Below are 288,358 nucleotides of genomic sequence, written 5' to 3'. Positions count from 1 at the left end.
TTTCTGGCACTCCTATTATTTGGATGTAGGGGCTTCCTGCAATGATCCTCTAATTTTCTTGTCTTTATTCTGCAATTTTTGCATATATGCCTGTTCTTTCAGAGATATTTCTTCAACTTTATTTTTTCTGCATTCCTAAGGATAATGGCAGAATATATTTAAGAGCTCTTTCTTTTTCTCTTTTCAAAAAAAAAAAAAAAAAAGCATCTAGTGGTTGTTTTCCAGATGCAATATTTTCTTTTTTCTCTCAAAGGATGTTATCATTTCTCTGGTGCTTTCTTTCCTTTTCCATGAATATCCTGTATTTGCTTGGAGTTCTTTTCTTTTTTTCTTTAGGCACTAAAAAGCCAGTTAAAATTTCAGTGTACTGGGGGAACAGGTTGTGAACTGGTAGGCTTAATCAAGAAAGACTGAGCAAAGACCCAGATGTTTCACTAAGCTTTTGCCAAAAAGCAATGTCTGTAGGTAGTTTCTTTGAGCCACTCAACTTTTTAAAGAAGAATCTTTCACTAACCTTGGGAAGGGAAACAAGGAAAGAAGTCTAAAGAATATAAACTTCAATCTGATTTCTATTTGTAATAAAGTACCTTAGTCTCCAACCTTCATTCTTTCCTTTTTTCCTCTAGTTTCTAATTATGTGTACAATGAACATACTGCTGCTGGGGGAGAGGGTAGTTGTATATAAGCACAAATGAAGAAGAATTTCTTCTAAGGGGTCTGAAGGATTCTTACAGAGATGTACAGCTAGTCTCCCAGTGTTCACCCCAACTCTTGCATCCACATCCTGAGGTTTCTAGTGCTTCTAATTCCTTGACCAGTAAGGGTTCTTCCAAGTAAATCAGCTTGTTTCTAAATGGCTTTGTCTTCTGCTGGCCCTGGATTTTAGCCTTCCTGGCTCTGCTAAGCCTCTTCTTGCTAATACACCTGCTTCTCAACCTCTAGAAGTTTATTGATGTTTTTCATTTGCTATTGTTTCCTCTCCTGTGCTCTTTGCTTTGTGGTTCATTTGTTCTATTCCCCCTGTGGTGCTACTTTAGGAACATATTTAAATCAAGCAGAGATCTTCACATGTGTTTAAGTTCCCCTGTTACCCGTAATTCCCATCCCACAGTGGAATGGGAAGACTCTCCCTAGGGCTTCTGTTGGAGCAAGTGTGGCCTGGAGTTAACATTCACATAGCCAGCAACAATTTTGCTGTTGCTGCTTTGGTAACCATAGATAAAACTAGGAAGACTATTCTGAGGGTTTTGCCATTTTCTCAAAGGAAAGGTGATTTATATACCTGTCCTACTTAATCCTATGTGATAAATGTCACTATTGACATTTTATAGAGCTGCCAGCTAAACTTGGAGTAGGATAACTGAACAAGGTCACTAAGCAGAGAAGCATACACCATCTCAGGTCTCTTTGAACCCGGGGACCATCTTCTTGACACTCTACCACGCATCCTCCTCAAGGAGCCTGAGCTAACCTTAGTTGCCTAGTTAAGAGAAGTTGTCTGGAATATGTTGTAATTTAATAAATTTGCATGAAAAGAAAATTCCTATACTTTCATGTCACAGGTTTACAATGTAAGTATCAAGCATTGAAATATAGTGAAGTATTAGGTGACATCACACTAATGATTTCAAAACTTTCCACATACATTAAACATAAAAGCTCACAGATTAGTCATTTTTAGACTGTTTCCTGAGGTGTTCTTTGGGAGTGTGATGGTGGCGGTCAGGGATGGAGGGGCAGAAGGAGGAAGGAAAGTAGAACAGGAAGCACAAGAATGTGGACTGCATGTTTAATGTCTCTCTGTGAATCACACCCAGGCACACCATCCTCAACTCACTTCAGCATGAGAGACCAAAAATAAATATAATAAAATAGAAGACGTTCTCTGGCCTCAAAAAGTGAGCTACCTTAAACCCATGTAAGGATTTAAAATACTTGCAAGTGAATTTCCTGACAAAGGCAAGACAAATGTGGTGCCATAATTGAATAGATGAGAATTAAGAATCCTTAGAGAACTGGCCATTACTCCTACAAATTGATTTACATGCTTGTGTATTTCATCAGCTCTTCCCCATCAAATCTATCACATCCTAAATGACATTACAAAAACAAATGCTCTTTTCTGATGGGTTTTTTGGTCTTTCTCCTATGTTTCTCTGTTAACATTCTTTCCTCATCAGTGAGGGCAACACATTTGTTCTTTAAAATAAATCTGTATTGAAATTCCAAAAGAAGAGTGGGTGGCAAATGCCAGGCAAGGTAAATAATTTGATGAGACATAAAAATAATGACATTTCAGCCACCTTCACTGGAGCTTGAAGGTTTAATTCTACTAAGAAGTATCAGAAAAAGAAAAATTGGCACCAATAAGCTAAAATTGCAAGATTAATCCTCACTAAAGCAAAAGGTAGGATGATTTACTGACGGGAACTTTCACGTTGCAAGCTAGTGTTACCAATATTTTTTTCATGGTAATAACTGTAATCTAGATCGCAATTTATTTTTGTCACTGTTTACCTTGTATTTTTAATGGGTAAAGAATGTGCAGAAGAAGCTCACTTCAACTATGATCAGGTTCATGATAGAACCATCTGTCCTTCCTCTTCACCCCTGTCCCTTATCCTACTCCACCTCATCTGCCTCACAACAAAGACTGCAGAGGTGCCCAAAGAGAAACTCCTCTTTGCTTCTCTAATGTTCATTTTTTTCTTTGGTTTTCTTTCTTATTTTCACAACATTGTAAGATTGATCTTGGAGAATTACCTGAAAATTTTAAAAGCAACATTAAAGATAACCTTTCATCATTACCAAGTAACATATGAGTGCATATTTTGACACTATGCAAAGCACTTTACATTAATTATTTGACTTGGCTTAATACTCAAAATGACCATTTTAGGAATACTATTATCTCTACCAATTTATTTTTTAGAAATGTCAGGCGAAAAAGGTAAAACAGCGTGCTCAACAGTGCACACAGCACTGAGAAGTGTGTTAGGTAATACGGTCTGAATACTAATTGGTAATAAAAATTTCAATTGGATCAGCAATGATAGAATTTTTTTAGTACAATACATTAACTAATACTGAACTTTTAAAAATGCCAGTTTAAGCATCTATTAGACTCTGTTTAAAATGTTAGTAACTTAATGGGCTTAATTAGGAACACATTAGTCACACTTGGAATAAATTGCTTCTTTTGGAAAAGACCAACATGACAGTCTGAAGGAAGTTAGTAATACTTAAGAATTGGGCCTTAAGGAAAAATATGCACTTCCCAGTTCACATTGCCAGAGTCTACAGAACTCTGTGGCAAAAGACAAAAATGTATGTCCTGACTCAAATTTACATTTCCCTTTGCTTAACATATATCTCAGCAGCATATAGCTGAATTAGCATTACATGCATTGCCTAGGGCACAGATAAACATGCGGTAAGCACTTAATAAATAGTGAATTTATTCACAAAGTTTAATATATAGAAAAAATGTTATTCAAATTCAGCAGAAAATGTTGCATCTATTCATGAGCATTTCCTTTCTGAATTGATCTCATTTTATGGAAGACTAGACTTCAATGGGGCAGAAAGAAACACACCAAAAACTGAATCCTTTAACACAATTCTAGTGATAAAACAAAGATTAGAAAAACAAATAAAAAAGCCAGTATTCCTTAATCAAACAGGCCTACAGAAAAAGCAATAGTCACTTTAATTCCCTGTAATTTTCCCCTTTTTCACCTCTTTGAAATTGATTATATCTGAATTCTTTGTAAAAGGCAAAGAAAACTCACAATACTTGTTTTGTAAGAAGAACAAATACATTGTATTGCTTACCACTTAAATACTCAAAACATCTACAAATAATAGTGGCTACTGGGGGGCACTCATAGTATGTCATGCCTTATGAGAGCTTTGTTCGTATAATTTCATTTTCACACTCTTGAAAACTGCTACAAACAGGTACCTATAAGATTGATACATTATTCAGTGATATAGATGGCCCTCTTGCTTATATTATGGAAAAGGTTAGAATACAAACAAGATAAATATCCAGTTTTAGAGAAGGCAGCTATGTCTCTCTATGGTAGAATGTGCCAGGCTAAATGAAGACCTGGCATGAAGATCTGAGATGGCCACAGAGGGTGGTTCCCACAGTCTGAACTGTGAGGTGCAACAGTCAGGTGGCACCAGTCCAGCTCCCTGCCACCCACATCTCTATGCAGGTCTGAACAGGTCCTTCTAATTTATAAGGATAATGAAATATATCAGATTGATCCTACTTGCTGTTAGGAACCGTTACATTAACTGACAGAGTACCATGGCCTTATTCTTGCCAGACTTGTTCTATTAAAATCAAATCAGAGCAAAATAGGTCTAGGCAAAAAACCTTAAATATAATTTGCCTTCAATTTTCTCAATTTTGAATGAGAAATGTGTAGTTTCCAGTGTCTTCAGGCTCAGGCAGTGTAGAGATATATGTATGCACCTTGTGATTAACTGACTAAGCATAATTAACTTAATTAGGAATATTATTTTCCCTGTCCTTATTACTCCTGTTCTAGAACAAGGACAAAAATAAATGCCTAAAAGACTAAGACTTGATTTGAGTCATGTCATGTCTCCAGCAATATGTTTTACAACAGAAAAACAATCAAGAAATGCTAAACAGGCCGGGCGCGGTGGCTCACGCCTGTAATCCTAGCTCTGGGAGGCCGAGGCGGGTGGATCGCTCGAGGTCAGGAGTTCGAGACCAGCCTGAGCAAGAGTGAGACCCCGTCTCTACTAAAAAATAGAAAGAAATTATCTGGCCAACCAAAAATATATAAACAAAAAAATTAGCCGGGCATGGTGGCTCATGCCTGTAGTCCCGGCTACTCGGGAGGCTGAGGCAGGAGGATCGCTTAAGCCCAGGAGTCTGAGGTTGCTGTGAGCTAGGCTGATGCCACGGCACTCACTCTAGCCCGGGCAACAAAGTGAGACTCTGTCTCAAAAAAAAAAAAAAAAAAAAAAAAAAGAAATGCTAAACACCATTAGTACTAATAAATATTTTTTACTTTCATTGGTTGTTATGTGATTTGGAGGTGAGGGAGCTCTTAACTCATGCAAGTAAGTGAATATACATGAAACATTAGATTACTTGTTTTGTAAGGATACAAATATGCTGTATTATTTGCCACTTAAATATTCAAAACATCTAAAAATAATGCAGGCTGTCATTTAGGAATACTTCCTGTGAGCCATGCACTATGAGAGTTTTTTTCATTTCACCATCACCTAATAAGATAGGAGTAAAGGCCCCATTTTATAGGTAAGGAATATGAGAGCTTGAGAGGTTAAATATTTTTTCCTAAGATCAAATAACTAGTAAGTGATGGGCCCTGACAGTTTTCATAGCTGTCTGAGCCCAAAACCTGTTTTCCTGATGGATCTGCTCTCTCTTAACAAACATTTGACTCATGGTAAATCTATTAGTTACCTCATGAAGTATTAACCCTCTGGACATTACAGATGTCCTTTATTATTATTTCAAAATATTAAGGGGGTAAAAATGCTTTAGTTTTAATGGATCACTTTTGTGATGCTTGAATTCTGGCTATAGGTGTGCCCATCCCCCAAACAGTGTTCGTTGTACCCATTAGGTAGGTTTTTGCCCCAACTCTCCTCCCCCTCCACCCTGTTTGATTTCCATGGTGTTTTACTTTCCTCTGTGCACATGTTTATCAGTTGGTTCCAATTTAACAGTGAGTAACATGTAGTGTTTGTTTCTCCATTCTTGAGATACTTCACTTAGGAGAATAGTCTCCAATTCCATCCAGATTGTTGCAAAAGGCAATAATTCATCTCCCATCAATTCATGAGTGAATGAATAAAATGTGGTATATGTGTACTGTGGAGTACTACTCAGCCATACAAATGTCCTTTTAAAGATTTTCAAGCCAGTTTTAGACGACCTCCATAAAGTGTCCTGTGCACACACTAACATGTGTGTCTGAATTTCTAAGTGTAAAATCTTTTTTTATTTTAACATATTATGGGGGTACAAATGTTTAGGTTACATATATTGCCTTTGCCCCACCAGAGTCAGAGCTTCAAGCGTGTCCACCCCCAGATGGTGCGCACCGCACCTATTAGGTGTGAATGTACCCATCCCCTTCTCCCCCTTCCCACCTACCCAACACCAGATGAATGTTACTACTAAAACACCTCTAATCATCATGGAAATGCAAATCAAAACCACAATGAGATATCACTTAACTCCAGTGAGAATGGCTTTCATCAAAAAGTCCCAAAACAATAAAGGTTGGTGTGGATGGGGAGAGATCAAAACACTCCTACACTGCTGGTGGGACTGCAAACTAGGTGTGACGTCTTGAAGCCCTTCCCTCTCTTGCTGGAAAATCAGTCAGCAGCCAAATGCCTATTTGTCCACTGAGGTATACTGACCTTTGCAAGGAATGTGCAACATCCCTTAGCTTAGAAAAGTGTTCAATGTAGGAAGAATATGCTCTATATCAATAATGAAATCACCATAAATCAAATAAATGATCATGTTCCATTCTCCAATCTAATTCTCAATCCTTGCAATCTGTCTCTCTGCATCAAAAATGCAGGCAATGGCCCACTAGACTACCTCTCAATTAGATAGTGTTGCCTGATTGAGAATTATTTTTTCCTGATTTAAATGCTACAAAAAAGTCGTGATAACACTGTATGCTATCATGACTTTGTTTATTGTCTGCATTCAATATAATTTTAGTGAACACATAATTTTAATGGCGCTTTGCAACTCACATCAAGTGATTGCACTCAACTTGTCTTTAAGAGTTGCTGCTTTTCATCTTATTCAACATTTAATGTGTAGTTCTATAGCATCATTTAAAATTATTAATCAACAGTTTGTCAAACATATTGTGCAAAAACAATATAAAAACATATTGGAAACAGGTATTAACAGGTTCTTTCTGCTCGGGTTTATAGAGAGTAATAAATGATTCAGAGGGAAAATATAGGATGAATTGAAGAAAAGGAGAATTTTTTTAAAGGAGGGCAGTGAAATAGTGATGTTTTTCAAGTTATATAACCATGAATTAGTGGGAGGGAGGTAGAAGGGTTGAGCAATTTTAAAAGTCAATATATTAGGTATACATTTATTGATAAGTAGCTATAACAACAGAATGAGCAAATATATATCCATTAAATGTTTGTTTGATAGTCACTTTCTTTTATTTATTGTGATATATAATTTTATGAACATTTTAAAAAGATGAAATTAAGCCAAAAATTTTAATTAATTTTTCTTAAATTGTGCAGTCAAAATGTGCTGGAGCCAAATTCAAATTCGGGTCTGACCACCTCCAGGATTTAGGCTTTTAACCATAATTGAAAAAAATGTCTACAGTCCCCAAGTCTATTGTAGAACTGGGGATATAATCTGTGAACGTGGTTACCCCTATTTGGCATCCATTTCTGCAGAACCATGTTCCTTTCATCTTCTAAAGCAGCCAAAAAGAGATCCTAAAAATTTTATGCAAGTTAATTATCAATTTAAATCACTTAAAACACTCATAGTGGCATTGGAAACTGCATGAAGTTCTGAAAGAAACAAAACGTAAATTCCTATTGAACCAGCATTAGTTCACTTTAGTAATAAGACTGTGCTTTTAAAAAGTATATTTCATTAAAAGAGAAATTAACTTGGATAATCTGTTCAACAAAAAAAGAAAATATTTTTACTTACTTTCTATCCATGGGATATCTAACAATAAAATCAACTAAAAGTATCTTGGCATTAAGTGCCCAATAAAAATTTTGTGAATAGAAAAGAGCCTACTAGAGGTGTGGAGAAATATTTAAACATATTAATTAGTGTGTTCATTAATTCACATCACCCAAATCTATAGGACCAACTCATTGACAACCCGGGCTTTTTTTTTTAACTATATTAAGGTGAAATAATTCAATTACTGTTCCAGTGCCCACCCTATGCATATCTATGTACATATTGCCATTTATAATGTATCTATTCTCCATGTAGAACAATTATTTCCACCATTTTCAATGTTACCCATTATTAGAAAACAAATTATACAAACTATAATTTCCATTGTATAATCTATACAAAAGGTAACATTTTGTACTGTTTCCATGCATGTAAATTTTGCCACTTCATGGAGACCGTGTTATTTCAGAATGAAGTTCTGTTAGCCATAATAACTAAAAAGAAAAAAAGTATTCAAGAGCACCCAAATTACCCCATTCCATCTCTATAGATTACAGCTTCTGAAGAAGACCTATTGGTTTGAAATTCCTAATCAAGGATCTTCCAAAATATCAGCGAATGTCTCTTCTACATCTTGTATCTCCAGGTCAAAAAGATAGTATCAATATTTCAACAATGGAAATATAATCACAGATTTGTAAATCATTTATATAATAAGATAAACTCATATGAAAAACAACTGTGATTCAAATTACATTCTAAGTGTGTCTGAACTAATAAAAATATGTGTGCTATATATTAGGATTGCTAGAGAAATTTTGGTTATCTAGCAGTCTCTATTATATGCTAGATAGACAAGTACTTGAAAACCTTATTCTGTGTCTCTACAACTCCAAATACTGGGCTCAATGCTATTTTGTTTAAATTAATCGGGTTAACCAGACCAGAGTAAAGGATAGTGGTAAAAATAAAAACAATGCTACCTTAGAAACAATTTTTTTTTGGGAGAAAAAATAAAATAGCTAGGCAGTAGAGAAACTGACTTAAATTAAAAAATAAATGTATGATGCCTGACATAAGTAAAAAGAGAAAGACTTTAACTTCCGCTTTATGAGAATAAAACGTTTAAGCAGTAAATATTTTTTTTTTTTAGCTTGGAATTCTAACTCTGCACTACATAAAAAAATGTTAGTGTAATTATAGCACCAGACATGATGGTGTAGCTGGCATCAGACTTACCCTCCCACTGTAAATAAGTACTAAACTGGGCAACATACATGAAGAAACTGATTCCAGGCGTTGGATAGCAGGCAGATAGAGCTGGCATCCTGGAGAGGAGCGTGTGCACAAGCGAGTACCATACCTGCCCTGGCTCTCTGCGTTTCTAAGTGCATTGCAGGGAAGTGGGAGCTCAGCAGTGAGCAGTGCCCCTGATCTTGTGCTACTGAGGTAGCTGGAACTGGAAGGGCAGGACACCAGAGAAGTGCAAGATACACAGGTGCTTCAGAAATCTGCTCAAGGGTTACTCAGAGGTCCTAGGCTCAATGCTGGGTTTTTCATGGGCAAAGAGATTTCATGAGGCCTATTAGAGACCAACTTTTGGTAAGCTGAGACCTGATCAGAGATGTCAGGCTTCGCACACTGAAGTTCTGAGCCAGCCAGAATGGAGGGACCTTGGTGAACATTTCAGACATTCACGTGAGTCGCCAGCACAGGTTCTAGATGTGGCTGAATTCATCTCCCTACCGCCCTTATAAATAAAAATGAAAGAGTCATCATATCTTTTACAAACTGCTTTTTAATTTCCTGTGAGATACACTTCCATTTATACATATTATAGAAAAATCTTCTCTGTGCTTCTTTTCCCCAGTTGCTTCAGAGGCAATGATTGCACTTTAATACTTAAGACATTTTTATATTTCCAAAATGACTCTAGTGATTTGATATTTTTTTTATTTTCAGAGTCAGGATCCTTAACATTATAATTCTGTCAACTTTTTATGATATAGCTTTAGTTTAGATTCCGATTTATCTATCTTATGTAATTGTGCTTCATATTCTTTCATTTATCATGACCTACACTTCTCTTTATTTGATCTCTATTTTTCCTTAACTTCAGAAGCCATAATATTTCTTTGGTCCTTTTGTTTTATTATTAATGTCTCTAAATGCTTATCTCCCACCTCTATCTAATATTTGCTTGCAATTTTTCATTCTTCTTCCATAAGCTTCAGATGGAGCTGTGTCTCCTGCAGCAAATATTTTTCTCTTCTAACACTAGTCTATTCTCTGTTTTGTTGCTATAGTTTCCTAAAATATAAATTTTTATCATTTTATTAATTTGGGCATTTTTGTTAAATCTACTCCACCCAATCCTCTTAGTTTAGTCTACAAAAGTCATTTATAATATGGCCTTAAGCAATCATTAAGGAATCAACACTTCTCATTCCCTCTCTCCTCCTACCACCATTGGCCCATCTCCCAGATGATCAATACTTCTTGCATACCAGACAATGTTTCTCAGTTTCACTTTGCCCTTTTCCCAGCACATTTCTGAGACTCCATGATTGCCATAACGTCAAATCTGTTTGTCTTCTTAGCTAGAATATCACCATTTACTCCTTAATTACCATCAAGGATGGCCAGCTAATTCTCCAAGTTCCAATTAATGTTATCTCTTTGATAGACTCTTCACAATCTACCCTAGGCAAAGAAGCTAGATTCTCGGTGTTCCTGTGGCATCTTACTTAGAATACTGTATTGAAAGTTATTTTTTTTTCTCTTTTCCTGACTACAAAAGCTCAGATGATTTTTTTTTTCCATTGTTCTATTTTCTGCTGGTATTTCCAATCACAGTTCCTAACCAACTTGACTATTTTGTGTGGACTGTTTGTACCACAAAATGTCTTGTTAACTAAGTCATTCTGCCTCCTCTATTCACCTCTTCATTCCTGTTGAGCATAAATTGAATCTTTACCCTTAGCCCTCTGGGTGGTATTGCCAAAATAAATCCTCCCAGCAGTCCTTTTTATTTGTTTCTTAGTACTTTCTCCATAACAAATGCATTTTCCTGCTGATTAAATTGCATTGAACTTCTCCATACAAGATTTTTTTAATTAAGCTCAGCAAGAAAAAATGAAGTAAATATCAGTGCAAAATAAAATGAACTTACTGTGGTTACTAATTTCCTTTTAAATCAATATTTATGTGATTTCCTATCCACAGAAGAATTTGAAAATATTTTCTGCAAAATGTATGTTTCTTTCTCCCAAATGGATGGATGGATGATGACACCTCAAGAAGTTTACATATGTGAGCAATAGAAAAATTTCAATATCTATAGTCAGAACTGTAATCAAACCACTAATTATTTAGAACTCTATGGATTGCTTACATGTTGCTTTCAGTGCTTTAACTTTACGCTACTATTTTACATTTTACTCTTCTATTTTTGCAATAGGATTTGATGCAATATACTGTGTTTTCTCATTATAAGTTCTATAAAAGTTACAGAAGAAATGTTTAGGCTTTGGTAAATGACTGATTAACTCTCTTAACAGTATTTACTTACATATGGCCTTTCATTACCTTTGCTGCATCTGCTTATTATTATAATGCAAACATCCAGGTATGTCTCAAACTTAACCATCCAACTAGAGGTTTAACTTCATATGATTTTAAAGTGAGTTAAACGATAAAATGTTGAGATATTTAAGCAGATTTTTATGTTTAATAGCCACTACTACTAAGTTAATACAAATGATCTAAAATTTACATTCACCCAATCTCAGTATTTCTTATTGATTAAGAGTTCTTAAATGTGTCAAAAGATCCATCTGAGAAGAGCTGATGTTTAATTGATGAAAATCTTTTGTGTTGAAATAATAGAATATCTATTCAAATATATTCACACTCTGGCTAGCTTTTTATTTGGTGTCAGCTTATAGAATAGATGACTGTAAAGAGAATATGTTAGCATCTAAGGTGTTTTACTAGTCTGCCAACTGGACTAAGCTAAGACTGTATTTCCCAGAATCCCCTTGCATGTATGGTCTGTGTTGGAGTTGACCAAAATAAAAAAAAAAAAATTATTTGAGATTTGGAAGGCAGAAGTGACAACTCTATGGAACTCATCTTAATTAGAGTCAGGGAGAAACAAAATGGAGGGGAGAGTCCAGCCTGTCCCTGGTCCCTGTTTTCCTCACTCTACATCCAGCTCTCCTTCCTGGGCCTGCTACCTCGGCCTGACAACTCACAGTGACCCCAGGCCCTTTTCCTGGTCTCCATCATGTCTCCTTATGTTCCAACTCTGGCTACAGAAGGGATGGTTAGCGACTTTTTTCTAAATTTGTAATTCCCCTGAAAGGTCTTTAAAAAAAAAAACAAAACAGAAAATCTTACTTTCGAGCTTCTTCCACAACTCTTCCCATAATGAACTCCTTGTTCTGTAATACACACACGGAGGTTCTGCTCTGGCAGAACATGCACTGATAACACTATTAGTACCAGAAGTTGGTCCAGCAGAGCAGACCCTTAAGGATAGAAATGTGTAATTATAACAGTTCTCTGATATGATTACATTTAAAACATTAATGGTCCCGCTGTCATTGGCTAAGCAGATGCTAATCATCTACAACAAACAGTGGCAAAAAGAGTAACTTTTATTGTATTATCACCTGTAACCAAATGTTTACAGAAGGCAAGGATTTCAGTGAAGAAGTATTTGCTACCAGAAAATATTTTAGTGGAAACTAAGGAGAGTAATAGATGGTTTGATTCTAATGCATGGAGAACCTGGAGAAAGAATATCATAAGCTCAGACATTTAAATTCTAAGCTCAAGTTTCAAGTAGGGAACAAGAAAAATTTTATTACTATCCTAAAATAAATCCTATTCCTTGTAGCTTCAGGATCCAGATTTATGAAGACTAGACCCTGATTCTTACCTACAGATGCCTGAGTTACTATGCAAACTCAATTCTCAATTTCACAGGCTTTCTTACGTTAGAGTTAGATCATAGATTGGAAAGGCATGAGACTTGAAAATTCGGATGAAGATTTCTGAGAAGATTGTGATGAAGTTGAAGACTTTGAACTCCTAAATTACTGAGCCTCGTTTGCCTGTAGAAGAGCCTTTATTCCCCTCTCAGAAGAGGTTAGCCTCCCTTTGTCTGAAAACTTTTCTGAAATTGCCTCCAACGAAGTAGGTGTTTTGCAGGGCATTGCTAATCCCCTGCAGGTCCCATTCCCACCACCTCTCATTGTTTCTAGACCTATAACCAGAATCAAGTTCCAATAGGCTTAGGAAATCTGGTAAAGTATGATCCAAGAGTAGTCACTCTACACACCAAAAGAGTTGCATGATTTTGCCAATTTATAACACAAACCTGGAGAATATATATAGGAACATAATCTAACATGTATGATGTGAGACGAAGGAATATAATGTTGGATCAGGTTGACTATATTAACATGAGTGCTAAGTGGAGATTCTGTATTCAGTGTGTTAGCTTAAATGGCTGCAAATGACTCTACCAATATGCTTGATTGGTGTACCGAAACCTCAACCCAAATATGGCCCACATGGAGTGAACTTCAGGCTCCAGAACTTCCTAGGTATGCTCTAGAAGAGGATAATAAAAGGCTTAGAGATAAAGAAACGCTGGTGCAGATTTTTTTATGTAAGATCTCCTCACTCATACCCTAAGTATAAAAGCCCTACAGACATTCCTTCATCAAGGCTTTGAGAAACACGCTGGTGAAATGTGCCCCAGCAACTGTGAAGAGTTCCGTGTTGGTTCTTCTCTGCGGTCCAGGAACAACAGTGAGAATTTTTGCTGTCTAAGTGGGCTCTCTCAACCTAATGAGGATGATGAGATCCAGGAGTGGCAGAGACCAGGTGGCAGCACTTAATTGCCAGAGGCTAGGAACCACAATGAGTGGCAGATCCAAAGCAGTGATCATAATGATTTGACTCACAGAGAACTTTGATGCTCTCTAACCAATCATATGCCTGTAGAACCAAAATTGATAGGCAGCCCACTAAAATCTTACTTGATTTACATAAGTGGAAAGGTTTCAGATATAGTGAACATAAGTCTGACTTGAATCAGCATAATAGAGAATCATGGCACATCAACCATTTCCCAGAGTTGTAGCACTTCATAGAGCTGGGACCCCCTGAAGGAAGGCAAACTCATTTTACGCCTAATGAAGAATGGAAGTGGGCTCACGGCTTATGGAATTCACTCTTCTCACCAAGTTCACCATCTCTATGAAGCAAATGGCTTTTTAGAATATTTGAATGGCATTTTGAAGAGTAAATTATGGCACAAACTGGGGGATAACATCTGCAGTTCTATGTTCTGATGGTTTATACAAGATGTGCTCTTACGCAGCGATCAATATACAGTGCTGTTTCTTCCATAGCCAGGATGCTCAAAGTCCTAACCAGGCCAATAAGGGGAAGAAAGGAAAGGAATGGCATGCATATCAGAAAGTAAGAAATAAACCTGTCACTATTTGCAGAAGACATTCTACACAGAAAATACCAAGGACTTCAAACAAAACTCAATTTACTGCTCGACCTTCACACACTCGTGATTTCCATTGAAACCAGTTAGAAGGCTGGTAAAATGTTCAATCTCTACAAAGATTTCTGCAAACCTAAAGTTCCCTTCACTGAGCTGTACCTAGGAACCTCATCCTACTGTAAAAGGAATTACTGTCTCCTGAAAGATGAATTGAGAATCTAAGTTAGATGGGTCAATGCCATCAGGCAACATAAAGCTGCTTGGTATTCAAATGATCTTTGACCCTTAGTGTATAATAAAGAGAAAGGTGACAAAAATTAATTGAGGCTGTGATGACCAGAGTTAATAGATTCAGCTTTAGATTCAAATAAGGCAGTTTCAATTTCTAGGCTCTACAATTATTATCTCTGTTATTTTGGATAAAATTTGGGGCATTTAAATGTCAATTTCATTATATAGAAAATGGATATAATTTCAGGGTTGAGGTAATTATGAAGTAAATTATGTAAAGAGCTTAGTTTGATGTCTAGCACAGATTAAGCAATAATTCTTAGTGGTTACTATCATTACCATCATTTCTGTTATTATTTTTGTTATAAACTAGAAACTCATAGCTAGTAACTATATAAGGTATCAGTGCATGTATTTTGTGAACTAAAATAATTTCTGGATGATTTTATTTCATACCCTTAAATTTTTTTTCTGTCATCTTATATTTCTTACATATTCCTGATGTGCTTTATTGGAATGTATGTTATCCTGTTCTATTTTATGCAGATTCAAATTATTTTGTAACAACATGGGATTTATGTAAAAACATAGATGAATAAACAGATGGATAAAAATATAAATAATCTTGTGTTAAAACTAATAAGATGTCACAGGATCTTAAAAATTTTGGGGTTATATAATAAAAAAGAAATTGGAAGATACAATCCTGGGGAATTATAATCAACAGGAATTTAAATAAGCTAGAATTTAAAATTTACCTGCCACCGCTTTTCTTAGCAAATCAAAATAGGAAAACTACTAAAAACCAAACAGGCCAAAACATTAAAAGTAAACCTTCTGGTAAAGAGAGTGATGTGAGCAATTATTTTGTGGATTTATTCAGTTTCCAACCACTCTGAGGGACAGAGGTCCCCAAATATACATAATTCCCATTTCTGGGTTACCTAATTTTACTCTCTTTGTATACCCTTGATCTAAAAATAAAGCTAACTCTATTCTGTTCTTTACTCTTCTATTATAGATCCGGCCTACAAAAAGAAATTGTTGCTGGAAATAAAGCAAATGAGGAAGCATCTTGATGGAAATCACCTCATTATCTTCAGACACTCATCTGTTTTTGATTAAATCATTCAGCTTGATTATGTATGGAGAAAAACACTTAGGGCACAGAAATAGCACTTACTGTGAGCATCAGAAATATCCACCTTCGTTAGAAAAACATTTTCCTTCATAACCAAGGACTGAAGATAATTTTCAAATGTAGTAGAAAAATGTTTCTAGGTGGCATTATAATAACAACTATGTAGTATTTACTATCCTGGCTCATTATATACTTCTCTTAGTACCTTTGGGATGTTATAGCAAAATAACACAAACTAGGTAGTTTATAAACAACAGAAATTTATTTTGCACAGTTCTGGATGCTGGGAAGTCTAAGATCAAAGTGCTGGCAGATTCAGTGTCTGGTGAGGGCCACTTACTCCTAGATGGCATCTTCTTGCTGTATCCTTACATGGCAGAAGGGAAGAGCTAGCTCTCTGGTGTCCCTTTGATCAGGGCACTAATCCCAGGATTTCAACATATGAGTTTTAGTGGGACACAAACATTCATAGCAACACTTGTGGTTGGTAATTTATTAGTGTAGGAATTTGGATAAATACTACCATATGATGATAGACCTCAAACCAAAATGAAAAAAAGGTGGGACATAAAAGGTTAACAAATAACATTCAATGTTATGTTACCTGTAATTCAGGTTGTTTAGTAATTTCAGATATTTCCATTAAAAAAACATCATAATGCAGAATTGGAACTTTCCTATATTATAAATAATCTGAATATGACATTCTAGATTTTCAAAAGCAAAGATGCAGAGTTGATAAAGTGACACTTAGGAATATCAATAATCATTACTGACACTGCTTAAAGATATACTATTGGATTTTTAAACAAATATAATTTTAGATGTTTTAAATATTTATTATGAAAACTTATGCTTACTTAAATTATTTCCTTTAAACATGTCTATTTAATTACATTTTGTAATTGTGTAGGAAAGTTCTGATAGAGGTAAAAGCATATATCTTGTTCTTATATATGCTTTGTTTTTTGTTTTGTTTTGGCTGAAAATCTCTGGAGATTGCAGTATTATGCAAACTAGACCATTAAGAACTGTAGGCCGGGCGTGGTGGCTCACGCCTGTAATCCTAGCCCTCTGGGAGGCCGAGGCGGGTGGATCGCTCGAGGTCAGGAGTTCGAGACCAGCCTGAGTGAGACCCCGCCTCTACTAAAAATAGAAATAAATCATCTGGCCAACTAAAAATATATATAGAAAAAATTAGCCGGGCATGGTGGCTCATGCCTGTAGTCCCAGCTACTCGGGAGGCTGAGGCAGTAGGATCGCTTAAGCCCAGGAGTCTGAGGTTGCTGTGAGCTAGGCTGACGCCACGGCACTCACTCTAGCCCGGGCAACAGAGTGAGACTCTGTCTCAAAAAAAAAAAAAAAAGAACTGTAGGGTTACTCTCTTGGAATGCTAGAATGTATTAAAATTGATGTTAAAAATCTCACATCTGAAACACATTTTTGGTTATCTATTTATATTACCTATTGCTGTTGTTTCCAGTATAGATCTGAATTATAAGATTTGCCAGTTAATATTCTACTTCTGAGGGGAATACTTTATTCTGAAAGTAGGAAAACAGAATAGTGATAAAGAAGAGAAGGCATGATTAAAAGCAAACTTTTATTTCTCTCTGTTACACTGTCTTGAAATGAAATTGCTTTGGTGTTTTCCTATCAAAGGGTTACATTGTGGAAATCTTACCACAAAATTGCATCTTATATATATTTTCTAATAGATGAGCTTCACATTCCTAATGTTATTCTTACTGAATCAATTCATAAATAGTCACTATTTTTTGAAAAGCAAACTAAATATTTAGGTAGATAGAAGGAAGTTGGAAAAATAAGTACATTCATGATATATTTTTGGAGAATGAACTGACAGGTTTGAATGTTACATTTATTTCTAAAATAAGGAAATGAAAGGAGTCAAGAATGACTCTTAAGTCTTGACTTTATCAACTGGGTGATAAAGTAATTTAATAGCAGGATTTTTAAATTTTAACTTTTTATAGTTATGTGCAGTAGTGTAAGGGATCAAGATTTATGTTTTGGTTATGTTAATTTTAAGATAACTATTAAGTAACTGGAAATATCAATTAAACCATTTGATGTATGTTTCTGAGCTCTGGGGAGGTGAGAGGGAATATATATATATATGTATATATATTTGAGGTATTACCATTTAGGTACTGTTGAAACTTATATGAGCAGATTAGATTGTCTAGGGAGAAAGAATGGGAAAGAGAAGAAAAGCACATCAGGACAAAGTCCTGGGAAACTTCAAACTATTGGTGTCCAGTGAGTAACCAAGAAAGAAGAGTGTTTCAACAAGGATAAATCAATTAATAATGCCGAATGCTATGCAGAAGTCAACTGAAGACAAAAATGTTGCCTTTGGATTTGATACTGTGGAGGTCATTAGTGACTTAGTCCTGAGCAATGTCAATGCAGTGCTGGGTCAGAACTAGAGTCTAATGGGACACAGGAACCCTCCAGTTCAACATGGTGACTAGAACAAGTATTTACCTTCATTTCCTCCCAAAGCCACACCAATACAACAACAAAGAAATTTAGAACATAAAATTTCATCATATTATACTCTTTGACTTAAGTAAAAATTGTGATCTGGCTATAGTAGTAGGTTAGGTAAATGAGTGATGTGTGTATTACCTGACGATGTAAATGAACTAAAGCAGCATCAGCACAAAGTAGTCTATAGTTACTATCTTCACACTAAAAATCAATACCTAGTAATATAAGCATTCTATTTAGAATTATGCAATTAATAGTAATTACAAAACAACTGTAGTAATACTTATGTATTGTGTATAATGTGCTAAGCACTGTTGCAATATTTTCATATATATTAACTCATCCTCACAACAGCCCTTTGGTAGATAATATTATTATATCTATCATGGAGAAGGGACAACTGAAGTATAGAGAGGGAAGTGAGTTGACAAATGTCATGCAGCCAGCAAGGAACAGAGCTTTGAGGCAAGCCTTGTAGGCTCACTGCAGTGTCTGCCCTGAAGAGTTTAAATTGATTGTCCCTAGAGAGGTGGAATCAGGGCTGAATCAAGGGGGGTGACAGGGAATGCTTTCTCACCTCAGTGCCTTTGTTCTTTAAAAAATATGTATGTATATTGAACTAGCTGTGGTGGCACAAGCTTGAAACCCAGCCACTTAGGAGGTGGCGGGGAGGATCCCTGAGCCCCAAAGTTTGAGTCCAGCTTTGGAAACATCGAAAGACTCCATCTCTAAAACAAACAAACAAAAAAGTTAAAAATAAATGTGTGTATATATTACCTGATGAAATTATAAATTAAATTGTTTAAAAGGGAAGAGCATACACCAAATTTTAAACTTATTTTCTCTGGGTGGCAGAATTATTGGTAGTTTTTCTTTTGTTCCTCTATATTCTGATTTTCTTACAATTGACTTCTATTAGTTGTGTTATTAAAAGACTATTCAGTTACATTTTTTTAGAGTGTGAATAGGAACTGGAAAAGTAGAGTATATATCTGTCTTTCTAGAAACGCTGCTCAAAAAAGGAAGAGAAATGGGATACCAGAAATGTGAGACCAAAATGAAAAATCTCAGAGCATGTTGGTATGGTGACGGGAATGATCCAGCGGTGAGAAGAAGGCAGATGAAGGAGAGAGGAGGTAATTCTTGGATGGATGAAGTCTTTGAGGAAGTAAGAGAGAATAGGGGATAAAATACAGGTGTTCCCTGGGAGCATGAATATTTCATCTCTTCTATTTCCACAAGAGTGAAGGTAGAACATGTAAGTTCAGATGTATTAAGTGGATAGATCCTCTAGTGGGAGATGAAGAATTTCAATTTCAATAGTCTGTATTTTCCAAATGACATTTGAGGCCAGCTCATCACCTAATGGGGAGTAGGAGAATGAAGGAGTATGGAAATTATGAGGAAAAGTTAGAAGATATGAAAAGGTCTGCAAATTCTTTAAGATTTATTGATAATGCTATTTATTTGCCTGTTTGAGATTTGTGGTCATTAATTTAAAGTAAGAATAGACAAATTAATTATGATAAAAGTAGTTAATGAGCCTGAAATACAGTAAGTCCTCATTTAACAGCGCATACTATTTCATTACGGTCCCACACCCCTAACCAGAAATCTCAGGGCCAGATTAAGTTCAGAATCTTTTATCACTGGCTTCAGCACCTCTCAAACTTTCTGAGACTTGATTCCTTCTAAGTCCCCATCAAGATGCCCATTGCTATTCTGATACTGTGTAGGTCTTTAACATAACATTCTCTAGTCTCTTTACACAAGTAAGCCAACAAACAAGGCAGGCCAAACACCTTCTCCTTTTAAGACCCTCATACTTCATCTGAGGATGGGAGAGTAGTCAGAATGGTAAAGCCAGGCTGTCGGATGAGAAAGGTTCTCTAAGACTCATTTTTCAGTTACTTCCCACTATATTGAATATTTGCACATCTATATTTCTTTTAGTTCCTGGGGAATAAAAATCCAGTATCTTTTAAAATAAGAGCTTCTTGAATTCCTTGTTCCCTGTATATATTGGTTGCTCTGGCACCTGTAACACAGCATCTGTTTTCCTGAATCCATTCAATTGTTCTCATAAATTAGTGTTTGCTCTTCATGATCTTAGGTGTGATGTTGAATTCTATTTTATTGGTCATTCTCACAGGTGTTGAAACAATCAAAATAACAATCTTATTCATAATTTTCAAGAATGTAGCAGAGATATAGTCGGATTGAGTTACTTGTCCCAGGTAAGCTGGTTAAAATCCAGAATCGGACCCACGTCTAGTACATTTTACCTTCTCTGGAACAGTAGTTCTCAAATTTTATAATATATCATAAACAACTGGATTGTTTATTATAATACGTTTCTGGACCTCAATCCCAAAGATGGTTATTCGGTATATCTGGGAAGCTAAACTTCCACCTGAGAAGCTAAACTTCTAACAAGTTTCCAAGTGATGCTGCTGCTGCTGGTCTTCTTCCGTAGAACAAAACATATTAGGTTATTAAGTATGAAATGTCTGATTTCCTTAAGTACTAAGTTAGACAGTTGATATCTCTGACATGTCACTTTAACACTTTTTGTTTTATTTTTATTGTGAAGGTACATATTAATTCTTTCAAATGCACAGTTTGAGATAAAGTCAAGACTGGGCTTTTAGTGCTGTATTAAATATAGATACATTATATATTTCTCTGAATCTCTAGCAGCTTGTGGTACAGTGTGCTTTTCCGTTTTCAGTTTTCTTGGTCTGGTGGCAGCATTATTTTATGGACTGTGGTATATCACTATGTTCTGAAGAACCACTCAGAGCTTCTCAGCAGTTCATCATTTGTTCATCATTATACATTTCTGTAGCCCTGAGAGTAAATTAAATACATCTTATATATTGGCTGTGGGAACTATAATTTTTGTCTGTTCCCCTTGTTTTTCCATTCAAATTCAATATCTGCAAGAAACTCTTACCGGATACTTGTGATAGGTTATCTCAGGGAACAGCCTGACTCCCCCACTCTACCATGTGGCCAGGCTTGGCCCATCATAGACTAGAACCTACTTTCCGTAATGACTAGATTGGGATTGTGATGCTGGATTTGCTGTTGGCATAGCAGAAAGATGGTCTCTTTTCCTCTGGGGTCATGATCTGAGAGGATGTGGACCTGAGGTTCACAGGTACCCACCATCCTGCTGTGAGGTAAGATATATAGATGTAGAGTGATATAGAGCGAACGTGGCCAAGATGCAGGAGAAGAGAAGAACTGCACATGACCAAAAAATAGAGATATGAGAAAACAATTCCTGGCTCACAGAATATCTAAGTCACTCTTGGGCAGTCAATGTTTTTCCCTTTCATTAGTTAAAGTTAGGGTTTGACATTTAAAAACTCAAAAATATCCTTGTTGACATCCAGATGTAGATTTGTCTCAAAAAAAATTATGTTGAAATAATATGTCAAGTATATTTAAAATTACATTAGAAAAGAAATGTGTGGGTTTTTTTCCACTTTCCATTTTAACCTAATATAGTGTTTCCCAGATTATGTCTATAATATTAATTTTCCTGGAAGGAAAAAAATAAGGAAGGCGAGGTTCAGTACCAAAAAACTGTGGGATGGTCTGGGTTAAGCCAACTTGACATTTTCTTACTGAAGATCTTCTAAAAACCTTCAGTTGCTAATGTGCAAGGTGAAAATCGAAGTGTTCATCAAACATTTCTGGAACTGTTTATTTGACCTAACGTCTCATGGAAATAAATTTCTGGTGGACAAACTCTGAGTAGGAAAGTATTATTGATATTATTGATTTTAAACTGAAGTTTACATGATCCCAAACTTTTTGGCAGCTAATGATATAAATCAAACTCAAACTAAGTTTATCAAAAATGAAATGTTTTGGGCCATGTAACTGGGAAAGGTGTTGTCTGGTTTTAGGCAAACCAGATTGAAAGAAACAGGATGAAGGAACAATCTTGAATCACTCTCTCTCTTTTTTTTTTACTCTTACTTTCTATCTCCGTCTTTCTACTTTTCTTTTATAAATGTGTCAGCTTCCCTCTTAATTGGGATTTCTCTACATGGGCAGGAATAATGATATTGGCGGTCCTAAAGTATACATCTTCATTGACACTAAAAGGACGAAAGGACATTTCTTTCCCCGTATTCATACATCAGATTTGGCTTAGAATACACATCTGTCCTTGAATGAACCACTGAGGATTATAGAAAGTAATAGTATCCTCAAATCAGTCATCTTCGGACATACACCCAGGAGTAGGGTCCCTGTGATTGACAGCACTATCAGAATCATAGATGGTTATCCTCAGTGAGAATTTGGGTGCTCTTACAAGAATGGGAAAAGGAGGCTAAGTGTCCATGAACATTGATGTCTCCATGTGATCCATTCAAATTTTCCTGTAAATGAGATTGTATATGCTAAACCATTTTTTAAAATTGTATATTTACTACAAATAAGAAAAGCTTATTTTTCTATAGTGCTAGAAAAATTTACTGCTTATCTCTCTTAAATAATTACTGAAAGAGAATTTAATTTGGAGAGTTAATTTTTGGGCAGCAGTACTTTATGGAGTGACTATTGGCACCAAAAATTTTATTGACTGAACATTAAAGTGACAGTGAAGGATAATTGACAGGAATAAGCAGTAAAAATCTTTTGTAATTATTATAATAGCATAACAAAGGCAAGTCTGTTATGTACTGTTATCAATAAACCAAAAACAGCTTTGTCTCATAAATAACACAGACTAAAATGAATAACACTATGAAAACAGTATGATAATGCTAATTATTATATCCTAAATGGTACCAATTATTTTATTTTTCCCAAAACAATTGACTGAAAATAGATTGTAATGTGGAATATTTTGAAACATTTTGGTTTTATTGATTTTCTCTATTGATTTCCTGTTTTCAATTTCATTGATTTCTGCTCTAATTTTTATTATTTCTTTTCTTCTGCTTACTTTGGATGTAATTTGGTCTTCTTTTGTAGTTCCTAAGGTGGAGGCTTAGATGATTGGTTTTAGATTTTCCTTTTTTTCTAATATATGTACTCAATGCTATAAATTTGCTTCTAAGCATGGCTTTCACTGCATCCTGCAAGTTTTAATTATTGTATTTTCATCTTTACTTTTGTTAAAATATTTTAAAATTTCTCCTGAGATTTCTTTTTGAATCATAGGTTATTTAGAATTGAATTGTTTATTTTTATTTGTTTATTTTTAATTTTTATTTCTGTAAAGATGGGATCTTGCTATGTTGCCCAGGCTGGTTTCAAGCTCCAGGCCTCCAGTGATCCTCCCTCCTCGGCCTTCCAAAGTGCTGGGATTACAGGCATAAGCAGTTGTGACTGGCCTTCAGGTATATTGTTTAATCTCCAAATATTTAGGATTTTGCAGCACTCTCTCTGTTACTGTTTTCTAGTAACAGAGAGAGTGCCATTGTGGCAGGAAAACAGATATTGTATTATTTTTATTGTTTTAAATATGTTAAGTTGTATTTTGCGAACCAAAATGTGGTGCATTTTGGTGAATACTCCATGTGAGTTTCAGAAGATTGTGTGTCTGCTATTGCTGGATGAAGTTATCTAAAGTTGCCCAGTTGATTCACGGTGTTTTTGAGTTCAACTGTATTCTTACTGATTTTCTACCTGCTGGATCTGTTCCTTTCTGATAGAGCAGCACTGAAGTCTTCAGCTATGACAGTGGATTGGTCTATTTCTCCTTGCAGTTCTATCAGTTTTTGCTTTACACATTTTGCCTCTCTGTTGTTATATGCATACACATTAAGGTCTGTTATGTCCTTTTAGAGAATTGACCCTTTTTATCATTATGTAACACTCTTCTTTATCTCTGACAACTTTCCTTGCTCTAAAATCTTCTCTGTCCAAAATTAATTTAGTTACTCCATTTTCTTTTGAGTAATGTTAGCATAGTATAACTTTATCTGTTCATTTACTTTTTTAAAAATTTATTTTTTTTTATTTCAGGATACTATGGGGGTACAGACATTTTGGTTACATGTTATGACTTTACCACACCCAAACTATGATTTGAGGCATACCCTTTCCCCCCTACAATGCTCATCACATCCATTAGTTGTGAGTTTACCCACCCCCAACACCCCAACCCCCAAAGAATATTACTACTGTGTGAGCACCTTAGTGTTGATCAATTTCTTAGTGCCAATTTGATGGCGAGTACATGTGGTGCCTATTCTTCCATTCTTGTGACACCTCACTTCGGAGGATGGGCTCAAGCTCTATCCAGGAAAATATAAGAGGTGCTAGATCACCATCATTTTTTATAATTGAGTAGTATTCCATTGTATACATATACCATATTTTATTAATCCACTCATGGATTGACGGGCACTTGGGTTGTTTCCACATCCTTGCAATAGACAGCCAAGGAAACTATCATTAGAGTGAATAGACAGCCTACCAAATGGGAGAAAATATTTGCTCTCTACACATCTGATAAAGGGCTGATAACAAGAATCTACCTAGAACTCCAAAGAATCAACAAGAAAAAAATCAAACAACCCCATCAATAAATGGACAAAGGACATGAACAGAAACTTTTCACAAGAAGACAGAATAATGGCCAGCAAACATATAAAAAAATGCTCAATACTCTAATCATTAGGGAAACGCAAATCAAAACCCCAGTGAGATTGGCCTTTATCAAAACATCCCATAGCAACAAATGCTGGTGAGGATGTGGAGCGATAGGAACGTTCATTTACTTTTAATCTTTATTTATATTTAAAGTGGGTTTATTGCAGACAACATATAGTTGTGTCTTATTTTTTCAATCCATTGAAAATTTCCATCTTTTAATTGGTGCATTTATATCAGTGATGTTCATAGTGAATACTAATAAAGCTGGATTAATATGTACCACATTTATCTTTTCTCCATTGTCACACTTAGTTTTTGTTCCTATTTTTGTCTTCCACTCTTTTTCTGTCTTTTTTGGTTTTAACTGAGCATTTTATATGATGATTGCATTTTCTCTCCCTTTTCTGCATATCAAGGTGTCCTCCTTTTTTCCTTTTTTTTAACTTTTTTTAGTGGTTGCCCTAGAGTTTGCAATAGCAATATACATTTACAACTAATTGAAGTCAACTTTCAAATAAGACTATACCACCCTATAGCTAATGAGGGTATCTTATAATAAATAATCTTTATTACTCTCTGCTGATCCTTTTATCATTGCTGTCATTCATTTTTGCACATACATAAGCACATATATACACATAGTTGAATACATTGTTGTTATCATTTTGAATAAATTATTTTATGTTAGATTAAAAATAAAATTAAAGGTTTTAACTTTATCATCACTTATTCCTACTCTTATGCTCTTCCTTTATGTAGATCCAAGTTTATGACCTATATAATTTTTCTTCTTCCTAGAGAACTTATTTTAACATTTCTTGGAAGGCAGATCTTTCTCAGAATTTGGTTTATATTTGTCAGTGTAATAATTATGCCTTAAAGATAGATACTTAACTTTGTGTCTTTTTATACTATTAGATTGAGCTCTGGAAAATGATCAAAATTGACTTATTTTTGGATTCTCCACAGTCATTAAAATGGCACTTTTCACAAATATTTGTTTAAATAAATTAATGAATAAGGAATCTAGGATGATATGTTTTTATTAGAAGCATTTTTGTATATGTCATACTAACTGTACATGTCATACAAACTATCTTACCCTCTCATAGATTATATAGAGTTTGAGGGAAAATGACATATATTGTTTTTTGTTCAATGGTGAATAATGCTGAAAAGCTCACTTGAACAAAATTCAAAACAGCAGGTTCTTGTGGCATGGTTTACTTGTGGCTTTAGCTTCCCTATCATAAATTCAGTATGATAGTATACAAGATTTCATGTTCCATTGCTTCACTAAATTGAGATCTTTTATTTTACATCTCCAATAAGACCCAGGAGCATATCTAGAAAGCAAGTGCCCATGAATATTTATAGAAATGGAATGCTAGAATGTGTCCAAATAAGTTTTTAAAGCAGGATAGACAAAAAGTTAGTGATATCTGGACACTTGGTGAAGTTTTGTTTTCTTAAATGGAAACTCAGCTGTAGCAGGATTTTAGGGTGTATAAAAGTCAACAATCTAATTTTAGAGATAAGGCTGAAGAAACTTGGCTTGAGGTTGTGACTTGGTTAAGATCATACAGTTAATCAGCAGAAAGCAGGGAGCATAGGCCAGGCCTCTCACCACTTAGCCCAAAGCCTTTTCCACCTCTTAATGCTCTGAGTTCCAACAGGCAAACCCATGATTGCAACATTTTCAGCAGATAGTTATATTTATACATAAAACATCATTTATTTGGCCTTAATTTTTTCAGTCTGTCATCAAGGAGATATAAGAATAGAACGTTTTACTTTTTCAATCCAGAATATTTTCTCAGTGTCTCCAATTTGACTCAGCAATGCATTAACTTTTACGGAGTGAACATGTAGTTTGTCAGTAGAGATTATTAGTTGTTACAAATGGTTTTATTTTTTTGTTTGTTTTGCAGTCAGAATGAAAGGAATGGCTTGCTGTTAGTAATTTTGGGTGTGGTTAAACAGGGGTATGCAGATTTTAAAACTGCAGAAGGCAACAAATTGCTCACTCTTTTTTACCCAGCTTCTGAGAGAACATGCTAAGGAAACATTTCAGATGTAAGAGTGAGAAGCTCCTGGCTATGTAGAAGCAGGACTGGAGCAGGGAAGATTTCTGACTTTTTTTTTTTTAGTATGACTTCAGTGACATTGATTGCAGTAGAGAAATTATTTGAAGTTGATGAGATGGAAGAGAATGAGAGCTGCTTTTTGGCAGAGAAGGCTTCTTCCCACACTGTGTGCCTCAAACCACAATCACAACAAAACCAAAACCAAGCCACAAGGGTGGTGGAGATACTTTGTTGCAATAGGCTTTCCCCTGAAGTCTGCAGCCACAGTATCTTGCAGGGATACTGTGCAGTTTGGGGAACAGCAATATCAGCAGAAAAGGGGGCCTGTGAAACAGATAGATAAGACATTCTAATGTTTTCTGCATAGCCAAGACAACTTTTAAGAAGACCAAGATGGTTTCTTAGTCTCTTTAGTGTCGCTATAAAGGAATACCTGAGGCTGGGTAATTTATAAGGAAAAAAGGTTTATTGGGCTCACAGTTCTGCAGGCTGTACGTCTACTTCTGGTGAGGATTTCAGGCTGCTTCCACTCATGACAGAAGGGGAAGCAGAGCCAGAATGTGCAGAGATCACATACAAGAGAGAATCAAGCTCTTTTTAACAACCAGCTCTTGTGGGAACTAATAGAGCAATGACTAACTCCCCCTCATACTCCAGAAAGAGTATTCCTCTGTTCACGAGGGATCAGCCCCCATGACCAATAGACCCCAGCACCAATAGACCCCATCTCCAACATGGGGGATCAAATTTCAACATGAGGTTTGGGAAACAAACATCCAAACTATAGCAAATGGAGTTCATGAACTAATCACAGGGAGGAGATAAAGACATTTTTTGATAAAGGAGAAGGAGGTATAGGTTGGAATAAGAAATTTTTAAAAAGTGGTATTATTTTGTTAACCAAATTGGTAAAAATGTAGCTCCTTTAGATCTTTTGGCGAGGCTAATATTTACAAATTCTAATGCAAGTGCAGGGGAAGGTATTGTGTATTTTATATTGTTCGCTTTGAACTGTTTTATAATAATGTCCTGGTAGAAAATAGAAAGAGGTAGGATTCATTTGCACCTTCTCACTATAATTGTGCATATCACTTTAATCCATTTGTTTTGATATTTTCAAAACGTGGGTGCACTACTTGCTTTGTACCAAGTAGCACTCACAATAAATTTGAGAACTCAGTCCCTCTGATGTTAAGCAATCTTTACATCAACATTGTTTCTGTCCATTATTGTGATATCCTCACGAACTTCAGGTAATTAAAAAAGAAAAAAAACCCACTTTTCCAAAATATTTAAGCTTTTATTTAAACTTAGAGGTGATAGTTACATAAATGGAGTCAAACTTTGGTAATGGTCTATAATAACTGGTGTTGTATATTTGGGCTGTGTGCTAGGGCATTTCTTCTAGGGAAGAATTGGAAATGTATTATATACTCCATCATGGAATTAGTGAGGAAAACAAATACAGGTTTTTGAGACACTGGGAAGACATGAAGAAAAGATATGAAGAAAAGATACTAAGCAAATTAAGAAAGACAAGAAGTAGTCAGAAGAAGATGGGCAGCTAGATTTGCTAAATCAGAAATGGAGATATTACAGATGGGGTGACTTCAACTTGAAGCTAATAAATAGCTCAATCCCTCCCCCTCCAATACTGTTATATCCAGGAAGCATGGTTTTCAGCTTGGTCTTTTGATGAAAATGTTGCTGTTTTCCCATGGATAGAAACAATACAAATGAGCTGGAAACTTTAATGTTGGGGGATTTCTTTTGGCTTGCTACTTTCCAAACTTACACAAAGTTTCTTAATATTTGTTTAGAGATAAATGTTCAAAATTGAGATATAGAATGATATGCCCAAGTTTAGAGGTTTTCTTTACACAGTCATTTTTAATTAAGATTGTGCATTTTATAAATTCATACTTGTTATCAAACTAACTGAAATATCTTCAGTGGCATAATAATGTCTTTTGGATACTTTTTAATTTTCACATCGCTTATCATATAATACATATCTGAAGTTGATATGGTAAGTCTAACCTTTTTATGATATAACTTTGTTTCATTGTTGAGAAGTCTTTCTTGACAATTTAATGAAAAATGCTTACCAACTTAGGTTCTTTTAATGATTTTTAGATTTTTTGCACACAATGTTCCATGTCAAAGTATACTTTCAAATCTGTTTTTATAGCAAGAAGATCTCTTGGATTGTCATAACACACATTCAAATAAATCTTTGGTAAAAAGTCAGTTTTACCTGGAAGCTGTCTCATTTGTCTAAAGTTATACTCCTACTCATTTTTTTTTTCCAATTGGCAAAGAAAATTTTAAAAACCTATATTCCTAAGATTGATTATACTAGTGCAAAAATCTTGTTAGTATCTAAGCTATAAGATATGAATAACTAAATTCAAAATGACATTTTGTATTTAAAGCATCATTTTTACATTAAAAACATGCATATAAGCTATAACTAGGGCTTTAGATTTTTATTTTGCCTGTGTACTTTTCTTGGAAAACTATAAGCTTCTCTTGGGATTAACTTAATTACATGCCCCTTGTGGCCTGTGAAAAATAATTTGAGTTTTTTTGTGCATATGTGAGTATAAATGCTACTTGGAATAAGTGATTGGCCTTAAAATATCAATATTCTGAGAATATATTTAGAGAAAATGGAACTCACATTGCATTGGATAGATTTGGCTCTGTAAACCAAAGAGAAGTAGAAGAGAAAGCCAAGGATGTTACACTCTTAATACCCACACAGGCCACAAGTCTATTTCATATAGAGGAACTAGCTATTCTTTATCTACAATTCTATATATCATACAAATATTTCTGGACAAGTATTAACTAGAGAGAGCTTGATGGATCAGTGAGGCAGGGGTTAAAAAGGGAATGGCTCCCTATGGGACTCTAAATGTCAGTGTCGAGCTATCAGTTGGATGAGAGTCTTGATCAGAAAAGAGAATTTGAAGTACACGTTTGAGAATAGTAAGAGTGAGTTTAGATTGTAATTGAAGTCTTAGGAATGGATGAGATAGCTCAGAAAGAAAAGACTAGAAAGCACACAACAGCAAATCCATCCAGCAGAGCTGATTTCTTTTGTTTGGCTGCAGATTACTTTCCTTTTTGCTTTTTCTACTTTTTTTTTTTGTTTCTTTCTTTTTATTATGTATTGAATTTGAATGTCTTTAGGCAGGTCACGCATTCTCTACTTGGCTACAAAGTGCAACATGACCTGCACTGTTTTACCGGCTCGTTGCATACGCTTATGTTATTTGCTTGGATCCTGTTTGCTATGCCTAGCATGGTAAGGTGTGCACAGCTTTAAAGAGAATCCTGCAACAGCAGCATTTAAGGAAGGAAAAACAAAGAGGAATCTTAACAGAGATAGTGAAGGAGCAGTAAGAAAAGGAGAATCAGAAATGTATGGTTTCATGAGATAGGCCAGCCATGTCAAATGCTAATGAAGTTAGGCCAGATGAGGACTGAAATATTCCCTATGGTTTTGGTGACAAGCAAGTCAGTGGTGACCCTGGAAAGAGGCATTTCAATATAGTACTAGATGTGGGTAAGTCACATTGTGGTGGAATGACAAATAAGTAGGTTTGGGAAATAAGAACATAGAACAAGCAGGAATAGACAATTGTTCCAATAAGCTTGTCTATGTAGGATGGAAAGAAATTGGGCTAGAAGGAGGAACTGGGTCGTGGGAGCATTCTCAAAATTACTGCTATATTATTACAGCATCTATGAATCCTAAGATGAACATTTTTGTGTATTTCATCTTAATATCTCTGACATCAGAAAACAATTTAAAATAAATGAATCTTACTATTACTACCAAGGTCAGCCAGATGACAGTTGTGGCATACTTTTCTCTAGCTGAGCATATTGATATCGTGTCAACTGGAACAGGTACATCACTGGTACCACATATGATGTTTAATGTCTTTAAAAGGATTACACTATAATTAAGCATTAAGATGAATTGTTAGTTTACACTCAGAAAAGCACCAAAACAGTAGTGTGATCTAAAGCAAAAGTCTATGTTCAAGAATTGTTAAATAACTCATTTATTAAGCATAAAATTAAAAATTCCAAGTAATAAGAAAGCATTATATTATAGTTTTATTGGCAACTTTTGATTCCTAAAGGTATATAAAATGTCAGCTACCTAACAATCAATGTGATATTAGATTTGAAATACTTTTTGATATCACAAGCAATGAATGAATACACTTTTCTTTAAAAATCTAAATGAATACTGATTCTCAGTGCTCCCCCCTCCAGTTCTAATAATATTTCTCTTACCCATGGTGGCCAAAAAATCACTTTGATATATATCTTTTATGCCTTTCCTATGCATTGAAATACAGATGCAAATACTGAGGTACAAACATGCAATTGGTTTATTGTTTCTTTTCTCTATTAAACACTATCATTTTGTATTTCTACAGCTACCTTTTTTTCCTCATATGATTATACTATGTTTTATTGAAGGAATGGGGAAAGGTATATGCATATACTACTAGAGAGAATCCAAGTTGATAAAGACTCTTTTTTTTTTTCTTTTTTTTTTGAGACAGAGTCTCGCTTTGTTGCCCAGGCTAGAGTGAGTGCTGTGGCGTCAGCCTAGCTCACAGCAACCTCAAACTCCTGGGCTTAAGGGATCCTACTGCCTCAGCCTCCCGGGTAGCTGGGACTACAGGCATGTGCCACCATGCCCGGCTAATTTTTTTTTTCTATATATATTTTAGTTGGCCAGATAATTTCTTTCTATTTTTAGTAGAGACAGAGTCTCGCTCTTGCTCAGGCTGGTCTCGAACTCCTGATCTCGAGCGATCCACCCACCTTGGCCTCCCAGAGTGCTAGGATTACAGGCGTGAGCCACCATGCCCGGCTGATAAAGACTCTTTAGAGCAATTTGGCAGATACATATTAAAATTTAAAATGTGTACATCACATAACCGAAAGTACCACTATTCCTTACTACCTTAATGCAAAAACTCCTACCTGTGCACAAGGAGTCACACTGCTCTGTTTATAATGGAACAGAATTGAATCATTCTAAGTATTTTACCCAATAAATAGATAAAATTAATAAACAACTCTGATATATTCACTCAATATCTGATGCTATATACCAATGCAAAAGTGAGAGGAAGAAAAATCCATGAAATAATAAACTCTCCTATCAACAAAATTTGTATAATAGGAATAGGGTGGTTACGGTGATTGGAAAAGAAAGCTATTAATAATTAGAAGATTCTAAAACATATAAGGAGGGCCTTATTTATAAATGAATCTTTATAATTTACTTTTCTTTGGCATGTGTAAATAAGGTCAGCCAGATTTGATTGTTCCAGTAACGGTCTTAAAGTTTCAAAAAATGTTACTATCTAGTGAATTAAACTATCCTCTGCTTTCTGTATATGATTCAGAGAGTCAAAGAGAAAACTGTTAAAAGGAGGATGTCTTGCACTACTGTAACACTACTGTAACAACCACCTGTTTTGTGTTGTTTGCTATTAGGTCACGTATATCCTTTTCCTTGCTAGATTATAAACTCCATGAGAACTAGAACATGGAATCTGATACTTTCTATCTCCCATTAATATTGCTGAGCATACACAAAAACAGAAATATTTCCCTCACTTGAAAAATGAGCAAACTAAAATTGAACATTACAGCACTGGTTTTATAATGTCAGGAAGAGAAAATCATGTCTACTGGTTTACTGAGCTATTAATTCCAAGGAGACCCAGAGCAGATTTTCTCTCTCAACCATGAAAGAGCTGCCGAGTGCTGGTGAGTAGCCAGTGATGTAAAGCCAAGGCCAAGAGAGCCAATGCCTCATCTCTAAGCCCACATTGCCCTCTTGATAGGTTCTGTCCTACTAAGAAGCTCATTACTTCCTGAGCTTCATCTTTCTCAGAGATCAAAACAAAATATTATAAGCAAAGAGCCTTCAAAAGAGTGAAGGATGGTATCTGTGTAGTCCAGAGACGTACTTTGTAACCGTACATTACGTAGAGTAACCTGTGTCAAACACATTGTAACAAATAACCATAAGTGATTTTAGGAGCAGATGTGTAAGGAGTTACTATACTTACACAGCAAGGATACTAGTCTATGCACGAAGCAGTGGTGTCTCTAACGCATTCCATTTCTAGGTTTGTTTGTTTTGTTTTGTTTCCATTTAATTCCATTTCTAGGTTTGTTTGTTTTGTTTTGTTTCCATTTAAAAAATAAACCACGAGGCTATTAGAAGACACTCGTCTGCTAAATTCACATATCAGAAGGGTCACTAAAGAAAAAGGGAATCAACCTGAGTTGGGTTGCTGAAAACTGTTTTAAAGGAATTATAGATCAAAACTATTGCTCCAGGAGGTATAAGCAGCAGATCAATAACAAAATGCTTTATGTATGGTCTGAAAGAGACAGCAGGGAGGAGGAAAATCTATCTCAGCTCTTTTTGTACAGCCAGGCTGTAAGACACCAAAGGAGGGAGAGAATCCAATAAACCTCTTCACTCGATTTTTTTTCTCTTTTTGAGGATACGCTCACTAACCCCACAAGGTTTTTTATGGCACTAAACAACTCAGTAGGAAGAACAGCTTCACAAACCATCTGGCTAATTTTCCCAAGACACTGCAGAAATAAGAAGGTGTTTCTCCCTTAGCACCTTGCCGGTTGCACAGCATGTACCTGAATACTCCCTGAAGGATTTAGTGTATATAGTAAGTTGGGCACAAAAAGATGGGATAAAGCATCATGAGGTTTGCAATGTATGTGGTACAAAGCGATCAGCAACAGTCTGATAAAATTCTTTAAAATTATCATCTAACTTGTAGGAATATTTAAAAAATATAATAACAGCAAGAATATTGAATGATAATATAACTATATTACGACTTATTACAAAAGCTTTTTGCAGGGAGGAGGGAGGATAGACTTCAGGCCATATTTAATGAAACACATTAACTAGCATAGTCTTCAACAGAAAAGAAAATGTCTGGTTCTTATGTAAGTGCACATGGATAGTGGGGTAATAGGAATAAAAGAAAAAACAATTTGAAAAGAGTGGTTATTCAGGCACTTGTTCACAAAATAGTACATTTTAAGGATTCATTAGTTTTGATAGTATTGGAATGATACATTTCCCCAGGGTGTGGACTCAGGTGGTTCCCATCCAGATTAAAATTCAAGTGTGCCCTCTACCTGCCCCACTGCCAAAAACCCGCTGATGACCTTTTCTCAGGATTTGGAGTTGTATCTGATGTATCTTACTGAAATGACTAAAGTGTTCTCTAAATAAGACACTTGAAAGTATGAATCATGATTAATTGCCTCTCAGATATGTTTCATTTAGGCTAAATCTATATCAATAACCTATGAAAGTTCCTTCTATTAAAACACCTTTAATAACACAGTCACCAGTCACCTCTGCTGCTGCAATCTATATTAGGAATTAGAAGTCAGATTTTTAATTTCATACTAACAGCCTTAGAAGATATTTTCCTACTGTATCATGCTACCTATTTTTGGTCTCTTTTAGAATTGTGTCTCCGTGATCATCTTATTTTTCCCTTAAGTGAGCTGAGACAAGTTTCAGTTAATTCTTGTGAAAGAACAAGTTCTAAAATGATTTTGGTTAAAATTATGATATGGAAAACCCACTATTTTAGCATGCAAGACATTGACTTCATTTTTTTCTTTGGCTAAGAAGAATTATTACACCTCCCGAATAGAACAAATTTCATGTGTGTGAAACAAATTATTATCTTGCTTCTTAAAACTACTCCTCCTTCTGTATTCATAATATCCTCTCAGCAGTAATTTGCCAAGAATTTGCTGGTACTTCGTTACCTATCTTATGATGCAAGCAAAACACCACACACCACAAACCATCATTCTTTCTCTTCTCATTCTTTTTACCTAATCACTTATTAAGTATGAAACTTTTCATCTTGAAATAAGAGTATACATATATAAAAGTTATAAAAGCAGCATAAATAATTCCCTTACACACCTCACTCAAATTCCTCAGATGTTCACATTTTACCATACTTTATTATTCATTCATGTTTCATTCTTCTCGGTGCAACCTATCAGGAGACACATTATCTGAATTTGTCCTATTACCAGTGGTGTTAACTTTGATCACTTGGTTAAGGTGATATCATCCAGGTTTCTCCATTGTAAAGTTACTATTTTCCCCTTTGTAATGAATAAGTTTCTTGTAGGGAGCTGTTTTGAGCCTGTGTAAAATATAGTATTTTCCATGATATGACCTCTCTCTCATTTTAATGCCTATTTATAATTCTTCCCTGGGGAAAAAAATTATTGCAATGGTTGGCAAATGGTGATTTCCTAATATCATCATTTCTTCTACATTTTTTAGTTGGAATCCTACTGTAGACAAGGATTTTCCCTTCAATTTATTTAGCCATTCATTTGTTCATATCAGTATAGAGAAATCATTGATTTTTTTTATTTTATGAGTTACAATTTTTTACTATCATTAATTTTTTGTTGTTGGCCAAATTGTCCCTTATTCAAGATGGTCCCTGTGTCTTTATTACATATCCCCATCATTTATTGAGACTTCTGTAATCAAAGATGCTCCAGATTCATCTCATGCTACTACTATCTGTTAGTTTGCAAGGGCTGCTGCACAGAGCACCACGGACTAGGTGGATTAAACAGCAGAAATTTATGGTCTCACAGCTATAAAGGTTAGAACTTTGAAATCAAGATGTCAGCAGGGTAGATCCCTTCTGAGGGCCATGAGGGAAGGATCTGTTCCAGGCTTCTCTCCTTGGCTTATAGAAGGAAGGCCGTCTTCTCCCTACATCTCTTCACATCATCTTCCCTCCATACATGTCCCTGCATCTTCACACGGCATCTCTCTTTTATGCCAGCCATTTTTAATTAAGGCCCACTCTAATGACTTCATCTTAGCTAATTATATGTATCATGACCCCACTTCCAAATAACATCACATTCTGAGATTCTGGGGATTAGCACTTCAACATTTGAATTTGGGAATGACACAATACAACTCAGCATTGTCTCAGCACTGGACTTAGCCATTTCTCCAAGGAGTCCTGGCTTCTCTTGTTTAGAAATCAGTATCTCAGTACTAGATGGTCTCACTGTTTGGGGGATATTATATCTTCTAGGACCTCTCAGTGAGCAGAGCTAAATAAAAGATGTGTGTATGTGTGAACATATCTATGTCTACATCTGTATCTGTATCTAAATTGAGATATATGTATGCCTGTATACATACACATATTGAGTTCACACTGAGACCTACAATTCTAAACTAATACCACAGGATTTATTCTAACCTTCTCCCTTTTCCTCTTTTAAGCTTGCTCCCAATAATTAGAAACCTTGATTTCATTTTCCATAGTAATTTATTTTCTCAGACCAATACACAGTTTTAGAATTGACAAGTCATACCACTGTGAAAACCAAGCATTCTAAGTTTCCAGTTCAGCAAAAAAAGGAACTTGAAAGTTGTTACTCCACGCTAATAGCCAATAAAAAGCTGAACAAACTGAAAAATCAATAACTTTCCTTAGATCCAACAGAGAAGTTAGGTCACAAGGCAAACTGCAGCCCCCAAATTGGACAGAAGACAGGTGAACACAGAAAAGCACACCTTCAGGACAGAGACTCACCAGCAAAAACCTCCACAGGAACCAAGGCAAAGGCAAAAAATCCTGAACTGTAATTGATGAATTGCTGGAGGCTCAAAGTGAACAACTCTGAGAGTCAGTAACTCCAGTGGGGGCCAATCATGGGGACTCTCATACTTTGGTGAGTTTTACCTCCAGGAGCTCAACCAGATTCTCACAGTGAATATCGGGAAAGAATTCCTTGTGCTTCCTGCAGAGGGAGTTCAAAAGGAAGCATTTTGAAATATGCCAGAGAATTCTATTCTTAACAATGGCTTCCCTCAAGAGAAACTATAATATCTTACCAGAGTCTAAACGATTGTGATTTCATCAGCACCTAACTGACCTGGTGGAAGGGAAATATCCAACTCCAGACCACTCTGGCCATCCCGTCCCACCCGAGGGCAGCAGGTGACCTGAGAAGCATTTGTGAAGTTCAAAGTTCAAAGACACAGGCTCACTAAAGGACTGAACTGAGACCTTCCCCTACAAGTCACCAAAACTTCAGTAAGGGTCCATGTTTTATAGCTCTTTTTACCCAGCACATCATGTCTCCCTTCTAAGACAGGCGAAAAACACAGTTTGAAGAGACAAAGCAAGTATCAGAATCAAACTCAGATGTGGCAGGGATGTTGGAATTATCAGACCCAGAATGTAAAACAACCATGGTTAATATGCTGAGAGCTCTAAAGGACAAAGCAGACAGACAGCATGTAAGAACAGACGGACAATGTAAGTGGTGAGATAGAAATTCTAAAGAAAGAAAATCCATAAAAAATACTAGAGATCAAAGACAGTATAATAGAAATGAAGAATGCTTTTGGTGGGCTTACTTGTAGACAGAGCATGGCTGAGGAATGAATCTCTGAGCCTCATGATATGTCACTAGAAACTTCAAAAATGGAAAAGAAAAGATAAAAAAGACAGAAAAATGGAATAGAATATCCAAGAACTGTAGGACAGCTATAAAATGTGTAACATATATATAAAGGGAATACCAGAAGGAAAGGAAAGAGAAAAAGGAACAGAAGAAAGCACTAATGACTGATAATTTCCTCAAATTAATGTCAGACACCAAACACAGATCTAGGAATCCCGGAGTCCACCAAGCAGGAAAATGCCAAAAACAAACAAAACAAATACAAACACAAAAACAAAAAACTACACCTGAGCATATCATATTAAAACTGCAGAAAACCCAAGATTTAAAAAATCTTGAAATAAGCCAAAGGGGGAAAAAACAGGTTACTTACATATAACCTGTTACCTTGGAACTAAAATGGTTCTAGAATTTGCATCCTAGTTGGGATAAGTACAGTTTCTGAGAATTCTCTTAAATCCATTCAGTTTCAATTTAGGCCATATTCATTGGTTCTTTCAATAATGTTTAAAGGATGTTTATTGAATGACTATTATGGTGTGCCAGATACAGTTTTTGTTGCTTGGAAATCACAGAAAACTAATGGAGCCGGAAACTCTCAAATAACCTTGTCTTTCGGTTTATACTTCTAGATATCCTCTCATGCATCCCTCCTGCCCAATTGCTGTGTTATGCTTCTTGAAAATATAAGTATTATTCTGCACACTTCAAATTAAAAATTTATAATGGTGCCCCATGAAAACAAAATAAAGTCCAGACTCCTTCATATGATATTACAGAACTTTCAAAACCTTATCGCTTCTACCCAAAGTTTTCTTGTCAGGATCTAACCTTCACTCAAATATTCCAGCACACAGGTTCATATCTCTGTCACTAAGAGATTGGAACTCCCTGTCCTAGGCTACACTTTCCCACGCCTACCACAACTAATTCCTATTCATCCTTCAGTGATAAGCCATGCTCTGAAGTCTACTCAAATTTATCAGAGTAGATTTAGCACTTTCTTCTTGCACACTCGCCCAACATATGCCCTGGACTTCTGGACAAAGGCTCACAATCTAATCTCTCACTAGCTGTGAATGTCCCCAGGGCAGAGATGGTTGTACTGCACCCAAGTAGGATATCAGCAATGTTGCTTCAAATGAATAAAAGAGCAATATTTTTCAGTAAAGACTTGCAAAACCTTTATTTATTTTGCTAGGAGCAAGATTAAAGCACTAGAAAAAGTCACATAACTGCTCCTGTTTAAATCACCCTGGTGATTTCCCTTTCAGAATGATGGCAGCCACATGCAACTTAACCAAATGGCTATAGCTATTCTGCCCGAGGCTTTGCCAGCTGTCCCATGAAGGCCTTTTAGGATGAACCACAGTTTAGCAAAGCAAAAAGTACTCTACTCATGAAAAAGTTAGAGATAATACATTTTTCTAATTAGTAAGAGGAAATAATTCATTTAAAAGGGCTTGCCATGAATTCCTGAAGCTTTCTGTGTAACCAACTATAACAAAAGGGTGGACTTGATTTATATCATGTTGATGTTAAATCTTTAGGTATTTCAAAACTTGATCATGCTTTTATATGAGAAAGGTATACACAGATGTATGTTGAAGTAGTTCTTGGTTTTTATAATTTTTCAGGGATTTGAAAATGGAAATAGATACCTTACTTGTAATTTTAATGGAAACATTTCATCTATAGGTAATTCATGGGTCTTTGTACTTCACAGAAGAAGAATAAATTGTTACCATGAGACACAAAATTTTAGATTGTCTTAGTTCCCAATAAGTCTGTGTATATATTTATTAGTTTTATAAAGAGAAAATGAAAAAAATGACATGATTAATCATTTTGGGTCATAGTTCCAAGGGAGAGAACAGAGCAAGGATTAGAAAATTCAAAAATAAAATTTCCTGATTGTAAGGAAATACAAAATAGTACTTTTTCTAGTATAAAACCTATGTGCAAAATAAGGAAATGTGAGTAAATAAAAATATACATGATTAGTTTTCTATTGCTACTGTAACAAATTACCACAAATTTTGTGGCTTAAAACAACACAAGTCTGTTATCTTACAGTTCTGGAGATCAGAAGTATGAAATGGTCTCACTGAGCTAAAATCAAGTCATGCAGAACCGGATTCTTTCTGGCAGCAAATTCTAGGGGAGAATTCACTTCATTACCTTTCCCTGCTTCTAGAGGCAGCCTGCACTCCTCCACCCTTGGCCACTTTGTCCATCTTCAAAGCTGGTATCACAACATTCTGATGTGTTTTTGTTGTTCCATCTTCATCTCTTCCTCTTCTGCCTTCCTTTCCCATCCTTCACATATCACTGTGACCACATCAGACTCACCACATAATTGAAAATAATTTCCTTGTTTTAAGGGCAGCTGATTAGCAACTTTATTTCAATCTGCAAACTTAATTCTCCCTTGCCACATAACAAAACATATCCCCAGGTGACAGAGATTAGGGGGCAGATGTCTTTTGGGGGGAGCATTATTCTGCCTACCATATATTATGGTTATTTTCATGTTATTTAGAAAACAAAGCATGTATACAATTTTGAGGTAGGAGCTATTATACCAGGGCAGGGACATAAAGAAGCTGGCAAATATAGGGTCTGATACTAGCAACTGGAAGTATGAGGTTGGTGCAAAAGTAATTGCAGTTTCAGACCATGAATTTTAAATCATTATAACTAGGCTCAAACACATCTTTATTAATCAAAATAGGAGCCATTACAATCAACACGTTTTTGCCAATGAAAAATAAGTTTGTTTACTTGTGTAGCATAAAAATCTGTACTTCAGGATTTGACAAACTCTTGGAAAGCGTTTTCTGCATCCTGCTGATTGTGGAAGCTTTTTCCCTGTAAAAAATTATTGAGATGCTTGAAGAAGTGGTCATTGGTTGGCGAGAGGTCAGATGAATATGGTGGATGAGGCAAAAAGTCGTAGCCCAATTCATTCAACTTTTGAAGTGTTGGTTGTCTGACCTGCAGTGAGGGGTTGTTGTGGAGAAGAATTGGGCCCTTTCTGTTGACCAATGTCAGCTGCAGGCATTGCAGTTTTCAGTGCATCTCATCAGTTTACTGAGCATACTTCTCAGATGTCATGGTTTTGCAGTGATTCAGAAATCTGTAGTGGATCAGACTGGCAGAAGACCACCAAACAGTGACTGTGACCTTTTTTGGTCAAGTTTGGCTTTGGGAAGTGCTTTGGAGCTGCTTCTTCTTGGTCCAACCACTGAGCTGGTCATTTCTGGTTGTCATATAAAATCCACTTTTTGTTGCATATCACAATTCAATCAAGAATGGGTCGTTGTTGCATACAATAAGAGAAGATGACACTTCAAAACCACAATTATTTTTATTTTCGGTCAGCTCATGACGCACCTACTTATCAAGCTTTTTCAACTTTCCAATTTGCTTCAAATGCCAAATGACCACAGAATGGTCAACATTGAGTTCTTTGGCAACTTTTCATGTAGTTGTAAGAGGATCAGCTTCCATGGTTGCTTTCAATTGTTTGTTGTCAACTTCCAACGGCTGACCACTGTGCTCCTCATCTTCAAGGCTCTCGTCTCCTTTGCAAAACATCTTGAACCACCACTGCACTGTACATTCGTTAGCAGTTCCTGGGCCAAATGCATTGTTGATGTTGCAAGGTGTCTCTGCTGCTTTACAACCCATTTTTAACTCAAATAAGAAAATCAGCCTGGCGCAGTGCCTCAAGCCTGCAATCCTAGCACTCTGGGAGGCCGAGACGGGTGGATCGCTCAAGGTCAGGAGTATGAGACTAGCCTGAACAAGAGCGAGACCCCGTCTCTACTAAAAATACGAAGAAATTATATGGCCAACTAAAATATATATAGAAAAAATTAGCTGAGCATGGTGGCGCATGCCTGTAGTCCCAGCTACCCGGGAGGCTGAGGCAGGAGGATCGCTTAAGCCCAGGAGTTTGAAGTTGCTGTGAGCTAGGCTGAGGCTGATGCCACGGCACTCACTCTAGCCCGGGCAACAAAGGGAGACTCTGTCTCAAAAAAAAAAAAAAAAGAAAAGAAAATCACCCAAATTTGCTTTTTGTCTAACATCATTTCCATAGTCTAAAATAAATATAAAATAAACATAAAATAATAAATCATTAACAAAAAAAATAAAGTGAGAAATGCATGTTAAAATGATGTATAACATAACCACATATATTTAAGAATGTATTCCAATATCAAATGGCAAATTTCAACAATGCTAAAACCACAATTTTTGCACCAACCTAATAACATTACTAATGAGATGTTCTATGATTTCATTTATAATAGTGTATCCACAGTTTTTGCAGTTAAAAAATGTAATAAGTAAAGTGCATATTCATTTAACAGCATTATCGAATTCTCTGGCAATGTTTTTTCCTTCATATATTTTATTCAAGCATTATTCTAAGATATCATTACGATCATGTTGGAGAGTCTATAAAATTGATGGTTAACAAAAAAGAGTTTCCCATATTTAAAGCACTGAGGCACAGCTATAATTTTTAAATTGTCATTAACTGTAGCAGAGAAAGACTAGGAAGCTAGCCTACTAAAAGTAACCAGTAACTAGAGACTGTAGTAGATATCAATTAATTCATTGCAACAAAGAGATTTATGGTGTGCCAAGCTCAGAGATCGAGGACAGAAAGTCCAGAGCCCACCAGTTTGAGTTAAAATCCTCATCTCTTCTACTAACTATTGATCTAAGTCAAGTTACTCAAACTGTGTAATTCAAGATTCCTCATTATAAAAGGCACATAATGTTTAAAATATCATAAAGTTATTGTGCAAATTGAATTAGGGAAAGTCTGTAACACAACCAGCACATTATGTGTCTCAATAAGTGGGAGTTATTACTCTGCTCTTATTACAGTGTCTAGAATGGCTCTCAGATGTGAATACTTAATGAGAGAAGTCCCTGGACTTCAAAGGTGAGGTTCACTTTGCTGGGCAAAGGTTTGAATGACAGTGTAGGGCACCAGGCCTCAGGTCGTGATACCTGAAGAGGGTTACTGAATCAAATGAATAACTATTTCTTTGGGAAAATAAGTTTTGAACATACAGGAAAGGAAGTATACTCAGACAAGTTTTCAGTAGCACAAAGAAAAACAATTGTGTGATTTCCACGCAATTAAATATTATTATGAGTAATTTTCAAGAAAAGTGAAGATAAAGAACCATATACTGTAAATGTAAAAAAATTGATATGCGCCTCATCAAAAAGGTCCTAAACTCAATCGAAACTCAGCATAGCAAATTGGCAAAGTCAAAATCTCTGAATGGAAAAGGAATTATATGCTTTATTGTATTTTTAGAGAATGTCCCTGAAGAGGCTATGTAAAGAGATCAGAAGTAAAGAAGAAATGAAATATGCCAAAGGGGCTCCAAAGTCAAAGAATATAAGATTTGCCTTCCTATAACAGACGAGCCTGGAAATCAGTTAGGCCATCAATGAAAGACCTTGATTAATATGATACAAAAGAAAACGAGACAAAAACTAATGATATTCTAATTATGTGCTTTGGGTTTTACCAAACAAGTTAGGACAATTCTCTTTATAAAATTGCCTTTGAACTAATGTTAAATTGGGAAATAAAATAATTGCTCAGGATGCTGTCAAAGTGGGATATTTGAAAAACTAGACGTAAAGACTTATAAAAGTTGCATGCCACATTTGCAAAACTTTTAGAAGGTAATCAGCAGTAAAATTACAGAATTGAAAAATTGGCACTGTGACTTATCTATGAGAAGAATCCAGAAATACCTGGATGGTATGTCTGAGTATTCTGACAAATACGTCAAGACTTTAGAACTAAAATGCCACAGTAGCAAATTCTGAACCAAGCAAGTATTTGAGGGAAAATAAAAACATATTTTCTCAGAGGAAAAAATGTTAACAAATAGACTTTTGCATTGGAGTTGAAGAGTTTAACTAAATTCCAAACCACTAATTTATTTTGATTATCATGATAAGGAATTACTGTCTATTATTATATAGTTTATCTGCTAAGTTAATTCTTTACATATAAAAAATGTTGGAACAAAAATGTATGACTAAAAAAACAAGGATTAGAGCTCTCACAATCATATTCAATATTTTTGTATATTTTATGGAATAAAGCATAGTTCAACAAATTATTAAGCCAGTGTTATTTTTCAGACATTTGAGTGCTTGCAACAACCCAGACACAGCAAAGAGGTGGCGCCTTTGAAGTGGGTAAGTCATGGTCTTGCGTTTAAGTAGCTCACACTGTTTTGGGAAAGACAACCTCAAAGCAATCACTGGTTTATGTCAAAAGTCAGAAGTGTGCACTGAGAGTTACAGGTGCTCACACCTCCAGATTTGCAGATCTCACTAAGCTCTTGCCAATAGGGAGATTCCAAACACATAAGAACAAGCAGAAGCTAGAAACCATGAGACTGGTTAAATTAACACTGAGTGGCAGATAACATCAAATTTAAAGTAAACAGGTTTATGGAAAGTTTGTCCCTGCCCTTCTTAGGTGGTACACTTTATACCCAGTTTCGATCCAGTTACTACATCTAAGAAGGCATCAATTCCAAGAATACTGCGGCTCCATCTGTAGCAAATATACTTAATGCAAAGCTTGTCCCTGAACTTTATGATAATTGAAATGATGCATAAAATCCACAGATGCACCATTAAAGAGATTCAAAACATAGAAAAGCCTGTTTTATAACTATTTTCACCAGGACATGACTGTATTGCTTCAGACTTCCGGAAGACGGAGAATGCTTGTTTCTGCCTTCTTTAGAACAACTGCTGCACTTATTTTGAAGCACCAAATTCTTTGGTTGAAAGAGTCATTAAAGAAGTGCTAAAACCATATATAATTCATTCTGAGGCTCCACATTGGTTTTCAAATTCTATTCCTTTTAGATATATTTAAAACATTTTTAAACATATTATCCTTTTTTTCTAGTTGTTATAAGCGTTACTGATACCTTAACATTTTTATCCCAGACTTGTTTCTTAAATAGCAAACATTTCTCTAATGATTTTTTATAACATCAAGCCTGTGTTTCTGCAGATTTTATTCCACCCATTAAGATTGTTTAAAAAATAAATTTATTTTCAAATTATTTTTGTTTATCTCACAAATCACCTCTCCATGGGTATATTCTATCCCTAATATAGTAACAAACACATTGAAATATTTTCCCAGTCTCTCTCACAACCATCACACACACAAAAAAGTTTATTTTATGAACTACCTTGGAAATTACTTAATCAATTATATATTACTGAGATGATCTCTTTGTTCTCATTTTAAATATATCAATCTTATCAAGTCATTTGAGGACCATTACCTATTCAGGACGCTACTAGATGCAGGATAAGATCTCAAAACTGCCCTCAAGCAACCTGCTACTTTAATATAGGCATCAAAAAAGCATAGCAATCCATTTCAATCTTTAATAACTGTAAAATAAAAAGAATGGTAAGATTTAAGATGTTTTATAGTTTATCCTCCCTAGTTCCTTATCGAGTAGTTCCCAACCATGGTGGAGTTTTTTAATTCTCCTTGCTTCTGGAAAACGGATTTTTGTATTATTAATATTTATATTATTTTTGCAAAAGGAGCTATTAACTGTTATATTAAAAAATGCACAAATATCATTGGTAGGTTAATTTTGAAGCTACAGATAATAATAGATTCAGATGTAAGTTTGTAGGATAATAATGCACTTTTGTGAATAAAGAAATGAAAAGCAGTTATTCCTACAAAATTTATCTGTTCTTAATCATTACAAGCTTCAGTGCTACTCAAGAAACTATCATAGGAAAATCTGTTTCAGCCACTGTTTTTTAAAAGGGTGGTCATATTATCAATTAGCAGTTGTATTATTTCTGAAATATTTTTATGATGCTTCAAATATTTTATAATCCTTCCAAAGAATATAACCAGAAAGACAGTGTATGAACCCTATAGAACAAATAAGGAAGACCTTCTTTTTCTGTCATGGAGAGAACAGTTCTCACCAAAAGCTTCCTCTGTAAAACGCAGCATTTTTCTTTATGCAAAACCACACACTTTGTATTATTTGTTGCTTCATTGGCACTCTATAAATATGTCCATGGTCTGCTTCTTTTAAGTGAAATAAGAAAATAAACATCCATTAATTCAGTAAGTTAGTGAACTCATATTTTGTGAGCATCCACTATGTCAATCAGATACTTTTCAAGACAATAAAACAAATGGACAAAATTCTTACACTCGTATGATTTATATTTTAGTATTAGGAAACAGAGGGTAAAAACATTAATATATAAAATATTGACATCAAAATTGTCATGCAGTCTTTGGGATACACTAGTCCAAAGCTTCGAAGAGCAGATCACATTGGTGATGCAAACTTGGGAATCATCTGCACAAACATTTAAAGGTTTAAGGTTTCAAGTATTTAATGCTGGGAGACTGATCAAGATCACCTTGGGAATTCATGTCATTAGAAAAGCTACAAGAATCATAACTGAACCTAAGGGCATTCGAACACAGAGAGTCTAGGGAAATGAGGAGGATCTCTCAAGAGAAGTAATTAGAGATAAAAGGAAGAAGAAAGACAACTGAGATGTCTTGAAAACAGAGAAAAATGGCATTTTAAGGAGGAATCAATGATCAACTATGTCAAAGTAAGATGAAAACCAAGAATTAACCATTGAATTTAGCAACATGAAAGTCATTGTTAACCTTGGCAAGAACAATTTTAGTGAAGTGATGGTAGAAAGAATAAAAAGAGAAGAATTAGATACAAGTATAGAAAACTCATTTGCAGAGTCCTTCTGTAAAAGAGAGCAAAGAAATTGAATATTAGTAAGAGGGAGATGTAGGGTAATGTAAGGGGTTTGTTTTTGTTTGCTTGCTTGTTTTTAAGATGGGAAAACTTTCAAGTGTTCATATGCCAATGATGATAATCCAATTAAGACAGAAAAACTCCTGATACAAAGCTAAGGGAGAGGGAAACATTCTATACAGCTGTCATTGACTAGGCCAGAGAGGATGGAATCTGACGCGTGAGTATTTAGCTTTAGTTAGGAGAAAAGCACAGTTCATCCAGAATGGAAGGAAAGACAATGCATATGCTCAACTGTAAATAGCTAGGCAATTGTGGATTGAATTGTGTCCCCCACCAAAAGATATTCTAAAGTTCTAACCCCCAGAGCCTGTAAACATGACCTTGTTTGGAAATAGGGTCTTGGTGGTTATAATCAAGTTAATATGAGCTCATACTGGAATAGAGTTGGCCCTAATCTAGTGTCTAGTGTCCTTATAAGAAGAGGGAAATTGGGACACAAAGCCATATGCACACAGGGAGAACACTGCATGACATCAGAGTCAAAGATTGGAGTGATGCTTCTACAAACCAAAGAACACCAAGGATTGCCAGCAATACCAGAAGCTAAAAAGGAACTAGGAAGGATACTCCTCTAGAGCCTTCAGAGACAGCATGACCCTATTGACATCTTGACTTTGGACTTCTAGGCTCTAGAACAGTGAGAGAATAAATTTCTAATGTTTGAAGCCAAGTTTGTGGTAAGTTATTATGGCAGCCCTAGAAAACTAAAACAATGGGTGTATGCAGTGGGAGATTCTCATGGCAGTTTTCTGATTGCTCTCTCTGTATATCACAAGTCAATGACAACTATTTTTTTAAACATTTCTCAAGGCTTCTGAAACATTTGTTTTTACGAAGCTTCTTGGCTGGTTTTGGTGGCTCAGGCCTATAATCCCAGCACTTTGGGAGGCCAAGGTGGGAGGATCATTTGAGGCCAGGAGTTTGAGACCAGCCTGAGCAACACAGAGAGAGACCTTGTCTCTAAAAAATAATTAAAAAAAAAAATTAGCTGGGTGTGGTGGCATGTGCCTGCAGTCCCAGCTACTCAGGAGGCTGATGCAGGAGGATCACCTGACCCCAGGAGTTTGTGGCTACAGTGAGCTATGATTAGGGTAGTGCCCTTCAGTCTAGGTGACAGAGAGAGACCCTATCTCTAAAAAGAAAATCCTTTTCAATCATGTCCAAGTTTTATTTAGCTCATTAATAAAGGAAATGATAGGAAAGAAAAAGGCAAAAAGATCTGGGTAGAAGAATGTTTCAGGAACATAGTCAAATAAGAAAGGAATACCTGAATAAGAAAGATACTAAATTACATGTAAAGCTATAAAACTGATACATTTCTATAGAGCAATAAACCATAACAACTTTAGAACTTTTAACACCTCTGGTTTTCTGTATCAGACTACAAAATCATAACACTTTATGCTTTTCTGTGTGTTAATCTCTAGCCCTAATGAATGCAAATCATCAGCATAATAATGTGAAACATTTCATTTATTATTATTCAAATATTCTATGTACAAATTTCATTTCCTAAGGTTTTCTGAGGAGGAATGATTTATGAGTAGGAAAAGTTGTTTTATGCAAATGGAAAAATTAGCAACTGCTAATAAATCAAAGTTTCAAGCAATCACTCTTTTATCTTTTTCAAGTTTGGATAGTTTGGGATAATTTTTCTTGATTATGATGCAACCAAGATTTCTACCCAGACTGTATGACTCAGATGAGGCATTATTAATCACTTCACTCTGAGAAGTGTAAATTATAAAGATAAACATTTAGCAGGTTATAAATTAGTTCACTTTTACAAGATAATGGACTATAACCTACCCATTACAGGAAAGAAAACAAAGTTATATTCTAAAGACTAATTAGTTTCCTATCTCTAGAAATAATTATCTTTTTAATAAGAATTTTCACAGCTATAAAGAAGGTTAACACATTTGCTTCCACCCTGCTAATCGTTGCCATAAGTCTTGAATTCACACAAACTGTTACTTCCTTTTCCTCTTCCCAAGCAATCTATAATATAGACTTACTGTGAAAACTCCCCTACAAAGAACAACTTCCTAGAAAGTGACTAGTTTCTAGAAAAGACCAGTTAATACACTGGCCACTTAATCCACTGTCTTTTCATACTATAACATTTTAAGATATTCTATCTCTAGTGTTTCTAAATTAGTTCCTCACATTATTCACGGTGAATATGACTCCCAACCTATTTATTAAAAGATTATTTAAACTTTATATGTTTAAAGTAGAGTTGATTTATTTAACAGCCTGATAATTCATAGATATATTAACATTCATATCAATAGGCATAGTAGATCTGAGATAAAAATGCCCATGTTTATCATCTAAAATAAGGCATCTGTTGGTGCTTCATCATATTTTTTAACCTGGGTAAGTACCAACTGCCATTCAGCCCCACTCTTTTCCACCCTTGCCTATTCCGCAGTTTCTCTCCGGCGTCTACCTGCAGGCAGGACCTCAAGCCAGCGGATCTCCCCTGGCTGTGATGCGGGCCGGGAGGTTCCCTGCCCAGGACTGCAGCCTGAGCTGGGCGCTCGGCCCTCCCATGGAAGGAGGGTTGCCCCTCGAGCACGCTGATCTGCCCCTGAAGGCGCACACACCTCAGTAGGCTCCTTCACAAATATCCCTTCTGTGCCCTGGGGCAATGCGATCGAGACCTGGGTGTACGGAATCTGGTCTGCAGGCCTGTCCCCTGGACCCTGGAGATCCATCCCCGACCCTGCCAGGGAGAGGAATGCTGGTCTCAAGTCACCCACAGGATGCCCAAGCTGGATCGATGTCTCTCCACCTCAGGATTTGCCTCACTTTACTAGAGTCACCAGGCAAGCGGCACCTTGGGAGGGCTGGCGGGTAGGGAGCTCACAGTCTGAGTACCCCTCAGTCTGCTGTAGGGCCCCAAAAGGAAAGGTCTCTCTCCCTGAAGATGCCTCTGGGTGGTGGCTAAATTGTCTCTCTCGGCAGCCAAAGGAATGGAAGGGGGAAGGGAGAATGGAGCAATATGGCGCCTGCCGGTGGGCTCGGGTCTGCGGCCAGGAGGGAGGCGCCCTGAGGGAGCTGGAGCCTGGGGCCCTGTCCGCCACAGGCGAACCGCCCACTGGCGGCGGCCGTCTCTGGCCTGCTGTTGGCAGGTCGCTCCAGCAGCTCAGGAGCCCACCCGCAGTCCGAGATGTGAGGGGCGGGAAACTTCCCCACTCCACCTACCCTTGCCGCGGGTCTCCAAGCCTCTCAGGGGCCTTTCTCCTTCCAGTTCTCCTCTGCAACTTCTTCCCATGGAGTCTGCTGTAGCTTCAGGCACCCTTCCTTCCGACCCTCATCCTATCTATGTTTGTCTGCCTGTTTATTTGTTTCACTTTCTTCTAAAAATCTGTCTTTCTTGCAGAGACGCTGTGGCTGGCGGCTTTCCTCATCCGCCATCTTGCCCCCCCTAACCGTCAGCCAATGCGTATTGACAAATTATTTTTTGGTACATTTAGATATACATGTGCTGAACAATTGCTATTACTTAACACATATTTGTTGTTAATATTTTTACATCGTGAAATACATTTCATACATAAAGTATACCAAATGCATGTTTATAATCTATAAAAGGATAATTAATTAAATAAGTTTATAAGTAACATGTAGATTAAGAAACAGACATTTCACATACTACAGAAAACCTATACCTCCCTCCTCACTGCATTCCTCTTTCTCTTAGGAAACCAGTATCCTGACATTTGAGACAATTATTTGCTTTTTTAAAAAATGTACCAAATCTGTGCTGACTACTACACATGTTTTAGTGTTTGAACTTCTTATAAATAGAATTATACTGTATATATTTTTAAACACTGGTTTCTTTCGCTTACTGAGGTTTGTGAAATTCTCAGTGCCGATATACGTAGTTGCAATTCGTTTGTTTTCATTATTTATTAACATGTGTATTAACATGTATGAACAGACCAAATTTACTCTACATTCTACTATTGAGGGAAATTCCGTTGTTCCAGGTTTTTAACAATTATTATGAAAAATGCTGCTTTGTACATTATTTATGAGTTTCCTGGTACCAATGTGCAAGCATTTCTAGGCTATATTCTTAAGCCTTAAATTCTGGGTCCTAGGATACAGAATCATCATCAACTTGATTAGACATTGTCAGACAATTTTTCAAAGTGTTTGTACCAATTTACATTCCCACTAGTAATGTGTGAGAATCCCTTTTGCTACACAACCTCACTTGCTGTGCACATTATTATTCATGCAATCTATGTGATTAGGCTATTGCTTCCTCTCATATAATTATGTTTTCAGTTCTGGCACTTTTAGACTACACCGTCTCTACTAATCCTGTCTTATAAATTGAAAGCTACATTGTCTCCTAAGGTAGCTCTCTCAGCTATTGCCACCTATTATTTGCTGAATAGAATTAGTGTCTTTAGTAAGGATTACGCACTCTGTTACATCAGGGTTTCTTGATCATAACACTATTGACCATTTGCACAAGATAATTCTTTGTTGTGAGGGTATATCCTGTGCATTCTGGGATGTTTAGCAGCATCCCACTCTCTCCTTAAGCTGTGAAAAACAAAAATTTATCCAGACATTGTGAAATGCCCCCTTAGAGGCAAAACTGACTCCAGTTAACAACCATGGTAGTACAGTATCATCCCATATCCTGATTGGATAATTTAGGCTAAAATGATTGTAGCTAAGTCAGTGATTTGAGAGAAATCTTAGCCTCTAAAAAAAAATGGGCAAAAGTGTTCTTGCACACAAACTTGACGTTCTGAAAAGGGTTGCACACTTGAAAATTACATGCTCATGGAAAATGAAAAGAGAGGTAATTTCAGGAAGGATTTGTTTCTCTTATTGTTTTTGTTGGTTTGATTGTTTTGATAAGATGCAAGAAATATTTCACCTGCCAGCAATTTTGTCAGGGAAAGAAAGCAATCAAGTAGAGATGTAACACCAACTTCCCCTAGCAAAGCAAATGTGTGCTTAAGACAGACTTATGCTCGTGGGAACATGGAACAAACATGTTTTCCTCTATTCCTCCTACTAAGTACAAAGAAAAACCCTGGAAATCATATTTAAAGCAAACACAGAAGAGTCTCTGAAAGATGTAGAGAGGAAGACAGACAGGCCAGAGATCTCAGGATCCAAGAAATGGCACAGTTTCCATGGGTTTTCTTTTAGCCTCAGATATCCCAGATGTGGAGCTGAAGAGTCAACAACCTGGAAACACCAACAGGTGCAAAGAAAAAAATGCACCAAGAAAATCTCTGCTTTCTCTCGCCAAAGGACCAGGAAAGAGACAGCCTAGAAAGACGGAAAACTTGTAGGCAATAAGAAAAGATTGTGCCTCCCATCATGCTAGCAAAGACCAGGTAAGAAACTTAGATGTCCGTCCTCCTGAAGCTATGAAGAGGGGCCCAACACCCTTGCCAGAGTAGTGGCAAAGAAGGCCAACTAGGGAGCCAGGACTTTCTACCCTGTTGGCCGATGATAAGGTCCTTTCTGTGGTGTCACTACAGACCAAGTGGCAAGTCTGAACTTCCACCCCCACCAGGAATTAATAAGTCTCCTTGCTGGAGTAGTGTCAGGGGAGGCCTTCTGGAGAGTCAAAACTACAGCCATTGCCCAGGGGTCTCCAGGCTACCACTACACAGTGTCAGTGGAGACCACATGGGGAGGGGTAACTGCCACCCCATCCAGTAGTAACAAGGAACACCTCTCCCCATGGTGAAAATCAAGAGGGAATCAGTGTGACAAGGCACTGGTTCTTTGAATAGATCAACAAAATTGACAACCTTCTCACAAGTCTGGCAAAGAGAAAAAAACAGAGAAAACACAAATGATCAATACCTGGAATGAAACCAGGGGCTATTCCTACAGACCATGCAGACATCAGAAGGATAAAGAGGATGTCTATGAACAACTAGACACACATAAATTTTACATCTTATACAAAATTCCTCAAAATATTACAACTCACCCAATATGAAAAAATATATATGGAAAGGCAAAGAAACCAAAATAGCTAAAATGATTCTGAAGGAAGTAGGAAACTTCCATGCTTAGTAAATATGTTTTCGGGATCCACTGTGTGCCTGGCACTATTCTAAGTATTAAAAACATAACCTTTAACAATCTATGGGCAAATATATGAAGTTTACATTCTACCTAAAGAGATCATCAATAAAACATAAACATGTAAAATATAGTGTTAAGTCAGGTGGCAATAAGTTAAGTGCTAAGTTCTCTGAAGATAAAATTGATGAGAGTGATAGAGAAGGAAGTTTTCCTATATAAGATGCTAAGGAAAAGCTTCACTGAGAAAGAGTTATCTGAGCAAAGATGGAAAGATCACAAAGGAGCCAGCTGCCTGGATGTCTGGGGAAAATATGTTTTCAGAAGAGGGAGCTTCCAGACAGGGATGCGAGGCTGCAGTGTGCAGGACAGAGAAGCACACAAGGCGACCCGTGTTGGTGCAGTGAGTGAGTAAGGAAGGGAGGAGCAGAAGTTGTCACAGCACACCCAGAGGTCTTGCCATATCTTGCCGGCAACTGAGAGAACTTTGGATTTTACTCTGAGTGAGATGGGAAGCCGTCTGAGTGTTTCATGCTGAGGATTCTCGTGACCTGACTGGTGTGAAAAGGAGTGTCATGTTGAGACTAAAATGTGAGGCAACACAGGCAAATGTGGGAAAATTCAAAATTCTCTTCTTACAGAATAAACTCAATAAAAAGATGACAGATCTTAGGCTTTTTAGCTGCTTTTTTTCCTGCTTCAGATCCTACGACAGATCCTATTTTTTCTCTTTGTTAATAAAAATCAACTCATTATTAAGATACTGTTGAATAATCCAAACCCTAAGACTTCATGGTTTTAAGTGTTGCGTGGCAACCAAAGGAATGCAACAGGAGAATGTGCTAAATTAAATGAATTTCAATTAGAATACAAGGTGTTAAAATTTTCAAGTTAATTAAAATTGATAAAGAGGCACATAAAAGTATATTTTTGCATAGATGAGCAAATGATGTAAAATATGATTTAATATCAGTATATCACTGAACTTGATGTATAAATCATGGAACTCTGACTTGTTATTTTATAATTCATAGCCATATATTCATTTTATGATTTTTAAGTTACTTGTGGAAATATCTGGAAGGAAGAAGCATTATGAGTTGAGGTGAACTTATGTAGTATCTATCATGGCCCCACGTGGTCATAGACTTTGATGAACTTTCTTCACAAAAACAAGTTAAAGGAGCTAACACTAAAATTATATGCTCTATCTCAATTCTGGACTTCATTCTGGCCCTGCCCTAGGGATTATGCTTTTATGGATTGTGAAATAATACTGATGATGATAATGAAAATAATGATAATGTACAACACTGGCAGTGCTGGAAATCATGGCGCTTTGCAATTCATGTTTGTTACTTGTAGTTCTAATATTTTTGATTCTGTGGGCAAGCTTTCACCAAGACTAAAATTGTGTCAACAAGAATGCAGTTGTATCATCTCTTATAAAAGATTATTTGAGAGGTGGTGATAGTTTTAACTTTATTTCTTGTCAGCTTTTCTTCAATATATGTACTTGTTTTCGACTTGTTATCAGAGTTAGCAAAATTGGATGTCAGACAACAATTCCAGACCACTTGGGAGGCCTAGTCTCTTCGGATTCCATCACAAATGATTGTTGTTTTTCAAATTTCAATTTTTTTTCATTGTATATTATATTATTTATCTTCTCTCAAGATCCTTGTCTATTCAGTTACCATCCATCCTTATAGTTCATATGCTATTCACAAATCACTTATTAAAATTAAGAAAAGATTCCTAAAATAAAGATATTCCAATCTTTCAGGATAAGGTTGTATGAGCTTTTTGTTTAAATGTTACCCACCATTTCAATTTCCCTCTTCACAATACCACATGCACAACTTTTATTTTCTGTTATCACGATTTCCTCACAACTCACTACTTTTTAGAGGTTCTAATAACCAAACAACTCTCAGATACTTGTCAATGACTACCATGTTTAAGTACCAAAATTTAAGGATAAATCTGTACACAGTTCATGTTAATCTATAAAGATTCTGATAAAGCTTTGAAATATCAAGATATTTTAAATCATGAAACCATTATATAACACAGTAATGAGGACAGATAAAAATATAACAAATGCTTATTTGGGTACCTTTTAATTGACCCTGAAGTTCTCTCTTGGCTTAGGAAAATAAAATATATTCTCTGTAATTTATATACTAATAAAACTATTAAGCCTACTATATACAGTATAAAAGAATAAGTTGATTTGAATAAAAATAGCAATTGTGGTAATTTAATTTGTTACTAAAGCTCATTACATTCATGTGTCTATTTATATTTACAAGAATAACTACAAGTTGATGAGCTTGAAGCCATCTTGAAAAACCTTAGTCTTTTCAAAGTCTTGTCATAAGAAATTGGCCCCAAAAAGAGCAGACTAAAAAAAAAAAAAAATTGAGGATGTTTTTCTTCTCTTTATTGGTGGTCATATAAAGTCTTACCTTTCATTTTCAGAAAAGACTGAGAAACAAATCTGAAAATCTCTCTTCATTATTAGATAGCAATTGTATTGTTTTAATCTTAACTGAAGTGATTGCTATGTTGTCATCACTCACCCTCTCTCCAAAATTTGCAGAAGCATGTGTTGTTTGACAAAAAAAATCTTCCTATCCTTCATCAGTTTGGGGTTTTAGTATATATTATAGAAATAGACTGCAAAATTTTGTTATTTTTTGTATTGGTAATAAATGTGAATAAATTCATATGCAATAAGTTTAGAAGTACTAGGTATCTAAAATATGTCATCCCTTAACTGTTTCTTTTGAGATTCTTAAAAGTACATTTCTTGAAGAAGGAGTAACTTCTTTGAGATTGAATAAATAAACCTATTTATTTAATTTAGATGTTACAAATGTATGATTTTTCATTTTCTCTGACATTGTCTAATGAACAGAAAATATAATAGTAATACATTTTTATGTTTTGTAATTTATTTCATACTTTAAAAAACTTTTTCTGAGACTTTCCAATATAAGAGTCATTAAGAAATAAATTCTTTCCTAGTTGTTCACATCTTAAGACAGTTAAATGAATCAGTATTCATGATGGCATCTCCATTATTGCTACCAAATGATTTTCAATGTTGTAAAACCATATGACCACAGAATTCCGGATAACCTCAGAGAACAGAGAGCCCAGCTCTACCCAGAGCCCAAGCAAAGCCTGTCAACATCAGTGATTGATGGTCACCAAGCTCTTTTGATTTATCTCCAATGATAGGGTCTCACTGAATGTCAGAAGCAAAAAAAAAAAAAAAATTATGATACTGCTCACTACTTTGTAGAGATTTTAACATAATTTAACACAGAAACAGTCTGTCATATATATGCTGCCTTACTGTTAAATATACCTGTAAAAGAGAAGAGCAATTATGGAACTGTGCCTAACTTTGTGATTGCTTTTTATCACACATTTCCCATCAATAACACAGCAGTGATCTCTCTATTTCTAACTGAAGAAACAGCATGATACAAGAATGTCTCGTTTTTCTTAAAACTTTTGCATTTATCACAACATGCAATCTCAAATTTTCCCAGTTTATTGTTTTCAAAGGGAACAGCATCAGAGAAAAAGAAAAAAAATTGTTCTTATATTTTTCTGGGTTTTTAAAAATTAAGTTCTCTCCCCGACTACACTCCAGGCATACATGCTTCTAATCCTTTGTCAATTATCCCTGAGCCTCTGCCTGAGTATATTTACTTCCTGTCACCCTCCTAATTTTCATGACCAGTGACTAATTTAAACAGATGCAGCCAGTTATTTCTTTCCTTCCATCTCAGGCACCCAACCACTAATTCTTGCCATCAAAAACAAGAGACAAAGGGGAAGGAAATGCATTCTTGAGCTCACCTTATAAAGAGTTCCCTCTCATGTGCAGAAAGAAAACAGAATATACCCTGTATTTAACCAACACCTAAAATCAAATGTGGTTACAATTCACCCTTCGCCGTCCATCCCTCAGTTTAGCCAGTCCATCCCTCAGTTTAGCCACATGTACAGAACATGCATTGTGCACCGAACAGCCTGCAAATCCCACCTCGACTGGCAGCAGACAACTAACCGCAGTGTTTTAGTGCCTTCTGGTGTTGGTGCCTAGAAACGCACTTGGCATAATTTACTCCATGTTTTGCATGTGACAGGTACTGATCTTATTTTTGCAAGGAATTTTCTATCATAATGGACAAATACAACTGAATGTAGAAACATAATTGTTGAAAGAAAATAAAATTTCAACAATAGCCTTTAAATCCTGCATCATTTTCGTTCTATTTAATGTCCTTACTGTTTCTCTAAGGAGAAGATTTTGAACAAATACAGTATACAACATACTCTCTCCAAAAATATACTAATTAAGTACATATAGAGAATACCCTCAATTTATTTGAGAGTTCTTTTATGTTTCAGTTATTTAAAAGAAATGTTTATCATAGACAATAAAGAGATTCAAATGAACTGAATCGCTTCCTTTATTTTTTTAAATTATTTTTCTATGGTGTGACTCCTATTTCACAGATAAGAAAAACACTCTCAGAAAATCAGCTTTAAAAATAAAATACTAAAATAAAAGTAACCTGAAAGTAATTTGATTTGTCTTTCACAGGATTGTTAAGTGTCCGAATGAACATTTTTATGCTATGAAGAGATAGGAGAATGAACTGACCAAAAGCAAGGCTAGAACTAAACAGGCTGCACTTACATAAAAGAGCAAAGTAAACATCTAACAGAACAGTCAGGGTCCATTTAGCAAATGAGTTTTTCCAGTACACTGAGGAGTAGCCTTAAGAAACCCCTAAACGGCAGTCATTTATCCACCCTTCTCATGTGTCCTTAAGACCATATCCCATGTAAAAATTAAAGTCCTAAACAGGAAGGAAGATACCAATTACAAGCAAACCAATTTCTCCTTAAAGATATTTTAAAACATTTAAAACCTTCCATAATGTAAAAATTATCCAAGCCAACATGATACAGAAAGAAAATAATTAAAGGCAGCAGCACTGTCCGGAATCCAATTGTTAATGAATTTGAGAAATGTGGACAATTTTAATATCCCTAGGCATTATATCCTATTTCACCGGTACAATAACTTATCTTTACAAAGTAAAATGGGCATAATAATAATAATATACTCATGTATGTGCTAGGGAAGACTATTCTTTTTTTTTTTTTTTTTTTTGAGACAGAGTCTCCCTTTGTTGCCCGGGCTAGAGTGAGTGCCGGGGCGTCAGCCTAGCTCACAGCAACCTCAAACTCCTGGGCTTAAGCGATCCTCCTGCCTCAGCCTCCCGAGTAGCTGGGACTACAGGCATGCACCACCATGCCCGGCTAATTTTTTATATATATATATTTTTAGTTGTCCACATAATTTATTTCTCTTTTTTTTTTAGTAGAGACGGGGTCTTGCTCAGGCTGGTCTCAAACTCCTGACCTCGAGTGATCCACCCGCCTCGGCCTCCCAGAGGGCTAGGATTACAGGTGTGAGCCACCGTGCCCGGCCGGGAAGACTATTCTTAACTTCCTCTAGTGAGCAGTTTGAATTAAAATTAAACTTTTTTAAATTCAAAGGTTAGAAAACAAAAGCATCTTGAATGGAAACCTAAAGTATCACATTTGTTTAGATTTTAATCAAGTAAAGTACAAAGAAATTATTACTAATTCTTTATTTAAAATAATGTAAGTCTTAGTTACTTTTAAGGTTCAACCATTTTCTGAAAGTAATTATACCTTAAATTGGGTTCCAATCCAGAAGGCACCTGGGTACATGGGAGTGCTTACACACGATTGTGGCAGGAGGGGCCTTGCCCTTGGGTCCGTGTGCAGGATGCTGTCTTGTGCTCTCAGTCTCCACTTGCCCTTGCAAGATAATAGCCCTTTCCTTCCTTGTCACTGGCAACCTGGGACATCTCCTCTTGAAGTCAAGAGTTGGGGAAGCTAGTGGTCTGCTCTTTCAGTAAGCTCAAAGCTTACTGCCCTCTTCCTGAATCAGCCCAGCATGATTTTGGCCATATTCTCATTTCGGCACTGTCTAGACAATGCACCTTTGTCCCTGTTCTGAGTCACACTGCCCCCTTCTGCAGAAGCCCTACAGTACGTCTGAATGTTCCAAACTCAACTTCTTTCCCTACCCCAACAGGAATTTCTAAACCCCCAGTGGGCCACATAGAAGCTTAGAAAGAATAGGCATGGAGGAGTATTGCTTTTACTCTTTTTTATGTCTGAATGCGCTATCGCCACTTCTCAATTACTGTGGTCACCCTATTGCACACTATAAAGTGACCTCTCGCCAAATTCCCAATGTGAAACTAAGTATAGCCCCTTGTTATCAGCTGTATGGATTCTCTTCACCCTTCTGTTTATCCCATGAGAGATTTTTACATTGTCTTTCTGAATGATAGTAACTTCCCATACATCATAATATTCTGCTACCCCAGGATCACACACACACACACAGGCACACCCCACCCCATCCTTCACTAGAGCTAAAAATAATGGAAAGTATGCAAGGAAAGAGGAATCAAATCACCAAGAAGAGAAAAACGTAGAGAATTATTTTTTAAATGTCTATTCAATGCCCTACTTATGTGTTAGATAGGGTTCTACACATACAGGGAGCTGTAAGGAAAACAAAGCTATCCTTTTTCATTATCTTATTTCTTTTGTTGATTAATTTCTTGCAAATTCAAAATCTCAACTGTGGTCATACCTATGAGTAAAAATGCAAGACCATTACTTTGGCCCCTTTCTAACAAATATTCTCTAAATGCTGGTTCAACCTCCAAGTTGTGTTGGCATACAGAACCTAATTTATATTTATGAAAACTATCTAGCTCTTTCTTTGCACTCAAAATAAAGGGTTGATTATATTTAGTGACACAACATTGCACTTTTGCTTATTTGGAATTCTGTTTTACTTCAAGGTCTTCTTCATTCATTGCAGGATAATAGTAGTCATTCACATTTATTAGAGATCTAGACACCTTACTTGAGTATATTTAAAAAATTGTTTTCAGTGTATCAGTGTTATGAATCAGACCATGTCTTGGGAGACACATTTAAAGGTTTCTGTTTAGATGATAAAATACAATGTTCATTTCCATGTTACAGTACTATCTCATATATTATTCCAGTTTAGAAGGAAACAGGTGGTTATAAGAAATTTCAAACTTCAGGAAGCTTCTAGTTGGCTGGTCTCATGGTCAAATACAAGGTCTGAAGTTGCTCCTTACAATGTGCACCTCCATGTTCCAACAATATGCAATGAGACATAGGTTAGTAGAAACAAAACATACTGGGCTATGTTGTGTTCCAAGGTATAGCCTACATTGCTGGAAGCAGAATTGCTCTATATTTTACCAGTTACATAAAGTCACAAGCAGAAACCTGGCTTAAGGGGCACCATAATTCAGGTATTTCTGTCAAGTTTAGTATCTTGTATAGATTAGCTCTCTGTGGTCCCTGGACCAGCAGCCTTTAATCTGGGTCTGCCTAGATAACTGGATTACTTCTTGTCTCCTAGGTAGTTTCTTTGGCTCTAGTTCAATTCCCTTCCAATACATACTCCAAACAACTTTCAGAGTGCTTTTTCTAAAATAAAAATCTAGTCATGACAGATCAGATTCCTATAGCTTTGAAGATAGAGTTTAAAGCTCTCATATTGGTTTATAAGGCTCTTTATTCTCTCTCTCTTCATTTTTAATGACACTTGATTTTGTTCATCATTCTGAATCCATTTGTCTACATCCTTGCTACTCAAGGTCTGTGGAACAGCAATATCTACTGATTAATGCAGATCTACTGAGCTAGAATCTAGCTTAACAAATTCCTTAAGTAATTCTTAGGCACATTAAAGTCTGGAAAGCAATGACCTACAAGATATTAAAATATCAACTATCTATGTGTATCTCATACATATGAAATACTCAGATGAGTGCTCTGTTAGAGGTGGGGCTGGTTTGATGATGGTCCATTTACTGGTGCAGCAAAATATATATAAACCTATCAAGTTTTTCTTCATCCATAAACTATCTCAAAACATTAGCAAGACACATTTCATGAAACTGAGCCCCACTAAACTGCTATATTTGAGGAATTTGACATGTATATTCCCAGAGATCTTTTTTAGCCGTAGAGCCGCGTGATGATGGGTGGCAGACTCTGCACTTACTCCTGCAGTTGAAGAGCAGGAAGATCAAGGGCTCTTGTCCCCAGCTGAAGGCAACAATATGCAAGACATTCCCTTTCTAAACCTTTGTTTTATCTTTTTCTAAGCCTCAGAAAATAAAGCAAGACCAGCAAGACCAGTCAACTGGACATGGCAAGGGACAGTATGCAACCACATGCTCCCTAACTTCTAAAAATTCATTTTCTAAATAAAATAAAGGATACAATGCCACAGGAAATCTTTACACATTAGGAAATTGGTTTAAGACCTTAGAAGCACTAGGCACATGGTATTCTCTCAACAAAACATGAAAAAGGAGATTTTATTAGAGAATTAATAGATTAAATGTTCATATTAATTATATCACTATTTATCATCTGAAAAGATATGGTTGTAGACATACATTTTTATTTTTAAGATACATTTTAAAATATTGTCTTCTTTTTAAATAATTTGTCCTTTAGATGGATTTAAAACCACATACACAAATTATTGTGCTTTAAATTATTATCTTCCCTACAGCTTAGTAATTTTGATTTATCTGTTTAGTTTAAATACCTCTTCTGCTAATAATTTTTAAATAATTCCTTTTAAGGAAAAAGCAATAGCAGACATCCAAGAAATAAGAAAATGTATGAAATGAACATACTTTACCCAAAAATTTGAAAATGAAGGAGATTAATTTGGCTACACATTAATATAAAACTCCTTTAGTCATCTGGAGTTTACTTTTGTGAAAGAAGTCTGACACAAGCTAATTTTTATTTTATTTATAATACATCATTTTGTAGTCTTTTCTTTTTTTCCTGCTCAAATGCCCTTCTCCTTAATTAAGTGTTCCCAAACTTCCTTGGTTCACAGCACCCTTAGATAATTTAATATTGCTTAAGAACCATCCTTATGTTATTCCATAATCACAGTCACATGATAATGGAACGTATGTTACCGGTGACCACAGCACAACTTCTCAAACCTTGAAATCAGGTTGGACACCTCCAGCCTCATTTTCTGTTACACATTGATTTTCACATGGTATGTGCTTTTCTTTTTTAATCAAAGCAGTCACCAAAAAGCCAGTTTCACAAAGATATGACATCATTAAAAGAAATGTAGTACAAGCCAAAATTGAAATTATGAACTACCTTAAGCTAGTAATTTACATATACATGAAAGATGTCCTTTATCCTTGTGTTTCCCTCAAAAATTTAAAATATCCCATAGTGTCCCCTGTGAATTTATAGTGGTACCCCAAGGCATTTTGGCACATAGTTAAGAAATCACAGGATCCTTTCTTTAATCTTGAAATTGTACAATATTATGAGACTAAATGGAAGTATTGGTCTCATAATTAAATATGTTTGCTTATAAGGAGCCATTTTTCTCTGTAATCTTTGTAGTTTAGATCAGTCCTCTACATATTTTTAAATACTTATTGTTATATTTTTCTTGTAAAGATATATAGCCAACATTTATATGTTGGATCCTCGTTCTCTGTCTCTCAAGTCTCACATCTCCTCCCTCCCTTTTTTAAATCAGTTTTTATTTCCCTCTACATTCTGAAAAAGAACCTGAAGTTATTCCTTCATATTACTCCTAGAATTTCTACAGTTTCACTTCTACCTATTATTGCTTGAGGTATGTATTAGTCTACTAGGGCTCCCATATCAAAATACCACAGATTTGGTGGCTTAGACAACAGAAATTTATTTTCTCACATTTCTGGAGGCTGGAAGTCCAAAATCAAACTGCTGGCAGGGTTGGTTTCTTGCAAAGCTGTTACCAAACCAGGTTAATTCTGCCCGCATGGTACAAGCCGGTCATTGACATGACGGGTTTTGCAAAACAGGAAGAGTTTATTCATAAGGCAGCCAAGCAAGGAGGAAGAAGAACAGGTCTCAGATCTGCCTCCCTGAAGGTAAGGCTTAGGGATATTTATGGGTTAGAGAAGCAGGGTGGTCTAAGGCGTGGGGAAATGTGGTTGGCAGTGAAGACACATGAAATAATGAGTGATCTACATATACATAGTGGGGGTTCGTGGCATTTCCTAGGACATATGTTCAGAAAATGGCAGCATTAGCATGATCTGAGGGTGAAGTTTTTGGCCTTCTGATGTCAAAAGGCCACCTCTCAGGCATTTGTGCAGGCTCAGTGGGCTCAACCTGTTTGAACTAGACAGGAGCTACTCTAAGTTCTTGAAAAACAACTGAAGCAACCGTTGCCACGGTGACTGATAAATGTTATGTGTAAGGTAGCCTGTGAGGGTTAAGTTACACTGTTCAATGGTGCAGTTTTTAGCTTCACAGAAAAAAAATAAAATAAAATAACAAAAAGCAATCAGGGAAGGCTAAGTTTATCAGACCTAATCAGATTAACCCCTCTGTTTCAAAGCCTCTCTCCTTGGCTTACAGATGGCCATCTTCCCACTGTGTCCTGACATAGCCTTTGCTCTATGTGTGCTCACTCCGGCCACATCTTTGTCTTCTTTAAGGACACCAGGTCCATTGGATTAGGACCCACCTTACGACCTCATCCAACCTTTATTATCTCCTTAAAGACTCTGCCTCCAAATATAGTCACATTTGACTTTAGAGCCTCAACATGTGAACTTTGAGGGCATCCGATTCAGTCCATAACAAGGTGCACATGCAAACTCTGTGAGTATATTAATTTAAATGCAGACTTTTTTTCACTTCACTCACTTTTCTCCTTAACTTTATATATATACCTCTTAGCTCCTTTTTCATCTGTATGTTGTTTTATCTCCTTGTCTTTTATTTCTTATTTCCTATAGTTTATGCTTTTCTGAATTAAGTTGGCAGAAAAAAAGTCACCTTCTAAATTGTACTACTAAAACTTTTTCCGCAGAATACCCTTTCTCTGCTTTGATCTTTACTCTCACATTACAGAATCTCTCCATCAGATCCATTTTGTTGGTTTTACTGCTGCTCTGTTGACTTATTTTTCTGTATGCAGAAAATTAAGACACCATTTCCAGTTTTTGTTTATAAACAAAACAAAAGTTCTATGAATTATCCATGGTTCCCTTCACTATACACCTGGTTGCTTTCTTTGGGCCAGAGCCCTGGCTGATGTTCACTGACTCGAATGAGCCTTTCAGCACTTTACAATCTTTTATTGAGTGTGAAACTGCAGGACTGAGAAGGGATCTAATAATTTCCATTATTTGGTCGTCTGATTGTGATAATTGGAGTTTATTTTTGAAGTCAGAACTAGTTCAGTTACTTTTCTTTCCAAAAATGTGTGTATTAAAAAAAAAACAAAAAAGCAGAATGTACCTCTTCCATGAATTTTCTAGGTCTATCCCTTTATCCTCTGATTTTATATCTGATGTAAAGTATCTTATTATAACAAGTCTGGGCAATAGCTACCTTGTATCGATGAAAACTGAAGTTCCAGAATCTGTTTATCAAACAGGTATTAATGGAGGAAGAAAGGTAATAAATACGCATGGCTGGTGGTTTAGGAGAAACCATTTCTCTTGCTCTGGTATATAAACGCAGTGTCTACAGTCTAGGTAAGCACCTGTCATAGATGTTTAGATGACCAGGGAATCTTCTGGTGGCTTGCAATCCACAGACTTTGTGATCAATCATATAAATATTAATATATTCTCAATTTAGCATGAGAAAGATGACTACTCAATGGTCCCTATGTCAGGATAAAAATTACTAACCTGTAAGTGCTCCCAGCCTCCTTTTTGCTCCACCCTCAAAAAAGGATGCTCTTCCTTGTTTCATTTTGGTCTTTTTTTTACCCCATCTGCTTTATGGAGGGCCCTTCTTACTATCGACCTGGTATTTTGGCTTTTGTGACTGTGAATTAATTAGAGGAAGGAAGGAGGGTATGAGGAAAATACGAGACACACACAAATGCCTGCTGCAGAAAAGTTGTGAAGTCATGAAGTGGAGCGTGGTGGGCATCAGAGCAGCTTCGGGGTAAGTCAGGTGGTGGGAAAAGAAACAGCAGGGGATTTTAACTCCTGTTGGGGACCAAATGTCCTGGTGTTATTTTGAAATTACTCTTGCTTTCCAGGACATTTTCCTTCAACAGCGGGGGTTAAGTCATCCAGGTCAACATTTTAAATGTCATATTTGATGGTGGTAATGGGAATTTTGAAGCCAATGTGTTGTATCCAGCTGAATTTCACATGTAAACATCACCCTCAATCTGAGTTGCTTACGCATTTTCACCAAGTCTCCCTAAATTCTAAGAAAGGGATGAAGGGAAAGTCTGGACCCAGCATGAGCAGAGATTGTTTTTGGAACACCACCAGAAAATAAAAGGGAGAGTGTGGGACCATGCTGAGATTGGAATTTCAATTTGGAGGAATGCACAGTTTGGTACTGGATGTTCCAGGCAGAAAACCAGATTTGTGCAATGTTATACCAGTTAACTCAATTGAGAAAATCTTTTAAACTGTTTAGTAAGTACTGACCAGGAACTCAACTCTTAAGTGGACACCAAATTTCTTATAAAGATGCCAGACCTACTAGGGCTGGGGCAAAGGCTGAGCCTGGCTCAACCTGATACAAACGGTCTTGTGTCCATAGCCTTGCTGGGGGATTTCTTGTCTGAAACCCCTGAGACAAGCTACTCGCAGCAAGAAAACTGAAGCATTCATAGGAAATAATTGGTCGAATTTAGAAAGAAGGTCTTTGACATCAAGTTAAATCCTGTCACAGAGACAGTAAATAGATGAAAAAAATCTCACAATCAGATAAAACTTTACAAAGCTCTGCACTCAAAAAAAAGGTTCTTTCTGGATTCAAAGCCATGGAGGCTGCTGTTTCTGTTCAAGTCTGGTCTAGCTGTGAGAGGGACAACAGCTGCAATGATGCTGCTAAACTCAAAAGCAAATGCTAGTGACCCAGGAAACAGTACCCTGGCTTCGTGTTTCACCAAGAAGAAGCACACGTGTTGTCTGCCAGCTTTGTATTAGTTGGGATGGGGTTTGACTATACCTATCAAATTTTTTTTAAATGCATAATATTGGCTTAAACAAGGTACAATTGTATTTCTCTTGTATGTAAAAAAGTCTAAAATAAGTTGATACCAATTGGTGTTGGTTATTCCACAGTAACTTCAGGAATGGTCCCTTCAGGCCTGTTCGAGGCAGCAAAGTGGAAGAGAGGGAGAAGGAACACACAATCTCTATGTCTATGTCATGGCCCTCTCATTTATCTCCCATTGGGCTGCAACTTCATTAAAGGGCTACATCTAGCTGCAAGGAAAAGCAAAAAGGAAAAAAAGGTAATCTGTTGTTGGTACATTTTCATTCCATTATTGAAGTTATGTTATCGAAGAGGAAGGTAAGAAAGAACACTGGTATAAAAAAATACTAATTTCAATTAGAGGCTCCAAACAATATATGAAATAAATCAAAAATTAATATGCAATTCTGGTCTTTATATGTGCTAAAGAGAAAAGGAAGGCCCCTGTGGTGACTAAAGGAGATAAGAATCAGCTAGTAGAGCCTCAAAGTCCTCAAGTCCTGGTGTGCTCAATTAACCAGGGGTGACACATGGGACACCTCTCTTCATGTTCAAGCACTCAGATAGATTTTGTTTTGCTTTATAAAAAAATGGGATCAAACACATTGTTTTGTTTGTTTTTCTGTATAAAAACAACTATTCTACATTCCAAAAGATATGGATTTATCTCCATTTTTAATGCTTCATAATATTAAATAAAATATTATAGAAATTATTTCAATAAGGATGAATATCCAGATTGCTTCCAGTTTTTTGTCCAATTTTTTCCTATAATTGTGTTATCATGCATTATTTTATTTTTATAGGATAGATTCTTAAAAATGTGATTGCTGGGCCAAAGGTGTCAAGAAGGGTGAAGAGTCTGAGATTTCCACCCTTCTTGCAAGCTAACGAGGTCACCCGCCACACTTTTATGGATGTTGGCAGAAGACATGAGACAGTAGCAGTAGCATTTGCCTTGGTTCCCCCAGTCCCAATTCTCACAGGGTGATGTGAAGAGGGGGAGACACCCACAGTGGGTGAGGTTATAACAGGAACCTGAACTTAAGGAACCCAAATCTCTCATCTTATCATTAGCAGTAAACACACCTGCTCCTTGCTCCAGCAGGAGACGCTATCTCTGTCTTCCAAGGTTCTTCACTACACAAGTGTCCTTGAAAAGAGAGTTTGGAACAAAGGCAATCAGTGCCTCTGCTTTCAAGAAATATGAGAGACCCATAGAAAATTGTCTCCCCCAAAAAGTGCATGTATATTTTTACTTTTATTATAGTAACTATTGCCAAATTGCTATCCAAAAAAAGTTGGAGGCATTCACATCCTATAATATTTGCAGAAGCTGGTTTCCCGCATTGCTGTTATACATTCCTTCCATTTGGGTTGAAAGGTAAAAATGACACTTAATAGTTGCTTTACTTTTATTTCTCTGACTACTTTTGAATTATGTACATTTTTATGATTTTATTAAATATCCATACTTTTTTCTTTTTTCATGCCTATTTATACTGTTTGCTTTTTACTATAGGATTGTTTATTTCTTAATATAAATTTCGAGGAAATATTTATGCTAAAGCTAATAAATGTCTGTTACAAAAATTTTTTCTAAGTTTTTTTAAACTTTGCTTAACTGACTTTTGCCATATAAATTTTAAAATTTGGCTTAGTCAAAATTTTTCTTTCTTAATTTCTTTCTTCTTCTAACCAAATCATATATAAGTAGTCTTATAAATTTTCCTCTACATTTTTTAACATTTCATTTTGTATATCTTAACTTACTCTAACTGGGATTTATTTTTGTATGTAGTATAAGCTGGGAGTCTATCTCTGATCCCGTCAAGAAATGGCCTGTTATGTTAACATCATTTACTTAATAAACTATCCTTTTACAACTGAATTGCAATACCAACTTTGTCATATCTTAATTTCTCACATATACTTGTATCTACTACTGGTCTTTATACTCTGTTCTATTGATATAGGTAATTTGTATGTAAATATCATATTGTTTTAATTACAACATAATCCATAGTAAAAAAAAAAAAAAAGTCCCCCAACCCAGTGGCAAGCAGGTAAGTAATTAACTGACTCTTTAAAGCCCCGACTTGTAACATCTGCCTATTTCCATAGTATAACTACTTTCATCATGTCTGATTTAAGGCTACCAATAGGATGTCACTTTGCACTGAGAAGAAAGACACACAATTAACACTTGTAGCTTTCAAAGAAAATAATTATCTATTCTTCAAAAGTTTGTAATAATTTATCTACAAAATTGTCTTTTCCATGTGTTACCTTTTGTCTTTTTTAGCCATATGAATATGTGTTTGTGTGAATGTAAAGATTTTAACTAATAATTTAATTTCTTTAACGATATAAGATGATTCAGCTTTCTACTTCTTCCTGATTCAATTTTGGTAGTAATTTTTCTAGAAATATGTTCACTTGCCCTAAGTTTTCAGATTCCAGCCAATAAAGTTATTATAATATTTTGTTATCCTTTGAATATGCATTGTATATAAATTATGGTACCTTAATCATTTCTTAAAAAATACTTCTGACTTTATTATTTTCAACAATCTGGCCAAAAGTTTGTTAAAATAATTTTTCTTTAAAAGATTCTTTTACTTTTTAATCCTATCAAGTATGACTTTATCATAATTATTTCTTTATTATTTTTTCTATCCTTAATAAGTCTTCCTAACATAAGCATTTAAGACTATAAATTTTCTTGTACTTACTGCTTTAGCTGTATCCATAAGCTTTGATATGTATTTTTGCTTTCATTTAGTTCAAAACATTTTCCAAATTCTGAAATTATTTTTGAGTCATGGTTAGTTTTATATTTCAACTTCACAATGCACACAGTTAAAGTAAGTTTTTCTTAATGATTACTAACTAAATTTCAGCCCTTGCAGATCTCTCCAGGGATTTCTCTGTTCTGCATAGTTTCTTAATGTGAGCAGTGCATGCTCCAGCTGTCCTCCTGAGACTTGCTCTCAGGCTGAAGGTTCTGGAGTCTGTCCCACATCCTCTCAGTACTGGGGGTCCCCTTATCTCAGGAGACTGCCTTTTATGAGGGGATGCTCAGAGCTCATTCCCTTCCATGCATGCACTTACCATCTTGGCTAAATTGGCTTTAGCCAAAAGAGGAGAGAGGTCAACAATTGGGAACACTGCAATCCCAACTTTTTGCATCGCATGGATGTGTGCATTGTAAACATGCTCACACTGTGGATGAGGGAGGCTTTAAATGAGATAAGATTGGAGCTGTGATATTAGAAAAATTATGTAATTATTAGACTATGCCAAAATCATCTAAAAATGACAAATCATCATGAGATTGCCTGCTTAAGATTTTGTCTATGGCTAGAAAATAACTCACAGATCAGGATTGAAAGGGCAAGAAATAAACTCTGTTTAAACTCTAGAAAATGCAGGAAAAATATATATATATGTATATACATACCTAAAGAGTTACAGAACGAGAATTTTCTTGTTCTTAGAATTTTGGGTAAACCTCAAAGCAGAGGACAATAGATAGGAATTCTGCATTCCAAAGAGAGCAACCAAGAAGCTGCCAGACCTCTCTTTCCAGGGACTGCCCAGAGATAGCAACAGGTTGGCACTCTGTCCAGCCCATATCTGGAGAAGACTGGGGTATATTTAGAAGAATGAATCTGCGGTAGTAGTAGGTTGCTGGCTTATGGATGAAGAAAAGAAGAAAGGTGTTGCCCCTTCCTCCAAGTGAGCTCCAAAAGAGGACACTCCAAGAGATCTGCTCACAGAGATTGACCTTTTCTGCAAGAATGAGAAGTAAGCATGTCCCACCCTGGCTCAATGTTTGTTGAGCTGCTGAAAAGTTTTGTTCCACATCAGTGCACCAAAAGCAATTGGTAAAAGAGTTCTTAAGGGAGCTCAACTTGCATGCCCTGGATGTTGGGAACTTACATTAACCAGGAAAGAAAGAGAAACTTGGAAGCCTCCAAGTGGTAGGAAAGTGCAAGTGAAAAGCAAAGAGGAGTAGAAGAACAAATACACTTTCTCCCACCCTTCTTCCCTGTAGGCCCACTAATGATAGCTGTGGCCTGAGTGGAAAGAGGGAGAAGTTTTACAATAGATATGAGCTTGAACTTTTAAATTGAACTTGATTGGAACTCTCAGTATCCACACATGGATGGATCTGCCTGCGATACTATTGTAAAATGGGGAAGGGAGATGTGCAGAAAATGTTTGAGGGCAAAAAGAGAAATACATTTGCTCTTTATATCTTTTTGCATTTAGTCCATTCAGTAAAATGCAAAACAAATATAAATTTAGATAGATGATAGATACACAATTTAACATAACTAAAATATGAATTATCGTATAAATATTTCATTAATTTTTAATTTACTCCTGATTTTTGTATTTTTACAAATTAATATAAATTTTATTAACTGATTTCCTAATGTTGAACTATTTTATCAGAATGGATGCATGCAGGTTGAAATATTATTTCAATATGTTGAACGTAATGTTTGGAGGTTATTACAATATTTGGAGGTTTTTACATTAATCTTTATAATTAAACTGGACTATAGTTTTGTTTGTGTTACCTTATTTTTAGGTTTTGGTATCAATCTTACCTAATTTTATAAAAAGATTTTGAAATGTTCATTATTTTTTACATTTCTAAAATAATTTTTAAAACACTGCCATCATGGACTATTGCTCTTTTGTAAAAATAATTTTTCTATAGTATCAGTTTCTTTATACTTTCAGTATATTCTTTGGGCAATTTGGTCATTTGTATTGCAAAAAATGCAATGCTAAATTGTGAAGTCCACCAACATATGGTAGTTTTTAGCATAGGTCTTAGTAATTGATGAATCAGTCAAATTCCAAAAGATAAAGAAGATCTGAACAATTACCAATGTTTCAAACTTCACAACATAAATCCCACAAATGCCTAGATTATAACAGCACTCAGGGATAAAAGGACATTTTCTCACTTTCCTGATTTTTCTGTCTGTATCTCCACATACCCACAAAACATGGTCAACAGTGGTGCCTGCCTCTTGAACAAAAGCAGGGAACATCAGCAAACGATTCCACCAGGGGATTGTCTATGAACATTTGAGAATAACCCTTATAAAAGTGATTTGAGAGAGCACTAACTCCTAAGTGCAATTCTGCAATGGCTCTAAGACTGTTATCCCAGTTTTCCCAATGCACAACAGTAGAACACACAGGAGCTAAGGTGGAGGAGCTGAAAACGGGCTTGGAATGAGAAAGTAGAAAACTTCCACTGCAAGCACATCCTCTTGGTGAGGGCAGTGCCTCACCTCCAACTGCCAAATTATGACCACTTCCTGGCACTGAGCCCTGGCTGCCCACCCCTCTTACAGTCACATCTTCCCTCCCAGCTGTGCTGTTCAGTGAGATCCCTTTCAAGATAACCTCACGCTCTCTCCCTTTCACAGGATTCACATGTGGTCCCCAGACACCTGTATCTTCGTGCTGTTATGTACACAAGAGCAAATGTCTCCCAGTGCGGGCCTCTGCACTCCACTATAAAGCAGAGGTAGCCCCAAATATAGCCTCTTGTTTTTATTTTTCTCTTAACAAGAGTCAATCCCAAACCCTTGAGCTGTCTCATATACACAGAAAATAAAATTCAAGTCTATAAAGTACGAATGATTTAAAAAATAATAACATTCTTGGAACTATAGAAGAAAATAAGACAATAGGGAAATCTGGAAAAGGGAATAACAAGGGAAGACTAACTTTAGCACATATTAAAAAATACAATAACAAAATTCTGAATCTTATTTGAAATCAATGCTATAAAAAGAAGGTCTGGGGCTACTGCTGCAAACATCACACATAAGCAGGAACCACGGGAGCAGGACACAGATGTTTACAATCTCTCCCAATCCCATGGAGACACACACTTGGGTTGGGCACAGTTTAACTTTATCATGGAATGTGCTCCAGCAGGGGGACTTTACCACCCTGCTGCTCTCCATTATTGTAGGCTTAACGTAGATGTCATAAAGCCAGAGGAGCTGGACCATTGTGCTAGAAGCACCTGAAGATATTAAAACTGCATGAACCTTCTTTCTAGGAGGAAGAGAAGCCACAGGTCTCAGCTAGTATGCTGTGAGGCACTGCAGAGACAGCTTCCAGGGACAACAGGGACAACTGTCTCTCCACAAATGGACAGAAGAGAAAGTTCGTAAAAAAATCCAAATGGATGTGGGAATTAAGTAAAGATAAGGTATTAATAAGATTTTAAATGATGGAAGCAAGATAGATTACTCAAAAAAACAGCATTGAGACAATGAGATAACTGTCTGGGAAAAAAATATATAAGTTGGCTCCAAAAACCATACCTTCACATAAATAAATTCCAAATGTGTCAAAGATTCAATTTTTTAGAAATTATTAAACCATGGCAAACTAATTTATATGTGTATATATATGTATATACACACACATACATATATGAGTGTATGTGTGAGTATTTTATTTTTGAAATACAAATAGAAACACTATGCACACTGCATCCTGCGTGTTTTCACTTAATAGTGTATGTACACACACACACACACACACACACACACACACACACACATATCTCTGGAAGAATATACAAGCTACTAATAACAGTGGCTGTTTCTGGGGATAAGTACTGATGGCCTGTGAGAGACTATAGACATTTTATACCTTTAGAAATTTTATCCCACTTATATTGCACATTGTAAAAGAATAAGTAAATTCTTAAGGAAGCATAAAAAAATTCAAGCTAAGTGAATTTTGAGGAAATATATATTATGGGCTGAATTGTGTCTCCCAAAATTTACATGTTGAAGTCCTAACCCCCGGTAGCACAAAATGTGACTGTATTTGGAGATAGGGTCTTTCAAGAGGTAAGTAATTAAGTTAAAATGATGTCATTAGGGTGGGTCCTAATCCAATTCGACTGGAATCCTTTTAAGAAGAGGAGATTAGAACACAGGCATACACAGGGGAAGACCACATGACCACAAAGGAAGAAGATGGCCATCTAAAAGCTAAAGCAAGAGGCCTCAGAAACCAACCCAGTAGACACCTTGACCTTGAACTTCTAGCCTCCAGAACTGTGAGAAAATAAATTTCTGTTGTTTAAACCACTTACTCAGTGGTATTTTGTTATGGCAGCCCTAGCAAACTACTGTTTTACAATATAAATACACACATATGTATGTATACACATATATTTACATATACATATACCTATATATGTAGTAATAAAAAATTGAAAGCTGAGCATTACAGCTTTTCTCTGTAATAATAATTGGAAATGAACATTTTCTTTCCTCTAAGACTCACGTTAATCCACTTGGATATTAAAGTTCTTTACTTTCTAAAAGATAAAACCCAGGGTATTGTCATTGCTTTTTTCCTTACACAAATACTGACATTACCATTACCTGGACAAAACAGATCAAAGAATAATATGACAGCCTCTTTAGGTCTTTCACAAAATTAATTGGTAATCTCATTGCATTTGTTATGGAAAAGACTTTTATTAATTATCTTTAGAATTCTTAAATGGAGTAGCAATTAACATTCATTTTCACGTCTTTTATTAATCCCAAAGTGGGAACCAACAGCTAATTGCCAAAGCTCACATGTCCCAATATCTGAGGACAGCAGCTTGAAATCTCAGGATTGCTAGTCTCACATACGGAGGGATTCTAACACTGAGTGGATGGGGAGGAGAGGACATCGGAGTGACTTACTAGATTTAAAAAAGTGCATAGGAGCTATTTTCCACACACTTTAGTTGTTTTTATTTTTCACCCCCGGCATCATAGTCACAAGTTAAAATAAGCAACAGATGGTGTCAATTTTGTAGTACACAGTGAAAATGAACCAATCAGGAATATACCACGGTAAATCAATGAATTCAGATTAGGAAATTTAGATGTTTTTGATTGCTTACAGCAAGGCGGTTTGAAAGGGAAGAAAGGAAGGACTCACATACTCTCTGTTATTCCCTTCTCCTTGCTCACCTCTTTGCAGAGTTCTCCCCTGTTCCAGGCTCCCGGGCTTGCAGAAAGAGCTGCACTTATTGCTATACAGCAGATTCCTTCCTTTATTTTCCTTTCTCTGAACCTTTAAAATTTTTCCAATTCATGTTAGACATGATCATTTAATGGATGCTGATTTTAAAAGAAATAATGCTCCTTCTGCTGCAGCTTGGAGCTCTACTCTCTCACACAGCAGCATGAGGAAAAAGTGATTTTTTTGTGTGTGTTTAAACCTTTGCAATGCTGAGGTTGATACTGAATTTAAACGATGAGAGAGGCATAATTCCTGTCCTCTAGAAGTTCACAATCTGTGACAGACCATCCTGTTCCCTTTATAAAGGGTGGAAGGGTGGGAAGGTGGAGAGGGAATGTGGGATGAGAAATTACCCAGTGGGTACAACACACACTAATCAGGTGATGGTTGCACAAAAAGCTCAGACTTCCCGACACACGCAATATAGCCATGTAACAAATCTCCACATGTACCCCTTTGAATCTATAAAAAGTTATTTTGTTAAAAAAAACGTTATATTGGACGCTGCTGATCTGGAGATGTTTTTGCTGCTGGAAGTGTTACTGGAGGAATGTTTCCTCCAGAGCATCTTGGGTTTTCACTCAATAAAAAATAAAGTAAGTGAAGATTTTTGCCTGGTATAAGCATAAGAAAATTTTTTAAATAGCTTGCAATTATTCAATTATTAATTTTCATAACTACCGTTTACTTTGTAAACATTTTTTAAAAAGAGAAAAATGATGTTTTGGCAGAAAAATAGGATGGAAAATAGAGGCTAGAGCTTCCCAGTGGTACTGGAGGCTGCAGCAGAGGAGGTGGGTAAACTGCTGGATTCGTAATCCTTCTGCTGCGGATCAAACAGGAAAACGGAAAAGAACGGAGAAGATTCTACGTGACAAGGCCCAGCACAGAGCTAGCAAAATTCTAGCTATGAGCAAACTTATTTCCTCCCATTCATTGAGGCACTTTGATGTTGCTCAGCAGTACATTCATTTTGATTTCTTTTAATAAAATGCTTAACAGAAGGAAAAAAGGTGAAGAAAGAAAATATCCATGTGACATTGACAAGTTCTGGCTGAGGAAAATGAATTAACATATTGCTTTATTTTTTTAATCCATAGAAAAGTTAAAAGCACTGATTTTAAGCAATCGCTTTCAATAACTTTGCCACAATCCTTAGGGTGCTTTTAGGAAGAAAGAGAGGAGTGATAACCTCCTTTTAAGAAGCACTAGCTTTACCAATTGTCTTAAATAATATGTTTTTTTGTTTTTATGTTATTTTGCATCACTGTAATTTTTCTTCCCATTCTAACTTTGGTGCTCTGGCTTTTCTTCACCTGGCAATTAAAGTCCTTCAGTGAAGCCAAATTGTAAGTAAAGCAGCTGCTAAGAGCTGAGATAGAGACAGGAAATCGTGAAGCGGTTTCCTTAGCAATGGGAATTATTTGAATGCTTTTAGAAGCCAATTTCTTGGCTTCTCCTTTCTCTTCTTTTTACTTGCCTTTCCATCCCTTACAACCTCATTCACAGATTTATTTTTCTCCTGGCCTTATACACATTTTTGCTCTTTACCTTAGAGAATATTTTAAATGTATTTATTCTGAGTAATTATCATGATTTAATCATTTTACTATGCATACATGCATTAAAACATAACATCATACTCCATAAATATGTACAATTATAGGTCAATTATAAAATAAAAAATTAAATTAAAAAAATGCCCCCCAAATAAATAATTGGTGCCTTCTTTTCTTCAAATGTATCATATATAAAATCATGAGTGTCATATCTACCACCATTTAACGGTGCTACTTACCAAGTATAGGGGGCTGAGCAGTGGCCTCCAAAATATCAGGTCCTAATTCCTGGAACCTGTAAATGATGTCACCATATTTGGAAATTTAGACTTTGCAGATGTGGTTAACTTAAAGATATTGAGATGGGGAGACTGTTCTAGATCACAAGGGTGGGTCCTAAATGCCATCCCACACTTTCTTTCAAGAGAGGTAGAGAGGGTCTTACACACCCACACCCACCCACCCACACACACACACACACACACACACACACACGCACTTACACATACACAGGAAACAAAGCAACGTGAGGATGGAAACAGATTTGAGTAACATGGCCACAAGCCAGGAAGGCCAGCAGTCCCCAGAAACTGGAACAGACAAGGAAGGGTCTCACCCTTGAGCCTGTGGAGGGAACACAAGCCTCTCCATACTGTGATTTCAGATTTCCAGCCTCCAAAACTATGAGAGAATACATTTTTGTTGTTTGAAGCCACCAAGTCTACAGTAATTTGTTATAAAAGCCACAGGAAACTAATATTCCAAGAATAATTAAAAAGTATTAATATCTTTATTTTTCAAACAGGCATTAACTATACATGTTATCACATGCTGGAAGTCCAAAGATAAAAAAAAAAAAAATGAACACACCATAGTGAATTAGAATCTCTTTTGGATTAGTAATTACAGATGCCATCAGAAAATTGTATTGCTAATCCTTAAGACCAGAAATCAATTCACACTTCTGCTCTAAAAAAGCAATCACAGTCCCTACAATATCCTGTGCTGATTACCAGCCATTGAGATATTCCCAGTAGAGTAACTACGGGAACTGGTGACTACTTCCAAAGCAGGAATGGAAGAATATTGGCTGTCCTCATTATCTCAGTAAAATCTCTTCTTTGTGAAGGAGTGAAGCCACTTTCTCCTTTGTCTCTGGTTTGCAGACAAGCAGTCCTATCTAGGGCAAGCAACTAGGAAAGACAACCCTAGTCCTGCACTTGATGCAGAAGGGGGCCATCCTGTCCCACGCTGGCAGGACTGGCTAAGACAGACAGAGGGAACAGCTCTATGGGAGAAGAGACTCTCCAAGCTGCCAGCTGAGAATATTCACCGACAACGTGCAGGTGTCTCTCCAGGCTTGCAAGTCGCATCCTCACGTGTTTCCTAAGCATGTGGGATTTGGGGTAAATGAGCCTGCTTGAAGGGAAAGGAAAAAAATAGGATTTCCTAGAATTATACTCTGTGCCAATTTGGATATATTAATAGATCATGTACAAATGAGACCATGGCAGAGTCTGCTTGAAGAAAATGCAAAACAGAGCTTTCTTCAGGGCGATCGTACTTATCATATGGCAATCACTGCGTTCAGCACTTTATGTCTCTTATTTCATGTAATTCCTTAAAAAAATCCCTCACAATCTGTAAGATTTACCTGTTTCTATAGAGACAGGGATTAAATAATTTCACTCAAATCATACAGATGATAAGTGGAGAAATCCAAGTTAGAACCCAGTTCTGTGTGATCACAAATTCCATCATTATACCAAACCAAGATGCTTAGGAGAACTGGATGAATCCAGAAAAGTCCACCAGATTGACAGTTCTTCCATTTCCTTATGGTCAATAAGAGAAGAGAAGTCAACAATGGTCATAGTCTTCAAAACAGATGAGTTGAGGGAAAAAAATTTTGAGACTATGAACGCAGCTCAAATGTTTTAGAAATACACAGATTTATGCCTAGTGTTAGAACAAAATAGGCTGAAAATTCCCCAACTCCAGTTTTCTTCACCCAGCTCTCAACTCCACATAAATAATACATATCACATATACATTGCTCTGCAAGTGTGTCCCAGAGGAAATTTTTTCTTCATGGCAGTCCTTTCTTCATTGATTAAGATAATAAGCCTTTCTAATAAAATCAAGCCACAAAAGAATGTGCATTTACATAGTAAGGTCAACTTCATCATTTTTGCAAGAAAGTTATATTAGCAGAAAGAATATGCATCCCTCACATAAATCAGATTCAGCAGTCACCAGCAGAAAGAAAATTAATTCTTGTCCTGACAAAGTATGTTTGCTTTTGTATATTTTAGGAAGGAACACTGCCACAGAATAGCTGAAAGTGAAAAACCTATCGGATTTGTACTCTTTCCCCTTTCCAAGAAATTAGAATTCAATCTTCCCCAGCATCAAGAATCAAAAAAAGGCTAATCCTAGCAATATCCGATTGATATCTCACACAATGTGGTCAAGAAAGGAGGGGCCTGCCACACCAATTTCATTTGAAAGGGGAAAATTCATAATGAAGAATAACTGGAGATTGGAAAAAATAGGAAGAAATTAATGATGAAGGAAGGAGATAATTGCAAAGGAAAGTCTTTGTGTTCTCTAGAGGATGACCATCAGCTCTTGGAGAGATGGGCCATCTCTCACTGTGACAAGAAGGAAGTCAGGTACTGTAACAGCTAGTCTGGCAGATTTGATGGAGACAGAATGCGGAAAGTCTCTGCTGGTTGTCTCTATGTTCTCAGTAAGATATCAGCTGAGAATAAGGAAGCGGGTGTTGAAGAGTTGAGGAGTATTTGTTGTATAGTTTCTGAGAAAGTTGGCCATGCAATGATTATCCATGAGTACCTAAAAACACAGTTAAAACAGGTAAAATTGTAATGAGAGTTTGACAACTCCACAATCACTATCAGGACGTATTGACACACAGTTCTCAAATACTGATAGACCAAGCAGACAAAAAATAGAGGGAGTAAGGAATATTTGAGCAACACTATTAATAAGCTTGAGCCAATAGAGAGCCTCCTATATAACCCCACTTTCCATAAAAATAGTTTATACCATCTACATGCTAGGCTGCTATGAGATCTCAACAAGGCCCAATAATTATTGTCATTTATTTACATTGTCTCTGACCCATTCTAAGGAAAGTAGAAGTCAACAATAAGCTAGTCCCACAAAAAATTAATGCTAATAAGTTAAACAAAAAAAGTCACTCATAAATAACTTGTGGATTAAAAAGAAAATAACAATATATAATACAAATATTCAGAACTGAGTAATTATGAAAGTGGTGTTTATCAAAAAATAAAGGATGCACCAAAACCAAGACATGCCCCTTATAAAACAATTCAGAAATACAGAGAGATGTAAAGAAAAATAAATTCTTAATCACATCATACAGAAATAATCAGTTAGCATTTGTTGCAATGTTTCAGGCTATAGATACTAATGCAAAGCAATTTCCTCCATCCTTCGGAGCCTGTTCGCAGGCTTAGTGTTTAGGCTAAGTGGATTAAGTGCTTTAAGCATAGCATCCTCCAAAACACAGGTAAGTCTTTTCCTAAGGAGAATTTTGTAAAGTGAAAGATTTTTCATTACTTAATCAAATATAATCTTTTTCATTAAAATTTCTACTATAAGATCATGCTCACAATGAACACTGTCTCTACTTCCAACATTTTCGATTCATCTTAAATTTAATATGGTTTAAGATGTGAGATGTGTTTGCAACCTGATTGGCTGGCTTGCCAGTTTATTTCCAAAGCATTAACCAGTTGTCACATATTAAAGAATCATTCTTTTCCCCAGAATACCTAAAGGTTTGCCTTTTCTAATCTATTTATCTGTGTTTAAATTAGCCCTTGCTGAATAAGAAAATATCCCAAAACTCAGTGACCTAAACACTAAGAATTTATTATTGCTCAGCAGTGTGTGGGTCAGCTACACTGCTTTCTGGTCATGGCTGAGCTCAATCAGGCATCTACTCTCAAAGTGGGTAGGAGACTCTGGGATCTTGGCTGAGCTGCCTCATGTATTTTGGGTCAGGCAGCACTACAATAGCCTAGGATGGCTTTGGTTGGAATCATTGAGCACTTTTGCAACGCTCTGTCACATGCACATGTCTCTCATATCACTCATGCTAGCCCAAGCATGTTTTTATGGCAATCATGGAGAAACAAAAGAAAGAACAGGAGCAAGGCAACAAGAGGGTAAGACCTAATAATGTGTAAGAACCTCACAAGTCTGTGCTTGCATCACATTGCTTCACCTCCTATTGGGCAAAGACAGACACATAAGCCCAGTCCGGGTGGAAGGGGACTGCTAAATTAAGCTGCAACATACAATGTGGATACAGGGAGGCCATTAGTAGAGGACATTAATAAAATCAGTGTACCATAATCTTTCAGTGATGAAGTTCTGCAAAGTAGTTTAATATAGAGAATAGTCAACCTAGTACAAACTTTTAAAATCTTCTTCTTGGGAAATTTATAAAGTAGATTCTATTGTGAATGCTATCTCTTTTTCATTCTACTTTTTAATTTTATAATGTTAACTATTTTCATTTATATATTTCTTTTTCAACCAAATATTATTTTGTTTGACTATTTTATAGTTTCTATCTATGTAATTATGTAGTCTGAAAATAACAATACTCATTCTCATCTTTTCTACTACTTTTTGCTTTGTGTCAAATTCAGTGTGTTATAACTTATAAAACAATTTCTTATTCCAAAATTGAATGTAGATGCTTCTAATTTTTCAAAATTTAATATAAGGCTACCTATTAATTCAAGAAAGTAATTTCTTATAATATGAAAAATTGCTCATTTTATTTAATAAAGTATTTTTCTAATTCAGAATGAAATTGTATTTTATAAAACTCAGTATTTATCAAGATGATCGAAAACCTTCCTCCCTTGGATGTGAATATGATAAATTATGTTAATAAGCTTCCTATTGTTGAATAACTTAAAAAATCTATTAGTGATATTGAATTATTCTTACAGTATTTGGCTTAATTCACTAATATTTAATACTTCTGTTCATAGTCATTCATAAGTGGAATTTGTCTGTAATACAGTGTATGTTTGGGGAAAACTACAAAGGTTTGGTGTTAAGTTGAACTGGGAAGAAGTCTATGCCCCCAAAGAGTTTAAATAGTTTAAAAATTAACTGTTCCTTTAAAATTTGATGGATTGCACCTGTCATATCTTTTCAGCTTGGCTTTAATGATCAGAATCTCAATCTAAACTAAAGGAAGCATACATATATACATTTGTTGTGGCTTGTAGAACTAGCAAATCCAGGGTTACATACTGACTTTGGACTCTGCTGGCTTCAGGTACTCAAATGTTGCAGCCTCTATAGCCATTCTTTACTACTCTGCTCTGCCTTCTTTTGTGATTACTTTATTCTTAGGCAGATTTACTTCATGTGGTAGAAAAAAAATGGTCAACAGAAGCTCCAGGCTTCAATCTGGTAACTATAATGAAAAAAAAAAATGACCCACTCTCACTGCATATCAATACATGTGGTAATAACAGTAGCAGAGTTTGTTTGAATGACACAACAATCACCTGGACCAACTGCTATGGAATAGGAGGTTGGGAAATAGGATCAGCCACACTCCAGTTATAAACCTGCCTGTGGACAGGATTTTTCGTGCATTATGAGAACTTCTTAATTTAGTAAGTGATCCTCTGCATTGTCCTTCACGAAAATTCTATTGCTACCCTATAAATTATTGTATCTGTATTTTATATATTCCTTGTTTTCTCCTAGGCCATTAGGTATTTTTAGGGGAAAAGATGAACAAATGTAATCAGAAAAGAACTAACTACTGAAACTAGTATGGAAATACTAGTTTCTTAATTTAGAAATTAGAAATATAGTAAGAAATTAGAATATAATAAATAGAGAGAGGGTAATCAAACAGATTTTTTTATTCCAGCATTGTTAATGTTCTCATTACTCAGCTAATTCTATTAAGTACCATATCTCTGTAATGCATTATCCATATTTTACATTAAGCTAATATTATATTTTATATTATTCTCAAGAACAATTGGAATACCAGAAAATTCATTTCACTTCATAATCATTTATAGCATGAAAACTCATATGAATCTTTATGTTTTCAACAAAATAAAGTTACAGACTTAGAATAAATTTCTGATGTTCCAACCTTCAATAATCATTTAAGCCTGACAGTAATAGAAATAAGAAACCTGACAATGCTGTTATTTTCTTATGTAAAAAAATATATAAATAGTACATATATAAATATCCTAAGTACACTAACTTCAAAACTATATAGTCTATGAGTTTGTATTTATATCTTGGCAAACCAATTTTAGCAAATTTATACATAAAATATATATGCTCATTTTTAAGTAAAAAATGTAATTGAAACATAACAAAAATTTTGGTAGGTGGATAATTACTAATTTCTATTCCTTTTTATAATTTTTTTTACTTTCCCAATTTTACATAATAAGCATGTATTTTGGTAGCAACATAAAAATAATAAAAATTATTTTTTTGTTCTGTACAGGTACTCATAATAAAAATGTTCCCTTCCTTTTGTATTCATATTTAAATGTAAAAATGTTAAATTATGTTTCACATTTAAGAAAATACTATATAATTATGACTACATAAATAGCATTTGTTAGCTCTGAGTTTATCCTAAATCTAATCTTCTAGATTTTCCTATTTCTTGATCAAAATTCTCTAATGAATATTCATTTTTGAATACAGCAATTTGTTTTAACATAAATTGAATGTTGGAAAAAGTCTCAAGAGAAATTGGCTCCATGGTCATTAACTTTTAATTGGGCAGGGATTTAGAATTAATTGCTAATACTGTTAATTACTTTTGAATTGTCATATCTCAGGACTTTTCCCACACTTATTTGGTAACTAGCTCAGGTCCTTAATATATGTTTTCTCTACTTGAAATGTTTTCTTCTGCTCATCCTCTTTGCCTAATTAGCTCCTTATCTTTCAGGGCTCAGCTTAGACATCACAATTCAGGAGATCTTCTTGAACTGCTAGCTTGGGTTACGTCTCCCTGGTATATGCTGTAATTGAGCTGTGTAATTTTTCTTCTCATTTGTAACCATGTTTGTAATTTTATATCTACTAGAAGGCAACCTCCTTGAGAAGCGGTATTTTATCAGTTTTTTTCTTTCACTACTTTACCTCTGGCACCTAGAACAGTGATGGATACACAGTAAATAATAAATACTTATACAAATTTGTGAAACAGACTCATCTAGATGGTTAATGCTGTAGTTCATAACAATGTATCATAATCTTGAAAATTGCAAAGAGAGAAGATTTTAAGTGTATTTACTCACCACAAAAAAATAAGTGTGTGAGGTAATGCATATGTTAATTTTCTTGATTTAGCAATTCTACAATGTAAACGTATTTCAAATCCTGTTGTACACTATAAATATACATAATTTTATTTGTTGATTTAACTAAATTAATAAATATTTGATTAATGTTTCTATCCTTCAAGATGTGAGTTCAATGAGGATAGGAGATTATCTTGTCATGACAACACCAGCTTCTGGCAGAGAGCAGGTACTTAGTACACATTTGCTAAATAAAGATGGAAAACATCAGCAAAAGGAATTCAGTTCTGAGATGGTAACAATGGAGGAAGTTTCAGTAAGCAGACCTCACGTGGACAGTGGGTATAGAAGTCAATAGTTACTCTCTGCGGGCAACGGAGGTTGTGTCAACTGCAAGGAAGAGGAGAAATGACATTTCTGCTTGACTGGAGCTGAAATGCTGGAGCTTTTATCATAGAAGTCCCTGAATGCTAAAGGTCTGAATACAGGGGCAGATACACTCCCCATGTCTCTCACTTCAGAACAAGAAAAAAAGAATAATCATCAGGGCTGCAGGTGAGGAGGTCTGCCCTGAAATTTGCAGCGTCTATGTGTAAATAACACAGTACTTAATACAAAGTTTGGCTTAACATATTTTGTATAAAAGGTGTTAGCAAGGCATATAAAATCTCTGGAAACACTCTGTATAAGGGAGTGGATTTCTTTTAAAAGAAACCCATTTAAAAGTGAACCGATTGGGTTTGAATTAATTTCATGGAATTCTGCTCCCTTTAACACTGCTTTATGGCAGAAAACATTTCATTATTATTTGATCATAATAACCTAAAGGATCTCAAGACTTTGTTCCTAGAGACCAGCTAAGCAAAGTCTAGACTCCATTACTGAGCAAACCAAATTGCTGCCAAATAGATTCTTCCCAAGTTGGATCAAGTGTGTGACCTTAGTCCAGTTGTCTACTGCTGAGGGAGCAGATTGATATATTATCAAACTTGCTACTGAGTGATAAACTAGTGGCCTTGTGGTGGGTGAGAGACATGAGTTCCTAAAGAGAAACATACCAGGTAGGAACCATCTAAATGAACCAACTGTAATTCACTAATTTATTTTCTGACATCTTAAGCTTCAACTCTTCATCAAGGAATACTGAAGGCAGGTAAGTTTCCCTAGAAAGCATCAAGAAGCTAAATGGACCATCCCAAGCAAATCTCGGGATGTGGCCCAAATAGTTACTTGTTCAATTTATTTTAATCTTCTGTAGCTTAACTCCATAACCAAACTTTCCTTATGCTAAAATGTTGAAGAACTATATGAGGGTCCTTTGATGTTGAAAAGTACCTACGTTAACTCACGGTGAACTCTTGCCAAGTACCACAGACAGGGATTAATACTATTTGCATTGAATTTCATGCTTACAGTTGTAGTATCCTACTTTATAGCCACATGACTCTTCATCAACCCTTCCCTTAGTCAGAGGGAATCATTAGGATAGAAATTGAAATCAGAAGCCATAGAAATATAGAAGTTGAAAAATAAATTCTTGCCTTGGCCATTATTCTCATTGCCAGTTTGGAATCACACCACAAATTATTTTTCTTAAAATACTGTAAGATAGAGATCTAAATGCACAGACTTTATTTATGGTTTAACATCACATATAAGAGACTTAGATTGCAGAGACTCCCCCATGTCTAATCCTTTAGGTTTGATTTGGTCACTTGGAAACGATTTTAGCATAGACAACAGCTGAATGGCCACATCCATATTTGTATTATATATTTGCACCAAAACTTCATTTTTGAGTCACATGAACAAGAAAAAAATTGATCCCACTTTGACACCCCCCCCCAACTCCCACTGAAAATCTGGACAATTGTTCATCTCTATAGCCCAGCTATCTTAGAGTCTAATTTGAATACTCAAGTCTACAACCAAGCCAAAATTTCCCATTCTACCACTACTTATTGCTACCAATACATTGTCTAAAACATTGGATTAAAAAAATCACAGTTTTTTTAAAAACTGGAAAATAGGATTTTTTTATGAATGCTTTACTTATTACAATAACTTTAATAATTTTAAATTAAAAATATTTTATCACAGAATTAGTCCAAACTCATTGAAGAAAAATTAGAAAATATAGACAGGAAAATTAAAAAAAAAAACCCAACAACACTATTCTTCCACCGAGAGATAACTACTATTATCATTTTAGGATATATTCTAATAGATATTTTCTATTTACAAAAATAAATATATTTTCTTTTAGAGAAATGGGATTATGCCTATTTTGTAACCTAATTTCTTATTTAGTAATATATCAGAAACATACTTAGAAGTCAAAAAACTTAATGACTAATATTTCATGATATGAATATGTTGTGGGTTGAACTGTGTCCCCCGCAAAAAAGATATGTTGACTTCTAACTCCCAGCACCTCAGAATGTGACCTGGTTTGGAAATGGAGTTATTGCAGACATAATTAGGTAAGTTGAGATCTTACTGGAGTAGGGTGGGCCCCTAATCTGATATGGCTGGTGTCCTTATAACAATATGGTCATCTAAAGACAGAGACACACAGGGAGAATGTCACATGATGATGATGGCAGCAATTAGATTGATGCTGCCACAAACTAGGAAATCCAAAAACTGCCAGAAAATCACTGGGAGTTAAGAGGAGGCAAGGAAGGATTCCCCTACAGGTTTCTCAGGGAGTGTGGCCCTGCCAACACCCTGATTTCAGACCTGTAGTCCCCAGAACTCTGAGAGAGTAAATTCCTATTGTGTTAAGCCACTCAGTTGCAGGAAATTGTTACAGCAAACCCAGAAAACTCAAGTACTACAGTAAAAAGCTTAAAACACTAGCAATAGTAAAAAGTACCACAAAACAGATGTGTATATATAACAATATACAGAATAATTCTTCAGCTCAGAAAAGAATTAATTTAAAACACGTAAACCCACACAGGAGCATGAGAACTCCATTTAGTCCTCAGCTTTAACTTAATAAACATTACAGTAAATTGTACAGGCTATTGTGTGACTTTCTTACCTAAGAAAAAACCTTTTAAAAACAAAGTTATGTTTATCAGTCAGGCTCCAATCAGGAGACAGAGACCTCATCAGGAATTTGAGCACGGAAATTGGGAAGAATTTATAACTAGGTCAAACACAGTTGCTAAGGTGTACAAGGGGAGCAGCTGCACAGCACTAAATCCTCCCAGGGCTGAGGGAACAGTGAGCAAGAAAGAAACTTAGAAATGTGAAGGAGACTGCAAGGCTGAGAGTCAGACCTTGGAGGAGATGGCCTGGGTACCACAGGCTGCCACCACTATAGAGATGAAGAACCTTAATGGAAGCCACTCATGGGGGAACCACAAGAATATCTTGTCATTTAGGTGACCAAGAAACTATCTGGAGGATGCTACCAGTGAACCACAAAAGCCATTCACCACTGTGGTGATAAATAGACTTGCCAGGGGGTGTCTACAGTAAACCACAGATGACATTGCAGCTGTGAGGTACGCTGCTGCGTCCACTTCACACCAACATTCTCAGTGTCCCATGGAAAGAGGAACACAGAAGAGAAAAAAAAAATCCCTTCCTCTTCTTCCAGCCCTTCAGGGTCCCTCCAGTGTCTTCTCCAGAGAGCCTAACATCTAACCAGCTGGCAAAAGGTAAGTGCAACCTGTAGGATCCAATTCCATCATCACAAAGCAGGGCAAACAGGGGTGAGCTCGCAGCTAAGAAGCAATAAATTAATAACTGCCATAGTTTACTCCTTTATATGGCATAAATATATCTATATGTACATCGACATCTATATTGTAGCCACCCCACTTCTACTGCTTGATTCCTAGACCAGTGTGAACTGACTATAGGCAAGAAAACATCACATAGGCCGGGCATGGTGGCTCACACCTGTAATCCTAGCACTCTGGGAGACCAAGGCAGGAGAATCGCCTGAGCTCAAGAGTTCGAGAATGGCCTGAGCAAGATCAAGACACTGTTTCTACTAAAAACAGAAAAATTAGCCAGGTGACATGGTGCACACACCTGCAGTCTCAGCTCCTCAGCTTCAGCCTGGGAGTTTGAGGTTGCAGTGAGCTATGATGATGCCACTGCACTCTACCCAGGGCAACAGAGAGAGATTCTGTCTCAAAAAAAAAAAAAAAAAAAAGAAAAGAAAAAAAAAAATCACATATTGCTCTCTGATTCAAAGCATATACTGTATCCTATAAGATAAAAAGCTCATCTTTTCAAGATGTAGTCTTCTAAGTAAAATTGTCACTGAGACTTCAGGAAGCCATTCCATCTTTCAAATAGACCTGCTGCTTCTCATTGGTAGCTTATGTCTTAAGACCAATTAATTCCTTGAGCATAAGCCAACTGCTGCACTTCCTTTGCTGTGAAATGAGTTCCTGGATCAGAAACCATGTTAAGCAGGATATCATGACTGTAGATAAAGCATTTTGTGAGTCCACAGACAGTGGTGCTGGCAGGAGTATCACAGGCAGGGAAGGCAAATTCATATCCAGAATGCGTATCTTATCCAATGAAGATGACTCTGCCCCTACCATGGTAGAAATAGTTCCATGCAATCAATCAAACACCATGTCTCCAGCTGGTCCCCCCCAGCATTAGTGCCACACTGGGGACTCAGTATTGCTCTCTGTTGTTGGGAGACTGAATACTCAGCAATAAGCAGTAGCCAGATGAGCCTTTTTTGAGGGAAAGCCCATGTTGTTGAGCTCATAGAGAATCTCCAACCTGGGTCATTGAAAATGAAGCACTAGAGAGATTGGGGAAGAGGCAGGTTGATATCCAATTAGTTGCCAATTTATCCATCTGACTATTGAGATTATTAAGAATAGCTTCCCCAAAACTCCTCTGCAAAATTCAGGATTCCTACTTTACCTCATTTCTGGATGCCACATTCCCCAGTGCTTTTGGTCCCTCTCTGCACATTTTTGTCTTTTCAAGTGTTTCTATTTTTCATGTGCAGATCTGGTAGCTATGCATGAACAGAAGAGAATTTTAAATACTTATTTTTAGGAAGAATAATTTTATTGTTGACGTCCAAGTCAAAATTAGATTTCTTCATTGTGGAAAAACATAAAGGCCATGACACACTCTTTGTTATGACATTAGGCATTTCCTGTGGCTGTAACAGTTCACAAGGTGTTTCTTTTTAATTGTATTATATCTAAAACCATTTGAATTATACATATACACCACCATTTTCACCATTATCTCAACTCCATTTTCCCCTTGGCTTTCAAGATTTTTTGTCTAACTGAGTTTTCCAGTCACAGGCTTTAAAAGATACTCCCCCAAATTTTAAAACTCGTGTCAGCAATATACTCCTCAGAAAATCAAGAACTTTCCCAGCCCTGAGGCTGGCCTGGACTTAAAGGAGAATTCCTAGTACTTCTAAAACTTTAATTTGAGTAGAAATTACCTGAAGATCTTAAAATAAAGACTCTGGTTAAGTAGAGCTGGGGTGAGATTCTGTATCTCTAACAAGTTCTGAAGTGGTACTGATGGGGCGTCAATCTGTGGGACCATATTTTGAAAGCAAAAGAATAAGCACACAAAACATGTGCTGTTCTGTATCCTGTTCCTACCAGCTCATGGGAGCCTATTGTTAAACGTTTAGAAACTTTGCAAGCAAGTTGTTAAATATAGCCATTATTAAAAGTGAAATTGTATAAACTTCCAATTAAATAAATAATATTAAAACGAAGGAAATAAACATGCAAAACACACCACTTCCTAACTAGTTTCCTGCATTTGACTTTTATCTTTGCTCTTGAGGTTATTCACTTCTATTTGTTTGTGTGTGTGAGGAAACTATATATTAAGTATGAAATGTCTGATTTTCTTAAGTACTAAGTTGGATAGTTGATATCTCTGATATTTCACTTGGACACTTCTTGTTTTACTTTACTTTATTTTTTCTTTCAGCATATTATAGAGGTACAAATGTTTAGGTTACCTATGTTTCCCTTGCCCCCCACCAAGTCAGAGTTTATTTTAATCATGAAGCTACATCGTCAGTCTTTCAAATGCATGGTATTACATGAAATAAGTTTTCCAGCCTTTGTGTATTTTCTTCTTCTCTCTCTGGGATGCCTATGATTCTTATATTTGGCTTCTTTATATAATCCCACATTTCTTGTATGTTTTGGTCTTTCTTGTTTCTGTGTTCTTTTTCTTCATCCAATTTGTTTAGTACATGGGCATTATCTTCAAGCTCTGAGATTCTTTCCTCTGCATGGTCCATTCTGTTCTTGAGGCTTTCCACTGTGTTTTGAAGTTCCTCAAATTCCTCCTTCATTTACAAGATTTCTGTTTGGTTTTTCCGTAGCATTTCAATTTCTTTAGATAATTTTTCATTCATTTCCTGTATTGTTCCTGTGGCTTCTTTATGTTGGGTTTCTATTTTCTCTTCAATTTCATTAAGTTTTCTTACAATCTATATTCATAATTCTTCCTCTATCAGTTTAATCATATCATGTAAGTTGATATCTATTGATGGAGATCGAATGTTTTCTTTTGGGGGTGACTTTTCTCTCTGATCTTTCATGTTTCCTGTGTTCTTTTGCTGATTCTTTCTCATCAGGCTACTTTGTCAAGAACTGGGGGTGCTAGGGCTGGTTTATGGCCTTATCTCCAAGTCCCCAAAGGGACGGTTCTTGACAATGCTGGGGAGATGTTCCTTGGTCCTGTATTGCCTTAGAGGTGTTTTAGTCTGTTGGGTTATCTCTGACTTACTGTCTTCACTTCTTGCCAGAGGAGATTAGTGAGTTTGGATCCCTTGCTTAAGCTCCCAGGTGGTGAATCACTCCTGTGTGTGTGACTCTGCTGGCTTCCACTAGTTTGAGATGGAAGGCACTGTGTTGAGCTATGGAGTTACCCTCTCTTTTGTTGCTTGCAGTTTGCATGGAGGAGTCAATTATCAAGGTATTCCAATGCCTTTGCGTTGGGCTCTAAACCCAAGAATGGGGTATACAAGTGCCCCAATCTTTGGGAAATGTCTTGTCACTCCCAAGGGTAACTTGAGCCCTGTTGCCACTTTATGTGGGGTAAGGGCAACAGATGCCTGAGAGAGTATACTTCTGTTGCTTGATCTGCTGCTAGGGGAGAGCTGCTAATATGTTATTCAGGGCTCTTTCACCACACTTGCAAGGCAGCTCCAGTTAGGGGGTGTCAATTGGTGCAATTGCTAAGGACTCTGGCCAAGATTTTCCTTCCCAGACCACAAGCCCCAAAGCTGGCAGCAGCCTGGGTGCCAAAGGTGACCCTAGTGTTGTGTTGTTATCAGATGATCAAAACCAACCCACTGGACCGAATCAATAGACTGCCACCTTTTGCTTAGTTCCAAGGTCCCACAGATTCACTCCAGCTGCACAGAGAAAGCGAGTTTTCTCCCTTCTCCCTGCCTCCAGGACAGAGTCTGCCCTGCCGGGCTGGGGGAGGGGCGTTGCCTGAGACCACTGCATGTCCCAACCCAGAAACGTCTTCTCTCATTTCTCCCCTCTTCCAAGGGCAAGGTCTGCCCTGATGGAGGGGAAGTCAAGCCGCTGGCCCTGGGCCGGGGGAGATGCACCACTTTGGGGCTGCAGGGCGTCTCAGCCCAGAAAGCGACTTCTCTCATTTCTCTGCCCCTCCAAGGGTGGGGTTTGTCATGCTGGCGCAAAAACGCAAGTGGCCAGGTTGGGGGAGAAATGAATGCTCAGAAAGCAGATTCTCATTACTCTCATTCTCTCATTACTCCCCTCCTCCAAGGGTGGGGGCTGCTCTGCGAGGCAGGAGCAGGGGTGTTGCCTGAGACCATTGCCTGGGCTTGGCCTGCTGGGCTAGAGAAGGGGTAGTGCCCAGATCCGCAATGTGCCATGGTGTTTCTAGGCTATGGACCGCTAAAATGGCAGCTGCCCACTCACAGAGGAGGCAACTGCTGGGGGCAGCGGGTGCTGGGTTTGGCAGGCTGTCCCCACTGCTTCCCTGACCCACTGTGTCACTTCAGTCCAGTAGGGGTTCCTGCACTCTCTGTTCTACCTTGTGCCAGCAGAATCTTTGGCTGTTTCCAGGGGCAGAGCCTCTCTTTCAGTGTTCACCTCCTATGTTCTGGTCCCGGTGACCACCAGAGGCGAGGTGCCTGCATCCAAACTCCCTCCTGCGACCCGGGAAGTGTCCGCTCAGACCAGTCCCTCCCCCGCCCAGCGCACACCTAGCACAGAGCCCTGGAGAGTTCAAAATGTTTCCCGCTGACTCTTCCCCACGCAGCCTGTCATCCCGTGCCACAACTTCGCACTGACGTCAGGCACTTCCCTGCCTGAGTGGATGTGGAGGTAGGTGGAGGAAGAGTTGTCCTCCTGTGGGTCAGACCACACTGCCCTGTCCCACACTCTATTCCCTATTGTATGTCTCGCACTCTCCAATTCACCTTTTTTTCGCAGCACTGCTTGTCCCGCGCTGCTTCTCCGCAGATTCATGATGCTGTTCTTTTGGGAGAGCGATCCACTCGCGTGTAGCTGTCTGCATTCTCCACCTCCTAGTCTGGGAGCAGAGAGCCAGGAGGTCACCACTAATTCGCCATTTTGGTCTGTTTTTCCAGAAATAACTTTGAGTTAGAAAAATATTGAAGTGATTCAAGCTGAGGGAAAAATCTCACATTATTTTCTTTTCGGCACTGGGTATTTTTAAATCACATTTTATTATAAAATCATAAAATTATTTATGATTACAGTTAATTTTTGAAATATACAAAATAATGAAAAATAAAAATCACTCATAATTCTACCATCCACCACTAGTTTTATATTTCTTTTTATTTTTTCATATACTTAATAAGTAAAATTTGAGTAATGAAAATTTAGTAACCAGCCCTTTTTCATTTAACATTGTTAACTATGGGGATTTTCTATGTCATTACATATATTTCAGAAACATAACTTTTAACGGCAACAAAGTATTTTACTTTAAGATTCGTCTTTATTAAAATACAATAGGAAAGAAAAGCCTTTTTTAGTTTTTTTTCTAGCATAAATACATCTATGATGAACACTTATAACACATTGTAGTGTGAATAAATGCTTTTTTCCCACCTGGAATAAATTCCCAGAGGTGAAATTACTGAATCAAAGGAAATGAATATTTTAAGGCTTTTGATGAAAGTAACCAAACTGCCTTAGAGAAAGCTTGGTAATTTATATGCCTGCCAATGATGTATTAGAATTTTCAATTACCTGTGAACTCAAAGATTCCATTATTATTTTAAAAACAAAATGACAAAAATAAACCCACTCTTGTGAAATTATTAGGTGAAAAGCAGATTGTCATTTCATTTTGCATTTTCTTTGACCTCTAATTGGGTTAAGCTTTTTCATACTTTTTGTTTCTTCCATTTCTCTTATTTTTGGCTCATTTTGTGATTTACTCATTTCTCTCTTGAATTGTTTTATTGCTTTTAGGAGGATTTTTAATATAAAAATTTTACTTGTTTGACTGTCATAAACTTTGCAAATATTTCCCAGATTTGCCATTGTCTTCTAATTTTATTATTGATTTACTCATCTATTTTTGCAGACACATAGAAAGTTGAAATTGCAAACCTTAAATATCAATCTGCTTTTTCCCCTTTGTGGTTTTTGTCTCAGTGACAAGCTTAGAGAAGTCCTTCCTGGTGCAAAATGACATAATTAACTAAAAATTTATTTTACTACTTTTGACTTTTATTTCTGCATTAAAGCCTTTAATTTTTCTTTGATCTACTTAATGATTTCCAACCATTAAATGCCTTTTACCTGAAATTCTAAATATCTGATACTAATAATCATAAATGTTTCATTTGCCTGATAAAACTGTGCCTACTTTTACTTGAAATCTTTTTTCACTTTTTTAATGACACTCGATATTAATAAATACATTTTTGATTTTACCTTACCAAAGAACTCTATGCTTAAAACAGCTTTCTGAATTATTTTTCTATGCATTTATGATTTGTTTCTTTATCTTTGTGATTTTAAAAATTGTAACAAAATATTTAGAGTGGTATCTTTTTAATGATATTGCTTACAATGACTGATTCAAACAGCACACAAAAATCTTTTTTCTTAGCTTGATTTTTGCTCATATGTTTGGTTTATCTAAGTGCTATTTTCTGGTTTTAGGATCTTGCTGTTTTCTTAGTTTTCTTTAATATGTGGAGTTTTTATAAGTTTTATTTTACTTACACAATCTTACATGTTTTAGAAGGCATACTTCTAATAGAAAATTCTACTAGAGCTAAATTTTAAGTTTTTTTAGTTTTTCTCATTCACATAAGGTCTTTTAATATAATCTGAGGTATTATATAGCCATTGTTATATTATTTTTAATATCATATATTTTAAATGCCTTCATTTTCATTTTTGTATAGAAAATATTTTGACTGTTCTTTTTGCAAAAGATTGCTTTGGATATTCAGTGTCTTTTGTGGTTCTGTATAAATTTTAGCATTGTTTTTTCAATTTCTGGAAAGAATTTCATTAGTATGTTTATAAGAATTGCATTGGATCTGTAGATCACTTTGGGTAGTATGGACATTTTAATAATAATAATTCTTTCAACCAATAAGCAGGGATATCTTTCCATTTTTTTGTGTCTTCTTCAATATCTTTCATCAATGTTTTATAGTTTTCATTGTAAAGATTTTTCATCTTCTTGGTTAAATTTATTTCTATATTATTTATTTATTTGTTTATTTTTGTAGCCAATGTAAAAGGGATTGCTTTCTTGATTTCTTCTTCAGATAATTCACTATTAGTGTACAGAAACACTGCTGATTTTTGTATGTTGATTTTGTATCCTACAACTTTACTGAATTTGTTTATTAGTTCTAGTGTTTATTTGGTGGAATCTTCGGGGTTACATATAAGATTATGTATATATGAGATTATGACATCTCCAAACAGGGACAATTTTTATTTATTTATTTATTTTTGTTTCAGCATATTATGGGGGTACAAATGTTTAGGTTACGTATATTGCCCTTGACACCCCCCCCCCGTGAAAGCGTCAAGCGAGTTCATCCCCCAGATGGTGCAGGTGCACATCGCACTCATTATGTATGTATACACACATCCCGTTTCCCCACCCCCATCTGCCCGACCTCCCATGAATGTTATTCCTATATGTGCACTTAGGTGTTGATCAATTACTACCAATTTGATGGTAAGTACATGTGGTGCTTATTTTTCCATTCTTAGGATACTTCACTTAGTAGAATGGGTTCCAGCTCTATCCTGGATAATACAAGAGGTGCTAGATCACCATTGTTTCTTATAGCATACATATACCGCATTTTATTAATCCACTCATTTATTGATGGGCACTTGGGTTGTTTCCACATCTTTGCAATTGTGCATTGTGCTGCTATAAACATTCGAGTGCAGATGTCTTTTTTATAGAATGTCTTTTGTTCTTTGGGGTAGAAGCCCAGTAATGGGATTGCTGGATCAAATGGTAGATCTACTTGTATCTCTTTGAGGTATCTCCATATTACTTTCCACAGAGGTTGCACTAGTTTGCAGTCCCATCAGCAGTGTCTGAGTGCTCCTATCTCTCCACATCCATGCCAACATTTATTGTTTTGGACTTTTTGATAAAGCCCGTTCTCACTGGAGATAAGTGATATCTCATTGTGCTTTTGATTTGCATTTCTCTGATGATTAGAGATGTTGAGCATTTTTTCATATGTTTGTTGGCCATTATTCTGTCTTGTTTTGAAAAGTTTCTGTTTATGTCCTTTGTCCACTTTTCGATAGGGTTGTTTGATTTTGCCTTTCTGATTTTCCTGATTTCTAAATAGATTCTAGTTATCAGCCCTTTATCAGATGTGTAGCATGAGAATATTTTCTCAAACAGGGAAAATTTGACTCCCTCCTTTTTGTCCTTCATTCTTTTGATATGATATGTCACATTTATTGTATCCTGGGATAAATCCCACTTGATCATGGTGATTAATTTTTTTTGATGTGCTGTTGGGCTTGGTTTCCTAGTATTTCATTGAGGATTTTTGCAGCTACGTTCATCAGAGATGTTGGCCTGTAGCTTTCTTTTTTTGTTGTTCTGGTTTTTGTATTAGGGTAATGTTGGCCTTACAGAATGAATTTGTAACAACTCCTTCCCCTTCAATTTTTTGGAATAATTTGAGAATAATTGGTATTTTTTAATCTACAAATATTTGCTAAAATTTAGCAGTGGATCCATCAGATCATGGGCTTTTCTTTGATGGGAGATTGTTTTTATTATGGATTAAATTTCATTACTCATTATTGATCTATTCAGGTTTTCTATTTTTTCATGATTCAATCTGGGTACATCATATGTGTCCAGGGATTTATCCATTTCTTCTACATTTTCAAGTCATTGGCATATAGTTGTTTGTAATAGCCCCTAATGATCTCTTGTATTTCTGTAGTGGCAGTTGTAATGATTCCTTTTTAATATGATTTTATTTATTGAGTTTTCTCTCTGTTTTTTTTTAATCTAGCTAAAGGTTTGTCAATTTTGTTTGTCTTTTCAAAAAGCAATTCTTTTTTGTTGACCTTTTTATTGTTTTTTTAGTGTATTTTTAGATCTTCCCTGATCTTTATTATTTCTTTCCTTCTACTTATTTTGAGGTTGGTTTGTTCGTGGATGGCATCACAACACCTGACTTCAAAACATGCTACAAAGCTGTGGTAACCCAAACAGCATGATACTGACATAAAAACAGACATTTAAACCAATATAGTAGAATAGAAATATCAGAAATAAACCCCATGTATCTACAGCCAACTAATTTTCAACAAAGTTGTCAAGTACACACAATTGGCGATGGATAGCTTCTTCAATAAGTGGTGCTGGGAAAACTGGATATCTACATGCAGAAGAATGAAACTAGACCCTTATCTCTCACCATATACAAAAATTAACTCAAAATTAACTAAAGATTTAAATGTAAGACCCAAACCTGTGAGGCTACTAGAAGAAAATATAGGAGAAAAGCTCTAAGACATTGGTCTAGGCAAGGATTTTTTTGATAAAATCTCAAAAGCACAGGCAACAAAAGCAAATATAGACAAGTGGGATTATATCAAACTAAACCACTTCTGCACAGAAAAGGAAAAATATCAACAAAGCAAAGAGACAACCTACGGAATGAAAGAATATATTTGTAAACTATATATCTGATAAGGAGCTAATATCCAAAATATATAAAGAACTCAAAGAATTCAACAACAACAAAGCAAATAACCCAATTAAAAAATGAGCAAAAGACCTGAATAGACATTTCTCAAAAGAAGACATACAATTGGCCAATAGATATATGAAAACATGCTCAATATCATTAAGCAGAGAAATGCAAATCAAAACTACAATGGGGTATCACCTCACTCTAGTCAGAATGGCTACTATCAAATAATCCAAAGATAACAAATGTTGCAAGGTGGGAATGTAAATTTGTACAGCCATTATGGAAAACACTACGGAGATTCCTCAAAAAATTAAAGATAGAATGACCATATGATCTAGCAATCTCACTATTGGGTATATATCCAAAGGAAATTAAATCAAAGAGATATCTGCACTCCTGTATTTATTGCAGCATTATGCACAATAGCCAAGAAATGGAATCAACCTAAATGTTCATCAACAGACGAGTGGATAAAGAAAATGTAATATATATACACAATGGAATGCTATTCAGCCATAAAAAAAAGAATAAAATCCTGTCATTTGTGGCAACATAGATGAACTGGAGGACATTAAGTTGAGTGAAATAAGCCAGGGACAGAAAGAGAAATATCACATGATCTCACTCATATGTGGAATTTACAATGTTGTTCTCAGGGTAGTAGAGAGTAGAATAGTGGTTCCAAGAGAATGAGGATGGGTTAAGGGAGGGGGATGGTGAGAGATTGGCCAGTGGGTACAAAGCGACAAGAGGAATAAGTTTTGGTACTCTATTGCATAGTAGGAAGACTAATAACAATTATGTATTTTACATTTCAAAATAGCTACAGGAGAGGTTTTGAATGCTCTCATCACAAAGAAATGATAAATGTTTAAAGTGATGGATATACTATTAGCAATCTGATCATTAAACAATTTATACTAAAATATCACCTTGTACTCCATAAATATGTACAATTATTATGTCAATTATAAATTGAAAAAGATAATATTTTGACTTTATTTTATTTCAGTATTCCTCATCATTGCACCAGATCATGATACTACAGTTTATTTTCATTCTTTTTTATCTCCTCAGCCTGTCATTCAGCTTCTGGTTTCATTTCACCTCTGTCAACTGGTGTTATCAAGTGATTTTTTTTAAAAGAATATCATACAGGTGTCATTTTAATTTACCATTTTTTATTTGAATATATTTTTATCTCCCTTAATTAGCTAAAGAAAATTTGGATGATTATATAATTATTAGATCAAATTAAAATTTTGCGAAGTATGCTCCACATGTTTGTCGTTTACGGTTGCATTGGACATTTTAGTAGATGATCTTGTTTTGTCGGCATTAACATTTAACGGATCTGTTATACTAGAAGGGGTTGCTCATTTGATTTTTTTATTTTGTTTTGTTTTTGCAGACTCAGGATATGTTCACCATGTGAATCTGTTCTCGTTGTTGTTGAGCCTTTCAATTTGTACATGTGAGACAGTTTAATTGGTTTTGGCTTTGATTACTGATTCTCTTCTATTAGCTTTTTATCTTTTTCCAGCAATAAGATCAGTTCTTTCATTTCCTCATTTCTGTCATTTCCCTCTGTATTCTCAAAGAACTTCTAAATTTTATCCTCTGAATCACAATCTCTTTCCCCACTTTTTAGTTCTGACCTATTTCTTTTCTTGCCCTTCAGTGAAGCAGCGTATGTAAAGATAAGGTTTACTCCAAGAGACCCATTATGTGATTTGCCCATGACACTGCTATTCTTATGTGAGTGGCAGTTCAATTGCATTCTTGGGTTTATAGCTAGAGAGTAGATTACTAAGCAGAATTCCAAAGCCAATATCTAGTCTCCAGTGGTAATTTATCTGGTGCAATTTGCTTCACTAGGGTTGATTCTTTTCTTCCACTCATCGTTCAGTTTCTCTGAGTTGAAAAACTTCATACCCAGAACCTCCTGTTGCCAGGCTTCTTGCAGGGTTTCTTTTTTGTTCCTCCTCTATGTCTTATTGCTTGTTAGGTCAGTTTGTTCTATGTTTGCTATTTGAGTTTTCACTTTTTTCTATGTCTTCTCAGATATTAGCGAGAAATTGAGAAATACTAAATCTAGAGCTGCTGAGCAGAGGTTATTTAAAACATAAATATAAACCCCTAAACTCTTACCCCTAGTGAAGTTCTTTCTTATTAATACTTAACTCCTGACTCTCCTAGCTGTATGTCACAGTATATTTCTCGATACCATTGTTATGGACTGAATTGTGTCACTCCCAAAATTCATATGTTGAAGTTCATATCCCCAGCATATCAAAATGTTACTGTATATGGAGATAGGGTTTTTAAAGAGGTAATTAAGTTAAAATGAGGTCATTAGGGTGACCCCTAATTCAACATGACTGGGGTCCTTATAAGAAGAGGAAATATGGACAGAGACACGTACAAAGGGAAGACCAGGTGAAGACACAGGAGAATGTGGCCATCTACAAGCCAAGGGCAGAGAGACCTCAGAAGAAACCCTGCCAATTCCTTGATCTTGAACTTCTGGCCTCCAGAACTGTAAGAAAACAAATCTCTGTTGTCTAAGCCACCTGGTCTGTGGTACTTTGTTATGGCAGCCTTAGTAGACTAATACATCCATTTCCTCTCCCACACTGCTTGTGTCTACGTCACCCACTCTCATCTTCCTTCAAACCCCCTTTCCCTCTTCCACCGTCCTCACTCTTAGCTGTTAACCCTGCTTATTATCTCACTGAATAAACAAAGGCAATCAGAAGGCCAGTCGCGGTGGCTCACACCTGTAATCCTAGCACTCTGGGAGGCCGAGGTGGGTGGATCGCTCAAGGTCAGGAGTTCGAGACCAGCCTGAGCAAGAGTGAGACCCCGTCTCTACTAAAAATAGAAAGAAATTATCTGGATAACTAAAAATATACATAGAAAAAAATTAGCTGGGCATGGTGGTACACGCCTATAGTCCCAGCTACTTGGGAGGCTGAGGCAAAAGGATTGCTTAAGCCCAGGAGTCTGAGGTTGCTGTGACCTAGGCTGATGCCACAGCACTCTAGCCTGGGCAACAGAGCAAGATTCTGTCTCAAAAAAATAAAAAAGAGCAATCAGAAAAGAACATCCATAGACGCCACCACCACTTCTACCCGTGAACATATGTGGAACAAATATAGAGCAAACATAGAACATATAGAGCATCCGAAACCTTTGCATTGACTATCCCCACTGCCAAAGGGCTCTTCCTTGAGATGTCTGCACAGCCAACTTAGTCCCCTCCTTCCAATAATTGCCCAAATATCACCTTCTCTATGAGTTCTAGTCTGACCAACTTATTTCTAATTACAATGCACTTCCCAACCCCAAACTCATGCTTACCCTGATTAATTTTTCTGTGGCACCTTCTAATATTCTACATAATTTATGAATGTATTACATTTGTTATTTATTGTCTGTCAAGTTTATAGAAATATATGTCTATTTGCTTAATCACACATCTCATGCCCCTAGATCAGTGTCTGACACATATTTGTGTAGATATGTCTGTATCTATTAATAAATACATATTTATCAAATCTATTAATAAATTGAATATCTTCAACGATAACAACTTTTCTCAAGCCAAACTCTCCGTGTTGTTGGTGACATACTTATAAAATAGGAGAAAAGACAAAAAGAGCCAACCAGGTGGCACATAGTGAAGGGTAACAGCCACACTGATTGATTATCAGCTCCCAGGACAATAAGGGATCTGGTATTTAGAATGGAACCATCTTCTTTACTAGCAGAAGTGTCTTCGCTGTTATCGTATGCCTAGCACGGAATAGAGTACTAGGGCATCCACATCAGCATCAGGCTGCAGTGTCCCTTTCTAAATTTCTATTCTCAGTGAACCTTCTTTACTGGTTTATTGGCTTTTCCCACAAAGCTCCCAATCTGGCTCAAATTGTACAGTACCTGCCAGCCTCACTCCCCATGGTGTTTTTCTGTTCCTTCTCCCTTATAACAGTTCGTTCTTCTCTGCTATGAGGCTGTGTTACACAGAAATCAAGGCCCTGGGATTTGAAGCCAAGTTGCCTAAATCTGAGTCCTCTCTCTGCCCATTCCTGGTGAACTTGACTTGCCTTAACCTGAAGCTTCCTTATCTTTATAAGGGATCTAATGAGTGCAGATCTTATAGAGTTTGTGAGGATTGAAACAGATTATGCACATAAACTATTTAATAGAGTATTTGCAAACAGTAAGCACTCAAAAAATCTCATCTGTTATTGTTGCTGTTGCTAATTGGCTCTGGTATTCATCTGATACTAAGGATGAACTTTTTCTTAGAAATACTAGCAGGAGCAATTTCTGCTTTACCCTGTTCCCTTTCAGTGGGCATCAGCCACACTAGAACTTCACTTTCTATGTTTTCTTGGATTGCGTCACTTGGGCTGCAGAAAGCAGACACATTTGTAGGTAAAACTAACTTTTATCTAGCCCTGCCCTACACTGAGCCTGGCTTGCTCCCCACCCTTCAGAGCTCCTAAATGCTTGAGGACTATGGATGCCAGGGTTATCACAGCTCTCCAGTGGAGATTATCTGACTACCTGACAGCTCAGCCTCCCTAAGAGAAAGTTCTTCTGTTCCATAGGCCATCGTAACTTCTAGACACCAGCTGTCTATCTGGTTCTGCACTCAACTTTGGCTCATTGGATTTTCATCATTTTATCTCTAATATCTCTGCTTACGAGCCTATCAAAGGATTCATGTAAAAAATTCCCTGAATCTTAGTAATTCTCCTTCCAGTTAGACACAAAACATGATTACCTATAGGAATAATGTCAAGTCATACAGACAAACTAGTATTCTCAACATACCCCAATATATGACAGCTTCATTTGATAAAGTTTTACTGATGTCCTATAATGTGCCTGTCCTTAACAAACCAATCATGGTTTCTGCCCAAGCATTTTACAGTATAATGGGGAAACAGATCTTAAATGATTAATTCCACCATTGACAAAGGAGTGACTAAAATAACCTGAGATATAATACAGTAGGCTATTAATTTCATTGTGTCTAAATAAAGTTGCCTTACCAAGTATAGATATTGTTATACCCTAAGAATACTCAGTTGTTTTAATAAGAATTTTGGTGAAATCTGTTATGTGACTTTTTTATAATCAAATAAATATGTGAAAGAACAAACCTGTAACTTTTTTAAAGAATTTCTGATGAGAAATTCTTAAACATGGTCGACATTTGATGCACCTATTTTAAATAAATGCATGTATCTGTATCTAGTCTTTAATTAGCAAGAAAGGAACTTTATAAACAAGGATCAATTCTGAAGCTCAGCAAGAGGCCCATTTTGATGTAGCCTCACAATTTACTAGAAAAATTTCACATTTTACCCTAGATTTATGGAGTGTTTGATCCAGAAACAGTTCAGTGTGTTTAAGAGTCTCCTTCCAGTACCTTTGGCTTTGTGCCCAGTTTTAATCAAAGCAACATTTTTATTATCAAGTGGCTCCTTTCTGTCCTTTGATGTAGCTTTGGCTTGTTAAATGCATGCTCAGTTCATTCCCTTCTATCAAACTTTTTAGCAGATTGATTCCTAAAAGCAGACAGTATTTTTAGACCCTACTTTAACTCTTCCACTTGCCTTAATCAAATCTCCTAATTGCAAGCAGACACTGAGGTAAGGATCAGCTTGGAGAAGCCCAAGCATTGATCAAAATCCAACACATTCACTCTGGAATCTGACTAGAGCAAACCAGTGGTTACATTTCCATCTTCTTGGCTGGAAATTAAATGAAGTACATGTGCCCATCAAAACCCCACAGGGCCATTAAGGCATTAGAACATTACCTGTGGCTCCTCTTTGCAAACTTTTGGGAACCCAAATAATTTGTACTTGAATATTATTGAGAATAGTATGTTACAGGGGTAATTTTCAACTGATGATTAAGACTGTCCATACGGTCTTTAATGTATTTACTGTATTAATGCCAATATCTACGTATGAAAAAATCTAATAATAAATTACTTTACTATAATGGGCCTTAAAAAACCACATCTGTCATGGCAGAATCTGTTGGCTTACCCTGATGTGTTTGGGCTCTAGAAAGATCTCAGGAAAGACTATTGTCTCTTTAATTGTTGGGACTCATATTATATTTCAATTTAGAAACCCAGTCTGAATATTCCCCACTCAATCCCCAGGATTCTCACGATAAGCAGCATAATAGTTGTTCAATAAGTATTTGTAGAATAAAAGGATAATTAAATAAATGAATGAACAAATTAATTTTTAATGATTGGTTTTCAGTCCTTGACCCAAACCTCCCCAATGCCTGCAGACATGAAATCTGCAGTCAGATTGTTCAATGATGCTATATTCCTAACCCTCCATTTTTTTTTTACATCTAAGAGCCATTCTCTAATTTTCATTTGATAGTAATTTTTGATCTCATGCTTATTTTAATATTTTTGTTGTTGAAGCCTGGCTGTCTCCTCCTTACCATGTAAACTGAAATGGTAGACTTGGCTCTATTCTCAATTCATGGTCATCTGACTCCTCTCTGAGGCATATTGAAATCTTGAAAGCAGCTGGAAGAGAAACAAAAGGAGCTAGGACTTAAAGACTTACAGCAAAGGCTTCCTTGAGGTTTTTCTCAATTATTCTTTTTTTTCTCCCATAGACAAAAGCTGTCAGCCAAACAAAAACAACCTCCGTTTTGCCTCATGGGAGATATCAGAATTTGCTATGGGATCTAGACATCTATCTTATTCTGATCTTCCAGGAAAATTTCAGGGATTCACTTGACAGAGAAAAACTGATGCCTCAATTATATCAGATTAGGATGTAGCTCTATGTCCTTGATGAATAATATTAAAAATGTAAGTAGCTTCATGCATATTTCAAAGCATTATAAATATAGCAACTTAATTTCTTTTCTTTTTAATTTGAGGAGAGTATGTGAGATCTTTCCAAAAACGTGTCAAAAAGTCATTGTTAGTTTTTGGATCAAGTCAGAGCAAGTCTGAGCAAGACTCACCAAGAATGCAGACTTGGAGCAGACGTTTATCTCCATCACTTCCAATGTCCTCAATAAAATGTTAATACATAAACAAATCAGAGAGAATGGTCCATCCGAAGACAGGAGATTTTTAACAAATTTCTAAAAGATAGAAACTAAGTGAAAGCCCGTTGGCAGATTAAATACAGCAGTGTGAAATATTCACAGGAAGATGACAGCAATGGAGTTTATCTTTCAAGGCAGACTCCAGCGAGGTTCCAGACTCAGACTGGCAAGTACAAAGGAGGACCAGAAAAAACGGAGCACGATACAGAAAGCTTCAGAACCAGTGTCTTAAGCCTGAAATCTCCTTTATTCCCTACTCCCAAGGCAGCCCAGGTTTTACCCTGGCAAACAGCTGGGAGCTCCAAATAAATTCACCAAACTACTATGGAAATGAGGGGCAGATGTGATGGTTTCTGGAACTACAGGAAAGCCCTTCCCATTCTGGCATATTGGAGCCCCCCGTCTGAAAACCAGCTCCTCCTCTGTTCATCCTCCAGTGAGCCTGCCATTGATAAGCCCTTTCCCAGGCACAGAGCTCACAGTAACATTTCCTATTCATTAAAAAGACCTAGTGGGAAAACATCCTACACACAGGTCGGGAGAGAAACCCAGACTAGCTCCCTTCACATTCAACCAAGTCCTAATTCTTCAACATGAACAAACAACTAAAAATCACCAAGCATATGAAGCAAAACAACAAAGCTCCAAGAGAACAAATGGAACAGACTCACTGGTGCATTTTCTAAAACTTTTTTTGAATTGTCCTGTTAACATGCATGAAATATTTCTTGTGGTTGCAGGATTTAATATAAATGTTAGAACCCTGAGAATGTACAAGTAAGGATAGAGCTGACATGAGGTGGGGCAGGTAGAAGAAGTAGAGCTGAAAACAATGGTGGAGCAGTAGTAGTACCATCATCTTTTAAGGTGGTAGAAGGTGTCAAAAGACATTGCTTAAATTTGATGGAATAAGAAATAGAGTATATTACTTAAAGGCATAAATATAGCTAACAGAAGAACCGTATCAAAAATTATAATAAGAGCAAGGGAAAGAGTGTAAGGGAAGCTAAATCCTATTCTTTTAAATCTAAGTAAATAGATAAGTCACTAAATCAAATAATGTAACAGAACTGTCAGAACAAATAAGTACATAAACTATTTATATTAGTTTTCTCTGGAAAATGGAACTGGAGATGTTGAAGGTGTACAGGGGACTCTTGTTTTTCTATTCTAATAAATCTGTTCTATTTCATTTTTATCTTGCACATAAATTACTTTAATTAAAATATTAAAGCTGAAGATTAGTGGAAGACAGAATTCTTTTCTCTAATTGGTGGCTAGATTTCCAATGTTTAGATGTCATTCGCCATAATTAATTGAATTAGTATCTCAATTGGTGCAGGCATCATCAGGTTCACTTCACGATACTTAAGCACATGAAAATGTTGGATCCATCTACGCAGAAACTCCCTGTCAAAATCCCACATGTATTCTCACAGAGTAGTTACAGTGGCCCATGGTGGAGAATTGCCATCTTGGGCAGCCACACACTGAAGAAACCCAGACATAAACCCCGGTGCCTTTTCTCAGGGCTCTGGCCACTACATCTCCCAGTTCCTCCTGCCTTTGAACTTCCACATTTCTCATACTTTGACATAAGATTATGAGCTCCTTTATTTTGACTTCATGTTCAACCTTGGATTCTTTCAAGATCCATCGATGGTTTAACAGTCCTATACCAATTCCTACTTATTCCTTGGATTTACGATTTGCTTTTAGCATTTTTGGTCACAAACTGCTTTGGTGACCCCATCATCATCATCATCAAAACCTATATACCACAGCATGAGACTGTCCTAGACCAAATCATTTGGGCAAGACACCATACCAACCTGAAGAAATTACAGTGACACCTCTTGAGGTTCAATTATATTGCTCAAAACACAAGACACTAAACGACCTTCTTTTTTAATACCAAAACACCTTGTACAACTATTTATGAAATAAATGTATTGATCTTTTCGCAGAAGACTTAACAAACTGAGTGTTTATTTTTTTAAAAGAAGTATTTCCGTAGATTTATAGTAGTAAATGGGGCTCAGGGGAATTGGAGTAAGGATAATGCATGCTGAATTACTTTTCTATACTTCACTACTTTCAATAATTTGAGCAAGATTCATAGCCCCTCTGCGCCTCTTTTTCCTAAACATCCAAATGGGGATGTACTAGTCAGAGTTTTTGTTTACAAACAGCAGAGACTAACTCAGGCTAACTTAAGCAGAAAAGGAATATATTTGAAGGCTACTGTATTGCTCAAAGCCTGAAGAATAGTCCCACTATAGGCTCATAAACTGATCAGAAATTAGAGGAGGTGAGATAACAAAAAAGACTATTCTGTGTAAGACGACATCGCTGGAGCCTGCACCACAGGAATATCAGATTCAGGGACTCAGTTCAGATAAAGCCCCTGCAGCTTTGAATCGTCACCCAGGCAGGAGTACCATGTCAGCCCTGCCCTCCCCCTACCATGGAAATCCCTGAAAATAAAATGATAGCTAATATTTTTATAGCACTCCCCACATGACTGGCACTTTTCTGAACCTCCATATACATCATAATGCTCATAACACCACATGAGGCTGTTCATTTTTATCAATTAATTAATTATTAATTTTTATCAATTGACTAATGAGGTTGTTTATTTTTATCAACTAACTAATGAGGTGCATACACCTCATGATTAGCCCCGTTCCACAGATTAGGACACTTAGACACAGAGCTGGAACTTGCCAAAGCTGGTGAGTGGTGGTGCTAGAATTCATACCTGCTCTTTACACTGATTTGTATGGCAATTAATATACCAACTAATTGTATGGCAACTAATATGCCAACCTCACAGATTATCAGAATGCCTGGCACGAAATGTCTGATCAGTAATTATGTGATAATGCTATGTCCCCCACCAGGCTTCATGAAACAGAAATAACTGATCATCAAATATTTTATAATACTTTGCTAAAGTATTTATGTTTCAGAAATACAGGCTGGGCTTCTATATCGTGTGAGGGTACAGCCTCTCCTTGGTAGAAGACACACTGGCGTCTGCAGACTGAAATTCCACAGACAGTGGGGAAACACACGGGCGATACAATTAAGAAGAGCACCTTAGCATAGAGCTTCCCATCCATTCCACATTAAGACACTCAGAAAATGATAGTATCTGTACAGCACAAGAGCGAAACCAACCAGGATATTTGCAGCTGGGGCCACCCCAGGCCCCACCTGGCCTTTCCTGGGAAGAGAGGGCGTCGGTACCTCGAGACATCGACAACCCATTCATGGCAAATCAGCACGACTGGAGAGCCGCACTGGCACTGTCTGCCTTAGAGAAAGTCTCAGACATCAATAATTAATATTTCAGATTATGTTTTAATAAAATATTCTATTTCTTATTTTTAAAAAAATCACCAAAAGATTACTAAACAAATTCCTCCAACCTTCTACTTGTCTCATGTGCATAGATTTTCAAATTCATGCATGCAGTGTTTTTAAATTATGTTATGTAACAGGCCTCAAATATTAACATGGAGGTTAAAAAGAAAAAAAAGAACTGCTTCGTTAGTGCTGATGCACTACGGGTGTTATGCTCTGTTGTCAAGTGTCTCCCCCTGCTTTCTGGGAGACATCTTCATACACAGTGCGGGAAATTCTGATTTACATAAAATAGTCTCCTCTCTTTCTCCTCTTACCTCTACACTCCACTATTCTAAGCTATTTATATTTCTGCAAATGTACCATACATTCCTCATCACTGGCTTTTGCATATGCATAAAGCCAAAAGGACCCAGTTTCTATTCGAGGACCTATCGTCTGAACAGTGAGGGCAATAATGGAGGCATTTCACACCTTTTCTGGCCACCAGAGCAACCAAAGCTAACGGGGAAACTGTCACACGTGAGAACCTAACCCCACCAAGACTCTGGCACAGTCCTCCCCCCACATCTCCCTGCTGGACATTTACAGATCTTTGTAACAGCAGAGCTTTTCCCATGACTGAATAAAGTAGGGGCCAGGAAAATTAAGCCATACAATAAAACTAATTTTAAGAGGATAAACTGCTCTTAATGAGACTATTGCATGCCAAAACCAGATTATTTTTATTAATAATGTAAAAGTCCAAAAAGAAAAAAATAAACACCTCAGTAGCTTAAAAATAAATCTCTTCCATTAGTTAGGATATTTTAGGCAAAATATTTAATTGACCTCTCCCAAAATCTTCTCTTCATGAAAAACAGTGTGAAAACCACTGGGGTAAATAACCATAAAATCTTGAGTGCTTTTTAACACTAACGGAGAGGGAAGATAGATCTATAATATGAAGTCAGCCATGTCCTAAGAGTCTTAAAATCACTCAAACATGCAAATTAAAATGTAAGTGTGCTCCTAAGCAAACAGAACTGCTTTATTACAGCCTCAAATGACTCTAGCACAATACAGATTAAATTAAAGTAAGATGTTTCTTTCCCAAAGTAAGAGAGGCTTATTAATAATGCACCAGGACGGGCTAGGTTTCCAAAGTAAAGTTCCCATTACTTGATTGTGCTTGAAGCATTTTTGATTTGCATTCTAGCATGTGAAAAGCCTCACACCTCCTAACAAATCCCAAGCATAGCTGCTTGGCAGAGGCGGTCCAGAGTCTCTAACCTGCTATCACAGGTGACTCCATCCATGGAAAATCATGTGACGATCATAGCCATCTGGGAGGCAAGTTCATCCTCCACCTATAAGTGCCAAAAGGGAAACTTTCACTTGGTAAGAGAGAAGATGTGAACAAACAATATTACTTTTGTGCATTGCTGCCATTATTATTTATTTTTACACCTTTTCCTGTAGCTTTGCTAGGTGATTTCAGAAATTCCACCCTGAGTTTTTAAAAAAATCATCATTTTAGGAGGAAAATGTATGCTAATAATGGCAAAAAGAAAAACAAATTCTCAGTTCTGGACCACTTCTGTTAAAATCTGTGAATCTTCCACTCCAAGTTCACCAGGGTCCTCAATCTTGTTCAAAATCCCACCTGCTGCAGCCACAGCCTTTGCTTCTCCCTCTCTGCTGTGGGGCTCCTCCCTCCTGGAGGGACCACTGTGCCTGGATACATCCACACCTTGAGCCGGGCACACTTCTGCTCCTACCCGGGCCCCTGTCCTAAAGTGGGCATGAATGCCTCCCTGCAGTATGTGCAGTTTAGCATCCTAGAAAAGCTAGATTTATTATGCAGCCATATTTCCTAAGGAATTGGTTTCTGTTCCCCACTCCCCTAATCTTCCCTGAATGCTGTATTCAAAAGCAGGTAATCTATTAATAGTTGAAGTTGTTTGTTGTCAAAAGAAGTTACACACCTTTTGAATCTGTAGGAACCAAGTGGGCCCACCAACAGGTTTCTCAGGTTTATAGGACAAACCATATCACATTTCATAATATACATATAGAGCTACAGATATGTGATAGAGTTTGTGACCATGACATAATGACAGCAATTCTACAAACTTCATTAAAAATCATTCTAATTTCTGTGTGTTTCTGTAAATGTCTATAATCACATATGTGGGGGTGGGGTGTACACTACAATCTTCTCATTATAAACACTCTCTGGCAATGCCACCCATACTCATGGCATCTGTTATCACTGATTAAAGGCAACTCACAGGTGTATATCCCCAGCCCAAATGAGCTCTAGCCTTGATTATTCATTATCTGCTCAAATTCAAAGTGTCCAAGCTAAACACACATGTCATCTGCTGCCTACCCTCCCATGGAGCAGGATAGAGCTTACAGGGAGCCGTGAGCCTCTTCAAGGGTTTTCCATCAAACCACCAACCACTGAGTATGGAGTGTAAGACAGAAACCTGAGTCACCCTAATTCCACCTTCTCCTTCACTCTCCATACCCAATCTATCACCAAGTGCTCCATATTTAATCAGGTGGGGTCTTTTTTGGTAGACCTCAGCATCTCCAAGTCCTTCAACATCAAAACAGTCCAAATCACGTAGGATTCTAAATAAGATGTTTTATGTCATAATATATCAATGCAGGAGCCAAAGTTAAAAATATAAAGTAAAAATTACTCCACATTCTAAACACACCACAAAGTATTTGGGGACTAGATACCTCCTCAGGGTTTGTTAAGAAACAGCCGAGCCAGCTGGACTTCCAGCCACTATCCTACCATCTCCCTCCAGGCTACCTGAGCAGGTATCTATGAGGAAGGAGAGGACTCAAGGAAAATAGTACACATTACGATTAGAAGAGAATCTGGTAGCTTTGTAATCCTTTGATCACCCAACTGACAAAATCACTACCCCGTAGAGTCAGGTGAAGGGGCTCCAGGAAAATTTCTTTTAAGTAGAGTGGAAGATGTCTTCTCATTGGCTTCTCTTTTTCTGGTAGACCTGTTTATATGCTACTTCTGACTATTTGAGTGAAGAGAGAAAAAAAGAACTGGAAAGAGATGCACCTGAGAAATAGCCTAAATTCCCACACTTGCTTGGGTAAAGATGAGCAAATGTCCCACGGGTCCAGTAAACACCACAGAAGTTACCTGGTGTGAGTCATCGAGCCTGCACCTTCTGCAGGAGGACTGGCTGCTGGGCAAGGAAGAGCCAGCAACGAGATGGTATGAGCAGGACATGAACAACGGGAGTGAGATCAACAAAGCAGCCAGGCAGCAAGGAGGCCCGCAAAGTGCTGTGGAAAGAACCTACACATGTGTTCCATGGAGGACAGTGGCATTTGGAAGACTGCACCAGCAGAGATGCATTCAGCCCGTTGGAATGTACCAGAGAAACAAGATGATCAAGAAAGGACAGCCTTATCCCCGTAAACAAACAAAAAAAAAAGGCATTTGACCCCTTCTCCCTTCGTGTCTTCTCCAGGTTCTCGACATACCCAGGGAGAAAGGGTTAATAGAAGGGAGCAAAGGTATGGAAGCACAGACAGCTCTTTCCTGTCATCATGGGAAGTACTTCAGGCCAAAGTCTGAATGAGGTTGAGAGGGAGGGAGGAGGAGAGTCCGAAAGTGAACGTGAGACTGAAGTTTTAAATGAACCCAACAGGAACTGGACTGACTAAAAGTGTGTAACAGGTATGGATCTGTCCAGACATCACTAAGGGATGGGACAACAAGATCTGACAAGGTTTATTTGAAGGAAGGGAGAGGAGAAAATAAAACTGTTTTATTTCGTGTTTATGCTTAATGAAGCATAGACCTTTTAATAAACTATATATAAAAGCTACCATCATCTTTCAACTAGACCACTATATTAAATTACTACAGGACTCCTAGCATCCAACCTGGTCTCTCGCAAATATAATTTTGAAAAAATAAAGTACATCTAATTATGTCACCAACCCACCTTTAATTAAAACCCTTCCATTTTAAGAGCCAACATTTTTAAGATCAAAACAAAATGCTTTAACTTAAACCATGAAGACCTGCAGTGCCTAGATCCCATCTTGCCACATTGTTCCAAGCTCTCTTCTTTTGCAATTTACTGGAGCCTTCGTTCAGACCCTCCTGCTCACAGTGTGCTCTCTCATGCCACAAGATCTCTGTGCATGTTCTTCTCCCTGGATTTGTGCCACGTTTTGCCCAGCTAGCTCCTAATCATCCCTCAGACCTTAGCTCAAACACCACCTCTTCAGAGCATCCTTTCCTGTCTCTGCCACATCCCTTGATTAGAGCTCTCATAGCACTGTGGGTCACTCCTTCAGGTACTTACCAGAGATGCAATTTTATACGAATTCATGGGGTTATTTGATTGTGTGTCTTTCTGTGCTGCTCGTCCTTTCCCAGCCCCCAATATTGAGCTCTGTGATGGCAGAGATCACACCTATCAGTACTCACTTTTGTGTCCCCACTGTCCAACACAGTGTCTGGCAAATAGTATATAATAACTTGATGTTTGGTGAATGAATGAATTATAAAATGTATGCATTATGATAATAAAAACAATAGCTATTAAATTTAAAATCCTCGAGTCCAGCAGTAGCTTTTCTCTTAATCAGGATTAATATTATTGAATATGCCAGTGGCATTATTCAACATTTCTGTCAACTGGTCAAAGGCCATAAAAACTTGAAAAGATGGCACTGAAATCCAAGATTCAAACAAGATCTCAAGGGTTTTTTTTGTTTAGTTTCTGGTGTTTGGCCCCTGGGTTTTAATGTGAATTATGTTGCTAACATATTTAGGCAGTGGGGCTACCCGACAGGGAACTGGAGTGTAACTTTACATGTACAGTGTGGAAAGGACTAGCTGTCCTGTCACAAACAGCTGACTTGCTAAAAATTGGTTCTTTTTTTTTTTTACAACTAGCAATAATGTTTTTCTTTTTCTTTTTAATTTCAAAATACTAAGGGGATACAAATGTTTTTGTTACATGGATACACTATATAATGCTGAAGTCAGAGCTTTCCGTGTACTTACCACCAAGACAGTGTTCATTGTACCTGACAGGTAAGTGTTCATCCCTCACCTCCCTCCCACCCTTCTCCCTTTTTAGTTTCCAGTGTCCTTATTTCTCTTTGTGGCCATGTATACCTGCAGTGTAGCTCCCATTTATTAGTAAGAACATGTGGTATTTGGAGTGTTTTTGTTTGTTTTGTTAACTATGTTTTCTACAAGCAGTGTTTGTTTTTCCATTCCTGAGATACTTCACTTAGGATAAGTACTCCAGTTCCATCCAATTTGCTGTGAAAGACATTATTTCATTCCTTTTTATGGCTGCATAGTACTCCATGGTATATATACACCACATTTTCTTTATCCACTTGTGAATTGATGGGCACTTAGGTTGATTCCACATCTTTGCAATTGTGAATTGTACTATGATAAACATTTGAGTGAAGGTGTCTTTTTGATAAAATGATTTATTTTCCCTGTAATCTGTGTCCCCCAGGACATAGAGATGCTGCTCCCTCAATATCCTCAAGTCCTAGGAAGCATTTGGGTAAATCCATTAGGGAACAAAAAGTAAAGGCAGAAGAAAACAGACTCACCAACCAGACCAAGCTCTCAATACAAAATGGAAGAGAAATTATACCAGCAAAAGTATTACAACAGCGGGTACATAGGAAGTCCCCAGCAAATGCTAGATAATTACTAAAATGATTATCCATGCATAACATTTTTATTTGGCAATAAATTATGACCATGGGCAAAAGTTAGTTGCAATTGCCTTTGTGTTTAATCTTTTAAATATATTACTATTTTAACAATTGTGCCCTAGTTAATTTGTTTTTTATATACTTAATAGCTGAGTTGTTAAAAAGTCTAACTTTCCAGAATGTCTTTCTGACATTTTTAAGGAACAAATAGTAGAATATGTCATTAGAATCCAAAGATAGTATTAAATTGGTTTAATTTATTTGATATTTCTATCTAGACACAGCTGAATCTTATAGACATACAATAGCCAACCCGCCCAACACCAGGCAATACATGGAAAACTACTCAGATTTCTCCAAAATCTTTGGTTAATAGAAACTGTCATGGCTCAGTAGTACTTTGTATTTCTGATACTGAAGCAATGTCAATGCTAGATGAAATTATTCTTAGTGTGAAATTGGCTGCTCTCCTCTGGGAATATCATTTGAAAAATAACCTAATGTTTTGAAGGCTACTCTTAGTGTGATTAAATAATTTCCAAATGGATGCTCTAGGTGGAAAAATTTTTCTTTCTAGAAAGAATTTCACCATTTTTTCAACCCCAGAATGTCATCCTCAATCTACAAGATAGATCATAAATTAAAATGTTAAAGTAAAAACCAAACCTTATATGTACATCAAAGGTTCACCCTGTGTCAAATAGTGACAAGCTTTAAAAAGAAAGGAAAGAAAAAAGCCAGGATGCCTTGGAATATAAGTGCTCTAATCCCTTACTGTAATAGAAACTCTTTGATTTAAACATGTGGTCTGAACGCTGTAGGCACAGGAGTACCATACAATTAAAAACATATTTAAGGCAAGAGTTTCTAAAAGACATATTTATGCAATCCTATATCCTAATCTGAAGAGTACATGTGTTATTTAAATATTAACCACCATCATTAAAACTATGGCTTATATATGGCAATGGTAAAGTTTTTCATTAATTTTTGTTGAGACTAGCAAGGCTAATAATTAGAATTTAGTTTAAATGAACATGGCTGATTGCCTTTCAGTTATTTTTCTTGAATTTCTACAGTAAGCAATAATTTAAAAATTACTATTCTGTGTTATTATTCATGATTCTCATATTTCGTGACTTAATGAGTACCATTTGTAAAACAAAAACTATGTTTCTGTGGTTACTACTGTATAGTCATTTAAACAATGCAAGTAAAAAGTTTAGGATAAAAATGGTTCGCTTATTTCTCTTGCCAATATTCTACCAGTGAAGCCTGCACAACTACTTGAATAATGTGGGGAGGGCTGGGATGCATGAGTAGGGTGGAGAAGTAGTTGAGACCACTGCCCTGCATATTAGAATATAATGCTCATGACTCTTTGTTAGAAAGCCATGCTCTCTCTTTCAGTAATGGTGATGAGTTTGTCCTGAGTCATCTATACTCTTGCCCAGACGTTTCTGTGACTAAGTGCTTGATTTTCAACAAGTACATTCCAGCAAAACAAACATATGGCACAAGATATCTATATTAATTTATAAATGTTTATGAAAATCAACAAAATATTAAATTGCTATAATTTGTAAACCACCTCCTATTAATAATGGATTTACTCCACAAAATGATTGAAACCATCAATATTTTTCAGCACTAGTGACTAAATTCTCTCTCTCACTGACTTCCAGAAGCTTAGCACCGACTCTAAGTTATCAGCAGCTTAATAGGACAATTTTATATTGCCATTCACTGAAGTCATTTTATTGCTACCCCCAAATCATTCAGGGCCACACAGATTTTCTTCCCTTCATTTCACAAGAATGGAAGCAGAAAGGATTTTTCAACTTGGTTGCATGCTTAGCAAGAGTATGGACTGTCATGATAAAGCATTCTAGTCATATCAGGCTGCACAGTTTCCTTTTCAAGGCGACTATTCAAGGATTGGATCATGATTATGAGGACTTTTTTACAAGTTAGTAGTATGTTCTAACCAATGAAGTTGAGGGACAGTGGGTTCATTTGAAAAAAGAATCCAAAAACGGTAATTCAAATCTATGTAAGTCATAAATACTCCTATAAATGCAAACTTCATAATTAAAACATTGCTTGAGAACAGAGAACAACCTTGCTTCATGATGATGATGTGCAAAGGAGTATAAACTGAGGCAACAGAGTCCTTTTTGGGGACTGAGGCTTAAGAATAGAGAACATAGCCAGCACTGTATATTTATGGGAGTCTGAATTATTAGGCAAGGCTAGGCTGGATAATTGTTGAAGGACCATTGCAACCAAAAATAGCTGTCTTTTTTCCAAAAAGTCACACTGGGGAAACACTAGCCCCAGTCAATCCCTCTACAGATCTCACAGCTAGTGACAAGACCTGCTGAAACTCTGGAAGGAGAAAATTGAAAATAACAAGAGACATTGGAAAACTAAGTGGAATGTTTCAGAAGTTATTATGTTGCAAGAAGGCTAGTATAAATGTTAATGGTCTTATTGGAAGACCCTCTTTTAGGAAGCGTCCTGGGATGCACAAGTTCACTTGATTTTTATTAAAATTGAGTCTTAGGAGTTACAACAGGGAGTCCTCCTAAAATGCAAGACTTTTTTCTTTCTTGTCCTGCTCTGTTTACACTAATTGCCCAATAAAGAGGTTGTAAAAAATAGAAATCATGAAATGTCTAGCATAGTTAATATTTGTAGTGGATTTATAGTTACCTGCACGTCTATCTGATTATTCAATATAATACCTTAAAACCAGGAAGCTTAACTTTGAAAAGAACGTGACTCTGTTTAGAATGGTAGACACATAGTGGGTAGGTAATTATTATTATAGGTAATTCCATTATTTTTCTTGTTATATGAAATAGAATATGTAAATAAAATATGCCATTTAGGAATTCTTAAAAATATTTTTAAACAGAGGGTATAATTATATCTGCATTTAAAAAAAATCCTTTTGAAAGGCAATATAGAGAGTGACTTCAAGCTTGAAGAGCACAAGATCAATTAACAGGCAAATTCAATGGACTCAGGCAATTAAGAGCCTACGACTGGACGTCTCACGGGGTTCATCTGCACCACCCCTTATCCTTCCACCACTCTTGGTAAAAGTTGAAGTAAAGCCAAGCGAATAATCCTTGCAGCCGAGGTAGGCATCCAAAGTGACTGGTTAGAGTCAAAACTCATGAACAAGGTAAGGTGATGGGCAGAGGAAAGACCAGCCCCAAACCATATTTTAGAAAAAAAGGTGGGCGTTAGAAGACTGAAGTGCTGGAAGTTGGCAGTGAGCACTCTTTAATGAGGACAGTGAGGCTATCCTGACTTCAGCTGTTGGTGGAAAAGAAGCCCTCAAGGAGAGAAGAAGCCAACCCGGAAAGCAATAGCACAGGCAAGCAGTGATACGAGCTGAAAGCACCATTGCAAAGGGGGTGGAGAATCAACCATAAATTTGAGTCCCTGCTGTACTGTTCAGTACAAACCACAGCATCGCAATGATTCTGCATGCAGGTGTGGAATGGGAAAGCTGAATGCCTTTCCATACTCCTATTTGGCTCCAAAGGTTGAACAATCCCAGCCCACCACACCCATCATAGTCACGAGGAAATTCAGAAATGCAACTATTATCAATCAATGATGATTGGTTTCTATATTATCATCTAGTTAGGATTATCTGTTCCATTACTTACTGCAACTGTGCAGATAATTTGACATAGATGAAACCTTTCTCTCGACTCTTTCTTGTTTTCATATTTTATTAATTATCAAGTACTTACAATGTGTTAAACATTTGGTATTTCATTACTGCATAAATATTCTAATCTTTATTTTTAAAGTTACTAAAACTAGACTTAGTTGACATATGTTCTCACTGTGATTTCCTCTCACATTGTAAAAGTAATTTGGAAGGGGCAGGGATCAGGAGTGCCTTGAGCACAGCCTAAAGGACACACACTGACACACTAATTCATGAATAACTAATTTCATGCATAGACTGACATTTAGATAGAGTCCAGTTAAACATCTCAAAGGCACTTGTGTGCTACATAGAAGAACAGCATAGGAAAGCATTATCACATAAAAAGAGGAATAGGACCTTTACAAAAATTAAACCTCAACTAGGGTATATTTTTTATTCTTACTCTCTCATGTTGTTTCCTTTCCCTAAAAATTAAAACACAAGAATATGAATACTTGTTTTCATATCTTCAGTATTCTAATTTAACCATAAAAGAAAATATACAGTATAACATAGGCCATTTTAACCATTTTTAAGTGAACAATTTGGTAGCATTGGTTACATTCACCATGTTGTGCAATCATCACCACTATCTCTTTCCAAAATCTTTTTGTCACCCCAGACAGTACTAATTAAACAATAACTTCCCATCCCCTCCTCTTGCCAGTACCTCATCACCTCTAATCTAATTTCTGTCTTTATGACAGAAAGTTGCCTAATCTAGATATTTAATAAAAATGGAGTCATACCATATTTATCATTTTTATCTGGATTATTTCAGTTAGCATAATGTTTCCAAGGTTCATCCATGTTGTAGCATGCGTACCACACTTTTTTTTATCGACAGATTTGCTGATGGACATTTGGTTTGTTTTCACCTTTTGATTATTGCGAATGATGATACAATAAACATTGTCATACGTATACCTATTTGAGTCCTTTTGTCAATTATTTTGAGTGTATGCCTAATAATGGAATTGCTGTGTTTGACTTTTTAAGGAACCACCAAACTTTTTCACAGTGGCTGCACCATCTTACATTCCCATCAGCAATGTACAAGGGTTTCAATTTTTCTATATCCTTTCCAACACTTATTATTTTCATTTCTTTTAATTACACCCACCCTAGTAGCTGTGAAGTGATAGCTTGTTATCATTTTGATTTCCCTAACTACCAATGCCAATTTATTTGTAAAGTTACATTTAATAAAAAAATTAAATTTTGTGTTTCTAAATGCTCATTTCTGGTATTTTATTTTCTTAGGTGGGCTTTAAAAGTTTATATTCTTAGATCAGTATTTTAAAATCTGTTTTATAAAATAGAATAAACTTATTAGCATTTTTTCTATTTGTAATACATTCTAGAGCCAAAATTCAACAATGTCTTGTTGAAAAACATAGTTTAAATTTTTTAAAAAGTACAAAAATGCACAGAGCATTTCAGACAAGACTGACAGCAGCAGAGAACACATTCAATGTCTAGAATACTGTCAAACTCTTTAATAAAAGCTTATTATTCACCTGATTTAGATAATATTACACTGTTCTGATTCTACAAGAGACTACTTAAAAGATTGTAGAAAGGACTTTTTCCTTGTATTCCCTTCTTGACTAATAGCATATGCCTGCTTATAAAAAATCTAGCTTTATTTTATAATATCTTAAGAATGTTGTCTGATCCACACAACTCTGTAAGACATAAACAGAAATATTTGCCTTTCTTTGAGCTTAGTTCTCTTTCCAATTTATGCCTGTTTTCATGTTCTTATTTTATTTTTCTCAAAGTGTAAAAATTGGAATTTATTTTTTAGGCACTATTGTGCATGATAGCACAGAATCAATTATCATACTCATAAATATAAGTGATTCTAAAAATATGATATGTAGATAACTTCATAATTAACCTATAATTTAGGCATCCAGTGGTTTAAATGCATTAAATTCTGTACTCTGTGTAGAGACATGCATATTTTAGCTCCTAATATTAAGATAAAGCTTGCTCCAAAGAATTTTTTTGTTTTCATAATTTATTCTCCATTAAGTATGTATTAATTTGGTATTTTTTAATTTCTTAATTTGTACTAGTGTAGGGAAAGAAACAAGTAATGGATAAATATACTACGACTAAATTATCCGGCCCAATAATATGAAACACATATTTCTCATTTCTTAACAGCATTCCATTAAAAATTCTAAAGTAAAGAGTATTGGAAGCTTTTCTGTTTTTTCTTTTTAAAAATGAGAGTCACTTAAGAAAAAGATTGCCAGTTTAAGTTTTATCTCTTATCTGTTTCCAACAGCCACACTCACCAACAAACTTCTCCTACTCCAAAGCATTGAACAGACATGCAGAAAATACAAAAGGATACATGTCTATGATGTGAACTCAGGAGTGGGTTGCTTCACTTCCAGCTCCTTCTGGAAGATTAAACAGATCCTAATCCTGAAAAATTACACAGAAAAAAGTTTCTTTCCCAAAACACATGCTCACAAAATCATTGTAGTGATGAGTTGGGGGAACGGGAGGAGGACCTTTTCACAGCCCTAATTTTGGGAACGAAGAGGATGGTTTTTACCTGCTAAGGCCGTAGTTTAAAACATCTTTGGTAGGTTGCAAACATTCATGGTCCGGAAGCCCTTAATGATGCCCTTTACTAACAATTCTTTAAGTAAAAATGGGAACTAATTGACAGAACATTCACCAAAAGGACAGAAAATAGGTAGAAATATGTGGCCTAAAAATCAAAAGCTGGCAAGCGTGTTACTCTGACCTGAACTAGTCTTACATCTACTAATGATGAGAAAATACATTTTGACAGTATGTAAGCATTTTGACCCCCTGGGTAGGATGTATACTCTTATTAACAACAATTTAAAAACAAATAACAACAAATGACAAAAACGCAGAATAATAATGTCTGCCTTTGCTTCTAAAAGAAACGGATAAATCATGTCTGAATCTGAGGGATTTAACTTACCAAACGGGATGAAGGAACATAGTATCACCTTATAACAATGCCTGAGTCGGTGAAGTATGGAGTAGGTGCACCTCATTATGCCTAAGAGAACTGTGACATCTAATTTACCCCTAACACTCAGGATTTTTCTTCCAGAAATGACCATGAACTCTTGTGCCATCCCTATGGAATAAAATCAGGAGCCTCTCAAGCAAAAGCTTTTCACAAATTTACTGCCTTTTAATTGCAAAGAAGAGGGCATTGAAGTGATCAAAGGGGTTCTGCTCTTAGCCTACTGTCATGGGCACCTGAGAAATCCTAAGGAATATATGGCTGCACACACATGCAGACCCTTCAAAGGAATATCTAAGAGAAAGTGGCTGAGATAAGGAATTAACTCACTGCTACATACTTAAATCATTTTCTACCAAAGAGAAATGCTTAGGTTTTTTTGATCAGTCATAGTGCACCACTTGGAGTTCTCATGTAATCAAAGTAATGGTGTGTCTAAGCATCAATGATACACAAATACTTCCATCTTCTCTTGATAAACTAGCATAGATACCTCAAACAAGAATGTACCTGTATGCATTTTTGGTTGTTTTAGGTACAACATACATGGTAATGAGTATGCTAAACTATATATTTTATTATATTGTATTTAGTTTTATAATTTTATATATCATATAAATATGGTGGCCAGTTTTCACCTAAGATGGCTACTTACCCACAGCTCCAGGTTTCCCAAGTCTTCACCGGCTGTCTAATAATAACTCTTTTCAGATTCTTTCATCTCAAGTGAGCATAAACAATTCCCTTAATTCTTTAATGAATGGTTAAAATAAGGCTGTGATGTTCAACAAAATTTTACTGCTGATTCTCCAGCAAAGGCACTGATCTCAAAACTCAGAGAAGAGTGGCCCAGGGAAGGCTGCACAAATGCCTAATAACCATCCAAAATTGAACTAAACATTGTCTTCTCCTTGGGTCTAGATTAGAAAAAAAAATCGTCCTAGACCTCTGTTCTCACTAAAAGTCGAATAAACATTAAACAACAACATGAAGCCTATGAAAATCACCATGATTCACTACATTTATGACATCTTGCTAATGGGACCTAGTGAGAAGGAAGTAGCATATATATCTCTTCAATAATCTTGTTAAAAAATATGCATTCCAGATGACAAAATCCAGGAAAATTCAAGGACCTGTAACCATGACAAATTTTGGGGTATCCAATGTTTGCAATATTCCTTTTAGGTCCAAAATGAAATATATGTTGCTTTAACTTGTACCTCCCATGGTTAAGGGAGAGTCACAACACTTGGTGGCCTCTTTGGACTTTGGAGACCATGTATAATGCATTTGGATGCCCTGAATTTGCCAAGTAACCCACAAAGCTGACAGTTTTGAGAGGGATCAGTACAAGTAAAGATGCCAAAACTGGGTTCAGCTGGGTCAAGCTTCAGTGTAAGGAGCAATGCTAACTAGTCTCAATAAACTATTGTTCAGTAATCTATTACAGCATAATAAACAACCTAAAGTCATAATTACTTAAAACCACAATGATCATGTGTTCAACTCACAAATCTAAAATTTGAGCAGGGCTCAGTGGAAAAGACTCATTTTGCTTCTACAGTGTCTCAGCCGAAATAACTCAAATGGCTGAAGGGGATGGAATCTTTCCATGTGGTCTCTTCCTGTGGTTTTTCCATATATCTTAAGCATGGCAGCTTTGGGGTATTTAAATTTCCTGCATGGATGCTCAGGGCTCTAAGCAGGAAAAATAGAACCTGCCAGTCCTTCTTTAAGAGGCTATGCTCAGATTTGGCTATGCATCACTTCTGCCATATTTGGTCAAGGCAATAAATAAGCCAGCCCAGATTCAAGGGCAGAGTAATTAGAATACTTTTCAATGAGCTTAGTAAAAAAGAATATGCAACCACCTTTAACCAGTGGTAGTCAATGGATCCAATATCACTCAAATTATCTGTGATTGAATAGATTTCTGTAACAATCTTATGGTAGGCCTTAAAGTCAAAATCATAGCAGAAGCTGTGGACAAATCTATGCCTTCCTTAACAAGTAGGTATTATCTTTTTGAGAAACAGTTTTTGGCTTGCTGTTAAATTCTGATATAGACTAAACATATGACTATGGGACACAAAGTGACTTGAGCACCACATCATCAAGTGGGTGTTATCTGATCCACCAAATGAAGACAAGCAAGCCTAATAATCCTCCATTTCCAAATGGAAAAGATATGTACTTTATCAGACTTAGGCAGGCCCTAAATACACAGTAACATGGGTGGAGGGTCTCACATTCCTGGGATGCCTATTCCCTGGTACCTATTACTTAGCTCTCAGGAAACACCCGCACCTCATTTGGAATTCCCTCTGACTAATTGAGAAGGAAAAAATCTTAAGTCTGGTTTACAGATGGTTCTTCGTGATATCCTGGCACCAGGATGTTGGATTATTAGGGCTCTACATTTTCCATTTAGGGTGATCCTGAAGGATGGTAGGAATGGGAACTTCACATGGGAAGAACTTCAAGTGCCACATTCAGTATTGTATTATCTAGGGTAAATGATACTTACTATTAAGGAGAGATGGATTGCTGATCTATGATTGGAGATGAGGAGAAGTATGTCTATTTTGGGGGGAATCTTGCTGATTTCCTCCTAATATGCCTACATGCAACTGAAAAAGTGAAAGAAATAATTCTGCAGCTTTATGTAGGCAGGATCATCAGGAGTTCATGAGAAATTTATTCTCAGGCATAAATTTCAGAAGACCCGTCAGCTCAAGAAACTGTCCAATAAAGGTGTTGGCTGAAAGCAAAGGAAATATGAAATGAGTAGTTGAGAAAGAAATTATTGTATATCAAATATGACCTCATGAACAGCTGTAAAAACTACGATGATGACCAATATTTTTTCATTGGTCTGTTATGCTCTTATTTTTATATGGTTCCTTTTATTTCCCACTCTCCTTCTTATCTATGATTTTATACAGAATGTTGAGGTAATAATATCTCAGTGCAGAGATTACAGGATATCAAGATGCTGCTAAGTTACGAACTAAAAAGAGGATGAATATAAAGCAGAAATTAATGCATGAACTGATGAGACTTTGTGCCATCACTTTCAAATAGAAGATTTGTTTTTGTTTGTGCAAGGAATGAATTCATTATGTTAGGCAGAAACACTTTGAAGTTATGATGAGTTTATGTGGAACTTTAAATATCAGAAGATGGGTAGGGTTGAATGTTGAAAAGCCAAAAGGGTGTAGTGGGGCAGAGATTGCACATTGGCTCACTCAGCACCAATTCCAGCCCCAATGGAGCCTCTCTTCCTGTGTTGCAGTGACTGAGAATGGAATTTGCACATTAACACACCAAAGGAGAATAAACACTATTTTAACCAACGCAAAAAATATCATCTTGTAAAACCAACTTGTATTCATGATTGTTTAAAAGTTCTTAACCAACAAGAAATGAGTTAACTTGCTTAATCCAATAAAATAATTTACCCACCATAGGAGCAAAAAATCATACATCATGTTTAAATAAAATAAATATATTTCTATTATTATTGATGTTTTTCCAAACTAACATGATAAATTGAGAAAAAAATGAGATGCAAATATTTAAAAAGCAAAAATATATCATTATGTTTAAGTGATATATATTTGTCTCTAAAAAATAATAGTAATAAAAACAATAATAGTACCATTTAACATTTATTAAGTGCTTACTATATCAGGCACTTTACCAAGCTGTTTATATATATTAAATAACTTAATAAAAATAAATTATTCACAAAAACTACATTCTTTATTAAAATAATAGATTCTTTAGAAAAATATGATTATTTGAAGTTCAGCAAGTAGTTTGATATGTGCTTAACATACACAACAAAATAACATCCATGTAAATATTTTTAATCTAAAAAAAAATAAAAAGTCTAGTTCCCAAATGAAATAAATGGATAAAAAAACAGGATAACACCTGCATGAAGAAAATTAGAAAATATTATTGAATGACATAAATGGACAAATGGCAAGATATGCAAATGTCCTAGAAGAGAGGACTCAGTATGACATATATTTCATTTCTTCCTCATTTATATATAAATCAGTGTAGTTCAAAGCCACATACCAATAGAATTTTTGCTAAAAATTGACAAACTGATTCTAAAATGCATATGAAAAAGTAAATGTTAAAAATAACCAAGAAATTAAACAACTAAATGAGGAATCAAGATTTATTTTAAAACTATGGTAACTAAAATATTTTATTATTCCACAGAGAGAGACAAATATACTCATGGAGATAATTTTAGAAACAATGGAAACAAAAAAACAAAAATAAACCTGCACAGAAATGAAAACTCAATATATGACAAAGGCAGAGTCACAAATTAAGTCAGATGGAAAATAAAATAAAATATGATCCCAAATGGATTAAATAAGCAAGTATAAAATACAAGCCAAATAGTTTAAAACTCAGAACAACATATAGGAGAACATTTTTATGACATCAAAACATGGAGAAATTTCTTAAACAAAATTTAGGAAGCTCAAATCACAAAGAATACATGACAAAATTAACATATTCCACATGACAAAGTAACTATAAATAAGGCTAAAAAAAAACAAGCAGTAGAATGGGGTAGATATTTGAAATATATGCAGCATGCAATAAATTATTTTTCAGAATACATAAAGAATTCCTACACATAAAAAATAGAAAAATTAGTAAAGTCTTTGAACAGCAATTCACTGAGAAGGAAACTCAAATGAGCAACAAATGAATCTCCCAGCTCATCTGCAGTGAGGTTGGGTAACTATAACTGAGTTTTGGTAAATGGGATGTGCGTAGAAGTGATGAATGTCACTTATGGTTCTGAGAAAAGAAGAAAATGAATGGAGTTGGCAAAGGAGAAATAATAAGAGGAGGAAGAAGAGGTAGGAAAAAAAGAAGGAGAAAATGGAAAAAAAATAAAGGAGCAGGAGGAGTAGGAAGAGAAGCAGAAGCAGAAGTTAAAACTTTGCAGCAAAAGTAACGGTAACTTATTCATGATAGCAGGGATAAACGATAAAGGAGGGCCATCTTCCACCATCTTATTTATTATGCAAGAGATTGAGAGTTCAGGATTTGTTACTGCAGCATAGCCTAACCCTAGCCTGATTAATATGACACACAATCTGGTTTAGCCACAGCTTTCACATCCCAGTTAATGACAACTCCAGCCCTCGAAATGTTAAAATAAAAGCCTCAATGCCATTTCTACCTCCTCTTTTTCTTTAATATCCAACATCCAATCCATCAGTGAATCTTACAGCTTTCCTTCAGAAGACATCCAGAATCTAATTGTGATAGTCATATTCCAAATGGTCATAATTTATCACTTGGATTATTGCAGTTGTCTAAAAATTATTCTCTCTCTCTACTTCCTTACTCATTCTCTTATAGAGTAATATCAACCCAGGAACCATAGCGATTCTTTTGAAATACATGTCAGAACTTCTTTAACATATTATGTCAGTAGTGTAGTTGCCTTAAATCTCCCAAACTTCTCCTATAAACCAAAAAAGAAACCAGTGTAGTTAAGACAATGGGAACAACAGACACCAGAATATGAGTTTATCTTGGTGACAAACCAGTAACACAGTAGGACATGCACAAGATCAACAGCTGTGTAACAAGAGAGCATGAAGTGAGAGACAACTAAGTAGGTTAAAAGTCATAGAAACCAAAAAGTCACTAATAAACATAAACCCCCCAAAAGAAAGGACTTGCCCTGAGAAGAAATCTGGGAAGAAAAGTCTGAGAACAAATAGTGAAATCAGGAAAAAATTCCTCACAGGCTCAGAGTTGTAGATAAGTGCCAAAATGACACAGATGTGGGGGAAAACAAACTGGATGTGATGGTTCTACCCTTCAGTAAAATCTCACACATATCCAGAATAGTGTCTCATCCCACTGAACAACCAAATTAAAGTAGGAAGGGACCATGAGAATGGAAGAAGAGAGAGAGAGAGAATGAGAGACTGTTTGAGAAGTGAAGTTCCAGCAAGTACTTTAAGAGTAAAATGCTTCTTATTAATAGCTGCTCTTGCCACCAAAAACAAACAAACAAAAAAAAGTAACTCTGTGAGATGTTGGATATGTTAACTTGCTTCACTAATGGAATCATTTTACTACTCCTAACACCATGTTGTAAACCTCAAATATACACAATAAAATTTGTTTTTAAAAAATTCAGGACATACAGAAAAGTATTAATTATTATTAATGGATAAATTTTTTAAAAGAGTAAATTCAAGGCCTAAAGCAGAAAGCACAGCCATGGAAGGAAAGACTTGTGGACTTCAAGGATGGGAGGCAGAAAAGCCTCTCTAAGCCAATCGTCGCTTAAAGAAACAAACAAGTGGCTAGCAGAGAGGAGACGTATTTTTAGTCCTTCCTGACAAAAACAGAGAAAAAAATTTTTAAACTATGCTCATTCAAAGATGGGCAAGAGAAAAGTAATTTCTAGCACTATACAAAATTACTATAATGAAAAAAGCAAAAGGCCTTAATCATATTAAGACAAAGAGAACTCACCAGAAAAAATAAGGTCACGGAACAGATAAAAACTGCAATATATTCAGTAATACACTCAAAGCACAGGCAACCAAAACAAAATTGGACAAAGGGGATCACGTCAAGCTAAAAAGCTTCTGCACAGCAAAGGAAACAATCAACAAAGGGAAGAAAGAACCCACAGAATGGGAGAAAATATTTGCAAACTACACATCTGACAAGGGACTAATAACTAGAACATATAAGTAGCTCCAGCAACCCAATAGGAAAAAATCAAACAATCAAATTAAAAAATGGGCAAAGGATCTGAATAGACATTTCTCAAAAGAAGATATACAAATGGCTAACAGGTATATGAAAAAATGCTCAACATCATTAATCATCAGATAAATGCAAATCAAAACTACAATGAGATATCATCTCACCCCAGTTAAAATGATGACTTTTATCAAAAAGACAGGCAATAACAAATGCTGACAGGGATGTGGAGAAAGGGGAAACCTCATACACTGTTGGTGGGAATGTAAATCAGTGCAACCACGATGGAGAACAATGTAGAGGTTCCTCAAAACACTAAAAATAGAACTACCATATGACGCAGCAATTCCACTGCTGGTTATATATCCAAAAGAGGGGAAATCAGTATATTAAAAAGCTATCTGCACTTCCACATTTATTGCAGCACTATTCATAACAGCCAAGATTTGGAATCAACCTAAGTGTCCATCAATGGATGAATGAATGAAGAAAGTGTGGTATATATACACAATGGAATATTCTATAGCCACAAAAGAATGAAATCCTGCCACTTGCAACAACATGGATGGAACTGAAGAATATTATGTTAAGTATAATAAGCCAATCACAGAAAGACACATCTTGCATGTTCTCATTCTTATGTGGGAGCTAAATATTAAAAACAATTGATCTCATGAAGACAGAGAGTAGAATGATGGTTACTAAAAGCCAGAAAGGGTAACAAGAAGGGGGAGATAAAGTGGGGATGGCTAATGGGTGCAAAAATACAGTTAGACAGATAGAATGAACAATATCTGATAGCACAACAAAGTGACTATAATGAAGAATAAGTTAGGGTATACTTTAAAATAACTAAAAGAGTGGACAGTGCCTTTACAAAGTGCCTTTCTTTGTTTTCTTTCAATGCATTTTAACCTGAATCAATGCCAAGTTTGAGCCTCTGCTTTCTTTTCAATAAATTTATTGTTATACATTTCTTATCTGCTTCTTTTTAGTGTCTCTGTGTCACTTGTTTCAGGCATGTCTCTAGCTAGTATGTACCATGGACTGGTTTTATAGTAATCTAACCTGAAAATCTCCCTTTTATGATAATAGTGATAACCTTATCTAAATGTGTTGATATGATAGCCCTATTGAGATCTCAATTCTGTCACATAATTTATATTGTTTACTGATTAAGAAATACCTGAGACTGGGAAATTTATAAAGAAAAGAGGTTAATAAAATTAGCTTCTAGTTTTTCCCTCCCTCTTCTCTTTCACCACTTAAATTCATTGAATATCACAATCTTTCTTAGTGTTTACATTGTACTAAAATATTGTTAAGTGTTAAGTCTCTACTACTTGATTTGTCACTTTAAATGATATCCTTTGACTCCCTGATATTGTTCAGGAAGAAGTCTGTGAGCTCACTCCATTTTCCAACTTCTCTCCTCATTTTCAAATGAATTTTTGTTAGCTCAATTATTTCTACACTGTCAAAGCACATAACACATACAGATAGTCCCTAACTTAACATGGTTCAACTTAACAATTTTTTGGCCTTATGGTGGTACAAAACCATAAAAATGTTGATGTATTACAAATTTTGAATTTTGATATTTTTCAGGCTAGCAATATGGGTATGATACTTCTCTTGCAGTGCTGGGCAGCGGGAGAAGCCACAGTTCCCAGTTAGCCATGCCATCACCAGGGTAAACAACTGATACTCTACAGTGTACTATGTTGCCAGCATTTTTTTGATAACATGTTTTGTGTTTTTGTATCCCATAATGTCTACAAAATGCCCATCTGTCATAGTCCATTTAGTGTTGCTATAAAGAAATACCTGAGGCTGGGTAATTTATAAAGAAAAGAGGTTTCTTTGGCTCATGGTTCTGTAGGCTGTACAAGAAGCATGGTGCCAGCATCTGCTTCTGGTGAGGGCTTCAGGGAGATTCCACTCATAACGGAAGGGAAAGGGGAGCTCCAGACATCACATGGCAAGAGAGGAAGTGGGGGAGGTACTGGGTGCTTTTTAACAACCAGCTCTCACAGGAACTAATAGAGCAAGAACTCACTCACCCCTATCCCCAGCCAAAAAGGGCATTAATCTATTCATGAAGGGTCTGCCTCCATGACCCAAACACCTCCCATTAGGCCTTTGCCTCCAACATTGAGATCAAATTTCAACATGAAGTTTTGGGGGACAAATATCCAAACCATAGCACCATCTGTGTTTCCTGCTTTTGGTGAGAAGAGGAATTACTCTTGAATTGAAACTCAAAACAATTGCTCAGCATGAAGGCAGCAAGCCAGTAACGGCCATCACACCTGAGTTAGGACTTTCCCAATTCACAATCTCATCCATCTTAAAGGCTAAGAAGCAATGAGTGATGCAGTGAAATCATCAGTTAAATCCGTTGTCCCCACAAAGAAAAGAGCTTGGCTGACTGATGATATGAAAAATTACTTGTCACATGGTTGGAAGACCATACAGAAGCACAAACCACTTAGCCTACTGACACTCCAGGCTAGGCAAGAAGTCTTTTTGCTACACTAAAAGCATGCTGATGATTCTGCATGTACATAAATGTTGACAGCAAGTCACAGATGGTTCCAATGCTTTAAAAGGTATCATAATTTTTACAGTATGAAGATCAGCAGTGAAGTCACAAGGGCCTATACTGAAGGCACCAAAGCTTTTAAGGAAAAGCTGAATAAGATAATTGTGGATGAGAAATATCTGCCAGAACAAATATTTAATACAGATGAAACAAGCTTGCTCTGGAAGTATATACTGGAGTATACATACATTCATCAAAAGTTCAAGACAATGCCAGGATTCAAAGCATTCAAAGACAGCATAACAATGCTTTTGGGTGGAAATGTTGCAGGGTTGAGATTAAATGCTTTATTAAACTACCACTTAGAGAACTCTAGAGCATTCAAGAATCTGAGCAAGCATATGTGTCATGTTGATTATCACCATAACAAGAAAGCCTAGATGACATCAGCATTGTTTGAAGACTGGTTTTGAACCATTTTATTCCATACGCAAGAAAATACTGTAGGCAAAACAACATCCTATTCAAGATTCTTCTGATCTTAGATAATGCTCCAGGGCATCCACAACATATCAGCAACATGCATCCTGATGTAAGGGTTGTGTGTTTGCTGCTGAGCACAACCTCACTTATTCAACCAATGGACCCAAGTGCAGTTTATCTGCATTCAAAATACACTATTTACACCAAACATTTGTTCACGCTGTTGAAACTGAATCTGGGCAATGCTCTGAGAGTTTTAGAAAGGTTTGAACATTCTAAATGCTATCTGCAACATAGCTACAGCACGGGAATAAGACTGAGAAGACAGTTTTGAAGACATAAGTAAACACATTCAAAGGCTTTAAGAAAGATTCTGCTGTTGATAAAATAGTAAGTAGGTTAGGTATATTAAATGCATTTTTACCTTATAATATTTTCAACTTATTATACAATGGGTTTATCAGGATATAACCCATGGCAAGTCAAGGAGTATCTGTATAGATATATATATTACATTCTGTCACATTTACCATCTTTTTCAAACTCTTTAGAGGCACTGTAAAATAAATTCAATGTTTTCTCACTGGTAATTTTGCCAAAATCTTTCCAATCATCTCTTGGTTAGCTAGATTTTCAAATTTATTTGCATAAAGTTGTACAAAGAAATGTTTTGTGATTTGTAAAACTTTCTTCCACTTTGATAGCTATTTCCTCCGTATCATTCCTTGTTCTGAGTATTTGTACTTTCTCCATTTTTATTTATTAATTTTAATTATAATTTACTTACTTTATGGATTTTTATTAGCTTTTTAGTTTATTTGTTTCACTTTTTGATTTATTCTGGCTCAAGTATTTCTGCTTACCTCTTTAGTAATTTCCTCCTCCTCTTCAGATTATTTTGTTGATTTTTTTCTGTGTGGAAGGGATAATTAACATATTTGCTTTCAGTCTTTCTTAGGTCCAGGAACCAACAAATTCCAAGCATGTGAATACAAAGAAATCCACACCAAGATTAAAGTGAAACTGCAAAAGAAAAAATACAAAGAGACTATCTTGAAAGAACCCAGAGAGAAAAGGTAGATAAGTCAAAAAAATAGACTAAATAGAATGACTACTGACTTCTCAGGAGCAAAAAATGGAAACTGAAATGCATGAAATATATTCAATTCCATACATAAATATAATCCTAAAGAAATAAATCAGGGAATAGTTATAAGAATACTCATATTAGCAATGTTTTTAATAGCCCACAATGTGAACAACTGAAATGACTATTAATAGCGGAATGGACACATAAATGGTGATATAGTCATACAATGGAATAGTATGTAATAATTGAAATAAACCACAGCTCATGCATAAACATGGATAAACTCAAAATCTAATATTAAGTGAAAAAAGCAAATTAGAAAAGAATATTTACTATTTAATGCTGTTCATATAAAGTGTGGAAATAGAAAAACTATTCAAAATATTTTTCAAAACTATGTACACTGGTAGGTAGAATAATGCACCCTATAGGTGCCCACACCTATTTCCCGGAACCTGTGAATATGTTACCTTACATGGCAAAAGAGATCGTGAAGATGTGCTGAAGTTAAGGACCTTGAAATGGGGAGATTATCTAGGCAGGCCCAGTCTAATCACATGGAACCTTAAAGGTAGAAAATCTTTTTCAGCTGTGGTCAAAGGGAACTTGTCACTAAGGAAGAAAGGTCAAAGAGATGGAAAGTTGCTGGTTTCAGAGATGAAAGGGGACAATGAGCCAAAGAATGTGGGTACCTCTGGAAAGTGGAAAAGGCAAGGAAAGGAATTCTTCCCTGGAATCTCCAGAAGGAAATGAAACCCTGTGAGCGCTTTGATTTTAGCCCAGTGAGATCCATGTCAGACTACAAAAAGACAAAACCATAAGATAATACATTTGCATTGTTTGAGGCCACCATTTTTGTGGTAACTTAGTACAGCAACAATACAAAACAAATACAATATACATGTAGCAAAATTATTTTGTAACTGTGCAAGAATGAACACAAAATCCAGAATCAGAGAGTGTGTTCAGGGACTTCTGATGTACTGGGAAATGTTTTAATTCTCAAAAGGGTAAATACATGGGTGTCATTTTTTACTAGTGTTCTTTAAACCCTTTATACACTCTTTGTTATGAATAATATATTTTATATTTAAAAAACTATGTTTAAAGGCAAAAGCAATAGACTAGGGTATCTTCTATAAGAGGAACATCCTCTTCAGTACCCTGAGTGGACATGCACTTAGGTGTGGATTTGCTCACTGGCCCTATGACTAGATGGATGACAGGGCAGGAAGTTGCAGTGGCAAGATAGCTCCCTGCACTCTCTACCCTTTAGGATAGCAAGACTGTGTAAATTTTTCATCATTGTGTGGACATGATGAAACTTACCTTTGTATTGAACCAACTTGCTGGCAGTGAAGAGAGCGACCCACTCAGAGAGGGGACCCCAGCAACAGGAGTCTGCGGGGAGGCCCCCAGTGGCAGGAACTGGTGTGAGAGGGGCTTGTGGAAGTGTTGGAGCAGCAGCTGGATACTGGAGAACTGTGCAATGGGAGTCTGTGCCCTCTGAAGAACCCACAGGTGCCCATAGCCAACCAGCATCTGGACCCCAGCCATATAGATGAAAATGCCAGCCAATTAGTGTTGGTCTCCAAAGCATAAACAGCCAACAAGTAGAGAATTGTGCCCAAGACCAGTTAAGAGTCCTTTGCCTTTTTCTCTACATCTCTCCTCCCTGGCTCCCTCCCACCCAGGGGAGCTGAATCCTGGATCCTAGAAGAGGGAGCAGGGAGTGACAGAGCTGCAGTGACAGAGCAGACTGCCCAGTCTCCATTCCAAGTCCCTTGAGCCAAAAGCCTGCCTGTAATGGGAGAAAAAAAAAAGTTTTGAAAAAGATAAATTTTAAACTGGACTGGAATGAGTTTAATAATGGAAAGTGACCAGATAATTATGGAATCTGCCCAACATGTTATATCATCATGGAATGTGAAAACGGATTTGACACAGAAAGGTTTAAAATTGTAACCAGAAAAAAGGAAATTGTGTCAACTTAATATTCTATCAAATTGAGACTGCTGAAAACGTTACAGAGATGTTCATGGGTCCATAGGGAAGGGGTCTCATGATGCCATCTAAACTGCAGAATGTATTGTTCAAGTTCAAATATGGTGGGGATTATAGCTCCTACATCAAGTGCTATAGTTCAGCCACTCTTTCACCTTAGATAACCTGTGTAAGCTTTAGTCTTCTCACCTACAAAATGTAGAATACTTTTTAAAGGTATATCAGTTTGCTCAATTTAAGAAAGAATAATGGTACCTATTTTATAGGGTTGTTGTGAGGATTAAATCAAATGATAGCTACAAAGTATCCACGAAGAGGCTTGATACATAGTTGAATGAATTTCAATGACTGGCTAAGAGTTATGGAACTTGGAAGGACTTGTGGAGATGCTGACTCTTGGGCTAAAGGACAACAGCTAAGAGAAAGGTGATGTTGATGATAGGGGGTGTGGTGTGGTGTTAGTGATTGGGAGCACATTCCAGGCAGTGGGAACAACAGAAGCAAAGAAAGGAGGCAAGAGACAGAACCATTGTGATGTTAGAGGGATAGGGGAGGGGCGGTATGCAAACATTTTGGTAGTGCTTGAACATAAATTGCTAGTCAGGAAGAAAAGTCTGAAAAAAGAAATGAAGGACTAGATGGTGAAAAGCCTTGAGTGTTCTACTTCCTGTGCTTCCATGCTCTGCATCCCAGAAAAAGGTCCAAACTCTTCAGCTGGCATACAGATTAGGTCCTTTTTGACCAGCTCTTATCCACCTTTCAAAATTCAAAATCTCATATACCACATGGACGTATATCCTAGACTGTAGCATCTCTTGAGATTCCTTGGACACATGGAAAGTTCTCATATTCTGCTGTTCTGCTCACATTATTTTTAATGCTTGACACAGTCTGACTCCTCCTTCATCTGATTAAGTTGTTCTTTAAAATTTAATTCAACTGATACCACCATCAGGAAGTCTTGTCATTCCTTTAGTATGTTATTATTATTATCCAACAAGTATTTCTTGGGCACTTTTTCATACCTGGCCCCCTGTGAGATTCTGCCAATGTGAGCAAGCAAAATCCATGTCCACAAGAAGCAAGCACCATGAGGGAAAGGTCAAATAAACAGGCAGTCACTAGACTAAACAATGTTATGACTGAGATCAGAGCAGGTCACTATGAGAGGCCCAGACTCCTCTCCAGGCCCCTGGGGATCAGAGGTTTCCCTTCCACCAAGGATTCTCTTGCTATGTTCCTATTGCCCCTACTTAGACTGCTAGGAAAAGAAGTGGGAGGAAAGAAGAAAAAAATGCTGACATGCTAAAATTTATTGCACTCTTTGTATATGTCAGAAGCTATGGTAAAGCACTTTACATGAATATCTTGTTTAATCCTCACAACAACCCTATAATTCCCATTCAAAGATAAGAAATTAGAGGTAAATTAACTTACCAGCAACAGTCAGCTAGTGAGCAGGAAGGTCAAAACTCCAGCCTCAGTCAGATTAACTCCAATCCTGGGCTGTAAAACTCTGCACTACACTCTTTATATAGCAACAAAACGTTTCCATTAAAAAAAAAAAGTTTGTAGATTAAGGGCAATTATCACAATTCACTGTAAATGTTGTTTACATGTCTGTCTTCCTCATCAGCCCATGTCCTTCTAGACTCTGGAGATTTTCTAGGACGGAGAGAATAGAGCCTACAGATTATTCTCCTTTTATCTGCAGTCCCCAACTAATAGATGACTCACCGTTAGCACTCAGTAAATGTTAGTTTGAATGCACTAATGCAAACATAACTGAACGAATCCTTAAATGAATGAATTAACTTAAGAACTGGTAGGAACTGAACACATGGTAAGAACCACAGAGCTTTAGGGGGCGGTGACAGTGGGCAACGAGCAAAGGTCCAGGCCAGAAGGGCAAGTTGCCAGTGTCATAGAAGTCCAACCACAGGCAACAGGCAGATGTCTTGGCAGTCAGGCAGCCCTTGTGTCAATCGATTTGGCACTAGGAAATGGATGGAAAACCAGGCAGGCAGGTGTTGGCATCAAGAATTTTGGAAGCAGGTTGCAGATAGTATAGCACTATAGCAGGATCTCATTCCATTTAAAGACTTGAGTAATAGAATGGCACTTCTGTCCCACACAACAAAAGTGGGTGTTCAGAGGCACAAGGATTGAGACACAAAGGCAAGGTCTGTAGCCAGGATACAAGGCCAGAGCTGCACCAGCAGGAGAGGTTGATAGGTGCTAAGCCAACAGGCTATGCATACAGGCCTCTCTGTATTTCCTCTGTCTGGAATCCCTCTTGCTTTCTGCACCTGGGAACCCTTCAGAGACAGTTAGTTAACCTCTTCATAGTAATTTATGGGTCTCAGCTGTGAGGATTGGAGGGCTATAGGAGCAGGAAGTCAAGCACATCATTATTAAAGTTCCTGTGATTGAGCCAAAACTAGTGGAAAAATCCTTGATTCTTCAAATTCTTTTAACACCACACTTCCAAACAGTCAGCAAATCCTACAAACTTTACCTTGAAAATACATCCAGTATCTGACTACTTTTTCACACTTTCACTGCCATGATGCTGTTCTTTGCTATCATCGTCTCTTGCCTAGTTTTATTTGCAATAGCCCCCAACCACCTTCTTCTTTCTGTCCTTCCCCACTCAGTCTGTCCCCAACACCGTGGTAGCCAGAGTCATTCTATTTTCATTCTTATTTTCTATTTGGTTGTTGGCCCTTTCTTATTGATACTTAGCAGTTCTTTATAAACTTGTATTATATATATGCATTGCAAGTATCTTGTCTAAGGGATGGCTTGTCTTCATGGCAGTCCCTCATGCAAAATCTTCCAATACATCTCCAACACACCCAGAGTACAAGCCACCCTCCTAAACTACCAGGTGGCACATAATTACTTCCCTTTTCCCTCTCTACCCTCATGTTTTACCACTCCCCTCATCTGTTCATTACCGTTCTGTGTCCAAGACCAACACACTCACCGGAGGGCCTTTGCTTTGTCTGGCTGTTTTCTCTGCTGGAAGCTCCTTCTCCAGATATTCACAAACTCAAGCCCTGGCTTTCGTCAGATCTTGACTCAAATATCACCTTCTCAGTAAGGTCTTCTTTGAAACCCTCAATATAATTTCAGAACCCCTTCCAACTCACATGTACGCATATGCCTTTTCCTGATTTGCCTTTTTTTTCCCTTAGTGTTATAATTATCTAACTTACTATATATTTTATTTATCTATGTTGATTTTTGTGTCTTCAATACTAGAATATAAGCCCCCTATGGGCAGAGATTTTTGTTTGTTTTGTTCCTTGCTACATCTCCATACCCGGAACAGTGCCTGCCACATAGCCACATGTAGATGTTCAATGTATATTGGCTGAATGAATTCAGAAAAATGGAGGCAAAGTACATTTATATGTAAAAAAGATTCTGATTATGACTGTATTTCGTTTTAATTTTAGATTACAGAATCAATAAAATTGAGATCCTTGATATCACATATATATAGTATGTGTTTGCATGTGTGTACGTGAGTGTGTGTGTGTGTGTGAGAGAGAGAGAGAGAGAGAAAGAGAAATTTTTTGTGTATTTAGAAGCCATTATGGCTTTTTTTTAAAATCAAGGAGCTTTTCAGAGTTTTTAATATGCTAATGTATTTATCAAATCCTAAGAAATAAATTTAGAGATCAACTTTCATTATGCAAACTTATTTACCAAGTAAATTCATTGTTCTCAGAGTACTAATTTTGGAAGAAAAACAACAGTTTGAGAGTTCTTCAAGAACTATTGTCCTGATATATATGACTCCTGTTTCTCAAAATCATTTGACTCCCCCAGTTGACTGGAACAAATATTTCAAATACCAGGCAAAGGCACTACCAGCCTCAGAATCTTATTCAATACAGTACTACTAACAATTGATTAGACTTGGTATAGGGATGAAACAACTTTTCCATACCTGAGATTTTAACTCCCTCCCCACCACAATGTAGCCTCAATCTACATTTAAAACTGCCTGACTTTATATAACTGAAAGCTCTAACAGAGCTATACTAATCAAGTTTTGCTACACATATCCTGTACCTATCACTGAACCAACATACAATCATGCTACCATATTGTGACTTCCAAGACAAAGCCTTCCATACATCTCAGCATATACAAATGGTCCCCATTCTTTGCAGCTCACTAGAAGGGCCACAGCCATCCATAATCACTGAACTGAGCACAGTCTCTCTAGACTAGATGCTACCTACTTTCCACTTTATTCCTTATGTTCTCATTCACTTATTCAAACTTGACAGAGCCCTGCACAATGCTTTGTATATTAAGGTTGCTTAATACATGCTTTCTAAATGGTTGTCAAACAAAAGTATAACAAGTACTTCCTATTTAAATATCTTATATTCTAAATCTCTCCTTCCTTGAACTGCTATTGCAAATCTGCAAAGCCATTCAAAACTAGTCTCATGAAAGGCAAAGAAAGGTCTTGGTGTGTTACTTCAATAGGCCACTTTGATCATTTGCAATTTCTACTCTGTGCTGTTGAGAGTTCTGATTATAAAGTGCACAATTCCTTTTTCATCATTATCTGACCTAACTCCTAGAAAGAAAACATGATATCACATTATCTCAAGTGTTCTCTTTGGTTTCCTTTGGTTATATCATGTATGCAAAGCCTATTTTACTTGGATTATAAATCCCCAAGGATAGGGCAATATTTTCCATTGTACTTCTATTTCCCATAATGCCAGCGTAGATGCTTTCTAAGAGTTTTTTAAGTGAGTGGGTGAGGAATGAATAAATGAAACTTGAATAGACTATTAGAGAGTGTGGGGTAAATTCTACTAATATTCAAGTGTAAATACTTAAGCAAGACCATGTAAAGAATTTTCATACACTATTTTAACATGTTTCATTCACTCTGTGAAACTAGTTCACAGAAAATCAAGAAATCAGAGGGCTTTAATACAACTTTTGCAATTTAAGCCTATTGAAATATGCTTAAGTTGCAAATCAGAAGATTTGGAATTAATATGGAACTCAAAAATTAGTCATCTCGGCCCTTCTAGCTACTGAACCTCCTTCTACACACATACACACAAAGATCTGCATTGGCTTTACAAGTGTCTGAACTTGCTCTATCATGAACCAAAACACAGTAAAGATACTGGAAACTACTGCAAAATAAACCACTGCTTCTCTTTATCCTTATCCCTATCATGCCCTGGAAATAGGTCTGACAAGCCTGTTTCACAGCCCAGCAACTACCACAGATCTCAAGATAATATAACATTAACCATTAAATTATGAAATTTTGCTCCACACACTAAGAATCTGACTGTAATAATTGGATGTCATCATGTTCTCTAGGTAAGGTAAATATTTTGCTATTTTTCCAGGGAAGAGCAGAGGATTGTTGTCCAACATTGTATGATAGAGCTGTTGAACCACAGAAAATGTGAATATGTAGGTTCCATCTAATGAATACTTTTATAAAGTATTTAGGGTGACTCAAAAACAACTCTACATTGTCAAGCCATTGTGGAAATATATAATATACAAAATTGGTCATAACTGATAAAAAATCACATGAAGTTGTTTTATATCTACTTGGATGGATTCACCCAATTACCCTGAGATATAAATTTCACTAGTTCTATTCTGAAAGAATAACTCTGAGCCTTTTAAGTTGAAAGCTGCTAAGTTAAACAATTAAGGGAATATTAATGATTTACAAAAAATTAAGTACATGTAAAATATGAAACTAATTGTATTTCATTTTATATTTTTGGAAGGCAGACTATCTTTTCTTTTTTCTCTTACCTCCTTCATCTATTGAAGAAACAAGGATTTTCCATCTAAATAAGTTCCCTGGGAAGAGCCTGTATCAAAGGTTTGATTAAAACCAGTTGGAAAAACATGACAGCCCTGTGTACTAAAAGTATAGAAAAAGTGTACTTAAGCAGTCATATTCTAATTATCCTTCCACATTCCACCCTGGAGACTTTTGCCTGGCTGGAGCAGTCAAGGTTTTCTAGAGTCAACCAAATAATTTCTTTCCTTTTCCTCTGCTCTTAAAAGGAAGAACAATTTCTCTTAAATAAGCATGTGGGAAAAGAGAGTAAAATTTTAAAATGCTATATAGTTTCTACCTAGAATAATTTTTGAACAGTTTCAAACTTACTAAAGCAGATTCCAGGTCTCCTTTTGATGTCAAACACCCTTTAATAATGAGTAAATGTGCTCTAAATATTTTGATGCTCTGTCCTTTTCTACTGTCTTCTGTCTGCAAATATCTTGTCTGCAAATTTCCTACCTGTGTTACTATGAAGGCATTATACCAAAACTGCAGCTGTGTCCAAATTCTCTCTACTTGAAAACCGTATTTATTATGGTGTGGAAAGGCTCATGATCAAATGCAGCTTGTCATCGTTACCACACAGCTGTTTGATGATGACTAGCTCAGTGAGCTCTGAAATTCTGTATAAGGAGTAGAGGAGGCATTCCCATTGCCAAAATGAACTGAAATCCATTTCTGAGTCATATATAATAATTTCATATAACATTTACATTTTTTGCAAAAAATGAAGACATAATGCCAGGCATATAGGCAACATTCATAAAGTTTACTGAGTTGAATTACTGACCTAGTCATCACTTGGTATCAGTGGTGTTGCAGCTATTTCCTAAGACTAAGCTTCTTAGTCCATTTAGTGTTGATAAAACAGAATACCTGAGACTGGGTAATTTATAAAGAAAAGACATTTATTTAGCTCAAAGTTATGCAGCCTGGGAAATTCAAGGGCATAGCTCTGGCTTCAAGCCAGAGCTTTCATGCTGAGTCATAACATAGTGGAGAAGGTCTAAGGGGAAGTGGACACATGTGAAGAGACAAAAACCCAGGAGCATCTTGGATTTATAACAAGCCACTCTGATGGAACCAATTCTTCCCTGGAGAACTAGTTTAGTCTCACCAGAGTGAGAACTCACTCACCACCTTGAGAACTGCACCAAGCTATTCACGAAAGGTCTGCTCTCATGATCCAAACACTTCAGCTAGGCCCCACCTTTTAATACCACCACATTGGGGATCAAATTTCAACATGCATTTTGGATGGGACAAACTCAAACCATACCACCAAGATATATACTCAAAGACTGTAAGTGATCAAACTCTACAAGATGAAAATCATTAGGCCTGTGGCTGGTCACACCCAACTGGTCAACTCTCAGATGGCAGATGACATGTCCAGTTCCTAGAATACTATCATTGAAGATTCTGGCTAATGCATAAGGGATTACACAAAAAACTACAACCATGAAAGAAAGTCACCAAGAGGTTACCTTTGACTTCAGCAAGTAAATCAATAGCAGAATAGCCATGTTATTGTATGTCCAAACAGCCACTATTACAATTTAGAGAAGTTCATGGAAGTAAAGATCCCCCCTTTTTTATTGAGTATGCTTGTGTCAAAGTTGGTTCTGAGAACCTTACACCACCGAACGAAGCCATCTTTGATAGGTTGGGCAGAGGAAACAATGTGATCTATCTGTGCACTTCCAAAAAAACCAACAGATTCTAACAGGCAACAACCAGGATCCAAGAAGAAAAAATACTAGCAAAAACTAAAGAACACTTTTTCTAAGTTTGTTATTTATTCCTTCAATCCATCCTTCATTCATTCACTAAATATTTACTGAGTATATACTATGTGCCAAATCTTGTTCTGGGTGCTAGAGATAAAACAGTGAAAAGTGAAGACAAAGCTCTTGAGATACTTTATTCTAGCAGAGGCTGAGGAGAGAATAGATAAGTAAACAAATGAATCCAAGCTAATTCAGATAGTGAAAAGTGTTTTAAATAAAATAAAACAAGAGGATCCAACAGAAAAGAACTCATTGGGGCAGATTAGATTGAGTGGTCAGATCAAGCCTTCCTGAGGATGATATTTAGCAGACACCTGTGTGATATTAAGGAGCTTGCTATGCAAAGATCTGGAGGCAGAGGATTCCAGGCAGGAAAAATAACAAACAAACAAAAAAACAAAAACAGCAAATACTATAAGCTAGATGTATGAAAGATAGTAAAAAACCAGGTCTATGTAGCCAGAAAACACAAGGCTATGGTCTATGGGCATGGCGTAAGAGAACTAGGCATGGACAATATTACATAGAACCTTCTAGGCTGTGGTAGGAATTACAAGTTGTATTTGAAGTGCAATGAAAACTCATTGGAGAGTGTTAAACAAAAGCATGACAAGATCTGGTCATGTTTTGAAAAGATTGCTCAGCTGTTCTTTGGAGAATGTGTTGTTTGGGGTTGTGGGGGATAGAATCAGGCAGACAAAACAGGAGGTTTTTGTAGTAGTTCAGGTGAGAGATGACAATAGATTGTACTAAAGTTATGGCAACGGAGAGGGAGAGTAATGGATGAATTGGGGATATACTTTGGAGGTGGAGAAAGCATGACTTACTAATTAATAGGATGTGAGAATGAAAGAAAGACACAAAACAAGGATGACTTCTAAATTTTTGGACAGAGTAACTGCATAGAACAATTTGAAGAACAGGTTTGGAGGGGGTGGATATCCGGAATTCTGCTTCTGAGATGCCTGTTAAACATGATAATAATAGTATCTACCTTGCAGGGTTGTTGTGAACAGAGAATAATATATGAAAAGGATTTAGATTAGTACCTAGCATGTAGCAACTGTTCAATAAATACCAACTCTTATAATTAGTCTTCAAGTGGGGATGAAAAGGTCACTGAGGACACAAAACAGCTCTGTGAGAGGCCATGGCTGCTGATATGAATCTGGGAATTACATAGGATTCAGTGCTGTTCAAACCATTTTTGGTGAAGGACTTTAATTTTTATCCATTCTGGACCAATGCTGCAGTGGACTGAATGTTATGTCTCCCCCCAATTCCTATGGTAGCATCCTAATCCCCAAGGTGATTGATTATATTAAGAGGTGGAACCTTTGGAAGGTGATTAGGTGGTGAGGGGGGAGGCCTCATGAATGGGATTAGTGTCCTTATAAAAGAGACCCCAGAGAACTCCCTTGTTCACTTCCACCATGTGAAGACACAGTGAGAAGACAGCAGTCCACGAGCTAGGAACTGGGCCCTCAGAAGACATGGCATCTGTCTATATCCTGATCTTGGATTTCCCAGTTTCCAGAACTGTGAGAAGTAAGTTTTGATTGTTTATAAACCACCCAGTCTATGGTATTTTGTTGTAACAGCCTGAACAGAAGAAAGCCAAAAATTTTTGTTAAATCCAACAAAAATGAGCACACTTTGAAGAGCTCAAAGCCATGGGTGTGGCTAAAGAAGCCAGGCCCTGGAGGAAGGGCTCAGACAGCTCAAGCACAGGTGCTTGTGTGAAGGGTGGGGGCTCACGGGCGAAATTTTCAGTAGGCTGAAATAATAACAGTGTTCGCATACATCACATATATGTACAACTAATCAGTTTTAATCGGGTATGAGAAAAAAGCCTAATCGCTCCTGCAAGAACTCACTCCTTTTCCCACAGATGTGGTATCTGAAGAGCAAGACACCGCTCCCCTGCCTCACCCCGACAAACACTTCAATCTAATCATCGGAGACGCAATCTAGCGCTCAAGATGCATTAAGTAGCAGGAGTTCCTTCACTGCCAAGCTGGGCTGCGCTTGGGCATAGAACAATTATCAGACCTGAGAGCTACCAAGCTGTCCCCCAAGGATGCTCTAGGCCCCAAGCATCAACACCTCTGTTAGTAAGTAATTCACTGCTCTTGCCTTGTCATCGGCTTCTCTCCTGAAAACTCCGCTCCAGGCCAGAGAGCACCTGCAACAATTCTTACTGGAAAGGTTCCTATTTCTGGGTGAGGAAGTCAATAAAGTAAAGGACTCTTCGTGAAGTCCTTTGGTAAGCAAAACTTGCTTAACTTCACACTTTCTTGGACCCGCAGGCAGGGAATGCTTCCCAGCGCTGTGTGGTGCCTTACAGCCGTGCTTCTGGCTGCAAGCCTGCCGAGGCCCAGGGCAGCGTACCGTGGGCTGCAGGTGAACGTGAAGTTGAGGGAGGGTAGTCGGAGAGCCGCTCCGGTCGAGGAAAAGCTCTGCGGTCTCCAGGGCTCCCGCGAAGCCCGGGCGGACGAAGCCAAACCTGGAAGCCAGGACTAAGCTCCTCCGCGCACGGGGCGCAGTCCCCAGGCGGGCGCGCGGGGCCGGGCCGGGGGCCGCTCCGCGGAGGGCGGAAGCGAGGGGGGGGGGAGGCGGGGCCGCGACTCACGGGGCCGCGCGCCGGGGGAAGAAGCTGCACCTCCGGCCGCGCGGGACTAGGGGCTGCGCCCGCCCGCGGGGCGCATGCGCGCTGCCGAGCGGCTCCCCGCTCCCTCCCCGCCCACCTCTCCCGCCTCCCCACCCCCTTCCCTGCATCCTCGCCTGTCTCCCTCTCTCCTCGCCCGCTGGGTGCTGAAGTTGGGCGGATGGCAGCAAAGCGGCTCCGCTAGAGGACCGAGCAGCCCAGCCTCGCGCCCCCGGACCCATCGGTGCGCTGCCCACACCTCGAGCCGACTAGGTAAGATGCTGCCTCTAAAGCCGAGCGGAGCTAAGTAAATGACACCAAAATGTCTGCTTTGCACCAATGGATGGGTTTTTTCAAGGTGTAGGGGGAGGTGAAGGAAAGAGGGGGCGGAGAGCGCGACTGCCAGTGCCCCGGCGGGGGCGGCTGCGCGGCGCGGTGGTCTCGGCGCTGCCCGGGCGCTGCAGGCGGGAGCGGGGGCCGCGCCGCGGGTCTGGGAAGTTGGGTCTCGCGTCGCTGCTGGACTCGCTCCTCTCGCCGCCCTCCGGCTGCGGCCGAGGGGCTGGGCGAGTGTCCTGCCTGCCGGGGGAACCCTCGGTCGGGTCCCCAGAGTTCCCGCGGAGAGCCGGGCGCCTTCGGGGAACTGGCCGCGAGGGCCGGGGGTGGCGGGAGACGTCGCGGGGGCGCGAGGTCCTGCGGGCTTTTGTGGTTGGGTGGGTGAGAGCCGAACGCGAAATCAACAGTGTCCGATCGACCGATCGACTCGGGGGCTGCTTTTTCTCCCTTATCTTTCTTTACCTTTGAGAAAATGCACCGTTCAGGTGCGAAAGGTGTAAGCAAAAGAGAGTGCAAAAATGAATCCCTTGAGCAGCGGTAACATAGCTGGTGTGTGTGTGTGTGTGTGTGTGTGTGTGTGTGTGTGTGTGTAGGGATGGGGGTCTCTTTTGTTCCTCCCCCTCCCCTTAGTCAAAGGAAAGGGAGTTCTGGCGTGCGCGGCATGGGGTGGATTTCACAGCCACCGAGGGGGCGAGGACGAGGAACGCCCACTAAACCCGTAGCCGCTGCCCGGGTGGGTGTATCTGAGCCTCCCTGGCTGTGGGTGATGATGATTCTTTTTATTATCGATGGAATCACAGTTTACTAGCTGCCTCCTCGCCAGCCTTCCTCCTCCTCTCCCTCTTCATGTGCTGCGGCAGAGACTGGGTGCAGACACTCGGCGGTTTGCTCCTCTTCTCCCTACTTCCCTGCCTCGGTGAAAAATGCCGGAGGACTTGAGGGTGGCGGAGGGGCAGAGCCGGCTTCGGAAGCCGCGGGAGAGGAGAGGCTCCTCGCCTCGGGCGGCTGCTGGCAGCGCGTCCCGGGCGGTCTGCCCCGGCCTCGGGAGTCCCTGGGCTCCCGGAGATCGAGCTGGAGTCGCCTGGCCAAAAAGATGCCCGCCAGCCTGCGGGCCCCGCCCTGCGTCCTCGCCTGCGCCCGGAGCCCGGGACGCCGGCTCACCTGGAGAATCCTGGTCTCAAGAACGCTTTTCTGGCTCCTGGCATAGTTCTCCCAACCCAATTCGACCCATGCTTCTTTCTTTAAAAGAGTCACGGGAAGGTTTGGAGAACTTTACAAGCTTTAGAGTTGTTTCTTTCTTTTTAAGAATTCTTTTACAGCGAGGTTCTTCCCATCCATCATGGGACAGTTGTCACACATAATAAAGAGAATTCTTAGTTTGGTTCCCATCTAGAATAAACATTTCTGAGCCTGGATGCCATCTGCATTTCCGGCGTTCACACATACTAGTTTTCCGGGTGATGAACCCTTCTGAAAATCATTGAAATGAAGAAATGAGAGATAATTTTTACTTGTGTAGTGGAAAATAAATGTTTTTCTCCTTGATTTATAGCTGCTAGACACTGTATGTATTAAATAATTTTGAAAAGTGTGAAACACTTTAAGTACATTGTATTTGTTTCTAAAGTCTTTTGTAGCAATAGTAACAGTTATCCACGAAATATACGTTCTAGCACTTGTGTCTAATGAAAGGGTGATTTGTACTAATTCAAATGTATGCGGAGTTTGACTTCCTCCAGTTTAGTTTCTATTATTAAGCTATTTTTTTCTGTAAGCATAAACTACAACAGTAATTAGTACACTTTGGGAGAGTAGATTTATTCACTATTTTTATGATCATAAAACTTTTATTTAGGGCAACCATGGAATAGTAGTTTATTTACAGTTTTGAAGATGAGAAAACAAGGGTTTATTATTACAAAAAGATTGAGTGATATTATTTATTAAATAAAATGAATCTCCATGACAATGACACCTGATCTCAGAGCCATGGGCACTCATCCTTCCTCCTGAAATTGTACTTTGAAAGATTAAGGAAACCTTCCATTTACAGAACTAACGACATATGGTACCCATTATGCCCATGATTTCAACCCTTTTTACTCTGGTTCCTCAATTATTCCTTGGTGTTTAGTCCTCATGGACAGAAATTAACAAGGAGAGTTAAATTGCTGTCATGTTCAATTCTAAGGCAAACAGCATTTTCTTCTCAAATAGGTATTTCTTTGGCTGTAGGGATTTTCCTTGAGGTTCTAGCTTAGTTGAACTGATAATGTTGAAGGTCTAAGTCCATTATCATTCCTATGAACTTCTTATATTTTTTCATTATCATCATAAGCCTTCCTTAACATTTCTTACGACTAGGGCCAGGGGCTTACCCATTTGACACTATAAAAGTTAATAATCTAAATCTAAATTGATGAAAAAAAATCCTAGTTGATTCACAAAGTGTAGGAAAGAATTTACCTGTTAATCTAAAGCTTCAGAGATAATGGCCATTGTGTTTTAAGTGCATTTGCTGAAATACATGGGCTTTCCTAGAAAAGTGGAAGGTGAACATGAGCAATGGTGTATTGAAGACGGATGGGAATCCATTCAACATTTCTGCTAGAATTCTGTTTCTAATAGTTGGTCACCTCTGCTTACTTAACAGTGAAGCTACTGCACTATGCAGAAGGGCAAAATGGTTGAGAATAATGCTACGTGATGTGTAAAGTATTTTATTTCACTTGATCACTATAGTTAAAGTATAAATGTATTATGGAAACTTAAAATTGTATGACATTTCCAAGGCAATATCATAGATCTGCAGAAAAATACATTTTTATGGAAATTTTTAGAAAATAAAACAATCCTTTGCTATGTGTAGCCAGGGCTTTTGATGTTAGATTGGTGGTTAGTCCTACCTTCCCTTTCTCTCTCTGTCTCCACTTATTCCTGAAAGACACTTTCCTAACTTCCAAAGACATTTATTTAGACTATTATTCCTACTATTGTGTCAGAACCTAGCACCTCTTGCCAGAACCTGGCTGGCAAAAGTCAGGTGTTAGATAAATATCTCTTAAATGAATAAATTTTGCAGACTTGACATGGCTTGCAAAAATATTCCAAGATCAGAATTGCGTTTTTTAAAAGAGCACTCATGCTCTGTACTAAGTACATTAGTTCAAGATCCTAAAAATCACATTCATGGTCCTACATCTTTGGAGAAACCTACATCTTTTTAGAATTGTCACTTTGTGAATATATACATTTTTAATATAACATTTATATTATTGATTTGTTTCCAAATTATAAAAGCAGTATTTGCTTATTTTAGATCCCCTAGAACACAGAAGAATGTGTGAAATGGAAAATGAAAATTACCTGTGGGCAGTCATGGGTGTATGAACACAAATTTTGGGTCAAGCTGGCCTTAGCTTGCATCCTGGCTCCTCCATTTAATAATTGTGTTGTTCTTTGTGAATAACTTATGTGTCCTGGGCCTCAGTTTCCCCAGATACACAACAGGAATAAAAGGATGATGGCAAGCATAAGTATAATACAGTGTATGTAAAGTGCTGAACATAGTACCTAGCATGTACTGAGTGCTTATAATTATTCCAATGCCTAAAGAACTGCCATTGAAAATAGAGCAGTTTACCACCAGTTCATTTCCTTTGCGTAAATATACCATTGTTTAAAGAATTAGAAGTATGTCACAGAACTTTATACTTGCTTTTTTTAAATTAACATTACTGTATTGCTGTTTCTCAAGAAATTAAAATTGACATTTTTAATACAATATAGCGACTGCAAAATAATTTATCTTATGGATGTCTTAATTTACCTAACCCTTCTTTCATTTTGGGATTTTTATCCTTATGTCTAGATTTTGTATGCATATCTCTATTGCAGTTTTTCCTTTAGGCATGATGCTTAGAACATCTAGTTCTTGCTGGCCGACATAATGCCATCTTTTAAAAAAAATTTTGCTAACTTGACAGGTGAAAATAATATTTTTCAAACTTTTATTTGGTTACTAGGAAGACTGATTACTTTTTGACATGCATTGAGCAAATTTTTTGTCTTTGAGGATGACTTGTTCATGGCTTTTTTCCCTGTTTCCATTGGTATTCTGGTAAGTTTTTCATATTTGTCTGAGTGCTAATATTAATTTTTTTAAAGGCAAAATCAAAAGGAAGGAAATGATTAGTGGCAAAAACTACAAAGATCACTGTGGCTAAACCAGAAAGGCTGAATTCACCACGGGATCAGGGCTGCCAAGGTGTTCATCACATACTGCCACTGTGCCTGGGCTTTCCAACTTGCACAGTTCCTTTTAGAAGTTCAGAATCACTAAATAGTTTGCACACAAACACCTGACTATGAGAATCTTGTGCATGAAGAGTTCCTAGATTTTCATGGATTGTTTCTGCCAATTGCCAGTGTTACAGGAGGACTTTTCAGCTCTCCTGAGATAAATGGAGTTGAAAAGAAAGACAGAAGTAGAAGGAAGTCCTAAAGGACATTATTTGTGATTCCTCATGAGAATGAAATCAGTTAAGCTTAATTATAAAGCCATGTCAGGATAAAATCATATCTCAAATTTTAAGCTCTAGGTTTAATTTAATTATTTAAATGGTAAGGATTTAAACTGTTCCCTTAATGAATTCTGTGTCTGTAGTGTTTCACATGATTCAGTGGCCTTGTAAGCTCCTGGTTTTGAATTTTTAAGATCTATGACTTTTGATGAATTTGAAATCAAAAGTTTAATTATTTAGCTTGGAAAATCTATAAAGTCCTTAGATATTGAACTATCTAGAGAGTGTACCATGTTGTAATCATCAGTGGTGATAGTTTATCAAATATAGTAAAACCTCAGCAATTCAGAGTCAAGGAACCTAGAATTTATGATGATAGGAGATCCCTATAGGAGAAGCAGTGAGCTGTGATGAAAAATAAAATCCCATTTCAAATAGGAAGGGATTTGAATTTTTATTCTATTTACTAGATGTGTGGGCTTTTTCATGAAATTATGTAAGTATTTCATACTTAGAATTCTAGCATGAGTAATAAACATCTAAAATCTCTCTGAATTTATTAAACTTTGTTATGTGAGTTTTTTTTTTAAATCCCTGTGTCAGTAAATATAATTTTATTATAGACAATGAGTGTGGTTCACAAAGCAAATATTTACTTCCTTATCTTGGGTCACAGGCTTTTCACAGTACAGTACTGCTGATTGACTATTGAAATACACAGGTTGTAATTCAAGAGCCGTGGCATTACAATAAAACAGACACAACCCAGGGGAAATTATGACATAATGAAATGAGCAGGTAAGTGTTTATTTCATTTCTTCAATTATCTCGAATCTTCCCGATAGCATAGTGAGTTAAATACGGTGAAAACTCTTTTGTGAAAATTGACAACACTTTCTATATTTATTTCCAGTGTTGATGAAAAGTGGGGGCTTGTTTTTTTGGTGTACTTGAAATAATGTTATCTAATGTGGAGATTTTGAGTCAATTTTGACTCTAGGTATACCACCCTATGTCTCTGTCCCGTTTCCCCAATTCTACTTTTTCAGGATTCAGTTAATCAAAATTAACAAATATTTCAAAGTCTGCTATATGTAAAGCAGCAGTCTATATGATTTGATTTAGACAATGTGAAAAATATGGAAAATTGCCTTTGAAAGAAAGACTCTTTCAAAGCAAACAATGTAATTTGGTAGAAAGAGCCCAAATTTTAGATTCAAATAAGCAGTAATGTAGCATTCACCTCTTTGTGCCTCAGTATCATAATCTGTAAAATTGAAGATAATTTAAAAACGTTGAAGGATTAAATGAAATTATGTCTATAACATGCTTCAGATATTGTCAATCACTATGTAAGTGTTAGATACTGTACTAGAGTTAAATAATTAAAATAAATACAAGAAACATCATGTATACTGTAAGTGCTTGAGGGGATTTTAATTTCTTGCCAGTATTTGTCTTAACTAATGGATCCTTATTAGTGTTGAAGTTGTTCTCCATGTGTTTCCTGTGTTATCCTTTCCTGACTAGATAGTTTAACCAAACTGTTAAATCAACATTCATTCATTTAGAAACATTTTGAGCACCTACTATGCACTAGGATCTGTGATATGATTTTTGAATGTAAAGATTAATTTAACATGGCCCCTTTTCCATAAGGAGTTCACATATAAGCTTCTTCAACTTATTATTTTGCTTTTATTGGTTGAGTACTGGTCATTCTGAGCTTACAATTCGTATCTAAAGACACCATGGGACTAATGAGCAGGGATTTCCTTAGGGTTTAACAATTTAGGCTAATTGATCTCAAAATTTAGGCGCTCCTACTCCTAAAGTTCATATGAGGTGCTAAACAGAGACTCAGATAAGGAGAAGGAAAGCAGAAAGTGGCTCTGCTGGTGGATAATTAAACAACCTCCACCATAACATCAAGACAATAAGAGCCTGGAGGCTTAACCCTCTTTGAACCTCAGCCCCCAATTTCTCTAAACAAAGTAAAAAAAAAACACAAAAAGTCCACATATATCTGTACTATGCCTTTTTTCCCCTCACTTAAAGGCTACCCTGGGTGATGATTGTCATATAATTTATTCTAAAATGTTGATGTAGGGGATGAAGAAATGGAGGAGAGTGATATCCCCACCCTTTTTTAGGGTCCACATTTCCCATGTAATGGCAATATTTTAAGTTTTTTTCGTGATACTGTTGTAGTTCCATCTTTGATAACAATCTTATTATATAATATAGTAAGCACATTGACCAGATTAAGAAAACACATTTGATTTTGGGAAAGAAAACCATTTTCAACGTCAACTTGTGGAAATCACTAGGGTAATTTCTAAATCTAATAGTTAGATTTACCCTGATCTAGGAAGATTTGATATCATTTATAAAATCAGAGTAAAGACTTCAAATCCTTTCTAGCAATAATTTGCCTAACTATGGAAATGAAAGACATTGGCATTTTGAATAAATTAACTTAGAGGAAGCTCAACTCTCATGTCAGCCACTAAATTTAACATGCTTGTCATTAAACCATTGACTGGACTATTAATAAGTAACCATGTGTGCTAATTTGAGGTTTGAACCTATTTCTTTCTCAAATTTATTTCTACTTAGCACTACCATATAGCATTTTACTTGTGACCTATGAGTTTAGTAAGATCAAGATTCACTAGATAAAAGCAAAGAAAAAGCTAATATCTTTTATGAGGACACTAAGGCATAGACATGCTATAAAGCAATACAACGACATGTATAATTTACAAACTCTATGACTAACTGCTGTATTGTGGATTGGAGTATTAAATAATGTAATGTAAATTGGAGTATTAATGCTCCATTGTAAATTGGAATATTAACATATTCTCTACCTACTATTTGGGTGAAGCTTGACATTTGATTTTTCCCTCTTTTTCTTTTTATTATTCTATTAGCAGTAGCAGTATTTCTAAATATAATGATAAATTGAGGCAGAAGGAGTATTAATTCTTTTTGTACCTCTAATACTTCATAGAAAATAGTTATTTACTGTTATTTTACATAATTTTAGGATATTTACATAATTTTATTGCTGAAATTTAAAACATATCAAGAATCCAAATGTTAAATCTGTCAGGGGAAAAAAAAGCCTACTGTTTTATTCTCTTCTGGTAGTCTGGGATAAATTGTCCTGATTGTCATATCTGTGCTAGTTTATGATTAAAGAATGTTGGTTATTTTGACCCAACTATTAAAGCCCATATTTTCTTCATCTGCTCATGTACAGTAATCTCAATTTTCACTGTTAAAGAAACGTTTTAGACTGAATTACCTTAGTTAAATTCAATATCTAATGACCTAGCTATATTTATATGAATGATGGATTTAGTTGAAAGGTATATTAATAGATCATTTTAATACTGAAAACCAGGAGATAGAGAAATCCTTTATGTACTGGAATAGTCTCCAAAATTTAGTATTTTGAAAAGATGACTTTGTTATGTCAATGTATGCACATATATGCGCATGTTTGCTATTTCATTCATGGGTTGAAAGCGGGTAACAATCCACATGATGCCTGTATAATTATGGCCAATTGGTCAGGAGGAAAAGATACCTACTTTAGGGTACGGGGGAGTTACCGACGAGATGAGAAAGAAAGTCAAGTAAAAGGCAGGAAGGCTGGGCTCAGAAAACAAGACTATTACTTTAAAACTCATTATATCTTAAAATATAGTATCATTCAATACATTATTATATAACTGCTGTATTATGTAACCACTTCCAGTTTTGTGAATCCACGTGACCTACTCTTAAGAAGGTAATTTTTTTCCCATACAGTAATTTCATTGACTGAAATCTGAGTAATGCAAGTGGAGTTTCATGAGGTGGAATTCCATTAAATAAACGTTAATTCTGGGAAGGAAAAAATGTGAAGCACTTTTCTTGACCTGACATGAGTTATATTACATAGTTAAAAATTCTTGGAGGTGATATCAGAATTCAATCATATTGATAAAAAATCTATTCCAAGTTTTTCTTTTTAAATGCAACTATTTTAAGTCCATCTTATAGAAAATCAATTCTATTTTTGTGATGTAGAGACCTTTATGTATTGCTTTAAAATACTAGTAATGAATAAATGTGCATGCTAAGCTCTGTTTTATTGAGCAATAGGGCAGTGCAATGACTTAATGTCTAAAATATTTATTAAGACTTTGTGCTTAGAGAAGCTTGTTTACTCATTGCCACTGAGATTATTTTTAAGAGAATGTGGATTTATGGTTTAGTAGGATCACTGAGAGTAGTTGCTCAGTGAGGCTGCTCATTGCAACAAAAATCACCTTTGACACTTAGCATGCTGGCCTCCCTGACCACTAGCCCCAAGAGAGTTCTAGTCTGGTTAGATTTTGGGGGGAAAAGGAGTTCACATGCCTGAGGGTAGAGCGCAGAGAGTACAATCTAAACAGCTAAATTAGAGACAGGTAGAAATAAAGGAAAGAAAGAAAAGTCTTTTGGTGCACTGGAAAATATGGCCTGGTTGGGTCTGAATTTTCAAGTGTTTGCATTGTAATCCTGAGGTTTCTTCAGGTTCAACTACTCATCAGTTTTACCTCTGCTGTTTCCTGCCTCCTTATCCTTAATTAATGCGCTATACAATTGAATCCCTACTCTGTAAATGGGAATAGTAAAATTAACTAAGACGTATCCAAGTCTCAAGGAGCCTAAAAACTAGTTAAAGAGAAATCTCTATGTAAATTTCTATTATTATTACATTCTAGAGAGAAATAAAATGCTGTAAGAACTCAGGAACGTGATACTAATTTTAGATGGTCAGACCAGGATTTGGCAAAAGTTTCAGAGCGATTATGATATTTTCTCAGGTTATTGAAAGATAGAATTTTGACAGGCAAAGAAAGGCCTTCCAGGCTCAAAGACAGTGTAAATAAAGATAGGCATGGAATTAGGGACATTAAAAATATACTTCTGGAACAATTTTTTGAAAGCATATCATACACACAGGAAATCACAGAATGATAAGGCTAGAAAGCAGACATATATACTGGCAGGCGTTAATACGCAAGTAAGAAGTTGGACTTTTCCTTGACAGGCAAAGAGTGCCACTGAAGCTATATAAACAGGAGATTACAGGGTTGGAGCTGCGCTCTGGCATGGGCACTTCATCCGGTCTGTGCTATGGGTTGTTAAAGGGAAATGGGAACACCATGATTTCAGCCATCCGGGTGAGAGAAAATGAGGCTGAACTAGGAAACCGCAAAGGGCCAAACCCACGGGAAGATGATGATGTCAGAAAATGTTCAAGCCTTTAGGACTTGGTGAACAAAGAGGTTTAAAAGATGTAACAGGAGCCATAAAGCTGACAGCAAGGTTTTCAGCCTGTGAATCTGAGTAATAAAAATGCCATTAAGACATAAACCAGGCACAGAAAGACAAATATTTCATTTTTCACACTCATATATGGGACCTAAAAAAAAGTAATTGATCTCAAGGAAGTAGTGAATAGAATGGTGGCTACTAGAGACTGGCAAGGGTGGTGGGAAGGGGTGATGAAGAGATGTTGGTGAAGGGGTAATTCTGTTTAATAGAAGGAAGAAGTTCTGATGTTCAGTGGTACAGTGGGGCAGCTATAGTTGACAATAGTTTATTGTATTTTAGAATACCTAGAGGTTTTCAAATGCCCCCAACATAAAGCAAAGATGAATGTTTCAGGTGAATCTTGTCCCAGTTGCCCTGATTTGATCATTGTATATTGTGTGCTTGTATCAAGATGTAACATATACTCCATGAATATGTACAATTATTAGTATCAATAAAAAAATGAAAAAAAAAAAGACATGGAAAAACCAAAGTGTTGAAGGGGTTAGTGAGGAAATAAATTGGGTTCAGTTTGGGAAGGAGTTTGACATAGCCATTAGAGTTCTCCCAGATGTTAAGCATGCTGTTGATTAAAGAGCCTCAGGAATGCTAGTTGATTTGGTAGGAAGCAGCAAGTAATATCTTAGGCTATGTCAATAGAGCACCTTAGTGTCTAGAATGAAGTTGGTGACAGTTCTGTTCTATTCTGCATATTCAAATCACAGTGGAATGTTATTTTGAATTTATTCTAGATACTGTGTTTAGAGGTTAGGAATAGAGATGGTAAAATTAACTTACAAAACAAAAATAATTCATATGAGAAATGATTGGAGGAATTTGTACTTTCTTAACCTGAAATACAGTGTTTCCCCTGGAGAATATGTATCTTTCACCATTTGGAGAAAAGCCATGGGAAATAATGGGACTAATTCTAAGTGGCCCCAGTGATAAAATAGAAATAATAAAAACACATGACAGTGTTGTAAAGAGATAATATGTTCAATGTCCCTGGCACACATTTGGCAGTCATTGTATCTTAGCTCTTATTGTTATTCTTAGGAATGGTGTCAGAACCAGTGGACACACATCATAGAGAGAGATTTTGCCATCTTATTGGAAATAACTTTTTAACAGTCATAGTGGGCTAGTTAGGTGAGCTGCCTTGGAAGGGGGTCAGTTTGCTGTCACTGGGACAGTGTATGGTGGACAAATATTTGGCAGAGATGTCATGGAAGAGATTTAAGGATTGGGAGGGCCAAGGAACTACAAGTCTCATTATAACTCTGAAGTTCAAATGGTTCCAGGAAATTTGGAATGCAAACCTAGGAGAAAGACTGGGGCTAGAAATAAAATTTGAAAGTGTTTAACTTACAAGTAACAGTAGTGGAAGATTGCCAAAGGAAAAAGGGCAGAGAGTAGATAAGTGCATAGAGTAGAATCTTGGAGCATATCTTCATGAATGAACATGTGGAAAAAGAAGAAAACTGAAAATACACGTATACACACACACACATACATGCATATGTTCATGCATATATAGTCATACATAACATGGCCAGAATGAAAAAGAAGTGTTATAAAGAGATTGAAGATATGACAATATGACATAAAACCAAGGAAGTGGGGATTTTTTTAAACCAATTTTATTCATGTGTATATTAAGCTTCCACAAAAGATTGGAAGAGGTATGAAAAGGAAGATCAGCTGAGTTATGTCATGTGGCAGAAAGGGTGAATAAAATCAGGACGGGGATGACATGTCAGATTTTGCAATGAGGAAGTTACTTGTGATTGTTTGGAAAGCACTTGTGATTAATGATTTATACATCATCTATTTCCAAAAGGCTTGAGGCAGCTTAAATAAAAGCACTTTCACACAGGGCAATGAAAATGAAACAAAATAAAGATAAGAAACCACAAAGAGAAATAAATGGAGGGGGAGTGGTGCATGTACCACAAAACCGGGATAAGATTGTTACTGTAATAGGGGTACTTCCGTTTAGCTGAGGTTCCTGGCAGCCAAAATAAAAAGGTAAGTGGACAGTTTACCTATCACTCATTGGTTAATAAAAGAAAACAATTGTTCAAAAGACTTTTTATCTTCTGGCACTAAATTCTAGAAAGAGTGTGTCCCATGGATTCTTAGATGAGAAATAATGACATATTATACAATGTGGTCAACAGTGGTTCTGCTGAAGATGCAGGCTTGCTTTGAATTGTTTCTTCTTAAAGCCCTTGAAGGTCAAGTGAGCAATATTGAGTTGAAGTCTGTAAAGCCAGTAAGGTAGTGATATTTCTTGTGAGCAGAGACTGTTTGGGTATCTGAATACTCCTGAGTCTGAACAGTCAGCATGGGAGAGCGTTAGGGAAAAGGATATCCTAGACAGGAGATACAAGGATAGCCCGAGGAGCATGGAGAGAGAGGGCACCGAGCATCCTGAAACCTCAGGTCCTTTGCACTTGCCACTGGCTCCACCTAACAAGCTCTCCCCTAGTCTTTGTCGTCTTTTAAGTTCTAGGTCAGATGTCAACACTTCAAGGAGGCCTTTGTTGGACTCTCTGGCTAATGTCCCTTCCTCATCCCTTCTTCATCCCTCCTCATATCTGTTACTCTCTAATAATAATCTGTTTTATTTATTTCATAGCATTTACTGCTCTTTTAAATTATTTTATTTATTATCAGTCTCCCTCATCCAACAAACTGGAATGGAAACTAGTACACCAAACAGTGCCAGAACAGAGTAGGTGCTCAATATGTTGAAAGAGTGAATGTTTTGTGTATGGGAAAGGACTCAGCTCAGTATCAATATGATAACTAAATAGGGTGGTAGTGTTGGAAATGGAGTAAATTCCCCCTAAAATGTCAGCTGAGATAAGGATGACGATTATGGTAATGACACAATTTTGTCCTGGGAATTTCAAGAACAGTTTGGCTTGGAGGAAGAGCACGGATTATCTGTATGCTTTTCTACCCACTCACATGGAACAGGGGTACCAATGTGAATGATTAATTCACATATATTAATTGATCCTGTTTATAAGGGAAGGTACCTAAATGGAAAGAGTTCAAAGAGTCCTACATTGTGGCAAACCCCCTTTCTTCTCTTATTAGAGAGTATTTTTTAATATTATCCATTTAAATTTTGGAGACTATCTTCCAGGTTTCTTTCTAAGAGTAATTGGTAAATACATGTATCTCCTTTTATGACCCCTCCTGGTAGCTAACAACAGAACCCTTACTGTATTAAAATGTGTGCACGTGTGTGTGTGTGTGTGTGTGTGTGTGTGTGTGTGTGTGTGTGTTTGTATTGGTGGGAAGGAATGCATCAAAATTGCCTACAATATAAATCAAGTTGCTGACATACAAATAGAAAAGCAGTGGTGCTAGTGGAGAGAAGCTTATCAGACTTGGAAAGGAAACTAAGACCAGGAAAGGAAGAGACTGGAGACAGACTAGAATGTGAGCCAGACAGCGCTTAGAATGTAGACTAGTTGTTTGAGAGAACTATGGCAAGGAGAGGACTAAGTAAAGGAGAGATAATGGCAGCCTGAGGTGGGTAGCAAAACCAAATCAAACTTTCGCTTAACAGTGACTTTAGATTTAGAGAGAGCTAAGCTTGTTGCCCATGAGAAGCAAAATTATCATTAGAGAAATGGCTGTGGAATTTCCCGGAACATCCATTGTATTCATTCTTGAGAAATCTAAAATGTTGCCTTATGAAAAACAAACAACTATTAGGAAATAATATGTAATATTTATGGACTTTGTTTCATTTGTTTACTTGTTTTTTAGGTGAGACCTCTTGTTTGGAAGAAATTTTGATTATTTTAGGCACCATGTTGAGCTTTGCCTCCAGGCTCCAGGGGGCGAGTTTGCAGTTTAATGGAATTTGAAATAGTGGAATTTCCCCGAGGTTGTGAACAAGCAAAAGGTTTTAGAGTCACAAAGCTTAGTAAGTTCAAAAGGCACCTTGAAACTATCTTTTTTTCTTCATCTCCTTATCTCTAATATTTTAACTCATAGCCAGAAGAAAGATGTTGTGAGACAAATATTACAAATTCATTAATTTGTTTTTCTCTGATGGCTTTACTTGAAGTGTCTGAAATGATGGCAGGTGTTTTCAGCTTAGAAAAAGACAGATTTAAAAAAATATTTTTCCTTGTATGCCGAATGAGGAGTTTGATCATAGTATTAACTATATTATGAAGTCCATTAACCAAATGTTTGGCTATTAAAACAAACAAGTAAACAAAGACTTTTCCTGATTATAGTTTGTTTAAATTGTTCCACAAGAGGATGTCCAATCTAATGAATGTTACCTTTGTGCAGTGAGCAAAAGTAAATCACCATATTTAACCAGGTCAGAATATACTCTTTAAAAGTGGAAATGCATGTTAAAAGGAAAAATAGTCTCCTTTCAAATTCACTGGGAATGTACTCTTTTGAATGCAAATATGAAATAAGGTACATTTTCATATACACTTTCGTATTTGAAGGCAGAACAGTGAACTATCATTCAAAAGTAAGGAGATAAACAGGAAATTGAAGTTCAGATAATAAAAATGGGAAAAAATTGGTGTTTAGCTGCAAATCTTTCAAGCTATAAAGCAGAAACTAAGTTCCTCTTCTGTAATGGTTTGTTGTTTGTTTGTTTGTTTCCAATGTTCCATTGCATATGGCTGTTGTAGAAATAATCTGGGTGTGAGGAGTAAGTGATTTTGGAAAAAAAGTTATAACTAAAAGGGATTCAGGCTGAATTTTTGTGTGTGGCACATCCAGTTGCCTTCTCTTTTAGCAAATACTTATTAAGCACCTACTATGTGCCAGACACTGTTCTGGGAGATTCAGATTTATTAGGGAACAAAACAGACCAATGAGGCTTGGATGCTGGATCCTTGAGTTTTTTTTATTGGCTCATAGAGCATCTTTTGGGGTCCTTTATAGAGCAGGACTATCAAGTTTCACACACACACATGCACACATACACATACACACACATGCAATATATGTATATATACTTTTATTCTTACATTAGGTGCAAATAAATAAGGATAAATGAGGAAGCACCAAAGACATGGTGGCTGTATCAGGTTGGAATGTAATAGAAATTTTGTACATCTTAATTTTTTATAAAACTGACATAACTTAGCATCACTCCATTTCAAACAAATATGTTAATGTCTTAATTGCAGTTCAGAAAATATTGGAATGAGAGGCAAATGGAAGGAGAAAGCCGTCTCTCATTCAAGGAAATATATGGCTCATAGCATCTAAAGTTCTGGGCACGAGGGGGAGAAGTGAGCTCATTTTTCTTAGTCTAGAAATCTGACTTCCCTCCAGGAATTTCCTAGGAATGAATTGCCTGTTTCATCTTCATCTTTTAGCTGTTTCTTGCATTTGCTTGCCAAACTTGTTTCCTAGTGTTCCAGGCTCTGAGGTACATTTCAGAGAATTTAAGTGATGATTAACTGAAGTAGAAGAACTTTGAAGTACGTAAGGAAATTTAGATCATATTTAATAGAGGTTGAAAACCAAAAGGAATATGTTCCTGGAATTCATATTTAGGCAATAAGATAGGGATGTAATTTTATTTTGTCTAAACTCTTGGGAAAAATGTGTGTGGAAGCTGTATAATGTGCAGAGCTAGAATGGGATGAAATGAATAAAGAGGCAGAGGCAACTTACAATAATGAACAAGGATGTGGTATTTTTTCGGGGGTGGGGAAAACAGGTATTTTGCAGATTGCCCCATGATATGAACTCAAGGTTTCCAATTTTATATCATAGGAGAAGCAACATTTCCTAAAAGAACTCACTTGGAGCAATCTGAGCTCCTTTTTTACCTGTGATTTTTATTATTTATAATGGCATATCCACAATAACGGATGGCTTTGTTTTCAAAGATGGCACTGAAGCAAGAAATGATGAATTATCAAGGGCTGTTAGGGATTTGATTGCTGCCAAGGGGAAATGAAGGAAAAGAATCTGAGTATATTCCAAGAAAATGTGTAATGATAGCTAATGCTCCAGTTGGTGCTTTATTTGTTTTGAAATGATGGACTTGGAGACATTGCAAGTGTTCTACCACCACTCGCAATAATTTAAGGTAAAACAGAGCAAGTGATATTTTTTCACAGCTGAGCTTTTAAATATTAATTTTTTAAAAAGATCTGTGTTTGGATGGAATTGAAATTGGATTGTCATAATGCCTGATATAATAGAAAATGTAATATAGACTTTAAGAAGTTGATTTTATACTTGAAATTTCTTTTTACAAACAATATAAAATACTCATTACAGAAGTTATTTAGTGTGGCTTTATAAGAACAATTAAAAGCTTCAAGGTGAAATGAAAATAAATCTAAATAAAGTATTGTTAAATATGTATTGAACTTCTTTTCTGACACTTCAAATATAGCTGAAATGTTAGATGTTTAGAGAGAACATGGGACCAGTGATTTTGAATACCGAGCTACTAAAATGTTTATTTAATCTGAGATGACATCAGGAGAACTGAGTTCTGGCTCTAGCGATAGAAGTGTGCAGGGAACTCATGAATTTTAGCGTGACAGAGAATTGAATTAATATCATCAGGGCTCTTGTGATGTCTGCCGTTAATCGTTCAGGATTGCAATCAACAGTGAACCCAGTTTCCTTACAAAATGGTGAATTCTTTCTCCCTGAAAGGAAAATTCCAAATGCAGATCCCATGTCATTCAAGGACCAGCCTTTTCATCCCTTTTCTTCCGCTCTTTCCTACTTGTGAAGTCCAATGTACTTACCCCCAGAAAATTGTTTCCAATTTGCCACTTCTGTTGTGCCTTTGCTCAAACTGTTTTCAGCCTGGAATACTGTACATGTTTCCTTCACTTTTCTAGCTCCTGACCACCCCTCAAGGTCTAAGCCAAAGTCCTAAGACCTTTATGAATCCTTGTCTGGCAACCCCATAGTTACCTCCCCTTTCATTGAAACTGCCTGTGTCAGAACAGTGACACTTGTATTCTCTTTGTGAGTAAACCCTTCTTTCTGTACTCTTATCAAGGAGTAGCATCTATACGGTCACCAGGAATCAATCTGGACCCACTTCTCGCTCACACCCTGCTCCTGTGTACTCTGTCCATGACTGAGGCTCAGCCCATCTCTTCAGGGCTTCATACCTCTGCTCTGTTTCCCCATTCATGCTCTCCCGGCTCACCATCATCCTCTCGCCTGGACCATTGCTGCAGCCTCCTCAACCCCATGGTCACTTGGCTCTACTTGCCTTCCACGCGGGTGCCAGAGTGATCAAGCATGTGACTCCTATGCCACTCCACACTCTGCAAGCATGCAGCATCTCCCATCACCTACAGGATGAAATCCAGATGCTTTTGCACGGAGGCTCCCCTCATTCCTCCCCACCAGTCTGTCCCAGGTCACTGCCACCTCTCAGACTCCTTGTGCCCCAGCCCCAGGGAATGAATGAGGAATCTTTACAAAGTAGCCATGCTATTTAGGCCTCCTTGTTTTGCCCATGTGTCACCTCTGGATGGAATGTTTTCTCTAGCTTTATCCGTTTGGAAACCCTCACCTTATATATTCTTTCAGTCCTCACCTCTAATACTGTTTTCAGTGAAACTGTCCCTGGCTGCCCCACCATCATTGTAATTCTGAGCTTGCTCCTCCCACCAGTGAGCGCTTGGCACAGACCTTTGTGATTTCACAGCTGGGTTATAAGCTGTGTGAGTGTGGTGACTAAGTCTTTTCTTAGGGAGTAGTGTGGGGAGTTTCTTAAAATGCTGAGCATCAATAATAGGTCTCCAATAAATATTTATTTATCGGCTGTCAGAGAGCTGGAAGCTTGCCTGCCAACACTCTAGAACAGGCCATGTTTTACAACATGGTAACAAGAAAGACAGAGCAACATGTTTGCCAGGTAGCCCAAGACTAAATTGCGCTGATAAAGTAGATGTATTTGGGATGTTGAGACAGACGTATCGAACCTGACCAGATTCCAGAATCCACGAGGCTGCTCTGCCTAAGGTCATTGTTTTGTTCTGAGTAAATCCCAAAATTCCTTACACTGGCCTGCAAGGAAGGCCCTGTGTGGTCTGTCTGTGTCCCACTGCCCCTATCCTGTACCTTTCTGTACTCATCACCTTCCACTCTCCCACTCTCTTCCTCTGCCCTGGCCACCCAGCCTCTTACCTTTTCACACAGTGGGCAAGGACATTCCCAACTGGGCAAAATAAATTGCATTTTTCTTTATTCAAGCGTCACCTTTTTAGAGATGCCTTCCTTAACCACTATTTAAAATTGCAAGTTCCCCCTATTCTCTCCACCCCACCCACCTTGTTTCTCTTCATAGCACTTAGAAATTTCATGTGATTTTTAGGTCTTTTACTTACTACCGTATGCCAGGTACTAAAACCGAGCCTAGCGCATAGTAGCCATTCGATAAATATTTGTTGAATAAATCAATGATTCCATCTGACATGTACAACAGCTCTTCTTATGTATCTAACAGAAATATTTCTCTTTGAATTATCTTTATGTCTCTGATCTAATTTCAGATCTCTTGTAGTTGGTTAATGGCTGACCTTAGTCAAACATGCTCTGGATTAAGAGTCATTTATCTTGGGTTTCACTCCTGGCTCTGCCACTTTCTAATTATGTGACCTTGAGTGAGTCATTCAATTTTTCTAGGCCCAGTTATACACATTTATAAAACAGTCCTAATAATGCTTAGTGAATTTCTGGGAATTTGACAAGTATGTCAACAACTATAAAGTTCTAAAAGCATGTTAGTTGGTAACCTTTTGTCTGCTATCTGTGCAAGGAATTGAAGAGACATGACATTATGAAGAGTTTGTACTTAGTAGTCAAACAGATACGGATTTGAATTTTTTCTCTACCCTTTATTAGCTATCTGACTCTGAGAACCTTAGTTTGGCTCTTTTTCTATAAATAAGTAGGGACATTTTATCTCATAATTGATTGAAATATTGAATGAGGTAATATACAATGTTTCAACAATTCTAAAATGCACATTTTTTCACATTTCAGAAATCAGGATGCATTTTACCATCTATGGTGTCTCTGGTTCAATGAAATGTGGCATCCACTTCAAAGCATTTATATGTGAAGCAGGAGGATAATTACAGTTTAGAATTTTTCAGGTCACTCTGACAATGTTAAGATATTTTCCTCTCTTCCTGTGCTGGGAAAAAGTGGCTTCTAATGAATAATGATAAAGTGGTGAATTTTGTGTTATAATGCTTAAAAGCCATTACTTCGTGGTTTGTCTTTAAAATTTGTTTTTCTGACTTTACCCCAAAGAAAAAAAATGATAAATTTTTAAAGCATTAACGAGAAAACAATTTGCTCAATTTACTTTCTCTTAATAAGATGAGGGCACTTTGTTTTTCTGGGTCCCTCTGCTTGTGTCTTTGCCTGTAGTTTGGTTTACACTCTCTCTTGCGTTTGGATTGGTCACGGAGAACGAGAATAGGAGAATATCCTGGCAACCTTGCAACTGCACTTTAACATAATATGGTTGCTAGGAGAAGAGGATAGTAGCAGCACTTGAGAGGAAGTGTGGCTCTGCTATCCTGGAGGAGCCAGTGGCTGTGGCAGAAGCCAAGAGCTCAAAGCAGCATTCTCCACCCCACCTTCTGCTGCAGGGCATGTAAATATAACTATTCTGTCGCGCCCTGGGTCAATTGTGGTAATAATTATGGCCTATTTTAAATGAATTATAAACAAAAAGGTAATAAAAAAGTTACTACTAAAGGTATCATCATAAAGATATGAAACATCTGAGCCCATTATTCCCTAAACACTCTTCTATTAAACTGAAACTACCGATGCAGTGTTATGGTCTAGCAGTAGGTCATTACTCAAATGTTATATCCTCCCATGTATCTTGTGATTTGTTGTAGTGTCCCTGGTTTTCAGTTAGCAAAATTAGAAAAGAATAACTGAAGAGTGCTATGTGGGTTACTATAAGAAATTCTACAATCATTAGCCGTATTCTTTGTTCCCTGAACTATAAAAATTCTGAGAGGGATGTAGTATACTTCCATAATAATTTTCAGTAGCAAAGGCTCCTTGTACAATTCATTTTATTCATTCAGCAGTTACGGCGGAGAGTCTACCAAGTGCCAGCCACTGAATATCAGGGAAGTGGCTAAAAATAAATATTTTAAGATAAAATGCATAAAACAAGACATGTACATAATGAAAACAGAATGCCTAATGTTTGTGTTGTATTTTTCCTTTATTTGCAAATGGCACTAAAATACTTTTGGGCTTAGCCCTTATTAGCATTTGAAAGAAAGTAATATTCAGAAAAAAAATATTTGAGGATCCAGCCACATAGGCCAACGATCAGTTGGCGACTGTGATTAGATTTCTCCACATGCATAGAGGGGCCTGGAGGAACTCTAAGGGACCACCCCGTCTGTGACATTGTCAGTGTTAGAGCCACTGGAGTGAGATGGCTTACAGAAGGCAGCAAACTTGGATAGTTTTCTCTCCTACCTGTTTTCATTATGTGTTTTATGGGTTCTGGACAAAATCAAGTATGTCATACTTGAGTCTGACTCAAGGATACAGCTATTACATTCTACATCTGCACTTCTTAGACTAAAGAACATGTGATTCAGTTCATCTAGTTGCAAGGCCTATCAAATTCAGCTACCCTCATTTTTCCTTTCTCTGAAGAATTAATTAACCAGTTAATATGCAGGAAACTCTTCTAACTCATGAGCTTATTCCACTTGATTTTTCCATTTTCCCCCGCTTAGCTCTGAATACTAAAAAAATGAGAATGTTAGCGTCCACTTGGATGTGCTTTCATCCCAAATAAAAAGTGGCATAATGTTACAGGGCAATATGGACATGACCTAGTACAAAGTGTAAAACATTTTTTCTTTGGTTAGTAAAGATCTATATCAAATAAAAAGTTCCAGTACAATTGATTATTCTACTCCTTCATAGCCCAAATCACCTCTGTAGGCATGTGAACACTCTAGAACTAGTCTGTCTGAGTGTTCATATAGGCTCACGTATATACACACACGTTATGCTTATCATTTTACTTGACTTGTATTAGTCTGGTGAGAGAAAAACCAGGGACACGTGTGTCTCTGGCATGTTATAGTTCTTATCCTCCCTGATGGTGTCCCATCAGACTCTCTCACAGCATCATCTAGGATCGGCTGTTAGGACTCATTGGAGGAGTTGGGCAATAAGGCTAATCACTTCCCTTCATAAAAGACTGTGAAGGAGCAAAATGCTTTCAAAGTGCAAAGGCAAATGGTTGTATCAATGGCCTGAATACCAGACGATGAATTTGATATCTTGCTCGTAGGTACCACTTCATAATCACCCAACCTAGGTAGTCACTCACCGATGGTAGCATATACTATTAACTGCTGAAGTTCTCCTTACCAGTCTCCAACTCCATTTTATGAAGGAATTCTGTATATAGAAATGACATCTGCCATTACTTGTAAGTCAGTATTATACAATATGGTGACTTCTAGAGTACAGTTATCGCTTGGTATCTGTAGGGGATTGATTCCAGTACTCAAGTCTGGAAGTGGCCGTGCTAAACCTGCATATAGGATTTCCCTGAGTTTCGCATTTCTACAAATATTGTATTTTTCTGTTGCAATAGCTGCATATAAGTGGACCCCCGCAGTTCAACTCCATGTTATTCAAGGGTCAACTGAACATAGTAACACATTCATGGACTTTGAAATCTAACGTAGTAGGTTCAAATCTTAATTCCATTGCTTGGAACATGGGCAAATTGCTTAAATTTTTCAAAACTCAAGTTTCATTTGTAAAGTGGCAAGAATATTTACCTGATAGAATTATAAGGAATATATATGCTATATGAATTCTAATTCCCTTTCTAACATTTGATTCTAGTCACAGGTTGATATGGAGAATCACATCAGCATGTAAACAAGTATTTAGGAGAAATAACAAATTTCTGGAAGAAAGAACAGATAAAACATGACAAATAGGAAATTATTATTGCATCTTATGCAAAATATATATAATATAGGCAAGAAAAATGTGGTAGTGTATGCACATAAATAAAAGTATTTTGTTTTTAAATGCATAAATTACCTAATATTACCCCCATATAAAATTTTAATTAATCAGAACACTTGGAGTGGAGCCTATAGGTAAACAATCTACCAGGTTAATTAAGGCTTAAAAAGTCTTTAATTTCTTAAGAAAAATTCTGTCAAATTGGTAGTAGTATTAATTTACTTTTCTGCCCTATCAAGGGAAATATCCTAAATATAGTCTTTGATTTGGGAACTAGTAGCATCTTGAAAATATCATTATTAAAAGCAGTTCTCATATAAAGGGCTATAGATTGAAATGGAACCTGGAGATGGGGTAGCCACATAACATTTGAGGGACTAAATGCCAGATGCTGTGATGAGTCCTTTCAAACATATTTTCTCATTTAATCCTCACCCATTCTGAGAAGTATTATTCCCCTTGTGGAATAATAATTGTACAGATAAGGCAACTGAAGTGTAGAGAATGTAGGTAATATGCTTATGATTAGCTGTTGCACTAAGAAGTGCAACCAGAAATGAATACAGGACTTCTGGTTACAAACCCTCCTCTGTTTTTCTATCCAAATGTTTTTATCGTTGTTCATAAAGCCACTCATCAAATACAAAGTCAAATAGATTACAGTAGGAGAGAAACTTGGTATGAGCAGAATCATATTTGCCCTAGGACAGATAAAGCTGTATTTTTTCTGAATAAATTTTAGAAGAGTTCATCTGTTATGCTTCTCTAATAATAGCAGGTTAAAAAAAATTTCAAATTATGTCAGGATTTTACTTATTTGAACTTCATTTTCCCCCCAGAGATATTTAAAATTTAGTCTAAACCTTTTCCACTAAATCGTTAAAGATTAATTAAAAATCCTGAAAGGATTTAAATGTAAATCAATAAATGGTAAATGTTAAAAATAAAGAGACAAAGTCACTTTTCTCTAAACTCTCGTGATAGGAGGAGAGAGAGAGAAAGAGAAGGAAAGGCAGGAAAGTCATGCTTTCGTTTTAAAAGTGTTTGTAAGGAAGTGCGTGGATTAAGCTTTGATTTCAACTAAATGTCATGTGTACGCATATCTTCCTGGTGTGTTCATTGTCTCTGTTAGGCCAAGAGATGCAAAAATGAACATTTCCAGGCAAATCAGAATAAATGGTCACTTAACATTGATGCCGAGAATCTTCCGCTCTGGTATTTTTTGCCCTTCCTTCAGTGCACCTTATTCCTGAAGTCCTGGGTGTAGTTTTGGCTAATTTTCTGACTTAAAAAGTCAATTTCAGATTCAGTTTCAATCTGTTAAGGTCATAGAATGACGGTGTTTTCATTGCAAGGAACTGTATTAAAGATCTGCTTTTCAAGTAGATAACCCCATGCTTTGATTTGACTTTATATAGAGACTTTTAAAACAGAGTTGCCAACTGATCACCTGGTATGTTGGATTAACCCCTGTGTACTGTGAACATGTCATGGTTCCTCTCACTTGCCTGTCCCTTAGGTTCACGAGTCACGGGAGGCACAGGACTTCCCTGGGGGAGCTGATCATCCTGGGAGGGATGAGACCACAAAAATCACCCCATGGACGATAGAACGATACATAAAGGAGAAAAGCGGATATTTTATAACATTTGAGAACCAATAAATATGTTGGATATGCATTTGGTTTTTGGAATGGAAAGTGTTAAAATCTGGAGTAAATTTCTCAAAAACACATTTAAATGAGAAATCTAAAAGCAGTGGTTCCTGATAAGTCGTCATTAAAGACCTAAACTGGTCATCACGGAAATTTTTACTTTCTCTCCCCTTATGGAAGTCACTTCAGGAACCCCTATCGACTTAGGTCACCCCCTCATCCATACTCCAATCCCTAAAAAACTCTGTATTTCCCTATTTTATTCCCATGACTCACTTTTGCCTAATTAATGGTGGAGGGTAGGCCCTCCATCATCAGCAGTGTTCACTGTCTAGTCAACCACTTCTCTGGATATGCTTTCATTTTCTTGGTCTGGGAGACCTGACTCTTCCATGAAGTTCTTTCCCTGGTAGCTCTTGTGAATGATGGCTTTTCACCCCTCTCTACCGCTGGCCAAGTGGTGAAATAGGTAATCCTTCTTGCTTACCATTGCCCCTCCCAGACCAATCTTTCTCCCTCTTCTCTAAAAATCTCCAAACTTGAACCTCACATAATCAGATTACATCACCCCATACCACTCACTGTTGCTGTCATCTACTTACTCCTGTGTCACTCTTCCTCACATCTCATCAATTTTCACTCCAGGTATATTGTCGCTCTCACAACCTTCCTCCTACTCCTACTAATTTTAGAGATCCCTCATAGAGTTCTTTGACCTCCTTTTTTCTAGGGATCTTGTCCTCCACCCTATGCTAGACACTCAACTCCCATGTCATACCTCGTTAGATGGAAGCATGACAAATTTCTGCAACACTTCCAGAATCTCAGTATTGCCCAATTCTTTGGCCCCACTGCCCCACTGCTTCCAGACTTCCGAAGATCCTTTGGCCACACAGGGACCTAAAATCCGTTAATTCCCTGAAATTTAACCCCTTGACAGTGATTGAATTAAGGGAGATGTATGGAAGGAGCATTTAAATCTACAGATCATTTTTTCTTGCTTTTGCTCTTAAGAAATATTTGATCATTCTTTCATGCAATTATAAAACATATTTTATCAAAAGTCACAAATAATAGCCCGCTAGTTCACTGCTTTTCCCATGATTTGTTAAGGAATGAATAAGTCAAAGTGCCTGTTAAGTTATTACATTTTATGTATAAGTTGTGAGCCAACAAGATACTGAGTTGAAACAGCCACAGAAAAAACAGGTTTTCTCAATGGTTCTCCTCTAGCCAATGTTATGTTTAGAGGAAAAGGCCCTGATATAAAGAATGGGCAGTGTCTACCTTTGTCCATGTTTTTCAGACACTCTCAATCATCTTTGTCAAATCTTTCTACAAAAAGTTAATTTATCTGAAATAAACCCGAAAGTTAGAGGTGTTCAGTTTTGAAGGAATTATCCAACCTAGGGACATAAAGCCCAGTTCTTTCAACCTTTTATTCATCAAATTAACATGTTAAAATTTTGTAATAGAAAATTTTCCTCATAGAAAAAATATTCCCAAATTGTACAGATTAATGTGAACTGTTATGTGGCGATGGTCATATAACTATAACAATCTGTGAGATGGAAGGGGCTTTAGATCAGCATCTAGTCTGATCCTTCTCTTCTTACAGAAAAGGAAGAGGAAACCCAATGAGATTAAATGGCCAACTTCGTGTGATAAGGAAATGAACCCAAGCTGACGCTGAGACTCTCCAGTTTGCAACAGCTAATGCTTATTGAGTGTTTAAGTTGGGAGTAAACATTTTGCCTAGCATTTTACGTGCATCACAAAATCATCACAATAAGGTAGTTAGATAGGTCGCCATTTTTTTTAGATGCGGAAACAGCCCAGAGAGGCTAAGTAATATCTCTATATTACACAGCAAATTAGCCATAGAGCCAAACTTCAGCCTCACTGAACTCTCTTTTCCCCAATACTTTATGCCCTTTCCTAACCCTATGCTTTTGCATAGGATGTTTCTTCTACACAGCAGGCCTGTTAGCCCTCTTTCCTCATTCTGAACCCCCAGCTGAAACATGGCTATTCTGAGAAGCCACTCCAGCCTTCTTCTGGGTTCCAGTATCACCTTGTTTATACCTCCATCAGAACCCTTGTACATTATTTCTTCCCACATTATAAATTATCTTTCTTCTTACAAGACTTTTGGCTCCCAGAACACTCTTTCTTATTATTTTTGCTTATATTTCCTAGACCCAACACGTCTGGGACATAGAAAATGCTTAGCAATATTAGTTGGATAACTATTATAAGGACACTACAGATAAACTATGTGTTTTAGAGACCTGCCTGAAGCTGATATATTCAAATTTTAAGGGATGAAAACAGTTTGGATCCTAAATATTGTTTGTAATTATTTGCAAATCAAGCTATAAATATTTCTTATAGACTCTAAATAATCAAGTGCCTTTCCACATGGAGAGTTATACATCCTTTTTGTGACTCAGCAAATACAAATAATATATAATTAGATCATTTTTCATAATCTGCCAATAGAATGAGAGAAATGGCATTCTGGTAACCAGTTTGAGATCCTTGCTCTTAAAATACTTATTTCAGAGAATCACTTGGAATAATTTTAGAAATTCAATTTTGCGTCTCTATGAAGTAGTGTATATAATATTCAAAAGCCTGCTATACTACAGGTTCAATTATTAAGTGTATAAATCTGGTATTTAATTTCAAAATCCTTTTTTCTAATTGCAGCATTTTCCCAGAACACAAAGGAGAAAGAAATATTTAAAATTGTGACGATAACAGTACTATTTCAGATATGTTTCTCCTGTTTTATTTGTGCTGTATTCTTTTTTCTGCTTTTTGTTAAATTATCTATTACATGGTGGCCAAGATATATCACCTTAAATTTTTTTAATAGACTATCTTCAACATCAAAGACTATTTCATTATGAAGCAATGATTTTCTGTTTCTCAAGATTTCTTAATAATTTCATGAGAATTAAACAAAACTGAATTTTATAAATATTATCTACCCACAGAGATTAAGCCACTTAAATTTCTATTTTTTCCAAATTATTTGAATTATTTTCTTAAAAAAATGACTATTTCAGAAATTCCCACAAACACATACCAAACAAATATTAAACTTTTGATGGATATCTATGAGATTTTGCATTAATATTGTTATTTTTGGAGATAAATATTTATCTTGTTTCTTTTATTTATGAAGATTATATTAACCACAAAATTATAGTAATATGTGAATGTAGTAATTAAAAAATTATAGATGTTTAAAAATTAAACATTCTAATTGAAAAATTCTAGAGGTTTCACTGATAACAAAACTGGATGTACTATTTGGGAGAAGGTATAAAAGCTCTTCTTGAAAATATGTGCCTACGTGTAAATATGAAGGGGGCAAGAAAGAGTGAGGATCAGAAAATTATTTTGAGACCTCCTGCCATTCATTCTCGCATTGATTGCTTCTGTAATTTTCAAATTATCAATATATTGAGAACATCTCAAAGCACTACAAGAAAAATATGACAAAGAACTAAAATTGTTATATTGAAGTTATCTTCCTCCTATTAACCCAGAGTCAGGCTTCCTAAAAGTATTCAGTGCTATGAATTTATTTTATTTTCAAAAGGTGTCATAAAGAAAACATGAAAATTAGGTAGAGAAAAGCAAAGATACAAGGACTGGAAGTTCTTAATGGAATAGAGATTATTTCTTTTTAATTATCAACTTTAAATGAATATTATTAAATAGTTCAATATAACTACCTAATATCCTGGGTGTGTATAATATATATTTTGGAAGCAGACATACAGAAAACCTCATCCTTGGATGATACCAGATATTACATAATTGTATTTATTTAATGCATTTTCATACACGTTGTGATTTTGGGGCCTGAGAACAATCCTGTGGGTTACTAGAGTATTTTATCCCTATTTCATATATGGAAAAACTGAGGCTCAGTAAATTTAAATGACATGTCAACAATTACCCAGTGATTTAGTATAGGTAGGGCTGAAGTCCCAAGTCCTCTGACTGTAAGACCACTGATCTTTTTTTACTGGATCACTTTGAATCTTCAGAAAGCTGTAAATGGAAATTTCTTGTCTATTTATCCTCTTATCTACCAAGTCAAGATTGTGTTGAGTGTCCTTCTGAGTGCTTCTCTGTTCTCATCTCTGTAGACTCTGTAAAATGTATGTACGGTTTGTCCTACCCCTTAATAAACTTCCCCAAATGCGTTCAGTGTCCTCACCACTTGTACCCTTGTTTATTCTCATACTTAAAGAAAGACAAAGAAGGATCATAATCGGGAATTGAGTCCCTTGCCTGGTAGTTAATGAGCTTGTGGAAGATAAAGTGAACTTTCTCCTAGTGGAAAAAAGAAAGATGAACCAAAACAATACTAGAGGCACAAATTTTGCATTGACTTATAAAAAGGTTGACCATCCTGTGTACCAGTGAGAAGTCATCCCTGGAGAACAGTGAGTTTAAGAGATGAAGAATTAGATCAGATTACTCTAACAATCTAAAATGTAGTTCATCTGCCTGTAGATATCATGAACATATCATAAAAATATCCATTTTTGAATGACATTCAAAATCTGGAATCAAATAAGGCACTAAGATGTGCAATATTTTGAAAAATAAATGAATGTTTCAAGAACATCGTACTTGATTATAAGACTAATTAATTACTGTTGATAATATTTCCTAAGTAGCATCTTTATATATTTTGGTTTCTTCAAGTTATTTGTAGTCATTGTTAGGACTTTCTCCCCTGATACAGGGAAAGTGAAAATTTAGTACTCTGAAGCTCTGGTAATGTCAGGAGTTAGTCAGTCCATTTTTCCTCCTCTTTTACTGGTTTTCAAATGAAAGCAAATCATAGAGGGAAATTAAAACTATAACTGCTTCTATAACACTTTGTTCCTCAGGGTGTATTTGGACTAAAAGGAATGCACAACAGCAAACGCATTTAAGGTACAAGTTATGTGAGTCATCAGACACTGTTTGTATAATTCCAAAACATTCATAAGCCAAATTGAACTGGATGATTTGTGAGCAATGTTCTGACCTTTAGCATTTCCAAGTCTCATTTGACTCTGTAGCTTAGAGTTATTTTTTAAGTGGACTGTTCCACTTTAATTTTGTGATATTCCAGGTCCATTCTGCACCAAGCCATGTATGATTGTACATTCTCTATCCAAAAGGCAGAATGAATAAAGATAGGGTTGGAGGTAGGGAGAGACAAAAGGCACAAAACAGCCACATTAATGGGGAGTTACTTTAGAATACTGATAGCAAAATACAGTGGTTTCCTGGAGAGATCTTAAAACAGATATTGATAGAAGCTTCAGTGTCAAAAACCAAACAGCAAGAACTCTCGACTGAGGTAAGGAAATGTTAACTGAGTCTTCACCTGCTGCCTTGAATATCATAATGTTGAAATTGCACCATGGTATTTAGATATAGGAACATGACAGCATTTTCTTCAGGCAAGGAAGTACCCAAAGTGAACAACCCTATACCTTGTAAAATTTTAACATAGTATTTATCTAAGTGAGTTAAGAGAAGATGAATTATGTCTGTATTTTTAAAAGAAAAAATACAAAAAGTAAGTCCAGTAATCTTTTGAAAAAAATTTTAATGGTTGGCTTAAATTAAGATTTTCATGTAGTAATATATGTAGTAGTCAATATCAGTCTTGAAATACTTCTAGCTGAATTTAGACATTACATTTTTACCAATTTTCCCAACAGTGAGAAATTTCTTTTTAATCTAAAAAGCTCTTTGCTTGATATAAAGATGTGTCTGGTAAAATATTAATTGAGATTCTTTTTTTAAAAAAATTTCCCCAAATTTATAGAATATAATTCAGTGGAAATAGTATTTCAAAGTGTAGTATTTAATTAGAATCTGTATATTTAAATTACAAATCTTAAGTGTCATTTCTTTGCATAATATGTAATTATGGAGACTTTAGCTCAGCAGCCATTAATGAAGATATTTTCTTCAAAAATTTATGAATTTACATTTGATGAAATCATATTAGACAGTTCTTCAAAGTAGCCATGATTTTCATGTTCAAGAATAGAATACAGTATCTCAAGATACTGGGGAAACACATTTTAGAATAGTTGTGCTTTTGGATTGTACTACTAGGCAGCAGCAACATGTGAATATCATTCTACAGTAAGAGTAATTAGAACAGTAGGAATCTATCCCAGATTCATGCTACTTCTAAACCAAACCCTTTCTTCTTCATAACTTTCTGGCCTATAAAAGTAGGAAATTGCAAATACTAAAATTATCTTTAATATCGATATATATGAATCTTTAAATTATTTGCTATTTATGAATACTTCCATTTTGTATAAATCATTGATTTGTTATTTTTAAATTTTGTTAAATGGTCTTATTGTAGGCATGAGCCAGTAGAGGGTGAAATGCTTATCCTAGTCTCCCCTTATCCATGGGGGATAAGTTCTGATACCCCCAGTGGATGCTTGAAACCACGGATAGCACTGAAGCCTACATAGGCTATGTTTTTTCATCTGATAATAGAGACAACTACTAAGCAACTCAGGGGTGGGTAGTATAGACAGCACGGATATGCAAGGCAAAGACGTAATTCGCTTCCCAGGCAGGACAGCACAAGACTTTATTATACTACTCAAAACGGTGGTAATTTAAACTTTATGAATTATTTATTTCTGGAATTTTCATTTAATATTTTCAGACAACAGTTGACTGCAGGTAACTGAAACCTCGGAAAGGAAAACTAGGGATAAGGGGGACTACTGTAATTTTACCTCTATCTGTTACAGAAGTGAACACCTGTAGTAACGAAGAAGTTATCAGCATCTGAGTTTTTCCTTTTTCATAAATTGATATTAATTTTTAAACTGATTAGCTTCTCTAACATCTTAGAGTAAATAACATTTATAAAAGGAAAATTAAAACTGGGAATAAAAAATGATTATTCTGGCTGGGTGAGGTAGCTCACGCCTTTAACCCTAGCACTCTGAGAGGCTGGGGCAGGAGGATCATTTGAGCTCAGGAGTTTGAAAACAGCCTGAGCAAGAGCAAGACCCCATCTCTACTAAAAATAGAAAACTTAGCCGGGCATTGTGGTGCACACTTGTAGTCCTAGCTACTCAGAAGGCTGAGGCAGGAGGATCACTTGAGCCCAGGAGTTTGAGGTTGCAGTGAGCTATGATGACATCACTGCACTCTACCCAGGATGACAGAGTAAGACTCTGTCTCAAAATAAAATACAATAAAAATAAATAAAAAATTATTATTCCAAAAGCTTTGTACACTGTTTAATCCTTAAGTTAATCAAGGAGAAGCGGGTCAAGAGTAAGATGGTGCTGCCAAGAGAATGGTCTGCTAATGATTATGTGGACAAGACATTGATGCCTGGAAAAGATTTATTAAAAGTCTTTTATGTGGAAAAAATATGTTCATAACACATTTGGAAGGCTTAATCTAGACAAATTAACTGGCATGCTATAAAAGTTACAAAATAAACTTTAAAATTATATGTACTTATAATACATATATAGTAATATGTGTTATTAAAAAACTTGATATATCATCTTTCTCTTTTCTCTACACATCAAGTAATATTATGAGATTTGTTTCCTTAACAGGCTATAAAATTATTGAATAGTGAAGAAAAGCCAAGTCCAAACAGACCATTAACATGACTGGTTGCCCTCAGGAATAAAAAGATCACGTAATCATCTGTATCAATTTCAGAATAACACTTTTGTACATATCTACTCAAATTTTATAAATATCACTTTCTTACACACGGGTTAAAGTACTGTGCCTCCTCCATGTGTTGATAGCAAAGACAACATTCACCAAGTGACTGGACCAGTTGCTAACTGTTCACTTCAACTACTTAATCACTAGTATTACAGTTGGTTTAGATCTATTATTTTCATTTTATCAAAAATGGACTTCTTCCTATTTCTAGATGAAGTCTTAGAGTTCTGATTTGAAGAATATAAATTTTCTTATTAATTGGATTAGACTGGCAAAAGAACACATATGTCTACTCCCTCCTACTCAAACCCCTTAATAAAAATATATATACACACATATATATTCATATACATCTATGCACATGGATAAAATATAAATATGTGTTTCATGATACATGCTTAACAGTATGAAGAAAGAAAAAAAGTAAGGGCTTTATATAATCTAGTCTCAGAAGTAACATCCCATCACTTTTGCCATATTCTGTTTTTTAGAGGTGAATCAGTAAATCTAACCCATATTCAAGGGAGAGGATTATACTCTGGTACTCTGATGAGAATACCAAGAGACAGGGACCATCTCAGGGTCCTCAAAAGTCTCCTTCCATTACATAATCTGCTCAAAGTCCAGAATTTCATTGTCTAAACCAGATCTAGGGGTGAAGGAGGCTTCTTGGGGGTAATTCCTTAATTAGAGCTCATAGAGTACCCTGTCTTCATCTGTAGACAGAAGAGATAAGTTGTCTGCCTCCATGTACCATGCACACAGTGGCGGAACACACGAAGGATAACTACCTGCTATCGGCATTTCTCTTCAGAGAGAGTAAGCAGAAAACTCAAAAAGTCACAGGTTTATGGAAATTCTGGAATCCAAATGGGCACATGTTGGAAGTTCTTGATTAGATCTCAAAGCCTAGGAATGATTTTCCATGGTTCTTAGCTCTGCCCTGAATTATCTTTTCTTCCTTTTGAAAGGTAGCATGTGTTTGCAGCAGACTAGTTTGTGTGTTTGCATTTACGAAACACTAGCAGAGATGTATATGCTCATATATGTATACACAGAGAGAGAGACAGCTAGATACACACACAAATGTTAAGCATTGTTCCTAGGTTATGGAAAGTTTTTCATCATTATGTATATCTGTGTTTTCTAGATTTTCTTCAATAAATATTTTCAACTTTTTTCACACAAAATCTTTATTAAAGAATAGGGGAAATGCACTTAATCCAAATACCCAAAGGTGGTGTAATGAACTGATTTATGCTACCAGATCACAAGACAAAAAATGGATAGATGTCACTTCTAATATACTAATTTATATTAAGAAATATCACCCCTAGCATTCTTTTCCTATGTGCATAATTATGTGAAAACTAAGTCATAATAAGCAAGTTGCCTGGTGAACATTGATTCAGACTAAGAAAGAAAATAAGTTACTACTGTCCTCATGCTATAACTTTATAAATGTTTCCACTGTGGAATGATTAGTGATACTGGGTCAGCTTGTTAAGCCACACATTTACTTAAACAGGGCTGGGCTTGCCTTTCAAATCTACTTCAAAACTACTTCTTCTGTGTAAAGAGACCATCTCTCTTGTATTATCACAGTTTTCCTCACACGATATAATTTTGTCTTCTTAAATACAGTTGCATTTGTGTCAGGTCTTCTAAACTGCCTTTATCCCCATAGTTACAAAAAACCTTGGAGGTCATTCTTGCAAATGATGAATACCTTTAATTGGAATTCTCACTTATTTCACGCTCAGAGTTCTGAGTTGCTTTAATGTTAACTCTCCTGCACTAACTAAAAATGTCTTAGCTGCATTTCCTAGGTTACTTCTTTTAATAGACTTCATTTTTTAGAGCAATTTTAAATTCACAGCAAAATTGCTCACAAGGTACAAAGAATTCCCATATATCCCTTTCCACCACTCATGCACAGCCTCCCTCATTATCAACATCCCCCTTGGGGGGTGGGGATGTTGTAATTGATGAACCTGCATTGACACATCATTACCACCCAAAGTCCCTAGTTTACATTAGGGTTCACTTTTGGTGTTGTACATTCTTTGGGTGTGGACAAATATGTAAAGGCATGTAGCCAACATTATGATATCATACAGAGTAGTTTCACTGCCCTACAAGTCCACCTTTTAAAAGATTTAGTCACTTAGGTATTAGTGGAATTTTCTCTGTCAATAAATCTTGACATTGCTACCTACCATCTTTATTTGCACACTGCATTACAAAAAGAAAAGGTGAATAAAAGCAAAATGGGTGGTAGAATATTGAAAACTTTAGTATTATTTTAGACCAGTGCTGAGCAATATAACTTCCTGTGATGATGGAAATTTTGCACTGCCCAATACAGTAGCCACTAGCTATTTGCAGTGTGTCCAGTGTGACTGAAGAGCTCAATTTTTAATAGTATTTGATATTAATTAATTTGAATTTAAGTAGCCACATATGGCTTGTGGCTACAATATAGGACAGCTCAAAAGACTATTAAAATTGAAATAACCATAGAATTTGCTCAATTAAACTTCCTGGTAATCTCAGGAATTAACTCATTTTAAAGAGAGAGATATTTAGTGGTTAAAATCACAGGCTCTCTGGCCACACTCCTAGGTTCGTATGGGACATCTGTATGTTTAGTCCAGGGCAAATGGTTAGTAACTTCTCTATATCTTAGTTTCCTCCTTTATGTGATAAGGATTAAATAATAATGCCTACCTCTTAAGGTATTTGTGACAATTAAGTGATTTAGTATATTCTGTGGGTTTAGAATTTTGCCTGCTGCTATTAACAGCAATAATAATAATGCCTAAGCATATGCAACCAAAAGAAGATACCTATTCCAGAAGCAACAGTGTAGGAGTTAGCATTTCCTTCAGGGTGGCTATAAATATGTTATCCATCTCAGTGATTGTGGCATCACGTCTTCCTCTAGAGATCTTTATAAACAGGCTACATAATTGATGTGCAGGGACATTATAAAGTGAGAAATGAAATCAGTGACTGCTGGTGTTTTGTTTTACACCAGCAATACAATAGTAACTTTTCTGAGGCTTAGAATTAACTTTCAGATAGCCTATGAGTTATAAAATATATTTCTAAAAGCACTACATCAAAATTTGTCATTATTTCTGAAAATCAATTCACATTGAATATGATGAATCATAGCATCATTTTGTCCTGTACTTTTCATTTTTTTCTGCTTAGAAAAAAACCAGAATAGGATCATTATGGTTCATGTGATGGTTAAATTCATAAAAGATTTCTTGAAACAATTTACTAGTAGTTAGAGGAATAGCTGAAGCCCATTAGTTAGTAGGGATGTAATTATCCTTCAGGAGTTTGTGTCTCTCAGACATACACAGACAAACATGGATCCCAAGAGCTCTACTGAATTATCAGACAGTAAAAATGACCATGTTAAAAGGACAACGTACCTCTACACTCCATTTTTCTGTGTGAATCTCTGTAAATGAAGGCATTTAAACCTGTACTGTAAGCCCATCATGCTCATACTTGCAGACCAGGTACATGTGCTTTATTTTTGAAAGATCAGTCTCTTGGGCACTTATTGGATTTTGTTAAGGAAAAAAATATAAGAGTAATGAAGTAAATATATTTACTTAATGCCATTCATAGGTACAAAGAGAACCAGCCATTTTTGTGGGTGATTTTTCTTTCAGGTAGAGTTGTAATACTCAAAAGTATACTCCTAGGACTAATCCTGGTATGTGAACTGGTGGTTACTGATCAGCAACAAAATATAAATCAGTGCACTGCTTCCCGTATTTTTTTGCAAGCCTCTTACCTCAGTGTGGACCAGTGACAAGCATTTTACAGACTGGAACTTTGAGAAGCACTGAACTAGAGTATTGCAGGTGAAATCACTTCTGTTTACCGGCCTTCTGTCCATGCTATGGCACAGGGTCTGTTCTTGACTTTGCTGTTCATTTGCAGTGTGATCCTGATGGAATTAACTGCTGTGTGTCTTGGTCTTGTGTGTGTTCAGAGGATGTGGCACCTGATGATCCCTGAAGTCCTTCCCTGAGCTATAATTCAAATTTATGCAATGATTGAGTTTAGGTATAGTCATGGCCAGCAATAGCAGATAGGTTAAGTAAATTATGGCAATTAAGTATGATAGTATTAGAATGATGACTATGAATACTGTATAAAAGAGACACATGATTATGATAAGTGAAACAAACAGTATGCCCTATACTATTTGCATACATACACTACTACAACCATGTAAGGTACATTAAAAAAAAAAAAAACCCCAGCAAAATTAAAACACAGATTTTAAAGCATTGTGAAACTATGGGACTTATACATTAATTTTGTTTCTTTGTCTAAGTTTTTGTAACATGGTTATATTGTTCACAAATATAAACAAAGAAATAGCATATAAATGCATTCAATTAAACATAATACTCCATGACTGTTGAGTCTTTTTCTATGTACTTGAATGGATAGAGCTGCCCTATTTTCATTATTTGGAATTTCCTATGGCACCTGTCAGTCCCTTGTTCTTGCACCTGTTAAGGATCTTCCAGAGCAAATATTTGTATACTTGTGGCCACTCTGGAGTCAAAGAAACCGTTCACTGGACAGTATCTTCTATTACAATAAAGGAGTCCCAGCTCCTCATAGCTAAGGCAGTCTCTTTACCTCTCCTTTAGATTATAGTCTAGTCTTCTCAGGAACTTTAAGTCACTTCCATCTTTAAAAATAAAATTTCCTCTTTGGCTCTATAGTCTTTTCCAGCCATTTTTTATCATTTCTCTCCCTTTCACAGCCAAACTTTTAGAAAGAGTTGTTTAACCCAGGCGCTCGGTTTGTCACCTCTCCTCTGTGCCTCACCCCCTCAGCCTGCCATCTTGTGACCGTGTTAGAACAGCCCCGGCCTTCTCTGCTTGTCACTGACCCCCGTGGAGTTAAATCCAATAAGTTTTCTTGATTTCTGTGTTAATCAGATGTATAATCCACCCTAGAATAAAAGAGAACATAAATTTGTTCAAGGATTTTAGGTAGCTCCCAGATCTCTAAGAGGGCTGGGGAGACAGGCTCTGTAACTGACTGTCAAGGAGCAAGGCCCAGCTGGAGCAGCTGTAAAGAAAACCCCACTGCTGCTTCCATTCAGCGCTGATTAAGCTCCAGGTGGATGATAGACGCTCTGCTACTCTCATCCTTGAGTAACCAAATCCTTCTACCACCTTGCATGCCAAGAAGACCAATTTCCCCCAATGTGGCCATCTCCTTCCTCTGCTAAATAAAGTATTAATAGCTAGTCATTCGTCAGAATTCCAACAAGCTATTCATCACTACATCCTGACAACCCAAGATCCCATGTCACACCTGAGTGTCATGCATCAATGCTGTCAACATTCCTATTTCATGATGAGATTTACAATGATGTTTTTAATATTTGTACCTATTTTATGGGTGTTTGCATGTCTGTGTCTTCAAAAATAAACCTTTATGTGGAAAGCTGTATTACAGTTTTTCATACAGCAAAACTAACATTGTCTACTCAAGATAAGAATACTATTTTATAGTCTGTGGCATCAGCAAATTCAAGCAAGTTCAGTTAGTCATTTCAGATTTTTCTTTGTTAAAATAAGGATCTTTAGGTTTAAATTTAATTGATGTTATCCTATTCTTGCATTTCCCTTCCAAGATCTAAGCCACAGAGTGGTATCTACTGATTCCGTTTTTTGTTTGTTCCCTTTCTCTCTGCCCCCATCAATATTGTGTGAAAGTTAATGAATCATGCCCATCAAAGATTAGTACTAATGATCTTATTTCCATAAAAACAGACTCACCACTCTGCCAGCTTTCCCTTCTACAAGCTTGCCTGTAAGTAAGGAAATGATCCATTAGTTAAAAATCAAAAAGAAACTAGAAAATGTTTGTCTCCCATAAGTCTGGCTAGCATTTTTCTGAAAGAGAACATTTTTTAAAAATCTGTGATGACAACTGTAATAACTGTTTCCTTTAGTCTGTTTCCTAAAGGCTAGTGAAGAAAACCAATTTTCTTAGTTTCATGAAGTATTCTTTGTAATACACAAGACACAAATCTTTCTCACTATTAAAATTCAGAGAAATGTTTAATTAGAGATCTAATGTTATCTTGCAAGAAATGGAAACTGGAATTTGTGGAGGAGAGTTCCAGAGAGGAGGCAACTTTTGAGATAAAGAACTTCAGAAATCTTCTTAAGGTCATCTTGAGTCTTTCCTGAGTACTAGCCCATGAATGCATAATGTGAACAAGCCAACCTAAGAAAAAGAGAAGAGCTATAAACCAAATGACTCCCAGGGATTACATTAGGCAGAAAGCCACTCAAACTCCAACTAGCCAGAATGGATGGAGAGTCCACAATAATCACCTGGAGCATTCAGTGGGGACTCTGGTGGCTTCAGGCTTCAGTAGTAAGACTGAACTGCCCCTGGAGTGATGGCTACTCTAGACCCATGCAGCAAAGCTTAAAAATGGGCCTTGAATGGATAATGCTGACTAGCTAGTAGCTTAATATAATAGCTTTCCACAATAAGTCCAACTCCCATTAAGAGAAAAAAATAAAATTTAGATATATGACAATGTAAAATTACCAAGTCCAGTATCCAGTGAGAAATTGCTAGGTATGCAAAGACACAGTAAAATATGATTTCTTGCCAGGAAAAATATCAGCCAATGGAAACAGAATTTTAAAAAGGCATTGATGATGGAACTAGCAGAGAAGTAAGTAATATAGCTACAATGTTCGATAATTTAAAGCAAAACATGAACACAATGAGAAGAGAAATGGCAGACAAAAAAAATCACAAAATGGAACTCTTATAGATAAAAATGCAATGCCAAATAGAATCTTTGGATAAGCTTAATAGGAAATTAGATTGTTCAAAAAAGATCAGTGAACCTGAAGATTTAGTAATAAAATCTATCCTTAAAACACACAGAGAAAAAGATACTGAAATAAAAGCTGACAGAGCCTCACCATCAAGCTGTGTAACATGTATATAATTGAAATCCCAGAATTTGGAGGGGGGGCAGTGCACAAAAAATATTTGAAGAAGTAATAGCCAACAGTTTTCAAAATTTGATGAATTTTGTAAACTCACTGTTCCAAAAAGTTCAATGAAGTCCAAGCAAGATAAACCATATTAATAAATGTTATTAATATAATAAAATAAAAACCAGTAAAAAAGAGAAAATTTAAATACAGCCAGAACACACACACACACACACACACACACACACACTGTAAAGAGAAAGATAAGTATGACTACAAAATGCAGGCTAGAAGATATGGAATGACATTTTAAAGTGCCGAAAGAAACAAACAACCCCAATACCCCTTTATAACCTCCTCAATGGATCTTTCAAGATTGAAGCCTAAATAAAAACTTTATCCAATTATCAGTAACTGAGAAAATTTCTGCCAAACAGAACTGTACTGCAAAAAATATTAAACAAAATTATTTAGCCAGAAAAAAAAAGGTACGATGCAGAAACTTAGATCTGCACAAAGAAGTGAAGTCTGCCCAACATAGTAAAAGTGTGGGTAAACATGAAATTTTTTTTTCTGTCCTTTGTTTTCTTTAAATATTTGTTGATTGGTTAAAGCAAAAGTAATAACATGGATTGTGGGGTATATAACATATGCAGAAACAACATAGATAACAATAATAGCACAAGGAACTGGGGGCATGTGAAGTGGAAGTCTACTCAAGAAAGAAAAATGGGGAAGGAGAGATGGGACAAATACAAAATAAATAGCATGATAGTAGACATAAAACCAACCATATCAATAATCACTTTAAATATAAATAGTCTAAACATTTCACTTAGTAAATACCGTAAGACTGCATAAAAAAGCAAGACATAAGTATATATATTATCTACAAAAAACTCACTTTACATGTAAGGTACAAGTAGGTAAAAATGAAAAGGATAAACAAAGACATACTGTCAAATCAGTAACGATAAGAAATCTGGATAAGCATATGAATATCAGAGATCTAGACTTCAGAATAAAGAATATAGCTAGGAAAAAGGAAGAACATTTCATTAAGAAGACATAACAATGATACAAGTGTGCATATACACAATAAGTCTTCAAGATACCCAGAGCAGAAACTAACAGAACTGACAGGAGAAATAGAAAAATTGGCAATACTAATTGGAGACTTTAACATTCCTTCTGAGTAATTGGTAGAACAAGTAGGCAGGAGATCAGAAAAGATAAAAAAGCTTAAGTAATGCTATCAACCAATTTAAACTAATTGAAATTTATAAAACACTGCACCCAAATACAGCAGGATAGACATTCTTTTTAAGTACACATGAAATATTTAATGCTAAGAGGCAAATCAATTCTTCTTAAATGGAAAAAACAAATTTAAGTTAAATTTTTAAATATGCATACTCTAGTCTGAAATGGAATTATATTTGCAAAAGAAAGACATCTGAAAAATACACAAATACTCAGTAATCAAACAACACTCTTCTAAATAAACTGGGAAAACAAACAAACAAACAAAAAGCAAGAGAAGTTAGAAAATGTTTTGAACTGAAAAAAATGAAAACACATTATAGTTTTTATAATGCAGCTAAAGCAGTGTTTCGATGAAATTTTACAGCATTCCATGCTTATGTTAATAAGGAAGAAAGATCTCAACTCAATTACTTAAAATTCCCAAATAATAAGCTAAAAGAAAGAGAGAAATTTTAATTCAAAATTTACAGAAGAAATGAAATAAAGATATGAGCAGAAATTATGAAAATAAAAACCAGGAAAATAATAGAATTGATGGGAACAAAAGCTGGCTAATTGTAATAACAATAAAAGTGATAAACCTCTGGTGAGACTAGGGGAGGGACAGAAATTGCTAATATTGGGAATAAAAAATGAGGGAGCATCACTGTAGATCCTAAAGATATTAAAAGAATAAAGGAATGCTGTCAACAGTTTTATGTCAATGATGAACAGCCTACATAAAATGGACAAATTCCTTGAAAGACATATGAATGAGAAATAATACAAGAATATTGTATTCCAAGAATACATTTGATTTGATATTTGAAAATCGTTTGAGAGAATGTACTATATTAATGAAATAAGAGGAAAAAGCATATGATCACATCAGTGTATGTTTAAAAAAATGACAATTTAATATGCATTTGTGATTAAAAATAAATTAGCAAAGTAGAAATAGAATACTCTCAATCTGATAAAGAGTATGTATGACAAATCAACAGTTAGCATCACAATTAATGATGAAATCTGAATGCTTTCTTTTTATTTTTATGATCATGTACAAACCAAGAATGCTAATATTACTTCTTTTCAACATTGTACTAGATGCCGTAGCCAGTGCAATAAGGTAAGAGAAAGAAATATAGATTGGAAAAGAAGAAGGAAAGCTGTCTTTATTTATAAAAGGCATAGTGTTTGTATAATGTCTTTAGGAATTAAAGAAAAAAAAACTATTAGAACTAAGATGCAAATTTAGTAAGTCAGGATACAAAATTAATATGCAAAAACTACTGTATTTCTACATGCTAGCAATGAACAATTAGAAATTAAATAATACTTATAATAATTATTTTAAACCTGAAATATGTAAAGATAAATCCTTTTAAAGTATGCAAGGTCTGAACCCTGAAAAACTATATAACAGCACTGAGAAATTTGTGAAGACACAAATATATAGTGAGACACTATGCTATGGATCATTAAAATCAATATTTTTAGGATCATAAATTTGCCCCACAATAATTTAATTCAATCTCAATCAAAATCCCAAAGGGTTTTTTGTAGAAATTGAAAAAATGATTCTAAAAATATACACAGAAATGCAAAGCATCTAGAATAGCCAAAACAATTTTGAATTAGAAGCACAAACTAGACTTCCTTTAAAGATACTGTAAGTCATTTGCATACATTAAAGACTACAAAAATAGACCCACAATAAATGGGATCACATCAAGCTAAAGCTTTTTTACAGCAAAGGAAACAATCAACAAAAAGAAGAGACAACTCACAGAATGGGAGAATTTGTATTCAATTTTAGAATTTTAAAATTTTATTTTCTGAAAATGAAAAACATAGGTCAAAAGTCAAAATTATGTACAAAGTTATACTATGAGAAATCTGACCTCTAATTGTCTCTATTCCCACCCACCCACTGTAAATAACCATTATCATTATCTGGTTCATCCCATCTGTGTCATTTTTTTGTAAAAGTAAGCACATATGTATGCATGTATGCATGTGTGTATGTGTACACACACACACAAAGACACAGGTTCTATTTCATTTTCTTTTTTATACACACACAAAAGAACACATTGTTTTGTCCTTTTCTTTCCTCATCTAACACATATGCTGGAAATTATTCCATACAGTTTATAGAGATCTTTCTAGTTTTTTATTTGAGACAGAGTTTCACTCTGTTGCCCGGGCTAGAGTGCCGTGGCGTCAGCCTAGCTCACAGCAACCTCAAACTCCTGGGCTCGAGCAATCCTCCTGCCTCAGCCTCCCAAGTAGCTGGGACTACAGGCATGTGCCACCATACCCAGCTAATTTTTTTCTATATATATATATATTTAGCTGTCCATATAATTTCTTTCTATTTTTAGTAGAGACGGGTCTCGCTCTTGCTCAGGCTGGTCTTGAACTCCTGAGCTCAAACAATTGGGCTGCCTCGGCCTCCCAGAGTGCTAGGATTACAGGCATAAGCCACCGCGCCCTGCCTTTCTTGTTTTTTTTAACAGGTGCCCAGTTCTTCATCTTATAGATGTGCGGTGCCCTCCAGGGAACTTTCTTAGGCTCTACTAACCATTCAGACTCAAAAGACTCTGTCTATTTAGAAGGATCAAGGACAGAAACCCTGAGGGCAGCATCAGTTGGTCTTCTCAGCAGGAACTGAGGTAGAGTTCCATGCCAGCGACATGCCAGCGACAGCCCACAAAGCGGTTTAGGAGCTTTTTTTCCTAGGTGACAGGTCTCAGGTGCAAGAAGACGAGATCCACATCAGACAGGGTGGTAGGGATGGGGGGATGAAGGGGAGGCACCCTGGCTCCTCCTGGGGCCAATGTCTCTTCTACCAATTCCATAGACATAAGTTGTTAGGGTCCCCATGAGACATATGTCCGGTTACAAAAGTCACCATCCTCAGTGAAGATGTTTGTGATTTATTACAATTCTCCCCAGTCCAGATGCAATTTACAAGTCAGGGTCTTTTTTTACCAGAGGCAAAATTTCTGGGATATAGGGTTGCCAGGACCAGTGTTGAACAGTTAACCAAAAGTTAAATCTCCACGCAGACCAGAAAAGGGTTGGGTTAACACTTTACCCACAGAATGTATCATGGTTGATTCAACCAACCCCCATACTGATGGACATTTGGGTTATTTTCAATCTTTTATTACTACAAATAATGTAATGTATAATGGCATGCATGTGCTGTTTCATATTTGTAGAGATGAGTCTTCACAGTGCATTCCTGGAGGTGAGATTTGTAAAATCAAAGGGTAAATGCATATATACTTTTATTTATGCATTTTATGTGTCTTAGGTATTGCCAAATTCCCCTCCATAAGAGTTGAACAATTTTGTCTTCCATCCTGTAGTGTATGAAAGTATTATAGTTCTTTACCCATAGCTTTTCTGACAGGATATAATGGCAAGCTTTTGACTCATAAATCTGATATTTAAAAAATAATATCTTAGTGTATTATAATTTGTTTTTATTGTATGTATAAAGTTGAACTTTGTTTTCTTATGTTAAAATACCACTGTATATTTCTTTTTAGTGAAATATCTGTATATATAATAGCTTTTGTCCAGTTTTTACTAGGCTTTTGATCTTTCTCTTCTTTTTAAAAAGGCTTTTTATTTATCTGAAAATTAACCCTTTGTGCTATAAATTACAAAGAGTTTCTTTCAGTTTGTCATTTGTCTATTGAATATGCTTATGGTGGTGGTTTTTTGTTTTGCTTTGTTTTTGCCATGCAAAGTCTTTTCCTTTTTCTAGAATTTGAGCATGGTTTGCAAGATTTCCCCCTTCCCCAGGTTATAAATGAATTCACCCATGTTTTCTTGTTATACTGTGTATTTTCAATATTTCAATTTATGTCTGGAATATATTTAGAGTATATTCTGATATATAGTGTGAGGTTTTAACTAATTTTATCTCTTTCTAAATGGCTATTCATTTATTCCAACACTATTTAAAAGAATCCTTTTGCTTTTATTCTATATTAAATTTTAATTTTTTTTCTCGGTAAATAGTGTCAATATTGAGCTAGGTTTACCTGTGAATGACAAATAAGAATGGAATTTTATATGATAAGTCAAATTATTTTCAGCTTACTTAAAGCTAGGTTTCCTAATTTAATCTATATAAATAATTTTTGAATACAGCACAGAATAAAATGTATGAACTCATTCATTTATATTGTTTCTTACTCATCATTTTGTAAATTCATCCTGTGGAAGTAATCATCCCAGCTGATTTTGCTCTGGATTCTGAGCAGCATCCAGAGGAAGGCAGCTCATGGTTTCATGCTGAATTGTGCTAACGGGAGCAGGTGATGGGCCCTGCCTCGCCAAGCTTTTCTCTTGAGCGTGTACTTCCAAAGTTCAAAGAGGGAATTTTAGTTGCTCTCCCAGCCTCAGTTTCTGTACAGAAGGCAATCAATCAATCAATCAGCCTCTATCTTTGATACCATGGACTGCTGTACATACAAAAAAAATCCTTTTGAAAATATTAACCCAATTAATGATGAGAGTATAGATTGCTAACAACATCCAATTTACTAAGGCTAAGGAGGAATTTCTAATAAACCATATCCTGTTTAAAACCTCCCTACACCTGGCAACTGTGAAGGCAGCCTTTTTCCTGCCAATTACAGAATTAAGGAAACATTTTAAATTTCATTTTACTCCACAGCCATATCAATATGGTAACTAGAGAGTTCCAAGTATTTCTGACATCCACTCTGCTTTTACAGGGAATTTTGTAGTGAGCAAGCTGTGGAGAATGAGTAGTATTCTTACTAACATATTTCATGTGACTAATTAAAATGAGGGATGCAGAGCCAAACAAAAGGAAGGGGCTGGATTATTAAGAGAAATATTACTCACGTTGAATCAATTTTGCCCTCCTGGTAAAACTCAGAAAGCACTGACTGGGCTCAGCAGAGCACTGCTGACTTCTGCTGTGCTGACTGTGTGTAAATTCAGTGTTACACAACAGGCCCCAGAGAACACTATCAGTTTTGGAAATGGAAGAAATTGTGTAAGTTTCTCTCACAAGTAAGGGTCGCTCTTTTCTGGGGGATAGTGAGATTCATTTCCTCCTCAAGAATTTTTTAAATGCTGAAAACAATTCCTTGTTTTTATATTACAAGGGTGACATGAAATACTCATCTTAATACTCCTAAAATACATTTGAATTCTGACACACATCTTGAGTTGGATCAGAGTTTCATTTCTTTTTTATTTTAGGTCTGAATTTCACACTTAGTGACATACTGTAAAGAAAACTGAACCCCTCTCAGTACATTGTGTCACCCATCAATCAGTACTCAGGACATGTAGGAAAATGTGCCAACAGGGCAGCCCTGATGGTTAGATATCCACAACCTGCCCCTCCAGAATATTCTTCTCTCCCTCACCCTCCTCTGTCCCGGGAGACTGATGGGTGAGGGCTACCAACATCAATTGGTTGGGCCAATAGCAAGCACTGCAGGTGAGCAAAAGGAGGGCAGACTGGGTGTTCGGGGTGTTTGTTTCCTGCACAGTCATCTGGGCTGACCACTTCTCTTGACCTTCCTAAGGTCACAACTTCGGTCAGAAGGCCTCTCTCCAGCCAGCCCTCTCTGCCCCTAGATTCCGTTAACTGCCTTCTTTCCTTGTGCCTGCATGACTACCCATACCTGTTACCTTTGACCTATCCCAGTGTGTTTCACTGTCCTTGAGTTTACCTACATTTGCCCACACCTTTTAAAAACAACTCATTGTTAAGCACTCTTAAGTTTGACTGTACTATCACTTACCTTCTGAGACCCTGACTGCTAACCCCTCTTTGAAAATTTCATAAAGTATCCATAGGTTATCAGAGGCATGCCTGTGGCAGCTTGAGCTGAGTCTGGAAAAGTCACAGAGGCTAATATGACTTTCTCAAGTGGAACAAGCCTCTTTGGAGGAAAAGATAGTAAGTAACTAACTGCATCTCTGGGGCCGGGGTTGAGACGCACTGAAAGAGAGAATGGAGCAGAACAGGATGGTTGCACAGGATGCATTTCCATATGGTAAATCTAGTGAAATAATATTTCACTGTTTTCTGAACTATTTTAGAAGCCCCTTGGGAGATGTATTTGCAGTGAAGGGGATGCCCCTTTATTGCAAATCAACCTACAAACTTTCATTGCAAATTAAGTTAATGAAAACTGATAGATACATCATTAAGACGAAAAATAAGAAACTATCTCCCAATAGGAGCTGTACATAGTAGGAACCTAATACCTGCATGTTCATTGATTTTTCTGAATTTTTAAACCTTTAATTATAAACTACAATCTATATATTTTTAATTTTGGATCAAATATTTCACAACTGATATGAAATGGAAATCAAGTTTATTTGTAGGATGAACTGCCAACAGGTATTTAAGAGCTGACTCTTACAGGCCTCCTCGCTGAATATAACTGTAGAAATTCCAAGTTATTATGGAAAAATGTAGAAGCTTAGACAATCAAGAGAGATTGACAAAATCATACATCATAGTTGGCCTTAGCCAACTAGCTTTCCAGGGCATCTGGGATATGCCCGTTGCCTGGCAGAGAGATTTGCATGATGGCTCTACTTGTGGTTTTGATCACTTCTTGAGTCCTATAAAGGTTTGCCCTAGAAATCTGTGCTAGACCATGTTGCCTAGGAATTATTCACACAGAAAGAAGGATAATGGACTCTGGAGATAGGCTGTCTCAAATTTAAACCTGTACTGGGTATTAGCTGGATATCCCATGATTAAGGAATCTCTCTGGTTTCAGTTTTCTTGTTTATAAAATGGTGATATCTAACTCATAGGTTTGTTCTGAAGGCTGCATGAGAATGTATGTATTAATAAAAACAGCTCAATAAAAGAAGAGTTCTAGGCATCTCCTATTTAATTATATGAGCCATTTCTCCCCAATTCAGTAACACATTGTCACAGCCCTTATTTCACGAGGCTGACTTTTGATATGAGACCTGTGATAACTGCAGTGTGTTTTATTTTTATTTTTATTAATGCTGTAATGGCTTATGAATTATGTAGAATAGAGCAATGCAATGATACTTTTTTCCAATAGTGTGTGAATTGATTATATGTTTTTCATACTCTTTAGTAATATTTCTGTTTCTACATGACGAATCATTAGCATTAACTGAGCAGTCTGTGACAGTTGGGCACTGCCTTAGATTCTGGGGATACAAATAATAATTTGATAAGTTTCTTATCCTCAAATCACTTGCAGAGAAAGTACAAAAGCATAAAGATAACGGTAATTAACATAAATTGACAGCTCACCATGTGCCCAGTACTGTGCTAATTACAGGGATCTTTTCATTTAATCCTCACAACAACCCAATGAATTAGGTAATATTATTATTTCGATTTTATAATTGCACGACTTAGTGCTCAAAATGGTTAGATAGCTTGCCCAAAGAGTAAGAGGTAGAGCTACAGTTTGAATTCTCAACTGCTATCATGGAGTATATTCTGTGACAGTGCTAGTTCTGACATTTGGTCCAGGCAATAAGTGTTAGAACACAGCCACACAGTGTGTGATCTATGGGCCTCTGCTCCTTTGCAAAACAGCTGTTACTGGCCTACAACCAATAACAAGGAAAGAAATTGAGAGTGAGAGTTTGGAAACTTTCATAGCAATTTAACAGAGTAATTTTATGTCGATTAAATCCTAATAGTAAAAACTAATTCGGGCTTGTATTTGCACTTTTTTTCTTTTTATTATTCATTTTTATTGTATTTGACAAAAGTACTGCTCCATGGCTGATTGGAAATTTAAAAACAAAACAAGAAATGTCACCTTGGTCCTGCACCACCAATAGTGTGGGAGTCACTCTTCCAATCCAGAGGATTAGTGAGGTGGGAAGATGTCGCGCCGCACTCGCCTGCAAGGACGACGCAACAAACTGGAGTTCTTCCAACAGCAGTTTAATGAGGCATCTAGTCTAGTTACATGGCGAGAGACCCCGAACAGGAAGGACAGTGGGCTTATATACCATTGCAGGTAGTCGTGGCGGGAAGTGATTGGTAGAGGGCCCTGACAAGGCTCCCAGCAATGATTCTATTGGCTATGTGCTCACCCGTAATCAGAGACCGCTCCCAATAGGAAGATGTCATGGATGAAGTAGGGATTATGATGACACTATGAATAGCTGATGATGATGGAGTACTTACTATGTACCCATCATTGTGCTTAGTATTTTATGGTTTATATGACATGTATGTGTGGGTATATTTAGGTCTATATACTGTGTATTTATAGAGAGAGTTGTCCCTCAGTATCCGCACAGTCTTGATTCCAGAACGCCTGAGAATACCAAAATCCACCGTGCTCAAGTTCCCCATCTGCAGGTTCTGAGGGACAAACCTACTGTTGGTTGAATGGTGGATACAGTCGGCCCGTGGATATAGAAGGCTTACTGTATAAACACATAACTTAATATCCTTACAACAATTCCAGAACTTTATAAGATAGGTATTTATTATACCTGCTTTATCTTACTATATTCTGGATATTGCTGCCAATATACACTTCTCCCTCAGAATTATTCTTTGCTAAAAGCTGAACCAACTGGGTTCTTTTCATTACCAGTGCTCTTCATGCACATGTGAGGATAGAGAATCATCATACTTTCCCATCTCCCCCCAGCTCCCCATAAAAGAAAGAAAAAAAACCTTTCATTTTACTTCTTATCTTTTTTTCTATACTTCAGAGGGTGCTATAGTGGGAGGTTGGGAGTGGCTGTGTCAGGGGCTGTTGGTGGAGCCTGCCTTCCTTCATCATCACGCGTAGCCTTTCTAATAGCTGGTGCCCACTCTTCCTGGAATGGGTAAAAATGTTTTGCTGTATGAGTGAAGAGTGCTGATTGAACTGATTCCATCACTTGTACACTTCCTGGAGGTTGGTGTGTTCATTTTAAAAGAAGATAGAACTGGTATGAACTTGATAACAGGACTTAGGGTGCTGCAGATACATTATATTAAAGGCAGAATGATGGGAAGACATTATTTTGATCAAATAGACCTAATACATAATATGCTGTAGCGAAAGAGGACAACAAATCCTCTCCAACAAATTTTTACCGTGAGTAAAACACGGGCTTTTAAAAAAGTTTACTGGTTACTTGATTGTGTCTGTAAATGTTCTTTTGTAGATGTCTATTAGTGTAAGACAAAATGTACTGAATGTAACTTTGGAAAGAACAGATCGTATACTCCTTCATCTGCTGAATATATCTAAGGAGATGGCCAAGTAAAGCTGTTCTTCAAAACAGGAGGTATTGTGAAGTACGAGAGAGAATCACAGGCAGCCTACATTGGTTTCCTTATAGAAAAAAATTTTAATAACATATAGGTATGTTATATTAAACACAAACATAAATGGGATATAGGATATATTTTGGGCATTTTAGCTTCTTCTGGGGATACTTCCACACAGTATTAATCTATTCTCTTTTAACATGTTTAAACATTGCTCTGTATTGAATTTTCGTAGCAATTATCCCTGTTCATATAACTATCTTAAATAATTATATGGATCATTACTATTAGGGGAAACAATCTCTGGGATCTCCTTTTTCAAATGTTATGGTTTTGTCTATTGATTTTTTTTCTTTTCACATTTTAAATCTTTTTTTCCTTTCCTTATTTTAATCTTATCATCTTTATGTGTATTGAAATAATGAACATGTCTGCTCTCTGAAAAATGGTTTGATGAATCTCATAGTGAACACATAACACAGATGAAAGTGCTGTCAGTACTTTCCTAAGTAAACACATTATGACTCTATAGTAAATGCTCATTTTTTTTTTTTAGAATGACACAGTGAAAGTAATAGGGCCATGATAAGGATTCTTATTGTCACCTTGCAGTGTTTCTGACAAAGGCTGCTTTACTGTATTTTTGTTCCCATTTCTAAGGCATTCATCCTAAGCTAATGCTTCTGTTCTAAAATAAAACAAAGCCTGAATAAGTCAGGTAAAAATTGGATTTTTAAAAGCACTACTTTTATCTGTATCGGTCTTCCAGGCTTTCCGGAATTTCTATGTAATTGAATGACTTTCCCTTTCATCTTAACTGTGCAAATCTGGCCTGTGTTAGAGAACCTGTCTGCCCACCTATGCTGGAAAGAAATCTTCTGTTTCTCTTGTTTCACTCATTTGGCATACGTTGGCTGATATCGCTTATCTCAAGAAATGGGTCCTATGATTAATGCATAACATATATTGACTGAGCTCACTGACTCTCAAGCTTATTTATGGTGCTTTTTTACCATATACCATTTTGACAATATTAGCATCAAAATAACTAATTTTTAACTGTGCGTTTTGAAATGAAACACTGGCTTCTACTAGATTCCAAAATACACAAACATTAGTAGGTACCAGCATTTTAAGGGGAAAAAACGTGAGATAAACCTTGTGAGAGACATTTCTCCTCATTAAATTAAATTTTTTTCTTGTGAGCAAAATAGGGGAATGACTCTAGCTCACAAAATATCAGTGCTTGGTTGGAGCTTAATTGAGACTCACAATTATTTTTTCATGTGTATCAAGAGTACTAAGATGAATGACCCAGGCTCTGCCCTCAAAGAGCTCATAGTCTTGTAGGAAAAACTTAGAAACGGCAAAGCTTTAAGTCAATGTGGAATTACGGGGCAAGGAAGGTGGAGCAGTGCTGGGCCTCTTCCTGCAGGCCGAGAGGGTCTGCAAAGATTTCCTGGAGTAAGTGCCTCTAGCAAGTGCTGGCGTTACCACCAAGGATGTCGGAGTCCAGTGAGAAAAGCAGGCTTGTACGCAAATTACATCTCAAAGAGGCAGGTGCACAGTACTGTATGAACACTGAGAGGGAAGCTTCTGTTTCTTCCCAAATGGAAAGAGAGCAGACAGATGGGGTGATAAGTGCAATAGAAAGTTCCACAAGCCCTTTGTGATCCGTCCTCCCACTTGAGGCTTCACTAGAACACACCGTGTCCTTCTATGCCTAGTGGATCAGACCCTCAAGGTCACAACCCAGTGTGGACTGAACCAGTGCTGCCCAGACCTCGAGCCCCTGTCACTCCATATTGTTTTATGTCATTAAAATGCAGATCCAGAGCCAGAAAGTCTCAGGTGGGGCTTGAGATCTAACAACTGCCCAGGTGATGTGATGCTGCTTGCTGGCCCATGAACTACACTTTGAATGACAAAGACCCAAATTTTAACTTCTTATGTTAAAAATATTATTTGGCAATTACCAATTAAATCTATCACCCTTGCAGTGATATTTTAAAACCCATTGTGAATTTTGAAGAAAAGTCATCAGGTGTTTTTTGTAAATATGAAGACAGAAGCTTGTCTAGGAGTAATAATAATAGGAACAATTGTTATGATTAGGATGACATTATTGAGTGCTTTTCACTTGGTACCCTGTTATGGTTAGTAGTAAAAATAGCAATAAATAGGTTTTCTTCTATTCCTTACAATTATTGAGTGAGGTAAATATCATTTTCCCATTTTGCAAGCAAAAGCAGAGAGGTTAAGTAACTTACTCAATGCCACGCAGCCAGTACAAGGCAGACCTTTTTGATTCAAGTCGAGATGTCTCTTACTCCACAGCCAATACCCTCTAAAGAGCATGGTCAAAAGAAGCAAATAGAAAGTTTGTAGGAGAACAGAATCATAAGAGTAGAAATTCCGATGTTCTGTGGAATAGAAGTGGCTTAACCTTCTGGGGACATAAAACTAGCAGCTGAGCTGCACAAGGTGCCCTGATCAAATAGCTCTGTCAAATAATGCTTTTAAGTGCAGCCCGTAGATACACATGAGCCAAGACAAGGAGGGGGCTGATGCTATTCTGATTCTGTTTGTTAGAGATAGAGCAAAGCACAGGAGTAATTCTTTTTCAGTCTTTGCATATATTTATATATAATTGCATGTATGTAAATACCATGAACATGAAGAGAGAACTGACTCACCATTATGTGACATTTTATTGAGAATTATATATCAGCTAGGAAAAGGAACCACATAGGCAGTCACTGCTGAAGCCAGATTCTGACCACCCCAAGCATGGACAGGAACCATATTCTTAGTGAGTATTCGCTCTGAGTGCACAGAGTTTACTTCTTGAATTTCTGTTAGTTTTAATGTAATCATTACATTGGTAATTTTGAACAACAGCAGCAAAAAAAAAAAAAAAAAAAAAAAAAAACCGCTAAAAATCCCTCCCACCCCCAGCCAAAAATGAAAGACTGGTCTGTATACAACTCTTTTTAGATAAATAGTTCATGAACTGGGAAGTGATATTGAAGGCTTGCTCAGTTCCATAGATATATGCTGGCTTAGCTGAAGTAGGGTAGTTATCAGAAATTTTAAATTGAGAAGTGAGTTGCTTTTCTTCACAGGGAAAATACATCACAACTAAGAATAAATATCTGCACTTGCTAAATTGTTGCCTTGTCCACTGCAGTGCTAAAGAGGCCTCACAAATCTGGCTTATTTAGCAAATACCTTTGTGGGGCTCAACACTGAATGAACAACTAGGTGGTGAAACCTAATGCTTTCACTCACCATGGCAAGATGGCTACAATGATAATGAAGTTTGATTGTTGGATAACGAGTTGATTGTGCATACTATGAGTCACTTGAGACTCAGTTCATTTACATGTGATAAAAAATACAGTGTCAGTGGTGAAATAAAAAACCAAACCATTAGTGTTCTTTCTTCACTGAGTAAGCTTTTGTGTAGAACCCTGAGATAGGAAGATCCTAACCAATGGATACAAAAACTTTGCAACCCACCATACAAGTGAAATGATCTATCAGCAGGAAGATACTGATGAGCATCTTCAACATCTGTAGCCTGAAAACATTGTACCGAGCTAACTTTTTGGCAACGTTATGATCAATTCTCCTCAGTATTACCTTAAGAGAGCTGTCATTTATTGAGTATGTACTATTATTGCAAAGATTTGTTCCAAGTGTTTTATGTGTTCAATTCATGTAACTCTTACAGTAGTACTGATTATGTTCTATTATTATCAATTATTATCTGCCAATGAGAAAACTGGGACACAAATAGGTTAAGTAACTAATGAAAGGTCATCCAACTAATAGCAGAGGCAAGATTTGTACACAGGCAGCCTGACTCCAGAGCTTGTTTCCTCACTGTACTGTCGTGCAGCTTGGAGGTGGGGATGGGGGATATTGCCATTTGTGTATTTGTAAGTTTGAATCCTAAAAATATGGTGACATCAAGAGTGGGATGAGAACTAATTTTGATGTGCAGAGTCAGTTATTTTCCAATGCAGCCTAATTTTCCAAATTGATACTCTCACTATAACATCTTGACTATTAAGACAGATGTAGGAGCATTCTTTTTCTTTCAAAGTTAAGAAATATATAATACTTTTATATTTATACATAGTATCTGCCAAAATGCCCAGATTTTATATAGAGTTTTTAAGATAAAATATGGGTGTTTACACTGCAGGAGGTCATTTAGGCTTCAAGTCTCTAGACTTCCTAGGCATGAGTTTAGTCCCATTCTGCATGAGAGATACTCTGGAAAAGGATGAGGAACACCGTTCAAACTTGACACTGTGCTCAAGCACAGTGAAACTTCCAAATCTCTGTCTTTGGAAAATAGACATTTTTAACGATCAGAGGAATCTTTCATATTTGCCATCATCAATAATCAATATTTACTGTACATCTACCATAGGCAGAGAATACCATGAGATTGCAGGAAAAAATATATACATATATATTCGGTTTGCTTAAAACTGGAATTGGCGAACTCTAGAAAAGAAAAATATAACAGTTGGACAGATTTTCCCTTCTGTATTTACTGATAAACCCAGGCGAATTCCGTTCAGTACCAGTTAACAGTTGCACACAGGAACCTAGGTGCAAATAAGTGTTCCAGGATGTGGTCACCCCGTACCTGAGGGCGCACCACCATTTCCTGTACTTATTCACCCACTGACTGGCATTTTAGGAAGGAGCTTCCTAGGCACTGTCACTAAGCAGCTCTTTCAGATAGTTTTTTTTACCCAGCTCTGTGTGTCTAATTCCTTGGATGGTGCAGCTATGTAGCAAAATACGATAAGAGACTGTTTCTCTTAGCTGTATGCTGGGCAGCCAAGGGTTTAGACTGGAAACACAGATGAGGTGCTGAACTGCTGGTATTCAGGAAGGTAGAGGAATCAGTCAAAAAAATAATAGCAATCTGTTCCAAATGGTATAGAAACCTACACAAAAGAAATTAGTGAGTAGGAATTTTTTTTTCCAGAAAGAAGATGATTATGGCACAACACATACAATTACCTCAGAAGAGCACAGAGAAAGCATCTGTCTATGATTTTTTTTCTAGCCAGCCAAGACTTAGGAGACAGTAAAAGGTCTTGCAAATCTAACATCATATTTGGACCCCCCTATAGTGATTTCAAACCACAACATCTCTAGAGATTGCCTAAATAAGGGGATATTCAAGATGGCATTTACCTCACAGTTTTTTAAAATTGAGTATTTAACGGTGAGAAAATTAGACATTCAATTCTTAAGAAAGCTACTGAATCTTTCTGCAAATTTGTGGGTTGTAGATAAGGACTCCTGTCTAGTATAAAGCTGTGTTGTATTTGTGTGTGTGTGTGTTTCCAAAGAAAAAATGAAATATAAATAAATACAGAAGATAATAAAGCAAATACTCCTGTGCTCTGTAGCCCAATTAAATAAATATTAATACTTTGGTTTTACTTCAGATCTTTTTTAAGGAAATGATTAAAGTTGAAATCCTTTCTTCTCCAGTCACATTCCTATTCTTATCCTGCCAAACCATCCAAAGTCATGGATCCAGTTCATGCTTTTATAACTTTGCTACATATATTATCCAGGAAAAAATATGTATTCTTGTTTGGATGCTTATGAAAATTATGTTAATGATATTGTGTTTAATATTTTTTATTCAGCATTTTTCCATTCAACATTATTTTGTGATCCCCTCAAGTTGATTCATATAGATCTAAGTTACTCATTTTGAGTGCTGTTTTAGTATAATAATATATAACAATATCACCATTCTTTAATTTGTTTCTGAAAAGATGAAAATAGGATTGTGTCATAGCTCAGGCTGCTATAGCAAAGTATCATAAACTAACATATTTGTTTCTCTTGGTTCTGGAAGCTGGAAGTCTGAGATCAGGGTACCAGCATCATTGGGTTCTGGTGAGGGTCCTCTTTCAGGTTGTACACTACTGACTTCTCATTGTAGCCTCACATGGTGGGTAGAGAGCAAGACAGCTCTGTGAGCTCCCTTGTATAAGGATGCTAATGTCATTCATGAAGTTTCCACCCTCATGATTTAATTATCACTGCATAGGCTCCACCTCCAAATAACATTACATTGGAGATTAGATTTCAACATATGAGCTTTGAGGGGACACAAACATTCATTCAGTCCATAACATTCTGCACTGGCCCCCCACAATTCATGTCTTCACATACAAAATACATTCATTCTATCCCAATAGCCTTGAGAGTCTTAACTTGTTCCAGTGTCAATCCTAAAGTCTAAAGTCTCATCTATCATCTAAATCAGATATGGATGAGGCTCAAAGTATGTTTCATTCTAAAGGAAAATGCCTCCCCAGCTGTGAACATGTAAAAATCAAATTAGTTATGTGTTTCCAAAATATAATGATGGGACAGGTATAGAATAGACTTTCCCATTCCAAAATAAAAGGAATAGGAAAGAAGGAAGGGGTGACAGCTTCCAAGCAAACCCCACACCTAGCAAGGGAAACTCCATGAAATTTTAAGTCTAGAGAATAGCCTTCTTGTGTTCAATGCTCTACCCTCCAGGCCTACTGGGGCAGAGGTCCCACCTTCCAGACCCAGAAGAGTTGAGGTCCTGCCTCTGCAGCTATGCCAGGAAGGGGTCTCAACTCCAGGGCTTTTCTGGGCAGGCATCAACCCCCCACAGCTCTTCCCATTCCCACCTCTACATCTTTGATCCCAGATAATGTAACCTGTTGAAAATGAGGCAATCCTCCCCATCTTTGAAACTGAGAAGGAAGCCCTTATGATATCTTAATCACCTTCCTGGTCATTCTTTCCTTGTCTTGAAGAATAGAGCACATTTGCAGCTAAATAACTCTATGGTCTTGTCCTACAAAATCCAAGAAATCATACAGGGTTTCTTCATTTCCTCTCATCTCCTTCCCCTTCAGTTCAAACTGGCAGTTATTCCCACTGATGTAGCTGAATTAAGTCCATGGTTCACACCTATACTAATCTCCTTATCAAATGGTGGCTTGGCTGCACCCTTAGTGTTCTCTTTTAAACATGCTTTCTCATTATTTACAATGTGGGTTGGCTGAGAATTTTCTAAGTCTATAACTTCTAGTTTCTTTTTGCTTAATAATTCCACCTTCAAGCCATTTCTCTCTTCTTATACTTTACTAGAAGCAGTCAAGAAGAACCAAGCCACTCCCTCAACACTTTGCTTAGGTATTCTCAACTAAATATCCAATTTCATTGATCACAATTTCTGACTTCCACAAACGCTAGTACCTAAAAACAATTCAGTCAACTTCTTTGTCACTTAATAACAAGGATCAACTTTTCTCCACTGGGCAAGGTAGAAAAAAGGACAATGAAATTGGCAATGTTAATGAGGACAATAACATGTTTTTCATTTCAATGGGAGAATGGCCTTTATCATCCATACTTCTACTGACATTCTGTACATGATTATGTATTGTCTGAGATGATGGAAGCTTTCTCTACTGCTCTCCTCTTTCCTTTCTGATCCCTCACCAAAATTACCTTTGAAAGTCCCTTCATGACAATCTCAGCTTCTTGTAGATGTACTTCAAAACTCTTCCAGTCTCAGCCCATTGCTCAGTTCCAAAGCTGGTTTCACATTTTTAGGTATTTGTTACAGCAGAACACCACTTCTCAGTACCAATTTCTGATTTAGTCAGCTCAGGCTGCTATAATAAAATGCCATAAGTGGGGTGGCTTTTCAACAACAGGCATTTATTTCTCACAGTTCTGGAGGCTGGGAAATCAAGATCAAGGTGCTGGCCTATTTGGTTCCTGATGAGGCCCCTCTTCCTGGTTGTAGATGATTGTCTTCTTGCTTTGTCCTCAAATGGTGGAGAAAAAACAGCAAGTACTCTGGCCTCTTCTTATAAGGGTACTAATCTCATTTATAATGGCTTTGCTTTCATGACGTAATTATCTCCCAAATGCCCTACCTTCATATATCATCACATTGGGGGTTATATTTCAACATATGAATTTGGGAGGGGAGAAAATAAACTTTCAGTCCATGACAGGTTGTTTCCAATTTAAGATGTTAAATATATTGTAATTAATGTCCTCATATACAGGTATTGAAGTTTTTCCAGTGTAAAAACATGAAAGTGGAATTTGTCGTAGGTTATGTATATTGGAAACTAAATATAGTCGATATAATTCTTTGAAGTGATTGATCACTTTACGTTCCCACCATTAATGTGCAGGAGTTTTTATTTATCCAAGTCCTTATCCCTCCCATTGCCCATTTTCTTCATATTAATTGTGGAAAGTCTCCTGTTAGAGAATTACATAACTTCTCTGTGGGTATTTCATCTGTTTTCTTTATCTTACAGATCTGTGGTTTTGCCGTTATGTGTATGACTGTGGATTTATTTTTATTTATATTTTGTTTATCCTGCTCAGCATGTGGTGTGCTTTTTCATGTGAGGCTTTGTTTTGTTTTATTTTCTTCCAATTCTGGGGAGTTCTCAGCCAACTTCCCTTGAAATATCACTTCCTGACAATCTGTTATTTTTCCCCTTATGATAAAAATCTTGTTGGGTGCATACTGGAGCCTTTCGATGTTACTACTCTAATTGTCTCAATTCTCTTTTTATGTTTTATTTTTTTATCTCTCTTTGCGGGATTCTGGGTATATTCCTTGGCACCATCACTTATTTTCTTTTGGATTGTTTTGGGAAGAGATTATTACATCTGAATGTTTTAATGTTTTTGTTTTTATATTTCTATCTTCCATTGTGTCTATTCTTATTTCATATTTGTTGATTTTTGTTTTATCATTTGTTTTATATAAATATTATTCTTTTCTTATCACATCATTTATCTTAAACATGTTGATGAAACTAATTTTAGGTGATTCTATTATTTGCATTTGATCTGGAGTATATTCATCTCCTAATTTTTGAGTTGGCTGTCTGTTTTCTGGTGTTAATTTGAATTTTTGCTTTCAGGAAGCACATTGAGTGACAGGTGCATTTTCACTCTCACTTACTCTTTGTAATGTAATGCTTTTTAGTTGTCTCCTCTAATCCCTCAGGACCCTTAATCTTGAGGCAATATCTTATGATTCCCTCCCATCTGGCAATAATTTTGGAGACATCCCTGACCCAATCACTGAACCAGTGGGCTGCTTGGCCTAGGTCCAATCTGGATGCTTCTCTGCATCCTCCCCCTCCTGCAGCTAGGTGTCGTTGAATGACAGAGATAGATTTTTCAGCACCTTTTTATGTATGAGTGGCAGAACCACAGCCCTGATTTATGCAGGTAGCCTGGAATCTGGTTCCCTCCACTCATAGGGGAGTATCTTACACCCCACTTGAGCATGGATCTTTGCCCCTTTCTGCTTCTATACCTGAACTACAGAATGACTGTGGCTTTAGACCCCATTTGCCTACCACTGTGGTTTTCTGTTCCATTTCTGGCCTAAAGAGATGTTTATCGTGTTTTTAAGAAGGTAGTATTTTTTAAAAAGTGTCTATTATTGCATTTAGAACTGAAAATATAATTTTTAAGTAATGGGCTCACAATGCCAAAATAACCTGAAGCACTATGTTTTAATAAATACTGCTGTCAGCCACACATGGCAATATATGTTTATGGTTTACATATATTGCATATTTATGAAAAACATTATTCAATAGATTTCATTCCTTTTTCTAAGAGTTCATGTTAAATCATATATTATCCTGCTAAAATAAAACTTTGTCTTTTTATCCACAACATGGTCTTAAATCAGGATTGCTCCTCTAAATAGGTGGCAACTCATTTGACCTGATTTTTAAGGTCACAGGTAGGGCATTCTGTACCCCAATATTCTTTGTATCTGCCATGATATATAAATTCCACCAAAGTAATTCCCCTGAATTTAATGACTTTTTAACTTTACCCAAGGATCCATTAAATGGAAATAAATTTGGGGTCAGGTGGAGAAAGGGGAGTCGATGCCTTTTTAACACTGACACCTAACAGAGAATAAGGCACTTTGGTAATGTCATCAGGATCAGGCCCCCAGAGGATGAGTAAGAAGTGACAAAAAGGATATTGGGTGTTTTAAAGGAAGTGAGAGGTCACCAAAAACAAATTCGATCTTCCTCGTAATATTACATAGCTGAAAACCTTGTAACAAAGATTGGTAATGCTCAATTCACCTTTCAGTAAACATCAGTGGAGAAGCAAGTTCTGTACACCCCTGTAATCATTTAAAGATGTTCATAAAGGAGAGCAGATTTAATCATTCTTGGTTTAAGAGGAAAGTTAAAAATAAATTTTCAAACCTTAACATACGTACCTTACCAATGATTTTGATTGCATGGGAACTTCATTCCTATAATTTTATGTAGCAGATAATGGTAGAGGTTTGTCTCCAAAGTTTTTAGAATATTCTCCTAAAAAATTTTTCACGAGAATTTTTAGTTTGACTGATAAAGCTGACTTGTTTCCTCCTCTTCTTACATTATCTCCCTCCTCCGTTAATTAAATTATGCTTCCTTCAGCATAGGGAACTTAGGGCCATTTTTTTCAAGCCTTACATTTTCTCTCTTCTTTCAGCCAGTCGGGTACTGAAGTAGCTGAAATGCGAAAAAGGCAGCAGTCACAAAATGAAGGAACACCTGCTGTGTCTCAAGCGCCTGGAAACCAGAGGCCCAACAACACATGTTGCTTTTGTTGGTGCTGTTGTTGCAGCTGCTCCTGGTACGTCTCGCTACCTGTGCCATACCACACCTGTGCTAGGCAGTCACTAGTGTGAACGTGCATGCCAAAGCTTGCAATCACAGAAACTTCTCAACATGCCTCTTTTTTCCCTTTGCAAGTAGGAATTATTGAAAATCATCATTGGTATAATGCAACCATTTCCACAAGCAAAATATACTATTTCCTCAGAATCTACATTTAAATTGATAGTAAGGTAAAGAATGAAAAATTATTTTATATCATGGTTTTCTTCATCCATGCTTCTTAAAAATATGGGTAAAAATAAGATTATTGTTTTATATATATATATATATATATATATATATATATATATATACACATTTGTCAATAAATAATATTCTCCAATGTTACAGATGATACAGGAACATTAAGATAACATCTAGTAGTATAGTAGGATAGTATTCAATGTCGACTTTTAGTCATGCACCACTTGATAGGGTGTCGATCATTCAGTTGCATGGCCAGATAACTATGAATCAGGGTGGCAACCTCAGCCACAGAGCTCCTGCCAATAAGGACGAGAGAAGAGCCACAGACTCACAACCACCCATCTGAAAGATCGGGAGCTATCCTTGGTATGAAGGCCAAGTCATTTAATTAAAAATTCTGATCCTAGAGCCAGAGAATCCACTTTCCATTGCAATTTTATCACTGGCAGGCTCTGGGACATCATGCAAAGTGGTAGTCTCTTTGTTCTTTGGTTTCCTCACTGACACAACCATGAAGAGTTAGACAAGCTGATTCCTAAGGTCCCATCTAGTGCTAAATGTCCATGATCCAGGGACCTCAGAGAACCTGCTGCAGTTCCACATTCTCAAAGTGCCTTTCAATGAGAAAATCAGTAGGACTCCAAACCCTAACATTTATGCAGATGAGATTCCTCAGGGGAATGCTAGATTTAAGGAACTTTCCCTTGAACCATACATCTTGGGGTTTTTTAAGATCCCACGGGGATCCTCAAGACCAGCCAAGGTCTTCTAGATCTCCCTGGCCCATTTCAAAACCTAAAGAAAGGCCCATGTGCTTGAGTCATCATCATATGTGTGATCTCTACAGTTTCCCAACATATTTTTTTGATATGATGGCAAAAATGTATATCACTATGACAAAAATAGAAGATGAAAAGTGTTATACTATAGTGGCGCCCTTGATGGTGAACAAGCTCCACCCACTGTAGAAAACTCGGATTCCAGAAAACCATCAGGTATTACAGTAATCTGGATGGTCTAAAGTAGTTTTTATAAATATCAAAATTGCTTTCTGGATTATGATTCTTTGTTGGAAAGCCACACATAATTTTTTTTTCATTCTTAAGCCTTAACAATTTCAGATGGAGGAAATAGAATTCTAGATAAGGTAATATTTCAGTCACAGTGTGTAATTTTGACTGTGTGTAACCACTCCTGAAGATATTATCCAGCTCTGGTCTTAATCCATGAAATACCGAGTAGTGACTGGATATGGTGGTTCTGAAGTCAGACTACCAGGGTTCAAATCTTGTCCTCACTCATCACTATCTGTGCAACCTTCAACAAATTTGTTAATCTCTCTGGTCCTCAGATTTCTTGTCTGCCAAATAACAGTAATAAGAATTCCCACCTCCTAAGGTTATTATAAAATTAAATGAGATAAAATACATAATAAGCCTAGAACAGTGTCCGACACATAGTAACCATTTCATAAGGGTTAGCTCCCTGGGCTATGGAGCACTTCCTATTGGAAATGTAAGATCCCTTTAAAGAGCAGCTGGCTTGAAATAATATAAAAAAATCTGTTTTATTTTAAATTCTATATAAAACATTGCAAATACATTGTTACACAATGTTGAGGACTGTACTTCTATTTCTCATTTGCACTATGCCATATATGTAATCAGTGTCTGATTTTATCTACCTGCCAAAAGTTGTTTACAAATTGCTTCAGGATTAAAATACCAGAACATATAGAGCACTGAAGTTTCGTTTCACTGTGTTTGTTAGCTGCCAAACAAATATTTAGTGGGACTTGCTTTTGTTAATTTTAAAAGTACATACACATTAAATAACAAAACATTCAACATTAGCTCCTGAGCATCAGATTGTCACAGAACACAGACGATGGATCAAGAACAAAACGGCTTTTGGAAGGTGTGTCAACTCTCCACAGCTCTAGAGTGGATTCCCAAACACCTGGTGCATTGGCTCATGCTCTGTTAGTTCTAGACTAGGGCATCTTTGTCAGGAACTGCATTTGTTAGCAATGAGCAATGGATGCCTAAGTCTTCGACATAAAATGTACAGTCTATAAATTTACAAGTCCTTCTACGTATGGCAAATGATAGATAATTTCTAATGTAAACAACTTGATTTTGAAAAAAGGTTGAAGGTTAAATTGCCTGGAACTATGGATTTTAATTATGGCTACATTGTCTTATTGCAAATGAAAATGCCCTTTACACATGCATTTTAAGAATATTGTTATTTTTGTACTTTGAGTTTAGGAAAGAAAATTGTAATGGCTTTTTGGAGTGAAAAGAAAAAGAAATAAATGTTCTTCAGATTTTCCAGGCTAGGTCAAAGGAGCAGAACAAAAAGAAACACTAAAAAATAATTTAGCTACTAAAAAAAAAGTTAGACATCAAAATATGAAGTAACTGTCATTCATGAATAGGAGCAGTTGTCATGTGGCTGAATTTACTTCCTTTTTAGGAAATAGAGTGGTAGGAACATAAATTTCTATATCTAGTAATAAATATAAAATACCTCACTCCAGCTTCACATGTTATGGGTTTTTTAAACAATATATTTCCCTTAAATTTGCATTTCTCATTTATATTTCATTGTCAGCTCTTCTCCCATTTTTAAATCTATTCCTATCTTTTTAAAATTACCACTGCACTTTGTTTTGGGGGAGGATACAGAAAGTAAGTACATCACTGCTGAATGTTTCCACAATTTCCTTCAAAATTCTGGACAGTTTGGATAAACTTTATAACGACTTACCATGCTGATCCGTTCTCTGTCTCTGTCCAGAAACCACGTCCTCCCCAATCAGTCTCTCTCCCTATCTCCTCATAGGCCTCTACTGCAAGGTGAGGAAGCAAGAGGATGAGGTTTAGATCATTTAATTGTCTTACCTAGATGAGTGATGGATGCCTGAAGCTGGGCCAGAAGGTGGACAATCTGTCAATGTACAAATCCTTCTATGCGTGGAACTAAGCTTTTTCTGACCAGGTGAAGAGATAGTTTTGTTAGGACCCTTGTGTAGAGGTTCAAGGTTGTCACTGGAAGACAGGATGACTTGCCTTTTCAGGGTCTATCCTTCTTCCCTTTTCTTTACGAGAAAGATACCTATGAAAGATGTTTTGGGCTCCTCTCAAATTACCCTCAGTTGGGACAGTGAATCAGTGAGGTTGTGCAGATACTCACACATGAGATAATGCATGTCAAAGTACTTTGCAGACTAGAAACTGCTGTGTGCTTACAAAAATGGGGTGCATCAGAATGGAAATAGGAAAATAGAGCTTTCAAAGTTTATTCTGAGCTTAAAGCTAATTTTCAAATTGTCCTGTGAACCCTCTCGTAACATCAGAGGTTACATTGAAATACACAGGCTATTTTTTTACACATAAAGTTTTAGATGCTAATCCCTCTCTAATAACTGGCCACTTCTAGTGGTATCCCATTGAGCAAGACAGGTTTCTCTATGTTTAGTAGTGAAAAATTAGAATTCAGGAGACCTCAGCTTCCATCTATCCAAAATGTTCACGTTGACCTTGCTTGGCACTTTTTGGTGGTAAGAGATGATGGTTGTGGGAGGAGAGGACCAAGTATTGCTGGCCACAGCTGTGACTGCTACTTGCAGTTTCCAAAGGAATAGGGCTATCTTTAGTTGTTTTACATATTAGACTTAGATATAAGTTTTGTTTAGGGAAAAAATGGCCCCACTAAAAAAAGTAATATTTGGAAAATGCTGTCTAATTTTATGGGTAAGGAAACTGATGGCTTGCTTGCTGTCACTGGGCTCACTAGGGACATAGGTGGCACTAGAATGCAAGCCTCTTACTATCCAGGCTATTGTTCAGTCTACATTAATGCAACACTTCCAAACTGTTCATTTCCAGATTTGATATGAACCATTTCCAAATACAACTTTCCCAACTGAATGCACAGTCCCATGAACTACTGGGTATTGCCTATGAGATTTGGCCCACATGCTGGATTCTTCTCAGGAGAGATTGGTCACAGACTGAATTTAGTAAATTAACTAGCCCTTTGAAAGCTAAAATTGTCTTTCTTTTGGACACATTAGTTCCCAGAGTTCCTAGACCATGGGAGAGATCTCACGAAGTGAATGTTAGGCACTTTAGAAACATGCTTTTGGGTGCCCCTCCCTCCATTTTTAACAAGTACCACAGCCTCCCTAATTCAAAACAGTGCAAAAATGTCCTATTTTATCCTCTGATGCTGTCACACTCTAGCTCTCTGCCAATGGAAACAGTAAGATGCATGCCTTAAAAGTCAAAGGATATTTTTTGAAAGGAAAAACAAAAATCCATGTTGGCACCATGGTGAAAAAACCACTCCCTGGAAATAAAACCGTTCACACATGCAAGGTGAATCATTTCATCTGAGGGACCAGTGAGTAAATGGTCTCCTCTGTACCTGCCACCCTGGGAGAGCTGATTCATCTCAATGGGAGCATAAGTTATTCCACAGGAATAACTTACTGTGCACAGAATTTACAAAGTATGCCCCTTACCAAGAATTCTACAGTTTTGAAACTTCATCTCGCCATGGCAGGGGTAAATTTCCTCACCAGTTTCTATCAACTATATGAACTTTACAGAATCAAAAGGCATCTATCAAAACGAACCCAAGTTTTCCAGGCCATATACACAAAACCAAAAAGTGGACATTAGGACTATGAACCTTCTTTATGTTATCCATTCATTCATTTGCTCATTCACAATTTATCGAATGTCTCTCGTTGCCTGGCACTATTGCACTTCCCCAGGTTTCACCAGGTCCCCCCACCTCTGCAATGACAGGGAACAAAGTCTCACTGAGTGACTAAATCTAGATACGAATATTTGCTATTATTCCCAGGTCACCCTCTAAAAGTTTAGTGTTACACCTGCTCCTGCCAAGCCTATGTTACATATGACCAGAGTCCCACCAATTGTAAAGCTGCCAGAATTAGAACTAGCTTGACCCTTTTCCACGGAAGGTATATAGTATGCACTCTTTTTGACTGTTTACTGTAAGTGTAAACATTTTCTGAGTGTGACATTGCGGTATTAAGATCGTCTATGGGAAGATGGATGGGAAAGAAACAAACTAATAGATGAACATATTATTTCCAGTCTTATTCAGGAGAGTAGGAAGAACAGTGAGCCAGAAGAGAAAAGACAGACGATTAAATCATTTCAAGCCAGAGCCAGCTTAGAAGGTGAGCCGGCTCAGAGCCAGGGAAAGCTAGTCAGTGAGGAAACAAGGAAGCATCCTGGAGTGTACCTGGGAACACCTGTAGGGACACCTGTGCTTGGCTCCCATGAGGTGCAGGGTCAAAAGGGGAAGGAAAGGTCCGCAGGATGAAGTGCCTGGGAAGGGATCCTAGAGCTGTGAGAAGGGAAGGAGAGGCGGGAAGGGGGAAGTCAAATGGCGTAAACCTCCAAGGGTACAGAAGAGGAATGCGTGAGCAGGAATGCATGAGCCTGGGACGAGCTGCCTCTTTAAAAGAGAACCCTGAGAGAGGCAGTGCCTCCCAGAGAGCTCAGTGTCAAGCAGGGCCAGTGGGAGACGTGGGCCAGGGAAGGCTGAGCATGCAGGAGAGTGTATTTGATGTGGAAAGGGAGTTCCAGAGAAAACGAATGTTTTTCAAAGGGGGAAGTTAATAGTAGAGGGAGCCGAGAGTCCTAAGAGGACAGGAGGAAAGAGACTGTAGGTAAAGGGGTGTGACAGTGCATCTGGGGACAGGGCTCTACACAGAGACACGGGTGGGGTCCACTGGCCCCAGATACCCTAGTCGGCTTCAAGGGTCAGACCTGGAAAAAGTCTCTCAAATCCCAGCCAGAGTTGACTCACTATATGTGGCAATGTGATGAGGACCATGTGTGTCTGGATAGGCCGGGCTGTGCCAGAGCTTCAGGGCTGACCTTGGCAATGGGCCGGTGCTGTTCATACCCATGGCCACGCCTCCCTCTGCCCTGGACAAGGCTGAACACACGGAAGGTCAGAGTTCTTTTGTCTGATTATTTTGTTTTTTGTTCTCTTTGAGGTAACCAAGAGTTAGTCGTATAAATGAATTTGAGGCTTGCAGGGCAAGTCTAGATTAAATATGACAAGCTGCGAGTCACCAGTATACAGTACACAAGAGCTGAGAGTGGTGGCCCTGGAGAGCATGCCAGGGGACAAGCAGGGAGCTGCAGACAGAAACCTCAGGTTGTACCTCCATTTACCGAGCAGTAGAGGAGTGGGAAGTGGGAGAGCCGCCAACACGGAACACGGAGAGCAGACAGTGTGAGAGGTAACACGCAAACACGGCAATGGGCTGGCACAGAAACCACGGGAGCAGAGTTTCACAAAGAAGGGAATGTTTGAGGTTATAAATACACCAGGGAGGTCCAATACAATAAGGATCTTGAACACCTTGTGATCTGACCTACTAGGGGATTATTTGTGAAATTTGCAAAAAACAAACTTCTTAAGGTGCAGGAGGAGGAACTTGGAGAGAAAAAAGCTGCTAACTGAGAAAATGAGTGAGCCCCTCTTTAAGGCTTCTGAGAGACCATGATCCTTCCGGATGAATGTTTGGTTTGAGGGGAGTCAGAGTTCCCTTCCTGACTTATTCAAAGCAAATTATTTAATTTCTAAAACAGTATAAAACTCAACCCTTCCAAATCCTGGCTAAATTTATTAGCTATTTGGACATATTGAAGAACCTCACCAAGCATCTCCCAATCAGTAATACAAAAATGAGACTGATGGTTTTGCTATGCTTTCCCTATATATAAAATGTCATAGTTCCGCTACATCTGATTGAAATAAGTATTAACTCTATTTTTGTTCCTTTCATTAAAATTCTTCATTGTATTTTTTGGGCCTAGCCTACTTTCATGGTCTAGGCATGGAAGACCTATTACAATCTGCCTGCTATTTTAGGAAATCATCCAAGAATTACTTGTTCTCTCTTTTGTCAGATAGGACAAGATCCACTTTTTGTGAAAATAAAGTTGATTGCATCATTCTTCTGAATTGGGTGTTATAAATATAATTTCCAGTGCCATAAAATCCATACCCTTGTTTCAGGTATCAATATACGATATATTAACATGCATCTCATGCATGGAAGAATCTGTTCTCAAGTAGAAAGCAAATTTCTGCCATTGATACTTTTCATTTGAAGCAATGTAGATTATTTAAAAGTACAGAGCCACTTTAGTCTATCAATTCTGTAAATAATAGTGGAATAATAACTTCATGTGTTTCATTCTAAATAGAGGTAGTCTTGCCATATTTAATGATTGCAGACAAATTCTAATGATATGTGTTTCTCGTATAAAGCTGACTTTCAGGAGGCTGCATGGGATAGGAAATGAACAGCTCTAGAATTAGACAGACCTGGGTATGTCCCAGTTTTATGACATAGAACTATGAGACCTTTGGGAAGTTACTTAATCTTTCTGAGCCTCAGTTTCTTCCTCAGTAAAATGTGATTAATAACATATATAAATTACTTAGTTTAAGGTTCAGTGCATGCTATGAGCCCCCCTGCATAACCTTTTATTGATAGGTATTATTTCTGTCCCTTTCACAAGTCTCAGACCAAAGGAATTTACCAGACTTTGTAGGATTTGACCATTGTATTTTGGGCAATGCTCTGTTTACATGTTGTCAGTTAATGTAACAGATGCTCTTTCTGCACTTCGTATCACTTTGCCCTTTCTCTCCAACTCTCACATTAATCAGCACAGGTATAAATCAGAGCATCCCTGGAACACGTCCCACACAGACACACGACTCCCAGAGAGTAAGTTTTACATACTGGAGTTAAGTTTCCCTATAGATCAGGATTGTTGCCTTCAGTAATACTTTCTTCCCAAGGATGTCCCCACTCCATCCCATACATACTCACACGCACAGTAACTGGAAAACACCAGGAAGGGATGAGTGAGAGAATGAATGAATGACTGTGCTAGCTATCAGATATATTTCTGGATATTAACTGCCAAAGTTCTAACTTTTTCATTCTGCTTTTTATGATAGGGAAACAAGCTTCCAAAATCAGAAGCTTGAGCTCCAACTTAACTTTAATGCAAGTGAAGACTCAGATGGTGACACGCCATTTTAGTAACAATATGTACTAACTAAATACAAGTCCATTTGGCCTTTTCACCTCCAAGATATTTGCTTTGCCACAAAAGCATCCACTAACTTAATTATGAATTACAGGGGAAATTACAGTGGGTTGAAGGAACAGCTTAAAATAGAATTTCAATCAACCTGAGAACTGAAGTAGAAGATTCTGATGACTGGCATGGATTTATGTAAAGTGTATCTACTTCAGTCCTATAATTCTTTTAATTTTAAGGAAAAATGAAGAAACCCTGTTCATGCCAAATAAGCTTTGGTTATCTAATTAAATGTCGGCTTACAGAGTGGGTCTGGATTTTCACCATGTAATTATTTATTAAATGCAGTTGGCATTCTAAATCAAATAAATGTGCCGATGAACTGAAAATACATGGCTTGGGATTTGAAATGAAAATTTAATACAGATAAAAACAGGGAATTTTTGAAATTCATCTTTTCAAACAGATGCATATGTAGAGAGAAATTAGCAACAAAGAGAGAGAAAGAGAGAATCAAAGAATGAAAAGATTTACCTTCAGTTTCCATGTGTCAAAAGAAGTGGTAAATGTTTATATACAACCCAGACTGGAATTGAAAGTGGGAGAACCCACTCTCACAGTGGCTATTTTAAAACATTTTAAATAGAAAATATTTCCTATTGGTAGTTAAAAACCTTTTCTAATTAATTTGTTCTAAGAACCTATAACCTAAGTTCCATTTTACACCAGCATGAGAGTAGAGTGCAAAGCAATTTATTATTGGAAAGGATAAGGACAATGTTAATAGGATTATGCCTGCCTGTTTTTAAGACTAAAATATTCCTAAATCAAATGACTTTGGGTCAGGGTGTATTCAGAACATTTTCTAAATACCAAAAAGGAAAAATGGTCGCAGTTATGCACATTTCCAGAGATTACACTTATTCCCCTCGAGTTTGATGATTATTACACTCACAGAAAGATTGAATGACTCTTTTAAAATTCCTTAGAAAGATATAATTATCAAAACTTCTTACATAATAAGAGTAGGGTCCCCCCCCAAATAAGGGTAATTACTCCCAGAAACTCTTCAGATTTTTATTCTGATTAGATATTGTATTTATAAAGGTAACACAGCCATCTAGTGGACAGATTTTTAATAGTGCATCATTTTACTTGAGAAGTTTAAATTCATGAAACAAAACCTTAAGCCAAATGAAATACTTGTTTATGACATACAATACTTGATTATAAAATGTGGGGGGAGTCTTTATAGTGGCAGTGTGGTATTTTTTTTAGACAAGCGTGGGGTTTTTTTTAGACAAGTGGTATATAACATTTCCAAACACAGATTTCTAACCATGATTCCCATCCCCACATGCCCCACTCACAACCAAGCTGTATTATATTAATAAAAATGTAGAAATCGAAGAGATGAAGTTCAAGTCACAGATTTGACACTGAGTTTCTATTCAGAAATTATGGATGTTATATGGTAACTGTCCCACCTTCAGGTGCCTGTTTTGTTTGTTTGTGTATTTGTTTTTGTTGTTTTTTGATAGTCTTGTAAGCAATGCATCAGTTCTGTTTTCTTTTCCTTGTTCCCCTCTCCCTAAGTTATCTTTGCTGGTGGAAGGAAGTAGAACTTCCCAAGGAGGCCCTCCTTAGGTACAGCAACACCCTGCCTACAGTCATTAGTGTCATTATCTTTTTTTCTTCCTCTTTCAAGCTTTGCTGTTAAAACCTTCTGTAACAACTCCTTTATGGTAATCTCAAATTCCAGGGAGTTGCTCCTCACCTATATCCATCATAAATCCAGTGTTTTGGGCAACAACTCCTGGGGAGTGATATTCTGTTGGGGGGGATTTACACTTAGTGCACTGGTTTGTAATAGGAGGTTTACCCTTTCCAAACCTTTAAGAAAAATAAATTTGTGTAAACAACTGAAAAAGTAACATACCACAACTAATTCTCTCCTGTAAAGAGAAGCAGCGTTGCAGAGTGAGAATGAGCATGAGACAGTAAGGCAGAAGATGTGAGTTCCAGTCCTAGCTCTGATACGTTTGAGTTGTGAGTATTGCAAAGTCATGACTGTTGCCTTGTAAATAAGATGAGAATGATTAATAACAAGTCCCCTGCTTACCTTACAGGACTGTTGTGAGGAAGAAATAGTAAGATAATGTATGAGAAAGTGTTTTAGAATAATAGCAAAGTGTAAGTTCCTATTTTCTCGGGTTGAAATAAAAAGCTCTTTGGTAAACTTGGAATTGTCATTTTCATATGCAGCCGATTGGTTCTTCCATTTAATTAAGCATTTGTAATAATTTGCCTTTTTGTCACAAGTTTTTATTCCTCGCTTTACATCCTTGTGAAGTAGGTCACTACCATTATCCCCATTATGAGTGGGGAAAATAAAGCACAGAAAGCCAAAAATCATCCTAAAGGAGGTGTGTTCTGCATTGGAGTCAACTTCATTGTTTTCTTGGCCCACCGCATACCACATAGGTCACTGCCATTCTAATCTGCGGCTCCGCCCTGGGACATCTCATCTGTCCATTGTGTTCTATGTTTGCATCGTGCTTTTTTACAACTCCCAGCCCCTGTGGGATATTATCCCCCCTGTGCTTGGAAGCCTCCAGGTCTCCACCTGGTAGATGCCTGCTAATTTGCCACCCTATTTAATCATTAGCTCCTCTGTGTAGCTTTTCTCAATTCCCTCATGCAAGAGTACAGATACCACACCCGTGTCTAAGAAACATCACATAAATAACTCTATTTTAGTTGTTATCGCAGTGCCATGTGATGTTTGTTTACCTGTCTGAGCACCTCGATAGCAGAGCCTTTGTCTTATTCATCTTGTATTTCCAACCCGGGCAATGTTGCATAAATCAGGTGTTTCATACATATTTGTAAGTTATTGTTAACTCCTGAGTAGAGCTGTGCTATTTTACTATGATATTTTGAATGATGAAAATGAAAGCTCTAAAGAAAAATCAACCAATTCTTTTTGAGAACCTGAAGGATGTTGATTTTATCGTTGCACTGGGAACTTTGAGGTAGAGGCTGTTAAATGAATAGAAAAGATTGATAATACAATGTGAGAATATTAAAATATGGAATAGTCTGCTCTCACCAAAGACAGTGGTTCTTTCTTAGAGCCTTGATGTCATACTGTATTAAATTTAAGCATTTTATTGATTCCTTAGTTGAATTTTTCTGTAAATATATGTGGTTTTGTGACCAGCCTCCATCCTAGAGTTACCATGGCTACTGTGAAGTTTTCTTCTTATTTGCAACGCTTTTAAGGGTTGTTTTAAAGAACCGATTGTTTTTCTTTACAATAGTAAGAAAATAGACCCTGCACATATCCAGCATGACAAATCAGTAGATAAACTCTATCATTGGCAGCAGGTAATGTTTTTCCCACCCCATTACCCACCCTCCCCTGTAAACAAACAACCCACTCACTCACAGAGAGAGCACATTTCCTTATTTTCTGAAATGCACCAAATGCATTTCCTCCCTTCTCAAAGTCTCCATTTTAGAAAATATCTAATAGGATTTTCAGTCCTTGTTTTAGCATATTTAGCCTAGATTATTGGCATTTTTCTTCCTCAAAGTATTTAAGCTTTGATCAAGACTCCTATCATAAGCATTGTGTATGCATTTTGTTCTCTTTGTGACTTTGCTTAAAAAGTAGAAATGTTAATTTAAAATGTTGCGTACATAAAAGTGGAAACAAAAACAGGTCTCTGTGTGACCCCTCACAACTGTTAAGTTTGGTGTTTTTCTTCTACGGCTTTTCTCAAACACATACAACATATTGATCTAAAGCAAATTCTTAGTAATTTAGTATCTCAAAAAATTATACTACTTAGAGCAGGATGAAGTGAAATTGGGGACAGACATTAGTATCAGGACAGACAAGCAATCCAGTATCAATTCCTTGTCTGTTTTCTCCCTTTCTCTTCATCTTAAAATGGCATTTTTCAGTGGTTCTTGATCATTGAAACCTTGAGACCCATTTTTTAAGAACATTACTAAAAGATAGTCAATTAAAAGGACAACTTGCCAGTTGTTAAAGTTCAATGTCTTTCTACAGGGCAAGATAGTGTTCAGTATTAGATCAAGAGATGGCACAACAGCGAACAGTTAAGCATTTATTGAATGTCTGTTATAAGTAGTTTTAGTCCAAATGTGTGTCCGTATTTTACCATCTGTAGAAATGAAAGATGTAAACACAATCCAATATTTCATAATGATCGCTCTAATATGGTAGCATTTGGAATGTTTGTAAATACCACAGAAACAGACATAGGAGCCAGAATTCATGTTCGGAAACTTGTGAATCATGCATGTGGATTCCAGATTTGTTGCTCTACAGCAAAAGCACAAGGGAGAACAAATTTTTCAAAGACAGTTGTGTGAAATGAGGTATACCTACATTCTGCGTGGCACATTCTGTGGGACACTGTGGAAATGTAACAACAATAACTTCTCAAGGAGTTTATTATTTAAGCTGAGAAAGAGAGCTCTTTTTCCAGTCTCTTTATAGTGTCTTAATATGTGTGTACCCATACACATATAAGCTTAATAAACCTTGGCAGAATCAGTATTAATTTCCTATTTATATAAAATCTTTCTAGAATTTACAAAAATTCCTATTTTGTGTATATAAGAAATTTCATAGAATATTGTCAGTGGTGTATTTACCCACCCATCCGGTTTCCCATAGTTACTGGAAATACATTGAATTCCGGAGAAGCAGTCTTACTCAAAGATACTTTGAGACATTAATGAATCTCCTCTAAAACACTTACCTCACTTAAGTGTATAGAAACCTAGAGGACTGAGGTTTCCTAGCTGCCTCAAGCCACATACACATTCACAGTTCCCACATATAGAGACCCCAAAAAATCTCACTGCTTTCTGTGAATCCCTGCCCCATGGCTACGCTACATTGGAGGCTTTGACGTCTCTAAGCACGGGATTGCTCCGTCCCTACAGGGCTCTCAGTAGCAATGGGCTCTAGTTTCTGTTTCCCAGGACTCTCTGGGCCACACCACTTTTCTGTCCATAGTTCTACGCCAATGAACCTGCCACTGTCCCTAGAAATGGATAGGGAGGAGAATTCAAATTTTTTCCCCATTAAATTCTATTTTTTTCTATGAAGCGCCCTTTCTCTGAATCCTTTCCAATTCCTACTGTCTTCTCTTTCTGGCTTAGTCCACGTTCTCCAGTAAATTGTCCTGGCCAGTCTCACTTTCAGTTGTACACTGGCCTGCGCATCAGGCTCCTCCTCCTAAAATTCTTCCCTTTGCATTCTCTCCATCCTCACCCTTGCATCTGAGAATAGAAAAATGAATTAATGAGACACTGTTTCAGTTTCTCTTATCAGATTTTCCAGATTAAAATTACTTGTGAGACACCTTCTCCCCACATTTCCACTTCAACCACATTTACTAACCTTTTTCTGCATTCACATAATCACTGGTATACTTCCTCAGTGTCCTGTCAGATGGCCTGGCTCATAGTGGGCACTCAGTAAAAATACAGGGTTGTTCAAAAGAGTAGGCTTCAAACTCTATGTCACATATTCAGTGTTCAATTTTGACCAACCTGCCAGACAGCTCTGCACCTCACTTCGCTCATCTGTAAAATAGAGACAATAACATCAATACTAAAAGAATGGTGCCTGGCACATAGTAGGCCCTAAAAAATAATACTTCCCATTGCCTCTCATGGAGTAAATAAATGAAAGAATGAACAAATGAAAGAGATGTTATCTGAACTTCCTTTGCTCCCTGACAGGCTCTCCTGAAGCTCCTTGGCTTCCAGACAGAGGTATCAGTTGGCTGATTTAAAAGCCCAAGTTTTCCAAGACCATTGAGTCATTTTCCCCACCTTGTTTCTTAGTATCTCCCCATAACTACCCGATATTTCTAGTCTACACCTAGAACCTTAGGTGTTCCACCCTAAGGCACTGCTCAGATACAGTTTATCTGAATTGAACAATTCTCATTCTTGTTCTGGGTTGCTAAAACCCATGGGATTATCCTAGATCCTATAATCCTGTAGAATTCCGAAACCTATGTCCTAGAGATGCAGAGACTCCTTCCACCCAGTGCTTTCCTGTTCCAAACCCTCTGGCCTATCCCTCACAAGTTATTGGAGATTGACTAACTGGGATGAAAGGAGAAAGAAAAAGTCACCTATAAATCCAGTAGCTTGAATTTTAGTAGTTGGGGGAATGATGTTACTGATGACAGCAACTTGTTCTGCAGGGAAGGATGATGTAAATTAAGCAAAATCTGTATCAAATTCTGACACATTTTATCTTCTTAGCTATTAAGGAGTGGGGAATAAATGGAAAACAAACTATGCATAGAACTAACCAGAAGTCAAAGTGGCTTTCCATTTAAGGAATTATGTAGGCTGGACACTGTGGCTCATGCCTGTAGTCACAGCACTTTGGGAAGCTGAGGTGAGAGGATCACTTGAGGCCAGGAGTTTGAGACCAGCCTGGGCAACATAACGAGACCCTGCCTCTATAAAAAATATAAAATAAATAAATAGAGTAATGTAATGATTTACATCAAGTATTAAAGTGTTTAATCATGCAAGTATCTTGGAGATTTTAAGTAATTTGCGTATGTAAGGATGAAGTCAGAATGTTAACAACATCCATTTTTGAGATTCTGATTTACTTTATTATTTTATTAAGAAATTATTCTCTTTCCTTTAGTTGACAAAGGATTACTCATCATTTTAAAAATGGTATTGCTCTTTTTATGCTTGAAATAGTCTCACACAGTTGAAAGTAAAATCTTCTGTGAAATGTTTCTCCTGCAAAACTTATTATTTTCTTTTACTAATTGGATTACCCTTGACAAAAGAAAGTGTTGTGCTGCCTTACAGCCTCACCGTTAGGAATGAAGAAAGAGGGGAAAATGCTGCAAGACCCCCGCTTACTACAAAAATGGAGAGCATCCAGGTCCTAGAGGAATGGTGAGTGTGGGAGCCACATAGTAATTGTTTCTCGTATTTATATGCCATTTACATCTATTGAGTGCTGAAGTATTATCTTTTGCTTCATTGTACCCTTCAAAATGACTTTGTGGAATGAACACAAACTCAATCTGGAAGATTTTGACATTGCAATTGCTTTTCATCCATTTTTTCTATTAGCTATATGAAGACACTGGCTAAAATGTTGCCTAAGTTTATCTTTCTCTTTCAAAAAGTAAAAATTATTACATGAATAGCACCCCCCCAAAATCACCCTAATTCTTTATTTGTCATTTCTTAGAATAATTTTTAGGTTCTATTTATAAGGGAATTGTCTAAACACACGACAAGATGGGAGTGGAATGTTGCAGTCAGTCAGGACTGGCACCCGGCGGGCTCCTGGACCATCAGAACAGACTCTGACCAAGTGTTTTCTAGTAAATGAGAAGCTGAAATGCAGTACCTGTGGAACAAAATCAAAATACAAATAGACTATCTTTCTCTCTCTGCTTTTTATGAGAAGGTTTTAATAATCATGCTTCATAGTAATTTTTAAGCTTTTTAAATTTTAATTTTTTTTAAGTCAATAAGGAGGTTCAGACATTATGGAATAGTAAAAATCTATGTAAAATACCTGGTCCAAAAGGTAAGAAAAAATAAAATATAAATACTTACTTGACCAGATATATTTTAGGTTGAGAAATGATATAATAAATAGACCAATTAATGGGAAAGCAAGATCAGGATCATTTTAACCACAAGAATCTTCAAGCTTCCCTCTTCCTCTTCTCTGATGTATAAGCACGTGGACTAATGACTGGTGGCTTCTGCAGTAACGCAGTCACTGAAAATCTGTACATAGATATCAAAAAAGTCCCCAGTGTTATTATAAAAGCCAGCTTTGATAATTCCATTCATGGCTAACCATTCATAACTTTTCATAGAAAACTTTTTAAAGTTTAGGAAAATATGTGACAAGTTCATGCAGTGTATTATTTCAGATCCAGTGATGAATGAAAAAAGTGGATACTAGATTAAAAAAAAAAAAACAACTGTGTCTTATGGTTGGAAAGCAGAAATCTGTATCAGAAGCAAAGAAAAATTTCAGTTTGTCCTATGAGCCTTATAGGCTGTTACTATCAACTTGCAACATACTGTTACTTTGAACATTTCCAGGATTCATTAGGAATTTATGATGACCTGCATGCATATTGTATGTAGCCCCTTGCCATGTGACTGCTTGGCTCCCTCATACGCCTCTTGTGCCTTCATGAATTTTTGTCAAGACTCAGAGATAACTGACCGTCCTGCCCAGATGATTTGCCAGATCAGGCTGGAGTGAGTGGCAAAATGCTGACCACTAGATGGCAGCGATGGATAGAATTTCCATCCGCTCCTCTCCTTACCTGGTCTAGCATCAGGGGTCAAAGTTCCCTTTGATAAAGGCCCCATTCTGTCTCTGCAGCCAAAACCCCACCACAGAGGAAGTCTTGTCCTGGTCTCAAAATTTTGACAAGATGATGAAGGCCCCCGCTGGAAGAAACCTTTTCAGAGAATTCCTCCGGACAGAATACAGTGAAGAGAACCTACTTTTCTGGCTTGCCTGTGAAGACTTAAAGAAAGAGCAGAACAAAAAAGTAATTGAAGAAAAGGCCAGAATGATATATGAAGATTACATTTCTATACTATCACCTAAAGAGGTAAAAATCTGGAAAATATTGAAGTGGGGTTCCTAAAACCAAGGATAACCCTAAAGGGACAGCCGTCCAAGTTGGGTAATGCATGGGATGTGGACAGATTAGATGTCTCTGGGTAGATAAATTCACTTCCATTCGGAGAATCTCCCTGAACCCGTGTTTGGAGGCTGAGTATCTCCACTATGCTTTGATCATTGATCTCTGGCTGAATTGTGTCCACTTGCTTTTCAGAACTAACACCAAGGAACCTGGTTAGGCACAATTTGCTGTAATTTAAACTAAAATGGAAAGGAAGAATTTACTCTGGGATGGTGTTTCTCAAAGCGTGATCTCCAGATCACTTGTATGAGAATCACCTGGAACATTTGTTTAAAAAGCAAATTCTTAAGGCCTACCCAGGACTTCTGAATCTGAATTTTTGGAAATAGAGCCCAGAAATCTGCACTTTTAACAAGCATTGCACACGCACACTAGTTTGAAAATGTCTGCTATTGGCTAAAAAACAAAACAAAACAAAACAAAAAAGCCCGCTTGGTGTTTATGATTGAATTTTTACAGAATTGAAAAATGGGCCTTTTTGCCACTAACATTTTGGGGGCAGGGATAGGGAATGGAAATTATTTTACTTAATTTAGATTTTCTGTTATTGAAAGTGTAGACTTTTTTCTCCCCTTGCCAGAATTTAACTAATCAATCAGGAACACTTCTAGGAACCAAATAGCACTTTTCCATTGACTTTTTAAAAATTAATTTGTCCTTGAGAAGTGTTTCAGCTAACAGTTAAAAGTATTGAGTGAGGGAGGGGTTAATAGTGTGACGAGGCTCCTGGATCCCTGGGTGACAGAGCTTTACGGGTCAAGAACAAAGACATTGCTAGAATGCCTTCTCTTTTCCATGCTACCTTCTTCTTGTTTGGTCTTTTCCTTCTAAATGACTATGATTTTTACTTTGCATTTAAATGTACTGACCTGATACTTTCTGCTCTTAGAAAGGCTAGAAGGTTTAGTTTCCACACTCCTTTCTTGTGCACCTGAACATCCATGGGCTTTGGTCATCAGTCCCTCATCCAACACTTGGTGTGGTCCCATTCTGCCTTATACTCCTTACTTTGAGATCTACAAAAGGAATTAGTGTCTATTTTATTAATCTGTAATACAAGGCTATATAAACTATTTCACTTCTACTGAGGTATACAGTACCTAAATAATTTAGATTTCTTTTTATTAGTTAGGTTAAAGTGCCATTGATATTCCAGTACTCCAGTACAATTGTCTCTACAAAATGAGAAATCTTGTAGAACTGGATGTACAAAAGATTGTTTTATTTTTTATTTCCTACATGAACATATAAAAAGTATTCATAAAAACAAGATGGGGAGAATTTTTCTGTAGCCTTGGAACATTTATTACTGATGTCACATTTCTAACACAGGTATAATTCTGCATCCTAAAAATACATTCAAGTTCTGCTCTGTGTGGAAGCTCAGCATCTAACCAACTCTATTTGGATTTTATTAATATGATAATTCTCATTTTTATTTTATTTTATTTTATGCCAGTGCATTGATCTTGGAACATACTTATTTTAAAGTTGCCTTAAATGGCAAATAAACCAAATGATCCAAATGTGCCCAAGAGTGTGCTTCTCTTGCTTATAATTACACAAAATTACAGAGTCCTTGGGAAGATTAGCCCATTTCTCTCCCCAAAATATATAAAATATGTCATCTTAAAGTGATAGTTGTTTAGATTAGGCATTTGTATTATATTTGTGTTCTTAAAATGATTACTGTTGCATTTTTTTAAATGTTAGGAGAAAAAATAGTCTCCATATTAAGTACATATAGTTCCTTTATTTTTACAGTTTCTATTTTTTAATCTTTAGTTTTTATGGGAAACATTTCCTTATTATCCTTATAGCCTCTGATTTTCAGATGTTATTGATGAAGCTTTGTAAAATACTTAATTTCCACAAAGTTACTTTGAGTTTCAGCTAAAAGTTGTTAAAATATTATTTCCTGATTAAGAACATGACCACACTTGGATTACATAGACTAATATTTAGTGTCATAACTATATTTATTCTCTCCTTTATGTTTCCTAATATCCACATTTGCCATTACCCACTCTTTAATACTTTCAAAATATCAGAGAGAGAGAGAGACAGAGAGGTGAAATTCAAATTTTTAACATTTTGCTGACTTCTAAATAAATTGTAAATAACTCTAAACATAGAATCTAAATTATTAGACTATATGAAGAGCTTTTGTTTAGCAATTGATTTCTCACCTGTCAACATAGTAATTAAATTTCATCATTGTTTAGCAGCCAAAAAACAAATAAACTAAAAGTGGGTATTTTCAGTTATAAAAAAATAATTGTTAAAAAACTACTTTAAATGAAGGTATTGTGTGCAATGACTTGACTCATTGATGCTCACAATATGGTATGCACGTTATAGCTGTTTCAGAGCCCTCTCCAAACTATTATATCTCACTGACTTTGCTGTGCAAAAACTCATCAATTTCTACTCAGCTACAATACATTACTAACTGATGATACCGAGTTATCACTTTTCCAAATTTGTTTTTTAATATCAGAGAGAACACATGTCACACCAAGAGAGTTGTGATTATATAGTAGTCAGAGCAGTGGACTAATATTCAGGTGCACAGGATTCTAGTCCTAGCTTTGCTGCAACCTAATTTGTGGCCTGGGATAAATTACTTTACCTCTGTCTCAGTATTCAGTTGATTTGTTTACAAAAATAACAGTAAAAATGACCACAGAAACTAGTAAACCTAATCCATAATAACAGCTGTAAGGCCATTTGTACTACTACTTCATCCTCCCCACCAAATTACATGGATTATCATGGTCCTCTTTACTGCTGTTCCCAGATTAAACCTCAGAATCTTTCTCAACACAGTACTCAAGGTAGCCACAACAAACCAATCAGGTTTAGCATCTATTTCTCATTTTGGGGCTAGACAATCTGACCTTTCTACCTCTGAAATTCTATAGCTGTTTCTGCTTACTCAGAATATGTTTAAAGAATATAAACATTTGAATTATTTACAAAATCGTAATGACTAAATAACTAAAAATAGTCAAGATTTTATTATTGGACAGAACAGTATTTTTCTTCACTAGACCTTCATTTTACTTTAATTTGATTGTTACCAGGTTCCTCTTTGTTAAATGTAAAGTCAGCATTAAAAAATGTATTTATATATGTAACTTTTTCCTTAATGAAGCCACTGAAGTCAATGTGCTGAAAATTGCATTATGTATCATTGTTTTAAGAGCATGTTTTACACATTTGTAATAATTTGAGCATTACGTTATAAAATAAGAGATGTTTGCAATCAGGAGGTGATATAACTTCTGTTCTTGGTATAGCGTACATTTTAAGAGGAAAAGGCCAAATTTTAAATTTTTTTAAAAATCTAAAAATTTAAATAAAAATTGCATTTCTTTAAAAAGCAATTTTTTAAATGCTATCTTCAAGGGGAAAACAAATGAAGATAATAAAGAGGCATTTAAGACTAATAGTAGCCTTGCTGCACATAACAGATCCTAGTGGTAGCTTATATATATTAGGTATTGAAAAGATAAACCTAGTAAAATAAAGAACTTGAACAAAAACTCTATTTAAAGGCTGTTATCAACTATAAACAGCATTGAACTATTGATAAAATAAATAATTGTAAATTCTTCAACAAATAAGACTTTTATCTGAATTGAAGAAAACTATGTTTGTTCAGCTGTCTACAAATCTGCTTAGTGATGACATTGTCCTTAACCAGGACTGTAATGTGGCCCTGACACCTACCATCTGTGTGACACTCAGCAACTCACTTTGGGGCTCTGGAGCCTCGAGCTTCCTAATGTCGTAGAATGAGGACATGGAGAAAGCTCTAAAATCCACTACATCTGTGATGTTCAAAATCTGCCATATGCTGATTTTAGTAGTAATAGGAATTGTTTGCTTTTTCTGATTTCACTGTAAATTTCCAGCTACTATCTGAGAGAAAAAAGTAATAAACCCATTTAAATACTAGAATTATCTAAAAATCATGCTTATGTGATAAACATGTGAATTCTATGTGCTTGTGTATGTATCTTCAAGTGAAATTATGCAAATTGAGCACTTTCAATGATTTAAGTTAGTTTTTAAACAGGAATCATTTGACTGTTATTGTCCTAGATTTATATCTTTATGCATGCATATTAACATTCAAAAATATTTACTGAGTATTTTCCATGAGCCAGGCACTGGGCTAGATGTTGGGATACGATGGTGAACAAACAAGACAGACGCTGGTCTATCCCTTATGGAGCTTACATTTTAGGAAGACAGACAAATCATGTTGAAAACAAGTAACTAAAAATTGTCATACACATTATGATGGGGTGGAGGTTGAATGATGTAGTTCAGAATAGGAGTAGTCATGCAAGGTCACTCTGAGAAGGTAAAATTCAAATTGATACAAAAGCCAGAGACATTGTGTTTGATCAGGAAAATGTCATCACAATTATGATCAGTTATTATTATTACTATTAGTCCTTTACACTGGGCTTAAATTTGCTGTTGGCAAAATGGTCTTTCATATGTTACTATCACCTGAGTCTCACAATAATCCTTCAGCGAGGACAGATGGCACCACTTGACTTCAAAGGAAACTGATTCTCAAAGAGGTAAAATGAATATTCAAAGACATTAGAATTATATCGGATAGGGATAGAACACAAGCCCAAGACCTTCTGATTCCTGAAATGGTGTTTTTCCAACTATAACATGCTGATCAGTTCTTTCATTGTTTAATATTTTCTTTATGACACTATTGTAGATTTCTATAAACCCAACTTTAGAACTTCAGACAACATGAGAAATAGTAACCTTTACCACATGCCTGAATCCTCCCCAAGACAAGAAAGATATAGTTTCCCATCACCTGGACACTATCAACAATGTGGTTACTATACTTTATCCTACTAGATAAATTTTCATTCCAAAAGATAAATTCAAACAATCCATTTTATTTACAATTTATGATTTTTTCAGTAAAAATAACAAGCACAAAATAATATATGACTAAATGTGCACATAGTAAAAATTTTTTAATATTGATAGGAGAGTTAGATGTCCATTAAATCTATAAATTTTAACATGGGAATACCAAATTTAATTAAAATGAAAAACAGAAAATTTCCAGAGGCAGAAGTTATAATTAGTAAAATTTGATATGATCTTATAATGGAAAAAGAAAAAAATTAATCAGAATTTTACTTGGAAAAGAATCCTAAATAAAGCAACTTCAGTAAAAAAAGATAAGGAAAATGGGAAAAAAACTTAATTATAATATGTAAAAAAAATTGTTCAGGAGATTAACTCAATTAACTTAAAGGAGGGCCCTCTATAGGAGAAAAAGACTTTCAGTGAAAATTCATGATTTTCAGTATAATTCTGCCAAATTTGTCTACAGGGTCAAATTTTCTGTTGTATCTTGATGACTAGAACAAAACTTGGTGTACTCCCTTCAGCAATACACACCTATCTTCATATTCTCCTTCACTGGATAGGAGATCTAGTAAGATCAACCAGGGTATATAAACCAGTTTAGCCCAGGTTTTCCCAGGCCACATTAGCAAGATTTCTGTCTTTATTCTCTCCATTTTACTTCCAGACTCTTGTTGGAACCTTTGCTCTCATTATATTTTCGTCCCCAATAATTTGTGGCATGGCCGGTGGATGTTTTTCTTATGCTTGCAAGCTGCTTGCTTTTCCTCTTCCCTGTCTCCTACTGCCTGCGGGAATGAATGCTTCCAAGTTCACTAAGCCCTATCTCAGTCACTTGTGTCTTTTTAAAGCTTCAATTGCCATGTCTCAACACTTGCCAAAGTTTTCAGCACTGCCTAAACTGCTAGTTAAATGCTGACAAACTTATCACTGCTGTCTTGCGCCCTATCTTGCAGTAACAGTGCTTTTTTATAAACTCTGTTATTGCCGTAATGCACCCTTCCCTCTCTCCCACTCCCCGTCTGAGTCTATGGAGACTAAGAGGAGACATTCATTGCCCAAGGATAGCTCTTGTCCTGTGCTACTCCGCTTTCTCTTCCCTTAGGACGACTTCTATCCAGGAAACTTCTCAGTCTCTCATGCAATACAGTCCAGATAAGATGGCTTTACAAGCCACCCAGGCACACCTGAATCCTAGGGTGACTATGGCTCAGGCTCAACCTGGCATCCACCTCTAATACCTGTATTGTAGATATTCCACATTCTGAAGCACAAAGATGCCACAAGATGAAACTATGATTGTTATACCCATGGGGTTTATCCTTATTATTTGACCTCTCTGCACTTCTTTTGACTGACCAACAACCTTTTCAAACAAACAACCAGATATTAAGGTAAATATTTTATTATTTAAATGAAAATACCAAATGCATTTTTGTTACAGATTACTAAATGTTGAACTATACTAATTTCTCTGCAGCATTTCACTACTGTTTTTAATTTGCAAAAAAAAAAAAAATTAAAGTTAAATCATAAGAACTCAAGACATTTAATAATTCAAGTTATTTTACTTTTCTGTCTTAGGATAACAAATATGATTCCAGCTACTGAAAACAAACTGTTACTATATTTAACGATGCTATTAATTAAGAAGTAAATGACTCTCTTTTCTTTATCACTCATCTAAGATTTCCTTCTCCATTAAAACAAAAAGTTCTCTCAAGTTTGAAAGTAAGAGCACCATTTCCCAAAACAGTGGAGAGTGTTTGCTAAGACTTCACCTCACCATAACACCACATTTGAGAATAAGATAAATCAGTTTAAACTCCAAAGTCAACATTTTCCTATGGCATAAAAAGAGAAAATATATTTTTTATATGAAATAAAAACCTTTAGGAAAAAAAATTCTGTACTTTGTAATTACTTTGTACTTAATTATGACTTCATATGGCAATAACACAGAAAATAAAAGCTAAACAATTCATTTCAGAATATCTTTATTTTTAAAGAATTCCGAACAACAAAAGAACGTACAGTTCAGCCACAAGATGTTTTTCAGCCATGCCTCAGAGATACCGCGGGTTCAGTTACAGACTACTGAGATAAAGCAAATATTGCAATAAAACAAATTGTACAAACATCTTGGTTTTCCAGTTCATATAAGTGTGCAATAGCATTATGTCTAAAAAAATAATGTATGTACCTTAATTTAAAAACACCCTATTGCTAAAAAAGGTTAACGTTCATCTGAGCCTTCTGTGAGTCATAATCTTTTTGCTGCTGTAAGGGTCTCGACATTGACGGCTGCTGACTGATCAGAGTGGTGGCTGCTGAAAGCTGGGGTGGCTGTGGTAATTTAAAATAAAACAACAATGAAGTTTGCTGCATCGATGGGCTCTTTCTTTCATGAAGGGTTCTCTGTAGCATATGAGGCTGTTGCGTAGCATTTTACCCACGGTAAAACTTCTTTCAAAAGTGGAGTCAGTGCTCTCTAACTCCGCTGCTCTTTTATCAATTAAGTTTGTGTAATATTCTAAATTCACAGCATCTCCATCAGGAGTAGATGTCATCTCAAGCAACCACTTTCTTTGCTCATCCATAAGAAGCAACTCACCATCCATTAAAGTTTTTTTTATGAAATTGCAGCAATTCAGTCAGATCTTCAGGCTCCGCTTCTAATTCTAGTTCTCTTGCTGTTTCCACCACATCTACTGTTACTTCCTCTGCTGAAGTCTTGAACCCCTCAAAGTCATCCATGAGGGTTGGAGTCAACTTCTTCCAAACTCTGTTAATGTTGATATTTTGACCTCCTCCCATGAATCACAAATGTTCTTAATGGCATCTACAATGGTGAATCCTTTCCAGAAGGTTTTCAATTCACTTTGCCTAGATCCATCAGCAATAGCCTTATGAAATGTATTTCTTAAATAATAAAGCTTGAAATTTGAAATTACTACTTGACCCATGGATTGCAGAATGGATTTGTGTTAGCAGGCATGAAAACATTAATATCCTCGTACATTTCCATCGCAGCTCTTGAATTACCAAGTGTATTGTCACTGAGCAGTAAAATTTTGAAAGGAATCTTTTTTTCCTGAACAATACAGCCCAATAGTGGGCTTAAAATACTCAGTAAACCCTGTTGTAAACAGATGTGCTGTCATCCAGTCTTCCATTGATGGGGCACAGGCCCTATCAATTTATTATAATTCTAAGGGCACTAGAATTTTCAGAATGGTAAATAAGCATTGGTTTCAGCTTAAAGTTACCAGCTGCATTAGCTCTAGACAGGAGAGTCAGCCTGTCCTTTAAAGCTTTGAAGCCAGATATTGACTTCTCCTTTGTAGCTATGAAAGTCCTATATGACATTTTCCAATAGAAGGCTGTTTTTTGTCTACATTGAAAATCTGTTGTTTCATATAGCCACCTTCATCAATGATCTCAGCTAGATCTTCTGGATAACTTGCTGCAGTTTCTATATCAGCATTTGCTGCTTCACTTGGCACTTCTATGTTATGGAGATGGTTTCTTCCCTTAAATCTCAAAAACCAACCTCTGCTAGCTCCAGAATTTTCTTCTGCAGCTTCCTTACCTCTCTCAGCCTTCATAAAATTGAAGAGAATTAGAGTGTTGCTCTCAATCAGGCTTTGGCTTAAAGGAATGTTGTGGCTGGTTTGATCTTCTATCTAGTCCATTCAAACTATCCCCATTTTAGCAATAAGGCTGTTTGCTTTCTTATCATTCATATTTTCACTGGAGTACCATTTAGTTTCCTTCAAGAATTTTTCTTTTGCATTCACCACTTGGCTTACTGTTTGACTCAAGAGTCCTAGCTTTCAGCCTAGCTTGGCTTTTGACATGCTTTCTTCACTAAGCTTAAGCATTTCTATCTTTTGATTGAAATTGAAAGGCATGCAACTCTTCCATTCACTTGGAACATGTAGAGTCCACAGTAGGGCTATTATTTGGCTTAATTTCAATATTGTTGTGTCTCAGGAAATAGGGAGGCCCCCAAAGAGGTAGAAGGACAGGAGAATGGCCAGTCAGTAGAACAGTCAGAACACACACAATATTTATCAATTAAGTATCAATTGAGTCTTATATGGGCACAGTTTATGGCCCCCCAAACAATTACAATAGTACCATCAATTATCACTGATCACAGATCACCATAACAGATATAATAATAATGACAATGTCTGGAACATTATAAGAATTATCAAAATGTGAGAAACCCAGTGAGCACACGCTGTTGGGAAAATGGCAGTGATAGTCTTGCTTGACACAGGGTTTCCACAAACCTTCAATTTGTAAAAGAAAAACACAGTATCTGCAAAGCACAATAAAGTGAAGCATAATAAAATGAGGTCTGCCTGTTCAGGTTGGTCCAGCTACACAGAAATGTAGTCTGGATCACAATTTCCTGAAAAATCTAGTAGCTCTCTGTGGGATGTGTCAATCAACCCAATTCCACATGGTCTGCAGAGCCCAGGAATCTGGGGACCCTGGATGGAAGACACTTGACTTCAGTCGGAGATGGTTTCAGACCTCAGACTTAGTCCAAACAGTAGGTGGGAAAAGAAGCCAGAATGAAAAAGGCTTTTGCAAAATGCTTGTGACAAAATGTCTAGGTATAAATATGAAAAGTTTGTATCTATGTGAATATATCATGAGAAAATTGACTATGGATTACAGTCCTATTCCTTGCTCAATAGTGAGGACTGAGGAAAATGATCAGGATTCTGAGTGACTGTTTGCCTCTTGTAGAGTTTTTCTAACGTGGTGTTTCAGGACGGAGCTTTAGTTCTGTTCCACCAAGTGTGCCTTTATTGGTATTTATTTTTCCCCACTTCCCTTTCCAACACATCCTACCAGTTCCAACAGGATTAGCATTTAGTGAGGAAGGGGAAACAAACCAAATCAATGCAGAATTTAATTTCTGTACACTTTTCAAATAACACTGTATTCATAATTTTAATGAATATTCTGAATTCCTATTTATATTTCTCCTTTCAAAGATTCCACTCCAAGCAGTGATTCTGCTTCATCTTTAGTACAGAGAACTTTGGATGTATAAGGATGTTTCCTATGTATTTCTTTACTATGCCCTTCCACATTCCTAGTTTCTTACTTTTCACACAGTAGGACTTGTTGGGATATGAAACTATTGGGAATCAGCATTTGGTATGCATGCTAATTTTTGTCAGAGGATTCTTCTTTGCCAGTAGATTTTTTTTTACCTTGTTAACAAGACAGTCACCCCAGAAGTCACAGAATAGGAGGTGATGAATTCACATTCTGGCTAGGGAATTCTCTGGTACCTCAACAATGAGTAGAAAGTGTCAAAAAACTGCTGAATGAATGCATAGAAAAGGTAAATCCAAGTAAGTTGAGATATCTATGAACTAAATTTCTGCTTTGCAAGACTGGTTGTCTTTTGTTTGTTTAATTCAACTGTTGGAGAGAAAAGTACACCTGGTTTTGAAAAGATGAGCTCAAGATTTTCAGTAGTTGGATTTACTCTTTGAGGTTTCTCTAAATGTCGCAAACCTATGGTTACTTAATTGAGGTTTTTTGGAAAAAATATTATTTAATGTATCTGCTCTCATTTCTTTTTAGGTCAGTCTTGATTCTCGAGTTAGAGAGGTGATCAATAGAAATCTGTTGGATCCTAATCCTCACATGTATGAAGATGCCCAACTTCAGATATATACTTTAATGCACAGAGATTCTTTTCCAAGGTTTTTGAACTCTCAAATTTATAAGTCATTTGTTGAAAGTACTGCCGGCTCTTCTTCTGAATCTTAATTTTCATTTAAAAAAATCATTTTGGAGGGTTGGGATGGGAAATAAAAGTAGTTAAATAACATCAGAAACTGAGTTCCTGGAAAACTACAGTTTAGCATTCCTCAGGCTACTGTGAAAATACAACCATTACGGTTTTTCTCTCCATTTTTATCAAGTTTGGAGATCATGATTAAGTTTGGAGAAAATACCACATGAAACAATGAATTGCCAAATTGTTTTATTCAATACTCATTCTACTTGCAAGCAAACTGTATTTGTAGTCCTGTGAACAGTCTCCTCGTGTATCTCCAGAGACTGCATGTGCAAAGTAAAACTGCTTCATTTGCCACATAGTTGTTGTAATATTTAATACAGTAGCATAACTTATATCTGTATTTAAGGACTTTTGTGCAATATGGTCTTATAGAAATAATTGCCAAAAATTTGGCCGTGGTTTGCATTTTTTAATATAATCTAAGACAAAAAAGGCAATTTTTACAATGTAACAATGGTATTCAATGTCCTATATACTGTGTTCAGTACAATAATTTTGAAGCCAATATTTCTGTACATGAAAAAAGAGCTATTTATCTCTGTTTGTTGGAAAATTCTAATGGAGAATTCCTCTGGTTATCGACTGCCAAAATGGTGGCATTTTCATTACAGAAGAGTTTGCTATGGTTAAAAAAAAGAAGAAGAAGAAGAAAAGAATAAAAGCACAAAACAATTTGAAGATATCCTATCTCAATGACAAATCAAAGAGTGATATTGTTTTTAATTGTAATAGAAGAAAATGAATCTATGTATATATCAGATGTCTAATACTGTAATTAATTTATTAAAGACTGGCTCTCCAGTTCTAAAATGGTTGTGTAAAGTTATGTACTTCAGCAAAAAAATAATAGTAATAATAATAAGGTTGATAACTTAGTTTTGGAATATAAAAATGATTTAATAAAGGAATGCCTACATGTAGCACTGTAAAACATTTTGATGAATGGCATCTCTCCTGTGGCATATTTTCCTTGAAAGTGAAATCCAGTGAAAAGCTAAGTTTTTACCAAGAGAAGTTTTATAGGGGTTATGAAGAAGTTAATTCTCTACTTCAGACCTTAACTGTTTTCATATACTATCTTAAGAATCACTTATTTTGAAGATGTTAAAACCAAACTATTTATTCTCATCCATAATTAAAAGGCAGTACAGTGCTCAGATTTTCTAGCTGCCATATTATTTTTTATAAGTACACTAAACCTTTAAGACAAACACTTGCCTGATGTTGGCATGTACTTCTGACCTTCTAGAAAACAACATTATCCTATTGTGCACAAAAAATAATAACAATAATCAGTGTCATATTTATATCAAGGTGTTACATTTGAATATTAATATCCCCTGGAGACTATTTTTTTAATCTTAAGCTGAATGAATATAATACTGAGTAACCTAAAATGAAAGTTTTAAAAAAAAGATTTATATCCACTGAGAACACTGGCCTTATATTAAGGATGATATTAAAATTATAGGTTTTCTTTGTCATTTTTTTAACTACCTCTCATTTTTTAATTTATTAAACATTTTTTAAAAAAACAAGTTTGGGATTTCTTTTTAAATTTATTTTACTTGAAAGGTTGGCATCGTAAGTTTCTTTTTCCATAAACTTAAAGCATTTCAAGAACTTTTTTTATGTGAATATGATTTTCTAATTTATATAGAATTCAGGAGACATGATTAAAAGGGCTATTATCTACTCCCTATGCAAATATATTAACTGTTGCATTGTTTGACAAAATGGGATTTTAAAAAAAAATTTGCAGAGTAGAAAACAAAAATTCTGTTTACACTGGCGTTGCTGACTATCCTACCATATTCAGCACTTTTAAATACATTATTTATGAAAATGTAGTTAGAAATGCAAGATAAAAAATATTTATAATAATCATTTGTTTTAACAAATGCCTGTTTTTTCTGAAAGTGTTAGTGTGTTAGGATATATTTTATCCATGTCACTTAGATATTTACTATTTGAATAATAGTTTTCAGTAATATGTTGAAAAAAGATAGTTATGAAGATGTTTACAAAAAGTCATATTTTTTCCTAGAGAGTAAAGAAAAACCTAAAAGAATCATCACTTCTATTGTATAGTTCTATTGTTCCTAAATTATTTAATTTTTTTTCTTGATTAGAGTTTATTATGCTACTATGATGTATACACATATATGGTGTAGTATTATACGTGTTTCTGTGTTTGAGGCACAATAAATTGGTGCACATGACTAGACAATATGTAATATACTGTGATACTGGCATGCATTGATCTTTTTAAATGTAGACTTTATATTCTTCTTGTTACTATATATGATGGTGACCTGCTAGTCATAAGTTATCTTTATAAGATACTTTGGACTATTAGATGAATTGTCTGTTTGACAATACCTTTAATATTTTACCAAATGTAAAAGATAAGGGCCCTTATAAAGAGTCCTAATCTCTAATCTGGGCATTTGTAGAATACAGATTTTGAAGTTGGTATGTCCTTTTAAAACCTGATTAGGAAATTGTGTTGAGAATGATTCCAGAGTAGATTTACACATCAGCTGTTGGTAAACATGTTATGTGAGCATTTCTGTGCTAAACTCATATTTTCAAAGGTGGGAAGGGTTTCTCATTTAGGAATGTGTCTGTATATTTGCAACTCTACCAATTTTTAAGTATGGTATAATTCCTTCTGTTTAAGTTACAGAGCTATAATAAACAAAAAAGCCCTCAACTGGAGTCTATGCTACAATTCCAAGAGCACAATATTTGTTTTAGTAGAATTTGATTTTTCCTAGTGAGTAAATTCCTCCCTGGGGAAAAATCAGCACTTTAAAAGGAGCACTTTGTGTTGTAGATTGCCAAGATATCTTCCTATACTGTTAGAATTTGCCAATGCATACAGAAAAAGGTTAATGCACTTTCTATGGTGCCTAATTTCAGAAGTATCTATAATGGAAAAAAAAGCAGAGGGTATAGATTATGTATATATAAATAAATTGGAGATCCAGATTTATTCAGAGATTGATATTGTACATAAATCACACTAATAATGTATGGATGGCACTTCTTTACTCTGGCTACTTGTCATTATGTTATCCAAAGGTAGTAGAGATGCTCTGGCAGTGTTACAGGGCACATATGAACAATGAGACCAAAAGATGATTTTGATATAGAAGTTATGAAATGCAAAACTCAAGACCATAATGTGGTCTTTTTTAAAAAATATTGAAGTATGTACATAGAATGACCAGTTCTGATATGTGGTCATGGTGCATGGGGTGTTTATTAGTATTCTTTAATGCTGCCTAGGTTCTAAGTTACAGAATGAAATGTGTATTATTTATTTATCTAATAAATAAAGTTCAGTTTTGCAAAATGACTATAGAAATAGGTAAATAATGTTTATTTATTAGGGGCAAAAATACATGTTCATCCCATTAAGCTGATTTAAAATAATACCTGATTTTAATTTTGAGTTTATCCATAACTTATACACCTTTAACTTATACTGAAAAAATAAATGATATTGTAATTGTGACAAATTACATTTGCAAAAAACACCAATCATCAGATGCTTTGGTGAAGAAATGTAAAAGGAAGAAAGTACAATACAAATGGAAAATAGAAAAATAAGAACCCTTTTGAAAATCACCTAAAATTTATTAAAGAAATAGAAAATACCTATAGATAGAACTTTATCAAACATGTATTTGTAATACTTTTAGCTTGATATACTGGCAAATTACTTGGAAAGGTTGTAAAGATATTTTCAGAAAATTTCCTTGCCCATCTGTATACATTGACAGTTTATGACTCAAACTTTCGAAATATATTTCACAAACACTTATATTTGAGTGTCTTTCAGTTTTTGAATTTCTGACGAATATAAAGTATTTGTTCTCCTGAGAAAAGAGTATTCAATTGGTAAAAATTTTAGCAATTCTTCACTTGCTACATGTGCAAATATTTATCAATAAAACAGATAGCAAAAATTTGTTTCAGATTTTCTATGCAACACTTACAATATCCTTGCAATACACAACAGTGCACAGAATGATAAATACCAGACTTTGATTTCTTTATAAGTATTTTAAAAATTATTATTTCTACAAGTATAGTCCTCTCCAGCCCAAATGACATCTTTTCAGATAAATTCAAGGTGATATTCAAGACATTGTTTCTAATTAAAAGACTATGGAAGACAAAGTGCTGCTCTGATAATAGCTCCCAGTTTGGGAATTAATTTCATTCCTATGACGAAAGCTCTAAGATGAGCAGAGAAAAGGAATGGTATTAAGCAGTGATGATGGCAACCAAATGTAATATTTTTTAATACATCATATGTTCAACCTGAAATTTATTCTTCCCTCATTATTTCTCATATTAAGTCTCTTTACCATTTCAGAAATTTCAGAATTTTAAAACTGATGACTTATACCTAACTGCCATCACAGCATTACAGCTTTTAAATAGTTAGAAATAAATATTTTAGAATAATAGTTGAACAGATTGTTTTTCTGTCCTAGGCTTGGATGCATTTCTTTTCTAAAGATCTAGCTCTCATTATTGTATTAAAAGGATGCTACGTACAATGCTTACTAATGGAAATGTATGTCCACAGACTCACATAAGGAACATAGTGTAAAAACATCAGGAACTTTGAATTACAAATTTGATTTCAAGTTACATTTCTGTCTCACGTGACTTTGGGAAAATCATTTATCTCCTCTGAGATAAATGTTTCCTATTCTGCAAATGAGGAATATAATCATTTACAAGATGGCCATGAGCATTAAATAAAATAAACATGGAAAGAATAAAGTGTGACATATAATATCAAAGTTCTTCATTCAACAGTTACTATTTTTCAGGAATGCCTGTATTAAATGTCATTTTATTGCACTTTTGTCCTACTATTTTCAAAACATACTTTAAAAATATGATTTAATTATTCATCAAAATATTATACAATCAATCTTATTTTAAGATGGGGGCTAGGCCTGGCGCGGTGGCTCATGCCTGTAATCCTAGCACTCTGGGAGGCCAAGGGGGGGTGGATCACTAGAGGTCAGGAGTTCGAGACCAGCCTGAGCAAGAGTGAGACCCCGTCTCTACTAAAAAATAGAAAAAAATTATTGGGCCAACTAAAAATATATAGAAAAAATTAGCCAGGCATAGTGGTGCATGCCTGTAGTCCCAGCTACTCGGGAGGCTGAGGCAGAAGGATCTCTTGAGTCCAGGAGTCTGAGGTTGCTGTGAGCAAGGCTGATGCCATGGCACTCTAGCCCGGGCAACAGAGTGAGACTCTGTCTCCAAAAAAAAAAAAAAAAATGGGGGCTATATCAATGTTATTGCTTTGTTCAATAATGTGATTCAAAATTACTATTTTCATGTCGCCAACATCACATCAAATCTACAGTCTAGAAATGTTTCTTTCAATCACACACATGAGAAAGAGAGAATATGTGTGTGTGCTGTAGATTAAAATTAAAATTTAAATAAGACAAATTATTTAAATTTTTTATTTCCAAAGGAAATAAAACAACATTCCCAAGGATAGGAATAATATAAATATCAAGTCATTTGCCAAATATATAAATGGGTGATAGAGCTAAAACTAAAGTATAAGAGATTGACCATCAGAAAACATTCTTTTTAATGTTAAGGTCATATGATTTTCTTTAACAATTTTACCATGAAAATAAAAAATTGATACCATGTGTTAATAAAATTTTTCATTAAACCTTTTATTTTAGAATAGTTTAAGATTTATGGAAATACTGCAAAGATAGTACAGAGAAGTTTTTTATGGGATATATGTCAAAATTAATGAACCAATATTGATTCATTAAGTCCCTACTTTGTTCTGATTTCCTTACTTTTTACCTAAAGTGCTTTTTCTGTCCCAAGATCCTACTCACATACCACATTACATTTAGTTGTCACATCTTCCTAGGTTCCCCTTAACTGTAACATTTTCTCAAACTTACCTTGTTTTTGATGGCTTTGATAGTTTTGAGGAGCATTGGTCTGGTATTTTGTAGAATGTCCCTCTGTTGGGATTTGACTGATGTTTTTCTCATGAGTAGATAAAGATTTTGGTTTCTGGAAGGAAGACCACAGAGATAAAGTGCCATTCTCATCACAAGGTATCACAGGTACATGCCATCATCATGACTCCTCTTAGCTGTGACAGTTTCATAAACTTTAGGCTCCCCTTAACTGTTAACGTTAGCCTTGGTCACCTGACTGAGTTAGCATCTATTAGGTTTCTCCACTGTAAAGAAATACATTTTCTAAGAAATTATAGTGAACGTAAATTTTCTGGACGTTTACACTGAGCTGAAAAAATCTGAGCAGATTCCTCAACACTAATATTAGGTTCCATTAAATGATTGCTAACAAATGCTATTAAGAAAATACAATGAACTGAACAGTGGAATGGAAAAATAAAACTCCAAAAGTCTTAGCTTGAATATTCACTTAATAGAGGTGAAACTAATTTTTTCCCTTGAATTGCCTATATAATTAATTACTTTAATCCTCTAACATTTTGCATATTAAAGATCTTAGTCTTACTCATTGTCATAAGAAGTAATTTAAATTGATAACCATTTTGCTTAGTGCTCCTCTATATGCCTTCCACTGAACAATGAATATTGATTATTAAAACAATGTAAAATACTTGCTATTGCTATTTTTCTCCCCTGGCTTTAACCTATTTGTTATAAGTACATTGTTTCTGGTTTATGTTTTTAAATGTTTGCTAAATATTAAAATAGCATTTCAATGTGTTTGGGTCTGTAAAATTTATCATATTGAAGGTGTATAATTTTTTTACTACCATGTTCGTTATACTTAACAATCTATATCTATATATTGGACTCCACCAATATTTATTAGTGGACTATAAAGAAGTTTTGAATGCATGAATACAACTTAAGAGGCACCATGCTTGGTTATTTTGCAATGCCAGAATAATGCAGGTACTCATAAATTGAATAGATAATGCAGATTATGGTTCCTCCAGTTTAAGTTGTTCTGGGTTTTTATTCCTCCTTCCTTGGATCTGTTTTATCATTTTACCTATGTACCATAATATACTTCCTGAAAATGCTAGAATTTTCACTATGTAATAAAATTTGAGCATGTCAATAATGTAAGAAAATTCAGATGTCTCAAACTGGTATAGTTCTTTGGAATTTTCAAAGTAAATCAAACTACAGCTGTTTTCATTTGACAATATTGTGAAAACCTATGGATATTATTGTAAAAATGCATATGCATACACTGACTTTCTTAAAGTGTTTTGAATTAATAAAGAAATCACCAATGTATCCTTAGACAAGTTACTATTTCCTCATTAGTATAAACACTATAGGAACAAAAGGTACATTTATATGTGTTACTTAAAGTGCTTAGACACCTGAGAGAAAATAATAAATTCTGGCTAGATTCTTTACATTGTTCTATAAAGGCTATTGCTTATTATAATTTTGCACCTTTTATAAATAATAAAATATATTCTTGAAATATTATGTTTTGAAAATTCAGCTGAAAGATTTATCATGTTGAGTTCAAATGACTCCCACCATTTCTATGGTTAAAAAAACTTCAAAGTTGAGTTTAGACTTGGGAAATAACTATTCCTGATAGATACATAAACAACCTTACCGATCCTTTTTTATACTCAGATCAGAATTAAAATAAAATGAGATTCAAATACTATCTTACAGCGAAACAATTTTATAAAGTAGTGTAGCTTGAATACACACAGTAAAATGAAGAAGTGAGGTAATTAGTTGGAGCTTTTAAGTAGCAAAATTATTTTTGCTTTCTGTTATTTGGAGAGTCATTTCATTCTTCCACATCACTCTGTATTTGTATGTAATGGTGAGGGAAGAATAGAGAGGCAATGCAAACTCATTTTCTAAGAATTTTATACTTAACCTCAATAGTTTTGATTAAATGATGCAAGGCTATTTTTAACCTTGTTAAGAGCTCTCATTGTTTATTTAATTTTTTAAAACTAATTTAGAAGCTCTTTCAATATGTCCTTTCTCTCAACAGTGAAACAGCATTTAATAGACCCTAACCAAACCAGGCAATAAGTATTTTCCACATTGAGCGCTCAGCCCTTACATTCCCAGGACGGTCTTGCTTGTATTAAATCCATCATCTCCGTTTCTGTGCTAGACTCTGACTAGATCTTTTGAAAACTGCAAAGCATTATACCAATAAACTTTACTATTCTTTACACCTATCTGCTATGTGCAGTTTTTTGCGAAGGGATGGGGTTTGGGCCACCAGACTTGGGTCTCTGAAGGTTTTGTTGTGCTGTAGTTTGTTCTAAGACAGATTCACCCAACCTCTTTAAAAAGTAGCTGGCGAAAACTAGGAAAAGGAACGTGCAGGTAAGGAAGAAAATCTTTTGAAAGCAAGTCCATTACGTGGCAGATGCAGGCAGGAACGTAGATTTTGTAAATTTATTCGGCTGTCTTAGAATACGCTTGTCACGTCCTCATTAACACGAACCTGACCCACTGCAGAAGAAAAATATGAGCAGGAAAGAAGGAAAAGAAATTAACACACACACACACACACACACACACACACACACACACACACACACACACACAGGACCATCCTAAAATTGGAGACTAATGGCCAGGCTGGCACTAGGGAGAGACTTCAGTGGCTGCGACCTCTGCCCCTGCAGAGGTTCTTGAACACTCCATTCAGTGCTTGGGAAACAAATCCTCGCGGCCAGCAGAGCGGCAACTTGTTGCTTTATCCTTCCAGCCCAACACGCCGCCGGGGCACGTGTTATAAGGCCGGGGGTGTCCCGCTGTTACGGGCTGACAGCCCAGCCCTTACTGTTCTCTGCTTGGCCACTTCAACTTTTGGCCTCCAGGAATTCTGCAGCAGCTTCAGCCTTAGCCGGAAGTTCCCACCAAAGCTTCCGGGCGGCCGTACAACACAGCGCATGCGCAGGGCAGGCCATGGGCTCCCTCGTACTTAGTTCCGAGTTCTGTGTGGTGTCGCGAGACCTGCTCTGTCCGGAACTTCCTGTCCTGGTCGTCCTGCGCGATCTCAGAGTAGCGATGCGGCCCAGGCTGCTGTGGGTTGCGGCCCGGTGCTTCCGGGCACGCCCGACTGTGGGGCCGGCCCGCAGGCTTCTCAGCTGCGGTAGCCCGCCGCTGGAAGAACTGTTCTCCAGCGGCGGGCCTTTGCGGACCTTCCTAGAGCGCCAGGCAGGGTCTGAAGCCCAATTGCAGGTCAGGAGGCCTGAGTTGGTGGCGGTGGCCAAACGGCTGAGCGAGAAGGAGCAGGAGCTGCGGGAGACTGAGCAACTACTGCACGGTAAGGGCCGGGCCCAGGAGAGCGATGTCAGAGCAGATTCTTGACTCTTCGTTTGCTTTTTCCACTAAGCCATTGGCCAGGTGCCCACAGTCTCCCCGAGTTTGAAACTACTCACTTCAGCTGGTTTTGTTTTGGATCAGAAATCAAGACATTATTTATTATGCATGTGCGTTTTGATCCCATCCTCTCCTGTTGGCCCTCTCGTGCTTCGCTCCCTTTCACAGAATTTAAATTGACTCTTATTTGTTGCGTACTCTCTGGCAGAAGCTCATTAGCTCACTAAGGACAAATAATGTACTGTCGCTTTGGGCTTGACAGCAATGTTTCTCAAAGTGGTATGGAGAGTGTCTACAATAGTATCAGGAGCAGTACTTGCTAAAACCAGACATGGGACTCAGAATCGGAGACCTAGGCATATGTATTTTTAACAAGTTTCCCCACGGTGTTTCGCGCGCAATTGAATCTGGAATTGGGGTTAAGTTTCTGCATTACTACAAGCTCCTAGGGATACTGAGCTGCTGGTCCGTATACCACACTTTGGGTAGCAAGGCTTTAGAGAGGGTCGCAGTCTACTGGAGAAAGAATTAATTACATATAATAACAGCTGATAAGTGAGAGCAGATATAAATGTATGAATAAATAACTAGGAAAGCAAGAAAGTGTTGGGAAGGCATTACAGAGATGTAAAGGCCCACCCTCCTTTATTGATCCCTTACTATGGGCTTTGCTTAGTTTTCTTTATGCATCAACTCCTCCAGTTCACTTAACAAACTATGAGGTAGGGACTATTAGCCCCATGCAACAAAAGATGAACCTGAGGCATAAAGAGGTAAAATAACTCGGTTCAAGGTTACACAGTTTATAAGGAATGGAGTTGGGATTGGGCTGCAAATCTCATGTACTTTGTTAACCAAGGAAGAAGAGAGATGAGGTTATGGGGAGTGGCAGGTTGGAACTATTTTGTATGGGGAATCAAATACTAATCTAAGAGGTTGGTTTTTATCCTTTTGGCAGAAAGGAGCCAGCAGAAGCTTTTAGATTGGGGAGTGAGTAACAGAATTAGTTTGGTCACTTAGGAAGGTTGATTTGTGGCAGTTTAGAAGCCAATTTGGAAATGGGATTGAAGATGCCAGGAAAAACACAGCTAACACAGTAGTGTAAGTGAGAGTTAAGAAGAGTCTAAAGTGATTAAATAGAAAAGCAGCATTCCTAGAGTTTTAAAAAAAACAAAAGATTAATAAGTGGTATTGGGAAAAATATCTTTTGGGGAATAATTAAGTTGGTTTCATTACTTAAGCCAAACTTAAAATCCAAGTGAATTTAAGGGTTAGCTATTTTAAAAATCAAACTACAGAGAACTTAACAGAATATTAGAAAGTTATTGCTGACAGAATGCAACTCAGCTTAAACAATAGAAAATGTCATTCATCAAATCTTAAGTTCTTACTATGTGTCACACACAACTACCAAAAAATTAGGGAACTACTTTTAGGAGCTTACAGCACCTAATAAGGGAGAGAGATGCATAAGAAGTAAAAATATAAGTGTATTAGTGTTTAATTTTTGCAGTAAAGAGCACAGTGTTATAAGAGCAAAGGCTGCATTTAAATGGATCTTGAAGGGTAAGCAGGAGTTTGTCAGGTGGTGCAAGAGAAGGAAATTGAAGGCAGAGGTGACCATCACGGACAGGTAAAGGTACCAAAATAGGAAATACGATATGGCAGGAGCATAGAATAGGTGTGAGAGATGATTATGTAATAGAAACTTGAAACTAGAAAGACAATTAAGAACCCTGCATGACAAAGAATTTGTAATTGTTTCTATAGACCATGGAAAGTTAGCATATGTTTTTATGCAGAGAAGTGAGATTTTTTTTTTCTTTTTAAAGGAAAGTTAATGTTGGCATCAGTGTTGAAGATGAATTGGAGTATTCTCCAGAAACCCTAGTGGCTGAAAGGCCAGGGAGGAGGTTACTGAAACAGCCCAAGGGAGAGGTGGTGACAGGCACAGGTCTGACTCCCAAGAGATTCTGGGGAACAACAGGATTTGGTGGCTTATGTCCTGAAAAGGATGAAGGAAAGACAGTGGTCTAAGAAAAGTCTTAGGCTTCTGGCTTCAGAAAATGAGTGGTACTGTTAATTAAAATGAAAATATAAACAGTGGATCAAATTCAGGAAAAAGATGAGTTGTGCATTGAATGGTATATTAAGTTAAAAATAACCTACAAGAAGGACATTCAGATAAAGATATACATACTAGCCTAGGAGAAAAAAACTACTGGCCTAGGAGAAAAATTGAGCCTGAATAATCCTATGAGAGCTCTCAGGATACATAGTACATGATAAATTAAAACCTTAGAAGTAGATGAGAATACTCAGGGAAAATTTGTGAACATGGGAACAAGCCTAATAGGGCCAAAAATAGTATTTGAGGAGCAGGCAGAGAAGAAAGCTATAAAAGATCAAGAAAGAACAGGCAAAGCTTTGGGACCTTGAACCAGATAAATAAGTGAAGCTGTAGAAACCAATTAAAGAAAATTTCAAGAAGTAAGGGATTGTCACTATCTGACTTAAAAAGGTAAAGCTTGCCTTTTCAGCTCACACTGAAATAAGTCATTAGATTTGGTAGTTTTGTCACTGGTGATTTTAATAATTTTCATTTGTTACTATTTAGAATAAACTGGGTTATTTTTATTTTCCAGTTCTATTGGAGTATCATTGGCAAGTAAAAATGGTATATATTTAAGGTGATGATGCAGTGTTTTGATGTATGCATATATTATGAAATGATCACCACTGTCCATATGATTATTCAATCCAGTGTTAACAACTTAAAAAGTAAATTAGAGTTAGCAGAAAAATAAATATGACATTTTATCTCTAGAAATTTTGGTGGGAAAAGAGGGATGACAATATGCAGTTACTTCAGGGGTTGAAAAGAAAAGGACCCTTTCTTGAATGGGGAAACTAAACATCTTTGTATCCTTGTAGGCAGAGGGGAAGGAGAAGGCAGGCATGCAGTAGGTGCCCACTAAACATGTGCTGATTTATGATTTTGAAAGAGAAATTAAAGGACTCACATGTTACTACGAATTACTCCTCAGTCTAAACCCTCTAGAGCTGTGTGGTCCAGTAGGGTAGTTACTAGCCACACATGGCTGTTGACCATCTGTTTGTGGCTAATCTGAATTGAGATGTTCTGTAAGTGTAAAATACACAGAGATTTCAGGCTTGGTATTAAAAAATTAATAATTTTATATTGTATGTTGAAATGATAATATTTTGGGAATACTAGGTTAAATAAAAGGTAGTATTAAGATCAAATTACTTCTAGACTCTAGTTCCAATGTTCTTAGCCTTGCAGAACATAGCACTTCAGAACTGAAAGACACATTAGAACTTCCATTATACTCTTGACATAAATGAGACTCAGAAGTGGAGCTTGTTGCCCTAAGAGAGCACCTTAGCAGTTGAGCTAGGGCTGGAATTCATTTTTCCTTTTCCTGATTCAAATTTCTGCTATACCTTATGCTTGCCAAAATAATTTCCAATGCTTCCTGTACTTGCTTGTCTGAAGTTTGCTGTTGTCATTCTCCTTGAGTTAATCTTTCTTTCCTTTTTCTGCCCATCCCCAAGACAAACAAATGAAATTCCTTCAAGATGCTACTGTTTTAATATTTGTTCACAGTGTTTTAAGTTGCTAGTCTTTGTGAGTTTTTTCTCCTCTAAAAAAATATAAAGAAACTAAAATTATCTAAATAATCCTGCCTTGAGGGCAGGTCTTATATGTGTATTATCCCCAGTTCCCAGCATGGTTGGTTTTTAATAGATAAGCATACAAACTGATACTTCGTTACAAAGAGTTTCCCCATAGAGAATAATTTGTAATAGCTAAAAAATTTCCCCATTCCTTCCTCCTTTCTATAGGCTGCATATTGTCCATAGGGTAGGGGAATGAAAAAGTATATTTTGTAAGGAAAAAATTAGAATTCAAAGATGAAAACATAGCAGTAAAGCCAGAGAGGGGAATACTTCATGTAAACATAATGTAAACATTAGGCAGAGTCTAATAAATGTTTTTGGGTGAATACTTATTTTATATTAATGAAGCATTTACTAATAATAAATAACTTTCAAATTTTTAATTCAATTTTAGTTTAACTGTTGGAAACTTTTGTTCCCCTTCTAACTAGCTAATGTATTCATTTTTTATTGTATAATCTAAGTTGGAAAATGAAAAGCATATTTATTAATGTGACTACAGAGGTGAAATTATAGAAAAATTTAGCTGCTTTATATTTTTCACAGAGCCTTTATTTATTTTTAGTTTCTTATACTTTGATCATCAGAAAAAAAGTTTTTTGTTTTTTTTTACACCCACATGCTTATGAAAATGAATGCATAAAATGCTACTTTTAATTAATGGCATTTATTAAAAGGACAGGATAAGACATTTTCTTTTTTCCTTCAGCTATAATAACAATCAAACTATTAACTTTAAGTCTTCTGGCAATTTAATACTAATTAAGAACAACTTAACTGCTGCCTTTTTTTTCTTAGATAAGAACGAAGATTTAAGGAAACTTGCAGAAAATGAAATAACTCTGTGTCAAAAAGAAATAACTCAGTTGAAGCATCAGGTATGGTATTTGTGCAAAAAATAAAGCATTTGTGCAGTTAGTTATGCACTTTATTAGAGGTTTATAAAAACAATTCAAGAAATAATTTGTTACTATTTAGAATAAACTGTGGGTTTTTATTTTCCAGCTTTATTGTAGTATAATTGACAAATAAAAATATATATTTAAGGTGTATGATGTGGTGTTTTGATACATGAATACGCTATGAAATGATGATCACCACTGTCAAACTGGTTTTTAAAGAAAGCAAAGGTTACACTTCATGTGATTCTGTTTTAATCATATTAAAGGGTTATAGTAAAGTAAAAGCCCAGACTTCACCACTGTATGATATATACATGTAATAGAATTCAACTTATATCCCCTAAATCTATTTTTTTAAAAAAAGAACAGACAAATGTTACACTGATAGCACTTTTTGGAAAGATGATGAAATATGGGCATATCTCCCCTCTTTTGGTTTTTAACACATTAATTGCCCTGTGAGTTGTATTTAACTCATGCTAGTTTTGAGCCTGGGGCCTTGTGAAGCATATGTAACTCACATCTCTTCACCTTGGGAGCTGTGTGAACTATTTTTCAATTTGCATATAACTCACGCACAGAAAATGATAAAAAATAACAAAATTTTCATTAAATTAGAAAGGATCATTTTGTTTTTGAATTTTGTATTATATTTTCATCATAAAACACAATGGCCTGAAGGAAAAATTTTTTTTTTTCTGGTGTGGCAGGCAGTGTGTTAAGGGGGTTTAGGTAAGTACTGGGTAGAAGAGGTTACAGAGTGATGGTAGACTGAGCTCCTCAGGGGCAGGAATATTTATTTTTTGTCTCTGGCACTGTGAGAATGCCAGACCAAGAATAGGCCCTTAGGATTTTAAGAATTGAATTATATTCCTTTGGTTTACATCCAGGAGAGCTTCAGGAGAACATATAGGAATTAGATGAAGAACAATCATGAAATTAGAACCACTCTTTGCTGATTCTGTAAAGCAGAAATTAAAGGTTGACAGCAGTTATATCTCAGTATAGGTGAAAGAACATGTTAAAGTGAGGAAGGAGCCAGGAAAGGGAATGCTTAATTTTGAGGTTCTGCCTCTTTTTTAGCCAAATGTGCAAATTATTAAAAATTAATGTCCCTAAAACCTACTCTAGAGGGAGAGTTCCACTATAGGGTGAAAAGTCTAGTGTAGCTTGCCTTTTACCCATTTTCTAAATCTTTTGTGAATTTGAAGGACGTATGTGTTAAAGGTTACACAGTTCAGTGGCTGCTAACCAACAAAGCGAAGTAAAATCTATTGTTAGTTCAAGATGTGAACGATCACATTGTATTAGCATAGGCTAGAGAGATGGAAAAGTAGTAATAAGTACAGCTCCTGACCAAGGTGAAGTGTGACAGTTAAGAACTGAGGTACACTTGGTTTCAGTTCCACGTCTTCCACCTTCTAGTTGTATAATGTTGGGCAACTAGATTAACTAGATTAAGATCAACCCCTCTTAACTTAGTTTCACATCTTAATGTAGAACTGTTAACAGTACCTACCCAAAATTGTTTTAAGAATTAATGTGGCCTGGCATAGTGGCCCATGCCTGTAATCCCAGCACTTTGGGAGGCCAAGGAAGGAGGATCGCTTGAGGCCAGGAGTTTGAGGCCACAGTGAGCTATGATTGTGCCACTGCCCTCCAGTCTGGGTGAGGTCCTGTCTCTTAAAATAATAAATAAATAAAAAGAATTAAAGTATATATAGTGCTTGGCAGAATGCCTGCCATATATTAAAGAACCAATAACTTGGTAGCTTTTCTTATTGACCTAATCTAAGAAGCCTTTATTCTAGATCCCCGTAATTGGTACAAACTTAGGTGTGAAACATACTATTACACTGGTAGGAAGACCAATCTGGGCACAAAGATTTAAGTTCTTGTGCCTGCTAGGCCAGTAACTAACGCTTTGCCCTTTAACAAGTTATTTATCCTCCATTAACCTCAGTTTCTTTTACATGTAAAATGAGGGAATTGGACCAGATTATCTCTAGGGGCCTTTTCAGTTTCAAAGCTACAAATTTCTCTCCTGTATTAAGGAAGCTTAAGACAAATACAGATACAATCTAGAATGTTTTTGTTTTTCTGCCTTAGGCCTTAAATTTCAAAAGTATAGACCAGAATCTTCTTTTGCATTCTACACACAGTATAATGTCCTACTCACAGCAAGCACTTAATTCTTATTAACTGAGTAGAGAATTGATGTAAAGCATACAAGAACTCACAATAAAACAAGGCTGTAAGTTTTAGCTGAATCTTACAGCATCTATAATATAGTTGTAACATTAATACTTTATGGAGGTTATGTATTATATGGTTCTGACTGGCAAGATGGTTGAACAGTCCTCAGCAATATTAAATTATTTGCTTAAAGAAACTTAAATATTTAAAATTCCTGAATCTAATCATTTAGCTTTTTGGGGGGGTATGTTTAAAATAATTTTTAATTATAGGAGGGGTGATATTTTTGTATTTACAGATTATCTTACTTTTGGTTCCCTCAGAAGAAACAGATGAAAATGATTTGATCCTGGAGGTGACTGCAGGAGTTGGGGGTCAAGAGGCAATGTTGTTTACTTCAGAGATATTTGAAATGTATCAGCAATATGCTGCTTTTAAAAGATGGCATTTTGAAACCCTGGAATATTTTCCAAGTGAAATAGGTCAGTGAACTGGTCAGTTTGTTTTAGATAAAGTATAGATTTTATCTACACGTGTCTTAGGAAAAGGGTGGGAAAGATCATGACTAGGCTTTGGAACTTATCTGTAAGGAAGCTTGTGTAGTTTTATGCTCATCATTTACCTAATAAATTTGAATGTAAATATACCAATTTTGAAACGGCCTGTAAAATGTAATGGATAGTCATTCAATAATGTTAACTATTGAATTACTAATGGCCTTTAAAAGTGGTCTTTTAGATCTGTTATTGACATTAGTTCATTAGTCCCATAAATGCTTTATATTTAATAACTGTAAGCATAAAGATTAAGTGTAAAACACTATTTTAATGTTTTATAATCTCTGTGCTTATATCCTTTTGTGACTCATTTAAATATATTTCAAGATAGTAGATGTGATGGTCAATTATTTATAAATGGCAGGAATAATAAAAAGAATTCTGTTTTCCCTGTATTTTCAAGGTGGCCTTAGACATGCATCTGCCAGCATTGGGGGTTCAGAAGCCTATAAGCATATGAAATTTGAAGGAGGTGTGCACAGAGTACAAAGAGTACCAAAGACAGAGAAGCAAGGCCGCATCCATACTAGCACCATGACTGTGGCAATATTACCCCAGCCTACTGAGGTAAGGCATTATAAGCCCCTCCCTCTCCTTGGGCTTCTGGGCCTAGCACAATGTCTTGCCTCCAGAGTTTACTCAGACCTTACTGAATTGAGTATCTCCTTTATCATTTGGTCTTCCTCACGTATTTTGAGTTGCTTTTGATAATCTATTATCTCAGTCCAAAAACTACAATTTTACAATAAATGATAAGAATTAAGGATTTATAAATGATCCAATTTTGCATTGTCTATGTATGACTTTTTCTCCACTAATGTCATTGTGTGGCCATTTCTACAGGTGAAATAATAACATATTTAAATATGGACTGGTTGCCTTTATAATAACTTTTGTGTGACTGATTCCCAGGATATTAATAGCAAGAATCCTATTTTAACATGGTAATTAATTACTTAACGGAATTGCTACTTCGTAGCCCAATCACATCAAAATAGAAATATATTGATACAGTGTTCATAATGAGTATACTTTATTCTCACAAAGCACATTCTCAATCCATATTTGTAAGATATAGTTTAGAAGTTCTTTTGCTTAATTTCCTTTCTGGTGAAAAGTGGTAGGAAATATTTGATTTTGTTTTGACAATGAAATAAAATGGTTTGAGGAGAAGGAAGTTTGAGGGTTTCTATATTAATTTTGGGAAAAAGTCTCTGTAATAGAGTTAATGGAGTTCCTATCTTTACATCTTGCTGCTTTCTTTAGATCAAATTTTCGTGACGCCTATGAGAAAGTAAGTAGTTAAAGGAGAGCATTTTCAAGAAAAGATAGCAGACTGAGGTCCACATATCATCTAATTCTTCTAGCAAACGTAAGAGGGAGTCACGTGGGGAGACTTGGAGGGCCTAGGGAATTGTAGGATTCTTATTGCCAGGGTTGTTGAAATGTCAGAGTGGTTCATAGTTTTTCATGAAAAAATACTCCTTAAACTTGAGCGCTTTTGATGGTGGCTACCAGCACAGAGCATTGTCTTGACATAGATCCCAGTGTATTCATGAATGGAGTCTATACCCGTGACTCCATTTCCATTTGCCTCAGTTCTGCCTCCAAATATGTTTGAAATTAAACAAAATAAACCCTTCCTATAGTTCTCAAGCTAGCATTGTGTTTTTTCTCTGCTAGTCTTTTTAAATTCAGAAAAATTCTACAGTCTCACTTTAGTTCATATAGTCACATTTCTAACAGTTGCTATTAACAAGTTCTGCTGTTCCTGTGGTAGGAAGGGAGAAATTCAAAGAGAATCTCATTTTATGAGGATTAGGACTGGTTTGTTTTCATCTGGTATGATGTTTTGTTTTGATTCCCTACTCTTCCAAAAAGGAAAAGAGTTTAAAAAAATTTCAACTACTTTCTATTCTTAAACCTTACAAATCTTGTATGAATTCAGTACATGACATATGTTTACAAATGGGTAGTTCTTGGCTTTATACAACTGGTATATGTAATTTTTTAAAATCCCAACTTTTCTTCTTCTGCATAGATTAATCTGGTGATTAATCCTAAAGATTTGAGAATTGACACTAAGCGAGCCAGTGGAGCTGGGGGGCAGCATGTAAACACCACAGACAGTGCTGTCCGGATAGTTCACCTTCCAACAGGTATGTACTTACTCCTTCAATGTAACACTGAAGAAAGAAATCAATTTCTGAATGACTTGACTAATTTCCCATTGAAATAGATCTTCAATTACCAGAAGAATGTATACAGCTAAGAATTGGTATTAAATACTTGATTTATTTGGAATCCTTAGCTGATATTCTGTAGGATAATTTTAAAGAGAGAGGGATCTGAACCCAGGAAATTTCCATGTTAGTGACTATGAGTAGAAGGTGTGGGTAGTCCTTCCAAGTGGCCTTCTGAAGTTTATACTTAACAGTTTTAGCTATTAAAAAAATATCCTATAACTACACGATGAGTGTAATGTGCACTGTCTGGGAATGGACATGCTTGAAGTCCTGACTCGGGGGGATGGGTGAGACATAGGTAATATATATAACCTGAATTTTTGTACCCCCATAATAAGCTGAAATTTAAAAAAAAAAAATCCTCACAGTGAAGTAATTATTATAGGGTCTTTATCAGAAAATGCACTAAATCACTGGATTTTAGTCTTTTGTCAGGGGGAGGGGAACATGGACTCCTTTGAAAAGTGAAAGTGTTGGACTTCCTACCTAGAAACATACACACATGCAAGGTTTTGCATATAATTTCAGGGGTTTCTTTCCATTAATTTCATTCACCCACCTCCAGGGAATCTGATTCTAGATAGTTAACACACAGAGATTGCATCTCAGTCTTTCTTAAGAGTCTCCAGTATACTAGTAGGCAGAACTACATGTGTTTTACAAATATTGCTATAATGATTTACATGTGATAAAGAGTATATGGATAGCAAGCCTCAGTTATCTAGAAATAATACAAGAATCTCTTACTATGACTGATCTCAAATTGGCATAATTCTCATTAACCAATACTGGTTGGGAGTGCTGGATTGCTATAATTTTGTTCTTTTAGTTACAGAAAAATCCTCATGTTAAACTTGGTGATGTCTTATATAATACAGGGTATGTAAACAGGAATAGGGAAAAAAATGGAAATCTTCAAAAATATTAATAGTTATTATCTCTAGTAATAGGATATTTAACTTCTAGTAATATGTTAAAAACATTTTAGTAGCTAGCTGAGGGAAAACAGTCCATATTAAATGATTTATGCTTATTGTTTACTGTGGATACCTTCAATATGGAAATATTTTGTGCTATAGCTCAAAGTTAAATTTTCAGTTTTCTGATAAACTATACAATTTATTAAGTTTATAGTTTATTTTTTATTGGAGTCCTGTTTTTTCCATTTATTAAAGGAAGAAGAAAAAGGATAAGAAGGAAAAGGAGTATTCCTTGATAAAAAATAAAGAAGAATTTTTTATTAAAACTCTTTAATTCTCATAACACTATTCAGGTGTTGTTTCTGAATGCCAACAAGAGAGATCTCAACTGAAAAATAGAGAGATGGCTATGAAAAAGTTACGTGCAAAACTGTACAGCATGCATCTAGAAGAAGAAACAAGTAAAAGATACAATGCTAGAAAGATTCAGGTAAAATGAATTTTTAAAATGTTTTTAAACAAAAATATTTTAGATAACTCAGTTTTTATATATGTCAAAATTGTTTTAATATCTGTCCAAATAAAAAAATTCAAGTAGCTTAACTAAGGGCTATGCTTGTTTTATAGAAATCTTAACATCTTTACCCTGTTTTCTATATTCAAAGGCATTTTTGTCAGACTTTTAAAGTTACCAGAAAAAGATCCAGAGTCCCCCTTCACTTTTAGTCCTTTGAAATTATAAAAGTAGAAAGTTGGAAAGTGTACTGAACTTACTTTCCTCCTGTTTAGTATTTAATTTTACAACTACAGAGCCTTTTAAGAATTCCTCAATATGGGCTGGATGCAGTGGCTCAGGCCTGTAATCCTAGTACTTTGTGGGGCCCAAGGCAAGAGGATTGCTTGAGGCCAGGAATTCAAGACCATCCTGAGCAAAATACCGAGACCCCCATCTCTACAAAAAAATAGAAAAAAAATTACCCAGGCGCAGTGGTGCACACCTGTAGTCCCAGCTACTTGGGAGGCTGAGGCAGGAAGATCTCTTGAGCCTGGGAATTGGAGGTTGCAGTGAGCTATGATGATGTCAATGCAGGCAACAGAGAGAGACCCTGTCTCCAAAAAATAAAAAAAAAAATTCCTCAATATGGCAATTCACCTTCACACCACTGAAGATGATTACATTAATGCAGAGAAGATACATCATCACTGTGTAGTAGATATTTGTATTTTGCAGATGGGGAAACTAAAGTTTAAAGTTGAAGTGAATTACCTAAAGTCAACAGAGCACTGAAATGGCAAAGATAGGATTCAAATATTAATATTGATCTGATTTTAAAGTCTGTGTTCTTTTTTCTGTATCATATTCTCGTCATTTGGAGATTCAAAATGTTTAAAACTTGTTTCTTACATTTTGATTCATGTTATAAATCAAGAACCTAATCTCCAAGTAAGTGAAACATAGGTTGAAGTTGCCCTGAATCTAACTGTATCTCATTATCTCTTTTTATACATATAGGTTGGAAATAAAGGAAGGTCAGAGAAAATAAGAACATACAATTTTCCACAGAACCGGGTCACAGATCACAGAATAAACAAGTCACTACATGATCTTGAAACTTTTATGCAAGGAGATTATTTACTGGATGAACTTGTACAGTCATTGAAGGACTATGCTGATTATGAATCTTTAGTAGAAATTATTTCCCAAAAAGTTTGAGTAGATTTGTTATTAAAGACTTTATAGCTTAGAAAAATTCTACTAGAGCAAGTCATATCATATGCAAATTCTCACCAGTATTGTTGTGAAAAACAAGAATTAACACAGTTGGAAGTAATATGCATATTCTCAAGACAGATAATTTACATAAATACTTCTTAATGCATTAGTAAAAAACATACAATATACAGATCTTCTTTCATTTACAATGGAGCTACTTCCCAATAAATCCATCATAAGTCAAAAATATCTTAAGTCAAATTCATTTAATGCTAGCAACACAACACAGCACATAGTCCCCTACTTAAGGATGGATTAACTAACAATTTTTCATCTTTATGATGATGTGAGAGATGCATTTGTAAGTTGTAGGAGCTCCTTGACCTAAGATGGGGCTATGTCCCAGTAAACCCATGGTAAAGTCAGAAAATCATAAGTCAAACCATTGTAAATTGGGGACTATCTGTCATCATGACTGTGTCAATCTTGGACTCATCGTTACAAGAAGTAGGCAAAGGAAAATAGTCCTTTGTCCTGTTATATGTAAATATTGAATGGGTAATCAAAAATTGGGTTTAACTCTATTGTGATTATGATAAACTTCAAATATAAAATGAAATATGACAGTAAATACTGTATCAGTCACGAGAAAGAATCCAATTAATTTCTATAGAGAAATGTTAACTGATAATGGAGTTAGCTATTAAGAGGGATAAAAGAACTCATACATTAGGACTGAAAGGGAGTACCCAAGGAAAGAACACCCTTGGAAGGAGTTCCCCTTCCTCGAGGTAAATTTAGGCCTATTTGAGAGGGTGTGGCTGCAGCCTACACAGTGATGGAGAGGATCCCTGGGCTGCCCTGGAACAGAGCTGGTGTAAAGTTGGTGGATCGGGTCATGTAGGCAGAGAACCTCAAACCTGGTAGGGTATGAGCAAAACTTTTTGGACAGTAAGCCTCAGTAGGTATTTGCATTAGTCAGGGTTCTCCAGAGCAGCAGAACCACCAAAGCAGCAGAACCATTATAAAGATCGGCTCATGTGATTATTGACGACAAGTCCAGGATCTGCAATATGAGCCAGAAGGCTGGAGACATAGGAGAGCTGATGGTACAGTTCTAGTCCAAAGGCAGTCTGTTGAGGAATTCTCTCTTGCTTGGAAGGAGCTGGTCTTTTTGTTCTGTTCAGGCCTTCAACTGATTGGATGAAGCCCACCAACATTATGGAAGGCAATCTGCTTTACTCAAAATTCACTGATTTAAATGTCAATCTCATCCAAAAACACCCTCACGGAAACTCTCAGAATAACATTTGATCAAATATCTGGGCACCCTGTGGCCCAGCCAAGTTGACATAAAATTAACCATCCCAGTGTCCAAAAGCACCGCAGGCAGCTGTACCATAGAAGAGGAGAAACAAGAAAACCCCCTTCCTCCTGCCGTGCTACTTAAGCATGGTAACATTTAAGTAGCACTGCATGGTAATGCTTAAGTAGAATACCATGTTTTGGAAATGTAAGCTGAAATATTTAAAAGTGTCACAATATTTGTAATTTACTTCAAACACTAAGCAAACATGAAAACATTTCATATTTGAAACTTGTTCCAAACTGACTTCTCCCTGCATCCTATCTGCTCTCTAATTCTGGTTACATATAAATAACTGCTGGATTCATCCTTCTAAAAAGCAAGACTCTGATCTTGTCATTCTTTGCTCAATAATGTAATACCTCCCCATTTCCTCCCAAATAAAACTCCAACTCTCACTTGTGCATACAATACATCCATAATCTGTATCCAGCATCACTTTGTATTAGCCCATTTTATACACCAACTCCTTTATGCCACATCAGTTTTTTCTGATAAATGTACCTGCATTTAAGCTTTTCCCCATTTTGTTCCTTTTGCTGTGGAAGGGCTCCTTCATCCCCATATCCTCAAAAGATATTCCCCTAGCAGTGGTTCTTAACCACAGGCAGTTTGGCCCTCCAGGGGACATTTGGCAATGTTTGGAGACTGTTATCACAACTGGAAGGGAGAATTGTTAAATATCCTACAATGTGCAGGACAGCCCCCCCATAATAAAAAATTACGTCACTCAAAATGTCAATATCGCTGAGGTTAAGAAATCTTGTCCTATAGATTGTTCCCTTATCCTAGCATATAGATGTTAACATCTCTGCTCTATAAAAATCCCCACTGTAACTTTAAATGTATTTGACTCACCCAGTATTCCATTATACCCTTATTGTGTATACTTTATTCCCCTCACACCTTATAATCCTTTTATTCAAAAATTATGTACTGAGCATCTAGTATGTCTGTTATGTGGCAAGCACACAGATAGTAAGCACAAGAGCAAGCACCATGTTCCAAATATTCCCATATACCTCACTATATTTTGCATGTGGTAGGTCTGCAATAAGAATTTGATGAAAGACTAAGGGAAGTTTTCTATGCACTTCATTTTGCACCTAAAAACCCAACAATTCTGATTCATACTTATATGGAGGAAGAAACAGGTGTATACACCTGTTGGCATCTAGTAAAATTCAGAATGGCCCTTTCTAAGTTTTTTACTAAAGATGAAATTAACAGGTGCCCATGAACCTACTGAACAGTTGTCAGTTATGAATATTTTATTATAATCAATTAAAGCTCAAATATCATTTAAAGTCAATGATTAACCTAATAAACTGAAGACTGACAAATTATTCCAGTATGCAACAAAATGTGCCTGGCTCTTTATATTACTACAGTAATTTTGATTTTTCCAGTAATATATCAGCCTTTTTTTGGAGGAAAAAAATGCTGCAGTATACTTTTAAGCTGTGGAAAAGAGCCAAAGGTTGTTTTCCAGGTGCTTAACTAATTTAATGAGAACCTTTGCCTCCCTCAAATTTCATATTTCCATCCATATCTGAAAATAAAAGGAGCAAATAAATATTTCTAAGGTCAGGCTGGGCATGGTGGCTCATGCCTGTAATTCCAGCATTTTGGGAGGCTGAGGTGGGATGATCACTTGGGCCCAGGAGTTTGAGATTGTAGTGAGGTCAAAGTGGGAAGTAATGTGAAAGTGCACTACAAACAACCAGGACCACAGCAAACATTATTCCCCAGAATAACATAACAAGAAAGAACATGGACTTTTTGAAACCTGCAGAATGGGACTGGAATCTCTGCTTACTAGGTATGTGGTTCTAATAACCACACTGTAAGAATTAACTTACATTTCTAAGCACAATCATGACAAAATGAAATAATGCTTATATTATTGTGAGAATTAACATTCTTTTGATCGCACATAAAAAGAAGCTATTACAGTTTTAATATTCACTCAAATAACTACCTTGCTAAAATCCCTCCAACAGCTACCGGGTGCAATCAGAAGAAAGTCTAAACTCTACATGGAAACCTAGCTACAGGATCTGGCTTCTGCCTACCTCTCTGACCTCATCTCCTACTCTGTTCCTTGCTTAATGAGTTCTAGTCTGGCACTCTGGTCTTTCTTTCCTCAGCTTATTATGCAGCTCTTTGCATTGCCAGTTTAACATTCACATCTTAGCTCAAAGGCTCAGAAACCTTCCTGACCATCCAAAATTCTTAACCTGTGCCCTTAACCTCCATTCTCTACCCTACTGTTGTTTTACACCTTCTTCCATTTACTGAAATTGTTAATTGTCAATTTCTTTCCCATTGGTATGTAAAATCCCTGAAGACCTGTATCTCCAGGACCCAGCACCACAGCCAGGCCTTATAGGGTTAAGGGGATGCATTTTGTCACCGCTTACGTGCATATTAGAATAGTTAAAAGTTCAGGATCACTAATGATAGTGTATAATTTTAATACAGCCATTCCAGTCATCACTAAAGAAACATTTACTTGGACAGGGGCCTCTAGCCCAAGAGAGTGGAGATTTTTATTTATTCCTTTTGGGGGGAGAAGGACTACTGTCTCTTGCGCTTGGCCCCTGAAGGAAAGAAACAAAATCCCAGAAGCATACATACAACTACAGTAAACTTAACGTCCGTCTGCAGAGCTGTAGCTGAAGATGCAAATAAATGCGCTTTCAAGGAAGTGACTGTCCCACCTTCGGCCCTGCCGGAAGCCCCGGGGAGGCGCTGCAGCAGGTCTCCCGCCACAGGCGCTCGAGCCCGCACGCGCTGAGAGAGGCCCGGAACCCCTCGCGGTCCCCGCTCCTCTGCCCCTCCCACGCGAAAGCCGCCGGGACCCCAGCGCGCAAGCGCCGACCCGCCAACTCCGCAGCCACCGCCCTCCAAAGGCGCCTGCGCAGAGGGATGAGCAGGGGAGGCGCGATAATACGAGGGAGAGGAGAGTGCGCGCGTAAATCCTAGAGAGGCGGGCTAAGCAGGACGGGGGGAGGGTTCGTCTTCCGGAAAGTCTGGATTCCGGGACGACAAGAGTTGCCGCTCACCGAACTCCCACTTGTGAGATGATCGAAGAAAGTCAGCTACCATTTGTACCCATCGGACTTGCAGGAGGCTGCTTCCCAAGTCGGCGGAGGGCAGTTTGGCGGGTGCACGCATGCGTGGTGGGCTCCCTCCACGTGCGGCCTCCCCGCGCTCAGAGGCCCCGCCCCCGGCCGCAGCATCTTTCCGGACAGGCGGAGCCGGTGAGACGGGAGGGGGTTGGGCTTCGTGGCTCGGCCCCGCCTCGACAGCCTCCAATTGGGTATGGGTGAGAGAGGCCCCGCCTACAGCCTTCCTATTGGTGCATGCGTGCGAGCGACGCGTCCCATTGGGCCGCTTGGATTTGGGCACCAAATTCAAAGATTTTAAAAGTACCAGCTGGCGCCTTTTAAGGGATACGGCTCTGTGAAGCAGGCGGCTCACTTCTCAGCTACCAGAACAGTTCCTTCACCTGAGGCAGGCCCCACGTCCCCTGGTATGAGCCGGCGCTCCTGCAGCTGCTCTCCACGGTCACCTTCCTGCTCCTGCAGCTCCAGCACCGTGACAGCCGCCGGGCGCCCTCGCCCCTCGGACAGTGAGTGAGGGGAGCGGCGTGAGAGGGCTCGCATTCCGGGAGGGGTGCACGGTGAGGGGCGACCCATGACCCAGCACCCTCCCGAACCTGGCACGGCCACAAGCTGGGCCGCAGGCGGGCGGCGGCGACGGTTCCTGGGTTCTGGAGAAAGAAGTCTGGGGGTCGGGGAGGGGAAGCCAGATGTGCTGGGGTGCGATGGTGGGCTGCGGAGCCCCGCCGCCCATGCTGAATGTGACTCCCACTCCGGGGGAGGTGCAGGTCCCGGCAAACTAGGGCGCCCTTTTTCCTTCTCAGAAAGACCTACCTATCCCCACCCCGCTTGAATAGGCGCCAAATGCCCCCTCCCCTCCCCCACCCTATGGCTCCTGGCTCTGACAGGGATGCGAGCCGGCAGCCCCCAGGGTCTGGTCAGGTGCCTCACCCTCCCCCGCTGTGCCCCTCATCCGTACCTGTCCCGCACCCTAAGACCCGAAGTCAATTTTCCCGATTTTTCGCTGCCTCAGTCTTGCTGGTGGCGGGCGCGGGAGATCTAGCTCGCGGTTATCTCCCGCCTCCTCCGCAGGTCCCGCGCCCCGAGGGGCAGTCCCACCGACCCCTCAGGGGCTCCAGGGTCGCCCTCCCCACTCCCGCCAAGTGCAGAGACCCCCCCGTCCCCCGCATTGGACCAAAATCAACTGGAACGACCAAAGAAAAACGTTAATTTTTTTCCTTTTTTCCCCTTTGCCTAGTAACTCAGTCTTAAGGCCTGGAGACGGAAGGGGAGGGTTTTAAAAAAGAACTTTTTACTAAAAAGCTTGAATTTGTCCATAATATTTAGTTGACTTCGTGAGAGCTAAAGAATTGGTTAATTTTTCCCCCTGTACTCGTGAAGAACGAAATAGTCCTTTATTGCAAAGTTTTTAAGAGAACGGAAGGCACTCAAATGCTTATTTTTATCCTCTTTGTTGCTACCTATAAACAAAATCCAAATGCATTAATTTTACCTCAGAAATGAAAAAGTTCAATAATTCGATATTGTACTGTTGGTAATGTCTTTCTCATTAGAAAAGGTATCCAGAGTCTTGAGAAAAAATACTTAATTTTTAACAGGTTAGATATATTTCCAGAAGACCCTGGATCACAAGTCTCCCTTTGAAATTCTGAAGCTTGATGGCTTATGAGGGAGTTTTTTGATTATTAACTCGAGTTGTCTTTACTACTTTGCTCCTCAGAAAGTATTTGTTGTCCCTTGGGACTTTTCCCCCTGTTTACAGGCTTGAGGAAATGAAGTTTTTAAAAATTATTGCATCCAAATATTTTTGAAAGTAGGCTTTTCTAAAGTTTTCTCTTAAGAATGGCTGACTTACACTTTATAGTGGCAAGCCTTGGGCCTCTCTCAGGTCCTTAAGTAAAGGAGTGGCCATGGCCTAACATGAGCACATGGTGGTTATCTATAGATATTAGAGACGGGAGCATAATTATTTCGTTAACATTAGAAGACCTATAAAGATGTTTAGGCCTTAATTATGATATTTAATATGTAATGTCAGGTCTGTCTTGGAAAGTTAAATATAAGGTCAGACTTTGTACAGTTTACTACCACTTTTCCGTTATTGGGCTGAGAATTGGTAAATGAGAGGTTTAAAAAATGCCATATTTGAGTCTTTATTAATATCTCCACTTTAGGAAAAATAAAAAAATACTAATAGAATGTTCCAAGTTCACAAAGGTAGTCAAAAGGCTGAGCAAGAATTTTTCATTTGAACTTGGATCTGATTCTTAAATCCATACGTTCTAGTGGAAAAGTGTATAGTCTGACAGGTATACTTCTGTGTGGGTTGTATTTTATTACTTTTAAATGTTAAATGTTAATGACTGACAATGTAAGGAATATGAAAGTATTTGGCTTATGTAATTAAAAGTAGATTCTGTGGATTAGACCCCTATGACAGGGACTCTGCCATTCATTTAGTCTTATTTTCTTAGTCTCATTTTGTGGATGAGGAAATTGAGGTGGTAAGAGTTTACCTCCCTCCTCAGTTTTCCCCAACTCGGTAAATGGTAATTTCTACCTTAGATACTTAAGCCCTAAACTGTAGATTATTTTTTTTTACTCCCCTTTCCCTCATATCCACATCTAGTATATTGGTAAGCTCTATTATGTTTACCCTCCTAAATCATAGACCTTGAATCTATCCAATTATCTTCATTTCCACTGTGATCATACTAGCCCCTGGTGCTCTACTCTCAGGACCCCTGTGATGAACACTTCTATTCTCCCTGCTTTGTACTTTTACCTTCCTACAACCACAGCTGCCAATGATCTTTTAAAAATATAAACCAAATTTTTCTCTTCCAGTTAGAACTCCTTAAAGGCCCAGCCTATCCTACAAATTTATAGACCATTCTACCTCTACAACATTATTTTTTAATCATCTCCCTCTAGCTCACAAAGCTGCAGCCCTATATGTCTTTCTTTTCCTTGCTTCCTGTGTTTCTCTCTGGAACTCTCCCACCAAATTTCCACAAGGATTTCAGATCTCAGAATGTCACCTTCTCTAAAAGATCATCCCTGACTACTATCTTCCTCTCCCTCTACCCTGTCTCTAAGTCAGCATTAGAAAAATGAAGTGGCAAACTAGACTCTTAACCCTCATCTATTTTTAACTCAAGAGGTTATGGAACCATGTAATATTTTCTTTTCTGTACAATATTAGATCAATTATATGAATACTACATCTATTTCCTAAATTTGGCTTGGGCATTGGAAGGCACTGAGCTTGTTAAAGATGGGTTTAGCCTTTTGCAAACAGTTGGTTCAGCTTCCTTTTGTAAAAAGGTGATAGTATTTAGTTTATTCTGCAGTATTTGTTAGAGATTTAAAATCCATTCATTTCACATTTTAAAATTATATCTATAACCAGCATCCAGATTTTCGTTTCTAATACTTTTTTCCCAAATAAAAGAACTAGGGTTGCTTGGAGAAATGACTGATACTAGGACTGGAACAGGGAAAATACAGGGTGAGCCTGGAGCATCTTATACTTCCAGAAAATAAGGATTGCTCAAAAAACAAAATGATGCAAATAGGTCAAATAGACACTGACGCCAACTGAAAGAGCTCACAGTAGTGAAAGCAAAAACAATTTGAATAGCACCATAAGTAGTATTAGATTATAACCCAAAGTCCATGAGTCTATACTAATATAAATGATTGTATAAATGAATGGGAAAGCATAGACAAATCTATGCAAAAGAATTTCATATGGTATATAGATTTACTCCCCCTCAAAGAAGTGGAGCATGACTCCCCACACCTTTAAGTGTAAGCTGTGCATAGTGACTTCAAAGAGTATAGTATAGAAAAGGAACAAAAAGGAGTGACTTTACAGTGGAGAGAAACCTGACAGGTACTACTTCAGCCAAGTGATGAAGGTTAACATCAATGATAAATCATATTGATAGCATGTACCCTTGACATGATGTGGTAACAATAGCATTTTACTTCTGTAGTCTTTTTCCTAAAAACTCACAGCCTCAGACTAACTGAGAAAAACATCAGACAAATCCTAATTGAGGGACAGGCTACAATTAGTACTGACTAGTACTTCTCAGAATTGTCAAGGTCATCATAAACAAAGTCATAGAAATTGTCATAACCAAAAAGAGCCTAAGGAAACATAAGGAATAAATGTAATATGGAATCCTGAATGGGATCCTGGAACAGAAAAAAAAGGTAGAAACTAAGGATATTCAAATAAAATAGGGACTTCAGTTAATAATAATCCATCAATATTGGTTCATTAATCTTGACATGGATGCAAGTTAGTAATGTAAGAGTTGGGTATTGGGTGCTTGATACAGGAATTCTATACTATCCTTGCAACTTTTCTGTAAATTAAATTTTGTAAAAAATACTAAATCTATTCATGCGAAAATACATGTTGGCACAAGAGGAATGTAATAGTCATTTTGTTCACTTTAAGTTCCTTAAGTGCTAATTTAGTGAGGAAGATTCTAATGTTATTAACTAAAAAACTAGGAAACATATTTTTATGTTGCATATCTTCATTGTATCAGGCACTGTACCTTTTGCTTGCATTCTGTGCTAAGCAATAGCAGTCATGTTTGACCTTTAAGGAACTTAGAATAATCTTACAATGTAAAATTGGTAGTGCTTTGAAGCAGCGTTTGATGAGGTCTGAGAAGTCCCCTCACAAATAAATATGAAGCTATACACAAGTAATTAGAAGCTAAATAGGCAAAGGAAGCAGAAAAGCTATTCCAGGCAAGGAAAAGCATAATGTACAAAGCCCCTGAGATGAGAAAAGTCATTGTTACTAAGAAGGCCCACTTATATAAGAAAAGAAATGTACAAGTGTTTTTCTTTGGTACCTTAAAGAGCTCTTGCACCATGAATTCTGGCTTTTTATAAATGAGTATAAATGTGAAACAAGATATAGTATACTTTGCTTTAATTTGCAAATTCTATTTATCCAAAGCACCTCATTCTCATGTGAGATAGGGGGAAGAACACTGAATTTATAGTCAAGAAATCTGTTTCATTTAACTACTTCTTGGGCAACATACTTACCTGAGTTTCAGTGTGTCAGTTATTGTAAAAATAACTCCCCATCCTACCTCAAAAAGATTGTGAGGACCAAGTGTTTGGAAACATTGGAAGTTGCAAACTTCTAAACAAAAATAAGGTATCTTAATCATTATTAGCTCTAATTTTAAAGAACTGTCGATGTTTAAAGAATAAAGTTGAATGAAAGGTTCTACAGAACAGAGGGAGAATGCCTTTCAGTTCCTGAAGTACTTTCAGGCCTCTTTGCTTTAGGTAGCTAAACAGAATAAAAGGCGTGCCTTCATAATTGTCTTCTGCTTTTATCCTCTCAGGTAAATTGTGGTCATATGTAAATCAAACCTAATTGTTTAGTTAAGGCGAGAATAGAAATAATCTCTTGGCATTTTTTCCTCATCTCAGTGAAAGGAAACTACTCAGAATAATTTGTTATCAAGTTAGAGTTAATTGGGGGGTTAAATTTGTTTGTTTGTTTTTTATTTTTTTGTGCCGGTGAACTCTTAGTTTAAACCTAATTTTTAGGTTTAGTGGGATCCTGAAGCACATACTACGTGTCTTTCACTGTGTTAGACACTGGGAATTTAAAAACAGTTTCTGTCTACAAGGTCACTTTCTATGAAGGTTATCTTTTTGTACTTTGACTTGAAAGGTATTGTTCTAAGTAAAAATGGTTCAATTAACATGGACAGTTTACCAATACTTAGTACAGACAAAACACAGTGACTAGTACATACATTTATACATTTACTGATAGGATAAGTTGTTACCTATATATGACTGGCTTGTGAGGGGGATGGTAGCTGAAAGCACATTTTAACCTAAAGAATCAGGCTTTTTTAGCTCATGTCCCCATTGTTCCCCTACTCATATACCCTGCCTTCAGCAATACTAAGCAGTTTTCCTGAACCTGTCTACCATATTCCTTCCAAGCATTGTGCCTTTGCTCAAGTTATCCTTCAGTGAATGCCCTTCCCAGCCTCTCTTGTAAGCTGTGGTTCTCAACTGGAACGGAGGAAATCTTGCCACTGGCGTCTTCCCCCTTATCAATATTTGCCAATAACTGGTAACTGTAGACATTTGTTTACTGTTGTACCTTGGGAGTGATGGCTGTTCCTTGTATCTAATGGGTAAAGGCTGCTAAACATCCTACTATGCACAGGATAGCCCCTAAGAACAAATAATTATTTGGTCCCAAATGCCAGTGATACAAGATTGAGAAACCCTACTTTAAAGCGGTCTTAAAATGCTGCATGTTCTGTTGTGTCTTAACTGCTTTCTTAGGCCCTTAGGGTGGGGGCTGAGGTGGTAATACAAACCCGAACAAGTCTTTGGCTTTTGTGAAGTTTAAATTTGAATTAGTAATTATGAATTCTAATGAATAATATCCAGAAATAATTGCATGATTCTTTAATAGTATCAAACCTTGTTTTTTCCACTTATGCCACTTATCATACATAGTACATTATCTTAAGTTATTTAAAGCAATTGAACAGTAATTTACTCTTGCTGCCCTACCACTCTCAAATCTGGTTAATTGATGGTAGTGTTATTCTTATTTACCAACTCATAATTCTGATTGGTAGCTGAACTGTTCTTCTGGCTCTGGTTAATTAGTCATGAAAAAAATCTTTGTTCAGTAATTGAAGTTAGCAGAGTTTATAGCATATATTAGCTAAGATATAGGGAGATATCCCTGTGCTTGAGTTTCCTATCCAGCAGCATATACAAACACCTTAAATATATTAAAGGGTCACCAAGAGCACCAAACAGAATAAAACTTGGAGATGAGTGCTGTGGGAGTTCAGGTGGAGTTTAACTTATGGATGTTTAAATGTATTGCTTTTTCCTTCCTTTTTTACAAATCTACCTGTAGATTTCTTGATTAATTATTTTAAGGCTTATAGTAATTGCTAATGTTTAAATAATAAACAAATTTTTCACGTATTACTTTTTATCAAGATTATTCTAAACTGTACACATTCTTCTCCCCCATTGGTCTTAACCACTTTTATAGTCAATGGCTTGGGTTATGCTTAAGTCAGAGCAACTATAATGTCATTTCAAGTCCAGGGTATAAATACTGATTCTAGAAGTATTTGTGATGAAAAGATTTAAATAATATTTCTACATGTTATTGACATATCGATAATTAAACTTGGATAATATCACAAACCCATAGGCAAGTGCACACAGGCAAAGCATAATGCTGAGAGAATGCAAAGTAATCTTTGTATATCCTAATTTAAGAAGTAACGATGTATAGAAATTTTGCCATTAAGTAAATGTTAATGTTCTTTTTGTAGGTTGTAAAGAAGAAGAAAGTTCCACTCTTTCTGTCAAAATGAAGTGTGATTTTCATTGTGACCATGTTCATTCTGGACTTAAACTGGTAGAACCTGATGACATTGGAAGACTAGGTTCCTACACTCTTACATATTTGGAAGGTTCTTGTAAAGACTGCATTAAAGACTCTGACAGGTTATCATGTCTTGGGTCACCAATTGTGAGCCCTAGCATTGTAGAACTTGAAACTGAAAGCAAGCCCTTGCATAACAAGGAAAATCAATGTGTGCAACAAACACTTAATAGTACAAATGAAATAGAGGAACTAGAGACGAGTAGACTTTATGAAGACAGTGGCTATTCTTCATTTTCTCAACAAAGTGGTCTCAGTGAACATGAAGAAGGTAGCCTTCCCCTGGAGGAAAATTTCAGTGACAGTCCACAATCCTGCCTGCTGCAGATGCAAAGCCCTGACCAATATCCCAACAAAAACTTACTGCCAGCTCTTCATTTTGAAAAAGTAGTTTGTTCAACATTAACAAAGAATACAAAACGAAATCCGAAAAGAGATCGGGAGATGCTGAAGGATCTTATAGCAAGAGGAAATTTTAGATTACAGAATATAATTGGCAGGAAAATGGGCCTAGAGTGTGTAGATATTCTCAGTGAACTCTTTCAAAGGGGACTCAGACATCTCTTAGCGAATATTTTAACTCAGCTGAGTGATATGGACTTAATCAAGTAAGTATTATTGCTTTGAAAATATATATATATTAGCATAGTCCACTCAACACTTTTGTTGGGTGGCTCAGCACTACCAGCTCATGCAAAGACTGATGTACGGGTTGAGTATCCCTTTTCCAAAAATGCTTGAAAAAAGAAGGGTTTCGGATATTTTCAAATTGGGAATATTTGCATTATTGAACATTCCTAGTCCAAAATGCTCCAATGTGCATTTCCTTTGAGCGTTATGGCAGCACTCAGAAAGTTACAGATTTTTGGATTAGGAATGTTCAGCCTGTAGTAGGGTAGGCTTGCAATGTTTAATTGAGGTGATGACTTTTGCTTGATTGCTAGTATTTCATTACCTGTGTGCCACTTTAGAAGCATGCATTTAATCTAGTCATTTCAAGTTTTATTTCATGCTATTAGAAAACATATTTCTTTTAGATTAAGGTTTTGTTCCTTTTAGTCCTAAAACTTCTAGTATGTAGATTATATCTTGGGCCTAAATATAAAACAGCCTAGTTCTAGTAGTGGTCCAATAGGCATTATGACTTTTATCACATCTGAAAGTATGAAATAATTTCTGTTCGTTGTAGGCCATTTTTGATGTAGGGCTCTCGAGTTTGACAATGATGAAAATATGAAAGCCCATGAATAGCGATCTGATTATGACTATTTCTTGAAACCTTATATATATATTAACTACCCTTTCTTTGTCATTCTACCAAGGAAAATCAATCAGGATGAGAAAACTTTGAGAATTAATTAAGATGATTATATAGACTATAGGATTAGATTGGATTTAACTCAACTGGATTCATTTTTTGGCTTTTTAAAAAATTATCTGGAGGTACTCTGCAAGTGTGGTTTTATACTGGTCTTTATGAAATATGGCTAAAGCGAGACAGATTTAAGTATTGATTTTTACCGTGTGCTGGCTTCTTGAGGGATAATCAACATCACAGAGTCTACTTTTTCCGTTAACATAGTGGGTTTTTTTTAATTAATTTTCACTAATAGCATGTCCTAGAGTACCTTGACATTTGTCTACAACTTATACCAAATAGCTGAAATGGTGTTATATGTATTAAACAATGGTGGCTACTTACTTTATGTTTGCAGATATTGTTGAAAAATAAAGTACAAAGTCGTGGTTCTTAAGCCTGGATACATTTATTTGATTGAAAGCTCTTAAAAAAAATACAGTACCTTGGGCCCATTTTAAACCAATTAAACCTAAATTACTAGACATGGAGCATCCTTAAATCTTAAATTATCCCAGGCAATTCCAATGTATAGTCAGGTTTGAAAAGCATTGGTTATATGAATTTCTGTTTTGCACTGTTAATGTTTTCCTACTGTATTCATCTTAGGTCTTTGTGATGTTTTAATTGTTTCCTTTATGGTCATTTACTTTTCCAGTGTGTCTAAAGTGAGCACAACTTGGAAGAAGATTCTAGAAGATGATAAGGGAGCATTCCAGTTGTACAATAAAGCAGTGCAGAGAGTTACTGTAAGTCTTTACTATTGATGTTCTCATTTTAAAATACACTGCTTAGTGCTCTTTCAGAAATAGGAGGCAAAAATAGGAAAGAAAAAGTCTGGAAACCCTCCTTTACATTCACAAAGTATTTCAGCCTTGCACTAGAACTTATTGAGAAAACAAATTCAAAAATAAAGAGAAAGGAATCTCACCTCAGTCATTTATTTCTCAGGTTCTCCCTAGAAACAGAATGTCTAAAGTAACAAAGGGGAAATTACTCAGTTCTTAGGTAGGGGGAGTTGACCATATAGCCGATCTGGGTTGTTGCCATTTGTGTATTATGTTAGAAAATTTGGAAAAGCTGTTTTACTTTTTAGTTATTAAGAAATAGGAACAATGAACTATTTTTTTTCAGTTACCAAGAAACAGTTAAATGTCAACATATTGAAGATTCTTAATGTAGGAGGAAACTAAATTTACTTTTCCAAAATACTTGAGTTATTAATACTTTGGAAGTATTTCTGAGAATCAAGATCAGCACATCAATAAAAGTTCAGGCCTTAAAGTTGGACAGACTTAGGTCCAAATTTTGGTGTTACTACTTACTAGCTATGTAACTTTTGTCAATTATTGCTTAAATTCTCCAAATTTAGTTTCTTTATCAACAAACTGGTGTTAATGGAAAAATCTAATCTGAAATGCTGATTTTAAATCAGAGATACTTAAATGTGACTATTGCCATCTGCTGGTGGTGAAAAGAATAACCTTTTGTTCTGGCAGTAGTACTTTGACATTGGTTAGTTACAAATCATGTATTAAATTTTTTACATAATCACATGTAAAGTGATTCTCACAATTTCTGTCAATAAGTTAGGCTTTACATGGGTAAATATTAAGGTGTCACTGTGTTTAAGCATGTGTGGGTAAATTGCATGTAGGGATAAGTCTTTTGCATTCTTATTTGCCATTTCTTACATGTACAAACCTAACAAAAATATCTGGTTGTTGGTAATATAGGAAAGAAAAGTTTTTAAGTTTCTATTAAAACTTCTTTTTAATTAGGAAGACAACATTAAGTTTTCACCACATGCTTCAACCCGAGAGTACGTTATGTTCAGAATCCCACTGGCTTCTGTTCAAAAAGCAGCAGTCCAGACTCCTCCCCAAAAAGATGCTCAAACCAAGTTATCCAATCAAGGTGAACAGAAGGGTTCTACTTATAGTCGACACAGTGAATTCTCTGAGGTAATTCTTTGTTTAATCAATAAATTAGAAACATGGTCATTTATTTTTAAAAGGATTTAGAGTGAAAATGGAAAAAGAAACTTTCAAGGTCAAAATATAACTTGGCTCTAGATAATTACTAACAAATTAGGACACCTGGTACTGATGGTCATTTAAGTTTAATTATTATAATTCAAATTATTAGGGAATTGTTGTTGGGATGGGAATCTCTTGTCCCCTTCATTTTATTCTAAAAAATGTGGGAAACCAAAACACTGTTCCAAACTAGGAAAGTACAGAGATGTCTTTGTATGAATAGTAGATAACTGCTTACATTGTTCATGAAAGTTCAGTGATGTTGAGTTCTAATTTACAAACACTAAGAAAATAATGAAAAACCTTCTTGATTTTAAAATTTATAAAACTACTCAATGCTATGTTTTGCAATTGCTGCCTTTAATTGAGGAAGAGAACTAAGCAGCAAAAGGCCACCTTTCTGAAATCACTGACCCCCTATTATACCTTAAAATCATTGGGTGATGTGTGTTAAAAGTTCTATTCACATGTAGATAATTTTGCAAGCTTACTTTAGAGAATCATAATCTTATCTAAGTGACAAGTTTTTTTTTTAATGTTGACTGTCATAATTTGTTCAAATAGAAATTCTATATGGTAAAATTTAGTTTCAGTCTTAAATGTTTATGATGTAATGACTAATTCAACATGTAAACTTATTCAAAAAATATTTATTGAGCATCTGCTATCTATCAGGTACTATATAGATAGGAAAACAAGGTAAACTTCAGATCCTTACAATCTAAATAGAAGATAGCTGCATAACAATAAATGCCATATAGTGTGATAAGGAAAAGAACTATAGGTGAAAGAGCAACCAGCTCCTTAATGACACTAGGAAGACTTTACAGGGAATGTGACATTTAAGTTAGACATTGATGTGTAGCATTCACAAAGTAAAGGAGAGCATATATAAAAGTAGCAATAGGAAATAGCCATTAGACCACTTGACAAGTGATGCTGTCGCCCATTAAACAGTAAACTTAAGGACAGGAATTGTCTTACATCTGACAGCGGTGCCTCATACAGGTATTAGGGAAAGTGCAGAGGTGCCCTTCTTAGTTTTACTAACTAATTACATTCAGTCCTTATTAAAATATGTTTATGTATTTTTTCTTTTTAGGTTGCCAAGACTTTGAAAAAGAACGAAAGCCTCAAGGCCTGTATTCGTTGTAATTCACCTGCAAAATATGATTGCTATTTACAACGTGCAACCTGTAAACGAGAAGGCTGTGGATTTGACTATTGTACAAGGTGTCTGTGTGATTATCATACCACCAAAGACTGTTCAAATGGCAAGCTCCCAAAAGCCAGTTGTAAAACAGGTCCCCTGCCTGGTACAAAAAAAAGCAAAAAGAATTTACGAAGATTGTGATCTCTTATTAAATCAAGTTGTTACTGATCATGAACATTAGTTAGAATATATTGGGTTTTAACTTAAAAAACAACATATTGTGATTTTCAATTTTACATTGAAATTTTTTCCCAGCGGATAAAGAGGATATACAGCCTCTTAAAATATTTTACAATTTAATGTGAAAAAGTTAAAATTCTCAGTACAAATCAGAAAATTTAAATATTTTAAATAAAAAGGGATAAGTAAGTAGTAATCTAATATTTGTGATACAGAAGTAAAATGATTCAATTTTATGGTGAAAGAAGGCTATGTAATTTTACCTAGACAATCTTAGATATAAATCTGGTTTACCATCTATTGGCATTTGAGACATTTTATTTGTCTTGTCAAATTAATACCAATGGAAATATCAATTTCTGGAGTATTAACTTAAATGTTTTGTCTCCTTAAACCTTTTTCATTGTGTGTATCTCCCAAGAAAGTATCTTTTGTAAAATTTGCTTTTTTTCCTTTTTTCTGGTGTCTGTGTTTTAATATTTTTGTATACATGTAAATAATTTTGTATTTTTATATGTCAAAGTAAGAAAATGTCTTTTGTATGTACATATAAAAATAAATTTTGTTCCTATTAATAAAATTGTTATGAGCTTAATAAATAATGTATGCCTTTTGTTTTTATAAACATCTTAATCCTAGAAACAGCTGAATTAGGAAGCTACAGTAGACTGCATTTGTTTGTGTGAAGTCATTGAGTGGATCTATGTGTGGATTCTTCTGGGGAGCTTGTGAGATTCCCAGGCTTCACCCTGATCCCAGTTTCCTTCTCACTCCCAATAGCTTAATTTAGTTGTGGAGGTGGGTCTTGAAATAAGCATCTCAAGATGATTCAATACAGGAATAGTATAAAACACAAAAAAACTAGAAAGATTAAAAATGTGTAGAGTAAGATGCTATCTTGGCTGCAATCAGGCATCTAGTAACAAGAACCCAGGACAAAGACATTTTTATTTCTTAATTCCAAAGTTAAATATGTTTTAATTTCAATTATGAATATGGAAAAATTATAAGGTAGAATTCAGGCAAAAGGCACTAAAGATTTAAGGGTGGGCCTCACAGATCCTATCATTAGGGCCTCAAAGAAGCTTAAGGGCTTTGCCCTTCATCTCAAACCTAAGGTAGAGGATTTGCCTTAGATTTGTGGTGGTGTATCTTATCTAACGGAGTAAAAACTCCAGTAAGATGAACAGACCCACTTTTTATTTTTTTTAAACTGCTTTATTGAAGTAAAATTGACATAAAACAGACTACATAAAGTATAATTTGATAAGTTTTGACATACATGAAGCTATCACCACAATTACGGTAATGAACATACCCATCATCCCCAAGTTTTTCCTTGCACCTTTGTAATCCCTCCTGTCGACTCCCAGGCAATCACTGATCTGCTTTTTGGCACTGTAGACTAGTTCACTTTTGTAGAGCTTTATATAATTAATAGTGAACAGAAATGTATTGTCTCAATTCTGGAGGCTGAGAAGTCCAAGGGCCTTCTTGCTGTGTCATCATATGACAAAAGGGCAAGAGAGAAATTGAATTTCCAGTCTCAAACCCTTTTATAATCAGCATTAATCCACTTGTGAGGGTGGAGCCCTCATGACCTAAGCATCACCCAGTAGGCCCTACCTTCCAATACTTGCATCTGGGATTAAGTTTCCAACACATGTTTTTTAGCAGACGTTGAAACTAGCACCGTGGATCAAGTGGGATTGATTCTTGAGATGCAAGGATGGTTCAACATATGCAAATCTAAATGTGATACACCACATTAACAATAAAAAAATTATGATCATCTCAATAGATGTAGAAGGAACATTTCACAAAATTTAATATCCTTTTATAATAAAACCCCTCAACAAATTAGGTATACTCAGAATAATAAGGACCATATATGGTAAACCTACTAATAAAGTAACATTGTACTGAATGGGAAAAAAATTGAAGGCCTTTTTTCTAAGACCTGGAACAAGACAAGGATGCCCACTTTCACCACTTTTATTTAATATAGTACTGGAAGTCCTGGCCAGAGCAATTAGGCAAGAGAAAGAAATAAAGGGTACTGGAAAGGAAGAAGTCAGATTAGTGTTGTTCTTAGATGACATGATTTTCTACTTAGAAAAACCTAAAGACTACACCAAAAAACCTGATAGAACTGATAAATTCAGTAAAGATGCAAAACACAAAGTCAACATACAGAAATCAGTAGCATTGGTATGAATGGAGAAAGAAAACGTATATATATATATATGATGAAATATTATTTCACCATACAAAAGAATGGTCTTTGGAAAGTCCAAAGGGGAGAGAAACTGAGGCTTCCCGACAATTGCTAAGTCTGTGAGTCTTGCTGAAAGCAGATCCTCTAGCCTTTAGGCAACTTTAGTCCCTACCAACATCCTGAGTGCAACTTGAGCTACCCAGCTAAACTGGTTCCAAATTTATGACCTCCAAAAAGCTGTGAGATAATAAATGTTTGTTGTTTTAAGCCTCCAAGTTTTGGGATAATTTCTCAGCCAGAAATTGATAACTAATACAAAGTGCAAAGTGGGTCCACCCTTCTAGGAGAGTTGGGCAAGAGAAAATTGAGTCAAAGTCTTTTCTCAGACCCTTCAATTAGCTATACTAATTAATATTGAGAAGATCAGGTCTTCCCAGAGACTGTGAGACATGTAGTTGGTGGACCTGGAATTGATACTGGTTTAGGTACAGGATGACAACCACCTTATAGCTATATAGAGTGTTCCCTAAAAAAGGAACTCATACTCCTAGGCCAAAATAGGTTTGGGACTTTTTTAAGCCTGCTACATATGGGAGAATGGTTTACCTATAGATATTAATATTTTCATGGTTACTGTGATTTATATGGTAGTTTTTAAAAAGTATTCATTTTTTACAAAAAGTCGCAGTACTAGCTTCAAGGTTATTAAAACTTCTTTCTCTGTATTTCGGCATCCAGGAAGACCTATCTGTTTTATGCATTGAATATGAATAAAGTCTATCTCATAAGAATCCTTAGACACTTGATGTTGTGGCAAGAATGCAATCTGGATGAGTTTTATTTATTTTTCTTTTCTAATTGCCCTGGAGAAAACCAGGGTCAGAAGGACCCTTAAGCTGATCCTGGCCAAACATGGTCTGGAACTGGAATGCCAGTTCCAGAATGACTTCCCTTATATGGCTCCTTTGGCCAGGCCAGTGAGCAGTCTCACGTGGTCATTTCTAGCCATCCAAACGTAGTGTGGGACCCACTAGTATTTCTGATCAGTCGGAGTGACCATTAATGGCAGATATTTCTTCACTGAGGACTTTATTCTAATGAAGAGAGTCAGGTTTGGCAGCCCTTCGGTAGCTCTGCTGACACTTACGAATGATGGAGATTATATTTTAGTGTTTCTGCTGAATTCTCAACATGTTCATATGCATTGGTCTTTTGTGGGTGTTCTCAGCTTCAGCTTCATATTTCCCTAAAGCAAATACCGAATTAACATATTAACACGGAAACCTACTTTCCATTTGCCAAGGTTCATGCTGGAGTGTTATCTGGCACCCAGAAATTAGCATATCCATTTCCTCTGTTCAAGAAGTTTGTCATGCCTCGAGTTCCTCATACAACTCGAGGGTGTGCCATAAAGATTGCATAGAACAGAAAAAAATGATGGTACCTCCTAATTTCTTGAATTCATAGTTTTACCCTGATTGCTTGGCATTTTTCCCAAAGTCTGCTTCAACAATGTAAACACAATGCCACAAGATGGTGCTCTTATAACACTATACCTTTGAGTTTGTTTCTTCACATCAAGTTCAATATAAAAATGGATGTAATAATATTACTGCTTTTCTAGTCAATTTATGCTGTCAGATTACAAAATTAAGTCCATACAGAGTGTTAAGCTAGAATAGGAAGATATAAATAATTTACTTTTTGCTCTCAGGTATAAAGGACACTGTTTTGTTTCTCTTCAACGTTTTTATCCATAGTTTACATTCAAAGTCCAGATCTTTACTGTGCTTTGCATTAGCAACATGTAACTACTAAACGCTTGAAATGTGGCCCATTCCAATCCAAACTGAGATGCACTGTCAATGTAAAATAAACACCAGGTACTGAAGATTTAGTATGAAGAAAAGCAAAATCTCATCAATTGACTACATGCTGATATGATATATTAGATATATTGGGTTAAATAAAATACTATGAAGATTAACTTTACCTGTTTCTTTTTATTTACTTTAGTGTGGCAACTAGAAAATTTAAAATTATAAATGTGACTGACTTTATGTTTCTATTGGACAGTGGTGGTCTAAGATCACACAACAAATAAGTACCAGAGGAGTCTTTTCTGGCACCATAACCTAAATATGTCACAGTATAGGACCCTAACATCCAGATCACGCTTTTTAAAAATAAGTCAAGTTCTAGATATGGAGATGAGAGGGTATTTTCTAGAAAAATGAAGGAATAGATTTCATCTCAATAGACTGTAACGCTTTCCTTCAGAACTCCTACCACTCATAGTTTTGCAGTAACTCACTTGTCACTTGGTCTCTGTCCCCGTCTTCATTCTCAAACTGACAGGAAACTGCTGTTACCAAAGCAGGTCACGTCACGTCCTTGTGTTCCTACTCCCTAGAAAGTGTTCAACAAATATTTGTGGAATGAATGAATGAGAAAACAACTAGATAGATTTAAGCACTGCCAAGAAAATATCCACTGTATTTTGTCAATATAATTCTTTCTATGTTGTCAATATCAAAAGATAACTCTATCCATAAACTGAAGAGGCTGCATAGTCATATAATAGATATGCCTGAACTTGTACTTGTTCAAAGTACCCGTGGGACAGTATGGTCCCAAAATGGAAAGAGTGATCCTTTGCCATCAGGTATTTCTGGTTTGCAATCTGACTTTTCTACTTACTTTAACCTTGGGCAACTTTTTAACATTTATGAGCTTCAGTTTTCATATCTATAAAGAGAAAGTAATATTGCCTATTTGATATAATTAACATAGTAATTAAATAAAAAATATCTGGCACATAAATAAATGTAGTCATTGCGTTTTTATTATGCCCAAAATATTAATGCTTACAAATATCTGGATGTTTATGATTACCAAAATAATGAAGTCCCTTGCTAAATAATTCTGTAACTTTGTTAAGACCAGAATAATCTCATACTAAATTTCCCATCACTTTTATTATTCATTCCTGAGAATTGAAAAGCTTTTTTGTCCTTAGTAGATGAGCAGAGAGAGTAACTTTATTACAAGAAAATAATTTTGTTAAAACATGAATCCTTCAAATGACTTTGAAGCTCACAGATGTTTATAGCTATTCATTTACCAGTTTATTAAAAAACACTTTTTGAATGCCTTCTATGTACAATGAAGTATGCTGGGTGATGTCTAATGCAGAATCTTTCTAACCAGGTTTCCAGGAAAGAACTGAGCTTGAACAACTTAAGGTATCTATTATGCATAATAAATTTTCTCCTAGGCGTCTAGGATGGTACCAGTTAGGAATCTTCCTTAAGGAAATTAGGGAAATAAACATTCAAGTAAGTTTCTGGGTTCTCTGGCTCAGGTAGAAAGTCTGGCTGAGAAAGTCTAGGAGATGTGGAAAAAGACAAAAAGAAATACTAAATTAAAACAGAAGACAAAATTAAATAAATACAAAGTAAGAAAAATATTATGCCAACAGAATGGAAGGAAAAATACTTCTAACAAGAGGATCAGAACAAAGAAATTATTGAAGAGAATCTTGGAGGATGAAAAGAATTGCACTTTCCTTGCTCCTCCCCCTGGGTCCTTCTTGAAAATGTGCCGAATATTGTATTATGCCCTGTGATTGATTTAGAGACGAATCAGTCAAGGAGCTTCTGTGGTTTCTGGAGATGCGGTAAGTGCTTGAAGAGAGGTACACTAGCAAATTACTATGTGAATTCAGGAAACTCAGAGGTGATGTTAAAGACTGTGACAACCCAAAGAAACACGTGTGTTGGTGACCTAAGTTCTGGACACACTTAATTGTTTATTTTGAAGGACTAATATTGATTTTTTTAAAATATAAACTTATTTTTTAAAGTAAAATATTTCAATATTTTTAAGGACAAATTTTTTCGTTCCAGAGGATAAATCAGATGCACTTTCAATGAGTGGTTGAAGAGTTGTAGGAGGGTAAAAGTAGATATAATATATTTTCAGTGGATCTATCTTCTGAAAAATCAATTTTCTAGTCCCAAGGCATAGGAGATCAATCATGTTCTTTCTTTCTAGATTAACTAGCATTTTATATAAAGTCACAGATTCTCCCAAGACTGATGTGTAAACAATCTCTAATGCCATCACAATCTTTCTGAGAGACTCAATGAAAAAGAGAGAGAAGAATCCTTAGCCAAAGAGGGTGGTTGAAGGTGATAGATTCTCACCATTCCAGGGAATACAGAGGCACTTTGAGGGTCTCCTGGCTTCCAGGAAAAAAGGACCTCGTCAGCTGGAACTGAAGGAGGAGGGAAGAGGAACATAAGAGAATAACACTTCCCATCCTTCCTCAGCTGCCCAAATACAGGAAAAATACCAAACAGTGTTGATGACTTCATATAAAATGCTGTGCAATTGTCGAATTGGACTAGTCAACTTACAGTTAATGCCTATTGGTTTCAATTACTTGAGTGTAAAGTCTGATGAACAAAGAAATAATATCTTGTTCTACACAGGCTTTTGCTTGTGGGTCAGGGGTAAGGAGAGCAGAAGTGGTCCTTAAGGCCTTAGGAGGGCATCAACCCAGGAACTCTCAAATCCTATTAGCAGTCATTTTTGAGAAGACAGTGTACAGTAGATTCATGACCATGCTTCTTGGCATGCTGATAAATACTTTTTTACTTAAAATTATTTCTAAGAAGACTTGTAACTCTGATATTTATCCCTTGAGATTTTACTTTGAGTTTCCTTCACATGGATGTCACTCTGGATGCTTGGCTGTGACTACTGACTACACTGTCCGGTTGATTGCTTAGTCTCACTCAGTATCCTTATGTCTTGTTTCTGGAAAATATTCCTACCATTTTCATGAGCTTGCAAACTTTTCAAGTGCTCAGGATGTCAGTAAACTTGCTATTTTCTCTTCCTATTGCACTTAAATGCTTCTTTTCTTTTACTTCCTTGGTTCTCCACCAGAGGGCACAATAAACCTACCTAATACAAAGTTCGGCTCTCAATTCATGAAGTGAACTTTCTGGACTTGTTTAAAATGGTTCCAATTTCATTACTCCTACTTGTTGTGGTTAAGAGCAGGGTCTCGAAGCTGAACTATCTGAGTTTGGATCCCAGATCTGCTGTTTGCCAGAATTTTGGAATTCCTTAATTCATCTCTGAGCAACAGTTATTAGTCTCATAAAATGAAAACAACCTTCTTTTTGGGTTGCTATGAGGACTGAATGAGTTTAGACATATATATATATATATATATGTATATATATATATATATATATATATATATAAAGCACTTGGAACCAAGCCTGGCATATAATAAAGCACTAGGTAAATGACAACTACTCTCAAAGTTTATGAAAATGGCAGTTGTTTGCTTACTTAGCAGTTAGCTGGAAAGCATCAAAGAGTTGAAAGCTACTAAATAAAGCTAATTACTACCATTTTTGAGTGTCAGGTGTGTACGAGGGCTTACTTGAAGGTATTTTTTCCACCTAATAGACATGAGGAAGAAGTCTATGTCCATTTGCTCATTGATCCATCACAAGCACTGGAACAGTGCCTGAAACATTGTAGGTGTTCATTATTACGGTTTAAATGAATGGAAGATAGTTTTTAGTAACTTGTGTTTGTAGGTAAGAAAATGGAGGCTCAGGGAATTGATAAAACTTGCCCATGATCACACAAATGAGTGAAACATGTACCTTAACCCAAATCTGTCTGATTATAAAACCAACCTTCTTTCCACAGGATTTATTTCACCTTGAAGAAAGGTTGAAAGGATTGAAGAAAATGAAATTTTAGTTGGCTTTCATAACTGAATTGTTTGGCTGAGTTTTTGTACTGTTAGGAGGGAGAATGTAACACATCCCTTTTACTAAGACTTCACGAAGATTGTTTCACCAGGATTTAGATGGTGCTTAGCAAAGCAATTAACTTAAGAGATTACTTAGTAAATAATTACTCTCATACAAGTCTAACAAATATTCCTGAATCGTATTTTCCCTAAGGCATTTTGCAACCTATTTTCCATAACCAAATGGAGCAAGCAAAATATAAAGAAAAAAGAACATTACCTGCTTACATTTAAATTCACATTTTTGGAGGCCTCAGTGGCTGGCTCACAGTTCATGCTCAGTATGTGATTGTTGAATGCCTGTGTGTGAGAGGGAGTGAAGACAAATAACTACGGCCGCGGTATTCTAGTCCCTTGGTGCACGATGGGCAGTCCCCTGGCCAGCAGCAGCCGCACTACCTGGAAATGTATTAGAGATGCAGTCTCATCCCAGATCTACTGAATCAGAATCAGCATTTTAATGAGCTTCCAAGTGATTTATATGCACATTAAGGTTTGGGAAACTGCTGTTGCCAATATGGTTAATTGTGGAAAACAAATGATTGATTCCCATTAACTAATTAATCATATCTTATTGAGCATGTTTTGAAAAGCAAGGAACTGGAAGAAAACTTATGCTACCTACCCCAAAACTCCAAAATATTTTTTTGGAGGGGACAAAGGTAGACCTCTGTGAGAATGTGTTTAAAAATGGAAACTACAAACTTAATTCTTTTTAGGGACAAGGATCCATCATACTACCTTAGAGCAGGTTTCTCCAATTTTACAAAATGATTTCTTGTGTGGATTACTTGTATGGAAGCTTTGATTTCTCTTTATTTATGGGCTCACACAGCCTGAAGTAATTTTACTGTCAATGTTATCCTTATGATTCGTGTGTGAATCATCAAAATGTATTTCTTAAATCCAAGGTGGAGGTGGACAGCCAAACTAAAATTTATGGGACTGTCATCCTTGTGACAGATGTCTCAAGTTAGGCTATAAAACCTTTCTGCCTGTGAAAAGGCAAAGGAATCTGCAGTGATATATATATATAAGTTCAGTTATAGGGAAATATATTGTAAAATATTTCTGCCTAGTATACTATCATATGTGTATATATGCTATAGCTGTATACATATATTATACACACATGCATATATATGTATAATTGTACCATTGTGCATGTATATATCTATAGATATTATTTTAGTAGTATTTTATATGCGTATATTTTATATGTAATGTGAATATAAATAGTTTTTTAAAAATTTGTAATGTCTTCTCAGGTTTTTTCAAAAGTTTGTAGTCACCATAATATAATAACCTCTTATAATAAAAATAGATATTTGTTTTTGTAAAAACTCGAAAATTATAACAGAGTACTAACACTGGGATATTTTGGTACAATTTTTCTTTTTAGTGTTCAACCATTATCTGTATAGTCCAGGACTACTAAAAATCATTAATAAACTAGGAATAGTAATAGTAATAAAGCAATTTCCTCCAATGACTTACAAATTGTCTTTCATTACATTACCAACACACAAATTTTTCATCTGCAAAATTTAACTCTTTCTTTTTAAAATATGAACCTGATTACTGTACTTGGATAGTCACTTGTGCCTCTGTGACCAGAAATTAACTCATCTGTAATGTAGAGTATTTGGATCAGATTATCTCTGAAATAACCTTTGGTTTGGTTCAAAACCAAAATGGTAGTCTCCATTTCCATTTAAATCTCTATGGTCTTGCACAGAAGCATAGATTTTATATTTCTAGTGTCTAATCCTTATTTTGAAATCTAATTGAATAAGTCAGCAGCATTGGTTGGCTCATCGTGAATTTGAGGACTCTTTTCCTTCTACCAAATGAAAAGAAAGGGAAATAAAATGGCATTATTGGTGGCTGCAGTGAATTCATCTGCAAAACACTGTGCTTAAACTTTCTATTTTATATCTACTTCAATAAAGCAGAAGCTCCATTCTGCTGAAAATAGTTTTGTACTTATTTGTGAAGACAGTTGTGCTTACTTAATTTTTTTCTTTCCTTCTTGTTTATACTATCATAGATGATAAGTCCATAGAAACTGCACTTTTATGCATTGGCAGTGTTGTAGTGATTAATATTTTTCTTTTTTATTTCAGCATATTATGGGGGTACAAATGTTTAGGTTACGTGTATTGCCCTGGCCCTATCCGAGTCAGAGCTTCAAGCGTGTCCATCTGCCAGACGGTGCATATCGCACCCATTAGGTGTGAATATACGCAACCCTCCCTCCCCCTCCCACCTGCCCAACACCTGAACAATGTTATTACTATATGTGCACGTAAATGTTGATCAGTTAAAACCAATTTGATGGCGAGTCCATGTGGTGCTTGTTTTTCCATTGTAGCGATTATTAAAGGAAACTATTTGGAAATGTAGTCAAATTGAAGAATTCCTTCAATAGCAATAGTTTAGATCATTATCAATGGAAAAAAATTATGAAGCACAATTTCTGTTACACATCAATATACTCCTGTTTGTTTTATTGGAAAATAGTTTCAGAGTATTATGGAATTCATAGCCAAGGTCCCGGTCTTATGATTTAATCTCTGTAAGAAAAGGTAGCACCAAATATAAGGAAAGAAATACTGTGATTTTTTTTTGCCAATTACATATATTTCATGGCAATTTGATCTCTGAGAATTGATAAGCAAATATTTTCAAGGGAGTTCTAGTGACATATTTTTCAAGATACTCAAATTTATAGAAGAGTAAAATGAACATTTTCACAAATAGCAAGACCATATCAAAAGTTTGTTAACTAAACACCCTGCTTCCACTCCCATCAAATCAGCCAGTATTGGAGTAGTATTTTTAAAAAGCAAATTAGATTATGCACTAGATGCTCTGGAGAAACAAAATTTTAGGAAAAAATTGTTCCATTTTCAAGGAGGTTTCAATTTACTGATATCCTTGGGAATAACTTTATACCCAGGGTCATCTTCATGGGTAGTAACCTGTGTAGTTACATGGAACTCCTGGTGAATAGATGTTTGAGCTCAGATTTGGTTTCAGTAGCACTTATATATTTATTTTAGTTCATTTTCTTTGAACCAGATTTACTAATTTGTATTTTTATTTGTTTTAAAATTTATTATTATAAAGACAGTCATAGTGTGCTTTTTCATTTCTTATCTATAGTTATTTTCCCTTTTTTAAACCCAATATAATTGATTTGAGAATTCCTTTTGTTTTTATTAATCCCACTGTGAATAAAAAAATTTATTGGTCTTTTCAAAAATTCAGCTTTTGGCTTTTTTGTGCATCTCCTTATTTCTTTGTTTGCTATATTATGAACTTCTTTTTTTTTTTAATTTCAGGATATTATGAGGATACAAATGTTTTGGTTACATTTTACGTCTTTGCCTCACCCAAGTGAGGTTTAGAGGCTTGCCCTTCCCTTCTACAATGCACACCATGACCATTAGTTGTGAGTTTGCCCCCCCCACCCCCCTAATCCCTGGAGAATATTACTACTGTGTGAGCACCATAGTGTTTATCAGTTAGTGCCAATCTGATGGTGAGTACATGTGGAGGCTATTCCTCCCATCTTGTGATACCTCACTGTGGATAATGGGCTCAAGCTCAACCCAGGAAAATATGAGGTGCTAGATCACTGTCGTTTCTTATAATTGAGTAATATTCCATTGTATACATATGCCAAATTTTAATAATCCACTCATGAATTGACGGGCACTTGGATCGTTTCCACATCCTTGCAATAGTGAATTGTTCTGCCATAAACATTTGGGTACAGATGTCTTTATTATAGAATGTCTTTTGCTCTTTTGGGTAAATGCCTAATAGTGCTATTGCTGGATGGAACAGTATTTCTATTTTTAACTCTTTGAGGTATCTCCAAATTCTTTTCCACGGAGGTTGCACCAATTTGGGGTCCCACCAGCAGTGTAAGAGTGTTCCCACAATTTATGGTTTATTTAATTAATAAAAAGCTTTATTCCTGTGGATTCACTAATGAAAACATCACTGTATTCAAATACAGAATATTCTGGCTGATATTCTATACCATGTGTCACACACATAATTTGTATTGAATTGAATTGCCCCCGAGAATAAAACCTTCTGCAGGTTTACATGAAGAGCCAGAGCAAAACCATGTTTCCTTTCTCCCTCAAATAGTTGCAGAATGGCTTTCTGAACTAGTGGTATCACTAGGCGCGTAACTAGTTGAACAAACCATCATAGGCCCAGAGAGTGTCATGGCAGGATGCAATTTCAAATGGTCTCTAGTCTGATTAATTTTCTTTCATGACTTTTCCAGGCATACAGCCATGCATACCTGATAGATCTGCCATGAGAATGTTTTTTGTTCTATTTTCAGAAACAAAAATAATTATGGCAACTAATATCATTAAGTGCCTTCTAAGTGTTAGGCACTAAGCTAAGCACTTTACATGATACAAGCTCATTTTAATCATGTAACTCCCTTCTCCACCCCTCAAAAACTCTAACACCCTTTAAGTTAGGTACTTTTGTGAGTCTTCTTTTATAAATGTTTGTCCTGGGATTCACTGAGCTTAAATCACTTAAGCCCAGATCTATCTGTGTTCCAAAACCATGCCCTTGGGCTTGAACGTGCCACACCCCCCCAGCAACTCCTCCCCTGCTGGAAACCGGGATCTTTGTACTTTGCTCCCTCCCTCTTGGTTTTTCTGCCTACAAAACCCTCCTATCTGGGATAGCTCTGATAGTGAATATTACTGTACATTTAAGTCAAAGTGTCTGTCTTTGCAGAACTCATAATTTTAGTCTTATCCCTAACTGAAGTAAAATAATGCATCTTGTGGAATAAACTTTGGAATTAGTGAGAAGATATTTGGGGACATAAACCTTTCTTGAGGCCTCTGAAATTGTGCCTCACAGGTGTATCTCCTTTATCTATGGCTAAGACTGACCTTTATAGACACCATTGGTTGTTTTGCTCTCTGCTCCTGGAGCTATGACTACCCTCTCAGATGAAGAGAGAAAAAAAGAACTAAGGCTATGTATGATGTAGAAGTGAGTCACAGGAAGAAAATGATGATGTATCTATTCCACGATGACAGTTCTATTTAGGATAATTTAACTTTCATCAAATACAGGGTATGGACACAATAATTACTTTTATTGCTTTTTGAAAATCACATTCTTCCATATATTTCAAAAATTTGGTTTTATTTAATGGTAACTTTTAACAAAATAAGAGAAACGTGTCAGACAGATAAAATGATATTTTAAATGGGATTTGCCATCATGTAACTGGCTTCCATATCAGTAATTTTCTTTGAATATTTACATGTAAGCACTATTTGTCAATTTAGGAGAAGTAATGCCTATTTCTCATTTTTTCCGTAGTGCTAATTTTATACCGAGTTTATCTTATATTAAGCACTTTACCGATTGTTCTTTAAATTCATTTGAAATGTGTTCAGTATAATCTTTTCCTATGTAACACTATTGATTTAACAGCTTTTACACAGCAAAACATTACTAGCTGGAAATAATTGATGATGTTAAAATATTGAGCACATTATTAAAAGTGACAGATTTATTCAGGCAGATTGAATAATGCAAGCGTGAATGAGATCTGTGGATACTAGTATAATATAATTTTGAATAATTCAGTCCTTGGTTATCAGAACTGAAAGAGAAAAAATGATATTAAAATCCTAGTACACTGTTAATAGCTCAATTTTTCTCTTATGATTATAATGTAAAACCAAAATATTTTAATTAAGTCATTTCATTTAGTTTAATGTGCTCATTAACATAATTAATAACAAAATTCAGAATTAGAAAATAAAAAACAGGTAGATTGATCAAATATTATTCATAGCTATTATGCAAAATGGAGAGAAACATCTAGTAATTGCCAAAATATATTTTTTCTTTCCTTCTGAATTTTGAGTATACATTAATCTTTGCATTTCTAACTATTCGAGGCTACTATATATTACTGTTTAAAAACTTTCTTATGATATTAAAATGAGTTTAAAAGACTCAGACCATCAAAGACTTTTTTTGTTTATAAGCATTAGAGAGTACTGGCATTCTTACCATAAAGGGACACAAGGAAATTCTGAGGCGTTGGATACATCTGTTACCTTGATTGTGGTGATTGTGGTGGTGATATCACAGGTGTTTGCATAGGTCTAAATTCATTAAATGGTACACATTAAATATGTGTACTTTTTTTGTCTGTCAAATATACCTTAATAAAGCTGTTGAGAGGGGAGAGAGAGAGAGAGACAGAGACAGAGAAAGCATTCCAGGTAGGCAGAGTATGTGCAAAGGCCCAGAGGCAAGAGAGGGTCTGGTGGTAAGAGGAATTCAGAGTGATGGGAGGGAAGGCTGGGCACTGATCTCCAGTCCATTCCTGGCTGCTCTAATAAGTCAGGTGTGAAGTTATTCAACTGCCAATGGCAACCTTTAACAGAAGGGTTCAAACAGGAAAAGGACATGGTCAGATTTGCTCTTTTGGTAGATTGTGCTGACTTTTTTATGTAGAGTAGATTAGATTATTTTTTTTTCTGTTGTGAAAATGAGGGCAAAAAGAAGCCAGAAGAATAGATCAAAAAAAATTTCTCTTCCCAGAAGAAAAGATGCTAAGAGATTATGTCTCTAGGATGATAAAAATTAAACTTTTGTTTTTCTTTTTTTTGGTTGGAAAGTTAGCATAGACTTCAGGAAAACATCTATAAGCTGTGAGTAAATAGTAACTGTATGTTAAACTTAAAGCTTTTCTGACATCCAACATACTATGAGAACAAAGAAAACTAGTTGGATTAATCAGTGATTATTAACAGTTGGTGATTTACTTATTCCTTTAACAAATATTTATATTTGTATCTAGCAATGTGCTGGGCACTGGATACACAATGAACAAAATAGATATGTCTCTGCTTATGCGATTGATAGTCTATGCATTCTGAATCAAAATGTTTATAACTTTTTAAAGTTTGGATTTAGTTCTGTAAGCTTTGTTAATTACAATGGTCTGCCCAATTTTCTACCCTTTAAAGTTCTAAAACTCTTAGCTGTTGAACCCCTTTAACCCCCAACTCCATGTCTGAATTTCCTCCCTTCCACAGGGTCAATCTTGCCACATGTTATTGCCCTAGTGTGGACAATAAGGACCTCAGGCAGTAACCATCTGGCTTGGTTGTGTCTTGCTGTGGCTCTTGGTCTGTCTTTGGTGCTATGAGTGCTGTTGGTGGGGTTTTCTGGTTTCTACTTGAGTGATTGGATCCTGAACCTGACCTGGCCTCTTCAACTTCCCTAATTCCCTGGCTTTTTGTCAGTAATCTGTCTCACATCACAAAGGTAGATACTATGGATGGTAATGATGGTTTTGATGATGATGATGGTTATAATAGCAACTATAATGCAAATTAATATTTTTCAGATGTGATTATCTTTGCTCAGTGCTTGGCTCACATCACTTGTGGTTTAACTGGCCTTTTGCCCTTGAACATAAGACATAATAAGCCTTCTAGGCTTATGGATTGGCATGTCTACTCTAGAGTAATAGCACCATAGACTCGAGTTATTGACTGATGTTAAATGATAACTTTATATTTTTTTCTTCTGGTTGAAATTTTTCTTTGTTTTGGCTTAGTTTCAAGCACTTTGAAAAACTTAAAACTTTAAAACATTTTATTTAGTGGGACTTGAAAAAGTTATTGTTATAATTTCAGAGTTGATAAGCTTTTAAAATGTTAAACCACTAAATTTTAGTAAAAAAAAATAAAGTAAGCTTAGATAGCTAGAACTGATTCAGTATCAGTGCTCACAGTTTAAAATTTTAAAAATTCATTAGTTGATTAATTTAGTCAACAATAACTTATTGGATGACTACTATGTTCCAGGCACTGTGCTGTGTTCAGGGGGTACAAAGTAGGAAAAGCAAAGTCCCTGTTAGAGAGAACTGGTATCTGGCATTTCATATGGGTCATCCAGGCAAACTATACACCATTTGTTTACAGGTTAATAAATGGCTTGTGGAGCTGATTTATACCAAACACTAAATCTTTCTAAACAGGTAATAGAATATATTAGCCTTCCCAATACTTAAAAACTCATTAATATTAAGCTCCAAAAGTTGCTGCTTTGTGCTTCTATACTTTGCCTTGTCCTTGTCCATAATACTGCACCATTGTTTGTCACTTCTTTTCATCACTTAGGGCATAAAAATTTACCTGTAACAGATCACACAATCAATAGATGCATTTATTTACCATTGACTGTATATATAGTGCTAATGGATTTGAGAGATGCTTGGAATTCTGAGGTTCCGGGAAGAGGAAAGCCAATGGGGACTTGATCTGGGTAGAGGGCGTTGGGATATTGGGAGTGAGAAGGAAGATTAGGAAAGATTTCAGGGGAAGAAATGTAATTTAATCTGGACTTTGAAGGATGGGCACTGTGATGCATGCAGGAAGGGAAGATCTTCTAGAATAGAGAGAGCATAGAGCACTGCTGAAGATTATGGATTGGCAGTTTATTAGAAAATTAAGTGTAAGACCAAAGTATGAGGGAATCTGGACACCAGGCAAATGGTTTAGGTAGCCACAGAGGGTGTGTGAAACAGACTGACAGTGATAGCAGTGTGCAGGAAGGTGGATCATGCAGTGGCAATCCAACTAACTAGAGCCAGGGAGGCTGGGTTTGAAAGCCATCCTCTCTTTTCACTTGAATTACTCAAAAATCCTGTGTACATGCAGCCTTCATGCAAACAGAAGAAAAAAGGCAAAGAAACCAGCAGGATATCATTAAATAATATTCAGATGTTAAGATACCTTAGTGATTCACTTTTTGCATACTGGAAAGATTTTTTTTTTTTTGCCTCTTGTCAAAAGGACTAGCTGTCTTATACATTTTATATCCGTAAATCTTCAGAGTCTGGTTTTTGAAAACTGTCACACAATAAAGATGTTGATAAAAGGATAAAAAGAAGGACACATTTTCACTTTTGGAAAACTACCATTCTCAGAAAATTCTTCACTCTTTTCTATACAATCTATTTAATATCAGAAGGAATATGGCTAATATTAAAGGCCTTATTTCTGCATGATGACATTCTTTTCACTTGCAGAGCAAATAACTTTCTAACTGTATTCATGAAATGGAACTTGGTCTCTTTTGAATTCTCTAAGAGACTGCTTCAAAGGTGACATGGAGTCTGGCCTGCCATGAGCAGCTCTATAATGTCAAATGGCATTGATTGGATTTGCGCAGCCAGATGTCAGAGGCCACCCAACAAATTGAGTATAATATTATTGAAACTCATGACAAAGAAGGAAGGACACAAAGGGATTAATTGTCAATTAGGGTTTGAAGAAAACATTTATTTACGGTTACTCCCATTTTTAAAGGTTATTTAGCTACATTTTTAAAGTCTGGAAACATTACACCATCTTTATTTTTTTTCAGAAATGATTAAAATAGGAAACAATGACTGTAAGGAATATAACTTTAATTTAATATTTCTGCATGCATGTGTACTATGGCAATAAAATTTTAATTTTCATTAGGAAAAGATAAAGGAAACAAATTACTATTAACCTTCAATCTACCTCTTAGTGAATTAAATGATGAGTCATATGCATTCAACACTGATCAGAACATTATTCATATAATGGCTACTTTTCCAAGTTTCTAAAATTTAGAGCAAGTTAGAAAATTTGAATTGATTTCAGGGAAGAACAAGACATCCATATTTTTAGAATATTAATGCATAAAGCCCAAGAGAGAAAACTAGAGAAACTGAAATTACTTGGTCTTGAGAAAAAAAAAAATTCAAATATGCAAAATCTATTCTGAGAGGAACAGAATAGGGAAAAAAAAAAAACCAGCATTAGCTAAAAGATAAAAGATTTTTGAATAGATAGGAAACAAACTTCCTTACAAGTTAGTTCAACTAGATTGTTAAAGGGTTTGGCTTTAATTCCATGGGCCTGTAACTGTCAAGATGAGTTCTTTTAAAGGAAATAGATTTGCACCACTATTCCACCTCCACCTATATTTGCCCAAGTGACACTTATTTAAGGTCTACTTTTGGTATTTAAAGATATTCTGTTAAAGGACAGACTAAGAACCTGACCATATTCACTACCATTCCTTTAAGTTACCATACTTCTAAGAAGTACAGGAAAGTTGGGGCCAATTAATAGAATCCTGATACAATAAATCATATCTTTCTCAATATTCTTTAAGCTTCTGTCAAATTTGCCATTTTCCTCCAGTTCTTCCAATAGGGACTTACACATAAAATATGTTCTGCATATTTTGTTGAGAAAATGAATCTGTACTGACATCATTTAATATTCCTTATCAAATTTTTATTTATAAAAATAGCATAAGAACATTCATTGGGTGTTGGGTAAGTGGGAAGGGGGAGAAGGGGTTGGGTATAGGGTATATTCACACCTAAAGGGTGCAATGTGCACCATCTGGGGGATGGACACACTTGAAGCTCTGACTCGGTTGGGGCAAAGGCAATACATGTAACCTAAACATTTGTGCCTCCATAATATGCTGAAATTAAAAAAAAGAAAATTTAGCATAAAAAATTATCTTTTACTAGAAGAAAGACAGTAAATATTTATTCTAATCTCATGCCAAAAGGTACTGGCACTGTTTCTTATACCCGATTTAAAATTACTATTTATGTTTTACTTTGCCTACTACCAAAAGGATTTGAGATAGCTTATAAAAATTCAATGAAGCAAATCAATAAAAATGTATTGGTATTTTCTATCCCAGTAGAAGCATACAGTGCTATGGGATGGAGTTACCAAAATGGATATGGCATTTTCTTTGCACCCAGGAAGCTCACTGTCTAGTAGAGGTGAGCAATTAACTATAATACATGTAGTCAGTACTACAGTGGTGATATGAGCAAAGTGCTCTAATGCAATAAGAAAAGACAAATGCAATAAGAACAAAAATCATTGCAATTTTGCAATTCCGATAAAAGAACAACAGTCCTGCACTGTGTAGAGGCAGATATAAAAAGAAAACCTGGACTAAAACAAAAAAATAAACAGACAAAAACCCTACTATAATTGAGCCTACTATCATCTAATAAGGGGAATCATGAGACATTCTTTCATCTTCTGAGATGAATCTCCTGAGATGAATCTTCTGCCTTCCTTAGCAGATGTCCCTCTCCATCTCTGAATTTACAAAGGTGTACTGAATCCTTCTCATATTTTGAATCTCATTAACTTCTCATTAACTTCCTATTCTGTTACCATTAGGAGAAAACTTTCTTCTTTTAAAGGGCTCATGTGATTTAGATTGGGTCCACCCTGATAATCTCCATTTTTATTAACTCAAAGTCAGTGATTAGTAACTTTTATTACATCTGTAAAAGATCTTTTGCCATGTAAGATGGCACAATCATGGGTGTGATGTCTCATTATATTCAAGGTCTGGGGATGCGTGTAGGAAATTGGGGGGGGGCACATATTTCTAGAATTATGCCTACCATACCATTTTAAGAAAACATTCTTATAGTTTTTTACACAGTCTGACTTTTATAATCATTGGTCCAGTTGTGTCTATTCTCTACAACTTTGTGTGCTACTTGAAGACAATGTTATGTCTTGTCGGCTGCTGGGTCTCTGACTTATTAGCATGCCTTGTCTGTTAGCTGGGGTCACTTGTCTTTCCTCTGTAGGCTTAGCTCTGCTTGTTTCTAAGGAATGAGAAAGTCACTATTCTCTATATCCCTAATTTCAGGTATATTATAAAGTAATTACAATTAATAACCTTTGTCTATTTGTTTTCCATAAATGAAGCAAAGAAGAGTTAGATAATATCTTATTTATAACCCAAAATGTCATTTTGGGTTTTTCAATGGTTAATTGATATATCTTTGAGTTTTTATATA

General features: G+C 36.4%; 3 protein-coding genes and 1 long non-coding RNA gene across 6 annotated transcripts; 3 read left to right on the top strand and 1 right to left on the bottom strand.

The window, feature by feature from the left end:
* Positions 1-142,187: 142,187 nt before the first annotated feature.
* On the top strand, positions 142,188-230,592 carry RGS17 (regulator of G protein signaling 17). Its single transcript, XM_045544599.1, has 5 exons — positions 142,188-142,337; positions 201,909-202,052; positions 217,303-217,392; positions 218,858-219,092; positions 229,731-230,592. Exons 2-5 carry the CDS (start codon positions 201,934-201,936, stop codon positions 229,917-229,919), a joined length of 633 nt encoding a protein of 210 aa, XP_045400555.1. The 5' UTR covers positions 142,188-142,337; positions 201,909-201,933; the 3' UTR covers positions 229,920-230,592.
* On the bottom strand, positions 214,547-235,958 carry LOC123633389. Its single transcript, XR_006733584.1, has 3 exons — positions 235,929-235,958; positions 215,852-216,036; positions 214,547-215,730 (listed from the first exon to the last, which is right to left on the bottom strand). It is a non-coding gene; the product is annotated as an uncharacterized LOC123633389 (long non-coding RNA).
* Positions 235,959-238,950: 2,992 nt separating this feature from the next.
* MTRF1L (mitochondrial translation release factor 1 like) lies at positions 238,951-253,900 on the top strand. Of its 3 annotated transcripts, XM_045544596.1 has the most exons (7): positions 238,951-239,301; positions 243,861-243,940; positions 246,459-246,642; positions 247,121-247,284; positions 248,759-248,876; positions 250,237-250,373; positions 251,397-253,896. In XM_045544596.1, exons 1-7 carry the CDS (start codon positions 239,043-239,045, stop codon positions 251,595-251,597), a joined length of 1,143 nt encoding a protein of 380 aa, XP_045400552.1. In that variant the 5' UTR covers positions 238,951-239,042; the 3' UTR covers positions 251,598-253,896. The 3 variants fall into 3 exon arrangements, with proteins under 3 accessions (XP_045400552.1, XP_045400553.1, XP_045400554.1); XM_045544597.1 differs by lacking the exon at positions 251,397-253,896 and having other exon boundaries at positions 239,013-239,301; positions 250,139-250,319; XM_045544598.1 differs by lacking the exon at positions 238,951-239,301 and having other exon boundaries at positions 243,860-243,940; positions 246,484-246,642; positions 251,397-253,900.
* A 2,480-nt stretch (positions 253,901-256,380) lies between these two features.
* On the top strand, positions 256,381-268,940 carry FBXO5 (F-box protein 5). The gene is made up of 5 exons (XM_045544595.1): positions 256,381-256,600; positions 263,471-264,191; positions 265,599-265,689; positions 266,722-266,904; positions 268,082-268,940. Exons 1-5 carry the CDS (start codon positions 256,504-256,506, stop codon positions 268,331-268,333), a joined length of 1,344 nt encoding a protein of 447 aa, XP_045400551.1. The 5' UTR covers positions 256,381-256,503; the 3' UTR covers positions 268,334-268,940.
* Positions 268,941-288,358: the final 19,418 nt, after the last annotated feature.

Source organism: Lemur catta, chromosome 2 (assembly GCF_020740605.2).
Source record: "Lemur catta isolate mLemCat1 chromosome 2, mLemCat1.pri, whole genome shotgun sequence".
NCBI lineage: Eukaryota > Metazoa > Chordata > Mammalia > Primates > Lemuridae > Lemur > Lemur catta.
The sequence above is the reverse complement of the archived record's forward strand: the minus strand, read 5'-3'. Positions and strand labels throughout refer to the sequence as shown.

Excerpts from the sequence above, each read along its gene's own strand:
- RGS17 (XM_045544599.1), top strand. The coding sequence starts at position 201,934 with ATGCGAAAAAGGCAGCAGTCACAAAATGAAGGAACACCTGCTGTGTCT. Across the intron at positions 202,053-217,302 it reads TGTTGTTGCAGCTGCTCCTG|CCTCACCGTTAGGAATGAAG; the intron begins GTACGTCTCGCT and ends GCTGCCTTACAG. Across the intron at positions 219,093-229,730 it reads CTATACTATCACCTAAAGAG|GTCAGTCTTGATTCTCGAGT; the intron begins GTAAAAATCTGG and ends ATTTCTTTTTAG.
- MTRF1L (XM_045544596.1), top strand. The coding sequence starts at position 239,043 with ATGCGGCCCAGGCTGCTGTGGGTTGCGGCCCGGTGCTTCCGGGCACGC. Across the intron at positions 247,285-248,758 it reads TATTACCCCAGCCTACTGAG|ATTAATCTGGTGATTAATCC; the intron begins GTAAGGCATTAT and ends TCTTCTGCATAG. Across the intron at positions 250,374-251,396 it reads ACAATGCTAGAAAGATTCAG|GTTGGAAATAAAGGAAGGTC; the intron begins GTAAAATGAATT and ends TTATACATATAG.
- FBXO5 (XM_045544595.1), top strand. The coding sequence starts at position 256,504 with ATGAGCCGGCGCTCCTGCAGCTGCTCTCCACGGTCACCTTCCTGCTCC. Across the intron at positions 264,192-265,598 it reads AGTGATATGGACTTAATCAA|TGTGTCTAAAGTGAGCACAA; the intron begins GTAAGTATTATT and ends TTACTTTTCCAG. Across the intron at positions 266,905-268,081 it reads GACACAGTGAATTCTCTGAG|GTTGCCAAGACTTTGAAAAA; the intron begins GTAATTCTTTGT and ends TTTTCTTTTTAG.